A 288,358-nucleotide genomic window follows, 5' to 3' on the forward strand; every position below is an offset into this window, starting at 1 on the left:
GCTAGTACTATTCCAATTTCGTAGCCAGAAACTAAGATTTATTTAGCATTTACATGGTACCTGGTACAGTGCTAAGCACTTTGCATATGTTAACATATTTAATTCTCACACCATCCCAAAATGTAACTACCATTATTAGCCCCATTATTCAAATGAACAAACTAAGCCAAAGACAAGTTAAAGTAACACACTTAGGGCCACGCAGCTGATAGTGGTAGCTTGGGGATGGAAATATGAATGTGTTTGCTCCTGTGCCCTGCTGCATGCCACAATGGGACAAGAAAAGGAAGGGCTGGGGAGTGGGAGCCAGACTGAGTATGTATATCTGATAGGATGAGTAAGTATGGCTACTGTATATCTTTGTATTGAAATACAAAATTAAGTCTTTTTCTTAGTTGGCTTTACTTGTAAGGTGATGATTGGGAAATGGAGTTAAGGGGGCTGGCGTTTGAAATTCCTTCTCCAACTCTTTCACACTCCTCACCTCCTACTCAAACACACATTAAAACTTCTAAAGTCGGGGGCTTCCCTGGTGGCGCAGTGGTTGAGAGTCCGCCTGCTGATGTAGGGGACGTGGGTTCATGCCCCAGTCCGCGAAGATTCCACATGCCGCAGAGCGGCTGGGCCCGCAAGCCGTGGCCGCTGAGCCTGTGCGTCCGGAGCCTGTGCTCCGCAACGGGAGAGGCCACAGCAGTGAGAGGCCCACATACCACAAAAACAAAAACAAAAACAAAAAAACCTCTAAAGTCAATAATCAAAGACATCGAAGTGGAGAGGAAGAGACTATCATTTGACCCACTGTCCTAATGCAATCATTTTCATTTTCTATAGTCCTTTCTAGGTTGTGTCCATATAAAGACAGTTTGATCTGGTTGTAACTATTTTGTATTTTGCTTTATTCATTTAATATTATAAAGTGAACCTTTTATCTTTCCTATTTCATTTATTGACAGGTCCTAATATACATCAAGTTGCTCAACATTAACATTATTTCCAGTTTCTCATTAGTAAAAATTATACTGCATTGACAATCTTTGTGCCTATAGGCTTGTGTTTTCCTTCTGCTGAAGTCTGTCCTTAGGATAGAGTCCCCAGGGGGGTTGCAGTGTCAAAGGCCAAGAACATAATTATGGCTCTTAATACAAATTACCAAATTGCTTTCCCAAAGGATCAGACCTATTTGCATTGCAGTTGTGAGAATGCAAGCTTGTCATTGGTGGATGGGGTTTTTTAGTTGCTATTTTTCTTTCCATGTTTTTAGTTGAGTCTTAAACTTTACTGTTTCAGTGATTACATATATACTCAAAATAGTGGGAAGGTGACAGGAAAATAAAAATTACCAATGAGGAATGAAACAACTGGCCACAATTTAATATCCCTTTCAGATGTATTTGTGTCCATGAGGATCTGCTAGCAGGCTGGTGTTTCAGTCATTTTCAGATCCATTTTTTCCATAATGAGATGACAGGTAGAAATATGGCCAACCTGGCAGGAGCCCCAGTTGGGAAGGTTAGATGGAGAGTGGGAGGGACATCAGCCAGTGTTGAGGGACCTGGTGAGTGGCACATGTAACCAGGACACAAGAAGGTAGAATCACAGTTTAAGGATGAACTAAAAATCATCATAGGCATCAAAGTTCCCTCCATTGTGTAATTAACCTGGTAGTGCCTCCCTCATATGGAAACTCATTTGTAGTCATACTAATTAGAATCAAGAAGCAGTGCTGGCAGCAAAGAAGGAAAGTCCAGACCAGCTGCCCCTAGGAACAATGCAGAGACAGAATGATAACAACTCTTATTCAGAGCTCCTTCCTTGTGTTCATTATTGTATGAAATGCTTCCCCCAACTTATCTCTAATCGTCATAACAACCCTATGGGGTGGGTACAATTAAGCTGATTTTACTGATGAGGAATCTGAGGCTCAGAGAGGTTGAGTTGGCAGGCAGCATGAAGAGGTAGTTAATAGCATGAGTTCTAGAGTGAGATTGTCTAGGTCGGAATCCTGGCTTCCCCATTTACTAGTTATGTGATCTTAGACACATTACTTAACTTCTCCACCCTTCAGTTTCTTCTACTTGTAGAAGAAGATAATAATAGAAGAACCTACCTTGTTTGCAAGGATTGAAGGAAACAATATATGCAAAGTGCTTTGAACAGTGATTGGCACATAGTAAGCACCCAAAAAGTCTGAACTGTGATCATTATTATTACCCAAGATGCCACAGTCAGTAAAGAGGAGAGCTTGGATTCTGGCCCAGATTTGCTGGCCTCCAAATGGCATCCTCTCTTCATTAAATCAAAGAGCCCACTTAGAACTAGTGTATGTTGTTAGCAAACCCTGTTTAGCCACCCAAATTATTTGCTTGTACTCTGATTCTCCTAGGAGCCACATGAGGTGGCAATGCAGGGATTTGAGTCATCTCCTAGCTCTTGTGGAACAGCACCTCTTCCCCAAGGGAAAAGACCACTTCTTCCTTCTCTGTATCTATGAGGCTTGGACTAGTGGCTCATTAGGAAATGGTAATTTCCCACTAAGAGAGCCAAGGTCCTAGGTTTTATGTCCAAATACAACTCTGCCAGGGCTAAAACAAGCTTCTATTCTGTTCTATTGTCTTTTTTTTTTGAAAAGCCAGAAGCTGTATTCAGGCTCAATTTTAAATCCCTAACCCAAGGGCCTTGCCTCAGGCCAAGTATAATGGTTAAAGTGAAATTTAAGTTGAGAGGAGTTTCTGTGAATAGCTAATCATAAGAGTTAACACTTATTAAGGACTTTAAAATGTTCTAGATACTATTCTCAGTTCTTTACCATTTCTGTATTTAATCCTCACAACAACCCTGTATGGTAGGTACTATTCTCACTTGACAGAAGAAGAAACTAGACACAGTGGTTAAGTAAACTGGCAGAAGGTCACTTAACTAATAAATGCAAGTGCTAAGATTTTAATCTAGGGCCCTAGAGCCCACACCTACAATCACTATACACTACTGACTCTCATTAATGGTAAAGGGCTAATTAATAGGCAGAGGCTAATCTTAGTCTCTAGCATAGTGCCTGACACAGAGAAGGCATTTATTACATAATTTTGAATGAACCATTCATTATTTATATCTCTTCACCATGCAACCTAGTAATAATTGTGCATTTAATTAAATAGAGTCATGTTATTAATTTGTCTAATTAGCAAATTAAACTATGTGCCTGGATTAGCCTTCAGTATGGCTCCATGTAATTTAATCATCCATTCAAAATTCTCAGCAAAGTCATTCATCCTTCACTGGTTGAACATACCTACTAGAAGGCAAGCCCCCATACTGTCTCCTGGGATACAGAGATAAATAGACATAGGAACTCACAGTCTAGTGCAGGAGACAGACATATATACAAATACAAATGATACCGTCTGATCAGAAGCATTGAAATGGAGAGGAACATGGGAGGACAGAAGAGGAAAACTAAGTGTGAACATATAGTGCTTTTGCTGTCCAACATGTCTTCTTCTGGTAACATATATCATCTCACTTAGATGGGTATATCACCCAACTCTGGTGTGATAATTAATTTTAAATGTCAGTTTGACTGGGCTGAGGGATGCCCAGATAGCTGTTAAAACATTATTTCAGGATATGTCTGTGAGTGTGTCTCTGGAAGACATTATCATTTGAATCAGTAGACTGAATAAAGATCACCTTCACCAATGCCAGTGGACATCCTCCAATCTGTTGAGGGCCTGAATGGAACAAAAAGGCAGAGGAAGAGCAAATTTGCTGTTTGCTTGATCTGGAATATCCTGTCCTTGGATATTGGCACTCCTGGTTCTTAGACCATCAGAGTCAGACTGAATCATACCACCAGCTTTCCTGGTTCTCCAGTTTGCAGGTGGCAGATCAGGGAACTTCTCAGCCTCCTTAATTGCATGATTCCTATAGTAAACAAACAAACGAATAAACAAACAATTGGTTCTGTTTCTCTGGAGAGCCCTGACTAATACATCTTGTCATTGTTATTAGTTTGGGGATAGACTCAATTCAGAAACTTTTGCTGGGACTATTGAGAAAGTGGGTCTGTGTTTCTATTGGGGTTGCTGAGTGGCAAGATGCAAATCTCTAGCTCTTGGTGGCTATCTTGGCCACCATGCAGAGAGAGCCTGCTTGAGAACTGAATCAACGTAGAAGAGGTCACAGCCAAGAGAGAGAAACAAATTGCAGATGACATCATTTGAGCACCTGGATCTAGCTGTGCCTAAAATTACCTCTGCGCTTTTCTATTAGTATCAATAACCCCTTTCTTTTGGCTAAAGCTTATTTGTGCTGTATTTCTGTCACTTTCAAGCAAAAGAGTCATGATTTATACAAACATCTATCTAGACTCTGTGTGTGTGTGCACATGCCAGCGTATGCACACATATACACTGGTGTGTTGGTTAGTTAGGGAAGGCTTCCTGGAAGAAGTATGGCCTGAGCTAAATCTTATGTTGGTAGGAGTTACCTAAAGCAAAGGGAAATGTATTCAAGGCAGAGAGACAGCATGGTTGGGAGGTGGGAGTAAACAGTTTGGTGTGGTGGGAGGGTAAAGTGAGAGCCAGAGGACGAAGAGACAAAGCTAGAGAGCAAGGCAGGGGCCAATTTGTGGAGCATTTGGAATGTTGTGTTAAGGAGATGACAATTTGTATTTCTTATATGCCTTTTCTACAGCCCAGCCAAATTTTTACAAAAATTTTACAAATTTTTGCTTCTCTTTGTAATTTTTCTCCAGTAACATGTACCAACAAATAGTATCAAAGTAGAAAGCTCTCTAGGCTTGGAGTTTGGTCAATCTCAGGATCCACTATGAATTCTGAATCACTAGAGGAGCCTCTTTGTGATGTCCTATTTGTTGGCTGCTCTAGGGGAGGCAATCTTTATCTTCCATTCCGTGATTAAGAGATATATCAAGACACCAACCAGAATGTTCCTTCCATATGACAAAAAAAATGCCTTTGGTCTTCCAGTCTCAGCATCACATGTTCAGTGATGACTGAGCATCAACCATGTCCATGCCCTGTGCTAGACATTGGGGAGCATATTGAAGAATCAGACATGGTTCCTGCCCTCAAAGAATATCCAGCCCAAGGGAGGAAACAATTACAATAAAATATGATCAGGGCCACAGTAGAATAATATAAAGGGGGCAGTGGGTATATCAGGAAAGAATACTTTACAGGTATCAAGGAAGATTTCTTCTACCAGTGTGATCTTTGAACTGACTTGAAGAAGGAGTAGGGGTTTGCCAGATGGACAAGGATAAAGTGGAGGGTATTCTAGGCAGGAAGAAAAGTTTGTGAAAAGGCCTAGAGGTACAAGAGAACAGATTGTGCTTAGGGTGACTGCCCATAATTCGGTACATCTGGAGATCCAAGTGTGTGTTGTAGGGGGAGGTTGGAAGAGGGCTGTGGGTGGCAGGGGGAATAGTACTATGTAAGCAGGAGCCACAAAATAAGGATCTTAGTCAAGGGACTTAGATTTTATTCAGTAAACAATGGGGAACCACTGAAAAAAAATTGAACAGAGGAGTGACATACAGTTTGTGTTTTAGAAAGAGCATCCTGGCTACAAAGCGCTGCAAAGTGGAGAATGGATGTGCGCCATCAGGAAGCCCAGTTAGGAATCTGTTCCAATGGTCTAGGTGTGAGATGATAATGAAGTGGTGGTGGGCATGGAGAGAAATAGATGGATTTGAGAACTATTTTAGGACTGTAAATGACAGACCTTGGTGGCTGAGTGGATGTCAGTGGTTGGGAAGAAAAAGGGAGAAGTTAAGTATGATATCCAGATTTCTGAAGTTTAATCTGAAATTAAAACACTGAAAGAAAGAAAAAAGAAATAAAATAAATAATAATAATGAAAACACTGAAGGAAAAAACACTGAAAGTGCCCTAGATATTAAAACATCAAGTAATTGTCAGGTGCCTGACAGTTATTCCAGAATTTAGGGACCTATTTCTTTAGCAATCTGAGCTGCCAGACTCTCAGAGAAAGGAGCCAGGCATTCCCAAATTTGAACATGAGGCCTTATGTGTGGCTTTGTTCACGTATCTATATGGGTGAAGAGGTGGATGTATACACATCTAGGCACACGTACACATGCCTGGGACCACCTCCCCAAAGAAAATATTTGGAGAAAGTCATATTTTTCTGAAGTCCCTCTGACACTCCTGGACAAAGGCAACAGGTTATTCTTTCCTCTTTGGGCTAGGTCATTCTAGATCCAAGCCAAAGCAAAACAGTTTCCTCTTTAGCCAGTATTTCATAGATAGGGTTCATTTCTACTTACTGTAGAGTAAAAGTAAACTATCAAAGAAAAAAAGGATATCTATATCTATATTTTGACTGTCAACTGTGTACTTCTCCAGAGCTTCATCAAAACCATAATGGGGACTTTGTTTTGCTCAAATGCTCAGTGCATTGGTGTATCTTCTCTGTCACTTCTCTGCAGGGCAAAATGATGGAAACTTTTTGAAAGTAAAAGGGCTTGATTTTGTGTGTATATGAACATGTGATTTTTTTCTTCCCATGGCTGAAGTAATTGAGGTAAGAGCTTAATATGCACCAAAATTTTATTTTATTAATGACTAAGGAGTAATGAATGACTCACAGAAAACAGAATTTGAGAAGCAGAATGGACTGGCTAACACACAGCTCAAAGCAAGGGGTGGCCCCTGTCCAAGCTGGGTACCATAAGAGGCCAGCGTCAAGCCCACATTTTTGTTTACAACTTTATTGGAGTATAATTGCTTCACAATGGTGTGTTAGTTTCTGCTTTATAACAAAGTGAATCAGTTATACATATACATCTGTTCCCATATCCCTTCCCTCTTGCGTCTCCCTCCCTCCCGCCCTCCCTATCCCACCCCTCCAGGTGGTCACAAAGCACCGAGCTGATCTCCCTGTGCTATGTGGTTGCTTCCCACTAGCTATCTACCTTACGTTTGGTAGTGTATATATGTCCATGCCTCTCTCTCGCTTTGTCACAGCTTACCCTTCCCCCTTCCCATATCCTCAAGTCCATTCTCAAGTAGGTCTGTGTCTTTATTCCTGTTTTACCCCTAGGTTCTTCATGACTTTTTTTTCTTAAATTCCATATATATGTGTTAGCATACGGTATTTGTCTTTCTCTTTCTGACTTACTTCACTCTGTGTGACAGACTCTAGGTCTATCCACCTCATTACAAATAACTCAATTTCGTTTCTTTTTATGGCTGAGTAATATTCCATTGTATATATGTGCTACATCTTCTTTATCCATTCATCCAATGATGGACACTTAGGTTGCTTCCATGTCCTGGCTATTGTAAATAGAGCTGCAATGAACATTTTGGTACATGACTCTTTTTGAATTATGGTTTTCTCAGGGTATATGCCCAGTAGAAGCCCACATTTTGGATCTCAGCAATTCATCTGATATTCACATCCTTGATATGGAGTCAATCCCTGGCTGAAACTCCTGTAGAGCAATGGTAAACATTCATTACAGCCCAGCTGAACCTGTACCAGATGACTTATTTCCCCAAGGGCAAATTGAAGGTTTCCAGTTGGGCTGACATTAGTGTGAGCTTAGAACACAAACAAACCAACTCCTGCTCCAACAAGCCTTCCTGGAGAACACTAACCACAACAGATGGCAACCTCTTGCACACACACACACACACACACATACAAAAGCTGTCTAGATTTGTTTACTAAGGAAGGAAGGAGTTCTAAATCTATAGTCTCAAACATAATACCAAGCCAAGATCCTGAGATTCCATGAGACAATTGGTGTTTTTCTGAGTGGATAAAAGCATAGGTTGACCCAAATGGCAATAGAAGGAAGGATTCTTTATAAAGTTACCTAAGGAGAAACTGAAACTCCATATTTCTCCAGCAGCATGTACTTATGATTTATTTAACAAAAGTACTGTCCCAGATACAGTATTTTGTATGCTAATGTTATACTAGCTTTAATTCAAAAGAAACAGGCCTCTATCGTATTGTCTTTCCCTAGCCCCAGGCAAAATTCCCCAGGAATCAGACTCTTTAGTAGGTTAGTCTACTTAGATTTGTCCTTTGTTGCAACCCTCACCTCCCACCTCCCCCCAACAACACACACGCCTTTAGGTGTATACTAGGTGGGAGGGAGGAGCTTGCTATTATTTTCTTGTAATCTGTATATGAAAAATACCTGCCACACTAGACTTTTTGCCCTCTCCACTGATAATTATCATTGTCCCAGATCTCTCCTCTGTGAGGAACATCCAGAAGAGCCAAGGTAATTGTTGGGCAGGGTGGGGATAAATGGAGAAACAAGAGCCTTAGAAATCCAAGTAGAATAGTCCAATAGATCCAATTGATGAGATTAAAAATGAACACTTTTTGATATCATTTATGACATAATCTGTTTCATTAAAAAATGTTTTGGGTCCCGCTTTGCCTATGAGTCAACTGGCTCAGGAATATTCTGGGCCCACCAATACTTGATTTTCCAAGAAAGCATGGAGGGATGATTAGTAAAGCAATGAATCTATTCTGTCTTTGGTTTCACCTGTAAAATGGTGACTCTAATTCTGACTCTTACCTTATTTTTCCCAAGGGAGTGATGAAATTAAGAAGATGACTTGAGTATCTTAGAAGTATGTGCCATAGTACACAAGATAACAATCACAAAACACAGGTTAGATTTCTCTAATAGGATCATTTGCCTATGACGAATGAGAACTTCCCTAGTCTCTAAATAATCTTCAAACAGTCTGTGAGGCAGCACAGAAAGGGTTTCTGAAATAGTGACTGCTAGCACACAGACAGGAAGTAGGAAGTCTGTGACCCCAGAATGGAAGGAAAGGGAAAGAAATGCAACTAAGCAGTCTTTTGAGGTAGAGCCTGCTTCTAAGGGAGAAGAATACTTCAAGAATCAGTATGATCACTGTGGGAAGGTGGCCCTCAAAGCTAAGTTCAAGGAGCACATCTTCATTCTCTCTCCCTCTCTCCCCGGCACATACTCAGATCAACCTCCCTTGAGGACTGCATGGAGCTTGGGCCTAACACCCACATACACTTCCTGTTATACAGATGTACAGACACAGAGGCACCTAGGCAATCAGTGCTGCATTCAGAAACAGGCCCATATAGACATTCAGAAGACAAGATGGAATAGAAAGCAGACAGAGGACACACAAATTGCATAAAATGGGTTGGGTAGATATATTTGGGCGGTAGTGGTGAATATTAATACTCTCATCCACACACAAGTTCAGAACCAATTGAGAGACATGAAAAGCAGAGAGGCAGAGTTTTAAAATATCTGTTTATTACTGTTAAAATCTGGATTGGAGAAAAAGGAATATGTAGATGTCCATAATAGGCTTCTTAATACCCTCCCCACTTAGCCAGACAGAATTGCCAACTCACCCAAAGGTGGGGAAAGAGGCCAAGAGAGTTATTCTAACAGAAGTACTCCCAAATGGAAACATGAAGAGAGCAGAATGGAGCATTCCAAACCCTTCCCTCCCCTGCAAAAGAGGAGACTATGACAGAGACATGATAAATAAAGTCATCACAGGATGCTTCTGCAGCCTCCCTGCCTTGAAATCCTGGTTTTACCATTTCCTGACTTAGTTTCCTCACTTGGAAAACAGTTACTAATACCTACTTTGCAGGGTCATTGTAATCATTGTCAACAATACATGAAAAATGTGTTGCATGGTGCCTAGCATTTAGCAATTGTCCTCTGAATGTAGGGCAAATTAAGCCCACTGAATGAATACTAAATTTTCTGTTGAAACATTGTTTCAGTAAATAGGTAAGCCCTTTAAAAGAACTGATGGCATTTTTCAAAGAAATAGAAAAAAATCCTAAAATTTATATGGAACCACAAAAGAACCCAAATAGCTACAGCGATCTTGGGAAAGAAGAACAAAGCTAGAAGCATTACAGTCCCTGATTTTGAAATATATTAGAAAGCTATAGTAATCAAAACAACAGGATATTGGCATAAAAAACAGACATATAAACCAGCAGAACAGAATAGACAGCCCAGAAATAACCCCCCACACAGACATTCAGCTAATATTTGACAAGGGAGCCAAGAACATCCACTGGGCAAAGGGTAGTTTCTTCAACAAATGATCTTAAGAAGACTGGATATTCACATGCAAAAGAATGAAACTGGACCCCTATCTTACCATTCACAAAAATTAACTCAAAATGGATTAAAGACTTAAATATAAGGCCTGAAATTGTAAAACTCAGAGAAGAAAACATAGGGGGAAATCTTTGTGACGTTGGTCTCGGCAACAATTTCTTGGATATGACACCAAAAGCATAGGAAACAAGCATAAGTATATGGGACTACATCAAAATAAAAAGCTTCTGCACAGAAAACACAAAACCTAACAAAACAAACAGTAGATAAGGCAACCTATAGAATGGGAGAAAATATTTGCAAACCATATATCTGATAAGGAGTTAATATTTAAAATCTATAAGGAACTCATACAACTCAACAGCATAAAAGAGAAAGAAAAAAGAAAATAACTTGATTAAAAAGTGGGCAAAGGATTTGAATACACTTTTTTCCAAAGAATACATACAAATGTCCAACAGGTATATGAAAAGATGCACAGCTCACTAATCATAAGGGAAATGCAATGTCTATAACATCATACCTGTTCGGGATGGCCATTATTTAAAAAAAAACAGAAATTCATATTAACCATTGTTGGCAAGGGGGTTGAAAAATTGGAATCCTTGTGCATTGTTGATGACAATGTAAAATGGTGCAGCCAGCATGCAAAACAGTACAGAGGTTCTTCAAACAATTAAAAATAGAACAACCGGGCCTCCCTGGTGGCGCAGTGGTTAAGAGTCCGCCTGCCGATGCAGGGGATACGGGTTCGTGCCCCGGTCTGGGAGGATCCCATATGCCGCGGAGCGGCTGGGCCCGTGAGCCATGGCCGCTGGGCCTGCGCATCCGGAGCCTGTGCTCCGCAACGGGAGAGGCCACAACAGTGAGAGGCCCGCATACCGCAAAAAGAAAAAAAAAAATAGAACAACCATATGATCTAGAAATCTCACAACTGGGTATTTATCCAGAAGAATTTAAATCAGGATCTTGAAGAGATATTTGCACTCCCAAGTTTATTGCATCATTATTCACAAGAGCTAAGAGGTGGAAACACCTAAACGCCCATTGACTGATGAATGGATAAAGAAGATGTGAGACATATGCATATATATATATATAATGGAATATTATTCAGCACTAAAAAAGGAAATATTGTCATGCTACAACATAGATGGGCATTGAGAACATTGCTTAGTGAAATAGGTGAGTCACAAAAAGACAAATGCTGCATGATTCCACTTATATGAGAAATGTAAAATAGTCAGATTCATAGAATCAGAGTGAAATGATGGTTGCCAGGAGCTGAGGAGAGGTAGGAATGGTTGTTGCTATTCAATGGGTACAAAGTTTCAGTCAAGCAAGATGAAAATGTTCTAGAAATCTGCTGTACAACATTGTGCATGTAGTTAATGATACTGTACTCTACACTTAAAAATTTGTTCTGAGGGTAGATTTCATGTCACATATTTTTGCCACAGTAAAAAAATCTGATCTTTTACTAGAGTAAGGATTCTGAAGCTAGGGTCTTTAAGCCTTAGCCCAAACTATATGCAACATGGGGTGATAATGTATAGCTTTCTAGGAGTTTCTATGGGAGAGAGTGCATAGCTTTCACTAGACTCTCAAAAGAGTCCTTAATTCAGAAAGGAGCTAGAGGCACTACTATGAGGAAAATTGTATTCAAATTTGTGTTAAAAAATTAAAAAGTTCAAAGAAGGACTGCTATTTCAATCTCCTTCCTACCAATAAAGGTACACTGGTCAATAGATTTCTAATGAGAAAAGACTCCTGTGAGGATTTTTTTTATGAGGTGGAAGTAAACAACCTGTTTTTAATTTCTCTCTCCCTGTTTCTGCTGATGGACCTTTTGCCCATCTCCGCTGTCGGCTCATTTTTAGATCCTTTGTGATCCTTCTTGACTTTTAAATACTAGCATAATATTTTAAATATTAGCATAATCCAAGGTTTCATCTAAATCTCCATTTTCTTATCATTCTGATATCCCTGCATGAGATTTCCACTTCAAATGGCTTCAACTATAATCCAAATGTGTATTACCAATCACCATTCCTCTCTTGACATGCGGTTTCCTATTCCTACCTGCTTACTGGACTTTCCACCTTTTTACCCACAGGCAATTTAATATACTTTAGAGTGAATTTATCATCTGTCCATTGGCTGCACACACACACACACACACACACAGAGAGAGAGAGAGAGAGAGAGAGAGAGAGAGAGAGAGAAAGGAGGAGAGAAATACACCCCTGGACTCTTCTCCATTGCTTTATTTTCACATGGTTCATCTCCATCATTAAGGCTTTGTTTGCACATATAACTATGTTTAGCCGCTTGCCAGGAAGTAGTCCCAGAATTTTCAAACTGTAGAGGAACTTAAGAAATCAAGTAGCTCAATCTTTTCCATTAACAGAGAGGGGCAGTGATCTGCTTAATATCACACAGCAATTTAATGGCAGAACCAGCTTAAAATCCAGGCATCTCACAGCCTACCCTGTACCCTTTCCATTACATAATCATGCTCCCACTAACTGTACTTCCAAGGAAGAATGAGATCCCTGCCACTAGCAGTAATTTTTATCAGTAAAGAAGCAAGATTATCCAGCCATCCAATGTTCAAAATGGCTCCTTATGTGCTGTTTGCACCAGGGGCTACATAATTTATGTTCTTTTGCTGTAATAATGGAAATGATAAACTGAAGAGTACAACAAGAAATCAATGTGGAGTAAGTCTTGGAATGAAAATAGATTGGTTAAAGGCTAGCTCAGTGCTTGCTTTCATAATAAGGTTGTGAGGATTTTGACTCTTTCCTTACCAAAGTGTTTTCATATGTATTATTTCATTTTAGTCTTCAACAGGCCTGGGAGGGAGGGAGGTCAGGGCTTATTAGCTGAAGTTTACAGATGAAAAAAAAATGAGACTGATTTGCCCAAGGTCACCCATCTAGTTAGTGACAAGGCCAGGGCTCACATGTGTGTCTCCTGCTTCCCAATCTCTTTTCTCTAGTCTAGACACATAATTCTAGTAGACCTTGAGTGATGACCACAGATCCTGTGAACTGCACTTTATAGATTTCAATATGCTGAAACTGAAACATGCTAAGTTTTACCAAGTGACAATCATGGAGATAGAAGTCTTATCTCAAAAAGAAGATGAAGGAAAAAAAAAAGCTCAGTTTCAAGGTGGGACAGAACAAATGAGTGTTATGTCATAGGTTGACATGCAATCGAGAAACTCAGCTGCCATCTTCCTAAATTTTCTGCTTTCTAGTAGGAGAAATGCAAACCAAAAAATGAACATGATTGGAAGGATTTTTGCAGGTCTAAAAATCTAAAAGATTGAAGGTGGTTCCCCATGTGAATCATCTCTAAAGACTTTTTTCCTTTTCTTTGTTTTTTAAAAAATATTTTTATTGGAGTATAGTTGATTTACAATGTTGTGTTAGTTTCTACTGTACAGCAAAGTGAATCAGTTATACATATCTAAGGACTTTTAAAAAGCAGGTTATAAACACCAAAGCTGCAGCTTTATTAAAGAAAAGTCAGGTCACCATCATATAATGCAGACGGTCCAGGAGGCGGAGAAGAAAGGATTGGGGGAGGGAGGAGAGCCTGTGAGAGAAGTTTCAGTGGCCTGAAGGGGCACACACAGGCTGAAGTGTGTTGAAGAGGCTGTGACAGTTGAGGAAATGGAAAGAAAGAGTGACAACCTTGTCTGCAGAAAGCTGACTGTGGAAGTAAGGGTGTCATGGTGTGTGTTCTTGGCGATGAAGAAGAAACTGCACAAGAAGAAGGCAAGAGATGGAACAGGCAATAGGGCATTGAGGGGTTCTGTGGAGTCGCCGCTGAGTTGTCAAAACTTTCCCCGCTACTACGAAGCTCTTTAAAAACTCACTGCCTGAATGTGGCTCCAGAGACAACACCGCAGAGAGAGGTGGTAACCGTGCCCAGGTCAAGACTGAGAAATCAGCCCAAGATTTAGTAACAAATTCACTTTTGGGGACTATTAGTGTGGGTATTTGTTTGGTCTGTTCTAAAAGCTCAGCTCAGACACTACAGCCTCAAGCATGAACAGATGAGCAGAGACGTTTCAGATGAGCAAAGCCGATTCTTCCAAAAGTCACCACATTGTTAATTGGCCAGCTTATCAATGGATGCTCCTTCCTGTAGGTTTGTTTAGGAGTGAAAACAATACTGCTAGTCATAAACTTTGCTGATTCCTGGCTTGGTCATCTCAGTGGGGCAAGTGCAAGGCCGTGCCAGGAACTCCAGATGACTGGAACATACATGAGCACAGTGCTACCCATAGACGCCAGCACTGAGCCAGGGTGCGGCTGAGCCTGGGCAGGGGGCATCCTCAAAGTGCTTCTTTATTTAAACTATGCTCCGGGGCGATGTTTCATAATGACCCCACACACCTAGCTCATACACACAGAGCAGCCTACACACACAGCCCCACTGTGTTCGCTGGCCTGCTTGCTTGACTTTCCATCCCTCTAGGCAAGGTCCACAAATTAGCAGCTTTGTGACCCTCCCAGGACCCGGTTCTCGGGACCTTCAGAAGAAAAAGGCAGTCAGAGAAACATGAACGCGCTCATCGGGAAACCAGCATTTCGGCCCACTCAGCCACGCGGGCCATCCACACTAACTACTTTCACCTCCCCTCGCCTCGGCTGGCTGGAGGGGCGGGGAACTCTGCAGTAAGGAGGAGAACCAAAGAGGGGGGCCTGCTTGAATGAAACAATGTAACAATTGATGTGAAGCCTCGCCTTGCTCCCACTCCCCAGCGATCCTATAGGCGAGGTCCCAGTGACTGCCCCTCCCCATTGCTCCGTTTTCTTGTCCATTACGCGCTATCCCTCCGCCTCTCCTTCTTTCTTTTCTTTTCCTTTTTTTTTCCTCCTCCTTTCCCCCCCCCTCTCTCCCCCTCTCTCCAGCTCCGTGTCATTTCCTCCTTGCGCTCGCTCGCTGCCCGAGCGTCTCCAGCCAGGAGAGTAGGCGGAGCAGGGCGGTGCGGGGTGGCGTAGCGCTGGAGGGCTATGGTGGTGGAGCCGCTGGGGGCGGAGGCAACGTAGCCCCCGCGGAAAAGGAGCCCCGCGGCCCTGAGCCGAGCGGAGGATGGAGAACCGGCCTGGGTCCTTCCAGTACGTCCCTGTGCAGCTGCAAGGGGGGGCGCCCTGGGGCTTCACCCTTAAGGGGGGTCTGGAACACTGCGAACCGCTCACAGTGTCTAAGGTAAGAACTGGCGGCTCTGTCCCAGCGGTGCCCAACTTTGAATGGGCAAGCGGGTGCGCAGGCTGCCGCGGGACGCGGCCCTCAGACCAACTTTGAAACTTGTTCGGTGCTGGGGATCAAAGCCCCGACGTGAAGCATTAGCTGCACTGGTGGCGGGGGTGTCTGGCCACCAGCCCCGGCGCGGACACCCCTTCGGGGTGGCGGGAGCGCTGGATGAGAATGCGGCCGACCCCGGGTTAGAGCCCCGCGCGCAGACACCCTCGGGAGGGCTCGGGGGCCGATTCTGCTCCCCAGTGTCTGGGCGGCTGCTCCCCTCCGTTGGAGCTGGAGGAAGTGGTGGCTGTTGGGGGTTCCTCCTTGGAAGTTCCCGTGCCCCTGCGGGACAGCGAGGGGCTGAAGGGACAGGCAAGGCGCCTTGGCACATTTCTTCACGGCGTCGGTCCCTGGATCGACCGGCGGGCCATCTCGCCCGGGCAGGTTGCGGGGCGAGGGTCCGGTGTGGGAACGGAGATGAGGCATCGGTGGCTTTCGTCAGCCTCACTTCCCACGGCCGGACGCGCGCACATGCATTCAGCCGGTGGGGCGTTGCTGCTGCCGCTTGGGCTCGGCCTTTCCCTCCCGCCGGAGTCCTGCCCCAGCGCCGGCGAGATTTCCTGCACGTTGAGGAGAGTGGAGGAAACTTTTGCGCCATGGAGCGCAGCTGCGCCGCCCGCCGCCGCCGCCGCCGCCGCCGCCGCCGCCGCCGCCGCCGCCGCCGCCGCCGCCGCCGCCGCCGCCGCCGCCGCCGCCGCCGCCGCCGCCGCCGCCGCCGCCAGGGTTTGTTTGTTTTAGGAGTCTGTGGTCTGCTGGAAGCCAAGTTGCAGCTGAGGGCAGGGGAGAGGAGCTCTCCCGAGCGCTCCAGAATCCCTGAGCAAGCCATCCCCCGGTAGGGGTGAGTGTAGGGGGTGGGGGCCCCGGGGGCTGTAACTGGGAAGAGAGATTTGCAGGACGACTCACCTTGAGGCGCCAGATGGCCAAGGGAGCGAACTTCACAAACTTTATCCTGTTTTTTTTTGTTTTTGTTTCTCTGAAATGCCCAAATCTGAAAAGCCCTTCCCCTTCCAACCCGCTCAAATTGCAGTTGAGGTGGAAGACGTGGGTTTGGGCTGCAGATAAAAAGATGTGGTTTCTCTGTGGGGAACAAATGTCACTTTATTGTTTTGGCTTCTTAACGTGGGTCACGTCTCAGCAGGGGGTGGCGAATGCCCCCGCCACACCCCCGCGTAACCTGTGCCCCTTTCGCCAGGCACCGGAGCTGCTGGCTAACTTGTAGGGGGTCCTTCAGGCCTTGGGGGCCACACTGTTAGCAATCCTGGGATGTTGCCATGGAGTGTACCAATCATCTTGAGCGCCTGAGGCAAAACTTTGAGGGGCTGTCAGGGAAACCTGGGATCTTTAGCTTCCCCAAACACCAATAACCAGCCCAGATCTTCACCAGCACCCCCTTTCCCCATACTAGTCATGTATTTCTAACCAGCCTAAGATTGCTTGGTCACCCACTGTCACGCCATTCCTGCTCCCCCCCCCCCCACACACACACAAGGCACTACCCCTTTCCCTCCAGTATTATCCGGAGGGAGTAATAAGTTTTTTTTTTTAAACACTCTCAAACAACCCCTTTGAGGAAGGGAATCCTGGCGTTCAGGAATTTCTTCTAATCAAACTCCTCCTCTCCCTGCTCTTTCCATCAAGGTCAGAACTGTCTATGCAGCCCTCCATGGTCTGACGGTTCCCCCCTTTCTTTTTCTCCTGACACCACCCACAGACTTTCCAGTCTGCCCAGACAACCTGCCTTGGAGGGGTCATTTTTCACCCCTGCCCAGGGCTGACCCATCCTGAGAAGCACCCCAGAGAGTGGTTGCTGCTGTGGTCCTGGATTGTTTTGTGAGCCAGCAGGAGCATGGCAGTGGGGTGTTACTAAGTATGGGGCAGCCAACAATTTGTGGTCTGGCTGGGGAATTATTTGAGGGTAGATGAGGGTTTCCTTGGCCAAGCTGTTGAGGAAATGACTCGTGTGTTGAGAGGCAGGGTACCTTTTAACGACTCCCTTTCTGCTGAATGTACAGTTGACCCCTATTATATATGAAGGCTCATTATGACACACATTTGGATATGCAGGGGGTAATATCATTTCTCCCATCTATCCCAGATAGCTTGATTCCTTCCAGTAAAAGCCAGCTATATATAAGCTGGTTAGCCCTATTAGTATATAAAGGGGCCATGGCATTTTTGTAAGGTGCAATGGTTGCCTGTATTTTTTTTTTCTTGCCAAGACAGTATGTGGCATAGTTCATTAACCCCCTTTTAATTTTTCTACCTTAGTTTTGTTTCCCCTTATGCTTCAGAACAATACAGATTTCTTCTTGAAAATAACTTCAGTCTGTACACATTGGTGAGGATGGGATGGAAGGGTGTAGACAGAGAATTGTATTGACAGATTGAAAACTTGGGTTCTAATCCTTGCTCTGCCACTCACTAGCCCCAGGATCCTGGGTGCATCACTTGCCCTCCCTGGGCTTAGGTGTCTCCATGTCTACTACGAGGTTCAAGTCTTTAAATAAGACTATGACAGTCTGGTAGCCAATCCTTTATGCCAGTGGTAGGCTCCAAATCTATCATATTTTCTACCACTTGGAGAGTTTCTTTTTTTAATTATTATTTTTATTGAAGTATAGTTGATTTACAATTTTGTGTTAGTTTCAGGTGTACAGCATAGTGATTCTTTTTTATTCAGGTTATATTCCATTATAGATTATTATAAGATATTGGGTATAATTCTCTGTGCTACACAGTAAATCCTTGTTGCTTATCTGTTTTATGTATAGTAGTTTGTATCTGTTAATCTCATACTCCTAATTTGTCCCTCCCCCTCTCCCTATCCCCTTTGGTAACCATACGTTTGTTTTCTGTGTCTGTCAGTCTGTTTCTGTTTTGTATATAGATTCATTTGTATTATTTTTTAGATTCCACATAAAAGTGATATCATACAGTATTTGTCTTTCTCTGTCTACTTATTTCACTAAGCATTATACTGTCTAGGTCCATCCATGTAGCTGCAAATGGCAATATTTCATTCTTTTTTATGGCTGAGTAGTATTTCATTATATATATGTGTGTGTGTGTGTGTGTGTGTGTATACATATATATATTACATCTTTATCCATTCACCTGTTGATGGAAACTTGGGTTGTGTCTACGACTTGGCTATTGTAAATAGTGTTGCTAAGAACATTGGGTGGTATGTATCTTTTCGAATTAGAGTTTTTGTTTTTTCCAGCTCTATACCCAGTAGTGGAATTGCTGGATCATATGGTAGTTCTATTTTTAGTTTTTAAAGGACTCTCCATACTGTTCTCCATATTGGCTGCACCAATTTACATTCCTACCAACAGTGCACAAGGGTTCCCTTTTCTCCACATCCTCTACTTGGAGAGTTTCTCAATTCTTCCGGTAATACTGCAGTTTGTGAAGGGGCATGGGGCAATACCATTGAGGGATGTATCCAGTCTTGGCGGCCTTCCACCCCAGTGACCTTTTGCACGCCAGCTTGTGTTTCCAGAGTAGGTGAGCACTGGGTTGCAGACACTCCCTGGTGGAGTCTGGGCTCAGGGAGTAGGAGAGGAATGTTTTGGTGACTCCAAATCACTTGTGATGATCTCAGGTCAGGCAGAGACAGAGGTAAGGTGCCAGAACCATGGTAAATATTGGAGAACCTCCTTCGGTGTCATGGGGAAAAACACCCAAAACGATTTGGGTCTGATGTGGTGGTGTCCATGCTTGGAGATAGCTTGTGGAACAGGTGGAGGCATCTTGGGAGTGGAGGAATTTGAGGAAAGATGATTAGTGGGAAGAGTGCATAGAGTGTGAAAGTGTATTTCATATTTGTTATGGGGGATCCTTTGGATCAGGAAATAATCAGGTTGGGGAAATCATCAGTTCCTATAGGCTCCTATGATTTCCCTGAAAGTAGGGAATTCAGCTGCCGAAGTTGTGGAGACTGGTATAGCCTTCTCTTAACAATTAAGTGACAAAAAAAGAAGAAATGTTAAAAAACAACTATTATTATTGATTATCCCATGTGTTAAGGGATGGCTTATGATTGCCCCATACAGTGTGATGTTCCCAAAGAAATGTGACCAACTAGAGAATTGGGCCCATGCCCTTGGCGTTATTGATTCCTTTGGTTAGCATCTACCTCGTTGACCCAGGGGGCCTGTCTGGATGAAGTGGAGATTCTCTTCTAATCAGACTTGGCTATTTACTACCTAGGGGTCCCCCTGTACCCCCTGTACAGTGTAGACAGTCATCCATGAAGTTGGCTCCGTGCACTGGAAACGATCCACTTTGGAGGGTGGGTGACCTTTTCAAGGTTCTGGCGCCAATGATTATGCATCAGATAGGGCCTCTCAGAGGCCTCAGAGATTCAAATTGTATCCTCCTGTGGTGTGTGTGCGTGCGTGCGTGTGTGAGAGAGAGAGTTGCTAAGCTGTAGTGTAAGATTCCTATACTCATTTTGAGTTCTTGGAAATGTGCCCTGAGGTTGGCTGAGGGTGGAGAAAAGAAGGGGTGGAGACCAATGTGGGGATGCAGGAAAAGGAGTAGGAGGAAAATTGGGGAGAAGGACAAGACATTGCAGAAACTGGCTCACCCTACATATTTGCCCTTTTCCTGGCCCATTTTTGGTGGCAGTCTCTATCTGGCACAGTGAAGGAAGTGGACGCTAGTTACTGCCCTGGAACCAAGTAGGGTGGGGTGGGGCAGTAGCCTGGAGGAGGAAGAAGCTTCACCTCCTCCACTTAGTGTGCACTGATGTTCCTATATTATTTAATCCTCTTTGGACCCAAGATTCTATTTGCCAAATGGGGGTCGTTGGCCCATCTTTATTAGCACAGATGATGTGAAAATGAGTTGGGCAAACCCTAATTCTATGTGCCATCCTTAGCCTAGGAAAATGGCAGGACATGCTCTTTAAGTTGTTTTTATACCCTCCCCCATCCCCACTATGACTTTATTTCTAGAAGAAGCACACAAAGAGGCATTTGAGATTTCAAGAGGACGTGGGTAAAGTCAGATTCAGGCTGTCTTGTGGCTGGCAGTAGATTTGGCTCTGACTTTGAGTTCTGTTGGGTGCAGAGGTAGTGTTATGCGAGAAATGGTAGTTCTGTGAAACCTTCTTAGTTATGTTACAGGCCGGGCCCACCCCCAGGCCAGGGCTTGGCATTCACAAAGGGACCCTTCATGGGGTGTGCTTCTTGAGAGCTTAGTCCAGCCTGGTTACTTAGATGAATCTCCTCCTCATCTCTGCCTCTAGAATCAGCAAAGATGTCTACTATCTCAGTTCCCCAAATGCTCCTCTCTCTCATGGGGACATGGGGTAGGAATCCATCCAGAGAAATACAAAGAAGGTTGGAGGGAGGTAGTAAGGCAAAGAGGGTGGGTGGTATGTCTGGTAACCCTTGGCTGAGCTTTGGGTACACACTACTTTGGGGCCTGCTGGGCTGTCACAATACACCTGGTAACCTACTGCAATCCACACATGTGCTCCCTGAAGTGAAAAAAGGCCAAGCCTATTAGAGGCTTTTCCTTCTCTAACACCTCAAAGAAAATAATTCAACTCCAGCTGGAAGACACCTGAATGTTGTCCCTTAAACAGAATTCAGATGATTTTGCCCCTTGCTCTCCTCCATCTCCTCCCAGGAATTTTTTTTTAAGAGAAAAGAGAGACTCAGATTTGAGGTTGGTGTTTATGGAGTGATTATCTGGAGGGAACATCAGAATTTTTATAGTTAGGCTCCTTCAGAACCAGGGGACAAAAAGATGCTGACCTGTCTGAGAAAAGTTAATGAAGAACAGCAGAGATTAAGTCAAGGGCTGCTCTCACTAAGCACCCTCCTTCCCCGCCCCTCACCAAAGGGCAGACTCAACTCAGGCCTGCTAACGGAATGCTGTTCTTTGAGGTGGCTGGAATCACAGATTATCAGAGTGAGGAAGGCCTTGTGGAAGTCACCTGGTCTTAATCTTAACCGATCCATGTGCAGTAGCCCTGAGCTTGTTCTCCTGTGGTCCCGGGGGAGCTCACTCCCTTCTTAGCCAGTCCATTTCAGTGTTGAAAAGTTTTGACCATAGTAGACAGCTTTTTCTCAGGTTGAGCTGAAATCATTCTCCATCTGCTTATTCTCTATGGGTCCTATAGCTCTGCCTTCTGGGACCACACAGAACAAGATGCTTTCTCTTACTTAGGACAACCTTTGGGAGGTCTGAAGACAAAGACTGTGTCTCTTTGTCTCATTTTTCTAGGCTAAAGAGCCTTAGCTCTTTCAGCTGTTCCTTACAGGATCTGAGATCCAACCTCCTCCCACTCTGGATGCACTCCAGCCTGGCCATGTTCCTCTTGAGTTAGGGAGCCCACAGCTGAATGCAGTAACTGAGGAGAGCCTGACCAAAATTAGGTAGGACCATTCTTTTAAAAAATACAGCTGAAGACCACTTTGGCTCTTTCTGGCATCCATGCCATACGAAGACTCTGTGTCAAGCAAAGCCTTTTAGTGGAAGTATCTGTGCTGCTGCTAAGCCACACCTGCCCAAGGCCTGTACCTAGGCACCTGGGACAACTACATAAGAGATTTAGGAGGGACACATCTATCTCATCACTCACTATGTATTTAGAATTGCCCCTAGCCCTGCCCCTAGCCCAGGTCAGCCTTGGAAAAAGTGTTCTAAGGGAGATGATAGAGAAGACATAAATCATGAATTCCAGGAGCATATATATTTCTACAAAGAGTTACAAGGAATTTGTATAATAGAAGAAGGAAGTGGCATTTGGCGAATAGTGTCAAAATCAGACCTCTAGAACATCAGATTGATTTGATTTGATTTTTAACCAACTGCTGGCTTGGAAATTGTAGGAATAACCTCTCTGAACTTAATTTTCCCCTTCTGGAACAAATAGGTGTCTCCAAGGTTGAAGATGCTGACCCTATGTGACATACAAGCAGTCTCCAACTTACAGAACCCCTCGGTAGGAATTTAGACACAGCAGTCCCCAGCCCTGTCAGATGTTTATTTCTGTGCACATTGCCGCTGGCACTGGCTGCAAATCTCCTATTGTTGCTGCCATTCCTGTGTTCTGAGGTCTTCTGTCTTTACCTGGAATACCCACAAGAGTCGTTCCTTCTGGAGGTCTTGCACTGACAGTCTCGCCCCTCCCCCACACCCTCACATCTACCAGTTTGTCACCTGAGTTGGGCAAATACCTTTTCTTGCTCCTGAAGCCCTGATCGGGGAGTGTATTGAAGTGGAGCTTAATCCTCATTATCACTGAAGGATGAGAGGCCTGGAGAAGAGAGTTAAAGTCTAGGAAATATGTCCCCCTGACACTTATTGATAGTGGCCACGTTCAGAACAGTTCTGGAGAGACCTCTTTCATCCATAGAGTATCACTGATGAAATTACAGAACCTAACCACCATTTACAATATTCTGTCTATAGTGAACTGCATTCAAAGCTCCAAGCTGCTTATTTACGAAAGGTAATCTTGGAAAACAGTCCATAAGTCAGGGACAACAAGTGCTCTAGATATCTGTTACATAGATGTAGATGAGTTTGGGGTTTCTACTACTATCACTGCCCAGGTGCTCATATCCTTGATCCTGGGGCCAGATTTGTGTGTACATGCAGTGTATGCATCATTAAATTTCTCTCTGAAACTGAACTCCGGGTTTACCTGATTTATCTTGTAATCAGCAAGTGACCCTTTCATATGACTTATGTTGGTAGCTAGATCACTTTCACTCAGTTTCTGTGAAGGCAATATTTTGTTTCCTGGTGCTCCCCTGAAATACCCGCTTCAGACAGACTTCAATTAAGTCATTAATGAACAAGTTGAGATATTATTTTTCCCTGCTAAAGACTGTGTTCCAAGGACTGGGATGGGATAGAGGTTTGTCTCCTTACACCCCTTCGCCCCATCCAGTGTAAACAAGCCAAGTGGAAAGATTATCTTAGGCATTAGTTTTGCAAGGGATGATTCGTTCTTCCTCACATCACACTGGCATGTTTACTTGGGCACATAGCCATCCTGGCTGGGCACTGACATTGCAAAGATCAAGATGACTTCGTTTCTCAAAGAGACTAACTCCTCCCCATTGACTTCACCTCCACTCCCTCCTCTTTCAGTGCCGGTCTGTGACTACGCCATGCCATGGGATGAGCACTGCCTGGTAGCAACAGAGACAGATTTTCCATGCATCTAGGCTACCCTTCTTTCATGTCCAGTCTTTAGTTCCCAGCCCCCACCCACCAGCACCAAGTTGCTTGAGGCCTACGTTTGGGACTGTCTCATTCAAGTGTCACTGCTTCTTGGTTCATTCATTGTCTTCCCTGCCCGCTGTCCAAAACCCAGCTTTTTTTGTTGTTGTTTTTCTGTTTTGGTACAGTGGGCCCTTCTAGGCTGCTGTACCAGCTCTGTCCCTCCTGGCTCAGCCATACTTCTGGTGTGGGGAGGTGGGGGAGAGAAGTTCACAGAGTTAAGGTTGATAAAGTGTGAAAACTCTCAGCAAATTGGTAGCTGGATCAGGGGGAACTTTTCTCATACTGTGTCTCTCTCTCTCTGTCCTGTTTCAGTGGAGGACTGGACCTTTGTCTCATTCCTGATCTTCTCTTATCAACTCGCTGAGTAATCTTGGCATGTTATTTCACCTCTCTGTACCCTCCTGTTTCTTCTCAGCCTCTCCGAGGGGCAAGCTTCTGCTTTACTGACGGGATGCTAAGAGCTCCAGGATCTTCGCTCATGATCTAGGCTGTGGAAGTGTAAAGGCTGACTGACAGCAGGCAGTTCTTCCAGGGCTTAGCTTTTCTCCACGCTCCTACTTCCTATGCTTCCAGAAGTGGCTGTTTCCTGGTATGTTCTCAGGGATGGCATGCCGCATGGTCTGTTAACTTTCACTCAAGTCTTTTAATGTTACATCTGTGAGGAATGTGGGAGGTGGGACTAATTTGACAGGATCAAGGGTTAAGCCCAGTGATGGACAGACCCTTTGTGGTGTCTTCTGGCCCCCACCCTAACGCCACTCAGCAGATTCCCAGCTGTATGGTCTTCTTTCTTCCTGAGCCTCTGGCAGGGAAGTTTTGAATGGTTCTCCTATACTGCCTTTCACGGTCCATCAGAAATTGATTTTTCTTTTGGGGGAGGGGGTTGGGGGTGAGATGAGGTAGACCTGGGAGGAAAGCTCGTTCAACTAGTTATTCTGGAAAGGGGTTAGAGTCTCATGGCTGCTGCCCCATCTTTGCTTATGAGAACATGACAAGCTAAAGCCTTGTCTTTGTTGGGCTGCCTTGCTGCTTTCCATTTCTTTTTGTTTGTGTTTGATGTAAGTAAAACCTCCTCTGAAAACTTCTGCAGGTAGGCAGTTTTTGATGGCATATTATCTCTGACTTAGAGGGTGAGGGATGATATCTTGGAGACTCAGGGGAGAGTAAGTATCAGTTCTTGACTCTCATGTTCTTTGAAGGACTTGACTGAGAGTTTGGAGCTCTGTGTTAATTTAAATTTGTAATCAGGGAGTAGCAAGGCAACAGGAGGAAAAGTGGACCAGGCAGGGACCTGGATACTCCACTTGTGTGGTTGTGCCTCACTGGATGGAGGTAATGCCATTTGGTTGGATCTCAGTAACCTCTTGAACTAAATGGGTGATCCAAGCATAGATATGGGGGGATAGGAGAGGTAGTGGACCTGCTATGTGGTAAATACTGCTACTTCTAGGTGTTTTACATATATTCTTATTTAATTTTTACAGTAACTCTTTGAGGTAGATATTGATCTCCCCATTGTGTAGATGAGGGGACTGAAGCTCAGGAGAAGTTAAGTAACAGACTCCACATGGATGAGCTGGCATTCAAATTGACCTCTGTCTGACTCCATATCCCAGGCTGTTTCAACACTATCATGTTTACATAGGTGAAAGAAAGAAAGAGAGAGAGAGAAAAAGAACTGGATAAGAATATGACAGGGGGTGGGGAATGAGAGAAGTTAGAGAAATGTCACTTACTGCAAAAATTGGTACTGTTACCAGTACATGCCCATCAGGGGTCAGGGTCAAAGGAAAGGTTTTGTTTTGTTTTATTTTGTTTTAAATCTCAAGTCAGGGTAAGAAGTATAAGCTTGGATTCAGAAGACCTGAAGTTCAGTCTTCGCTTTGCTGCTCAATATTTGTGTATGACTGGGCATGTCATTTTCCTCTCTGTGTCTCCATTTCCTCATTTGCAAAATGGAAATAATAAAACTTGCATTTTTCCCCAGCAGGGAGGGAGATTCATTTTATCTTTTATCTCATATAAATACTAGATGTGTATGTGATTTGAGAAAGGAAAAGCATTCTACAGGTGTCCCTTATTAAGCAGAAATGCTCTTAAGGGAATTCTGAACTTAAAAAATTAAGTGTATGAAGTTACCAAATCTTTGGAAGTTGTATGGAATGGCAGGACATCTTTAATGTGACGTTTGCTCCTGGCAGAAGTTGGAGGACCAGACATGATTTCTGGCTAATGTTTGAAGAGACAGCAATTTGAAAGGCTATGCTAAGCCTTGTTTGGCTCCTACCTAAGAGCTCTCAATTAAGCCTCCAATCAATCAATCAGTCCACCAGTCAACACGTATTTGTTGAACACTTTGTAAAGTGCCTTACCCTAAACTAGAGAATACAAGAGATAGCCACCATGGAAGACCTCTTCCCTGGAAATGACAGTTTTGTTGAAGAGAGGCACTACTGCAAGCCTGGGGAACAGAAACCTTAATTTAAGTGCTGAAACCATGGGCTAGGATCTAAGAGCAACATTTAAAAAAATTTATTGAGCTATAGTTGATTTACAATGTGTTAATTTCTGCTGTACAGCAAAGTGATTCAGTTATACATATACATACATTCTTTACATATTCTTTTCCATTATGGTTTATCACAGGATATTGTATGTAGATCCCTGTGCTATACAGTAGGACCTTGTTGTTTATCCATTCTGTATATAATAGTTTGCATCTGCTGATCCCAAACTCCCAATCCATCCCTCCCCGACCCCCACTTGGAAACCACAAGTCTGTTCTCTATGTCTGTGAGGAAGAGCAACATTTATTCAGTGAGAAGAGATTTCATTGCAGGCTGATGTGGTTAGGGAGCTTTGTGGAGAAAGGAAAAATTGAAGCTAGGCCTTGAGGGCTATACAGGATTTAGGTAGGTTGGGGAGGAAGAAAGGCATTCATTCCAGTTAGTACAAGTGCTCCATGTCCTAAGGACTCAGGCGACAGGCCAGTTGGTTCACCCCCACAGTGAACTGAGTAAGAGTATGAGCTCCCCAAGGGCCAGGTATGTGTGGTTTCTTCATTTATTCACTTATTAATTCATGCATTAAATTTATTGAGTGCCTGTTCTAGGAGCTGAGCTATACTTCCTATGGCCTGTGAAACCAGCGCAAAGCCCCATAAACGTCACTTTTATTTGCTTTCTAAAAATACTTTCATAGGGCGTACCTTGGACCAGGCACTGGTTTTCTATTTTAACACATATTAGCTCCTTTATCAACCCCATTTTACAGATGAGGAAATTGAGGAATAGAGAGGTTAGGTAACTTGCCCATTGTGATACTACTTGTGTGGCTGGATAAGTGGATCAGTGAAGATCTGCTTGTGTAATGAGACATAAGGGTGAATGGATTTGAGCCAGTTATTCTGAAGAACCCAGAACATTGGGCTATAGGATGGATTCAGGTTGGAAGTATGTAGCCATTTTGTTGTTTTTTGGAGGATTAGAGTTAAAGTTTTCAAAATAAAGCATCTAACACAGTACCAGCCATATAACTGCTTTCACGAGGAAAGACCTGTACTGAACAATTGGAGATGGCATTATAAAGGAATCAGTCATCTTGGCAACGTGCTGACTGTTGTTAACACATTAGCAAGTTGCCAGAGGTTGTGGTAATATACACCATTTGGATGTGAAGAAATGAGGGAGAGGCAGGAGTTAGAGATGAATCCAGTATTTCTAATCTAGAAGGCTCTAGGTGGTGACGGAGATTGGGAGGGCTAACCAGGTTTAGTTCAGTTTTGGATCTTCTGAGACCATAGGACCATCAGGGAAAGGAGTTCCATAGGCAGTTCAGAAAAAGAAAAAGAATTTTATTTAAGGCCACTGGTCAGTTAAAACAACAAATCATTATTTTAGGAACATAATGGTTAACACAGATGATTTACTAATCTGCTGATTGTTGTGGAAATGACTTAATTGCCAGACAATCTCATGCCCCAACAGACATTGGAACAGGCCTGCATTGTTATTTAATGGGCTTTTCTGGTCATAGTTTGGTCTTGCTATCTCCTCCAATCTCCTCCAATCTGCCTAGTCACCTGAGGTATTAACTGGTTGAAGTTCTTTCTGCCTAACTTAGTACTTTCAAGTGATGGGGAAGTCCAAAAATCAAACAAACAAAAAATAGAAGAAGCTGTCAAAACGCCAAAGTTCAGACATGAAGCTGGAAATGTTAAAAGATTCGAGGCTGTTAAAAAACATCAGTTGTCTTGCCAAGATATTTAAGGATTGTTTTCGCTATATGAAAAGTAAAACGTGGAGGCTTCGTAAGGCAAACTCCACTGGAGTTTCAAGTCTGGATTGCATTTTTGTTGTTAGTAGTTTTATGCTCTCTGCATGGGGGAGTATTATTAATCTGTGAAGATCATTGTTCATATTTCTGCAGTAGCATTGGTTCTTAAAATGTGACCTTTGAAAACGCATTGTTAAACTTGCAAATATGATTTAATTGTTTTCAGTGATGTCCTCACCGTACTTTCATCCTGAGTTTTATATTAAAATAAAAAAGAAACTAGCACAACATTGTAAAGCAACTATACTCCAATAAAAATTAATTAAGAAAAGGAAATAGGGATTTACTTCACAAATTCATTGGCTGCAAATATGGCTGGAAAACATCACTTTATTATTAAGAGACTTCTGCACATTTGGAGTGGTTATCTGACCCAAACCCTAGACTGGATGTCCTGTATACTCACAGAAAATTCTCAGGAAAGGTTAACTTTCCTACCTCCATCCTTCTTAGATTTGCTTTCTAGATCCGTTACTTTTTTTTGTACAGCATCACATGCTTTTCTGCATGGGGAAAAACTGAAATTCAGAATGTTGTAAAGATGCTTGTGCCATGGAACTTGGTCTCTTCACTCCCTCCCTCCTCTTAGACAAAACTCATTTCATGCGAAAAATCTAATGGGCACATGGGTTCCCTTTACCTAACTCTGACCAGGTGAAATAGCTTGTAATTTATATTTGAAACTGATTTGAGTATCTAGCTGCTGGGGGTACTTTTGTGAAAAAGGCTACCCAAGTGCTCGGGGTTTTTTTTTTTTAACATCTTTATTGGAGTATAATTGCTTTACAATGGTGAGTTAGTTTCTGCTGTATAACAAAGTCAATCAGCTATACATATACGTATATCCCCATATCTCCTCCCTCTTGCGTCTCTCTCCCACCCTCCCTGTCCCAACCCTCTAGGTGGTCACAAAGCACCAAGTGCTGGGGCTTTTGCAAGAGCCAGCTTGCCAGTTTGTCTCTGCTGTGTGAGCGCTGGTGGGAGGATGATACTCTCCCTTTCTGGATGTAAAGGGTTAAATATGTAATTTTCATGTTTTCCCATGCCTTTGGCTGGAGAAATGTGCAGTGTTCTGAAACCTGCCCAGGCCCTGCACATATTGTATCTGCTTAAGGAAGGTTTTGGCTCTTAGCCCTTCTCAGCTGCATTAGGGTTCAGGTTTCATCCTTCTCCCCTTCCAGCCACTAATAAAAGCCAAAAGAATTAAGGATCAGGGAGAGTTAATTCCCACTGCTAAGACCCAGGTGGGGCCCTTCCACCTCCCATTCCGGCTTCTAGGTTAGAGCCCTAATTTAGGGCTGAGCTCTAGTCTAAGCCTGTAAGTGACAGTGATCTGGAACAGGCCCCAGAAAAGCACTTGACAATCAGGTTTTGACTTATGTTGGCACCTCTCTCTCTCTCCCCGCCTCCCTCCCTCCCTCTCCTGCCTCCCCCCCCCCCCCGCCCTCTCTCTCCCTTCTCCCTGTTTCCCCTCCAGCTCCTTTGTTGGGATCATAGAAGAGACCAGGGGCCAAGCCAACCAATGCTATTACAGAAATGGAAATGATGTATCATAGTTCCTTTCTTCTAAACTGGGAGTCTGGTATGAAGCTTCTACTTTTTTCTTAAGTCCCTGACCCAACTTCAGTACAACATTAGGAGTCTCATTCAGAATAAGAAATGTCATTGATATCTCACCCAACTTAAAAGAGATGCATAGTAATGAGCTCTGAAATTGTGAGCTCAGACAGAGAAGGCAGCTTTGAAGGAGGATCTTGCAAAAGCTGGGACAGGCAGGAAGAATCATCCCTCTGGAACAACTACACTATTGTAGTGGCCTCTTCAGTGGTTTCCCTCCCTTTGATCATCCCCCCTCCCACTTAAAATTATTTAATATTTCCCTGTTACCTCCAAAATAGAGCCCAAACTGCTTTAGCCTGGTGTAGGGACCATTGTCCATTGGGCTCGAGTCTTGCTTTCTAGCATTCCTTCCAGGACCCAGATTCTCAGGCAGAGTGTTTTCCTCTCCACTCCCCCTACCAACACACCTGGGAAGTTCTGGCCTCCAAATTTCCCATCGCGATGTTCCTTGAGTGGTTCGGCTTCATATTGCCGACTCAGAAGGCCTGCTCCCCTCTCCCCTCCCCTCCCACTTGGGCCTAACCTTCAAGCTCTACTCAGTCTGCTCCTGGTGGATGTAATCTCTCCCTTTTTGGAATGCTGGACTTCTGATTTTCCAGTAGAAATTTCTGGGGACTTTGACTGCCCTGTGTCTGGTTTGCTGGACCAAAATCTTCTAGAGGACAATGGCTGTGTCTTCTGTATCTTTACTATCCTCAGCACAGAGCAGAGCAGATTCTCTGTAATGGTTTGCTGGAAGAGTCAAGCAAAACTTTTGTACTCAGTAACTGGTCACATCCCCCTTTCTTCTCCCCATTACAAGTGAGAAAGCAAATATGACTTGAAGAGCTGGATATACTAGCCGAATTTTCCAGTCTTTCTGAGAAACCTAGTAAGTGGAGTGAGCCTTGAATGACAGACACATACGAGCTTGGGACAGAGGGAACAATTAGAAGGAAGTAGTGGTACAGGTGGACATGGAGAGGGATCCCAGGTGCAACCCTGGATGAGAGGGGAGAGGGCGGCAGTGGAGGCTAGGGTCATCTACCTGCTTGTCCAACAGCTGCCTCGAGTTGGGTTTGCAGTGGTTGGGTTTCTTGCCGCTGCAACTCCTGTGCGTGAGCTGTGTTCCTGAGGCTTGCATGTGGGAGAGGCCTGCTGGCTGATGATTACAGCATTCCCTTGCTGTTGGGAAGCGTTGCTGCGAGACTCTTAAAACAGCAGCCACCCCTCTTGTTGCTATGTGTTCAGGGAGGGTAGAGTGTGAGGCTTCTGCCTGACTCAAGTGTTTCATCACTTCAGCTGAAGCAATGTGAACCTACTCTGTGTGTGTGTGTGTGTGTGTGTGTGTGTGTGTATGTATGTGTGTGTGTGTTTTCACTTTTGCTTAAGCAAGCCCTAACGTGTTCTGTCTGACTAGCCTTGGATATGAGTCACCGTCTGGTATTTATACCCAGTGCCTTAAGTGTCCTTATTATTTGACCATGACGTTCCTTTTCTCACTGTTTTACTTAAAGCTGAGAATGCTGAAAAAGGCCAAAAGGAACCTTCTCTGTCCCCCTTCCTAATGGGGGTCTCATCTAATTGACAGCTGTCTCTGTGGAAGTCAGTTAGGTTATGTCAGGGCACTAAAGGAAACACATCAAAACTCACACTGGCAGTACTGTGACAGTTTAAGATACACTGTGGGGTCTTCTCTGAATTTGTTCCTGCCCAGACTAGTGCTAGAGAGTCTGATTGCTGGAGCAAACTTTAGGAACAGGCCTCGAAAGAGACCACAGGGAAATGTTTATCCTCATCAGGATCGCATAGTAAGTTTGCAAGGAGTACAGCAATCTGAGAAAGTCTTAGAGGAGATAATTCATAATTAATGTTCCCATTAAGGTCCTTCTGAAGTTGACAATTTTGTCTTGGGAGGGTGCTCTTAGAGTGTTGGAATGTTAACCCCATCAGGGGCACTGTTGTTATCAAAAGGACAGAGCCTCAGAGAGGAAGGACACGACTGCTAGCATGGTCATTTGGAGGCTAAGCAGGCGGTAAATCATTTGAGAATGAATTAAAAGTTCAAAGGGCAGGAAGGAATGCTTTGGGTGACCTCATAGGTGTGTGAAAAATCAAAGGGATGGCTGATGTGCTTTTATTTTTTGAGGGCTGGTTCGAAGGAGCAAGAGAATGGAAGTACACGGTAGGAAATTGTCATCACTATTTTCATGTGTTTGGGAGTCAACTCTGGGATGGGGATGATCAAAGCTACCATTGATTAACTGCCAATTACATTCTGGGAATTTTATGGGCATAATCTCTCATCTTATCACTACTGTAAATTAAGTGATAGGATTCCTATTTTACAGATGGAAAAAAAAGAGGCTCAGAGAGGCCAAACAACATTCTCAAGGTAACAGAGCCAATAAGTGGTACAGCTGTGCTTTGAACCCAGCTTGGCTCGACCCCAAATCCTATGCTTGTCCCACTATACTTTGGAATTTTGTGTCAAATCCTCTTTTTGTGCCTCACGTTCTCTTTCTAATACCCATATTAACTATTCCTCTGCCCGCGTTCTGCATGCCGTAGCATTGGAGAAGAGGCAGGTCACACAGACCAGTCATTCCCAAGCTTTCCTGGAAGGTTTTTAAATATGTGAATTAGACTCTCAGGATTCAACAATATGGTGTTTGATATGTACTTAGTAGTGTCCCTATTCTAAGAGGCAGAAATTGAGGCTGAGAGAGTTTCCAAATTCCATTGGACTTGTAAGTGGCTGGTATTAAAATTCAGATTTTAGAGTGCCTTTTCTTCCCAATGCCCATGATGCCTCTCACACTGGGACAGGGGAAGTGATAAACAAAAAACTCTTCAACTGTCTGATGGACAGTGTCTACTTGAATAACTTTTCTCTTTTTTTATCTCAAACCCCAATATATCAAAAACGGAACTTGTTATCTTCCCCTTGCCAAACAGGCTCTGTCCTTGGCCTCCTGCCTTCCACTCAGCCAGCATTGAAATCTTGGAGTCACTGCTTATTCATCCTCTATATCCAATCAATCACCACATGCTGTCAGTCCTTCTTCCTTCAAAATAGCCCTCATATCTAACTCCCTTCCTTTCAAATCCTGCTACTCCCACCCTCTTTCAAGCCCTTATTTATTTCTGGATTTCTGGATTCCTGGCTGGCTTCCCCGCCTCTAGGCTCACCCCTTTAAAGTTTACCCACTTCCTCTATCTGAGAATTTTAATTTCCCTGTCTGTACAGTGAAGAAGCTGAACTGGCTGGTTGATCTTTGCGGTTCTTTCCAGCTCTGATATTCTAGACCAGCAAACCCACCATTGACTCTCTCATACTGCCCTCTCTCACTTGAACAGTTGCTCTGTCTCCATGCTTAGTCTTGCATAAAACTCTCCTCCATATTGATCCTAGCATCTTTATCCGAAATCAACTTACAGTTGAAAGGAATCTTAGAGGCCTTTCAAGTTGGCCAACACTGACCCACTGCCTGACTACCATTTATGACACCCTTGACTTTGGTTGACCAGGCTGTGCTTGAACCCTTCCGTTGATGGTAAAAACTCTCTCACGAGCCAGCCCTTTGCACTGTCAGGCAGCTAGAGTTGTAAAAATCTCCTACCACAAATGGACAACAATTACTCTGCCTTTATGGCACTCTATTATTCAAAACTTTCTTCATTTTGATTTAAGTACCAACCCCTCAAGTTTGGCAACCCAAGTTCTCCATAATATGGCTTCTACCTTCTCTCCTAGCCTTAAATCCTGGATACTTCCTTTGCACTTCCTCCAAAAAACAAACAAACAAAAAGGGCTGACATTCGTTGCACATTTACTGGATGCCAGACACTGGTCTAAGTCATTTTACATGTATTATCTTATTTAATACATACAGCAACCATATACATTCCTATTGTTCTTCCCCATTTTGCAGAGGAGGAAAATGAAGCATAAGGAATTCTAAGTGATTTACACAAAGTCTCACAGCTAGTAACTGGTAGAGCTAGAATGTTAATCCAGAAAGGCTGTTTTGAGAACCCGCGTCCATAACCCCTGCCATACACAGTAAGCCCCAAATGTGACAATTCACAATTTCCTAAACATACCCAGTGCTTTGTTCATCATCTTCTTTCAACACCTTCTTAGTCCTAGCTACCTGACTAAACCTTGCCTATTCTTTGAGGCTCAACACAAATTATACTTCCTTCTGGTACCATTCTACTCTATCTTCCATCCCTCCATTCTTCTTCCATTTTCCTCCCATAAAATCCTTATAGTTTTCTTCATGTCTCTGCTAGAGCTCATCATGTTCTTTCTAATGAGCAGTGTGAACCTGTTTTATATTCCTCATGGAGATTTTTTTTTCATATTTTAAGTTTATATGAATCTTTGCTTTCTGAATCTGGTTTCTTTCTTCGCCTCAAAATTGCATTTCTGTCATTGCCCTGTAGTTTGTACATTTGTTCCCAAGTACCATCAGTGACAGGGACAAAAACCCAACAGTTCAAGCATTGCCATCTGTAGTAATATTTTATAGTATATATTGCATAGTAATGTAATTTATATATTTATTACATTTATATTACATTTATAAAATGTAATATGAATTTTATATATTTATTAATTATATATTATATTAAATATTTATTTATTTAAACTGAGAGCTGAATGAGGAGCAACCTAAAAATAAGCAGGGATTTTCTTAGAGCCTCTATTCCCAATATGACTGCCTTAACATTTATTACTTCTCATTTTCCCTCTTCCTAGCCCATTTTTTGCTATGCTATCTACAAAGTGATATAAATTTTGCTTTTTTACATCAATGGATAGATGGATGGAAGGGTAGATACTTTGCCACTTGATCTAAAGATTGTGAGTGTGTGTGTGTGAAGTGTGGGGGGAGTAGGTGATGGTGGTGGTTGTTGGATGGTTGGAGGTAGATGCTAAGAAAAAACCCTTAATTTCCCCCCCAGCTTTATTGAGATATGATTGACAAGTAAAATTGTACATATTTAAAGTGTACAATGTGATGATTTGATACATGTACACTTTTTTTGGTAAAGAACCCTTAAGATCTACTCTCTCAGCAAATTTTAAGTATGCAATACAGTATTATTAACTATAGTCACAATGCTGTACATTAGATCCTCAGAACTCATTCATCTTATAACTGAAGCTTTGAACCCCTTGACCAACATTCCATTTCCCCCACCCCCTATCCTCTGTCAATGACCATTCTACTCTCTGTTTCTATGAGTTTGACTTTTATTTTTAGATTCCACATATAAATGATACCAGGCAGTATTTGTCTTTCTTTGTCTGGCTTGTTTCAATTAGCATAATGCCCTGCAGGTTCATCCATGTTGTCATGACACTTTCTTTATCCATTTATCTGTCAATGGACACTTAGGTTATTTCCATATCTTAGCGATTGTGGATAATGCTGCAATGAACATGGGAGTGCAGATATCTCTATGAAATACTGATTTCGTTTCCTTCAGATATATTCCCAGAAGTGGGATTGTTGGATCATGTGGTAGTTCTGTTTTTACTGTTTTTGAGGAATCTCCATAATGTTTTCTATAATGGCTATACCAACTTATATTCCCACCAACAGTGTACAAGGGTTCCCTTTTCTCCACATCATTGCCAACACTTGTTATCTCTTGTCGCACCTTTTCATGTACCCACTGGTCCTTTGTATATTCAGGTCCTTTGCCCATTTTAAATTGGGTTATTTGTTGTTTTTTTGTTTTTTGCTATTGAGTTGTTTGAGTTCCTTATATATTTTAGATATTAACCCATTATTAGATACATGGTTTGCAAATATTTTTCTCCTACTCTGTAGTTTGCTTTTTTACCCTGTTGATTATTCCCTTTGCTGTGCAGAAGCTTTTTAGTTTGATGTAGTCCCACTTGTTTAGTTTTGCTTTTGTTGCCTGTGCTTTTAGTGTCATTTCCATGAAATCACTGCCAAAACCAATGTCATGAAGCTTTATCCCTGTTTTCTTCTAAGCGTTTTATGGTTTCAAGACTGTAAGTCTTTAATGCATTTTGAGTTTATTTTTGTGAGTGGTATAAGATAAGTGTTCAGTTTCACTCTTTGCATGTGGATATTCAATTTTCCCAACAGCATTTATCGAAGAGGCTATCCTTTCCCCCATGTGTGTTCTTGGCACCATTGTAAAAGATTAGTTGACTGCATGTCCTTGGATTTTTGTGGGCTCTCTATTTTTATTCTATTGGTCTGTGTTTTTATGCCAGCATCACACTGTTTGGACTACTATAGCTCTGTAATATAGCTTGAAATCAGGAAGTGAAATACCTCCAGTTTTGTTTTTCTTTCTCAAGATTGCTTTGTTATTGAGTGTCTTTTGTAGTTCCATATGAATTTTAGGATTTTTTTTTTCTATTTCTGTGAAAGATGCACTGGAATATTGATAGGAGTTGCATTCAATTTGTAGATTGCTTTGGGTAGCATAAATGTTTTATCAATATTAATTCTTAAAATCCAAGAACATGGTATATCTTTCTATTTGTGTCTTTAATTTTGTTTTTTTCTTTGTTCTTGGATATTCAGCTTAGTTATTCCTTTTTTTCTTAAAAAAATGAAGCATAGTTGATTTACACTATTGTGTTAGTTTCACATGTATAGCAAAGTGATTGTTTATATATATATTTTTTTTTTTCAGATTATTTTCCATTATACATTATTACAAGATATTGAATATAGTTCCCTGTGCTATACAGTAAATCCTTGTTGTTTACCTATTTTATATATAGTAGTGTATATCTGTTAATCGCATACTCCTAATTTATCCCTCCTCCCCTTTTCCCTTTTGTAACCATATGTTTGTTTTCTATGTCTGTGGGTCTGTTTCTGTTTTGTAAATAAGTTCATTTGTATTATTTTTTAGATTCCACATATAAGTGATATCATATGATATTTGTCTTTCTCTGACTTATTTCACTTAGTATGATAGTCTCTAGGTTCATCCATGTTGCTGCAAATAGCAATATTTCATTCTTTTTTATGGCCGAGTAATATTCCATTTTATATACATATATATGTGTGTGTATATATATCTCACATCTTCTTTATCCATTCATCTGTTGATGGGAACTTGGGTTGCTTCCATGTCTTGACTATTATAAATGGTGCTGCTATGAACATTGGGGTGCATGTATCTTTTTGAATTAGAGCTTTTGTCTTTTCTGGATATATACCCAGGAGTGGGATCGCTGGATCATATGGTAACTCTATTTTTAGTTTTTAAAGGACCCTCCATACTGTTTTCCACAGTGGCTTTACAATTTATATTTCCACCAACAGTATAGGAGGGTTCTCTTTTCTCCATTTGTGTCTTCAATTTGTTTTATAGTTTTCAGTGCATAGGTTTTTCACTTCCTTGGTTAAATTTATTCTTTTTGATGCTATTGTAAATGGGATTGCTTTCTTAATTTCTTTTTTTTTAACATCTTTATTGGAGCATAATTGCTTTACAATGGTGTGTTAGTTTCTGCTTTATAACAAAATGAATCAGTTATATGTCCCCATATATCCTCCCTCTTGCATCTCCCTCCCTGCCACCCTCCCTATCCCACCCCTCTAGGTGGTAACAAAGCACGAAGCTGATCTCCCTGTGCTATGTGGCTGCTTCCCACTAGCTATCTGTTTTACATTTGGTAGTGTATATATGTCCATGCCACTCTCTCACTTTGTCCCAGCTTATACTTCCCCCTCCCCGTATCCTCAAGTCCATTCTCTTGTAGGTCTGCATCTTTATTCCTGTCTTACCCCTAGGTTCTTCAGAACTTTTTTTTTTATATTCCGTATATGTGTGCTAGCATATGGTATTTGTTGTTCTCTTTCTGACTTACTTCACTCTGTATGACAGACTCTAGGTCCATCCACCTCACTACAAATAACTCAGTTTCATTTTTTATGGCTGAGTAATATTCCATTGTATATATGTGCCACATCTTCTTTATCCATTCATCTGTCGATGGACACTTAGGTTGCTTCCATGTCCTGGCTATTGTAAATAGAACTGCAGTGAACATTTTGGTACATGACTCTTTTTGAATTATGGTTTTCTCAGGGTATATGCCCAGTAGTGGGATTGCTGGGTCATATGGTAGTTCTATTTTTAGTTTTTTAAGGAACCTCCATACTGTTCTCCATAGTGGCTGTATCTATTTACATTCCCACCAACAGTGCAAGAGGGTTCTCTTTTCTCCACACCCTCTCCAGCATTTATTGTTTGTAGATTTTTTGATGATGGCCATTCTGACCAGTGTGAGATGATATCTCATTGTAGTTTTTTTTTTTTTTTTTTTTTTTTTGTGGTACATGGGCCTCTCACTGTTGTGGCTTCTCCCATTGTGGAGCACAGGCTCCGGACACGCAGGCTCAGTAGCCATGGCTCACGGGCCCAGCTGCTCCGCAGCACGTGGGATCCTCCCAGACCGGGGCACGAACCCATGTCCCCCACATCGGCAGGAGGACTCTCAACCACTGTGCCACCAGGGAAGCCCCTCATTGTAGTTTTGATTTGCATTTCTCTAATGATTAATGATGTTGAGCTTTCTTTCATGTGTTTGTTGGCCTTAATTTCTTTTTTAGATAGTTCATTGTTAACGTATAGAAACACAACTGACTTTTGTATGTTGATTTTGTTTCTTGCAGCTTTACTGAATTTGTTTTTCAGTTCTAACAGTTTTTTGGTACAGTCTTTAGGATTTTCTATATATAACGAAAGGTCATCTGCAAACAGAGACAGTTTACTTTTTCCCGTCCAACTTAGATGCCTTGTATTTATTTTTCTTTCCCAGTTGCTCTGGCTAGGACTTCCAGTTCTATGTTGGATAGAAGTCTTGAGAATGAGGAACCTTGTCATGTTCCTGATCTTAGAGGATAAGCTTTTAGCTTAATATTTACTACTTCTCATCTTCCCTGTCTCTTACCCTTAACATTTATTGCTATGCTATCTAGAAACTGATATGAATTTTGATTTTTCACATAGATGTATGGATAGATACTTCACCACTTGAACTTGTAAAATTTAGTGTGTGCGTGAGAGAGAGTGTGTGTGAAAAATAGAGATAGAGAGAAAGAGACAGAGAGTGGTAGTGGTGGTGGTGGTAGAGTGGTTGAGGGGGTGATTCTTTTTGAAGTAGAAAGTTTCCATGTTTTCTGTGCAGATAAAGCCCCTTTAAAATGCTACTTCCTACAGAACTTCCTCCTTCCCCTCCCCTCCTCTCTTCTTTCTTCCCTCTTCTCTCTTTCCTCCCTTCTTTTGGTAGTTATTGTGGTTTCCCATTTGTATTTATAAATGATTTCCATCTGAAGTTTCTGAGTTCTCTACTTGAGTGAGATATGCTTATCTAGCATGTTAGACAAGAACATGATTTACTACCCAGATGGACAGACTAATTAAATGGGTAACACATTGGTCTCTAAAGGATCAGGATACTTTTGCTAATTCCCTGTGTGTACCAATTTAATTACATTTCAGAAGTCAGAAAAATTTAAGTAGTTCCAGTTGCAGTGTTCCAGTTCACTAAGCATTAGCTATAAATCACTAGTGGGCACTTCAAAAAAATCTGTTGATGGATTGGCTGGTATTTTACATGAGTATAAGCCACCTAACCTAAGGGTCTCTAAGTTGCTTTTGCAAAGTTAAAAACGTGCTCTTGATATCTCTCTCTGGCCCCATAATATCTTTGTCAATCCCCACCCTAACCCTGTACACCTTTCATAGGGCCCCCTTTTCTTCTCCCTTCATATTTTTCAACAGACTGTTTAAGGGACTGGTTGTGATTATTACTGAACCATATAGGAACCACACATCTTCTTTTCTACTTCTTCTACTTTCTTGAATTATGGTTATGTCTTCCCAAATGAATTTTTTTTTTTTTTTTTGCGATACGCGGGCCTCTCACTGCCGTGGCCTCTCCCGTTGCGGAGCACAGGCTCCGGACGCGCAGGCTCAGCGGCCATGGCTCACAGGCCCAGCTGCTCTGCGGCATGTGGGATCTTCCCAGACCGGGGCACGAACCCGTGTGCCCTGCATCAGCAGGCGGACTCTCAACCACTGCGCCACCAGGGAAGCCCCCTAAATGAATTTTTTTAAAAAACAACCATACTAGTTTTTAACTATTGAAGAACTTATTAGCAAGTAGCCCAGTCTTAAGTTTATCATCCAGTAAAGCGCAAGTTCATAACCCCTCTTTTTTTCTTTTCTTTCAGCTAACACCTGAAATCTGTTCTATAGGAGGGAGATACTAGTTATTGCAGTATATATTAGTGTGCAGCCTTCATGACCCCTTATTTTTTTTGACTAACAATTCTTCTGGATTAGAAGGGTCTGGGAGTCATTATTTAGTCTCCTTTTTCAGAATGAACTATATATACTGTGTAAAGTTTGGCTACAAAATAAACATACTTATTTTTATTTGTTTGGGAAATCAATCCCTATTTTACAAGTATGTTAACTATTGCGTTGAGGCAAATTTGACTTGATTTTATATTTTATATCGAACTATAATTGATGTATAAGAAATTATACATGTATAAATGCCTATAAAATTTGATGAATTTTGACAATGCCTATGAAACTATCACCATAATAAAGGTAATAAACATATGATTCACCTCCAAATGTTTCTTTGTACCCCTTCATAATCCACCTCCATGACTCCCACACAACTACTTTCTATCACTATAGATTAGTTTGCATTTTCTAGAATTTTATATCAATAGAATCATTTAGTATATATTTTTTGTCTTCCTTCTTTCACTCAGTATAAATATTTCTACATTTTTCCATGTTCTTGCATGTATCAACAGTTTATTCCTTTTTATTGCTGAGTAATATTCATTGCATGAATATACCACAGTTTGCTTATCCATTCGCTTGTTGTTGAACATTTGGCTTGTTTCTGGCTATTATGAATAAAACTGCTGTGATCATTCATGTATAAGTCTGTGTGTAAACATATACTTTCATTTGTCTTGGTTAAATCTACAAGTAGAATGACTGTGTCATATGGTAGGTGTATCTTTATCATTTTTAAAAGCTGCCAAATTATTTTCCAACATGGTTGTAAATATCTTACACCAGTAGGGTAAGAGAGTTCCATTCCATACCAATACTTATTATGGTCATTTTAAAAAATTTAGCCATTCTAGAAGGTATGCATTGGTATTTCTTTGTAGTTTTAGTTTATGTTTTTATAATGATTAGCGATGTTAAGCATCTTTTTATGTGCTTATTTGCCATATGTATATCTTCCTTGGTGAAGTGTCTATTTAAATCTTTTGCCTATTTTTATTAGTTTTTCTCTTCTGATATTGAGTTGTAAGAGTTCTTTATATTCTAGATACAAGTCCTTTTTTGGGTATATGTGATTTGCAAATATTTTCTCCCAGTCTGTGGCTTGCCTATCCATTTCTTAACGGTGTCATTTGAAAAGTAAAAGGTTTTTTTTTTTTAAATGTCTGTGTCTCTATCTCCATCTCTGTCTAGATCTCTCTCTCTCCGTCCTAGTGGGTGTGAAGTTATATCTCATTCTGGTTCTGATTTGCATTTCCCTTAATGACTAATGATATTGAGCAGCATATTTTCATGTGCTTATTGGCCATTTGTATATCTTTGTTGAAGAAATGTCTATTAAATCATCTAAATATTAAAAAAGAAAAGTGAAATGTTTTAATTTTGATAAAGTCCATTTAAATATTTTTAAACATTTTATAATTTCAGCTTTTTGTGTCCTAAGAAGTCTTTGCCTTACCCAAGATAACTATGATTTCTCTCCTATATTTTCTTTTAGAAGTTATATAGTTTTAGCCCTTGCACTTGGGCCTAGGATCCATTTGGGATTAATTTTTGTAAGTTGTGTGGGATAATAGCTGAGGGTTTTTTGGTTTGCTTTTTGTTTTTGTTTGTTTTGTATGTGAACATCCAATTGTTCCAGCAACGTTTGTTGAAAAGATTATCCTTCTTCTATTTAATTGCTTTGGTACCTTTGTCAAAAATCAATTGACTCTATACACATGGACACTGTAGTATGTACCTTTGACCTATATGTTTATCTTTATGCCAAAACCATATTGTTTTGATTAATGTATCTTTATAGTGTCTTGTATTCAAATAGTGTAAACCCTCCAACTTTGTTCTTTTTCAGAAGTGTTTTGGCTACTCCCAGTTGTTTGAATTTCCATATAAAGTTTAGAATCAACTTGTCAATTTCTATTTAAAAAGCCTGCCGGGATTTTGATTGGGATTACACTGTATCTGTAGATAAATTTGCGGAGAATTAACACCTTAACAATACTGACTTTTCCAATGTAGGAACAGGGTATATCTCTCTATTTAAATGTTCTTAATTTATTTCAGCCATGTTTTGTAGTTTCAATCTACAGCTCTTGGACATCTTTTGTCAAAATTATCCCTAAGTATTTCATATTTTTGATGCTATTATAAATGGTTAGTATTCTAAAATTTTACTTTCTGATTCTTGATTGCTGGTAATAGAAATGTGATTGATTTATGTATATTGATTTTGTGTCAAAACCGTACTAATCTTTTGTTAGTTTTAATAGCCCTTTTGTAGAATCCTTAGAATTTTCTACCTAGCTGATCATATCATCTCTACATAAAGATGATTTCACTTCCTTTCCTATTCATATCGAAACCTGGTTTTAACCAGCAGTGTGCGAGTTAGATGTGTTATGTAACTTCTCTTAAACCTCCATTTCCTCATCACTAATATGGAGATCTAATAGTACCTACTCATAGGGTTATTGTGAGGATTAAATGAGATAACATAGGTAATGTTACTAGTGCGGGACCTGGTAGAATATATAACCCCTAAATCTTCATCTTTGGGCCTAGTCAACATCTATAGTAAGTGATATTCTCCAAACAGTAATTTCCTTTTTTAATATCTGTCAATGAATTTATCCAAATGTAAAAAAAAAAAACATTGTATTGTCAGACTTGTCTAATCTTTGGAGGGGATATGTTTTCTAAGTATACTAATTGATGAAGTTGGACTTTGTTTTATTGGCTATAAATTTACCGTTTTAAGCCTTTTCCTGGACCTTTTTCAGCTTGATGGTATTGTCCCTGAGATGCAATGACCAGACCTGCACACAGTATCCCAGATGAGGGCAAACCATGAAGGAAGGAATTGAGGGCAGGGTGAGGTGAGGGAGTGAGGGAAAGGAACATCCTATTTTTTTTCTATTCCTGACATGCGTAGACCAATACTTATTTTGGCTGAAAGAACAAATTAGGCTGCTGTCTTCATTAAACAGTCTACAGTGCTTTCCAGATCTCTTTTCTTATTTAGAGCTGATAGCTTGGAACCCATATTCCCAAAGGCAGAACCTATACTACAAAAAACCCCCACAAAAACATAAAAAGCATTAATTACCTTATACTTGTCCCTTTTGAGACTGTTATCTGGAGTAGCTGGGAGGTCTCTTGGTCTCTCGGCATACAAGTATAAGTAGCCAGGGTGTCAGAAAAAAGCCTCTTTGGAAGTGTCCAACCATCCCCCTCATTGCACTCCCATCTCTGTCCCTCTAACCAAGAGCACTCACTGGAAATATATGAATATTTATAGAGCTGCCTACCAATTCTACCTGCTCCCCTTTAACCTGCAGTGGGCTTCAGCTCTATTTACATGACCTGTGTGGAGCAAAATAAGAATTTTGGATTAGAAAAATGGAGATAAGGTGCCTATACCATATTGTCCTTTCATGTTAACCTCCTATTACCATCCTAGTCTAAATTAGAACCTAAAGATGTAGAATGAGGGAAAATTTGCAGCTTAACTTGATATAGTTTGATGAGCCTTGCACTAAAGAGAATATACCCCAGTGATTTCAAATTGACTCTAATAGTTGGAGGGATGGGGGTGTGGGGGTATGTGGGGATAAGGGAAGGAGGATTGTGCCCAGGCATAAGTTCAATTTGAGACTTTACTGTGGGGAGGATGAGAGAAATCCTAGTAGCCTGGCTGTTTAAGTTGCCCCCAGTGATTCTGCATATACGTAGGTAGGCCCCATCTGTCTTCTAACTTATTTTCCCCAAAACTGCCTATGCATTCAGTAAGCCAAAGTTTGGCATCTCTTATGTGTAAGGTCCCATTTCTGAAACTTAGGTAATTTCCTTCTCTGCCTGTTTGTTTTGTTCTGTGTTGTTTTTTTTTATTGGGGGGTTGTCTGTTTGTGGTTTAGCAAAGTGACTATTTGAGATGATTATTCAATTCATCTCAAGTATAGAATTAGAAATGGAGAACATGTATGGTCCCTGACTTCAGGGAACTTTACCCTATCATACTCCACCCTCACCAGATTTTTAGTTCATGTCAAGCAAAATGCCGTACAGTCCACAGTTGAAATTCTTACGTGATCTGTTACCTTGAGCAAGTGACTACCATTCTTTAGGCCTCATTTCCCCTATCTGTAGTGAAGATTTAAACTAAGGACCCTGTCAGCCTCAAGAATTCTTATCCTAACCTTTGTTTTCCCTTTGTGAGTGTGATATAGGGCTTAATAAATTATTTATAATGGTGATGATGATGGTTTATTTTCAGATTAATTTTTTTTAAACTACCCATTTGAATCTTAACTCTGTTGGGAGTTTTAGCTTTGCAGGCAATCAAATAAAACTCTTATAATATCCAGCTATATGTTCTTGAAAAGAGATCAAGTGAGTTAGAGATGAAATAGCTGGATCTATTTGGGGTCAACACTTTAATATTTGTCTCTATAGTCATGGTTTTTATTAATATGAAACCCTCTGAGGACACAGACTCCTGAGTTGCCACTAGCCCGTATGGTGCTTTTATGCCAATTACAAAAAGATCCTCCTTTCTTCTGGGGTGCATTCAGCCCTGTGTAGAGCAACAGGCTTACCAAGTGGAGCCCAGGTTCCGATTTATTCCTCAGCTTGGGGACCTTATACAGTGCTTGGATGCTTTGTGATTTCATTAATAGCACTTTTCATAATGTCTTTTTCAGATAGGACTCATTTTTTCTTGTTTTTCTAACTCTTTATAATTGAGTTTTCCAATCAGGTCTTATCACTGCTGTCACGGACTCATATTCAGCTGCAGCATCCTTTGAGGTTGCAATGCAATCTTTGTTTCTTCTTCCTCACTTTCTTTCCCTTTGCTTGGAATACCATATTGTTGATTCTAGGCCCCATGACCTCTGCCTACTTTTTGGTTGACTTTTTAAAACTATCTTATTAATTTAGGTGGCTAAAATTCTCTCACCTGTATGCACAGAGAATTCTGTGTCTGTTTTCCTGCCCTTGGTATACACAGGGCTGACTCAGTACTCTTTTGCATACTTCCTTGCCCAAGGAATTTATTACTGAACAGCCATACAAAGAGGTCCTCGCCCACGTGCCAAACACCATACTGGGAGCTCACTATGCCTCTGGCCCCTGGGCCTTTTCCCTTCACAAGATGCTCCCACTGCTTGCTATGAGTTTGGAGGACTCCCAAAGGCCCTCACTTGCCCCACCCTCCTTCCAGTTTTTTCAGCAGAAAGGGAACATTGTACTGCTTTCCTAGTTTTGGCTCTAATCCCAGGCATTATCTCCCTCTGACTTCTCTTAAGAACACTGTGGCGGTTTGCCTTAAGTAGTGGTGGTGGTGATGCTGCTGACCAGGTGAATCTCTAGGACAGGAAAGAAGAACCAGAGGTAGCAATGTCCAGGACAGGAGTGTTGCAGGCCATTGTGGGCCTCTCCTTCCTGTGTGTTTCATGTTCTCTCATTCCCACATAGAAATATCTACACCTAATTCCTGTCCAGGGACAGTCTAGGTAGCTGGGGATACAGACAAGTTTCTATTATCCATTTCTTGGCCTGGAATACTGAGGGAGAAATCCCAGAGCCACAGATGGTTGCCTTTGGCTTACCTTCCGCAAACTGTTTGCTTCATGTTTAGCTCACTGAGTGCAATATCCATAATACTATTTTAATTATTCGTATCAGTGAGCTTGTGAGCTCTTACAAAGTTAGATCTTGCTTTTCCAAAATCTGGGTACCCCCAATAGTCAAGCCATCAACTTTTACCTCATTCTTTATTATTTCTTAAAACCATAAACTATTTCTTTTCTCTATTGCCTTTAAAGCCCCCTGTTTACACACTTTAGAGAACATGGACTCTGAAGTTCTTCAGGCCTGAATTCAAGTTTAGCTGTGTAAACTCTGTCTTCTGTCAAATAAGACGACTGTCAATCTCATTGAAGAGTTGTGAGAATTCAGAATGACTATCCGTGCTAAATTCCCAGCACACACTCCATCTTGGAAATAATTCTGTAATTATATGATTGTTAATGGCCTAAATTTTGAAATCATTATCATAATGCTCTTCTAAGGCAACATTTGTAATACCTAAAACTTATATAGTGGTAACTGTGGCAGATGGTGTTTAAGAGCTTCCCATTGCTTCACTCATTTAATTCTCACAACAATCTTTTGAATATGTATTAATATCTCCATTTCACAGATGAGTAAATTGAGGCACATAGAGGTTAAGTGCCCAAGGTCACTCAGCTGGAAAGTAGTGGAGCCAGGTTTTTGATCTCAGGCTGGCAATTCCAGATTCCATGTTCTTAACTACTGTGCCATATTAAATAAATTTGATCATGATTACTTTTAAATATGGCCTTTAAAGCTGTTTTGAGTTGATGATCAGTTACTGAGAGCCTCCTGGATGATAGGAGTTGGGACAAAGGAAGAGAAAAATGTAAGTTACTTTTATTTTTTGCTGAGAAGATTTTTTTCTAGAAAAATTAAATATAGTTTGTCCTCTGTCAAAATTAATTTAATTGAAGAATAGAAAACATTACCATTCAATTCCACTTTGCTTTTTAAAAAATTTTATTGGAGTATAGTTGATTTACAATGTTGTATTAGTTTCAGGTGTATAGCAAAGTGATTCAGTTATACATATACATATATTCATTCTTTTGCAGATTCTTTTCCCATATAGGTTATGTAAGTTTCAACTTTTTAAATAGTCTTACCATCCAAAAAAGGAGATGGACAAACACACGAGAGAAGCAGTAAGGACAGCTTGGAAAGAGTTAATAAATCTGTCAATTAATTACAGCTGTCAATACTTCGCTTTACCTTGACAGCTTTAGGGCCTCCTAGGCCAGTGCATTTCAAACATTACTGTGCATGCAAATCACTTGGATACTCTTAAATGCAGACTTTGATTCGATAGCTCTGGCTGCAGCCGGAGATTCTGCCTGTCTAAAAATTCCCAGGTGAGGCTGATGATACTGGTCCAAAGACCACACTTAGAGTAGAAGGGTATGACACATCGAGGGTCTACTATGTAATATGGTGCTTTCTAGTTAATCAAAGACATGTTGAAGACTTTTAAGCTGATTATATGGGGACTAGGGTGATAGTTGGAGAATGTTGTAGAAGAATTGATTTAAAAATTGGTGTGGTATGTGAAGAGTACTTGGGAGTCTGAGCAAAGGATTAATATGGTCATAAAGGTGATTCTTGGTGCTTTGTGAAGGGTGGATAGTGGGGGCCAGAGTCTGGAGGAGATCCAGCTAGGAGACTAGTGTGGAAATTCAGGCAATTAGAAGGTAAATGCCTGGAGTGTGATTATGGCAGTGGAAATGGGCAGGAAGAGACAGAGATTGGCCCCAGGAGAGACTGGCTCCAAGAGAGATTGATTTCTGCAAACCACCAAAAATTTAGCACACTTAGGATCTCCTCAGTAATAGCTTAGAAGTGAATAGTACTCTGTTTGAAAAATCACTTTCACATTCATTATCTCATTTCATCAATACAGCAACTATGGGAGATTAGTAGCTACTTTCACCCCTATTTTACAAATGACACTGAGATAATGTAGCAGCAACTTAAACCATGTCTGAGAAAAGGCAAAGCTAATTGCAAGAGAAAAGACACAGGGGAAAAGGTCACAATTATTCATCTTGTTTTTATAAACTGATGTTTTTCTCATTAAGAGTAATATATTTTTATTATAAAAGTAATATGTATTTGAGATTATACTACATGGCTATATTGTCTGTATCCTTCCCTCAAATTCTTCCACTTAACTTATTATGGCTCTTTTTCCTTGTCATTAGGAATTTTTTAAAACTTACTTTTAGATCACTGCATAATAATAGCCCCATATGGGTGCATTATAATTTAATTTACTACTTCCATGTAATTGGCCATTTAGGTTTGCAGTTTTTTTGCTATTATAAATAACATTGTGGAGAATATCTTTGTACATACATCTCGGTCCAAGCATCTGATAATTTACTTATAGATGAATCACTCTTTAAGAAGTTTTGCTATTGATTTACAACTGGCTGACTTAATGCTTGATAAAAGATTGGGTCAGCCTAGGGCTTGAGGAGGTTACCCAAGCATCTCTCATTGTCTCAGATGACACAGTGAGCTCTTGCTGGGCTGCCAGGTTCATGAAATCATGTCTTGGAAAATTCTGCTGCATTCTGGTATCATCATTGAGCTTGACTCTCCTCATGGTGGTCCATCGGCAACAGGTATGACTACCCTTTGGGCTCTGTGCTGCGGCTGGAGTGAGACAGTGGGGAGAAACAAAATAGAAGGCCTAACTCCTGCCTGCAAAGGGCTTATCAGCTCTTTGGGGACAGACACATGTGGGATAATTAAGGAACAGATCAAATCAAAACACCGGGGTATGTAGCTTGAAAGTCTGTAGAGAAAAGCAGATATGTCTATGCTGTTATGGGTGATTTTGTTTTCCTTTTTTTGCTCATCTCTATTTTCTGAAGTATCTATATGGAAGAGTTAGGAAGGCAGTGTCGTATGGATCTGGAGGCTGAGTTGAACTGAAATTCTGTCATTTATTCCTTGTGTAACCTCAGACAAGTTATTGAACCTCTCCAAGCCTAATTTTTCATCTGTGGATTGTGGATAATAAGATTTATATGTAGATTTTCTCCTGTGAGGAAATGATCTAAGCCATGAAGTGCTTAGTCCTGTATCTGGCACAAAGTAATGCTTATTACTAGGTAATAAGTACTACCTAGTATTATTATTATTAATATATAATATAACATAATATAAATATAATATATATTGATATTATTTAAATAAAAGGTTAAAATATGTCATTATATATATATGTGTGTGTGTGTGTATGCATATATATATTCCTACCTATTCTGTTCTAAATATAACTATGCACACACACACACATCTATATTTATAGTTATATTTAGAAAGAATAGAATAGGTAGGAATTTAAAGAAGCCTAGAAATCTAATTTTGATTGGTCCTACTTCAGGAAAGAAGCTTTTCTTAGACTGCCAAGGTGAAGTTGCTGCTCCCCCCACACCCCCTGCCACCACCGATGTTGGGGCCTTGGTTCCTTAGCTGTGCAGGACTGGCACTGTTCAGGGGGATGTGTTGAAAGACTACAAGTTGTGGAGCCACAGACATCTTGGTTCAAAGCCTGGAAGTTCTCTTTCCTAGCCAGGTAATTACCCTGAGTAATTTCTGTGAAGCAACAACCTGTGTCTCATTTTCCTCATCTGTCAGAGGGCAATCATTCTTAGGTCACAGGATTGTTGTCAGGACAATTAAATTGAGTAATAATGATTGTGTTTAGTCAGTGGTTGAGTGCAAATTCTATTCTTTTCATTTCTTATTGGAATTTCGGCTTGGCTTTTTTTTTTTTTACAACTTTATTGGAGTATAATTGCTTCACAATGGTGTATTAGTTTCTGCTTTATAACAAAGTGAATCAGTTATACATATACATATGTCCCCATATCCCTTCCCTCTTGCGTCTCCCTCCCTCCCACCCTTGAGACACCACACCCTCCACCTCTTCTCTTAGCCTGGACTAGGACCACTTCCCTCACATCTCACACCTCGATGAGACTTTGGCTCCTAACAGTATCTCCTTTTACTTGTCAGCTGTTGGTCTCATAACGTAAGTAAAAATGTCCTTTTAACTAGCTATTCAGAATTTTGCTTCCCAGACTCTGTTTTTTCAACCTCCCTTTTACCTTCCTTTGTCAGCATGCCATTTATTTCTCTTTACTTGCTTCAGACTTGCCCCACCTCCAGGTCAGTTGGGGTGGGGGTTGGGAGGTTTCCCATGATTAAAGCCAAACATTTTTTTCCAGCTTTGGAGTCCTTGCTCTGGCACTGTTCCTAAAAACTGAACTGTCTGCTGGTTAACACCCCCTCCCCCGGCCCCACTCTCTGTATTCACACCTAGAATTCTTTTCTCCTGAGTATGATCTTTAATCCAAACTGGGCCTGCCTCTGGTCTGGCTTGCTTGATGCTGATTACTTTTTCTTTTTTTGTGCTTCTGGTCCAACAGGCACATAAGCTGCAGTAGAAAGAGGCCCTTAGGTACCACTGACTCTCCTACTCAAAGCCTAGTGTCAGCTGTTTCTAAGGAACTAGGCTGCTAGTTAAGGCAGTCGACACCACATAGCCCTAATCATATTCTAGGCCAAAACTGGTATTTTCTCTGCTCTCTGGGCATAGCATTTTTTGAAATCCCAACCAAGTATCCAAGAACTTGGTGCAGATCCAAAGCTGCAGTTTCAGGGGTGCGTTGGCACTGCTTGTTCACAGGTACCTCAGTAAGAGTACTGGGAATCAAGTGAGGAAACAGAAAAAGATTGTTCACATAGGGAGGGTGATTTAAGATGTGAGGGTCAATTTAAGAAATGATTATATGACAAAAGTACATTTTGCCAAAATGATGTTGAACAGATCAGCCTTTGTGAGTTTTTTCAATTGTCCCTTGTATAATTCATATGTAGAATCCAGGGCCGACCAATAGTTTGCCTCCTGACAAGTTAGCTTGTTTCCTTTTATCAGACCAAAGTTTTAGAACCTATAGTGTTTGCCTTTATGCCTTGGCTGCTAGGAACCTTAGAGCAAATTTGAATTTTCAACTGAAGCACATATCAACAAAAGGTTTTCTTCTTTTAAATAAAATCATCTCCTCCTCTGTTTTTTTTAAACCTCTTTTAATTTTATGGTCCTGTGCTATAAGAATTTTTATTGTACGGTACTTCAAATCTTTTTGGATATAAGTAGGGTACCTGGTGGGTACGGCTTGTCATCCTTGATTTTTATTACTATCCTAGGAAATAGGCAAAAGAATAAGAGAAATTCTTCAGTCTTCCTTGGATGAGGCAACAGACCTTACAGGGAGAAGCACCCCTGCAAGCTTAGTTTAGGTAGAGAGAGGGAGCTGTGCATGGTCTTTGGTATTTTGCTTGGCAGGAGCTCTATTCTCCAGTCCCAAGTTGGTCTTTTGTGAAATTAGATGCAGATGGTTCAGGTGAAAAATAGCACATTTTAGACATTTTAATGGGTGTTGTTGCTACCTGACACCATTCTGAGACAGTAGGGAGGCTGAGGTGTCTACTTCAGCGTGAACTTTATAATATGCAATGATAGGGAACTGGGGTCCTAGCTTTCTATATCACCTCCAAGAATGTGGTTGTGAGTCCTCAATTTGGGAATTCAAGGAGACAGGTGACCTCAGATAGTATCTTGGAGTCCTCCACCAGAAAAGGGAGCTTGTTCTGTAGACTAGGGTTTCTTGTCTGTATTCTACCTCAAATGAGAGGCAACATCGCCTCAGGGGACAGGTGTCACCACCATCAGGTTAATTTTCCTAAAGCCCAACTTTGATAGTGTCACTTTTTTTCTCACCACTCTTCCTTGCATCTACCTCATGCTCCCCCTTCTGGTCCATCTTGTTCATTGTGCCCTTGTCATTCCTTTTAGCTAAAACCTAATTTATTTATCAAAAAGGAAGTACCTCTCATGAAGCTGTGCAAGGAGCTTTGGTGTCAGTCAGAACTGGGTCTAAACTTTGGCTTTGTCACACTGAAATAGTGTGGGATGACCCTTTCTGAACCACATTTACTCACCTGTAAAATGAGACCAAGGGTACTTCTATGATAGGGTTATTGTGAAGCTTAGTATATTAAGGCAAGATCTATCATTTATTGGGCATATAATCTTCATATCATCATTATTATCTCATGCACGCTTTAAGTCAGGTACTAGAAATAGCACACAAGACAAAAAATCATGAATTACTGGAAATTCTCCCTGAAAATCCCTTGTATTGCAATAAAGCGATACATCTATGTATAGAACCCTAGACAGTAATGCTTTAAGTATGTGAGCCTCTGATCTGGACTAAAGAAGGGAACAGGATCCTTATTCCCCTACTGGCTTTGAAGAAGCAAGCTGACATGAATGTGAGTTACCTGTGAAGGAGGCCATGTGGCAAGCAAATGAAGGCAGTCTTTAGCTGACAAGCAGCAAGACTCCAAAAGCCTACGAGGAACTGAATCCTGTCGACAGTCACATGAGCTTGGACGTGGATTCTTCCCCAGATGAGCCTCAGATGAGACCCTAGCCCTGACCAACACCTTGATTAAAGCCATACAAACGACCCAGCTAAGCCATTCTTGGACTCTTACCCACAGAAACTGAGAGATAATAAATATGTGTTGTATCGAGCCAAAAGAAAAAAAAAGGAACAAATGGAAAGTGTTTATAGAGTTGTCTGTATATTCAAACATTTTACCTCTATGATGACCATTATATTTCTAGTTGTGAATAGGGGAATCTGTGGAGAACTCTACAGGTTTTGTTTGTTGGGTTTGTTCCTTTTTGTTTTCATATTAAACCTCTACCTTAATCCAAGTTAATAGAATTGTGGTTGTGAACATATATGCTGTACGTAAAGCACTTAGCCCAGTTTCCACCACTACCAGTAAGGACTTAATAAAATGTTAGCTGCTATTTTCCTTAATAGTAGCAATAATAGTAATACTAGTAAGATATGTGACAGCATACAACACAGGGCCTGGTACATAGTCATTGCTCAATAATGTTGGATGGTTTTGGGTAATTGAATCCATATATTTACTATTCTTTTAAAGTATAGTAAAGAAGGATTTGGCCACCTGTTTCCTGTCTTTCCAAGTTTCCTTCTATGGCCCTTTGGCCATTGGTCACATTTCATCATGAAGTTTGTTCTCAAGTAATTCTGAAGGCCAGGAGTCTGCCTTGTTCACCTTTGCACTCCCACAGTTCCTGGCACATGATAGGTACTCAGGGAAGGAATAGATGGATGGAGGAAGCAAAGGTTTGAATCAAGCAAGGACTCTCCTTGCCTTTGTGAGATTTTAGGGACCAGACTTCAGTTTGGGCTATTGCTGCTTTTTCTGGGCTTTTGGTACCAGGCCTTGATGGTTCTGTATATTCTTGAAATCTTGCTTTGAGCTGACAACAGTTATACTCATAATGGGGTCTCTCTGACATAAGTACTCAAAAATATAAAAATTGGCTTTGGTACATTGAGCACTTCAATGGAGAAATGGCCCTTGAGAAGGGAGATGATAGAACAGCAAATAAGAGCATGAGATTTAGAGTGAAGAGGAAACCTTGGTTCAAATCCTAGTTTTGTCACTTCTAGGTATGTGACCTTGGGAAGTCCTTTAAACCTTCTGAGCCTCAGACTCCTCATATGTAAGATGGGGGACAATATTACATACCTCCTGCTATTGTTATGAGGGTTAAAATATGATGTGTGTTTGAAGCTGTGGTACATAATAGTTGCTCAATAAATGGATGGTAGGTACTACTGTTGTTGCATACCATATTTCTTCTCCTGTTCAAAATGAATATAGCTTTATTTTCCATGTAATCAAAAACAATACTGTTTATTGTTTTAATATTAACTTAGAAGATACATAAACGTTTAAAGAAGAAAATGAAAATTACCTGCATTCTATCACCTAGAGATAACCAGATTGATAATTAGGTGTATATATATCTTATGCTAATTTTTTTCTGTTTATACACACATATTAAAAATGAGGTCATAGAATGTATATTGTTTTGTAGCCCACTTTTTTATACCTGACAATATGTTGCAGAAATCTTTTCCAGTCTACATAATCATTTTAATGACTTTACAGTGTCACACTTTATGACTGTATGAATACTATAAATATTTTAATCAGAACCACATTAATTTAATTCACTTCTAATGTTTTGCTATTATAAACAGTGCTACAGTGGCCATTTGTGTACATACATCTTCACACACTTGTCTAATTATTTTATTTATTAAGAGATATTCATAGAAGAAGCAGAATTGCTAGGTCAGATGGAATACACTTTAAATATCATCCCCTTCATTAACTACAGTACATACTGGGTTAATTTGTATTAAATGGGATAATGAATGGGAGGAAGCTTTGTAAACTGGCAAGTGCTATATAAGTACGAGTTATTGCTTTGCAGTTGTTATTGTTGGAGGCATGGCAGAATGATGACCTTAAGGACTAGAAGAGGGGGGAAGGCTCAATTTCTCCCTGATTCCCATGAATCACACCTATAGGAACATGCATGCATAAGTGGGTGGTTACCGTTTATCCTAAAGGATCTATATCTTCACTTCCTCCCCCAGACTTCGAAGATGAAGAAAGCCTCTTGTAAACTTGAATTGAAAAATTGCTTTTAAACATGGCTCTTTTAACCAAATGTTCACACCTATTTCTTTGCCAACCTTTAATTCTAGGACAGCACTGGAATAAAGAAGGTCTCCCAAGATAGTTCTGCCCTGAGTTGTTCTGCTATGCTCTTGCGCCCCAAGCCTGAAGTCCTGGCGACTTTATTTGTGTCTGGGGGTGGGGTGGGGGCTGTAGGGGGTATCGGGGAGAAATACTTTTTTAAAGGCAAGGCTGACATAAAAAAGTACAAAATAATGCCATTTGCAGCAAAATCGACTGACCTAGACATTATCATACTAAGTGAAGGAAGACAGAGAAAGACAAATATCATGATATCACTTATACGTAGAATCTAAAAAAATTATATAAATGAACTTATTTGCAAAACAGAAATAGATTCACAGACATAGAAAACTTATGGTTACCAAAGGGGAGAGTGGGGGGAAGGGAGAGATAAATTAGGAGTTCGGGATTAACATGTACACACTACTGTATATAAAATAGATAAACAACAAAGACCTACTGTATAGCACAGGGAACTATATTCAACATCGTGTAATAACCTATAATGCAAAAGCATCTGAAAAAGAATATATATATATATATATATATATATATATATATGACTGAATCACTTTGCTGTACAAATGAAACTAACACAACATTGTAAATTAACTATACTTCAATTTTAAAAAATGGTTAGAAAAAAAAGGCAAGGCTGGTTTGTCAGCACCCAGCTTAAGGATCCCTTGGTCACACCTTCAGTGGAGGGACTCAACTTTGCAGGGAGCCTGACATTCCACAGAGCTCAGGCCAGCCTAGATACACTAACTTACCCACCCATTCCTGGCTTCCTGTTTTTCTAGCAGCCAGAGTACCTCTTGAGTGTAACTTTATTGTAAGCATTGTTGAGTAGGGGGAAGTGTGTGTTGAGAAGTCTTGAATCTGGATCTCCTCATCTAACAGCCTGAATTCTCTCTGACTTCAAAGGCTGGGCACTCATCCAGAAATGATGCTCTTGGCCCCTGCTAGAAGGTGGGTCCAGGTGTGGGAATGCAAACAGACTGTGGGGGCCTTACGAGGGTAGAAGGTAGCAGGAGAATATGTGACCATGGTGGGGAGCAGATGCCTGTGTGCTTGGCCAGGCTCCACCTTATGAAGGGTGCTTCTTGCAGGAATGTTTTTAATGATGCCTGTCAGAGATCTTGGGCTCTTTGAAGCTCGGAGTCTGAATTGGGTGATGTTTGCCATAAGCAGTAATGAGCATGGAAATGATTTATTCTGGGACCTTGACTATATTACTATGAAATCACTGGCATACTGATGGGGCCTATTGATCCTCAAACTGTTTCCTGAGTTCTAGCTACAAATCCATTCTCTCCAGTCCCACCAAATCACTTGTCACTACTGGCTCTGTGTATGCTGCTGTCTTGAAAAGCAGTACTCTGTGGGTATTTTGGGCTCATTCTTTCTCCTTCCTACCCAGGTCTCCAGCTCACTGAGCTGTGAACTTTCACCACCCCTCCCCAATCTGTTTACTTTCTCTTCTGACTGTAAGCAAACCTGTGTACATACCTTTTCGTATGTTCATATGCATTTCTGGGTATGCATGCTTGGCTCCCTGAGGCTATTTATAAGTCTGTGTGGATGTGGGTAAGCCTTCTTGTGATTGAAGGGATATCATCTGTGTATACCTCATCAGGAACCTTGACTGTGTGTTCAGTAGAGGCAGGATGGCAGGCAAGAGAGCTATTGCACTGGAGTGGAGTGGTTGGCCCTTCTTTTGGACAAGCAGCCTTGAGTCCTTAATTGAATTATGAACAGGGAACTTATCTCCCATTGTTGGGGAAAAGATGGAAGATTACACTGACTCTGGAAGAGAATGTCTTCATTTTTTCTAGAGCTTGCGGGGGTAGACTCAGATGACTAATGCGGGGTCTAGAGTCAAAAGGTCTCTTCTGTTCAGGAAAAATGTGGGTTTTGAGATGTGCAGGTGGGCTTAAGACAAGTGAAGGTTTTGAATGGTTCTTATGTTCCCCATCCCCTCTAGACTCAGCCCTTTGAAGGTACAGTCTTCCTTATTTTTGCATTTCCTCTCTGGGTCTAATACAACACAGATACTTAATAGTGAATTGATTATTAAGGCAGAAGGAGAGACTACTAGGCTTACTGAGACTGTCGATGGCTCTACAGAGTCCCACATAACTCCCCAGGAAGGAAGGCTTGAACCAGGGAGGTCTTTTTTTCCAGAGCTGGCCTTAGACAAGGGTCCCGCCCTCCCCATTTATGAAGTAATCGGCAGAATGGCTAGAACAAGTGAATGATTGTGCCATAATTAGTTTATGACCTGAGGGCATGCCAGTTTGTAGCGCTGCCAGTCTGCTAGCTGCCACCAGCACAGATATGCCTCATAAAAGTGCAAGCGAAAAAGCTATGGTACTATTCCCTGAGCCCGCTAAACCGAATGACTCAGTCCTATGAACTGAGAGTAACTGAGCTAGTACGTTAACATTTCCTGAACACTGACCTTTTATATTTCCATTTTATGCAAAAGTAACCTTTATTTCTTACAGTTGTTAATCCTTGCTTTAGCTTAATTGTAATATTCCTCCCTCTCTCCCTCCTTCTCCCTCTCCCTCCCTCCCCCCTTCCTTCCCTTTCTACTTTCCTTCCTCCCTCTTTGTTTTGGAAGGGGGAGCACAGTGAGGCTAGGGCAGGACAGAGCATCTGGCCTATCCTGTGACAAGAATTGAAATAATTTCCTTCTGATATGCTTAGGAAATGGCTCAGTCAGTATCTCCTGCAGGTCTCACCTTCCTGGCCTGCTGCTGGTATGATTGTTGTCTAAATATTCTCTTCCAGTGTCCTAAGAGTTCAAGAAACCCAACTTTGGTCATGAGAAATCTATCAACCTGCCAATCTAATTCATATAAATGTGTATCAGAGTGTCGGTGCCAGACATCAGCAGATGTAGGTTCTGAAAGTGGGTTTTGCTTCTGCGATTCCATGAGCTCTTCTTTCCTTTCCTGCCCATCAACCTGCATTGTCTTTTTATTTCAGATGCTCAACATATGGGAAGCTTTGGATCCATTAAAGTTGAATTAAGAGGGTACACTGTATTTGTTGCTGGCCAAAGCACTAAGCAGCTCATGTTCATAGGCAGAGAAAAAGATTTATAGATAAAGCAATTTGCAGAAAGAGCAAAATTAAGGAATGGCTCCCATTCGTGGATTCCTTGCAGAATTATTAGGATGGTTGTTTCTATCACACAAGCAGAATTAACACCCCTGGCCCCATCTAGGGAACAGATTCAAGGTGGGAAATTCTTCACTTTTTTTTATCTTCTTGTCATCACGGCCAAGTTTTCACAGCTTAAATTTCTTCTGAGTATTTTGTTTTGTTGGTTGTACTGGTCAAAATGAAGATATCATTCTCTTTTAACATTGCCAGCAATCACTTTTTTCCACCTAAAATGTTCTTATTTCTATTTATTTTGAATTGCCTTTAATGTGTCTATTCACTTCTTTGGTAGGACTGGTGTATAGATCTTTCACAAAAAGGCTCTAGTATGTTTATGTTAGGGTTTGTATTTGGTCCCTGCATTGATTTCAGATTTGAAGGCTAATCATATATGGCCTTAAATAAAACCTATGACTCACAGAGAACTGACATTTTGTTTTTTACAAATTAGTTTGAGATTGGGTCCTTGATGAGAAATGTTTGCAATTGGTTCTTTGTGATAAATATAAGACTGTAATTTTCATATGTTTGTGAAATTCAAGCACATTATCTATTATTTCAAAGCAGTAGTAAGCTGTAATAAACCAAATAAACCTAAGTTTAAATAAATGTATTTTAGTTGATAATAGGCATATGAGCATGACTCTTAATAAATGAATTTGCTGTTACTTGTTCCCAAGTTACTCTTTAATCATAACATGGCCACATGTATTCTCAAGACTTATAATTTATAGTTTAAGGCTATCTTTCCTGATCCGAGTTGTTTCCATATGAAAATATTTCTAGTATGAACTGAAAGAGTTTTGTTCAAAAACATAGTGTTCATGAAATGCAAACAGTTTTACTAAAGGCCTGTAATTAAGGCAAAACCATTTGCAGTAATGCCTCACTTATCCAGGAGCTCAGAACATAGCCTGGACCCCAGTAATAAGTTAGAAAAAAAAAAAGAAGGCTTTGAAATCTTGATACAGCTGTCACAAAGCCCATGGTACAGGGGAAGAGGCCCTGATGCCTTGACTTCAGAAAGACCCACTGATCCTTAATTTAATGGGAACCTGTCATTCCCTCAGTTATAGTGGAACACAAGCAGTAAATTAGAATTGGGGGTAGCAGGCTGCATAGGTTTCAGCAGGTAGTTTACCCTAGAAATTGGCACAATGACAGTTGAGTGAGTACCAAACGACTGGGATGGAGAGAACACAAAAAGGAAAAATCTGGTAATATGGAATAGGGAGATAGCCTTCCACACAAAAATATAAGATTGTGGTATACTGTTGTGTTGATATGCCAGATTTTGCTTAGCCATTCTATTATTTCTGGGGATTTGTTATTTAAAAATTTTCACTCTTATAAAAAGTGATATAGTAAACGGTTTCTGTACAAATTGCATTTCTTCTATTCAGAGTTATTGCTTTCTGATATGTTACTAAACATATAATAACCAGGTCAAAAGGTATGAGTTGTTTTATAGCTGTTGCATGTTGCCAGATTGTACTCCCAAAAGATTAAACTGTGTAAGTATTCCTATTTTCTCACAGCCCTGCAGCACTGAATGTTATCATTTTAATTTTTTAAATAAATTTATTTATTTTATTTATTTATTTTTGACTGCATTGGGTCTTCATTGCTGCACGCGGGCTTTCTCTAGTTGTGGTGATCAGGGTTTACTCTTCGTTGCGGTACATGGGCTTCTCATTGCAGTGGCTTCTCTTGTTGCAGAGCACGGGCTCTAGGCGCGTGGGCCTCAGCAGTTGTAGCGCGCGGGCCTCAGCACTTGTAGCGCGCGGGCCTCAGCAGTTGTAGCTCGCAGGCTCTAGGGCGCAGGCTCAGTAGTTGTGGCACACGGGCTTAGCTGCTCTGCGGCATGTGGGATCTTCCTGGAACAGGGCTCGAACCCGTGTCCCCTGTATTGGCAGGCAGATTCTTAACCACTGCATCACCAGGGAAGCCGCTATCATTTTTAATATTTTTGCTAGCTTAATAGGTATGTATGTATACTCTCCATTTGTTTTGATTTTTATTTATTTAATGAAGCTTTACATTTCTTAATGTCATAATTTGCCATCTGTTTCCTTATTCATTTTCTTTGAACACTTATCAAGTAAAATCTATTGACCTTCTATATTTTTATCCATTCCTTATATTTTGGATAGTTCAACTTTATCATTTATATTTGTCACATATTTTTCCAATTTTGTTGCTTTCATTTTTGTGTGTGCTTTATAATATTTCACTATGCAAAAGTGTTCTTTTTCACATTTATGTATTCAGATCCATTCATCCTGTCTCTGATGTTCCTTTCATTTTTCAATATTCAGAAATTTACCACTCCTCCACAGCTGGGACAAATATGTGATTCTGTCCTCCCACTCCCCCAGGGTGTTTTTTCTTTTTTGTGTTTAATTCTTGGACCCATCTGGAATTTATTGAAGTGTATGGTATGAGGTATGGATCTAAAGTAAAATCTCCATACTGATATCCAAATGTTTTAGCAATTCAATTTGGCAAATATTTCTTGAACTCCTATGTGCTAAACATTGTGCTAAGTACCACAAGGAAGTTTTTAAAAAATGAGGCAAAGCCCATGCTTTCCAAGTATGTTATCCTTTGTCTGTGTCTGTCTGCCTCTTTCTCTCCCTGTTTCTGTGAAGAATGGAAGGCTGGCAGTGACAGTAATTACCTAGATATTTAAATAATTATAACAAAGCACAAGGAAGACTATGATATAGGTATTATTAGAGAGGTTAAAAGCAAGAAGCCATGGGAATTTAAAGGAGTGAGACATTCCACACGAGACAAGGAAAGGCTTCAAAGTAGAGATGACATTTAAGAAGGGCTCAGATGACAGGATTTCATTCATTAATAAAACAGGTACTGAATGTGTATTCTGCTGTGCCTCATGCTGGTGCTAGGGCTAGAGATGAACAAGACGTAATCCCTGACCTCAAGGAGTTCTCAGACTAGCAAAACAGGGTGTGGATAAAGGAAATATACTAGGAGGAGGTAGTAGAAAGGGAAATGGACGTGGTAGGAGAAAGTTACAAGTTGGGGAATAATGGAGATTGAGACTGGAAAGGAAGGTTGGGGCCTCAAATGTCAAGAAGAGGCATTGATTCTTCCTTTGTTTTGGCATGGAAAAGGTTTAGAGATATGAAAGTGCCATGACCAGAGTGGATTTCTAGGCCAGTCCATTTCATTAGGAAGGCTGTTATCTCTTTGGACTGTTCTCTGAAATATGAGTACAGTAAACGTGTGCACCTTTTTGATATTTGGGTTCCTTGGCAGTATCACGTCTACCCTTTACAGTGTCTATCAGTATGTCTGATACCGCTATACAATTGACAGGGTTTGTGATATCTTTCTGATATATTGCAGCTGGTTCCTTTTTAGTAATCCTTCATTCTCTGTTTCAAGTAGTTAGGATCACCTACCTTTTGCTTAAGTTATTTAGGAGACATTTTAGAGTGAGTACATCAAGATGGCTAAAATGAAGTGTCTGTGCTTAAAGGAATGAAGTTCAGGTATCAAGAAGATTTGGTTATGGGAAAATATTTCCTTGCCACCTTCTGATGGAAAAATGAGGGGCCAATATTCATGAAACACAAAATTAACTTGAATGTGGCTGCTTACATGAACATACACCTAATTAATTTGAGAAATGTTTTATTTCTTGTTGTGGGCATGAAGACTACAGTGTAGAAATTAAACCATTGGTAAGTGGAGCCAAGCCATCTGCAAATTTGAAAATGGGTTGTTTTCCAGAGGCTAAGAAAAGCTTAGTCAGAGGCTTGAAAATTAGTGGTTTGGGAGCAGAACTTCCAGAGAGGCTGTGTGAGGAGTTTGACAGACCCTCTTCCCAGAGAAACAACCACTTAACTGATGAAATTATCAAAAACAATATTTAAAGTCTCTGAAGTTGACCTATATATATTGACCTCAATATATTGAGAAACATTTAGTCAAGGAAATCTACTAAGTCTCAGTGAAAACAATGGGTGCCTAGTTGTCACATCTCCCCCACCCAGCTCCATGCTATGGATGCTTTACTCTGGACAGTTGTAGCCAAAATATGGGGCTCCCTTTAGCCCCAGCTCCCAGTCACAGGGCAGTGGTTTCACCTCACTGGGGACAGGCTGCCAACATCTCTCTTCCCACACTCTCAGCTTCATGTTGTGGAAGCTCTATTTAGGGCTGGCATGGGCAAAGAGACTGGGGTCCTCCCACTCTAGTTCCCGTGTGTAGGGCAGAGGTTCCATGCTAGAAGAGGCAACCATAGAAGACCATGGGCTACCAACCTCCCACAGGTCCTGCTTGTACGGTGGAGATTCCATACCAAGAAGGGCATACCAAGATGGGGGCTCCCATCTCCACCTTCCAGCTCTTGCTTATAGGGTGGAGATATCACTCAGGGAGGATCAGGCCCTCACCACACCCTCACTCCAGTGAAACAGTATAGAAATTCTGTGCAGGGGCTTAGGCAAGACTGGAGGGTCAGCAGCTCCAGCTCTGTTAAGGGACCTGGTTTTATTTGGAACAGAGCATGGATGCACTCCTTCCTGTATTGTCAAAAACAATACAGATCTTCTGTGGAGAAATGTCTATTTAGGTCTTCTGCCCATTTTTGGATTGGGTTGTTTGTTTTTTTGCTATTGAGCTGCATGAGCTGCTTATAAATTTTGGAGATTAATCCTTTGTCAGTTGCTTCATTTGCAAATATTTTCTCCCATTCTGAGGGTTGTCTTTTCGTCTTGTTTATGGTTTCCTTTGCTGTGCAAAAGCTTTGAAGTTTCATTAGGTCCCATGTGTTTATTTTTGTCTTTATTTCCATTTCTCTAGGAGGTGGGTCAAAAAGGATCTTGCTGTGATTTATGTCATAGAGTGTTCTGCCTATGTTTTCCTCTAGGAGTTTGATAGTGTCTGGCCTTACATTTAGGTCTTTAATCCATTTTGAGCTATGGATAAAGAAGATGTGGCACATATATACAATGGAATATTACTCAGCCATAAAAAGAAACGAAACTGAGCTATTTGTAATGAGGTGGATGGACCTAGAGTCTGTCATACAGAGTGAAGTAAGTCAGAAAGAGAAAGACAAATACTGTATGCTGACACATATATATGGAATTTAAGAAAAAAATGTCATCAAGAACATAGGGGTAAGACAGGAATAAAGACACAGACCTACTAGAGCATGGACTTGAGGATATGGGGAGGGGGAAGGGTAAGCTGTGACAAAGTGAAAGAGCGGCATGGACATATATACACTACCAAACGTAAGGTAGATAGCTAGTGGGAAGCAGCCGCATAGCACAGGGAGATCAGCTCGGTGCTTTGTGACCGCCTGGAGGGGTGGGATAGGGAGGGTGGGAGGGAGACGCAAAAGGGAGGGAATATGGGCACATATGTATATGTATAACTGATTAAATTTGTAAAATAAAAAAAATAATAATAATAAAAAAATAATGAACAAGAAAAAAAAAAAAAAAAACAATACAGATCTTTGTGTTGAACAACTGGTAGAAAGCTAATAGTTCCATGAAACAAGGAGCAACAAATTAAATGGCAGACCAGCCAGAAGTTTAACAGAACCAGAGAGAGAGAGACAGCTAAAAAAGAGCCCTGTTAAAATCATACTTATCCCTGGGGGTGGGGAAGGCTGTGCACATATGCTACGTTGCATTCCTTCAAAAACAACCTGAGTGGGCACTTGAGAGCTACTAGCCACTTCTTGAACATGGAGCTGACTTAAAAGCATTTCCCAAGCCACACAGAGATCCATCATCAAGTTTGAAGCCTTACTGGCTCAAGGGGCATAAGCAACCTCTGACCAGTCACTAGCTGAACATTAAGTTATGCTGACCCAGGAGCAACTCTGAGGTAGTTAAAAACAAGGAAACAAACAAGGAGAAAAAACTGAGCAGTAACATTAGAGGTTGTACAATGCAAAGGAATTAGACTTCACAAACTTAATTCAGGCAAGCCACCAGACAACAAGGCCCACAGTGGTGGTGGTGGTGGCGGGACTAATCAGAATCTAGAATCGCTACAATATATTATCTAAAATGTGCAGTTTTCAACAAAAAATTACAACAAATACAAAGAAACAGTGTGACCATTGTACAGGGAAAAAGTAGGCAACAGAGACTACCTTTGGGGGGGCGGGGGGGCACATGGTGTACATAGCAGACAAACACTTCGAAATAGCTATTATAAATATTTTTAAAGAACTAAAGGAGTCATTTTAAAAAATGATGAAAGGAAGATATGATAACAATGAATCATCAAAGAGAGAATATTAGTAAAGGGATAAAAGTTATATTTTAAAAAACAGTGACATTAAACTTTTTTGTGTGTGTGTGGTATGCGGGCCTCTCACTGTTGTGGCCTCTCCCGTTGCGGAGCACAGGCTCCAGACGTACAGGCTCAGAGGCCATGGCTCACAGGCCCAGCCGCTCTGCAGCATGTGGGATCTTCCCAGACCGGGGCACGAACCCGTGTCCCCTGCATCGGCAGGCAGACTCTCAACCACTGTGCTACCAGGGAAGCCCTGTGACATGAAACTTCTGGAGCTGAAAAGTACAATAACTGAGATGAAAAATTTACCAGAAGGGCTCAGCACTAGAATTAATCTAGAAGAAGACAGAATCAGTGAACTTGAAGATAAATAATTAGAGATTGTACAGTTTGAAGAACAGAAAAAATAACTGAAAAAAAATTTACAGAGCCCCAGAAACCTATGGGACATTATTAAGTGCACCAACATACACATGATGGGAGTACAAGGAGAGGAGAGGGTGAATGGAGTAGGAAAAAAATTGAAGATATAGTGGGTGAAAACTTCCAAAACATTGTAAAAAAACATTAGTCTACACCTGCAAAATCTACCAAGGTCTACACCTAGGCATATCATAGTTAAAATGTTGAAAGCCAAAGGAAAAATCATGGGAGCAGAAAGAGAAAAAATGACTCATCATGTATAAGTGAACCTCAATAAGATCAGTAGCTGACTTTTCATCAGAAAAACATAGAGACCAGTGGCAGAGGGGTGACATATTCAAAGTGCTTAAAGGGGGAAAAAAAGAACGAAAACAAGAATACTATATCCAGCAAAACTTTCAAAAATGTAGGTAAAATAAAGACATTCTCTGATAAACAAAGGTGGAGAGAATTCATTGATAACAGACTTGCCTTACAAGAAATATTAAAGGAAGTTCTTCAGGCAGAAAGGAAATCACATCACACAGTAATTCAAATCCACATGAAAAAACAGAGTGCTAGTAAAGGTAATTGTGTAGTAACTATAAAATACAGTATAATTGCATGTTTCTTCTCATCTTTCTTTAATTGATTTAAAAAACAATAGCATTTAAGATATCTGTATAATTGAATTTTGGGGCCTGTAGCGTATGGAAATATACTTAACAATGACAGCACAAAGTAGCAGGGAGGGAAGGAAGTGATAGTAGAGCAAGAAGGTGACACCAGAGAGTACCTAAAATCCACAGGAAGAAACAAAGAGTACCATAAGTGGTAAATAAGAAGCTCAACTAAAAAAAAACTTTATATAGTTTTCCCTTTCTTTTCCTAGTTCATTCAAAGAGCATATGATTATTTAAAGAAACAATTATAACACTGATGTTGGGTTTGTAAAGTATATAGCCATATATGGCATTAGTAATACAACAGAGGAGGTAGGGGATAGAGCTATAGTGAAGTGAACTTTTTATATTTTATTGGAATTAAGTTAGTATAAAACTAGAGTATGATAAGTTATGGTGTATATTGTAATCCCCAGAGCAACAAATAAGAAAATAACTTTAAGAAACAGAGTGAAAAATTAAAGTAGTTTAAATGATACATTAGAAAATATCCATTTTCTATTGGTAGCATAAATGACAGAAATTTATCTCACAGTTCTGAAGGCTAGAGGTCGAAGATCAAGGTGTCAACAGGTTTGTTTTCTCTTGAGACTTCTTTGGCTTTCAGATGGCCCCCTTTTTACTGTTCTCACATGGTCTTTCCTCTGTACACATGCATGCTTTTGTTGTCTCTTTTGTCCAAATTTCATACTCTTATAAGGATGCCAGTCACACTGGATCAGGGCCCAACCCAATGGCATCATTTTAACCTAATTACCTCTTTTAAAGGCCTTATCTCCAAATTCAGTCATATTCTGAGATACTGGGAGTTAGGGCTTCAACATATGGATTTTGTGTTGACACAATTCATCCCATAACAATTGACAAACCTTTAAATATATTGATTGAGAAAAAGAAGAATGAAATTACTGATATCAAGAATGATGAGAGGGCCTCCCTGGTGGCGCAAGTGGTTGAGAGTCCGCCTGCCGATGCAGGGGATACGGGTTCGTGCCCCGGTCTGGGAGGATCCCATATGCCGCGGAGCGGCTGGGCCCGTGAGCCATGGCCGCTGAGCCTGCGCATCCGGAGCCTGCGCGTCCGGAGCCTGTGCTCCGCAACGGGGGAGGCCACAACAGTGAGAGGCCCGCATACCGCAAAAAAAAAAAAAAAAAAAAAAAAGAATGATGAGAGAACATCACTACTGAACTTACAGAAAAGTGAATAAAAATGGTAAGAGAAAACAATGAACAGCTGTATGCCAACAAATTTGATAACAGATGAAATGGAAAAATTATTGGAAAAATTAAAATTGTCACAACTGCTCAAGAAGAAATAGAAAATCTGAATAATCTTATAACAAATAAAGAGACTGGATTAGTATTTTTAAATCTTCCCACAAAGAGAAGCCCAGGCCCAGATAGCTTCACTGGTGAAGTCTACCAAACATGTAAAGAAGAGTTAATACCAATCCTTCACAATCTCTTCCAGAAAATAGAAGAGGGAACAATCCAATGCATTTTACAAGTATTGCCTTGATTCCAAAGCCAAAGATATCACAAGAAAATAAAACTAGAGACCAATATCCCTTATGTAAAAATCCAGGACAAAATACTTGCAAACTGAACCCAACAGCATATAAAAAGGATTATACATCATGACCAAGTGGGATTTATCCTAGGAATACAAGGGTGTTTAGCATCCGAAAATCAGTCGATGTAAACATTGCATTAGTAGAATAAAGTACAAAAAGAACATGATCAATTCAATAGATGCAGAAAAAGCATTTGACAAAAATCAACACCCATTCGTGATAAAAACCCTCAACAAATCGGGAAGAGAAAGGAACTCCTCAAGCCGATAAAGGGCATCTATCAAAATCCTACAGGTAACATCATATTTAATAGAGAAAGACTAAATGTTTTCTGCTTAAGATGAGAAGAAGATGAGGATGTCTGCTCTCACCAGTTATACTCAACATTTTACTGGAGCTTCTAGCCAGGGCAACCAGACAAGAAAAAGTAAATCTGTCTTCATTTGTAGATGACATGACCTTATACATAGAAAACCCTAAGGAATCCACTAAAAAAACTACTATAATGAATAAAGAAATTCATCATGTTTGTGGAATACAATATCAACATTAAAAGGCACTTGTATTTCTGTACAGTAGCAATGAACAATCTGAAAATGAAATTTAAAAAAAATTTCCACCTGTAATAGCACCAAAAGTAAAATAATTAGGAATATATTTGACAAAAAGTGCAAGACTTGTACACTGAAGACTATAAAACATTAGTGAAAGCAATGAAATAAGACCTAAATAAATAGACATCCCATGTTCGTGAATTAGAAGATGATATTGTTAAGATGTCAGTACTCACCAAATGGGTCTACTGATTCAACACAATCCCTATCAAAATCCCAGGTGACTTTTTTTTTTCTTTCAGAAAATAGCAAGCAGATAGATCTTAAAATGCACATAAAAATACAAGGGACCCAGAATAGCCAAAAGCAATTTTGAAAAAGATAAAGCTTGGAGGACCTACAATTGCTCATTTCAAAACTTACTACAAAGCCACAGTAGTCAAGTCAGTGTGGTTCTGGCACAAGGACAGACATATAGATTAATGGAGATTGGTTGAGATCCCAGAAATAAGCCCTTACATTTTTGATCAATTGATTCATGACAAAATTGCCAAGAAATTTCAAAGGGAAGAAATGATGTTTAGCTAATAGGATTTAGCCAATAGGACTGTCTAAAATTGGTATTTAGCCAATAGGCTATCCGCATGCAAAATAATGAATTTGGTCCTTGACCTCACACCATACACAAAGAATTAACTCAAAATGTATAATAGGCCTAAGTATAACACCTTAAACTATAAAACTCTTTGAAGAAAACATAGGAGTAAATCTTCATGATCTTGGGTTCCACAGATTTTTAGACATGACAAAAAAGCACAAGTGATAAAAGAAAAAATGATAAACTGGACTTAGTCAAAATTAAAATTTTTCACTTTTTAAAAGATACCATCATGAAACTGAAATGTCACCCCAAAGTCTGGGAGAATATACCTCTAAATGATATATCTTCTAAAGTATTTGAATTCAGAATATATAAAGACCTCTTACAACTTTAGTACTGACTAAAAAGACAAATAACCCATTAAAAATCAGGATAAGAATTTGAATAAATATTTTTTCCAAAGAATATATACAAATGGCCACTAGCACATGAATAGATACGCAGCATCCTTAGACATGAGGGCAATAAAAATCAAAACCACAATGAGATAATATTTCTCACTCTTAGAATGGCCATAATAATTATTTAAAAAGACAATAACAACTGTTGGTGAGGATGTGGAGAAATTGGAACTCTCTCATACATTGCTGTTGGGAATGTAAAATGATGCAGTTCTTTGGAAAATGGTTTAGCAGTTCCACAAAATGTTACACGTGGAATTTCCATATGAATCAACAGTTTTACTCCTAGATACCTATTTACCTAAGAGAAATGAAAACATGTTCACATCAAAACTTGTATGTGAATGTTCATAATATCATTATTCACACTTGTCCCAAAGCAGAAGCACCCCAAATGTCCATCAAATGATGAATGGATAAAGTGTGGTATATCCATACAATGGAATATTGTTCAGCAATGAAAAGAAATGAAGCACTGTTACGTGCCACTATATGAATGAACCTCCAACACATTATGCTTAGTGAAAGAAGTCAGACACATAAGGTCAAATTGTATGATTCCATTTATATGGAGTGTTTCTTTTTTTTTTTTTAAAGCAAATCTATAGAGACAAAGTAATTGGTGATTGCCTGGGGCTGGGTATGAGAATGGGGACTGACTGTAAATGGCACAAGGGTTTTTAAGATGATGGACATATTCTAAAATTAGATTGGATGATAGTTGCAAAACTCTATAAATATGCTGAAATTCATTAAATTGTACATTTTAAATGGGTGAATTTTGTCATATGTAAATTATATATCAACAAAGCTGTTAAATGCAGTAGTTTGAGAAAGTAATAATTGTGATGATTTTTATAAAGAATAAGATCACTAAAACAAATTATAAAATCTATTCCCAGATAAAGTATAACTCCCAAATTTCTATTCCTGTTACCTTTTCAGGATCTTGTTCCATTTGTCAATTTCCTCCACGTACCCCTTCTGTACCCTACCATGGACCTCTTCCTTTCAATTCTGTGTCCCACCTTTTCACTTGCCTTGAGCCTATTTACCCTTCCAGAACTTCCTTCTCTCCCAGCATTATGGTTTGTGCTCTCATCTCTCTCCTAAAGTCCTTTTCTCCTGAGGTTTTATTTCATTTCCAAATCATGAGTGTTTTTCTCAAACTGCTGGTTCTATTTCTTTGACCAAAGGGGGAACATAATTTCTCCTGGGTTTATGCATTTGACATAAGCATCTGCTGTGTACTTGACCCTGTGACGATACTTGTGGTGGCCTATGTTGCTGATCTTTATATTTGGGGAACAATAAGAATTTTTAATGTGGCATATAAAATATTCTGTGTAGAAGTTCTAAAGAGCTATATTTCATGGCAATTTTTGTTCAACCTATATAAAGTTCTCTATTTCAAAATGGCAAGTGTGTAATTGCCTTCTCTTAGTCCCTGAGCTGTCCCTCTGTTTGGGGGTTAAGCCAGTGGTGTGCTGGTAAACAGGAACTCCAGGGAAATTAAATGAATAAAACCTGATTTGTTGAATTTGTGATTTCCATAGTGGGTATACTCCCACCATAGTCAGTTTCAAGTTATTAACATGATATTACTGAATGCAGAGGTGGGAAGCTATCCAGTCTGAGCCTTCTGGGAGGTAATTGCTTAGTCCTAATCCCACCAAAAATAGCTTTCACACTGTCTCTGAAATTCTACCCAACTTAGTTGGAAGGACTTTGGGGAGAAGAGAATGAATGGTTCTGGAATACCAATTCTGTGCTAGGCACTGTGCCCTTTAAGTACTCCTCATAAACCTGTGAGGGAGATACCCATTTCACAGGTGAGTAGATGGAGGCTCAAAGAGTTAAAATGGTCTGCCCAAAGCCCCACAGTATACTGCAGAGCTAGGATTTGAATCCTGATCATTTTGATGCCAAATCCCATGCTACTTTCATTGTACCATGGTACCTCCTACAGCAAAGCTAGCAGCAGAGAGAATGAGACAATGTACTTTTCCAATGGTAGTGCCCTAGATATTGTTCACCTTCTGGGGATTGGACATAAGCCCATCACTTGAAGTGCATTTCACTTGCTAGAGGATGTTAGGGTAATCTCTCTGTGGGCAGCAGGAAGGGAAGGTGGTGAAGACCTTGGTGTGGGGCAGGGGACTTCTAAACCCTTTGATTAATTTGAGCTAAGGAGGGACTGAATTGAATAGCCAGGAGTTCCTGACTATTCCAGAGGAGTGGTAGCGGCACTGAAGCAGCACACAATCCTTTTGGGCCTCAGGCGAGGCCTAGAATTGTCCATTTGAGGTCATTACTGTCCCTGGAGGTAGTGGTTTTCAAATCAAGTTAGGGAACATAAATGATTGAAGCAATTTTCTGAAAACAAATCTATGCCTTTTTTTTTTTTTTTGGCTGCATCGAGTCTTAGTTGCGGCATGTGGGCTCAGTAGTTGAGGCACGTGGGCTTAGTAGTTGCGGTGTGAGGATTAGTTGTGGCATCGGGGATTTTAGTTCCCTGACCAGGGATTGAACCCGCATCCCCTGCATTGGAAGGCGGATTCTTAACCACTGGACCGCCAGGGAAGTCCCCTATTTTTTTTAAATTAGAAATAAAACTCCATAACAACAGGAATCTTTGTCTGTTTTGTATATTGCTAGATCCCTGTTGTCTAGAACAGTGCTTGACACTCAATATGTGGGATGGATGAATGGATGAATGGATGATTTGCCTCCAGGCCTGTAGCTCTTTTCCAGACCTGGCTACTACTTGAAAGCAAGTTTTTTTTCAGAGATCTCTAAGAGACCAACACTGAGGCTCCTCACTTTTTGCCAGCTAAGGATCTCATTAGTAATTATGTAAAAACAAATGATGTTACTTGGTGATGAGATGAGATTGCTTTAGGAAGTCCTCTTCATTGTCTTTGGGTAGAATAGCTACTAATTATTGAGTGTTTGCAGTATGTTAGGTAGAGAGATAAGTGTTTTTCATGCATTAACATGTTAAATCCTCATAATGGCCTTATGAAAGAGATAATTAGGTCCATGTTATGGATGAGGAAATGGAGGCCTGGGGAGTTTAAATAGATTGCACCACAAGGCTGTACTCCTAGTATGGAGAAGAGCCAGTAACCAACCCCAGTTTCCCCCAACTATTAATCCTATACTTGCTCTAATATAGTACATTGCCTCTTTTTCTGTGTTACTAATCATTCATTGATTCAGGGAACATTTATTAAGTTCTAAGCTCTGTTGTATGCCAGACACTTAGACTTTCTGAAGGGAAAGGGAATCTTGCTCTGCTGAAATGTGATGAAAAACACTTACGGGCTTCCCTGGTGGTGCAGTGGTTGAGAGTCTGCCTGCCGATGCAGGGGACACGGGTTCGTGCCCCGGTCTGGGAAGATCCCACATGCCGCGGAGCGGCTGGGCCCGTGAGCCATGGCCACTGAGCCTGCGCATCCGCAGCCTGTGCTCCGCAACGGGAGAGGCCACAACAGTGAGAGGCCCGCGTACCACAAAAAAAAAACAAAAAACAAAAAACAAAAACAAAAACAAACCAAAAAAAACCACTTACATTTTCTAACACCATTTCTTCCTATTTCCCATAACTATGATGCCTAGTAATTTGGAGCTACCAAGAGACATCAAATAACTTTACCTCTCCTCTTCCCAAATGCTTCAGCAAGTTCCCTGGGGTAAGAGTATCTTATTTAGTCCCAGAAGATGAATGAAATCTCAAGCAATGGTTTTACAAACTCCATCATATCTAACTCGCAAAGGTTTTCTTTTGGCTTTCAGTACTTGAGATGCTCCCCCCAAAATGCTTACCTTATATCAGATGAGTCAGAGCCATATGAATACAGCCTCTCCTTTCAAGAATGTTCTTTCAAAAATCCTAAATCTATTTAATGCTAGTTAAAGGGGCTTTAAAGGGTCACATAAGGAGTCCCAGCAATACAGTTTGCCCCTCTTGGGCTTGGAGACTCAGAAGGAGGCGGAAACGGATTGGATTAAACCCAGGGCTGAACCAACCATTCCTTGATACTTCCGTTAAAGTTCTTGTCCCTTTTGTTGTTGTTGTTCTTTTGTTCCTTCAACAAACATTTATAGGATGTCAACTATGTGGCAGGCCTGGTTCTAGGCTGGTGCTGTCCAATATAAATATAATGAGATCTGTGTATATGCCATTGTAAGTGATCAAGTAGTCACATTAAAAAAGTAAAAAGAAATAGGCGAGGGAATTCCCTGGTGGTCCAGTGGTTTGTACTCGGTGCTTTCACTGCCAGGGCCCGGGTTCTATCCCTGGTTGGGGAACTGGGATCCCACAAGCTGCACAGTGTGGCCAAAAAAAAAAAAAAAAGAAAAAGAGGCAACATAAATTTTAATAATGGATAGACCTAGAGATTTCACACTAAGTGAAGTAAGACAGAGAAAGACAAATATCATATGATATCACTTATATGTAGAATCTAAAAAAACTGATGCAAAGGAACTTATTTAACAAAACAGAAACAGACTCACAGACATAGAAAACAAATTTAGGGTTACCAAAGGGTAAAGGGGGGGGAGGGATAAATTAGGAGTTTGGGATTAACAGATACACACTACTATATATAAAATAGATAAATGACAAGGACCTACTGTATAGCACAGGGAACTATAGTCAATATCTTGTAATAGCCTATAATGGAAAATCTGAAAAAGAATATATATATTCTTTTTCACTGAATCACTTTGCTGTACACCTGAAACATTGTAAATCAACTATACTTCTATTAAAAATTGGAAGAAATTTTAATCTATATTTAACCTATATATCCAAAATGTTTACATTTCAACATGTAATCAATATAAAATGTTATTAATGAGACATTTTATATTCTTGTTTTCATATTAAGTCTTTGAAGTCTGGTGTGTATAATAAACTTACAAACACATCTCAGTTTAGACGAGTCACATTTAAGTGCTCAGTACTCACATGTGGCTAGCGGGTAGGTAGTAGACAGGACAGTTCAGTGCTAGGCCTTGTTCTCAGGAACACTGGAATGTATTAGATACCTTTCTGTGAGGTGATGAAGAAAGGCACATTAGTGGGAATGAGCCTGATAATAATTTGTTCAGCAGAAAGCTGTTCTTTCAATTATTACCCACATGGGCTGCACATCATGAGGTTAGAACCCCATGTAACATTAACAGTCCTTTAAGCTCCTTCAAAATCTCCTCCACTGCTTTTGGGAGAGCAACTCTCTTAAAGCACGACATCATTTTGATTCTGCAAATATTCTCCAAGGCAGGGAGGTCATAGGCCTCTGGAGAGTGGCCATGAACTGAGGCAGGAAGTGATTTAAGGTGGGAACATCAGAGTCATCAAAGAAGAGGCCCCTGGTATTCAAGTCCTTCAAGTGATCCAGGGGAAGTACCAACAAAGAACTACCTACTAGCCTGGGAATTCTCTCTCTTTTCTATCCTCTACCCTTTCCCATACTCAATCTCTTTTCCCAGGACAGTCCATCTCTCAGGGGCTCCCTGTCTCACCTCTGCACTCTGGAGGATATGTAACTGTATGTGTGAGCGTGTGCACTCATGTGTGTGGCTGTGTGAAAGCGTGTGGCTGTCTGTGGGACTGTGTCTGTGCTGTCATAACTCAGCTGTGTAAGGGATGGATAGGTGACTTTACAGCCCCAAAAGTATATCTAGGAATAATCAAGTAAAAGAAATCTTCCTAGTTCGTGTCCTCTCAGAAAGTGACACAAATGAGTGTAGCCTGAATTTAGGCCCTGAGCTCACCTGACAATTTCTAGCGACAGACTCTCCCTGTCATTGCAGGGGCTGTCTGCCACAAAGGAGGAGTCAAACCTGGAATCGGTTTTTCTCCTTTGGAAGACAATATTTTAAATCTATTTTCTCACATAAAGGGCTTTAGAGTTATCTTAAGTTTTAGGCAATCTTCCTTGATTGGTGACTTAGCAATGTGTTTTAAAAGAGAGCCCTTAGAGAAGGCAGGTTTCTTTTCTTAACCTTTCGGGGTAGAAAGGAAAGAAGGGATGAGAGAGTAGTACTTTTCAGGGAGCCCTTCCCAGCAGGCCTTAAGCCACATCAGGGGTTCCCTCATACTGCTTGTAAAGGCAATCTGGATAATGGGGTTAATCATCTGAAAAGTAAGACAGGTGGCCATCTTCCTGCTCTGAAACAGACACAATCACAGATTGTCTGTTGTCTGCTTTCCCCAGGGAGAAGATGTGGCTCTAAGCCAGTGCATCAAAAGAGAAGAAAAAAGGCACATTCCTTAGGATTAAGGTGTGGGTGAGACTTACCCTGTCTGCTCTATCAGAATAGGAGGTGCTTACAGACCACATTTCCCGGAGGGCTTAGTCTGCTATTGAAGAACCATGTGCAGCCAGGAGTGACTAAACCTGGGTTAAAGCTAGAGGGAGATCAGGAAAAGGAATCCTTGTAAATATTGGGAACAAAAAGTATGCAATAAAATTGTTTATCCTCTGTTTAGTCAAGATTTATTAAACACCTGATTAGAACATCCTGTGTTATCTTCCCAGATGTAGGAATTGTAGAGACAAAAGGGGGAGGTAACTTTCACTTACAGAAATGTGCCAAGCACTTTACATATGCTTAAGGCCATCCTATGGGGTAGATGGCATCTTCCTTACTTTATCGATGAGGGGACTAATGATATCTATAGGACTTTTGTGACTTATAGTTAGTGAGGGGGAATTCAAACTTGGATATGCCTTATTCCAAAGCCCATTCTTCCCACTGCCCTATGCTGCTGTCTTGTCTTACTGTTTAGCTAAGGAGACATGACATCTATTCTCAAGAAACAATCAGAGAAAAGAAAGTTCTATGTTAACAATAATTAAACACTAATAATGTAAAGTAGAGACAGCATGTATTTGACATGATCAGGAACAGTTCTAAGGTCAGAGCAGACTTTGTATTTCCCTGATGGTGTTGGTTAGTTTCATGTTGGGTAGTAGGAAAATTGGACAAAGAGCTGTCAACAATACAGTCCAGTGTTACTAAAGAAAATGACTATGGTCACCCTCCCCCAAACCATCTCAAAAACAAACCTGGACCAAAATTTAACAATGAACCCCAGCTCTGCTTGGTATGCAGAATATCATTAGCTCCTTCTCTAACATTATTTTGCCATAGTGATGGAGAAACACCCTTTTGGCAAGGCTAGGTCTGAGTTATACCAGTGGGTGAAGAAATACTAGATCTTTATTATTTCCCTAGGAGACATAGCTGAGGATTCAATGCCTGATATTTCTTGACGACAAAAGTTCCAATATTGTTTTGTCCCACTGTCACATCACCCTAGAAGCAAAAATTTCACAGTTAATCAAAGCAGGGGTACCACATGGGTCCATCTATATTCTGAACTATGTTTAGCATAGACTCCATGATTTCAATTAGAATGATAGAATTCTCTCATTGCCTCATAAGTCTTAACAAAACCAATTGTCTTATTATAAATGAATAAAGATGGGTTCAATTAACAGTGCTTCTAAAAATACATTCTTCTATATGTATGTCTTTATGAAACCTTGGGTGAAGATAACAAAGACAAGTCTTAAAATTTCATCCCCTTTTTATTGAGCAAGAAAGACATATGGAGTGATATATTAAATGATGTCTTAATGGCTTGACAAGTCTTAATGACCAACCTCTTCTAGTAACCCATTTCAGAACAATCTTAACCAAGCTGTGGTTGGAGAGCTTTTATTAAATGCCCAGCACTGTACTACTACTGTCTACCATTTTCCAACCTGATCATTTGCTTGAGGGTGATGAAGGATGATGATGAACATTATAAGGTTTCTTTCCTTATACTCCTTAAAGTCAACTGAGGTAAATGCAGTTAGAAATAATTCAGAGACTTGACTGCTTCCGAAGAGATATAGCTATAGAAATAGGACCTCTTGGAACCATTTTAAAAAGAAAGCTACCAACAAATTCAGAAGTTCATCCCTTTAGGAAGGGCCTGTAATAGCAGCAATAAGAGTTCCTGACTGAAGCCCTTTGGACACTTTCCTCTGGAAAAGCATGGGCCTTTAGTAGCTGATGTTGGCCAGGTGGGCTGGCACATATGGCACTCCTTTCTGGTCTCTCAGTATTAGAGTCTCATTGCCTAGATTCTAGCAAAGACCTCCATAATAATCCTTCCCTTCCTGGAAGTGTTGCCTGGAGGAGGCCAAAATAATGAGGTGGCTTCCCACTTTTGTTGGTGGCTTATGACCAGCTCCAAGTCCCCAAGAAGTGTCTCTGTTGTCCAAGACCAGTTCACTGTGGCTTTGACAATCCTCAAGAGATAGATGATGGAGGTCTTCTAACAACGAGATTTCTAGTGGCAAGGTCACAGCCCAGTCTGGGGTCAGCAGTGGAAGCCAGTTCAGGGTATCAGCAATTGGTAAGCTTGCTGAAACTCTAGTTTTATTTTTTTAATTTAATTTTTATTTTATACTGGAGTATAGTTGATTTACAATGTTGTTTTAGTTTCAGGTGTACAGCAAAGTGGTTCACTTATCCATATACTCATTCTTTTTCAGATTCTTTTCCCATATAGTTTATTACAGGATATTGAGTAGAGTTCCCTGTGCTATACAGTAGATCCTTGTTGATTATCTATTTTATATATAGTAGTGTGTATATGTTAATCCCCAAAGTCTAGCTTTAGAGAGAATCTCCCCGTAGCAAGAATATCAAGAAGTTGATTCACCACTTCCTCACACATCCTATGCCCTAACCAATCCATACCTGATAAACTATATTCTTCAAGTACACCAAGATCTTTCCCACCGCTTTGTCTTTGCACATGTTGTACCCTTTCTAGAGTATACCCATCTCCTTTTTACAGAACTATTCTAGCATTGTTCATACTGGGAAGTAAATCATCTATGAGGAGATCTCTCTGTTACATTGTGATCTTTTCAAAGGTGGGAATTGTATCTTATTATCTCTGTTATCTCTATTAGCCAGAACAGAGACTGGCATACAGCATGCTGAACCAGGTAAATGCTGATTAAGTAACTGAATTATTTATCCAGATGTGGTTGGGGTTGCATATTTCTGAATTCCATTATCAGTAGGCTTTATTTGGTGTCATACCCTGTGTATGTGTATTTCAGGGACCTCTTGTTTAATGGAATGATTAAACTTTTTGAGCTTTTTTGTTTGTTTCTTTGAGCGAAAGGTACGTTTGTAGCCTTCAAGTGAATTGGTCCAATTCCCAGATTCCAATGGAACACCACTGGCTCCCTCTTGTGAGGCAGTCTCAGAATTTCTCCTATAATTAATTTCTTAGGAGGTCTGTGGACAAGTACATCTTAGTAAAGTTGTTCTGGGTCTGAATGCTTTGGCTTCTAAGTGTTGTGAACCAACTGGTTACTTCTTGGAAAACATTAAGACTTTCACTTGACAAGGGTAAAGAAGCCATTCTAGGAATCTTGACCAGCTCAAAAATCTGAGCACCCTGGAGTTAAAAGCCTTCCTGAAGGTCATCTTTATAACCTAATCTCACAAAGCAACTCGCACCAGTTTTGAGTTGCTCCCCCTTCTAGAGGTTTCTCTGTCTTTTAGAAGATTATTCCTTTTAAGGAACTAAAATCGCCTCCAACTGGTCCATAAAAAATGATCTGTACCTTCTTAATAACTAACTGCCTTTTGGGTAGTTAATGACAGTGTTGGATTCCTCATGACATATTTTCTAAATTCAGTTTTTTCAATATTTTTGAGCACTTTCCTAGTGCCAGGCACCCTGGTCTAATCTTCTCCAGGTCCCTCAGCTGTTTCCCATGTATCAGGTTCCTCTGAACCACTTCTATAGATAATTTCCACCTTGTCACTGGCTCCAAAGTTTGGAACTTGTTACATGGTATTCTTGTTAAATACTTCCCATTATTCCAGCCAGTCCAGATCTTTAAGATCCCATCATATGTGAGACCTGCCATGTTCTAGGTGAGTCTGCTCTTTTAGTTAATCAGTATAAGTACCCAGTTAAGGGACTTTGAAATAGTACCTCTCCTGAAACAGTATGGTCTAGTTGAATTGGAGGGCACAAGATCTGTTTTCAATTTATGTAACTTCTTTGGGACTCTTTGAGTGCTAATTATCCTTCCTTCATAGAGTCATTGTCAGGATTCAAGAGATACTATCTATAAAACATTAAGCACTGTGCCTGAGCACTTAGTGGGTACACAATAGAAGTTAATGTCCCTCTCTTCCTGCCAGTTGGTCCTGCCTACCACTGCCCTCTACTGAGGAGAGTCAGTAACTGCTTTGAACTTGCATTTCTCATTTCTGGTTTGAGCCAAGTAGCTCTGTTCCATTCACTTTCTTTTTAGCCCTTTAAAGAATGGCAGTCTTATATGAGATATAACATAAACTGGTGGACTAGACTCAGTTTTGAGAAAGTAGTTCTTGTAAAAATATTGCAGTAGATATCTTTGCCAATTTCTGACACAGCACAACTGAATTAGAGTTCTATACTGCATGGATAGCTATTGGTGAGACTTTTTTTTTAAGTTTTATAAGATCCCAAGGTGCTAATCATTGATGTTTGGAATATAATCCAATTTCTGTTGTTCATTGTCAGGTAAACAGTAAAAATCACAGCCTGAATATGAATTTCATTCACAGGTCTTCTGGATAATATGATTCCTGTGTTCTTTCTGAGAAGGAACATGTATATGAATTGGTATTTTAATTCCTCTGACAGGATGATGTAGGTTTGCATAAGAGCAATAAAAATACAGGGACCCAAATGGTTCTTAGTGCCACACTAGTGAAAGGTCACATTGTTAGAATTATCTTCTATGAGAGGATTTTGGGGTGTGGAGGGAAATCCCTAAGCCTGGCAATCAGACATTATAGTAGAGTGAAGAGAGGGTAGTCTTGGTGTCAGATCTGAGCTTGAATTCCATCTCAGCCATTCACTAGCTGTATGATCTAGGGCAGGTCCTTTGACCTCACCTTACCTCAGCTTTATCTTGTATAAAATGGGGAAGAATTATACCAAGTATTTATTGTGAGTATTATAAATGAGGTTAACAATTCTGTACCACTTAGCACAGTGCTTGGCATATGGTAGGCAAGCAATAAATCATTGCTCTTAGGATCAATTCCAGTTAATAGCAGTTAAGCCCCTTGGAGTTGCAGTATCATTTCCCTATTGGAGAGTGAAAGGAGTAATATCATGTACATGATTTGGGGATTCAATTCCTGGGTTCACGTAGAAACTAAGCCACCCTGAGTCCTTCAGAGTTTGCTAGAAGTTTATAATCATTCACCTGAAGGGCAATGGGAATACACTGGGTTGTTTAATAGCCCTTGGCGGCATGTGGGCAAAAACACTGAGAAGAACCCTGGGGAGTAATGTATTGCTTGTTCTCTTGCCCACAATTCTTTAAATACAAGTACTTGGATTTATCAACCCAAGCAGGAGTCAAATGCTGCTGCCATTTTGGCGTTCTATAAACGTATATTCATGAATCTGGTGAGCCAGTCACCAAAGCTCCCTTTAGGGAGGAGGGAGGTTACTGGAATCTTTGTTTCCTGTTGAGGAATCTTGCCCTAGAGACAAAAAGAAAATCCCTAAAATATTCTGCTCACAAGAAAAGAGCAATCTGGCTGAGGTGGATTACTTAGTAAAGGATAAACTTTGCCACCAACCAGCTTTATAAATTAAAAATAAGCACAAAAATTAATCTATAGTGACAGAAAGATGATCAAGCCTGTGGAGGGGGCCACGGAAGGGTGGGTGGCAGTTCAAAGGGCAGAAAGAAACTTTTGGTGTTAATGAGCTTTGACATATGTTCACCATCTTGATTATGGTGATGGTACATACATATGTCAAAGCTCATCAAATAATATACTTTAAACATGTGCAATTTAATGTATTTCAATTGTACCTTAATAAAGCTCTTACTTAAACCCAGTGACTATAACACCTGGCATGTAGTAAGTGCTCTCTAAGTATGTTCTTGAATTAAGATAAATAATTGTGACAGACCAACTTCTGGAACGGCTGTGTGAGAAGCTCAGCAGACACCCTCACTAGTGAAATAACCATTAAACTGGTAAAATTTTTATCAGAAACAACTGTTTAAAGTGTCAGGAAATTGGTTTAAGGGCATGCAACACATTGAGAAGCATTTATTTAAGAACATTTATGGAATCTTGGTAAGAACAATTGTCATATGTGGCATTTGATCCAGGACTTGCTCCTACTTCTCCTCCTAGCTTTATATTGTGGAAAATTTATTCTAGGTGGGCACAGCCAAAAGGCAAACAAACAAACAGAAAGCACAAGGGCTCTCTTCTTCACTAACTCCTGGTTATAGGGTATAGTTTCACTCCAGGATGGGCAGGTTGCTAGTGACTCTAATTCTGCCCTCTAGTTTTATGTTGTGGAAGATTTATTCTGGGCGAAAATGGCCAAGAAGATGGAGGGCTCTCATCCCCGGCCCAGCTCCCACTCTTAAGATGAAGTCTGTTTCCTCGGCAGGTACAGCAAACTATGAGAGGCAGTTGGAGAAGACTGGCAACTCCTGTTTTCTCCCTCCCAGGTCCAGGGCCAGGACCCAGATGTTGTACTTGTCAGACAAGGACTTCAGGGGCTCACAGGGCAGAGGTGTCACTCCAGAAAAAACAGGCTGCCATATCACACTTTCCTCACCTAGCTCCAGCATAGTTGCACAGCCTATGGAGGCTGACTTTCTTTAGAACAGAGCATGAAGGAACTCATGCCTAAAGGTGTTGTTGAAAACCATAGAGATCATAGTAGTGAAAATTAGAAGAGCAATTATATATTAGTAGCAGACAGAAAAGAGCAGACCAGCCAGACATTTTGCAGAGAGACCTAGGGAAAGAAACCATCAAAATGGGCCCTGCTAAGATCAAACTTATCCCTAGTTTGGGCTGTACACATGCTGTAGGTAGGAGCAACCCATGCAGGGGCAACCAGAAATGTTATTTGTGAACTGCTGAATTCTGTTTGAATGCAGGGTAGAATCAAAACCTCCCTGAACTATGAAGGCATTCCACAAGCCATACAAAATACATTGGCAAAGGGTAGAAGCTTTACTGGATCTGGGTGCCTAAGAAAAACCTTTGACCACTTGATCACAGGCTAAAACTAATTATGCTGAACCAGAGGTGACTCCCAGAAAGCCAGGTTTAAAAATAAAACAAAGGGAAAAATGAGCATGATGTCAGAGGTTGCACACTGCAGAGAAAATAGACTTCAGCGAGAATTAGTCCAGGCAAGTGATTAAACAAATAGATAAAAACAAGACAAAATAGAAACAGAAATAAGACCCAAGAAGGGGAGGTAAGCAGAATCCAAGGTTACTGCAATGTATTATTTATTTATTTTTTAACTTTTTATTTTATATCGGAGTATAGCCAATTAACAATGTTGTGATAGTTTCAGGTACACAACAAAGGGACTCAGCCATACATATACATGTATCCATTCTCCCCCAAACTCCCCTCCCATCCAGGCTGCCACATAACATTGAGCACAGTTCCCTGTGCTATACAGTAGGTCCTTGTTGGTTATCCATTTTAAATATAGTGGTGTGTACCTGTCAATCCAAAACTCCCTGATTATCCCTTCCCCCCATCCTGCCCCCCTGGTAACCATAAGTTTGTTCTCTAAGTCTGTGAGTCTGTTTCTGTTTTGTAAGTTCATCTGTATCATTTCTTTTTAGATTCCGCATATAAGGGATATCATACAATATTTCTTTTTCTCTGTCTGACTTACTTCACTCAGTATGATAATCTCTAGGTCCATCCATGTTGCTTCAAATGGCGTTATTTCATTCTTTTTAATGGCTGAGTAATATTCCAATATATATATATATATATATATACCACATCATCTTTATCCATTCCTCTGTTGATGGACATTTAGGTTGCTTCCATGTCTTGAGTATTGTAGACAGTGCTGCAACGAACATTGGGGTACATGTATCCTTTCAGACCATGTTGTTCTCCAGATATATGCCTAGCAGTGGGATTGCAGGGTCATATGGTAGCTCTAATTTTAGCTCTATTATTTAAAATATCTAGTTTGCAATAAAAATTATGAGCCTTCCCACCCCCCAAAAAATAACCCAGGAAAGCGTAACCATGGAAAGGAAATAAGTCAGGTAATAGAAATTACTTTTGATGGAGCCCAGATGTTATATTTGTCAGATAAGTACTTCAAAGTTGCTATTATAAATATATTCAAAGAAGTAAGGGAAAGCATGTTTTATGATCTAAAGGATATATAATGGCAATGACTAATCAAATAAAGAATATCAATGAAAAGATAGAACACATTTAAGAAAAGAACCACATGGAAATTCTGGATTGTAAAAGTACAATAAACTAAATGAAAAATTCATAAAAGAGGATCAACAATATATTTTACATGGCAGAAGAGAGAATTAGTGAACTGGAAAACAAATCAATAGAAAGTATACATTCTGAAGAAAATAAAAAGAATAAAAAAATTGAACAGACATATGTAGAATACAAGCACACCAACATATGTGTAATGGGAGTACCAGAAGGAGAGGAGAGAAGGGGCAGAAAAATTATTCATAGAAAGGATGGCTTAAAAGTTTCCAAATATGATGAAAGACATTTATCTAAACATCCAAGAAGTTCACGAACTCCAAGTAGGATAAACTAAACAGATCCACACCTAGAGATATCATAGTCAAGATGTTGAAATTCAAAGCCAAAGAGGAAAATCTTGAAAGTAGCAAGTGAAAAAAGACCCATCACAGAAAGGAACCCCAGTAAGTTTGACAGTTGACTTCTCATCAGAAACAATAGCTATCATGGGATGGGGGGATGACATATTCAGCATGAAAAAAATCAACCAATAATGTTATATCTGGAAAAACTAACTTTAAATTTGTAGATTAAATAAAGATGTTCCCAGAAAACTAAACATGAGGAGAATTTGTTGCTAGCAGACCTGCCTTACAAGAAAAAGTAAAAGAAATCCTTCAGGCTGAAAAAAAAGCAATAATGGACAGTAATTTGAATCCATACAGAAAAAAAAAGAGTGCTTATAAAGTAATTATGTAGTAACTCTAAAAGACAGTATAATTACATATTTCTTCTCCATATTTCCTTAGTTTATTTAAAAAACAATAGCATACTGAAACAGCAATGAGCATACTTAGCACCAAGATTTTAGATTTTAGTACCATTCTCCAATAAAAGGAACCAGGGATCTTTGGAGGAATGGCTGATTCTAGGACTGGGCTAAAAAATATACAGGATGAGCCTGGAGAATCTTGTAGTGCCAGAAAGTATGGAAGTGCTCAAAACAAAACAAAAACCACACACACACACACACACACTGAAGGGGGTATGTGAAAGGGACACTGAAGTCAACTGAAAGAGGTCCTAATGGCCAAAGCTGAAACAGCTTGAGCAGAAAAAATCCCAATAAATTAGTAATGGACTATATCCCAAGATATAAAATAAATATCCATGAGTCTATATGGGTATAAATAAATGATTGAATAAATATATAAATGGGGAGAATAGACAACTCTTTCATGCAGAAGAATCCCAAATAATTTATGTTGATACTCTTCTCTCAGGTACATGGAATATAACTCTCCACTCTTTAAGTCAGGCCTGTGTATAGTGACTTCCTTGAAAGAGTACAGTATGGAAAAGGAAAAAAGAGTAATATATAGTGAAGAAAGCTGACAAACACTACCTCAGCCAGGTGATAAAGGTTAACATCAACAGTATTAAGTCATGTTGATAGTATGCCCCTTGATATGATGTGATGAAAAGGGCATTGCACTTTTGTGATCTTCCCCTCAAAAACCCATAGCCCCAGTCTAATCGTGAGAAAAACATCAGACAAATACCAATGGAGGAACATTCTACAAAATACCTAACCAGTACTCCTCAAAAATGTCAAGGTTGTCAGAAACAAGGAGAGTATGAAAAACTGTCAAAGGAAAGAAGAGCCTAAAGAGATGTACCAACTAAATGTAATGTTGTATCCTGGATGGCATCCTGGAACAGAAAAAGGACATTAGGTAAAAACTAATGAAATTTTGAATAGTATGGACTTTAGTTACTAATAATGTACCAATATTGGTTAACTAGTTATTACAAATGTACCATATTAATGTCATACATTAATAATAGGGGACATTGTGTATGGGATGTATGGGAAATCTCTGTACTATCTTTGCAATTTGTATATCTAAAACTATTCTAACATAAAAGTTTATTTTAAAAGCAATAGCACTAACATCATACTTAATGATGATAAGCTTTCTCATTAAGATCAGAAACAAGGAAAAGATGTTCCCTTTCACCACTCCTTTTCAACATTGTACCGGAAGTACTATATAATGCAGTAAAATAATGAAAGGTATACAGTTTGGGATGGAATAAAGAAAACTGCTTGTAGGTAACATGACGATATATATCAAAAATCTGAAAGAATGGACACAAAAAACTTGGAACGAATAAGCAGTTACAGCAAGGTTGCAGGATACAAGGTTAATATAGAAAAGTAAATCACTTTCCTATATATCAGCAATGAACAAGTGAAACTTGAAATTAAAAACATAGTACCATTTACACTAGCACCCCCCAAAATGAAATACTTAGGTATAAATCAAACAAAATATGTACAACTATATGAGGAAAACTACAAAAAGTCTGATGGTATTAAAAAAGAACTAAATAAATGGATAGATATTCCATGTTAATGGATAGAAAGACTCAGTATTGTCGAGTCATTTCTTCTCAAATTGATATATAAATTCAATGCAATCCCAATCAAAATCCCACCAAATTATTTAGTGGATATCAACGAACTAATTCTAAAGTTGGTTTGGAGAGGCAGTAGACCCAGAATAACCAACGCAGTATTGAAGGAGAACAAAGTTGGAGGAGTGACACTACTTGACATTAAGATTTTTTTAAAAATAAATTTATTTATTTATTTGTTTTTTAAAAAATTTTGGCTGTGTTGGGTCTTTGTTCTGTGTGTGGGCTTTCTCTAGTTGCAGTGAGTGGTGCGCGGGCTTCTCATCGTCGTGGCTTTTCTTGTTGCAGAGCAGGGGCTCTAGAGTACAGTCTCAGTAGTCGTGGCACACGGGCTTAGTTGCTCCGCAGCATGTGGGAATCTTCCCGGGCCAGGGATCGAACCCGTGTCACCTGCATCGGCAGGCAGATTCCCACCCACTGTGCCACCAGGGAAGCCTGTTAAGATTTACTATAAAGCCACAGTAATCAAGAAAGTGTGGTATTTGCAAAAGAATAGAAAAAAATAGATCAATGGAGCAGAATGGAGAGCCCAGAAATAGGCCCACATAAATATAGCTCACTGATTCTTTTTTTTTTTTTTTAAATCTTTATTGGAGTACAGTTGCTTTACAATGGTGTGTTAGTTTCTGCTTTATAACAAAGTGAATCAGTTATACATACACATATACCCCCATATATCCTCCCTCTTGTGTCTCCCTCCAACCCTCCCTATCCCACCTCTCTAGGTGGTCACAAAGCACCGAGCTGATCTCCCTGTGCTATGCGGCTGCTTTCCACTAGCTATCTATTTTACATTTGGTAGTGTATATATGTCCATGCCACTCTCTCACTTTGTCCCAGTTTACCCTTCCCCCTCCCCATATCCTCAAGTCCATTCTCTAGTACGTCTGTGTCTTTATTCCCATCTTGCCCCTAGGTTCTTTTTTTTTTTTTTTTTTAGGTTCCATATATATGTGTTAGCGTATGGTATTTGTTTTTCTTTCTGACTTACTTCACTCTGTATGACAGACTCTAGGTCCCTCCACCTCACTACAAATGTGCCACATCTTCTTTATCCATTCATCTGTTGATGGACACTTAGGTTGCTTCCATGTCCTGCCTATTGTAAATAGAGCTGCAATGAACATTTTGGTACGTGACTCTTTTTGAATTATTGTTTTCTCAGGGTATATGCCCAGTAGTGGGATTTCTGGGTCATATGGTAGTTCTATTTTTAGTTTTTTAAGGAAGCTCCATACTGTTCTCCATAGTGGCTGTATCAATTTACATTCCCACCAACAGTGCAAGAGGGTTCCCTTTTCCCCAAACCCTCTCCAGTATTTATTGTTTGTAGATTTTTTGATCATGGCCATTCTGACCGGTGTGAGATGATATCTCATTGTAGTTTTGATTTATATTTCTCTAATGATTAATGATGTTGAGTATTCTTTCATGTGTTTGTTGGCAATCTATATCTTCTTTGGAGAAATGTCTATTTAGGTATTCTGCCCATTTTTGGATTGCTTTTTTTGTTTTTTTGATATTGTAGCTCACTGTTTCTTGACAAAGGAGCAAAGGCAATACAATGGAGCAAAGATAGTCCTTTCAACAAATGGTGTTGGAACAACTGTACATCCACATGCAAAAAAAATTCAAGACAGACTTTATACCCTTCACAAAAATTAACTCAAAATGGATCATAGACTTAATGTGGAATGTAAAACTATAAAACTCCTAGAAGACAATATAGAAGAAAACCTAAATGACTTTGGGTGAGGTGAAGAATTTTTAGATAAAACACCAAAGGCATGATCCATCAAAGAAATAATTTATAAGCTGGGCTTCATTCAAAATTAGAAACTTCTGCTATGCAAAAGACATTGTCAAGAGAATGAGAAGACAAGCCACCAGACTGGGGGAAAATATTTGCAAAAGCATCTTCTTTATCCATTAATCTATCAATGGACACTTACAATATCTTGGCTATTGTAAATGATGCTGCAGTGAACATGGGGTGGGGTGCACATATCTTTTCGAATTAGTGTCTCTAATTTCTTTGAATAAATACCCACAAGTGGAATGGCTGGATCATATGATAGTTTTATTTTTAATATTTTGAGGAACCTCCATACTGTTTTTCATAGTGGCCAAACAAATTTACATTCATACCAACAGTGCACAAGTGTTCCCTTTTCTCCACATCTCCTCCAGCACTTCTTTTTTCTTTCCTTTTTGATAATAGCCATTTTGACAGGTGTGAGGTAATATCTCATTGTGGTTTTGATTTGCATTTTGATTTGATTGGTTATGTTAAGCATCTTTCATGTGCCTGTTGGCCATATGTCATCCTTGGAAAAATGTCTATTCAGATCCCCTGCTCATGTTTTAATCAGCTTTTTTTAAATTGGGTTGTGTGAGTTCTTTATATATTTTGAATATTAACCCCTTTTGGGATATTTCATTTATAAATATCTCCTCCCATTCAGTACACTGCCTATTTGTGTTGTTGGTGGTTTCCTTCACTGTACAAAAGCTTTTTAGTTTGATATAGGTCCATTTGTTTATGTTTGCTTTGTTGCCTTTGCCTGAAGAGACAGATCCAAAAAAAAATATTTCTGAGACTGATAACAAAGAGCATAAGTGTATGATTTCTTCTACAACTTTTGTGGTTTCAGGTCTTAAATTTAAGTCTTTAATCCACTTTCAGTTTATTTTTGTATTTTGTAAAAAAGTGCCCCATTTTCATTCTTTTGCATATAGCTGTCCAGTTTTCACAACATCATTTATCAAAGAGACTTTTTCCTACTGTATGTTCTTGTCTCCTTTGTCATAACTTAATTGCCCATTTAAGTGTGGGTTCATTTCTGGGCTCTATTCAGTTCCAGTGATCTATCTCTTTGTTTTTGTGCCAGTACCATACTGTTTTGATTACTGTAGCTCTGTAATATAGTTTGAAATCAGGGAGTGTGATACCTCCTGTTTGCTTCTTCTTTCTTAAGATTGTTTTGGCTATTAGGGGTCTTTTGTGTTTACGTACAAAGTTTAGAATTACTTGTTCTAGGTCTGTGAGAAATGCCATTGGTATTTTGATAGGGAATGCATTGAGTCTGTAGATTGCCTTGGGTAGTATGGTCATTTGAACAATACTAATTCTTCCAATCCATGAGCATGGTATATCTTTCCATGTATTTGTGTCATCTTAAATCTCTTTCCTCAGTGCCTTGTCATTTTCTGAATATAGGTCTTTTACCTCCTTAGTTGGATTTACTCCTAGGTATTTTATTCTTCTGGATGCAATTATGAATGGGGTTGTTTTCTTAATTTCTATTTCTGCTAGTTTATGTTAGTGTATAGAAAAGCAGCAGAGTCCTGGGTATTAATTTTTTATCCTGCAACTTTACCCAATTCATTAATGAGTTCTAGTCGTTTTTTGGTGGTATCTTTACAATTTTCTATGTATAGTATCATGTCATCTGCAAACAGTGACAATTTTACTTCTTCCTTTCCAATTTGGATCCTTTTTATTACTTTTTCTTGTCTGATTGCTATGGCTATAACTTCCAATACTATATTGAATAAAAGCAGCAAGCGTGGGCATCCTTATCTTGTTCCTGATCTTAGAGGAAGTGCTTTCACCTTTTCACCATCGAGTATGATGTTAGCTGTGGGCTTGTCATATATGACCTTTAGTATGTTGAGGTATGTTTCTTCTATACCTACTTTCTTGAGAGTTTTTATCATCAATGGATGTTGGATTTTGTCAAAAGAATGTTCTGCATTTACTGAGATGATCATATGATTTTTACTCTTCAATTTGTTAATGAGGTGTTTCATATTGATTGATTTGCAGATATTGCAGAAATTGACAAGCTGAATATTCATTCATGCATTCATATCCATTTAATGTTAATTCCAAAATACATATTGAATTGCACGTACCCTGTCTAGCCAAAATAATCTTGAAAAAGAAGAACAAAGTTGGAGGACTCACACCTCTTAAATTCAAACTTAGTACAAAGCTACAGTAATGAAGACAATGTGGTACTGGCATAAGGAAAGACATATATAGATAAATGGAATAGAATTGAGTGTCCAGCAATAAAATCATACATCTATGGTCAATTACCATATGATCCAGCAATTCTACTCTTAGATATCTACCCAAAAGAAATGGAAACATCTGTCTACACAAAAACCTGTACATGAATATTCTTAGCAGCATCATTCCTCATAGTCAAAATGCAGAAATGCCCCAAATGTCCATTAATGGTGACTGGATAAACAAACTATTATACATCCATATAATGGCATACTATTTGGCAATAAAAAGAATTGATAGCACTGATACATGCCACAATATGGATGGAACTTCAAAAACATGCTAAGTGAAAGAAACCAGGCACAAAAGACCATACATTTTATCATTCCATTTATAAGAAAGGCAAGTCTATAGAGACACAAAGTGATTAGTGGTTGCCTAGGACCGTGGGTAGGAACATGGACTGACTGAATATGAGCTCAGTTTCTTTCTTGGGGGTATGAACATGTTCTAAAATTAGATGTGGTGGTGATGGTTGCATAACTCTATAAATGTACTAAAAACCTTTGAAATATACTTAAAATGGATGGATTTTATGGTATGATAATTTTATGGTATATAAATTGTATCTCAACAAAGCTATTCATTAAAAATTATAAATAATTGTTCCCCTAAATGCTACACATTGTCTGAAGACTTCAGCTGTACTTTCTCATTATATCTTAAGGGAAATGATAGAAAGGGAGTGAGATGGAAAATAAAATAAAATCTGTTCCACTAGTCTTTTTTTATATTGAAGTATAGTTGATTTACAATGTTGTGTTAGTTTCAGGTGTACAGCAAAGTGATTCATATATATATATATATGTATATATATATACATATATGTATATATATGTGTATATATATATTCTATGTATATGTATATATATTCTTTTTCAGATTCTTTTCCCTTATAGGTTATTACAAAATACTGAGTATAGTCCTCAGTGCTATACAGTAGGTCCTTGTTAGTTATCTATTTTCCACTAGTCTTTTTTATACAATTGGAATTTCAAGAATATAGTTGTCCATGAGTAGGAATCTACTGTTCTGAGACTGGGAGAGACATACACATGACCTGGCTTCTCATCTAGGCTCCATTTCAGAATTGTACAGTTATATATAGAGGGAAGCCTGGGAGGTTTTTGTAAGATCCTCCAGTTCTTGGGGAGCATGGGCTTCTGAGGAGTGCATTGTTGGCTGCCTTTACCTGTAAAGTGCTTTTGGTTCATTTTAGTGCTCTAATTTCCATGGTTAACAGGGAGAGCCCACACCTTGCGGGCTGTGCTGGTGCTATACAGCTGCTGATGACCAGAGCAAAATCAATCTGAGTGCTGATTGCAGAGGAGCCAAGAGCTTCAACTAGCCTGCATGTCAGGGGCCATGTCCCTTAGGTAGGCTTTTGCCTGACTTCTATACACTTGCCCTAGCTGAAACCCCACTGCCACCCCTCCACAGCCACATTCTCTGGCCTTCTCTGAACATTGCTGTGAGCCCCCACACTGGATTTCCTTCCCTCCTCTGGACTTTTCCAGAAACATCTTTTCTGCATTGCTGCAAAATTTCATTTTCTCTCACCCTCTGCTATTACTTAACTCAAGGACAGAGGAAATAGTTGCAGTCCAGAAACACACATAATAAAAAAAGAAGAAAAAGAAGGAAAGAGAAGAAGCCCCAAACCCATCCCAAATCTTTAAGAAAACAATCCCATAGGGTTTGGTTTTGAATTGCCATGCAATGTGGGGAACGTGAAACATGTGTTCATCAGGGCCCTTTCTGCTTGGAGCCTACCTGACTTCTCTCCTCCCTCCCCAGACTGCTGGGCTAGGCTAGGCTCAGGGGAGCTACAAAGCCGCCAGCTTAGAAGATGGAGACAAATGGCAAGGCCCCAAAGGACAAAACAAGACTTGTTACTAGTTTTGAGGCCAAAGCAACACACGCAGTGTTTAAGAGCTGTGGGGGTAGATGCTGCGAAGCCTGGAATCCAAGCTTTGAAGTTAGACTGAGGCTGACTTGCAATGACTCTTCTGGAGGCAGCATTTTATAAGCTGGGCCTCCATTTGTTTCACCACCCTGACTCTCGCCTTGACTGTTACCACACATTCCCGACTTGGTCTCCCTGCAGCCAGTCAGTGCCTCTTCCAAACTGTCTGCCCACATGGCTGCCTTGGTGCTCTTTCTAAAACAGAGGTATGATCTCTACTCCCTCTCTTCTAGTATTTTTCATCTCCTGCGAGAGAAAACCACATTCCTTAACATGATAGATGAGACCCCTTATAAACTGGCCTCAACTGCTCTAGCCTCATGTTTCATCACCTGTACTCACTCTCAAGTAACCCCACAAAACTATTTACCATTTTCCCGAATGTGCTTTTTTCTTTCCTTCATCAGCCCCTTTGCATCTGCTATTCCTTCAGCCAGGAATGAATACCGTTTTCCTCTTTTTCTCCATTAGACGATGTCTCACTCATCATTTAAGACCAAGTGCTCACTGGGAGTGGTTTTCAGCTTTTTTCTTGTTGCCAGAGCTCACTGAATATACCTGAGGAAGGCAGAGTGGTGCAATGGAAAGAACCCAGAATATGCAGTCAGCCAGACTGTGTGATGACAGGTAAATGACTTAATTTCTCTCTGAGCTTCAGTTTCCATACCTGTAAAATCGGAATGTGAATCCCAACAGTACAAAGTAGTTGATGTTTATAAGTTCCAAGCACAGTACCTGATACATGGTAGGTACTTGGGCAATGTTACACATTATAAAAGAGATAGAAAAATTATTCCTTCATCCTCAGTTGGGACTCTATGGAGGCATTTCCCTCCAGGCAAACTAGTGGGTGATGTTCTCTGGGACCTGCTTTACCTAGTTGTCTTCTTGAGGTTCACCTGCCTTTGGCCACCCTCATATCTAAAGGGTGTTTTGCAAGTATCCTGCCCTCTTGGGAGCAGCCATCAGCTGCCTTCCCATTCATGTCCCTTAGAAATCTAAATGGGCAGGTATGAGAGGGGAGGGTAACATTTTAGTGCCTCTTTCTTCTCTTCCTCATGCCCTGCTCTTGTCCTCAAGCCTCAAAGGGATTATCAAGCAGTCACTCCACGTTGGCCTCGTTCTTTCCTGCAACCTGCTCCCTAGGCTTTTTTCCGCAATTGGGATTTCAGAAATGAAATTGTCCATGAATAGGAATCTACTGTTCTCCGGTTGAGATGGACATACACGAGCTCATTTCTCATCTGGACTCTATTTCAGAAATGTACACAAGATGTCAAAAATATACCACTTGGAACCAGAGCAATATTTATTTTTTAAAAAATTAGAGGGAAAAAAGTTGCCTTGCTTCAATTCCTACTGGAATGTACAATAACTATGTGCTGATGCTGCACTTTGAAGGCATTGATTTAGTTATCCTCAGGGTCACTGGATGAGTGGTGCATGGATACACACACACACACACACACACACACACATATTCAGAGTGCTTTGTTGTGAACTGGGAATTTCAGGCATTACAATGCCAGTGTAAGGCTCTATTGGATCCAGCTATTCATTAACAATGCTTTATTAAGTGTTCCCTTGTGTGCCAAGCCTTGTGCTAGACAGGGAGAAAAAAAAGAAGCCAGGGAACCAGAAGTCACAGATGGAGAAATCAGAACACAATAGGAGAGAATAAAGAAAGCACTAAGGCAATAATACAAACTAAATATTAAAGGAGAAGGGGTTGAGGTTACTGAACTGGTGTCCCAGAGCAGATTTCCTGGAGGGGATGGTAAGACTTGAGCAGGGCCGTGGAGGATAGGGTTGGAGACTCTGAGTCATTCACAGTACTCTCTTAGCAATGTGCATTAGAATTAGTATTTGTTTGCAGGACGTGAGAACAAGAATGATCAGGAATTATTCTGAAGGAAGCCTCCACATGGAAGGTTGAGAGAAACAGGAGACAGAGGCAGAAGAACAAAACAGAAACAAGTGGTACCACTGACCCATCACGCATGACCTTCTTTCCAAACCTCAGTTTCCCTATCTATACATTGGAACTAAATAATAGCAGTCCTACCCACCTCCCAGGACCATTGTTAAGAAAACAAATGAGATAATTGTGTTACTAGGCTTGGAAAATTAGAGAGGACGATCCATAACATAGGTTGGTATCATGAAGGTAGATGTTTATACTGCAGCCACTCTCCTGCAGCTGGGAATAGGATGACCTCAGTATTTAAATGAAGTTTTCTTGGCAGGCCTCTTACTTGCCATAATTATAGCCTGCCAGCCACTGGTTGAGTGTGTATACTTAAACAGGACCTGTCACACAAGTGTACACGTGTATGTATTTGTGTATATATGTGTTTGTATGTATAAGCTTGCACTGGGCTAGGATATTGGAGGCATGACAGCAAAGAGACTGGAGAACTCTTAGGAACAAAGGTGGTATATAGAGATGGGGATTTGTGCAAACGTCTTTGAGCATGCTTACAGAAATACATGACCTGTTGCCACTGCAGTAAGCCCTGCTATCTATCTTCCTTGGTGTATTGCAAAGCGTTTCTACTTGTCTCCCTGGCTGCGTGCTGCCCCAATTCAGTCCAGCCTCCATACTGCTGCTAAAGTGCCCTTTCCAACCCACATGGAATTCCTGGGCTCCTGGTTGCCCACAAGGTAACATACATGTTCCTTCACATGACATTGAAGCAGGGCACAGATATAGTCACACCTCTTGTTGAAATTGTGGAATATTTTAATACCAGCTGCTCCTCTTTGTCCTCTCAAGACCCCTCCTTCTGCCCTGTTCCCCACTCCTGGACCCACTTTTAACCTCTGCAAGACCCAGAAACTAAAGGGATAGTGCCCAGCACAGCAGGGAGCCTGGAGGACACTGTTTTGTGTGTTGATCTGCATCTGTTCTGCTTGGTCAGTGCTCCTGATGTTCTGGTTTTTAAATATTTTGAGGATTATCTCTGCATTCATGGTTCATCTCATCCCAGATCACCTTTCTGGCCTCATCTCTCACAAGTTCTCCCCACAGATGGCAATAACACTGAAGTCCTCATATTCCATGTCTGGATTGATACACCTGTCTCTCTAACTATATTGGAAATTTCTTGCAGGCAGAGACAGTGACTCTGTCATGTAGTCCCATAGCCCAGCTCAGAACCCAGAACATAGTAGACACTCAATACATGCTTGTTTCTTAACATAGAGAATGCTGGTAGATGGAACTCTTCTGTTTGTAATCCTCTAAACTACTCCAGGGTCCAGACCTGAAGCTGATGCAAGGCACTTTCCTGGTCTTACTACATACATCCTGAATGTTATTCACATTTCCAATATCCTTGAGTTGGAGGGAAAGAGCAAATACTATTTCCATTCTCTTACTGCGAAATGGAAATATTTCAAGAGTGTGTCTCAACCACACAATGAATGCTTAATAGAATTGAGACATACAGTCATGTCTCTGGAACTTTCCCTTACCCACAGTGCTGTAAAGCCCTTTGGGATTTGGGGGTGAAAACTGCTGTCCTAATGTGAGTAATTGTAGACCACTGACTTCTGGTGAGATGCTGGCTTGCAGTCTCTCTAAGGGGGGCCTGAGGCCTATCTGTCGGAAGTGATGTAAATGTCTTGCCCCTTCTCCTCCAGCACTGCCAGGAAAGACACCAGTTTGTGGGGTTGGGGTGGAGAATATATTACATCTCTCTTGATTTCGTTGCCAGCTTCTGCTTCATTAACATGGCTTCATAACTGGTGGTCCCTTGAGCAAGAAGCTAACTTTTGTTTCAGGAAGCTCTCTTACAACCTATCTTCCCCACCGCCACAAGAATAGTCCACTGTAGCCAGCCAAGCTGTAAGGACTGTAGAGAAGACCAGGCTGGGAGAATGGCTGGGCCCCATCTTCAAAGAACTTAGTCAACAAGCCTCATCCATCAGGTATGACTTAGGCTGCAAGTAACTGAAACTGACTGTAACTAGAAATTATCTCACATAACAGGAAGTCCAGGGAAAGAGTAGGCTTCAAGATGGGTTGATTCAGCTGATCATAATGACTGTCAACATGTACCAGGGTTACCTTGTTCTTATCCAGCAGGAGAGAGAAGAATCTAATAACTAGGAAGTCCAGGAAGCCAAGTTGGTGTCCAACATTCTCAGTTCCATCTTTATAGATAGTAGAGAAACATGGGCAGTGTAGAGCGGTAGGGTAGATTCAGAGTACCCACTGAGTTCACATTAGCTGTGTGGCCTTGCACAAGTCCATTAACTGCTGTGAGGCAGTTCCCTTACATGTCAAATGACAATTGTTATATCTGATTTGGTTCCTAACAAGCTCATGGTGGGGATCATGTGACATAATGCGAAAGCATTTGGTAAGCCAAATAAAGTACCATATATCTTTTTTTAACATCTTTATTGGAGTATAATTGCTTTACAATTGTGTGTTAGTTTCTGCTGTATAACAAAGTGAATCAGTTATACATACACATATACCCCCATATCTCCTCCCTCTTGTGTCTCCCTCCCACCCTCCCTATCCCACCCCTCTAGGTGGTCACAAAGCACCGAGCTGATCTCCCTGTGCTATGCGGCTGCTTCCCACTAGCTATCTATTCTATGTTTGGTAGTGTATATATGTCCATGCCACTCTCTCACTTCGTCCCAGCTTGCCCTTCCCCTTCCCCATGTCCTCAAGTCCATTCTCTACATCTGCATCTTTATACCTGTCCTGCCCCTAGGTTCTTCAGAACCATTTTTTTTAGATGCCACATATATGTGTTAGCATACGGTATTTGTTTTTCTCTTTCTGATTTACTTCACTCTGTATGACAGTACCATGTATCTTTAAGCCCTTTAAAAATTACTTTTATCAGAGAAGATATACATAGAACACCTACTGTGTATAAGGTACTGTTAGATTACAAGGTTAAAATAAAACTCAGTTAATACCCTCAAGTTCCCCCAAACTGTCCAACAAACATCTACTAAGCACCCATAGGTGCTGGGGAAACAGATATGAGAAAGACCTAGTCTCTGTCTTCAGGGAGTTCCCAGTAGAGCAGAGAAGACAGACCCATGAACAGACAACTTCAGTACAATGTGGTAAGTGCATGGAACAGTAGAGGTGAGTGTAGAGAGCTCTGGGAGTACATAGGAGTTACTAACCTATCCAGGCTACACAGGGAAGGGATAGGAGTAGTGTTGGGAGCTTATAAAGCAATAAGAAGATAAGGAGAGAACCATCTGGCATAGACAACTATATAACAATGTCCCCAAACAGCCTTCTTACTTTATACTTGAGGAGCAAACTAAAGAGTAGAGCCTGTAGAAAACAATGGAGTGACGAATTCTTTCCTCCCTCGTCTCCATATGTTGTGGTTAACCCACCACATATGCTCCCTAGAGGTTCCAGTCCACATCTACAGTCTGAAACCTAAGCATCTCCATGCATAATGGGGCCTCAAAAAATGTCATGGAACACTGACTCTTATTGACAGAACAGTATCCTCCTAAGTCACTTCATGATCTGCTATAGCATATCCTCTGGGGGTTGCTGAAGATTGGACCTCTAATAACTGGTTGGGGCATGTGTATCAGCTTTTTCAGAAAAGATTATTTGGCTGAAGAGCCTCACATATCCTATCATTAAAAGTTACAATTCTCTATCCTATGTTGCTGTCTTAACATACCTTAATCTAAAACTGTATTCATAGAGGGTTTATATACATTTTTAAAACAACAAAATATTCTTTAAATATAAGGCAATCTTTTAGTATTTTTCACGTGCTGTTTTCATCAACCTTATCAGTTCCCTGAACCTGCTGGTTGTGCTGTGGAGAGAGGGTATATAAGGCCTGTGGAATCTAATCCTTGTCTTTCTGTGTCTGACTTATTACACTTAGTATGGTCATCTATAGGTCCATCCATGTTGCCGCAAATGACATTATTTCATTCTTTTTTATGAGAAAGACAAATGTCATATACTGCTTATATGTGGAATGTAAAAAAATGATACAAAGGAACTTACTTCCAAAACAGAAACAGACTCACAGACAGAAAACAAACTTATGGTTACCAAAGGGGAAAGGTGGGGAGGGATAAATTAGGAGTATGGGATTAAGAGGTACACACTACTATATATAAAATAGATAAACAACAAAGACCTACTGTATAGTACAGGGAACTATATTCAATATCGTGTAATAACCTATAATGGAAAAGTATCTGAAAAAGAAGTGTATATATATATATATATATATATATATATGAATCGCTTTGCTGTACACCCGAAACTAACACAACATTGTACATCAACTATACTTCAATAAAAATAAAAGTTAAAAAAAGAATCTAATCCTTGAACCAGACTTCAGGGTTAGATGTTGAGTCTCAGTGACAAAGCCTTACATGTCACCACTTTCTTGTGTAGAGATATTTGCTGCCCAAGGCTTTTGCCTCCTAAAACGCCTTAGTTAGAGCCTGATTGGATTTGACCACTAGAAAGTCTGCTGCACTTTTGGTGCATGGTTTCCTGTGCTCCAGAGAGCTCTGCTGTTCACAGGCTCATAAAGCACCCTCCTGGACAGCTTCTCAGGCCCAGGTTTCTGCTCCTTGGCCAGCTCTGTGCTTTATTACCTCCTGAGGTACTTACCCACTTGCCTGTTCTCAAGTTACTTCCCCAGGCCCACAGTTTGACAGTGCTTTCCTAGGGGACACAGCCAGCCTCCCTGTTGCTCCAAACCAGCTGGAGGACTCACAAAAGCCAGAAGCAACCACTTGCATGGGCCTGGCCTTGAAAATAGAACACCTCACCTTTCTCACACCAATTAGTGAAGTTATTATTCTCCCTACTGAACAGATAAGAAGGCAAGTTTCAGAGAGGTGAAGTGACTTGCCCGAGCTCAAACCTTTACTAAATGGCAGAGCCAGGATTTGAACTCATGCCTAACACACAGTAGAGTCTCAGCTCATGCATACTGTTTATGGAATGAATAAATGAATGAACAGTCTTTTAGACAGCTATATCCAGGAGCAATTTTTGGGCCTGTTGGTATGTGTTTCTGACATTTTATAACTGAATTTTTCAAACATACAGAACAATTGAAAGAATTTTACATTGAACATTCAAATACCCATCATTTAGATTCTATTATTAATGTTATACTGTTATATTTATTTGATCACATATCTGTTCGTTTATTGATTCCCTCTTTGCATCCATCAATCCCTGTTATTTTCTGATGCACTTCAAAGTAAATTGAAGACATCAGTACAGGTCTCTATAAACATTTCAGCATGCATATCATATATCCTTGTTCATAGTTCTTTCTTTTTTTTGAATTTTATTTATTTTTTATACAGCAGGTTCTTATTAGTTATCCATTTTATACATATTAGTGTATATATGTCAATCCCAATCTCCCAATTCATCACGCCACCACCCCCCTCCACCGCCACTTACCCCCCTTGGTGTCCATACGTTTGTTCTCTACATCTATGTCTCTATTTCTACCCTGCAAACTGGTTCAACTGTACCATTTTTCTAGGTTCCACATATATGCGTTAATATACGATATTTGTTTTTCTCTTTCTGACTTACTTCACTCTGTATGACAGACTCTAGATCCATCCACGTCTATACAAATGACCCAATTTCGTTCCTTTTTATGGCTGACTAATATTCCATTGTATATATGTACCACATCTTCTTTATTCATTCGTCTGTCGATGGGCATTTAGGTTGTTTCCGTGACCTGGCTATTGTACATAGTGCTGCAATGAACATTGGGGTGCATGTGTCTTTTTGAATTATGGTTTTCTCTGGATATATGCCCAGTAGTGGGATTGCTGGGTCATATGGTAATTCTATTTTTAGTTCTTTAAGGAACCTCCATACTGTTCTCCATAGTGCCAGTATCAATTTACATTCCCAGCAACAGTGCAAGAGGGTTCCCTTTTCTCCACAACCTCTCCAGCATTTGCCCTTTGTAGATTTTCTGGTGATGCCCATTCTAACTGGTGTGAGGTGATACCTCATTGTAGTTTTGATTTGCATTTTTCTAATAATTAGTGATGTTGAGCAGGTTTTCATGTGCCTCTTGGCCATCTGTATGTCTTCTTTGGAGAAAAGTCTGTTTAGGTCTTCTGCCCATTTTTGGATTGGGTTGTTTGTTTTTTTAATATTGAGCTGCATGAGCTGTTTATATATTTTGGACATTAATCCTTTGTCCATTGATTCGTTTGCTAATATTTCTCCCATTTTGAGGGTTGTCTTTTCATCTTGTTTGTAGTTTCCTTTGCTTTGTAAAACTTTTAAGTTTCATTAGGTCCCATTTGTTTATTTTCGTTTTTATTTCCATTACTCTAGGAGGTGGGTCAAAAAGGATCTTGCTGTGATGTATGTCATAGACTGTTCTGCCTATATTTTCCTCTAAGAGTCATACAGTGTCTGGCCTTATATTTAGGTCCTTAATCTATTTTGAGTTTATTTTTGTGTATGGTGTTAGGGAGTGTTCTCATTTCATTATTTTACATGTAGCTGTCCAGTTTTCCCAGCACCACTTATTGAAGAGACTGTGTTTTCTCCATTGTATATCCTTGCCTCCTTTGTCATAGATTAGTCGACCATAGATGCGTGCGTTTATCTCTGGGCTTTCTATCCTGTTCCATTGATCTTTGTTTCTGTTTTTGTGCCAGTACCGTATTGTCTTGATTACTGTAGCTTTGTAGTATAGTCTGAAGTCAGGGAGTCTGATTCTTCCAGCTCTGTTTCTTTCCCTTAAGACTGCTTTGGCTATTCAGGGGCTTTTGTGTCTCCATACAAATTTTAAGATTTTTTGTTCTAGTTCTGTAAAAAATGCCATTGGTAATTTGATAGGAACTGCATTGAATCTGTAGATTGCTTTGGGTAGTAGAGTCATTTTCACAATGTTGATTCTTCCAATCCAAGAACATAGTATATTTCTCCATCTGTTTGTATCATCTTTAATTTCTTTCATCAGTGTCTTATAATTTTCTGCATACAGGTCTTTTGTCTCCCTAAGTGGGTTTATTCCTAGGTGTTTTATTCTTTTTGTTGCAGTGGTAAACGGGAGTGTTTCCTTAATTTCTCTTTCAGATTTTTCATCATTAGTGTATAGGAATGCAAGAGATTTCTGTGCATTAATTTTGCATCCTGCAACTTTACCTAATTCATTGCTTAGCTCTAGTAGTTTTCTGGTGGCACTTTTAGGATTCTCTATGTATAGTATCATGTCATCTGCAAACAGTGACAGTTTTACTTCATGTTTTCCAATTTAGATTCCTTTTATTTCTTTTTCTTTGCTGATTGCCGTGGCTAGAACTTCCAAAACTATGTTGAATAATAGTGGCGACAGTGGACATCCTTGTGTTGTTCCTGATCTTAGAGGAAATTTTTTCAGTTTTTCACCATTGAGAATGACGGTTGCTGTGGGTTTGTTGTATATGGCCTTTATTTTGTTGAGGTACGTTCCCTCTATGCCCACTTTCTGGAGAGTTTTTATCATAAGTGGTGTTGAATTTTGTCAAAAGATTTTTCTACATCTCCTGAGATGATCATATGGTTTATCTTCTTCAGTTTGTTAATATGGTGTATCACATTGATTGATTTGCACATATTGAAGAATCCTTACATCCCTAGGATAAATCCCACTTGATCATGATGTATGATCCTTTTACTGCATTGTTGGATTCTGGTTGCTAGTATTTTGTTGAGGATTTTTGCATGTATGTTCATCAGTGATATTGGTCTCTAATTTTCTTTTTTTGTAGTATCCTTGGTTTGGTATCAGGGTGATGGTGGCCTCATAGAATGAGTTTGGGAATGTTCCTTCCTCTGCAATTTTTTTGGAAGAGTTTGAGAAGGATGGGTGTTAGTTCTTCTCTAAATGTTTGATAGAATTCACCTGTGAAGCCGTCTGGTCCTGGACTTTTGTTTGTTGGTAGATTTTTAATCACAGTTTCAAATTCATTACTTGTGATTGGTCTGTTTGTATTTTCTATTTCTTCCTGGTTCCGTCTTGGAAGGTTATACCTTTCTTAAGAATTTGTCCATTTCTTCTAGGTTGTCCATTTTATTGGCATAGGGTTGCTTGTAGTAGTCTCTTAGGATGCTTTGTATTTCTGAGGTGTCTGTTGTAACTTCTCCTTTTTTATTTCTAAATTTATTGATTTGAGTCATCTCCATCTTTTTCTTGATGAGTCTGGCTAATGGTTTATCCATTTTGTTTATCTTCTCAAAGAACCAGCTTTTAGTTTTATTGATCTTTGCTATTGTTTTCCTTGTTTCTATTACATTTATTTCTGCTCTGATCTTTATGATTTCTTTCCTTCTACTAACTTTGGGTTTTGTTTGTTCTTCTTTCTGTAGGTCCTTTAGGTGTAAGGTTAGATTCTTTATTTGAGATTTTTCTTGTTTCTTGAGGTAGGCTCGTATTGCTATACACTTCCGTCTTAGCACTGCTTTTGCTGCATCCCAGAGGTTTTGGATCGTCGTGTTTTCATTGTCATTTGTCTCTAGGTACTTTATGATTTCATCTTTGATTTCTTCAGTGATCTCTTGGTTATTTACTAACATATTGTTTAGCCTCCATGTATTTGTGTTTTTTATGTTTTTTCCCCTGTAATTGATTTCTAATCTCATAGCATTGTGGTCAGAAAAGATGCTTGATATGATTTCAATTTTCTTAAAATTACTGAGGCTTGATTTGTGACCCAGGATGTGATCTATCCTGGAGAATGCTCTGTGTGCAGTTGAGAAGAAAGTGTAATCTGTTTTTGGATGGAATGTCCTGTAAATATCAATGAAATCTCTCTGGTCTGTTGTGTCATTTAAAGCTTGTGTTTCCTTATTAATTTTCTGTTTGGATGATCTGTCCATTGGTGTACGTGAGGTGTTTAAGTCCACCACTATCACTGTGTTACTGTCGATTTCCTCTTTTATAGCTGTTAGCATTTGCCTTCTGTATTGAGGTGCTTCTATGTTGGGTGCATATATATTTATAATTGTTATATCTTCTTCTTGGATTGATCCCTTGATGATTATGTAGTGTCCTTACTTGTGTCTTGTAACATTCTTTATTTTAAAGTCTATTTTATCTGATATGAGTATTGCTACTCCAGCTTTCTTTTGATATCCATTTGGATGGAATATCTTTTTCCATCCCATCAATTTCAGTCTAGGTCTGAAGTGGGTCTCTTGTAGACAGCATATATATGGATCTTGTTTTTGTATCCATTCAGCAAGCCTGTGTCTTTTTTTTTTTTCAAAGATGTTGGAGGTAGGAGTTTATTAATTAATTTATTTATTTTTGCTGTGTTGGGTCTTCATTTCTGTGCGAGGGCTTTCCCTAGTTGTGGCAAGCGGGGGCCACTCTTCATTGCGGTGCGCGGGCCTCTCACTGTCGCGGCCTCTCTTGTTGCGGAGCACAGGCTCCAGACGCGCAGGCTCAGTAGTTGTGGCTCACGGACCTAGTTGCTCTGTGGCATGTGGGATCCTCCCAGACCAGGGCTCGAACCCGTGTCCCCTGCATTAGCAGGCAGATTCTCAACCACTGCGCCACGAGGGAAGCCCCGCCTGTGTCTTTTGGTTGGAGCATTTAATCCATTCATGTTTAAGGTAATTATTGATATGTATGGTCCTATTACCATTTTCTTAATTGTTATAGGTTTGTTTTTGTAGGTCCTTTTCTTCTCTTGTGTTTCCACCTAGAGAAGTTCCTTTACCATTTGTTGTAGAGCTGGTTTGGTGGTGCTGAATTCTCTTAACTTTTGCTTGTCTGTAAAGGTTTTAATTTCTCCATCAAATCTGAATGAGATACTTGCTGGGTAGTGTAATTGTAGGTTGTAGGTTCTTCCCTTTCGTCACTTTAAATATATCATGCCACTCCCTTCTGGCTTGTAGAGTTTCTGCTGAGAAATCAGCTCTTAACCTTATGGAAGTTCTCTTGTATGTTATTTGTCATTTTTCCCTTGTTTCTTTCAACAATTTTTCTTTGTCTCTAATTTTTGTCAATTTGATTACTATATGTCTTGGCATGTTTCTCCTTGGGTTTATCCTGCCTGGGGCTCTCTTCACTCCCTGGACTTGGGTGGATATTTCCTTTCCCATGATAGGGAAGTTTTCGACTATAATCTCTTCAAATATTTTCTTGTGTCCTTTCTCTCGCTCTGCTCCTTCTGGGACTCCTATCATGCAAATGTTGTTGTGTTCAATTTTGTCCCAGAGGTCTCTTAGGCTGTCTTCATTTCTTTTCATTCTTTTTTCTTTATTCTTGTCTGCAGCAGTCAGTTCCACCATTCTGTCTTCCAGGTCACTTATCCGTTCTTCTGCCTCAGTTATTCTGCTATTGATTCCTTCTAGTTTGTTTTTCATTTCAGTTATTGTATTGTTCATCTCTGTTTGTGTGTTCTTTAATTCTTCTAGGTGTTTGTTCTTTAATTCTTCTAGGTCTTTGTTAAACATTTCTTGCATCTTCTCGATCTTTGCCTCTGTTCTTTTTCCAAGGCCCTGCATCATCTTCACTATCATTATTCTGAATTCTTTTTCTGGAAGGTTGCCTATCTCCACTTCATTTAGTTGTTTTTCTGGGGTTATATCTTGTTCTTGCATCTGGTACATAGCCCTCTGCCTTTTCATGTTTTCTGTCTTTCTGTGAATTAGGTTTTTGTTCCACAGGCTGCAGGACTATAGTTCTTCTTGCTTCTGCTGTCTGCCCTCTGGTGGATGAGGCTATCTGATAGGCTTGTGCATGTTTCCTGATGGGTGGGACTGGTGGTGGGTAGAGTTGCGTGTTGCTCTGGTGAGCAGAGCTCAGTAAAACTTTAATCTGCTTGTCTGCTGATGGGTGTTCCTGTGTTCCCTCCCTGTTGGTTTTTTGGCCTGAGGTGACCCAACACTGGAGCCTACCTGGCTCTTTGGTGGGGTTAATGGCGGACTCTGGGAGGACTCATGCCAAGGAGCGTTTCCCAGAATTTCTGCTGCCAGTGTCCTTGTCCTCACGGTGAGCCACAGCCACCCCTGCCTCTGCAGGAGACTCTCCAACACTAGCAGGAAAGTCTGTTTCAGTCTCCTATGGGGTCACTGCTCCTTCCCCTGGGTCCTGATGCACACACTGCTTTGTGTGTGGCCTCCAAGAGTGGAGTCTCTGTTTCCCTCAGTCCTGTCCAAGTCCTGCAATCAAATCCCACTAGCCTTCAAAGCCTGATTCTCTAGGAATTCCTCCTCCTGTTGCTGGACCCCCAGGTTGGGAAGCCTGATGTGGGGCTCAGAACCTTCACTCCAGTGGTGGACTTCTGTGGTATAAGCGTTCTCCAGTTTGTGAGTCACCCACCCACCAGTTATGGGATTTGATTTTACTGTGATTGCGCCCCTCCTACCATCTCATTTTGGCTTCTCCTTTGTTTTTGGATGTGGGGTATCTTTTTTGGTGAGTTCCAGTGTCTTCCTGTCAATGATTGTTCAGCAGTTAGTTGTGAATCCGGTGCTCTCCCAAGAGGGAGTTAGCACACGTCCTTCTACTCTGCTATCTTGAACCAATCTTCTCTTTTTTTTCTTTTGAGGTAACATTTACATACAGTGAGATATACAAATCTCCAGTGTACCATTGGGTGAGTTTTGACACACTTTGCACCTGTGTATCCCAAACCCCTATCAATATATAGAATGTTATCAACACAGAAATTTTCTTCACATATGTTGCTTTTAACTGTGCTGTACAGCTTCCTTAACTGAACCAGCAACTCCACTGAAAGGCAGACGTCAATGATTCTAACTGGGAGGATGTGTTGAGATTGCTTTTCCTTCATTGACTGATGCTTTGGGAGTGAACCAGGTGGCACTTAACAGGATTTGGTCCTCAGGTCCCTTCACTTTGATAAATTTCACCTAGAAGCACTTCTTCTCCTTTCAGGCAAACATTTGTGAAAGGTTGCCCGTTGATTATGGCAATTAACTTTATCAGTTTAAACTGAAGTGAAACAATGACTAATTTGTTTTATTTTATTGTAATTTAATGTCAGTAATGTATAAGGGCCTGCTCTTTTCAGCAGGGAATCTTTCGTCTGTGTTTTTTTTAAAGTAAAAGTAATGCTGCTAACGATAAAACGTTCCCGGCTTGGACGTCAAAGTGAACTCTAGTCAGTTCGTTGAAACTCAGATCAGGGCTAAGAGTTGAAATATACATAGAACACCCAAAGGAGTGTGTGTGCCTGAGTAGGATCTAAATGAGAAACCCAAAGGTCCTTTGCCCTATTTGCAAGAGGGCTATTGGAACAGATAAGCAGGGTTACCTCCTTGAAACCCAGGCTTCGAGTAATTTGGTATGTAGTAAGAGTCAGGCTATTCCATGATCTGGGGATTTTGAAAGGCATTTAGGCTGAACTGGCAGAGATATTGATGGGCCTGCCAAACATGCCTGTGGCTTTGGTCCTTTTGGTTAATGGTACTGTTGCTGGTGGGCAATGGGATCATCACCACTAGGACTTCTGATCCAGGAATTTTCACAATTTAGAGTTTATCAGAATCACCCTGAGGGATTGAATCACAAATGGCTGGGGCCCACCCTCAGAGTTCATGATTCAGTACACCTACGGTGGGTTCGGAAAATTGGCATTTTTAACAAGCTCCCAGGAGACCCTGGTGCTGCTGGTTCAGGGATCACACTTTGAGGACCACTGCTTGAATGAATGAATGAGTGAATAGGATCTCTTGTACAAGACTGCATTTTTCCCCTCTATAACCTTATGGTATTGTTTATAGTTGGACACAATAAATAGGAACAGGCACACCCTACACTACACTACCGTAGAGGGTGTGCCTGTTCCTACTAAGTTTTAGAGTTGGCAGGGGATACTGGAGAAGACATACACACTACTTCTTTCTGCAACCTCCACAGCAGGGGTTTCAGTTTGTACTGGGCTTATTATGACCCTGGCTTCTTCATGCTCCTAACTGATCTTGCTGCAGACAAGGAAAGAACCCAGGCCTTAAACCACATGGCACAGTTTTCACTCCCTCCTGTGTTGGGACCCTTAGAAAGAGATAATATGTGGCTATGGAGACCATACGTACCAGATTTCCTAGGACAGCTCTGATTTCACATATTCTATCCTCTTGTCCCCATAAATATAATTGGCAGACCATGTCCCGCTTTGGGTTCAAAAAATATTGTTCCCATATGCATGGCTTAGGTGTCCTGGGGAGCCAAAAGCAAGTCTTCCCCTTCTTTCCTGAGATTGTGGCGGCCAGGGCATAAAGCTTGGCTCATAGAAAGGGCTAAAGAATTGGGGTAAATCTAAACATCTGAGATCGGCAACAAGCTGCTTGTTGCTCCTTTTTTGACAAGCGTCTCTCAGTGATCCCTGTTACAGATCCTTGAATGTTATGAATATGAGATTCTGAGTGCTGAGAGGGACTGAATTGGACCTCTGGCTGCCTCTCTCTCCTCCTTCCCCCGCCCTCTGGAAGGACCACACAGAAATAGCCCAGACAGAAGAGCCACTCCAAAGAAGGAAATTCCACATCCCTCATTGACCAACCACTCAGTCTAATATTTACCTACTTTCTCTGGCAGGAAGTTCTTCCTTCTTGCTAACATCAGTCCCTCTCATTGTGATTTCAGTTTCTCTTCCCTTGTTCTGCTTTCAATCAAAATTGAGAACAGCTGGTCCTCACCCTCTACATTCTTTATGGCTTAAAAGTCATTAAACCATCCTTCCTGGGCCCAGGTTTAACCATCCTTGGAGCTCCTTTATCCTTCCTGCGTGTATCTGACTTGCCAACCGTTTAATCATCTTTGCCATGGGGAAGCAGCTTAGGCAGTTTGGACCAACAGTGCAGCAAAGCCTAAAGCTTTATGACTTGTGCTAATGGCCGTGCTAAATGTTTAGTAGAGACTATTTTCGAGCACACAATTGTGAACAATTTAAAGTGGACTGTACATGGAACCCATTTCCTCTCCCAGCTCCCCCAACGGGGCCTCCCCTTAGCAGCTGAAATGAGTTAGTGGCAATCAGCACAGAGTAGGAATCCTGTGGTTTCTGCCATTCCCTCCTGCTGGTTCTATGGCAGCTAGTCTCTTAAAATAAGCTTTCTCCTTAGTATGGCCAGTAAATGTGACTTTGGAATCAGTTGGGCAAAGGGTCTAGGAATCACATTAGCCAAAGAGCAGGAGGTGCTAGTGCCGAAGCTCCACGTGAGGTTTAGGAGAGGCTCGGGGGGCAGAGGTGAATAGGGATCTGTGAGAGAGATTGGATCTGGAATGTTTGCTATCTACCAGATGATTGCACCTCAGAGTTGGACTTGCCTTTTTTTGCAAGTTTGTGGAGGACTTGTCTGGCCTCTGTTTGTGTACTTGGCCTTTGCCCACTGCACCAACTCTGTGAAAGTGATGCCAGATCTGTGGCAGAATCCCAGCCTCAGGGCCAGTTTGGTTCTTAAAGAGAGGAGGATAACTTGCCACATGAAACGACTCTCTTTGTCAGGGGGGTTACATGCCTTCGGTGGGATGCATTACTGAGCTGTTCATGTGCTGTTTTAGGTCACACTGTAGGGTGGGTTCAGGGCCTCTGCTGATCAGAATGAAATAGATCTAGCTGATGGCGCTGCACAGGAAAAGCATAGGGCCAACTGATACGTGTCCTGTTCTCATCTTCTCACTCTTGGCCCCTCCTTTTTAATAAAACCTTAAAAGCTCTCCTTTTCATAAATGCTAGCCAGGCAGTTTGTCTCAGCAAAGCTATAGGAGCAGTTAATATACCCAGCCATAAAGAAGGAAGAGAAAGTGACAGAGAAAAAAAAAAAGAAGTTGGCATTTGTATGAGGGTGTCATTGAAGGCTTCATCACAGATACACTAAAGAATTAGGAACAGAAATTGTCTTGGGGTGGGGGTGGAGAGAACAGCTTGATTGAAGCATTAGCTGCCTTGGCGCCAAGCCAAGGCAAATTGCCAGAGAACCATTAAACTCTTTGTAATTCCATATAATTCACAGCAGCCACAGGTAATCTGAATCAGACCTGACAAAACTTCCCTATCACTTATTATCCATTAGTGCTGAATGCATACTACAGATATTTAAACATTTTAAAAGTCATATCATGATGGCCATATTTTCTAAAACCCAAATCAGGAATCCTGGCTTCACAAAGGATTTTTTTCAGACTTGTGAATATGTTTATATGAAAAACCTCACAAAAGTATAAACACTAAATCACACTTAGTTAAACACTGAACAAATGGCCTTTAAGGAGGGAACTATAGTCACATGAAATTGGGTCAGGGCTAACTTACATTCAAACATTGGTGAGGGTCCCATACACACACCTTTTTAGGGGTCTGAGGGAATTGGTTAACTAAGCACTAAATCAAATTAGAATTTGGTTTATGCCCATCGTCTGGATTTGCTCTTAAAATTTCCAGGGATGGTAGACTGAAAGAGCCTGTTGTAATTTCTGTACACAGGAAGGTAGAGTAGATGTTACTTTGAATTCCCAGATGCTGGGAGCAGTTAAATCTCTCAGTGTTCACGTCTGTTTGTGAGGGCTTGTGTGTGTTTTAAATTAACTTCCTAAGGCCGGGAATGTTACAAACTAAGCAGAATCATATATGGATACAAGGTATTGTTGCCATGCACCTAAATTTACTTAAAAGTTTCATTCCTCCCACCAAATTAAGAGTCTAGCATTCACCTCTGGGCGCTCACCAAGAAGAGGAGATGGTACTGATGAAGCTATTGCAGGACAGGAATAAAGATGTAGACATAGAGAATGGACTTGAGGGCACGGGGTGGGGGGGGGAAGCTGGGGAGAAGTGAGAGTAGCATCGACATATATCCACTACCGAATGTAAAATAGTTAGCTAGTGGGAAGCAGTGGCATAGAACAGGGAGATCAGCTCGGTGCTTTGCAATGACCCAGAGGGGTGGGATAGGGAGGATGGGAGGGAGGCTCAAGAGGGAGGGGATATAGGGACATACGTGTACATATAGCTGATTCACTTTGTTATACAGCAGAAACTAACACAACATTGTAAAGCAAGTAAACTCCAATAAAGATCTATTTAAAAAAGAAAAAGAGGAGATGTTTAGCTCAAAGGATAATAATTCTGAGCCAATAATAGCAATGCTTTTTAAAAGGCTTGGAAACCTAAAGTGCCTCTTTAACCAGAACTCTTTGCATTTCTAGTTAAGGATCATGACTAGCAATATACCCATGGAGAACAAAACTGCTTTGTCACAACCTTGCAGAAGAAAATATCTGAAGCCTAACAGATTCTCTATCTTGGGCAAGTCACGTAACATCCCTGAATCTCAGTTACATGATCGGAAAAGTGAAAATAATGTTACTTGTCCAGAATTAGGCAAATGAGTGGGGTGATATCCTGAGGTCCCTTCTAATTCTAATTTCAACAGAGTTATTGAGCAAATACTATGTACTCAATACAGACGTTTGTTTTCCTAGGTCCAGTGATAGAACTGTAAAAAGACATTGTCTATCTCTCTCACTATAATGCAAGTATTCTGACAGAAAGTCAACACATATAGGAATAAATAAAATAATGCAAAATGATCAATTCTGTGAAAATAAAACAAGGTAACGTGATGGAGAATGATGGGGATTGGGGTGGGGGAAACAAAGAAGGAATCTACTTGATATTGGTGGTCAGGAAAGGCCTCTCTGAGGAGGTGGCATTTGAGCTGATAACTGAATGATGAAAGGAGCTACATAAAGATCTAAAAAAGAATGTTCTCAACCGAGAGAACAGCAAGTGCAAAGGTCCTGAGGTGAGGATTGGCCTGACCTCTCTGAAGAACAGAAAGTTTGGTATGACTGCAGTACATGTAGGAAATGAGACCAGAAAGGCAGACATAGCCAGATTGTGTAGGGCTTCTAATCTGCTGCTATTTACACTGTAAGAATCATTCCTTGGTCTCTCTGATTCAATTAGTAAACATAAGTGCCAGATGTTAATGATAGGGCTGCTTGATATTTACCCACAAAGAAACCCAGGAAGAGGCACTGGTGGAGGGGGGTGGATGTGGGGGTTAAAACAGAGAATGAAAGCTCAAATTCTTGGGGGAGAGAGAGGTGGGGATGAAAGAGTGAGTGTGTACACAAGGGAAATGGTTAGAGAGGGCTGGAGAAAGTTTGGAGGGAGGAGGAAAAGCACCAGAGCGACCTTGGCTATGAGAAACACCCTCAGTGCCTAGGTTTGTGGAGTCCACTGTCAGAAGGGTCAACCATTATAGGGGAAGGGGCAGGGCTCTGCCTTTGTGTTTAAAATCTTAAGTGGGGGAGTGAGTATGGCAGGAGGCAAAAGTTTGGTTCTTTCTTTTCATCGAGCCTTAACCTGAAAAGCAAGCCTGCTAATCAGGAGAAAGGCTTCTGTACTGCTTTACCCTTATTGATTCCTCAGACCTTGAGCTCAAATGCCCATCATTTCCTCCTTATTTTCTGCCCCAGCAAATCCCGGCATTGCAAAGGGAAATGCGCTCTGATGTAAGAGTCCCTATCCAACACTAACACGCGAACAATTGAGTACATTTTCTCTCCCTTTAGGTTTTTTCATTTGTGGAAACTCAGTTTTGTTTTCTGTTATTGACGCATCTCACTGAGCGGAAAAGAGATGGTATGTCACTTCTCAGCCACCACGTGAACAGGACAGTAGCTTGGAACACAACAGTATGATGGCTTACTTGTTCCCAGATTTGCAGCACTATGTGAAAGCAGCGGCAAGTGTGCCGGTTTAATTTAACATTGGATCTGTCCTAGGGTCAGTAAGGAATGGTATTGTTATTCCCTTTGCAACATGTATATATACCTTGGTAGGTTATTTCTGTGGGAGTTGTTTGCTTTGGTAGCAGTTATGCAGAAGGGTGAGAGGAAATTAAATGCCTCTTTTCCCCCCATCTTTATCTAATACTGTTCCAAGGGCTAAGTGAAGACCAAAGATTCAAATCACTGCTGGGTGAAGGGGACCTGGGCAGAGGCAAACAATGTTCTGGGAGCAGAATGCAGGGGCCCAGCTGTGGGCAATAGGAAGCAAGCCCCCCACCGGCACCCCCGCTGCAACCCCTTGGTCCACGTTGGCAGAGGGCACACGGGTGCCTAGGAAGCTGGACAAGTGGGTTCCAGGCGGTAGAGCTGGCCTAGTGGTTTCCAGAGGCAGCCTTTTGTCCCTTCCCGGAAGGGTGTTAGTCCTTTGGTCTTTTTCTAGTCAGAAATGACTAATGTGGGGTACGTGCACTCTTTAGAAATTGTCTTTAGCTTTTTGCATAATGGGTTATAAATAAATGGCTTCAGGGAACCAGAAATGAGTTATTGAGTGAACTTGGCTATGGGATGGTTCAGATTCCAGATAGTTAATCACATTCTCTTGGGCTGGAAGGCTGTATCTAACCCATTCACATTCAGCTAGAAAGTTAAAAAGATACTTTTGATCAACTTGAAGAATAGTTTTTACATCAAAAATAGGTTGGTACTAGAGAAAGAAAGATTATATTAATCCAAGAAGAATAATTTCCATCTCTGTGTAGTAATCTGGTGATAAAAGTAACACCCACTTGTATTTTTAATTTGGGCATTTCTTACAAGCATTCATGCACAGTTCATAAATGCCAATAAGTTAATGTGTCCTATTTACAGTGTTTTTCTATTAGGTGGTATATAAAAGACTGTTTTGTCTTTTCAGCCCCCTGGGCTCAGCCACTAGATCTGCATACTATACTCTCTTAATGCTGGGTGGCATCATGGACTTTCTGGTTTGTTTTAGACTTATGTTTTAACCCTATACAGGGGAGCTTATATCATGGTTGTATACAGTGAACTCTTGCTGGTAACTGCTTCTAGAAGTCAGGAGCAAAGTCCTTAACATGCTACCATATCCTTTTGTCAAGTTTCTTCCACCCCGGTCCTCCCTGAACTCCCTCTACCACATCAGCTTTGCAAGGTTCTTTGCTCACTTGTACCACTGAAATTCATAGCTTATTAGACAGCTAAGGAGCATAGGTAATCCAGTAGTACGCAGTAATGATACCTGAAGAAGAGATTGTTGCCTCTGTGACAATGGCCTGACCTAAAGTTCTGCTTCTCAGAGTGGGTAGCAGGAACCCTAGGGACCATGACAAAGAGAGGTATCTGGGAGAGACAGGAGGAACAGAAGTGGATGGCTCCAAGATTAGATGAGGGATTGATTCCGGTTTTATGATATGTCAAGATAGAAACTGGCTGGTGATTTAAAAAAAACACTTTTCATCTTTACCAGTTGGCAGGTAAGGAAAACAAAATGTGTGTCTTCATTTTCATTTCCTACGGAAATCATCCACCTTATTGGAAGGGTGGGTGTGGGAAGAAGAGCAGATGAATACTGTCTCAAAGCCCAGAGGAACAATGGGCAAATTCATAAATTATAGGCCTATTGTAAAGACTTACCCTTTAAGTGAGATGTTTTTGCCTTGATTAAAGCTATGAGTATGTGAAGATAGTGCCCAATCCTTGGGCCCTACCTCAGAAATATAATCTGTATATCTGTATAGTGTAGAGTTCTTAATTTTTAAAATTCTTTCTTAAATTAAGGAATAAGTTTTATGTATATATATTTTATACATATATATATATATAAAACACATATCTCAGTGAATTTTTTTGTTGTTGTTGTTGTTTTTTGCGGTACGCGGGACTCTCACTGTTGTGGCCTCTCCCGCTGCGGAGCACAGGCTCCGGACGCGCAGGCCCAGTGGCCATGGCTCACGGGCCCAGCCGCTCCGCGGCATGTGGGATCTTCCTGGACCGGGGCACGAACCCGTGTTCCCTGCATCGGCGGGTGGACTCTCAACCACTGCGCCACCAGGGAAGCCCTCAGTGAATTTTTAGATGTGTATATTTCCATGTAATCAGTTCCCAGATTAACATGTAAAACATTTCCAGCACCCCTGAAAGTTATGCTCATGTGCCTTCACAGTCAGTACACCCTTTCAAGGTAACTACTAGTCTGAGTTTTATCACCATAGATGAGTTTTGTCTGTTCTTGTCCTTTAAATAAAATGGAATCATACAGTATGTATTGTTTTAGTCTGGTCTCTTTCACTCAGTGTAATATTTTGATAGGCATCCATTTCGTTGCATGTATCAGTAGTTTGTTCTTTCTTTATTGTTATGAAGTGTGCTACTTTGTGTGTAGGTATGTTTTGATGGATTATTCCTAGTTTTTGTCTATTGTGAATAAAGCTGCTATGAATAATCAAGTCCTTTTTTTGTGGACACATATGCTACTTTCTCTTGGGGATACTTAGGTGTGGAATTTCTAGGTGCTAAATTAGGTACACAGATTTCCAAAGTCGTTGTACAATTTTACACTCCCACCAGAAATGTGGAGTTCATATTGTTGTACATACCTTTTTAGTGAAGTTCCTGTTCAAGTCTTTTGCCAATTGGTTGTGTTTTTCTAATTGATTTGTATGTCTTTTTATATTCTGAATGTAAGTCATTTGTCAGATATACGTATTATGAATATGTTTCCAATCTGTGGCTTGGCTTTTCACTTTTTCAGTGACATTTTAAATGAACTTTTTTTAAATTTAATGAACTCCAATATAACACTATATCTTTTATGATTATTGCTTTTTGTATCCTGCCCATAAAACTTTGCCCACCTCAAGGTCATAAAGATATTCTCCTATGTTTTCTTCTGAAAGCTTTATGGTTTTAGCCCTCTCATTGAAGTCTATGATCTCGCCAAAATTTTTTTAGTAAAAATTTATGTCAGTAAAAATGTTTTGAGCATGTGTCCCCAATATACATAATTTTATTTATGGATGATACAATCTACCACCACCAATATTAAATACTAATAAAGCTTGGTTTTTAAAAAAATTAGATAAATATAAACAGAACTTCCATTATCACCCTTTCCAGTAGATCATTTGTGCATAGCCTGGGATATATAAATCCACCCTGGAGACTACTGTTCTAAACCACCAAAGACTAAATAACATTTTTGACAAACACTGATAACATTAATGTCAGCAAAAGCCTTCAGTGTTAACAAATGGCTAGAGTTGACAAAGTGTGAACAGGACCCCAATGAGCATATTTGCTGATAATGTAAGAAACTCTGAGTTTGCTCTTGCACAGTGATGCTTGTTCTCCCTTGCCTGACTTACGGAGACAGCAAGACTAATCTGACTTGGTAGGAGCAAAGACAGACTTGCTTTTGGTCGCTGATGTAGGATACAGTGCTCTTGACTCCCTATCCCTTTTCTCATTACCAAGTTCCTAGAGCTGAGCTTGGCTCTGGACTGGCTTTTTGGCAAAGATACTTAGAATTTGACTTGGGGTAATCCCCGGGGAAATTTAATGATTTGGAGCTTAGAGAGCTTTCCTTGTGAGGATTAGTAAAATAGATGGTAATTAAGCAGCTGGGGAGGAAGGAGCTGTCTGTAAGGATAGGTCATACTGTGGGGCACAGCATAGCTCCCTTGGTCCAAGATCAAGAGAGCCGATGGGCGTGATCCACAGAACTGAACATTCTGGGGCAGCCCCTTGTAGGATTCTTAGCTGGTAAGGTAAAGAATATCTTTTCCTTTGGTGTTCACCTCCTCAGTCTAGTTCCATATAGGACTTACTACTTAGAACCATGCCTACTTACATCTTTTTAATTGGGTGATGTTTTTGAATTCTCATTTATTTGAGAGAGGTTTTTGTTTTCTGTTTTGCCTTTTGGGAAGCTGGGGTAAGGTAGGGAAGATGAAATTAGGAACAGCAATTTCTTATTTTTCAAATCTAGACTACTTTGGAATTTGGGAGGGATTTTGAAGGGAGAAAGTTGCTAAAAGAAACAAGTTAGGGCAGGCAGTTTGTCTGCAACCCGGGATCAGTCCGTTGAAAGTCATGGCAAAGGGATCACAGAGGTTTCAAAGCCTGTATCTCCCTTGTCCAGGACACTCTGATTGATCTCTCCTAGCATGATCAGATTCTAAGGGATACCAATGGGGTAAGAGAGGGCAGATCAGAAACAGCCCCCTACTTGTGGTCTGCTCAAGTCAAACTAAGTTTCAGAATAAGCACAGACTTTATTATTTGATGATCCTACTTCCTAATAGTTAAACTTCTCAAAGACAGATTATCTCCATCTCTACATTTTCTCTCTATTGATTCCCCAGAAAAGGCCAAATTGCTGATTTGGTGTCTGGAGTGTTACTAAAAACTTGAAAATCTTTCAAAAAGTGATAAAAAGACATTCAGAGGATATACTTATTTTTAAAAAAAGCAATATAACTATTGTATTCTAGGTGGACCTTTTCCATTTATGTAGTCAAAAAAATCAATTCATTACAATTAACTATGTTATTTGCCTTCTTAGACAATGGACACGCTGGTGGAGGTAGGAGAATGGGCGGGTACAGTGGTCCCTAGGTATCCGTGAGAGATTGGTTCTAGGACCCCCACGTGGATACCAAAATCCATGGAAGCTCAAGTACCTTACAGGTGCCCCCCCATGCATGGGATTTTGCATCTGTGGATTCACCAACCAGATGAACCCGTGGAATGCCGGAACATTCTGCGGAACATGTGCCGTGGCATGTTCTAGAAGTTCTAGAAGCTCCTAGAACTGGCCAACAAAGTTTCAGTTAATGCCTAGTTTTTCCAATAAATTTCTTGTAGCAAGCAGAGGTATTCACAATCATGCCATTGACCTTTAATACTGCTCTTACACTATTGTAATAAGCATTCAGTACCTGCTGGTTATTGTCGCAGATGGTATGTCTCCTGCTGATGCATTTTTCCCCCAAGATAAATCTGGCTTAACTTTTCTTTCCTTCACTTTCTCATATTTCCTAGTTTAGTCAAGAGACCTAAGCAAGTATCTGCTAGTATCTTTTATTTAGTATAAAAGCTACTAGAAAGCCAGTAAGTACTGTTAAGTCCATTTTCCTTTGCCTTTACTCTCAAGTGGCCAACTTGTCACTTTGTTGACAGTTATTAGAGCACTTCATGCTTCATAGAAGATCCATCAAAAATTTCCAATTCATCAGCTCATTAGCACAAAATGGGGCTTCAGGAATCTCTTTCTCTCAGTGTCCCAACTGTGCTTTTATAAGTGTTCAAACCTTGATAGACCACTCTGAAACAATGGATAAAGACCACAGGGAAATGAGAGATGGATGTTGATTAGTTTCGAAGGAGTGAAACATAGGTGAAGGCAAAGCACAGTGGGATTATCTGTGTCAGCAGAATGGTAATGCACGAGTTTGCTAACTGTACACAGGTCACTGAATGTCAGAGCTCCACAGGTCGTCAGAGACCATCTAGTCAGACCCCCACGTTTTACCAGTAAGGGTGAAAGAGGCCAAAAGAGGGGAAAGGGACTTGTCCAAGGTCAATCAGTTCTTCCCAACTTTCCAGGCAACAGCTGGCTTTTGGCTATATGACCTTTATGCAATCAATTTTCAATTACTTGGACCACTCACTGCTAGCCCAGCGATCACTTGGATAATCCAAAATGACACATAAGTTAACCATCGTTTACATTGGGCTTTGTGGTGTGTGTTTATACTGACATTCCAATGCGTCTGGGTCCAATCTGAGAATTCACAACACTTCAAATGAAACAAGAAAGCCACCCTGAAGGGCTGATTCAGGAAGAGCTGGAAAGTTGACCAGCCTTACTGAACGGACAGCATCAAATGATGCTATACAGCCCTCTCAAGAAGGACATGTTATTCTCAACATGTTTGTTGATTCACACCTCTTCTGTGCCCCAGCCAGAGTTACGAGTGGCACAGTGGGAAGGGAAAAACAAAATCTTTTATAGGAGAATATACATATTGTTTCCCCTCCCTTCCTTCTTCCCTTTCCCCCCCTCCCTTCTTCCTTTCCCCTCCCCTCCCCTCCCCTCCCTTCCCTTTCCTTTCCTTTCCTTTTCATTCCTTTTCCTTGCTAGAAAAATGAACAGCTGCTTTATCTTCTATATAAACAAATATGTGGTTGAGCCATCAACCTGGAGAACTGTCTGTCAGGATGCCAAACAATAAATGGAAGGCGTGCTGGATCCCAGGAGTCTAGAGGTGGAGGGGGGAGGAGGAAGACCCATGAGCAATACTTTTTAAAAGAGTCCAAAAGTTAGGAGGAATAAGAAGGAATCTGTTGTATAGCTCAGTAAATGCCCTGGGTTTGGGAAAGGGCTAGTTTGGGGTATAGTCCAAGGGCTCTTCAACCAAATGGAGTTTCATTTCCTGATCTGGACCTGTCTGTACTTTGGGATTTGGTGCCATAATTTGCTGGTTTGTTGTCTGCGAACCCTCAAACTTGTGCTAAAATGGAGTTACTATTATTCATGTTCTGAAGGTGATGCTGCTGGTGACTGAGAAAGGGCATGGAACAGAAAAAGGGGCGTGGACAATTGGCTTGAGGCTATAGTCCAAGAAAGAGTCCCTGCAAGGATTCAGATAGTGGCCAACAAAGTGGCAGTAGGGAATGCAAAATGCCTGATCTTTTGCTGCAGCCATAATTAAGCATTTTAGTTTAAAAGGTACCCCTCTTTCATTTTCTGGTCTAGAATAAACAAATCTTATTGATGTAACAAAGTGCTTAATTAACCTGAGGTGGTACTTAATATCAATACATATTGAAGGAAAGACTTGCTATGGTTAACAGTAATATGGATAATTGAGTTATATGAATTTAAAAATGGGTAGAGTGAATTAAGACTAATGTACATCAACAGGAAAAATCTATTAGCATTCATTAGTTAGACTCTTGTTTGTGGTTCTTTGTTAGCCTGAGGAAGCTCTTTCAAATGGCTGATGATGCCTGTTGAAAGTCCTGCCTGATGCTGAGGGCCTTCCATGGATGCCAAAGGAATGAATCATTCAAACAGAACTTCTGAAATTCAAGTACAGCACTTGGCTTCTTCTTCTTTTTCTTTTTTCTTTTTTTTGGCAGCAGTGACTGTGAAGTAATAATGATAATGACAATGGAAATAAGAGTGTGATCCTACTTAATTTGCTGAGAGTTGTTCCCCATTTACCAATATTGGCTTGTTTTGTCTTGAGTGGTGGCCCAGGTATTGGAACAAAGGTGTATATATATATTCAATGTCACTTGGCTAACCTATGATTTGTCAGACAAAGGTTAATTAAAAAAATTGTTGGATTAGCAGCAATAAATTTAATAACAGTCCGTGATTTAACTCAGAATTTCAATTTATTTGATGGGATTTTTAAAATCCTGAATTAACATTTTTCCTGAACTCAGGAGGTCTCATCTGCCAAATTGCACATGAGCTGGCCAACCTAAAGCTCAGCAATATTCTAACTTACGTGGTGTGGGGATAGATTGGAGGGATGCTATAAAGGACTGAAAGGAAGATTGGAACAAGAGTAGAAGTAAATGTAAAAACACCTGCAGCAAAGACCAGCCCTTAGCTGCACCATTTAGAACCTGCCTTTCCCTAAGAATTGTATGGTTTAATCATCCTCAACTCTTTTGCTTCTGAGAGAAACAAACAAACACCTCTTCCTGATTCCATTAGTGAGTTGGACCTTTTTTCACCTGCCCATCTCCATGGACATATGAACTTTAGATGGTAACCCACCCCTGAATCTGGGAGCTATGTGTACTTTGTTCATTTCTGTATCTCTAGCACTAAGCATGTTGTCCCCTGCATACTAGAAATTAACAAAAAAGCTTGAGGATGGATTAATGGATGGATGAGATGACTCTTACCACCATGGATGGAATTGATGTTCCAATCGGTGGAACTCACCTTTGTAGTAGAAGAAATGTCACATACAAAAGTAGCCGTAAGTAAGGATCCTTGGGGGAACATTCTGCTTTGCTTTGCTTTTGCCTACCCTAGTGGCTATTATTTCTTCCTTTTCTTTCAATGCCCATGCCCCAGCCTGACTACATTCCTGCCAAGATTGCCCTTGACCAATGGAAATACTGTAGGCTATGGTGGAACAGTGAACACCCATGCTCCCAGCATTTGGTCAGTGCCCACTGTCAACAACATACTTGTTGAAGAGATATAGATAAATGATCAGTTACTTTGTATCTTTTGGATTTGCAATTCCACTCACAGAAGGTTGAGCTGGAAGCCACCTTCAAGGTCTTCAGAGTCAACCCCTTGCTCCCAGATACTTCACATACTAACAACCCTGTGAGGTAGGGATGCTTATTATCTGTATTTCACATATGGGGCCATTGAGACATGGAGATGTTAGGTAACTTGCTTGGGGTCAGAGAGCTAGGAAGTACTAGAGCCAAGATTCACACTCAAGTTTGTCAGACTTCAGAACCTGCCCAAAGAGAGAAGGACTTGCCAAAGGTCATTTTGCTGAATCCTAGTTCTTCTGGCTCTAATTTGTGTGCACAATTTGCTATTCCATGCCCACACTGTGGAGTTCCTTCGAACATCGTTTTCTTATTTAGAAGCACTTGTCTCCCCAAATGGACTGTTGATTCCTCCAGGGCAAAGATTGCATTATGTCTGTGTTGTTTTCTTCCTCAAGGGCTTGCCAGAGCTTTTCCTTCAGTAAATAATGGCCTATAATCAACTTCTTAGCTGCTCCCTGGAGCGTCTTGGTGCCATCCCCCAGGACTATTTGTGGCTCAGAAGTTGGGAGGAGCCAGGAAGTAGAATTTGGGGGAAGGAATCGCCTCACCACCTGCTTTCTTTTTTGTCCTCTGCAACACAGATTGAAGATGGAGGCAAGGCAGCCTTGTCCCAGAAGATGAGGACTGGTGATGAGCTGGTGAATATCAATGGCACTCCATTGTATGGCTCCCGCCAAGAGGCCCTCATCCTCATCAAAGGCTCCTTCCGGATCCTCAAGCTGATTGTCAGGAGGTAAGGCACAGGGAGATTTGCTATAAGGTGCAGGGGCCACTGAAACCACTTGGTTGGTAGTAAAGCCTCAATAGAGGCATGTCTCTATCAATATCAAGGAAAGAGGTGTTTCATGTGAACAGAATTTTGCAGACAACTGAAGCAGAATGGCATAAGAGAAAGGGCCTTTGGTTCAAATCCTCGCACTATCCCATACTACCCATGTCATCTTGCATAAATTTATTTTACCTCTGCAAGACTCACTCTCCTCATTTGCTTTTGAGAGAACTAAATGACTCAATACACACCAAGGGCCTACCTAACCAGTGTTTTTCTGAATCCTCCTTCATAAAAGGCTGCCACTGCTGAACCACATAGATTTAAAGAGATCCTACTCCCAGCCATGCTAGACACTCTGGAGGCTGTGGCAAACTCTAAGACAGGAAGCCTGCCCTTGAAGAGTGTACAGTCTAACAGGGGAGAAAAGACATGCATAAGACAAATTAATTAGCAATACATTTTTTAAAGAAAGCCATAAAGGAGATTCCACAGGGTGAAGGGTGATTGTCAAATGAACAGACAGAAATTGCTATTAGAGTTCAAGAGAAAGAGAAAGCACTTCAGAAGAGATGGTTAGAGTAAGACTTCATAGAGGAGGTGGAATCTAAGCTAAAAGACAGGTAGAATTTGACAAAGAAACCATCAGGAGGGGAAAGGCTTTCTAGGTAAGTGGAGTGGCACAAGCAGGAGGAAGATAAGGACATATTTGGAAGATAGGGACAGTCATTCTACTGCTGCCAAAGCATCCACCTATAGGTGAGCTTACCATAGGTCTCCCTTTCATTCTGCTGCTGTATCTTTGTTCTCTACTCCTGGAGCTCATACTTCTCCCTTTCTGTTAGTTTCCTTTATCCTATACACATGCCTAAGTTTTTCCATCTTAATTATTTTTATTAGAAAAAATTTTGTGTCTTCCTGTAATCATACTTCCCCCTCTGGCTTCTGCCCCGTCTTCTTTTTGTTCATATCCAGTCTCTCAAAAGGCGAGTCTATACTCACTGTTTCTACTTCACCTACTGTTTAGGTTTCCACCCACTGCAGTCTGAATTTGACCCCCAGAAGTCCACTGAAACTACTCTGTCAAAATATATGTATTACCTCCTAGTTGTCAGAGTCAATGGGTTATTTCTAGTCTTCATCATATATGACTTACGTGTGGCGTTTGACATTGTTGCTCTGGATTACACCCTTCTTTGTGAAACTCTCCTTTCTTGCTTTCAAGATACCCCATTTCCTTGTTCTTTTTCTATCTCTCTGTTCATTTTTTAAAATGAGGTTCCTCTACCACCTGCTCTTCCTTTGCCCATCCCTTAAATGTTGGTGTTTCCCCTAATTCTACCCTTTCTAATTTCATCAATATACCATGGAAAATCTCACCTGGTCCCCGAGTTTCAATTATCATCTGTATGTGGATGACTAGATCTCTTACGCCCCAGACCCCTATAACCAACTTCTACTAGACATTTATACTTAGATGTCTCAGAAGCATTTCACACACAACATGCTCAAAACCTAATGCATCATCTTCTTCTTCTCCCAAGCTCCTTATCTCAGCGACGGGGACCACCATGCCCTTAGTCAACCAAGCCAGAAACACAGAAGCCATCTTTAATTTTTCCATTGTTCTCCTGCTCTATATGCAAATGATTTATCCTGAGGAGAGAATACTTAGGGGGAAAGATTTTGAGTTAGTAAGGGTGAAGTTATATAGGATCCCATTGATTTATTATATTACCTGCTGCTACATAAGACTAAGCCATGCCTGCCCATGTACCTAGGTAAGAGATGACATGTTAAATAATGTCTTATACAATAGACACATTGTCACTGACTCAGTATTGGATAGGTCATAATTTAGGTTTTAAATAAGGCTTCTTAAAGGGGCAGCTTGGTGAATTTAGAAGTTTTTGTTTTAGAATCAGATAGACACATGTATGCTACTTCCTGGTTCTGTCACATGGGAAATAATAGTTCCTATATAGTAGGATGATGATTAAGTGAGGCAATTTATGTAAAATGCCTTTAACATAATAGGTTCTCAGTGAATTTCAGTCCCATTCCTTTCCCTAGGGTATAAAAGAAGCATAATTGGAGTAACCAACCACCATTATGAAATAAGGAGATAATCAAACTGTATTGTGCTTTGCAACCTAACCTTCAGAGACAAGATTTTCTGGGAAACCATTAGGGGTGAAAAAGATCTGACAGGAAATAAAGCCCCTTGAGAAATACTGGTTATACAGAGGTACCAGCACTTAGAAGGAATGTAGACATGATCCGTATTGGCTTCTGATCCAGTCATAAGAATGAGAGTGTTCAGGTGTGTCACTCACTCATCCTCCCTTGGTGAGCTCCATGTCTTCTTTCTCCCTGCTGTGGTGACATCTGCCACTACCAGTCACTTAAGAGTGGCTATAATTATGGCCTTGGAGATAATCGGGCCCTTTGGTCTTCATGGTGTGGCAGGTCCTATGGCTCCCAGAACCTACGTCGTCTACCCTTTCACCTTCCCCGTCTCAACCCCTATTGGAGGAGGCGTTCAATGACATAATTTATTAGGTGATGCTGCCCTCTTGTGGAAGACTTAACCTTCACCTATGGACTACCCTGGGGATGGTGTAGGACATTTATTCCTTCTTTCCTGGTCCAAGTTATTCTTCTAATTTATGAAAGAGCTCTCAGCACGTAAAAGAAATGTGATCTCCAGGAAATTTAATATTTAGCCTAGTGTTTTATACTAAGGCAGAAAGTCTTTGGTTTGAGTAAAGCAATCAACTGACAAAGATTCAACACTGAGCTTTAGGTCTGAGCTTGAGTGTTTGTGGGCGAATATAAAGAAGGAACTTCAGAAAATGGCTTATTCTGAAAAGCCAGCCCAGCTCTTCCTCCTATATTGCTCTTTAGATAATGGTTAACTAAGTCATAAATCTAGGTGTTGCCCTCAACTCTTCTCACTTGCCTCAAGCCACTTCAATCCAAGTTATTCCAAGTCTTGATTATTCTACTTGCTAAAAACCTCTCTGTAGCCCTTGTCTTAATCCAATTGTTCATTATTTCTTACCTGGACCATTGTAATAGTCTTCTCACTGGCTTCTTATCTTGTAGTCTCACCTCCTTCCAATCAATCCATTCTCCAAATAAGCATCAATTCATGTCACTTATCTATTTGAAAAAAAGAAAACAAAACAGGACCAATAACCATACAATCACATTGGTCCCAAGAGATAGAAGATACAGACTATATTAAGGATTGGTATTCATGAAACCATTCTTTGAGGAAAAAAAAAGGATATAACTATAAATATGTAAAGAAAAAACCTTTAATAAAAGAAAAAAAATTATATAAATGTCTATACGGGAAACTTTAACGTAATTTAACTATATCAGATAAAGTAGACCTGAAATATATACTTCAAAGTTTTGAAAACCATAATTCATAGGGTTAATTAATAAATGTCAAAATTGTATTCTATAGACAGTGAATGTACTATCTTTTCAAATATTCTGGTAACATTTAAAAAAATGATCATTGATATGCCACAAAGAAAACCTTTGCAAACTCTTGCAAGTAGGCACACTTTCTCTGTTCTCTGATGATAATGTAAAACTTTTATAAACTTGAAAACAAATGTAAACAGAAGTCTTCAACTGCATGAATATTTCAGAACACAATTTATATGCAAGTATTAGCTCAAAGAAACACTGGCAGACTAATAAAAAATAACAAAAACGAGATCACGACTTATCAAATCTTTGAGAGTAATATTCAGGAGTAAATTTATAGCCTTAAATATTTCATTATTAAATATGAAGAATGAAATTATGTGACTAAGAATCCAATATAATATGAAGCCGACGGGTAGGGTTTTTTTTAATGGGGGATGAATTAAGTAGATAAGCCTCTAGCAAATTTAATCAAGAAAACAATGATGAATTATAAATAAAATTTAAATGATAAATGGAATATAAGAGCAAATACAAAGGCTTCTTAAATTATAGGATACTACTAAATTGTACCTTAATAAATTTGAAAATCTCAGAGAAATTTAAAATATCTAATAAATATTAAATGGCAAGCATTATTGAGAAGTTGCAAACTAAATGGACCTGTAATTGTAAAAACATTGAAAACAATCATCAAAGAGAAACTTCTACAAATACTTTAAGGTCAGATGTATTTACCAGTGAGTTCCTTCAAACTTTCTAGGAATAGACAAATTCAATTCTATAGCAATGTTATACAATTGAACATCTTGAAGAGTTATTCACATTGGTTTTGAAGGTAGCATCACTCTGATACCAACATCTGACAAACTGCTCCAAAAAGAACATTCTATCCAATTTTTTTTTTTTTTTTTTTTTTTGCGGTATGCGGGCCTCTCACTGCCGTGGCCACTCCTGCTGTGGAGCACAGGCTCCCGAAGCGCAGGCCCAGTGGCAATGGCTCATGGGCCCAGCCGCTCCGCGGCATGCGGGATCCTCCCGGACCAGGGCACGAACCCGCGTCCCCTGCATCGGCAGGCGGACTCCCAACCGCTGCACCACCAGGGAAGCCCTCTATCCAATTTTTGAACTTAGATGGAAAACCTATAAATGAAATTCTATCAAATCTAATTCAGTAATGTTGGACAATAACAATTCATTGCAAATGTTAAAAGATAATTTTTAAAAAGATAAAATCTTAACTCATAGCGATAGAAAAATGAACGTGTTAAAGATTTTTATTTAACATTAATAAGAAAATTGTAAGGTGTTACAACCAGTTCAAAGGATAAGTCAAAGAAGCACAAATTTAATTTAAAACTAGACCACATTAACCAATGAGGAGCTATAAGGAGAAACATATCCCATTCACAATAGCAACCAAACACATACAATTCTTAGAAATGACCTTAGTAGGAAATATGTATGAAAGAAAGAAGTTGTTTATGCTGGAAATTACAAAACTGTCCAGAAAGAGAAAATGGGTAGACGCTATTTTTTATCACGTGGGTAAAGTCTCAGGACACTGTTGTAATGATAAAATTAAGACACAATTTGATGGATTGTATATACACATGCCCTGGTTTAGGCATGCTTTCCACAGACAACTTCTAAACCATTATTCCTCTACCCTCACACAAAAATCCCTTTTGAAATTCAAACAAGCAGGTTTTATCATTTTCATTTCCTTACCAATGTCATCTATCAGCCTGCAGGTCATTCTCCCACTTCCGTTTTATACTTTGGCACCTGCTTCACCATCATCTTCTCTCCCCCAGTTCCTGCCGTCATACTGAAAGATTTCATTGTTCTTGTAAAGAATCACAAACTTTAGTCTTATGGGTCCTTGATCTCAACTTCAGAGATAAACCTTTCTATATCAGCAGCTCACTCCCCCGACTGTACCATGGACTGTGCCAACCTTTCAGTCAACAAGTATTTATTGAATGTCTAACCTAGGCTGGGGTCTGGTGACTCAATCATGGAACCCTGACACCTTCCAGTCTTTCTCCATTGGAGTTCCTTATCTGAATCACAGAAGAAAGAAAATAAGTTGAGTGACCATTATCTCAATTTTCCCAAGGATGGCACATAACTAGGAGTGTGCTAGATGCAGAAGAGAGAAGTTAATTCATTACATACAATGGATTCTTCAGGGCTGTGTTTCTTACTGGCGAGCATCACTTAGAAACTTGTTAGAAATGCAAATTATTGGGCATTACCATAGACCTACTGAATCAAAACTCTGAGGGTTGTACTCAGCAATATGTTTTAACAAGCTTTCCAGGTGTAAAGCTTACAGTTTGAGAACCACTGTCTTGAGGGCTTCGGGCTTCATTCTCAGGAATCAGCTGAGAAAGACTAAATTCAACTCTCTGATAACAACCTTACCTCTTTCTGGCTTTCACATACCCCATTCTCTTTACAGCTGCTCTTCAATATCATCAAGCCCTCAAATATCATTTTCCACTATTCTGTGCTCACGACTATATCTCTAGTTCTGATCTCTCCCCAAAGCTCATATGCACAGCAGCCTGGTAAACATCTCTACAGGAAAACCCAGCAGAAACTGAAAGGCAATGTGTGTAAATCTGAACTCATTATCTGGCTTATAAAACTCTCTCCCTTTCCAATAGCAGTTGGTGGTACTTTCATCCATCTAGCCATCCAAGTGAGAAACCTGAGTCATTTTTCACTCCTTGTTCTCCCTCACTAAGCCATGTTGATTTAACCTCTTAGACATTTCCAGAATTCACACTCCTCCCTCTATTTTCACCACTATTGCCCTTATCATCTCTCCCCTGGACTATTTCAGTAGCCTCTTGGCTGTCTCAGATCTGTCTGCCAAGGTGTTGCCACAGAAGTAAATCTAAAATACAGATTCAATTATATTAATCCCCTACTGGAAACTTGTAAGTGGCCTTCATTGCCCAGAGGCATGGTAAATAAGACATTGTATATCTTCATCCCTACCCATACCTGCAACTTCATCTGACACTTGTCTTTTGTGCTAGAGCAATACCATTCCCTAAGAATTTCATGCTGTTTGTCACCTCTGACTCCGATCATTCTCTGCTTTCTATTGGAGCATACTTTCCTCTTTCTTTCCTTAGTTAATGCCTTCATATTAACCTTTAAGATTCAGCTCTGGGGATGTTTCTAGGGTACTTTCTTTGATGCCTTGGCTTGAGTTAGGTGAACTTTCTCTGGCTCCCATAGAACTCTAGTAGGTTTATCACATTGTGTTGAAATAATCTGTTTCTACGTTTATCTTCCCCATTACACCAGGCCAGGAGTTTAGCCCATGGGCTAAATCCAACCCATCACCTTTTTGGGGATGGCCTGCTACTAAGAGTGTTTTTTAAAATATATTTTTAAATGGTTGGGGAAAAGAAAGAATAGGATTTTATGACATGTGAAAATTATATGAAACTCAATTTCCAGTGTCCATAAATAAAGTTTTATTGGAACAGAGCCATGCCTATTCATTTACATATTGTCTATAGCTGCTTTCACACTATGATGGCACAACTCAGTAGTTGTGACAGAACTGTCACAACTGAAATGCCAAAAAAATATTATTTTGCCCTTTACAGAAAAAAATGTGCTGACCCCTGGACTAGAAGAACCATGAGGGGAGCAGCTGTTTCATATTCATTGTTGTGTCCTCAGCACCTAGTACAGCTTATGGCACATAAGAAGGACTCAGAATTTTTTTTAACATCTTTATTGGAGTATAATTGCTTTACAATAGTGTGTTAGTTTCTGCTTTATAACAAAGTGAATCTGTTATACATATACACATGTCCCCATATCTCTTCCCTCTTGCGTCTCCCTCCCTCCCACCCTCCCTATCCCACCCCTCTAGGTGATCACAAAGCATCGAGCTGATCTCCCTGTGCTATGCGGCTGCTTCCCACTAGCCATCTATTTTACGTTTGGTAGTGTATATATGTCCATGCCACTCTCTCACTTTGTCCCAGCTTACCCTTCCCCCTCCCCATATCCTCAAGTCCATTGTCTAGTAGGTCTGTGTCTTTATTTCCGCCTTGCCCCTAGGTTCTTCATAACCTTTGTTTTTTTTTTAAGATTCCATATATATGTGTTAGCATATGGTATTTGTTTTTCTCTTTCTGACTTACTTCACTCTGGATGACAGATTCTAGGTCCATCCACCTCACCACAAATAGCTCAATTTCGTTTCTTTTTATGGCTGAGTAATATCCCACTGTATATATGTGCCACATCTTCTTTATCCATTCATGTGCTGATGGACACTTAGGTTGCTTCCATGTCCTGGCTATTATAAATAGAGCTGCAATGAACATTTTGGTACATGACTCTTTTTGAATTATGGTTTTCTCAGGGTATATGCCCAGTAGTGGGATTGCTGGGTCATAGGGTAGTTCTCTTTTTAGTTTTTTAAGGAACCTCCATACTGTTCTCCATAGTGGCTGTATCAATTTACATTCCCACCAACAGTGCAAGAGGGTTCTCTTTTCTCCACACCCTCTCCAGCATTTATTGTTTGTAGATTTTTTGATCATGGCCATTCTGACTGGTGTGAGATGATATCTCATTATACTTTTGATTTGCAATTCTCTAATGATTAATGATGTTGAGCATTCTTTCATGTGTTTGTTGGCAATCTATATATCTTCTTTGGAGAAATGTCTATTTAGGTCTTCTGCCCATTTTTGGATTGGGTTGTTTGTTTTTTTGATATGGAGCTGCATGAGCTGCTTATAAATTTTGGAGATTATTCCTTTGTCAGTTGCTTCATTTGCAAATATTTTCTCCCATTCTGAGAGTTATTTTTGCGTCCTGTTTATGGTTTCCATTGCTGTGCAAAAACTTTTAAGTTTCATTAGGTCCCATTTGTTTATTTTTGTTTTTATTTCCATTTCCCTAGGTGGTGGGTCAAACAGGATCTTGCTGTGATTTATTTCATAGAGGGTTCTGCCTATGTTTTCCTCTAAGAGTTTGATAGTGTCTGGCCTTACATTTAGGTCGTTAATCCATTTTGAGTTTATTTTTGTGTATAGTGTTAGGGAGTGTTCTAATTTCATTCTTTTACATGTAGCTGTCCAGTTTTCCCAGCACCACTTATTTGAGAGGCTGTCTTTTCTCCACTGTATATTCTTGCCTACTTTATCAAACATAAGGTGACCATATGTGCGTGGGTTTATCTCTGGGCTTCCTATCCTGTTCCATTTGGGGTCCTTTGTGTTCCATACAAGTTGTGAAATTTTCCAGTGGTAGTTTGATAGTAATTGCACTGAATCTGTAGATTGCTTTGGGTAGTAGAGTCATTTTCACAATGTTGTTTCTTCCGATCCAAGAACATGGTATATCTCTCCATGTATTTGTATAATCTTTAATTTCTTTCATCAGTGTCTTATAATATTCTGCATACAGGCCTTTTGTCTCCTTAGGTAGGTTTATTCCTAGATATTTTATTCTTTATGTTGCAGTGGTAAATGGGAGTGTTTTCTTAATTTCACTTTCAGATTTTTCATCCTTAGTGTATGGGAATGCAAGAGATTTCTGTGCATTAATTTTGTATCCTGCTACTTTACCAAATTCATTGATTAGCTCTAATAGTTTTCTGGTAGCATCTTTAGGATTCTCTATGTATAGTATCATGTCATCTGCAAACAGTGACAGCTTTACTTCTTCTTTTCCGATTTGGATTCATTTCATTTATTTTTTTCTCTGATTGCTGTGGCTAAAACTTCCAAAACTATGTTGAATAAGAGTGGTGAGAGTGGGCAACCTTGTCTTGTTCCTGATCTTAGTGGAAATGATTTCAGTTTTTCACCATTGAGGACCATGTTGGCTGTGGGTTTGCCATATATGGCCTTTATTATGTTGAGGAAAGTTCCCTCTATGCCTACTTTCTGGAGGGTTTTTATCATAAATGGGTGTTGAATTTTGTGGAAAGCTTTCTCTGCATCTATTGAGATGATCATATGGTTTTTCTCCAATTTGTTAATATGGTGTATCACACTGATTGATTTGTGTATATTGAAGAATCCTTGCATTCCTGGGATAAACCCCACTTGATCATGGTGTATGATTCTTTTCATGTGCTGTTGGGTTCTGTTTGCTAGTATTTTGTTGAGGATTTTTGCATCTATGTTTGTGAGTGATATTGGCCTGTAGTTTTCTCTTTGTGACATCTTTGTCTGGTTTTGGTATCAGGGTGATGGTGGCCTTGTAGAATGAGTTTGGGAGTGTTCCTCCCTCTGCTATATTTTGGAAGAGTTTGAGAAGGATAGGTGTTAGCTCTTCTCTAAATGTTTGATAGAATTCGCCTGTGAAGCCATCTGGTCCTGGGCTTTTGTTTGTTGGAAGTTTTTTTTTTTTTTTTTTTTTTTTTTTTTTGCTGTACGCGGGCCTCTCACTGCTGTGGCCTCTCCCGTTGCGGAGCACAGGCTCCGGACACACAGGCTCCGCGGCCATGGCTCGCGGGCCCAGCCGCTCCGCGGCATGTGGGATCTTCCGGGATCGGGGCACGAACCCGTGTCCCCTGCATCGGCAGGCGGACTCTCAACCACTGCGCCACCAGGGAAGCCCTGTTGGAAGATTTTTAATCACAGTTTCAATTTCAGTGCTTGTGATTGATCTGTTCATATTTTCTATTTCTTCCTGGTTCAGTCTCGGAAGGTTGTGCATTTCTAAGAATTTGTCCATTTCTTCCAGGTTGTCCATTTTATTGGCATAGTTGCTTGTAGTAATCTCTCATGATCCTTTGTATTTCTGCAGTGTCAGTTGTTACTTCTCCTTTTTCATTTCTATTTCTATTGATTTGAGTCTTCTCCCTTTTTTTCTTGATTAATACTCAAGATTTTTTTTTACACTTCCTGATGTAGGGTAGTAGGAAAGTAGAGAATATGAGTAATTGGTCCACTTGATAGTTTTCATGGTCACCTAAATTGGCCTATGAGATTGCATGCAGTCTCTTATGGGTATGGTTATTTGTGAGCCTATTTTTAAGTGATCAACTCTAGGTTCACTGATGAACAAAAGCCGAAAAATCAAGTTTTTTTCTCTGCAAACCTGGTGTCCAGATCTTCTACCAACATGATTGGAGAAGGAACCATATTTGGGGGCTTTGTCCAGGCTCCCTGCCAACCTCTCTCGTGGTTGATCTTAGTGGAAATGATTTCAGTTTTTCACCATTGAGGACCATGTTGGCTGTGGGTTTGCTATATATGGCCTTTATTATTTTGAGGAAAGTTCCTCAAGATCAGAAAGCTGATATTTCTCTCTTGTGATTATGCCTCTGCCATCCACAGTTATTAAATGGAAGGGGTTTAACTGTTAAAACTCATTAAAACTCTATTTGTCCTGTCATGTATTAATATACCAAGGATAGGAGGAGCTTCACAGTTGACACAGTGTTAGAGAAGTTCTGGAAAGGCAAGAGATGGAAGAATCGAAGTACTATTATAAAACAGGGATAAGTAAACTATGGTCTGTTGTAAAATCTGGCCCACTACCTGTTTTTGTAAATAATGTTTTATTGGAATACAGGCATGTTCATTCATCTACATGTTGCTTTTATACCACAATGGCAGAGTTGAGTATTTCCATCAGAGAACATATGGCCCTCAAAGCTTAAAATATTTACTACCTGGCTCTTTATAGAAAACGTTTAATGCATCCTCCAAAAAGAAGCATCCTCCAAAAAGAAGGTATAAACATCCTCCAAAAAGAAGACCTTGAGACTATCTAAAGGTTAAAAGGACTGAAAGAGAACCACCACTGTCTAGAAGTGAGACTGCATAAAAAAAATCACAGAATGTTTAAACCAACAAACATGTGAGGCCAACTGATGAATTCTTGAGATTCAATTATTCTTTTGAGTTTGGGTGATGATTTGTGTTCATACAAGTATGTGTTTGCTTGCTTGCTTCCTCCTATTCAAAAGATATACACACTACTATATATATATTAAAAAAACCCCAAGGACCTACTATATAGCACAGGACCTATATTCAATATTTTGTAATAACCTGTAATGGAAAAGAATCTGAAAAAGAATATATATGTATGTATATATGTATGTTTATATATATGTATACACACACACACACACACACACACACACACATATCTGATTCACTTTGCTGTACACCAGAAACTAACACAACATTGTAAGTCAACTATACTTCAATAAAAAAGATATATATTTTAAATTTTTTATTAGAGTATAGTTACTTTACAATGTTGTGTTAGTTTCAGGTGTATAGCAAAGTGAATCAGTTATACATATACATTAAGAAAGGTATGCATTGAGTGCTTCTCTAATCTAGATAATGAGCTAACTGCTGGGGATACCATAAAGAATAAAACAGACACATTCCCTGCCCATATGTAGCTTATAGTCTATTGTGTTTGACCCTGGCATGACTTTGAACAAGTTTACATAACTTCTTTTAGCCATTCTTTTCCCTCCTGTATAATGAGAATGCTAATGCCTCTTTTGCAAGTTTGTTGTAAGGATTAAATGAGATTTTATATATATATTTTTCCCAAGTCATTCAAAGAATATTTATCGAGTGCCAACTATATTCTAGGCACTATTCCAGGTATTGGTGATACAGCAGTTAATACAGTAGATTTAAAGAGAAAATCTTGCCCTCATGGAAGTTGCATTTTAGTCAAATATATGAAAGTACCTGAAGCAAAGTAGGATTTAATGATTGTTCTTCTCCTTTTCCCGATAAATAAAAAGATGGCAGTCCTTATCTGTCAGTACTGACTTTAGCAGGGAGTACAATACTGGTTAAAACTATGTCACACAGATTTCCTTTTAATGGCTAGCAGTTTTAACAACATAGATAAGGTGTTATTATCAATCATAATAATAATTGTCAACCAGAATAATCATTAGGTTGGATAGCACAAGTTGTGAAAAACAGCTAGATCCAAATTGGTTTACTTCTCGTTCCTTGAATGTGCCTCTTTGCCTTTTCTATGGTGTTCCTTGACCTAGAAAGTTTTTCACCTTTCTCTGCTGAACCAAAGACTGGCCATACACTAAAGTCAAGCTGCAATCAAAGGAAAATGTACTGTCAGAGCTAAAAGGGGTCTCTCTAAATCACTGTATTTAGCAACCCCATTTTATATGTGAAAAAAATGCCCAGGACAGGAAAAGACTCTAAGTTCACATAGCTTAGAAGTGACAGAGGTAGGACTAAACAAGCAGCTTCTGCTTACCAGTTAAGCAGTCTTTTCACCACTTCTGGGATGTCTCACATTTGCTACCTCCTCTAAGAAGCCTTCCTGCACTTGAGGGAGACATCATCTTCTTACACCCAAAGTACCTTCACTGTCCTAACCTTTACCTTATCTTTTCCCTCTGCCAACTCTTTCATGAATTGATCCACATCCAAGTGTTTCACCTCTCTCCTAGATGCAGGAGACTGCCAGATACCTTTGCCCAACTTTACCTTCTTTCTGACCTGCAGACTTCCATTCCAAAGTGTGTATTACCCCTCACCCATCTTCCCCACCTACTATCTCTATTTCTGACCATGGCATGTTTCCCACCCCTGTAAGTCAAGCTCACAACTGTAGAATCCTCTTCCATTCCCTTTTTTATCCCCAACAGTCCCCAAGCCCTTTCTGAGCTTCTTCTGCAGTGTTTCTAATATCGAACTCATCTATCTCCTTTGTCTTCTTCCTGCTACTGCCAGGGACTCATTACCTCTTGTCTGGATGCCCTCTAACCCATTCTCTGCAATTCTGCCAAATGAATCTCCCTAAAGCACATCTCCGTATTCATTTCAATCTGCAGTAATTGTGCTCTGGGTAAACCTCATGAATTATGAGATCTCAATTGTGCTTAGCCTGGGTCATGTCATTCCCTTTCTCAAAAAAAAAAAAAAAAGCTGCAATTGCCTCCAGAATTAAGTCCAGCCACTTCATTCCAGCATTGAAGACCCTGTATAGATGGGTCTAAAGGACTTTTTTTCTATCCTCGTCTCCCTGAAACTCAAGGGATATGCATTTGAAGTGTTTATCTCCTCGCTTGGACATACCCAATTCTTTCACTTGTGGCCTGGTCCTCATTCCCCTCTACTTCCTGGAGAAATTTTGCACTTTTGATTCCCACTCTCCTTTTTTCACATATTATCAGCCTGTTATCCTTCTCCTTGCCCTGAGTCCACCCTCTATGTCTTCAAACCAGCTCGGATCTTTCCCATCTTGAAAACAACCTTTGTCAGACCTATGTTTATCTTTAGATATTACCCTTTTTTTCTTTCATAGCCAAATTACCTTGTCTACACTCACTGTTCCTACTCTTCCACTTTCCATTCACAACATAACTCATAAGAATCTAATTCTGTCCCTCACCATGTTCCTCAGGTGACTCTGGCCAATATTACCAGTGCCCTGTTAATTATTTAAAGCAATGAACTTTTTCCTATTCTTATCTTACTTCACCTCTGCATTAGTATGCTAGAAATGCCATAACGAAGTACCACAAACTGGGTACCTTAAAACAACAGAAATTCTTTCACAGTTCTGGGGGCTAGAAATCTGAAATCAATGTGTTAACAGGGCCATGCTCTTTCTGAAGACTCTAGGAAAGAATCCTCCTTGCCTCTTCCTAGCTTCTGGTGGTCGCCAGCAACTCTTGGTGTTCCTTGGCTTATAGGCACATCACTCTAATCTCTGCCTCCTTCTGTGCATAGCATTTCTCTCTTTGTGTCTGCGTCTGCATGACCTTCTTATAAGGATACCATTTATTGGATTTATGGCTTACCTTAATCTTGTATGACCTGATCTTAACTAGTTACATCTGCAAAAGTGCTATTTCCAAATATGCTTGCATTTTGAAGTTCTGAGTGGACATTAATTTGGGGGGGGGGACACGATTCAACCCAGTACAGCCTTTCCTCAGTACTTAACACTGTTGAACACTGCTTCCTTCTCAAAATTTCCTCTTCCTTTGGCTCCAGTAACACTATATTTCCCCTAGTTTTTCTTTGTTTTTTTCTTTTCTATTCCTCCACTCCCCTTAAGTATATATTCTCCAGAATTCTACACAAGGTTCTCTACTCTTCTCACACTGTACAATCTCGGTGATTTTAATTCATTCTCATGATTTTACTTAGCAAGTAAGACTTCTAAATATCTCATTCTATCCCATACTACTCTCTCATATATCCCACTGCTTTATGGATATTTGTATGCCCCCACAGATATCTCAAAAACTCCACATGTATGTATTAAATTTATTAACCTCCACCTCCAACACCTGATGAAATCTGCTTCTCCTCCTGTGTACCTCTGTATAAGTAAATAGTTCCCAGTGAACTCAGTTTTCTCAACTACTCAGTCCTGTATCTAATCGACCAAGTCTTGGCAATTTTTACCTACTGAAAATTTCTCACATTTCTCCTCGCTTATGTGTTCACTGCAATAGGCCCTCAACTAGTTTATCTACCTCTAGTCTTTCCATGCTCTCCACCTCCTGAATTGAATCTGTTCTCCACACTACAACCAGAGTCTTCTTTTTAAACTTGGATCTGGTCATGAAACCCTTACTCACCACAACCCTTCAAGGTTCCCTATTATGTTTAAGATAAAATCCAAACTCCTTAATTTGGTTGAACAAAGCCCTTTAGAATATAACCATATTTATCTCTACACAAGCTTCCAATCTATGCTATGCCCATGTTCAACTGCAGGTACTCCCCAACTATGACATCATCTCCCATATCTCTGTGTCTTTTCACATTCTGCTCCTTCTTCCTGGCATGATGACTGCTCCCTCCTCTTGTTTACTTAGCTAACTCAAGACTTGACCAAGGCTTTGCCACTTGTAAGACTCTTTCCTTAGCTCTTTCATCCCTGGACTGTATTAGGTTTTCCTCCCATAAACAACACCCGCTGATTTCCTCTGTCTAGAAATGCTTATTCTATATTGTAACAGCCTGTTTACTCATCCATTTCCCCCTATAAATTTTGGGTGGTGTCCATGTGTTATTTATCCTTGTATCTTTGACATAGCCATCATAGTGCCTAGCAGGGATACAAGTTCAATACTCATCGAATAGCTAATTGAATTGAATGAATGTGTGCCAGGCAAGGGCAATCAGAGTTACCAGAGTGAGGATAAAAAGCTGAGAATCCCAGGGGTGTTGGGTTGTCAGACTTCCAAATACTTGAAAATTGAGGTGGTGGGTTCAAGAAAATAAATATGAGTCAAAGATGAGTCCAGAGTTTCTTGCTTAATAGGCTAGATGGAGTTACAAGAACTAGGATTTATTGAGTCCCTACTAAACACGGCTCATTTGACTCAGTATTTTATATACATTATATCAGAAGGAAGTAAAATAATGAGCTCAGTTTTAGACAGACAGAGATTGAAGTATCTATTAAGACCTCTTAGTAGAAATGTCCAGCAGTCAATTGTAATTATAAGTCTTGGGTATAGAAAAGAAACAAAGACGCAAAAATTAGATTGAGAGTTAGTTGGGTAGATTGTAATTGAAACCTTGGGGATGTGGGAGGGATCTTCCAAAAAGGGCAGTATAGAGGGGAAGGGAAGAGGGATGGACACAATCCTGGGGGATGTATACTTAAGAGCTAAGCACAGGGAGAGAAACTCTTCCTTCCTTCCTCCCTCCTTCCCCTCCTTCCTTCCTTCCTTCCTTCCTTCCTTCCCTCCCTCCCTCCCTTTCTTCCTTCATCAGACAAATATCTACTAGGGCCATACTCTGTGCCAGGTACTCTTATAGGAACTGGGGATATACCACGGGACAAAATAGTTCTTTTTCTTATGAAGCTGATACTCTAGTGGGAATAGAGGAAGTACACAATAATCACAAACAAGTAAACATATTATATAATATCAGTTTGTGAGAAGTGCTGTAAAGGAAAACAAATAAGTGTAAGAGCATATAAAATGACTGAGTGTGGATACAATGGGGACAGAGGAGACTTTAGCTAGTTCAGGGAAGGCTTCTCTGAAGATATTTGAACTAAGAATTAAATGATGAGAGACAGGCAGCCATATAAAGATCTGGGGAGAAGAGCATTCCAGGCAGAAGGATATCAAGTATAAAAGTCCTTAAATGGAAAAATACATGATGTATTCAGGGATCAGAAAGAAAGCTACTGAAACTAGATTGTAGTAAGCAAAAAGGAGCATGAAAGGAGATGAAATTGAAAAGGTAGTCAGGAACACAGTCACATAGGGCCTTGTAAGCTCTGGTAAGGAGTTCAGATTTATTCTAATTGCAGAGCAAACCTGTTTTAAGCAGGACAGCACTATGATTTGTTTTGCACTTGGAGATGAACACCCTGTCTGCTGTATGGAGAACAGACTGTAGGGGGCAGAGAGGAAGCAGGGAAATTTGTTAGGAGGCTAATTAATTCAGGCAAGAGGTGGTTATGGCTTGGCTTGGATTTTAATAGTGGAAATAGTGAAAAGTAGTTGGATGTGGAATTTGTTTTGGAGGGCTTGTTCATGGATTAGGTTTGAGTTGGGCAGCGTTGTGGTATGGAGTGGGTAGGTAAGGAATAAAAGGTTCCTTGGTTTTGGCCTGAAAACCAAGGTGGGAAAACTGAAGTGGGAGAGACTGGAAGAGGAACAAGTTTGGTGAGTGGTAAGAAGGAATAGGAAATACATAGCTTGGTTTTTTTTTTTTTTTTTTTTTTTTTTTGCTGTATGCGGGCCTCTCACTGCTGCGGCCTCCCCCGTTGCGGAGCACAGGCCCCGGACACACAGGCCCCGCGGCCATGGCTCGCGGGCCCAGCCGCTCCGCGGCATGTGGGATCTTCCGGGATTGGGGCACGAACCCGCGTCCCCTGCATTGGCAGGTGGACTCTCAACCACTGCGCCACCAGGGAAGCCCCATAGCTTGGTTTTATACGTGTTAAGTTTAAGATATCCATTTGACAGCTACATGCTAATATTTACAAAGAAATGACATAGATGTCAGGAAATAAGTCAGTGTTAACTATTTAAATTTTAGAATCACCCTCTGATAAAGCTTTGAGACTAGATGAAATCTCTAATGGGTTAAGTGTAGACAGCAAAGAGGGGAGGTCCTTGGACTGAGCCTTGGGGTACTCCAATATTTAGAGGTAGGTCAGATGAGCAACCAAAAAAAAAAAAAAGCTGAGAAATGTCCAGTGTGGTAGGAAAATACCAAAAGAGAATGGTGTCTACAACCCAAGTGAAGAAACTGATTAGAGAAAGAGGGAGGGCTCCCCTGGTGGCGCAGTGGTTGAGAGTCCGCCTGCCGATGCAGGGGACACGGATTCCTGCCCCCATCCGGGAATATCCCACATGCTGCGGAGCAGCTAGGCCCATGAGCTATGGCTGCTGAGCCTGCGCATCCAGAGCAAAAAAAAAAAGAAGAAGAAGAAAGAGGGAGTAGTCAACTGTGTCAAATGTTGATGAGACATTGATTCTGAGAACTGACTATTGATTTTGGCAACATGGAAGTGATTGGTAACCTTGACAATGGAATGTTGGAGATAAAAGCCTGAATGGATTATTTCATTAAAGAATCGAAGTGAAGATAATAAGTCCCTAGGAGTTTAGCTGTGAAGGGGTATGGAAAAGTGGAGTATTAGCTGGAAGTGATTTGGGATCAAGAAAGGGAGATTTAATATTAAATATCTGACTATTTAATATTAAATATCTGACTGCTAATGGGATAAACCAGTAGTGAGGGAGAAATAGATGGTGTAGAGAATAAGGGATAATTTCAGCAGCAAAGTCCTTGGGAGGTCTGAGCAGAAATAGGGGCTTGAACTTTGATTTTAGAAACTAAGCATAATGATCTATATTAAGAAGAGGTAAAGCAAGGTAGGTTGGTAATGAAGTGATGGAAATATGAGGATGTTCTCTTTTCAATATGTCGCTTTTTAAATCAAACATAAGGGGAAGCCATCAGCTAAGAGTGAGAGGAGAAAAGGGGTGTAAAAGAGAAAGAAAGGACAATCAGAGATGTAGGAGGAGACATATGGGAGAGTGGAAACCAAGGGCAGGGGGAGGATTTCAAGAAGGAGCAGGCCATCGATCAATAATGTTAAATGCTCTTGAATTGAAGTTGTATGAATATTGAAAAGAGGCTATTGGCTTTGCTAATTAGGTAACTGGTTGACATTGGCAGAAAAGACTTCATTAAAATATTAGAGACAGAGGCCCAATTTCAGTGAAGGGTAAACGGGATAAAAGGAACTGTATTTGTAAATAATATTCTTTAGTAAAGGAGGTAGGCTCCTAGAGTAATGAAAATAAAAACAAAAATAAACAAACGGGACCTAATTAAACTTAAAAGCTTTTGCACAACAAAGGAAACCATAAACAAGACAAAAAGCCAACCCTCAGAATGGGAGAAAATATTTGCAAACAAAGCAACAAAGGATTAATCTCCAAAATATACAAACAGCTCATGCAGCTCAATATCAAAAAAAAACCCAAAAAACAATCCAATCAAACAGTGGGCAGAAGACCTAAATAGACATTTCTCCAAAGAAGACATACAGATGGCCAACAAACACATGAAGAGATGCTCAACATCACTAATTATTAGAGAAATGCAAATCAAAACTACAATGAGGTATCATCTCACACCAGTTAGAATGGGCATCATCAGAAAATCTACAAACAACAAATGCTGGAGAGGGTGTGGAGAAAATGGAACCCTCTTGCTCTGTTGGTGGGAATGTAAATTGATACAGCCACTATGGAGAACAGTATGGAGGTTCCTTAAAAAACTAAAAATAGAATTACCATATGACCCAGAAATCCCACTCCTGGGCATGTATCCAGAGCAACCATAATTCAAAAAGACACATGCACCCCTACGTTCATTGCAGCACTATTTACAAGAGCCAGGTCATGGAAGCAACCTAAATGCCCATCAAAAGACGAATGGATAAAGAAGATGAGGTACATATATACAATGGAATATTACTCAGCCATAAAAAGGAATGAAATTGGGTCATTTGCAGAGGCATGGATGGACCTAGAGACTGTCATACAGAGTGAAGTAAGTCAGAAAAGGAAAAATATCATATATTAATACATATATGTGGAATCTAGAAAAACTGTATAGATGATTTCATTTGCAAAGTAGAAATAGAGACACAGACGTAGAGAACAAACGTATGTATAACGAAGGGGAAAGGGTGGTGGTGGGATGAATTGGGAGATTGGGATTGACATATATACACTATGGATTCTAAGTATAAAATAGATAACTAATGAGAACCTACCGTATAGCCCAGGAAACTCTACTCAGTGCTCTGTGGTGACCTAAATGGGAAGGAAATCCAAAAGAGAGGGGAGATACATATATGTATAGCTGATTCACTTTGCTGTACAGTAGAAACTAACACAACATTGTAAATCAACTATACTCCAATAAAAATTTTAAAAAAAGAAAAGGAGGTAGGGGATAATAAGTTGGAGAGAACGTTCTATTTATCTTCTTTATTAGACTGTGAATTCCTTGAGGAAGAGGAATATGTCAGATTCACATGGTATACCTAGTAACTTGTACAGGATATGACACTGCTGGTTTTCAATAAAAATTGAGTATGTGAGTGAATGAATGAATTCTGTACCCAGATAGAGTCAATGAAATCTTCTAAGATGTTCTTTTGAGAAACTGTATCTGTTTTACTACCCTCAAAACAAGTGGTTGGAAAAAATAGCTAAAGAGGTGCTTCTGTACCCTAGAGGAATAGAAGAACGGAGATGACAAAGGAGGAAGTTCAAATGCAATCTGTGGTGTCTGGACACCCACACCACTGCCCAGTGTATAGGTGGAGACCTGGAAGGTCTGACCCCAGAACTGCAAGAACTTAGATGGTGTTTTCTGCATAGGGTAGGAAATACTGAGGTGGCTAGAAGTTGTGACGGGGCTGCAGAGTTTCCTTTGCCGATGTTAGCTTAAGAGTCAGCCAGTTGACTCTTGGGGATGGGAGGGAATAGGGTGTGATAGCCATATAGTTATATTTGAAGGGTATAAATACAACAACAAATGAGGAATTGCAGACATTGGGATCAGGGTTGATCAGAGCATAATTAGATGAAATCAAGACAAGGGATATTTTGGCTATCAGAGAAACCATCTTGACACTGAAAATTACTGGATTGTGGGCTAACCTTTGAGAGGAAATAGTGGAAACCCTGCCACTGAGTCATTTATAATTATTTACAATTAGGCAGGACAATGTAGTTGAGAAATAATGTAGCATAATACAAGGAGTGGTTTTGCTCTGTTCCCAGAGGGATGGACTGGATATGACCTAATAGCTTTTTCCTACACTAATTTGGTTGATTGTGTCAGAGAAAAAACTGGTTGATCATTTTGTTTTCCTGCTGTTGAGTGACTCATACCTGAGTTGACCACAGGGTTATAACAAAGAGAATGTCCATTGATTAGGCAGGGACAGAATATGGCTGATGACAGAATATGGAATGGGGGGCCAAGAGGTTGGAGGAGAAGACAAACTTCTTCAAAACTTGAAGAGATGGTTAGGAACAGGTAAAACTCCCTAAAATTAAGGCCTTGTGTTGTTTACCATTGATTTCAGGACATGAGTCCAGAGCCTGGAATATAGTATTTGAGGAATAAATAGCTAATGAATTAATGAATGGCACCTTGGGAAGAACACTTAGGAATACCAGTATAATACAAGCAGTGGACTGATAGATTGAACATGTTCCTTAACATATTTGAATCAGCCTTCTCATTTCCTTTTCAATGGGTGCTTCTGAGGATGAAATAAGAGCATGTAGATAAGATGCTTGGCAGTTATCACCTTAAAAAGTATTAGCTCTAGTTCCTGTTTATTTTTCCAGACTCAGTCTCTCCCAACAAGTCAAACTTTCTGTTTATGTTTTACCATGTTGGAAATAAAGAAAATTATACCTTTTCTCTTAAAAAATCATAGATATTGATGTTAAAACAGCTTAGCTTACCATTAACCGACACAGCAGGCAATTTTAGAGCAATTTTTAAAAACAATAAACAGCTAAGGCACTATCGGGTATGATACTCCTTCACTTTGCTTTTATCAACTCAACCCTAAATCTTAATGCAAACAAAATAAAAAAGCTCTCTGGCAACATGTCCTCATCCTTGGGACTCGGTCAGTATCCAAAACACCCGGGGCTGCCGCTCTCAGTGATTAACTGTAATTCACACTATGTTGGCCACAGATAAGCTGCTCCGCTGGCCTTAGCTGTTGGAGCTAACCAGTGGAAGAAATTCTAAGCTTACCTTTTCCACCTCCTTTCTTCTGGATTTCGTTCTATCGTTTTTTGGTCGTTCCACACCAGACAGAATTTATAAATAAAAGAATAGCTTCATTAAAAATGTATAAAAATCTCTTTTCTCTCTTGTCCTTAAGCAGAAGGTTATTTTCTCTTTTTCTCTTTTGTATTTCTTCTCTTCTCTCCACTTTGCTGCTTTTTGAGTTGGAGTTAGGAGACACTGGTTTAATTTGGATACAATAACTGGGCTTAATTAATATCCCAGGGCAGGTCATTTCCTTTAGCAACACTGCCTGACACTTTTTTTTCTCTGAAATGTTTATTCCAAGAGCTTATATCCCTTGCACGGAACAGAATGTTTTGGACAATATTTAAACATAGTTTTTTGTCAGAGAGCTAAAGTGATCCTATCATAACAGCTAAAGATGGGTGCAGAGAATTTGGTGAGCAATCTAGGAAGTGCGGTAAAATGATTCATGGATTGAAAAGTCATTCAAGTGAAGGCTTTGTAAAAGAATCAAGATTATTCAACCCAAAGAAGATAAAATTTTCAGACCTTGAGAGATAGCCACTTACCATGGATGGTTTAAAAAACAAAGCAAAACAAAAAAAATGCCAAGTTAACTCATTCCACAACCAATTTAATGTTCATGGAGGAATTTTGCCTTGTAAAGTAAATAAGCCTTGTGTTGGATTCTTTATATATTTGTTTTGCAAGACAGGGAGACATGATTTAATAATTGCTTTTAAGTATTGAAAAGTATTCTCTAGGAAAAAAAATCCACGTTTCTAGAATGCTAGGAATTGAGTCCCATGGTCTCCTCTATCCACCCCCATTTCCCTGTCGACCCTAAGACTTCCCGTCAGCCAATTTATTTTTCTTAAAAAAATCTACTTTCCCATGCTGTCCATACCAGAAAATACATTCTGTGACACACACAACAGGATGTCTAACTGTTTTCTTTTTCCATTAAGGACAGCACAAGAGGAAATGGCATCATTTGTAGCAGAAGGGATTTTAGCTAGGTCTTCTAGAGGACTTCCAAATCACTTTCTGTAGTCAGTGATAATTTACCAAAGAAAGCTATGGAATTTTCTTTACTGACCTCAGCAGATCCTTACCTCCCCAGAGATGCCGTGCTGAGACAAACAGGAGAAGGGAGTTGGCAGCAATGGCTGAGAAATGGATGAACTACAGCCTTTTCATCTCTTTATTTTATTCAAGCCAGAGTTCTCAAAATGCATTGAGGGGAATCTAAACTACTTTTGTGAAGACTGAATGGCAAGCAGTCAGAAAAGGACATTTGGACTTTGCTCCATCAGTGTCTTATTGTCCCTCACATGTACACACACACACAGCTTCCCAGTCTGTCCTTTCAACATGTAATGCAATTTATTACCATGGCTTCAACTACCTGAATTCTGATTACTCTCCCATTTACATCTCTAGCCCAGAACTATTTTCTGAATACTAGCTTCATATTTCCAGCTGTCAAAGGACATTTCTGTCTAAAAACAGTTACCTCAACCTCAACATTTGATATTCCCCCTCCAAAAACAAGAACCCCTCTTCCTTTCCTGTTCCTTATTTCATTTAATAGTCCTAGTCACCTAACATAGGACGTAGAGGAACATGTTGATCCCTCCTTTCTCTTAGCTACCCATTTCACTTTTATCTAATCAGTTACCAAATCCTGTTGATTCTACCTCAAATATGTCTTCTTTCACATCTCATGCTTTCAGCCTCTTTGAACATCTTAATCATTCCCTGAATATACAGCATCTTCTTTTTTTTAAATTTGATTTAATTTTTATTTTTTATTGGCGTATAGGTGATTTGCAATGTTGTGTTAGTTTCAGGTATACAGCAAAGTGATTCAGATATATATATATATATATTCTTTTTCAGATTCTTTTCCCATATAGGTTGTTACAGAATATTGAATAGAGCTCCCTGTGCTATGCAGTAGGTCCTTGTTGATTATCTATTTTATATATAGTAGTGCATATATGTTAATCCAAAGCTCCTAATTTATCCCTCCCCTTGCCCCATGTTTCCCCTTTGGTAACCATAAGCTTGTTTTTGAAGTCTGTGAGTTTGGTTCTGTTTTGTAAATAAGTTTACTTGTATCATTTTTTTAAGATTCCACATATAAGTGATATCATATGATATTTGTCTTTCTCTAACTTAACTTTAGTATCTTCTAATGACTCTTTGCCATTTACAGATACATTTCTCTCTGCTTGGAATAGTCTCCCATCCCTTCTTTACCTGGTAAGCCCCTACTCATTGTAAAGGGCCCCACTATATATTACAAGCCATTCCTCATTCCCACAGGAGAGCTCATGGTTCTCTCCTCTGTGCACTTACCGTATCTCATCATACCTATCAGTTTAGGTATCTCTTTTCCTACTAAACTATGAGCACCTTGAAGGCAGGGACTGCATCTTACTCGTCTTTAAAATCCCAGCATTTAATGATCTGTGATAACAATAAAGAATGAATGATGTAACCTAGATCCAATTTATCAATTTTTCTTTTAATGGATCAGTCCTTTTGGTGTCAAGTTTAAGAATTATTTGCATAACCCTAGATTCCAAAGATTTTCTCCTTTTTTTTCTGGTTTTTATGGTTTTATTTTTACATTAAATCCATGATCCATTTTGAGTTTTTTGTGTGTAAGTGTAAGACTTATGTCAAGGTTCATAAGTCTAATTGCTTCAACACCATTTGTTGAAAAGGCTATCTTTCCTCTATTAAATTGTTTTTGCAACTTTCTCAGAAATAAGTTGGGCATATCTGTTTGGGTTTATTTCTGGATTTTCTATTTTGTTCTTAGGTCCCTGTCTTTCTAGAATAATTGTGTCTATACCTACAAAAACAATCTTGCTGAGATTCTGACAGGAATTGCATTAAATCTGTATATGAATTTTGGGAGAGCTGACATTTTTACTATGTTGAGTCTTCTAATCCATGAACACAGTGTGTCTGTTTACTTAGATCTTTGATTTCTTTTATCAGCATTGTTGTCATTCTCAACACACACACATCCTATACATGTCCTATTAGATTTGCACCTAAGTATTTCATTTCCTTTGCAGCAATTGTAAATGATACTTAAAAAATTTGTTTCCTCATGTCTGTTGTTAACGTATAGAAATGCAATTGCTTTTTGTGTTTATCTTGTATGTCTCAAACTTGTTGAACTTGGAAGTTCCAGGAATTTCCTTTATTTGTTTTTGTTTTTAGATTCCTTGAATGTTCTATGTATGTCATCTATAAATAGGGACAGTTTTATTTCTTCCTTTCCAATTTGAATGCCTTTTTATTGCTTTTACTTGCCTTATTGTGCTGGCTATAAATTCCAGTGCTATTTTGAATAAGAGTGGGGAGAGTGGATATCCTTCCCTTGTTTCTTATCTTGGGGGGAAATCATCGTCTTTCATTATTAAGTATGATGTTAGCAGTAGGATTTTTGTAGATGCTCTTTATCAAGTTGATGGAGTTCTCCTTTATTCCATGTTTGCTGAGAATTATCATGAATGGATGTTGGATTTTGTCAAATGCTTTTTCTGTGTGAATATATGATTGTATGAGTTTTCTTCTTTAGCCTGTTGATGTGATATATCACATTGACTGATTTTTGAAAATAGAACCAGCTTTTACATCAGAGGAATAAACCCTACTTGGCCACATTATATTATTCTTTTTATATATTGCCAAATTCTTTTTTCTGATATTTCGTTAAAGATTTTTTATTACCTGTGTCATTATTCATGCAGTCTGTAGTTTTATAAATCTGTCTTTGTCAGGTTTTTATATCAGGGTAATACTAGCTGCATAAAATAAATTGGGATTTATTTTATCTGGAGGATACTGTGTAGAATTGGTGCTAATTCTTCTTTAAGCATTTGGTAGAATTCTCTAGGGAAACCATCTGGGTTTGGGGATTTCTTTAAGAAGAATATTTATCTACAAGTTAAATTTCCTTAATAATTATGGGACTATTCAAATGATCTATTTCACATTGGGTAAGTTGTAGTATTCAAGGAATTTGTGCATTTCATCTAAGTTGTCATACTGATGTGTATAAAGTTGTTCATTGTTGTCTTTTTTATATCTGCAAAGTCTATAGTGAGAGCCTTTGTTTCAGTCCTGATATTGGTAATTTGTATCTTGTCTCTTTTTTCCTCTGTCAGTCTTGCTAGAGGTTTGTCAATTATATTATCCTTTTCAAAAAATCAGCTTTTTTTACACATTGATTTTCTCTATTTTTTTACTTTAAATTTCACTGATTTTTGCTCTTATCTTTACTACTTCCTGTCTTCTGCTTGCTCTGGGTTTTTCACTTTTCTTTTTCTAGCTTTTTGACATGGGAGCCTAGATTATTGATTTGAGCCTTTTTTCCTTTACAAGTATAAGCATTTAGTGCTATAAATTTTCCTCAGCACTACTTCATCTGTGTCACACAAATTTTGATATGTTGTATTTTCATTTTCATTTAGTTAATGTAATTTGTATTTCTCTGGAGAGTTCCTTTTTGATCCATAGATTCCTTAGGAGTATATTGTTTAGCTTCCATTTGTTTTCTACAATAGTATTCATTCCTAGTTTAATTTCACTGTTGTCAGAGAATATGCTGTGTATGACTTCAGTTCTTTTAAATCTGTTCAGGTTTGTTTTATATCCCAGGATATAGTCTATCTTGGTATATGTTCCATGAGCACTTGAAAATAATGTACATCCTACTGTTGTTGGATGAGGTAGTCTGTAAATGTAGATTGGATCTTGTTGGTTTATGGTAATGTTGAATTCTTCAGTATCCTTGATTATCTTCTGTCTAGTTGTTCTATTAATTGCTGAGAGAGGAGCGTTGAAGTCTCCAAGTATAATTGTGGATTTGTCTATTTTTCCTTCTAGTTCTATCAGTTTTTGCTCATGCGTTTTACAGTTCTGTTGTTTGATGCATACACATTTAGGGTTGTTATTTCGTCTTGGTGGGTTGACCCTTTTTTCATTTTGCAGTGTCCTTCCCTTTCTCCAGTAATTTTCTTTTCTCTGAAACCTGCTTTACCTGTTATTAATATAGCCATTCCTTCTTTGTTTTGATTAGTATTCACATAATATATTTTCCTATCTTTTTGCTTTCAACCTGCCTATATTGTTTTATTTGAAGTGAGTTTCTTTTGATGGTATGTCGTTGGGTCATGTGTTTTTATGCACTCTGCCAATCTCTTATCTTTTAATTGGTGTATTTAGACCATTTGCATTTAATATAATTATTGATAAATTAGGGCTTAAGTAAAATATTTTATTTTTCTTTCTCTTTGTACTCTTTGTTTTTCTTACCTTACTCTGGGTTACTTAAACATTCATTAGAATTCCATTTTTATTTATCTCTAGTTTTGGGGCATATCTCTTCATATAGCCTTTTTAGTTGCTACTATAGGTATTATATTATATGTACATAAATTATCCCAGTCTACTGGTGTTGTCACTACCATTTTGAGTGAAGTACAGAAAACTTATCTCCCTTTACAACCCTTTATCTCCCAACATTTATAATAAAATTGTCTTCAATATTTATGCTACATACGTTTACGACCATATCAGACATTGCTATAATTTTTGTTTCCACCATCAAACATAATTTAGAAAACTCTAGAGGAAAAGGAAGTCTATTGTTTTTACCCAGTTTTTTGCCCTGTTTTCTTCCTTCCTGAAATTCCAGAATTTCTTCTTTTGTCATTTCCTTTCTTTTAGAGAACTTCCTTTAGCCATTATTTTAGAGTAGGTCTGCCAGTGATGAATTCTCTTAGTTTTCCTTCATCTGGGAATGTCCTGATTTCCCCTTCATTCCTGAAGGATATTTTCTCTGGATATAGGATTCTGGGTTGATAGTTCTTTTCTTCCAGCAGTTGAAAAATATTGTGTCAACTTCTTTCTGGCTGCATTGATTTATGTGAGAAATCATATGGCTTTCAAATTATTTTTCTTATACAGGTAAGGTATTATTTCTCTCTCTCTGCTTTTAAGACTTTCTTTTGTCTTTAGCTCAGACTTTTGGCTAAGGTGTGTCTTGGTATGAATTTATTTGGGTTTATCCTGTTGGAGTTTGCTTAACTTCTTGAGTTTCCAGGTTTAGGTCTTTTGTCAAATTTGGGGAGTTTTCAGGCATTATTTGTTCAAGTATTTTTTTTAGTCCTGTCATCTTTTTTCTCTTTTTCTAGGACTCCAATGCCATTAATGTTAGATATTTCATTATAGTCCCACAGGTCCCTAAGGTTCTCTTTATTTTTCTCAGTCTGTTTTCTTCCTGTTGTTAATAATGGGTAAATTTTATTATTCTGTCTTCAAGTTCACCGATTCTTTTGTTCCCTTCATTATGTTATTGAGACTATACATCTAGTTTTTTATTTTGAATATTGTATTTTAAGTTCTAAAATTTCCATTTGGTTCTTTTTTATAGCTTCTATTTCTTTGCTAAGAATTTCTGTTTTTTCATTTGTTTCATGTATGTATATATTTGATCACTGAAGCATTTTTATTATGGTCACTTTGTCATATGATTCTAACATTTTTGTCATCTTGATATTGGTGTCTATTGATTATCTTTTTAAATTCAGTTTGAGATCTTCCTGTGTTCTTTGTATGACAGGTGATTTGCAGTTGAAATCTAGACATTTTGAGTATTATGTTATGAAACTTTGAGTCATATTTAAACTTTCTGTTTTAGCTGGCTTCTTCTGGCAGGGGAAAGGGGTTGCTGCCTCCTTGCTACCACATGGAGGTAGAAGTCCAGGTTCCCGATTGGAATTTACTAATACCCAAGGAGAGAGGCTCCTTTCTCTTGCTAAATCTGTCCTTGGTGCTCCCCATGTGGCCTCCTCTGACACCACCTCAATAGGGAGAGGGGGTGCCTCCTTGTTACCCCAGGTGGGATTACATGACCATGTTCCTTACATGGTCTCCATGACAGTGGAGAGAGGAGTGGATAGAGAAGGGCTTGTTACCAGCCAGCATGGATGAGAGTCCTATCCCAGAATTCAGCCTTTTCTGCCACCACCTTGGCTGTGATGATATCAGCAAAGACCTTATTATAGCATGGCCAGGGTGGAAATCTAGGCTCTCCATTCAGCCTTTGTTGGCATGAGGAGAGATGGGGCCACAGTTTTTCTGTGGTATTTGGCTGGAATAGAGAAGTTATATCTAAAAGTTTTCTGTCTTGCTAGTCTACCCCTCTCCTGGTTCTCTGGACAGGAAGAGCAGACTTCTGTTGGGACTTATTTTGTCTGTGCCCATTTAGCATTTCCAGTTTGTTGCCTCTCAGAACCAAGCCTTGGCTATATAAGGCAAAAAGGAAGCCCAGGGAACTTACAACCATATTGTTCCTTGGAAAGGAAGGTCCTTTGTCAGTCAGCTTTTTTAATGTAATAGATGTCTTCTTCATTACCTTAAGACTCTTCTAATTGGATTGTTTGTTTTTTACTATTGGGTTTTAAAATTTCTCCATATAGTCTAGATACTAGTCCTTTGTTGAATGTATGTTTTGCAAATATTTCCTCCTAGTAAGTGGTATCAGAGGAAAACATATGAGAGTCTTATGTTTGTTTTAGTGTCCAAGATTTTTAGTTGTACTTCATGGAAGGAATAAGGAAAAGTTCATCTACTACATTTTCACAGAAGTGGAAGTCTCAATAATGTTTTAATCCTTCATCCTGAGATTTTTAAGCCTTACCTCCCCATATCTTCAATTAATTCACAATTAAATAAGTGTCTAAATTGAATAAATGTCTTTATTAAAAACCAATATCTAGCAAAAAATGAATCTAGAAACAGACCTTACACCCTTCACAAAAATTAACTGAAAATGGACCATAGACCTAAATGCAAAATGTAAAACTATAAAACTCCTAGGAAATAACATAGGAGAAAACCTAGATGACTTCGGGTATGGTGATGACTTTTCAGATACAACACCAAAGTCAGGATCCATGAAAGAAATAAATGATAAGCTAGGCTTCATTAAGATTATAAACTTCTGCTCTGGGAAAGACATTGTCAAGACAATGAGGAGACAAGCCACAAACTGAGAGAAAATAGTTTTAAAAAATACATCTGTTATCCAAAATATGCAAAGGGCTCTTCAAACACAACAATAAAAAAACAAACAAACTAATTTAAAAATGGGCCAAAGCATTTTTCACAGAACTAGACCAAAAAAATTCACAATTTGTATGGAAACACAAAAGACCCCGAATAGCCAAAGCAATCTTGAGAACAAAAAATGGAGCTGGAGGAATGAGGCTCCCTGACTTCAGACTATACTACAAAGCTACAGTAATCAAGAGAGTATGGTACTGCCACAAAAACAGAAAGATGGATCAATGGAACAGGTTAGAAAGCCCAGAGATAAACCCACACACATATGGTCACCTTATCTTTGATAAAGGAGGCAGGAATGTACAGTGGAGAAAGGACAGCCTCTTCAATAGGTGGTGCTGGGAAAACTGGACAGGGACATGTAAAAGTATGAGATTAGATCACTCCCTAACACCATACACAAAAATAAGCTCAAAACGGATTAAAGACCTAAATGTAAGGCCAGACACTATCAAACTCTTAGAGGAAAACATAGGCAGAACACTCTATGACATAAATCACAGCAAGATCCTTTTGGACCCACCTCCTAGAGAAATGGAAATAAAAACAAAAATAAATGAACGGGACCTAATGAAACTTCAAAGCTTTTGCACAGCAAAGGAAACCATAAACAAGACCAAAAGACAACCCTCAGAATGGGAGAAAATATTTGCAAATGAGGCAACTGACAAAGGATTAATCTCCAAAATTTACAAGCAGCTCATGCAGCTCAATAACAAAAAAACAAACAACCCAATCCAAAAATAGGCAGAAGACCCAAATAGACATTTCTCCAAAGAAGATATACAGACTGCCAACAAACACATGAAAGAATGCCCAACATCATTAATCATTAGAGAAATGCAAATCCAAACTACAATGAGATATCATCTCACACCAGTCAGAATGGCCATCATCAAAAAATCTAGAAACAGTAAATGCTGGAGAGGGTGTGGAGAGAAGGGAACACTCTGGCACTGCTGGTGGGAATGTGCATTGGTACAGCCACTATGGAGAACAGTATGGAGGTTCCTTAAAAAACTAAAAATAGAACTACCATATGACCCAGCAATCCCACTACTGGGCATATACCCTGAGAAAACCATAATTCAAAAAGAGACATGTACCAAAATGTTCATTGCAGCTCTATTTACAATAGCCCAGAGATGGAAACAACCTAAGTGTCCATCATCGAATGAATGGATAAAGAAGATGTGGCACATATATACAATGGAATATTACTCAGCCATAAAAAGAAACGAAATTGAGCTATTTGTAATGAGGTGGATAGACCTAGAGTCTGTCATACAGAGTGAAGTAAGTCAGAAAGAGAAAGACAAATACCGTATGCTAACACATATATAGGGAATTTAAGAAAAAAATGTCATGAAGAACCTAAGGCTAAGACAGGGATAAAGACCCAGACCTACTTGAGAATGGACTTGAGGATATGGGGAGGGGGAATGGTAAGCTGTGACAAAGCGAGAGAGAGGCATGGACATATATACACTACCAAACGTAAGGTAGATAGCTAGTGGGAAGCAGCCGCATAGCACAGGGAGGTCAGCTCCATGCTTTGTGACCGCCTGGAGGGGTGGGATGGGAAGGGTGGGAGGGAGGGAGATGCAAGAGGGAAGAGATATGGGAATATATGTATATGTATAACTGATTCACTTTGTTATAAAGCAGAAAGTAACACACCATTGTAAAGCAATTATGTTCCAATAAAGATGTAAAAAAAAAATGGGCCTAAGACCTGAACAGACAACTCATAAAAGAAGATATACAGATGGCTAATCAGCATATGAAAAGATGCTCCATGTCATATGTCATCAGGGAAATGCAAATTATAACAAAGAGATGCCACTACATACCTGTTAGAATGGTCAAAATCTGGAATACTGACAATACCAAATACTGACAAGGATATGGAGCAACAGGAACTCTCATTTATTGCTAGTAGGACTGCAAAATGGTACAGTCACTTTGGAAGATTGTTTGGCAGTTTCTCACAAAACTAAATATACTCTTAGCATAAGATCCAGCCGTTGCACTCCTTGGTATTTACCCAAATGAGATGAAAACTTATGTTCATTCAAAAACATGCACATGGGTTTTTATATAAGCTTTATTCATACTTGCCAAAACTTGGAAGCACCAAGATATCCTTCAGTAGATGAATGGATAAATAAACCATGGTATGTCCACACAGTGTAATATTATTCAGTGTTATATATATATGAGTTATCACGCCATGAAAAGACATGGAAAAATCTTAAATGCATATTATTAAGTGAAAGAAGCTGATCTGAAAAGGCTATATAATGTATGATTCCAGCTATATGACATTCTTGAAAAGGCAAAACTATAGAAACAGAGAAAATATCAGTGGTTGCCCAGGGTTAGAGGGAAGGAAGGGAGGGATGAAAAGGCAGAACACAGGATTTTCAGGGCAGTGAAACTATTCTGATGATACTCTAATGGTGGATACATGTCATTATGCATTTATCCAAACCCATAGAATGTACAACATTGAGAGTAAACTATGTAAACTATGGACTTTGGGTGATAATGTTGTATCAAGGTAGGTTTATCAGTTGTAACAAATGTACCACTTTGGTGGAGGATATAGATAATGAGGAAGGTTATGCATGTGTAGGGGCAAGGGGTATAAGGGAAATCTCTGTAACTTCTTACTTTTGCTATGAATCTAAATCTACACTAAAAAATAGTCTTTATACATTTTCTTTTCTAAAACATTTTTATTGGAGTATAGTTGATTTACAGTGTTGTGTTAGTTTCAGGTGTACAGCAAAGTGAATCAGTTATACATATAAAAATCCAATGTCTTTTTTACAACAGCTAAACTAAGCAAACCTTAAGCACCAAAAGTGTTTCTTTTAGCTGATGAAAGAAACATGTGAATCCTGAAGGCAGTCAGTATTTTATTTTTCACCAGTCCTTATTACTTAGCTTCTTCAAGCCCCAGTCTTAAACTTGGATCCTAATGAATATGCCAAACCTGGATCTTATTGCAAGTGTCAAGATCCCTTCTGGGGATTTGTCTCTGAACTGCCAGCTCTGGACTTCAGGCCAGTTTCTATTTTGAGTGAAAGCTTCAATCTAGCAAGAGTGCATTGATTGCTTTCCAGCTAATCAAAGGGAAAGCATTGGTTGGCCATTCTGGCATCCTTGTTCAGCTAAAAATGATTATGTCTCTGGCTCCTAATGCAAAGATATATTCTTCCTTTTTTTCCTGTGATGAGGGTGCAGAATATCCTTCAATTTTGTTAAGTATAAAGTTAATGTATGCCTTTGAATAGTCTTTGAGAAGTTATGAAGGATAGTTTTTCTCTCTAGGGGAAGGAGCAGAACATCACCTGCCCTCTCTTTCTCTCAGTCATAAAACTTGTGTGATTTAAATTTACATACAGTTGGTCTTCCCTGGTGGCGCAGTGGTTAAGAATCTGCCTGCCAGTGCAGGGGACATGGGTTTGAGCCCTGGTCCGGGAAGATCCCACATGCCGCGGAGCAACTAAGCCCGTGTGCCGCAACTACTGAGCCTGTGCTCTAGAGCCCCTGAGCCACAATTACTGAAGCCCGTGAGCCACAACTACTGAAGCCCACGAGCCACAGTTACTGAAGCCCGGGTGCCTAGAGCCCGTGCTCCACAACAAGAGAAGCCACCGCAATGAGAAGCCTGCGCACCGAAATGAAGAGTAGCCCCCACTCGCCGCAACTAGAGAAAAGCCAGCGCACAGCAAAGAAGACCCAACACAGCCAAAATAAATAAACAAATAAATGTATATAAATAAATAAATTTACATACAGTGAAAGTTACTTACCTGGGGTTATCCCTCTTTGCACTTCAGGAATAGATTTCTTAAAGTACTCATGGCCCTTCCAACAGAATGGAACATTTGAAACAAAAATTCAAAACTAGTCTTGGTACATGAATTTTGTATGAAATTAGGAAAATTTTCTCTTGTGATATCCTTCCTTCTCTCTCTCTTTGTGTGTGTATATATGTGTGTGTGTGTGTGTGTGTGAGAGAGAGAGAGAGAGAGAGAGAGAGAGAGAGAGAGGGAGAGAGAGAGAGAGGGAGAGATTCTTTGCTACTCTGTACTTCTTGGGAGAAGCTTGAGGTTTAATAAAGAAAAGTTTAAGGATGAGTGGAGGGTATTCCCTGGTGGTCCAGTGGTTAGAACTCCATGCTTCCATTGTAGGGAGCCTAGGTTCAGTCCCTGGTTGGGGAACTTAGATCGTGCAAGCTGCACAGCCAAAGAAAAAAGGATGAGTGGAGAAGGGCACTCATGAAGTGATGGAGAGTATGGCTGATCTCTTATATGTGATTCAGGATCACGATTATGATGAATCCTTCCGAACACGAAGAATGAAGAATTGCTAGAAGCGCTTTGTCATGCCACAGTAAAAAGAATTTCTTCTTTCCTCCCTAATGCTTATCAGGGTAAACACTTGCAATAGCCATTGGTTTGCCACAACTGGACAGGGAAAGTAGCTCTGCGTTGCCTGTGTATTATATCCGAGGATCTAAGTGGCTTGCTTGGCCTGAGACCTCATGTGATCAAGAGAACTTAATTAGTGATAGCACCCTTACATCTATTGAATCCTTACCAAAGTTCTACAAAGTATGTATTATGTGAGGAAACCAAGGCTCAGAATGGACATGTCAGTTGTCTTAAGCCTCATAGCTAATAAGTGTCAGAGCTGGGACTCGAATCCAGTCTCTGTGTGTGACTCCAGAATCCATCTCTTTTTCCTGTATTAACATTGCTGTGAATTCCAGTCATAGGGACTGTCATAGTTCTACAACTCACTGAGATAGTGCTGTATCAGTTCTCTACCAAGTAGTTAGTTTGAATATGTTAAGACCAGTAAGGATGAACTGAGTTCTCCACAGGGCTTTGGATTCAGGACGAAGGGTTTCTCCAAGGTGCCTTCCCACCCAAGTCTGAAGCGGTACAGCCAGAACCATGATTACTTTCAGATTTAATAGACATTCTGTAAATGTTAGTTCTGTCCCCCTATCCCAACACTTACTGTGGGTCAGATGCAGTGCTTGGAGCTCTCAAGTGCATCATGTCATTTAATCATCACAGCTCTCTTATGAGGTATAGGGATGAATATATCCCTATATTACAGATGAGGAGATGGAGGTACAAAGAAATGAAATAACTGACATGTCCACTATCTCATAGCCAGGTCCATCTGACTCCATAGTATATAGTTTGCTGTCTGTAATACCTCATTTGTTCCTACCTACCTGCTTACCTACTATTTTGCTTCTGTCCGAGGCTTTAAATTGAATATATTGGTTGAGATCTTCAAGAAATCCTTGTGTGACTTTAAAAATCCTTAGGCTGTGCATGCTTTCTCCCTTGCCTCACCCTGTTAGTATTATCCTCATCAGTAACCTTGCACTCCAGTAGAGCCCAGAGCAAAAGAAAGTGTAAGAAGTAGTCTGAGAGGACAAATGAATCTTTCTCAGACATCCAGGCTTAAGCTTTGCCTTGACCTGGGATACTTGCTAATCTTGACAGAAGAATAATCTGAGTTAATTGGCTCTTAGATAGGGTGAGAGTTAAGGTTCTAGGAATGGGTCTGTTTGCAGCTGAACTGATAGGTTTTGGCACCTTAATAAAGACATCCAATAGCCATCTGCTGGGTGAAGGCATCTTCCTTTGTCACCTGAAGCTGGGTCAGTCTCAGTCAGTGGGAAAGTGTTGTCATTTGTATTCTGCATTCCTCCTGTTTCTTTGGGTTGTGCTATGTTTAATAAAGCATGCATTAGGAGATATTGAAAAAAGAGTTTTTAATCTAGTCTTTTTCTCCCAGAAAGTTTAAATTGCCCCCAAAGTGCATGTGTGTGTGTGTGTGTGTGTGTGTGTGTGTGTGTGTAGACCAAATATCACTGAAGAAGTTGACACCTTATTACATGTAGGTTATTGCATTTGTAGAACAAAATCTCCCTTAAGTGATATATCTACTATGTGTCATAAAAATTAATTCACTTGATGTGAGTGTGTTTTCATTTTGGGTGTCCTTAATAGGGAAATATATTCTGGTAGATTACAGTGTTTCTAAATAATAAATCATAAGCACCAATAAAAGAAAATAGCTAAAATGTGCATATTTGAGAGTCGATTATATGTTGATTAACCTTTTGTGCTTTTGCCATAATTCTTACTATTGCCATTTTCCTTTGCTGGCAAACAATTCATTTTTGGAACATAAGATGCATAATTATGAATGTTAATATAGCACTCTGCTGCATCTCATCTTTATTTGCATTATGGCACAAGTTTACTTCGGGGACACACAGGTACTTTCTCTCATTATTCATAGTAACTGTAATTAGACACTAAACTTGAGATATAAATATATTTATTATTTACCTATTTTGTTAGTCATATTTTTTTCTTACATCAAGACTATAGAAAAACCATGTTTATAGTTCAACTAAGAACCATAGGAGCCTGGTTAAAAATTAAAATGAAAGAAAGGAATCTGTATTATGGAGGATAGAGCAGTGGACTTGGGGGTTTTCATTGTAGGCTCTGAGTACTCAGTAGAAATACTGGACAAGTCTTTAACCATCTCATAGTCTTGTACTTATGAGTAATTCAGGGCAGTAATTCCCACCTGACAGGTATCTGGTAAGGATTAAATAGGTACTTCATGAGATTGTGCCTACAATAGTACTAGACACTGGGTAATAACTAGTGAATGTGTACTGGTTTTAATATGACATTTGAAAGTGAAAAATAAAGTAGGCATTTTCTAAACATTAATTCACCAAATATCTCTTTAAATACCAAGTTCTCATGATACAATTTCATGGATTTAATAAGTGTTTTTGAGCTTGAGTGCTTAGCATGTATATAGCAATATGTTAAACAATGTAGTGGGGCTCACAGCAGGAGTATGTTCCACCCCTGAACTCTAGTGATGGAGATAAGACATATATAGGTAAAATGGTTGAGAAAGGAAGTAGGTGATTGACAAAATGAGTGATACCAGCAGCAAGTGGTTATGAAAATTGGAAGAAGAACATCACAAGGAACTTGAACAAAAGAAGGGGAGGTTGGCTCAATTCCTAAATGGTATGTGGGAAGGCATGAAGAGAGGATGGAGAGAAATGTAGATGCAGGTTTGAGGAATATTTAGGAAGCCCATCCAAATTTACCCATCAGTGAGAGGCAAATTTGAACTAATAGAAGGCCCAGTAAAGCAAAGTTTATCTAGTAGGCAGTGAGGAGTCATTGCAGGATTGTGAATAGATGAATAAGAATGAAATTGGTGTTTGTGGGAAATTGGTGTGGGTTGGACTGGATGTAGGGAGGCCATGTGACATGCCTGCTTATGTAAAGTAGTGGCAGTAGGAATGGACAGGACGAGTTAATGGGGGGGATATTTCAAAGCCAGGACTTGGTGAGTGATTCAATATAAAGGCCGAAGAAGAGAAGGAAACAATGGCTACAAGGTTTGAGCCAGTCAGACCTTTAAGGATTTAAGACAAAATAAAAAGATAAATTAGGAAGAGCTAGGCTTGATGTCAGTGTTTGTTTGGTTTTTGTTTTGTTTTGTCTTTAGTTTGAGGGGATTGATGGGATATGTAGAGATTCAACTGGCAGTTGTAGAGCATAGGTAGAAGTGGTGTGTTGTTTAGGTACAGATCAGGACCAGAGATTGTCCTAGGCCTATTGAATGTCACTCCTAATCTAAACTGATCTCAATTACACATAAATATCTTCTGGTGGTCACTTCATCCTAAAAATCTCAGCTCTCCTTAACTTTCATCCTCCATTTTCTTCTTCTCATTTTCTCACTGAAGTGTGCCTTCTTCCACTACATGACAGTCTTCTCTATAGTTCCAGATGAATTAGTATCCTCCAGGTTGAGAAAAAAACATCAAGGAGCATCTTTTTTTCTCCTTTTCCAGTGGGCAATTTTTCAATAGCAGTTTTTCAGCAATACAGTGGAAGGAGTACAACGGAAGGCACATAGCCATTGGTATATAACAGCACTGGTGTCAAATCACATATCATCTGGCTGACCTTTAGCAAGTTAGTTAACCAAAATTTTCTCATCTGCAAGATGGGAATAATGGTATCTACATTATAGAGTTATATGAGTAAATGAGGTAATATGTATAAAGCCCTTTGAAAATAGTTGTTGCTTAATTAATATTGGCCCTATTGAACTTTTTTTCTGGAAATTTCTTCTCTTTGATTATTAAATGTATCTTTCTCCTGGTTTTCTTACTACTACTTATTTTCAGGTCTCTTTCCTTAATTTGTCTGTTAACTACAGTATACCTTAGAAGAGTGGCCCTCAAACTTGAGTGTGCATTAGAATCCTCTGGAGGGTTTGTTAAGGAACATATTGCTCCCCCGCCCCAAGTTTCTGATCCAGTCAGCATCCAAGAAGTTCTCAGGTAATGCTGGTGCTGCTGGTCTGAGGACTGAACTTTGAGAACCACACTAACCTAGAGTTCAGCCTCAGACCCTCTTTTTCATTCTATGGACTTTTCTTGAGAGGCTTTAGGTATCACTGATGACTCTCAGATTTCTATATCCAGAGAAGACCACACTACTAGACACCAGATTATCATTTTCAACTGCATGTTACACTTTGCCACCAAGTTGTCTCCCAAACATATCATAATTCAACATGCCCAAGCTGATTCTAAAGTACATATGGAAATATAAATCTGTAAGATTAGTCACGAAAGGTCTGAAAAAGAAGAGTGATAAGGGAGAAAGGAACCAGTCCTGTTGAAACATATTATAAAACTAGAGTTATTAAAATAGTTTGGTACTACCACATGAATACAGATCAATGGACCATAATTGAGCCTAGGAATTGATCCAAAGCCATAATTTAGACTTTTTAATATATGATTTTATTATTAAGTATTAAAGGTCTCTCTAAGCAAGACACAAAGGAAGCCATAAAGGAGAAAATTGTTAAATTTGACTACATGAAAGTTAAAATTTACAACACCACAAAAATACAGAAACAGAATCCAAAGACAAAAATCTGGGAAGAAGGATTTGCATCTGATATGGGAAAGGGCTGGTTCCCTGTATATATAACGAGCTCTTGAGATTGAGAATCACTTAGAAAAATACCCATAAACCATTATTAAAAAAAGAGGAAAAAAGGACCTAAACAGCCAGTCCAAGGAAAAAGAAAATTGGCTTATAAAAATAAACAGAAAGATGCTCAACAACACTCATAATTAAAGAAATATAGGTTAATTTAAGCAACAACTCTCACCTTAAGATACAACTTTCACCAGTCAGAATGGCAAAAATCACAGCATGTAATATACAATTTTGGGCAAGCATGTGGAGAAATGCACACTCTTACACCCTGCTATATACCTTGCTACTCAAAGCATGACCCTTGAACAAGCAGGATCTGCATGAACTAAGAGCTTGTTACAAATGCAGCCCCATCCCAGAACTACTAAATCAGAATCTGCATTTTAACGAGATCCCTAGGTGATTTGTTTGCACATGAAAGTTTGAAAAGCACTGTTCTAATACATTGTTGGTGGAAATGCAAATTAGCATAACCTCTTTGGATTTCAGGAGACTTTATCACAATTAAACATTCATATGCTCTGAACCAGAATTCCAGTTACAGGAATTTATCTAACAGATATAATCATATATGTGTGTAAAGAGATGTTCAAAGATATTCATTGCAGCATTATTTGTATTAACAAAAAATTAGAAACAACCTTAATTTTCATTAATTGGGTAAAGGTTAAATAAACTATGAAAAAGTCACACAAGTGCAACACTAGGCGGTTATTAAAAATTTGTGAAAAATTACATGCAGATACAAAATTAACTCCAAGATATATTGTTAAACACTAACAGCAAGGTTCTGAACAGTATTCTAGTATGGTTTTTTTTTTGTATTCTGTTATTATAATTCCGATTTTACAGATAATGTAAGTGAGGCAGAGATATTAAATAACTAGCCCAAGGCCACACAGCCAGAAGTGGCAGGTTCAAATCTAGACAGTCTGGTTCCAGAGCTTATGTTTATGCCATACTGCTGCTCTGGGATAAACAAGAACCTGTTAATGATGGTTTCCCCCAGAGTGTGGGGAACTCATTTTTCATTGTATATGCTTTTGTACTGTTTGAATGGTTTACCTTTTGCAAGTATTGCTTTAAAAAATAAAAACTTAAAAATCGACTTGTCCAAAATTTGACTAATTTCCCTCCCCACTCTTCTTGGTGACAGGCTCAATTATTTGTTGAAATGAGAAATATGGCAGACACTCTGGGCTCCTGCCTCTACCCCTCACATTTTGTCCAACTGGGAACCAAGATTTATTGGTTCTACCTCCTCGACCATTCTCAGACAAGCCTCAAATCTGCCTTGCCACTCTAGCCCTGAATCATAGATCACTTTGGACTATAACATTCATTTCCTAACTGGTACACCTGCTTCTTTTCTCCCTAAAAATGTTAGCAGATACATCTTTCCAAAATGCAAATCTGATTCTGCTATTGTCATGCTTACAGTTTTTCACTGGCTCCCCAGTGCCTGTGGGAAAAGTCCAAACTCATTAGCATGGCAACCTGGGTCTTCTGTGTTCTGGCCCAGCCTGCCTCTCTAGCCTTACCTCCCACCACCCCTCCTCATACACCCTACCTTCAGGACACTATTTTTTCCTCACATTTCCATGATTTTTACATACTACTCCTTCTATAGAAGTATGTTTTATCTTGGTCAATTCCTACCCTTCCTTCAAGACCAGACCTCAAGCATGACCTCCTTTATGTGGGTTTTTCTGGCTGCCGGCTATTAGACATTATGTATTCTGTACTAGGCAGGTTAGGATACCCTAAAGTCCCATGGCCTCTCAGTTTCCCACAGGAAATGTCTCCACTATCAAAGCACTCCTGTCTGAATGCTGTGCATTCACATTCCTCATGGACTCCCAACATGGATGCAGTATCCTGCAGCCTGTTTCTCTAGCTCTCTCCCCAGCTAGTTCAGTCTTCTCCCCAGGTCTCCCATAGGCCCCAGAACTCTTCTTGGTCACCCAGGACATCTGGGAGACTTTTTCTTTTATTCTCAATTGTAGATTCATCATGCCACCCTTCCCATCCTTCTATCTCTACCTGTAGGTGAGGCAGGTTAGAATAGTGGTTAAGAACATGGGCTGTGGAGCCAGGCTGCCTGTGTTTGAATACGATCTCTGTGACTTTGTAGTTCTGTGATCTTGGGCAAGTTACTCAACCTCTCCAAACCTCTGATTTTCCTCTCTGCACAATGGAGGTGAGTAGCACCTGCTTCATTGGGTTGTTATGAGTATTAAATGTTTTAATATTTGTAATACATAGTGAACACTATAAGTGCTTTTGATATAAAGATGCCTAAAGTATGGCGTGGAAGAATCTTTTCAAATTGGCATAGGAGGCAGGCCTTTTTCTCCTTTGGAGCTCTTTTCTACTAAAGATGGCTCGTTAGTATTAGGAACAAGTATATATGAGTCAGCAAGAATCCCCACCCCTTTTCAAGTCTCCTGTAATTCTGGCTTGTTTCCCTAAATGGATGACAGATTGAAGCTTCTTGAGAGCAAGGATCATAGTGTAGACTTTTTAAGACTCTTTGGCACCTGTTAAACACATGATAGACACATTTATTCCCATCAGTCTTACAATTAAATCCAAGTCCTTACAATGACCCACTCACCTGGCCCTTGGCTCCTTCCCCAACCTCATTTCCTAACCTTCTTTGTCTTGTTCATTCTGCTCCAGCCACACTGGCTTTCATGGTTCTTGGACCATGGCAAGCTGATCCTATCTTGGGACCACTGCCCTGGCTGATGCCTCTGCCTAGAACATTCTTCCCTCAGATATTCGCCTGGCTCCTTCCCTGACTTTAAGTCGCTGCTCAGATATCACCTCCTAATAGAGGCCTTCCCTGACCACACTCTAAAATAGAATTGGCCCTCACATAGCCCTGTCTGACAGTTTACCCCTTACCCTGCTTTCTCTGTCTTCATAGCACTTAGCACTACCTGTCATATTATATATTTATTGAGTTGAGCCCCCTGAGGTCTGTCTAGTCTGTTTTATTCATTGGTTTGTCCCCAGCACCTTGAACAGTGCTTTCTTGGCTCTCAGTAACTAATGAATGAAAGAATCAATGAATGAATAAATAAAGGAATGAATTCAATGCAAGTACCTGTGTAGAAGGGGAAATACAACAAATTCTGTTCACTCCTAGAATTTTGAAAACTTTATAATTTTCAGTCCATGATTCTGTCTTTCAGCTTTAGCATTTTCAAATTAAATCCATATCCATGTATGGGTTTTGTTTCAATTTTATAAACATCACCTTGACAAAAGTTAAAATCCAATATAAATCAAGTCCAATTTTACAAAAAAATGCTGATTTGTTTGTTTTCCATCCCATGGGGAAGGAATGTGTATGATTGTGTGTGTGTGTGTGTGTGTGTGTGTGTGTGTGTGTGTGTGTGTGTGTGAGAGAGAGAGAGAGAGAGAGAGAGAGAGAGAGAGAGAGAAAGAACAGTTACCTGCAGTGAGGAAATAGGGTAGGGAGTAGGTTGGGGAGGCGGGAGTAGGGAGTCCAGGTTCCCCAGAAGGAAAATAATTTTGTTCAAATTGCTGTCTATTTTTTTTCTAAATTGTTGCTTCCAAATCCATTAGAAAACCAAACTGAAATCCAAAGAAATGAAAAGCTTGATGAACTAGAGTTTCGTAAACGTAAATATATCAGAACAGGGAATTTCTCAGCGGCTCATGTGGAGCATTGTGAAACCATGTGAAAGCTTTATGAAGAGAAACTTCAGCAAGGGGGACAGATATATGGCAGCTGCTTGCCAGCTCATATCTCCACTCAACATGGGAAGTTGTGATGTGGGAACTGCCCTCTTGGTTCTGGGATGCGCCTCACCATGAAGTAGAATGTTCCTGCCCCTGGAGTCCAAATTCTATTCAAGCAGCTGCCCTCTATTGTGTACATAGCCACTGGAAGTTGAAGGAAGGTTCCCAGGCTCCCTTGGAAGACAAGACCCCACATAAGTCAAACCAGCAGCAGCCAGTATTTTAAAGAAGCCATTTGAAAATCTGTTTTCAAATGTATGATAGCATTCTTTAGAGTGATGTGTCTCAAACTTGAGCATGCATCAGAATCACTTGGCAGTCTTGTTAAAATTCAGATGGCTGGGCTCTACTCTCAGAGTTTCTGATTCAAAAGGTCTGGAGTGGGGCCCCAGAATTTCATTTCTTACAAATTTCCCACGTGATGCTGATGCTGATCTATTTGACAGACTTTGAGAACTACTGTTTAGGGAAAAAAACACAGGAATTTGGAAGCAAAGAACTTGGATTCAAGCCTTGTATGATTTACTTCACCTCTGAACTTGAGTTTCTTCTTTTCTAACATGGAGTTTATAAGGTTGTTGGAAGGATTAAATAGCATGGTGTCTATGAAAGTTCTTTGTGAGCTGTAAATATTAGCAGTTAAACGGCTTCACAAATAGTACTTGCTGCCACCCCCCCAGCAGATTTTCCTGTGCTTTGTCCCCTCTCCACACAACTTTGTCCCACCAAGTCCATCAGGCGCCTAGGAAAAACTAAAGCCAAGAAGGCCCTGAGTAGTAAAAAAAAATTTTAACCCACTGGGCATGGCCATAATGCTGACCTTGACTTGACCTCCCTTTTCCTCTGACTGGCCTCTTCTCAACTTGCCCCTCGTTCTTCCAGCCCTGGCCACCTCTCACAGCAAAGAACAGCAACTAGTGCTGACATTGGGGTAAAAAACTGTCAGATGGAATTTTTTTTAATTAGTAGCATAAACAGAGGAATCCACTGCCAAGCAGGAAAGCATTTGTTGGGGAAACCATTTTGCTAGGTTGGTGGGCTCTGAGCTGATTTCCCTGAGGGCAAAATCCAGATGTTTGAAAGAGTTAAGTGGAATCATAAGTATAATTGCAGATTTCTAACTTAGGAATGTGTCAGACAGTTGTATTAGACAGTTGCCAGGGTAAATGATATGTCTGTGTAGAAGGGTGTCCTTTTTCTTTGGAAACCTTTTCTCATTCAAAACTAATACATGTGTAGTGTAGAAAACTTTGAAATTTTCTAACGGTATAAAGAATTAACATGACCCTTAATTCTGCCACACAGAGCTAAATACTTAGTGGTAAGATATTGGTACATTTTCATTCAGCCTTTTAATATGCGTATGCTTATACATGAATATATGTGTATGGATATATATTTTTTTGAATTGGGCTGGTACTACATACAGGTTTGTACACTGTTTTTTCACTTTTGTAATGGCAGACTATTATTCCTTCCTGTAGATATACAGTACTTCACCTAACTTCCTAAATGTTGAACAGTTAGGATATTCCTAATTTTACATTATAAATAACCCTGCATTCGATGACACTTCATGTACATAAATCAATGTGTGCACCTCTAATTGCTCTCTTAGGATAGAATCCTTGGAATGGAAAGATTAGATTAAAGGTAGGAACATTTTTAAAAACAGATATAATTCGCCTACCATAAAATTCACTACTTTTAAGTATGAGATTCAGTGGTTTTTAGTATATTTACAAGGTTGTATGACCACCACCACTGTCTAATTTCAGAAAAAACAAGCAGTGCTTCACAAATTTGCATGTCATCCTTGTGCAGGAGCCATGCTGATATTCTCTGTATTGTTCCAATTTTAGTATATGTCAGCTAAAGCAAGCACAGTAGGAACATTTTTATGTCTCTTGATGACATATGGCAAGTTTCCCTCTAGCAAATGTATACCCAATCCATTCCCATTCAGCAATGTATAAGAATGCCTTTTCCCCTGCAACTTTGCTGACACTTAGTTTAAAAAATGTATTGCCAATATCATTGAAAATGGCATTTTATTGTTTTGTATTTTTGATTAGCTCTTCTTCCTCTGTAGCTGTTCTGTAGAGATATGTCACCCACCCTCTTTCCTTTGCACGCATTTACTGTGGGCAGTCACATCCACTGCGACAGCCTCGGCTACCTTCTCTCTGTGGATAATGACCACATGTCCATACCCTGCCCTAACCTCTTTCTGGCACTGCAGCCCAGATGTCAAGCTGCTTGCTGGGCATGACTATCTACATTTTTTAAACATCTTTATTGGAGTATAATTGCTTTACAATGGTGTGTTAGTTTCTGCTTTATAACAAAGTGAATCAGCTATACACATACACACGTTCCCATATCTCTTCCCTCTTGCGTCTCCCTCCCTCCCACCCTCCCTATACCTCCCCTCTAGGTGGTCACAAAGCACCGAGCTGATCTCCCTGTGCTATGCGGCTGCTTCCCACTAGCTATCTATTTTACGTTTGGTAGTGTATATATGTCCATGCCACCCTCTCACTTTGTCCCAGCTTACCCTTCCCCCTCCCCATATCCTCAAGTCCATTCTCTAGTAGGCCTGTGTCTTTATTCCCATCTTACCCCTAGGTTCTTCATGATCTTTTTTTATCCCCTTAGATTCCATATATATGTGTTAGCATATTTGACAGCATATCAAACACTCTCATGTCTAAAATCAAACTCATGACTCCTGAAGCCAGCTCTGGCTCTCAACTTCCCTATCTGGATTAGTGATACCACCATTCTCCTAGGCGTTTCATGGTCACCTTAACTCCTCTTTCTACTCCATATTTAATTAGTAGTCCAAGCTTCTTGATTCTGTCTCTTATGTCCTTTCTCACATCCTTCCCTTCTGCTCCACCCTCACTGTCATTGCTCTACTTCTACCTTTTATTATGTCTATTACACTAGCCTACTCACTTCACTATGCTTTCAGTATTTATCCATATAATTCATTCTACATGTGGCTCTGAGAATAACCTTCCTAACATATGCTTTTACCATGTTGCTTTCCTATCCTGGAACCTCCAAAGCCTCTCTCTCGGCTATTGGTAAAGTAAATGCTTTATCCTGACACTTAAGGCCCACCGTGTTGTTGCATCATTCTAATTTTACTTCCTGTGTGCCTTACAGAAACTGTGTTCTTCCTTCAGCATATTCCTGCTTTATCCACTCTTGTTTTTGCAAAACCTGGCATGACCTCTTCCCCAGTCTCCTCCAGCTGAAATTGTCCTGAGTCTTCAAAATCAGAGGCTCTGTGAAGTCTTCCTTGATTCAATCAGCTGTACTTACCCCTTTTTTTCCTCATTGTCTGGTTTTAGACAGCAATTTTATAGTGTTTTCAACAAAAAATTAAGGAAGCTTGCTTAATAATGTTTTTATTACATGAGTGGCTTTAAATTTTTATTGAAATATAGTTGACTTACAAGGTGGTATTAGTTTCAGGTGTACAGCAAAGTGATTTGGATATGTATGTATGTATGTGTAGGTTCTTTTTTTGGATTCTTTTCCATTATAGGTTATACAAGATATTGAATATAGTTCCCTGTACAGTAAATCCTTGTTGTTCTCCTTTTATAAACTCTCATTTTGTTAGCATTTCCTTTATGACACGATATTCTGCCCTGTTTAGTTACTTAGCTATTTTTATTCACCCCCTACCACACTATAAATTTCTTGAGCGCAGGAATTATATCTTCTTCATTTTGGCATGTTCCATAGTACCTCTCCAAGCACGTTAAATGTAGATAGGAGCTCCATAAATGCTTGAATAAAAGAATGGTAAAGACTGCCAACTTTTTTTTTAAGAACTACTAATGACTCAGTTTCGGGAATGAATTCTGTGCTAAGAAGGTACAGATACCAGACAACCCAAATGTCATGGCTTATTCTTCTTTTTCCCTCACTGTCCACAGCCAATCCATCAACAAATACTGTAAGCTCTACCTCAAGATACCTCTAATCAAACCTCTTTTCTCTACCCCTACTGCTTCCTCCCTAGAACAAATCACCATTATCTCTTACCTATGAGAGCCTTTTTAAACTGGTTCCCTGGCTTCTACTCTTGTCCTGCCTAAATCTATCAGCCAAGTGAGATGTTTATAAAACTTAGATCATGGTAGTCCTCTGCTTAACAACCTCCAGTAACTTACTTCCCACTACACTGAGAATAAGACACAAACTTCCTATCTTGGCCTTTGGAAACTCCATGATCTGGCCTTGGCACTTCCCCAACCTCATGGCCCTGTACTGTCTACCTTGCTCACTGTGCTCCAGCTCTGCTGAGCATTGGCCATTCCTCATTGTCATGTTTGCTCAAAGCAGAGTGAGTAGGTTCTCCTGGTTCTATTTAGGTCCTCACTGTTATTGGACGTTGTCTTTGGGCTTCATGCCTTTAGTAGTGGAGATGACTCAGGGAGTGGCCAGAAGCAATTCTAAAGGTTTTGAGACTTGACTTTAGGCAAAACTTTTGTGGAGTCCATCACTTTGCTGAAAATTGGTACTCCAGTACTGAATTTGAGCTGAAGGAGGTATTTGGCTGAAAGGGAAAAGAAAGGAAATCTTATATTATTCCTGTAACCTTCTTCCCAAGGGATGCTACAAATATTACTGATAGAAATTGGAGCTGGAGGACAAACATCCTCCACCTTCTTTATCACTCTGGGTGTTGATTTAGGAAATTGGGCATCACAGCAGAAGCTGACTCAACAGATGGGGTTCTGTGAACCTATTATCATTTTCCCTATGTGCTCCTCTGAAGTCTCCCTCAGGCCTCTGGTGTTGCACCCTTAGCTTTTGTATATAAGGGAAGAGAGAAAAGCCCTCTTTGTTATTCAGATTCTTGACTTGCTCCCCTTGCTTCTAGAAGCTGTGAAATATGCACCATCCACCTCCTTGCCTTTGGGATCATTGACAAGAAATAGTCTATGATGGGTATTTGTTATCAGACTATACGTAGATAGAGTATGCTTTACAGCCCACTCTGAAAGAGAATTCCAAGTACTGTGTTTCTAAACTACTAAGCATTTTTCTAGCCCCTAATATTTGCAAAGCTCTCCCACATCATTCATATGATTGCTTCGTGCCAACCTTCTTTAGAAAAAGAGGTGTCCCTGTGTTTTAAACATTCCAATGTTTAAAAGTGGAGAAATGAAAGCAAAAGGTCAAGTGTAAAGGCCCTAGCCAGATGAGGGTATTGCTCTTTACTTGGAAAGCCACAAGACACCCCTTGACACGCAGCACAGCATTTCAGGGAGTCTTTACTCCCACCCCAACATCCCTTTCCTTTCTTATTCACTACCCTGGGTTTCCTTTAAGCCATGAATGGATCCTGAGGTGGAGGCTGGAGAGGGGGATCCATCAGGTTTACATGAAAGAACTTGACCTGGCTATTCCGAGAGGTGAGGGGAGGTAGTCCCTTCTATGTAAAGTACCTGTATCTCAGATGACCCAAATTATAGCTCCCCAACTGACAAGAAAGGCCTTGTCCTAAAAGTTCTCTTTTAAATTATACATACATATATACAGCCACATACACATAGATATACACACAGATACACACATACATACCCATACATGTACACAGACATATACATTCACACATTTACATACACATACATGTTCTCCCTTGGTTGGGTCTGTATAAGGAAGGTCTCCAGATCACCAGGTTGCAGGGTCCCCCAGGTAACAGTGTGAGGGTGTGAGGAGGCCTTCACAGCTCTATATCCCTGTACAGTGATCAAGCGACTTTTGCCTCCTTCTGTCAGATAAACAAGCCGTACATTGTTCTGTCCACCAGCTGTGTGCGGGCTTCCCTTCCTGCTGAGCGGGCCAGAATGAGCATGGATTCCTTCATGTGGGGCAGGTGGAATGCGCTGTTTTGGGGTGGGGGAGGCTGGAAGAGCCACAGAAAGTAAACGGAGTTAATCAAGGACACTCTTTTGTGCTTCTCCTTATCTAAACACTTTCAAAAAAGGAAAGAGCCTGCAGTAGGTTATGGGCCAGACCTCAGGCTAAGCATAACCCCAAGCAACAGGGGCCATATTTTTCTTCTTGCCCTGGGTTGGATCAGAGCCACGGTTCTCTTTCTGCTTGCCCTCTACCTTCCTCCCTCCAAGTAGCTCTTGAGGGGTCTGCTGGGAGCCAGGCTCAGAGACTGGTAGTGCTGTCGGAAGGTATTGGGGTGACACCCCACTACAGCAGCCAGAGGTTGACTCCTTCTAGAATTGGTCCACCTCCCTCCCCTCACCTCTCACAACAGCCTTTATGAGGCCTCTTCTGGGAGCCAGCTTCTGACAGATCTTCCACTTCTGCCTGCACGTACTCACCCTCTTTGCAGCCACGCCAAGTTCTTATCCTCTTAGTACTTGGAAAAGAAGCAGTCATCTTTTCCTTCCCCTGAACATAGGAGGTGATAGTTGCTCATGCTGTCTGGAACTTAGCCCTGCTAAGTGAGCGGGTACCTCTTTTACCTCCACCCCATCTCCCAGCCTCCTTTCTAAATCCCAAACTGGCCAAACTGCTTACATTCCTCTCTAATCATCCTCTGCCCAAGGATTTCTTCAGTATATGCTATCTGTGCCCATCTGCCCATCATATCACCTCCTCTGGTGACTACCCAACTGTCATGCTTACACCCTGCCTCCCTACCTGAGCCAGTCCCAAGAACGTGCTTGCACCTTTAATCAAAACTTCCTCAGCCCACCTGGCCACTGACAGGGCCAGACTGCTATGAAATTTGTTATTCTTTATTTTGTTAGGAAATGGGGGGTCAGGGAAGCATTTTTATGGACTGGGTTACTGAGTGGAGGGAGGAAGGCACTTGGCGACCAGATTAGGGAAGGCTGGGTACCCAGGCCTGAATAATGACATTAGAAGGGACTGTTTATTCTGATGCTGTTTCAGACCAGGGGCCATTCCCTAGTGTACTGTGAACACTAAAGGTATTATATTCCCTAGTGTATCGTCAGAATGTGGTTATCACACTGGCAGCATCACCATCACTCTAGAGCTTGTTAGAAAGTCAGAATCTGGAGTTCAGTCTAGAGCTACTGAATCAGAATCTGATTCAAGATGGACAGGTGGTTAGTCTGGCCACTGAAGTTTAAGGAGTGCTACTCTAGAGAACTAGGCTTGGCTTTTGAACATTCTCTCAATTAGTCCTTTTGCTCTCCTCTTCATCTGGCTTGAAGACATTCTTTTTCTAGCCACTAACAATACCCTTCCCATTATTATTTGGGTAGAGGATCATATTAATAATGGATATCATTTATTGAATGCCTATCACATGCCAGGCCTGCACTGCAGATGAGGAAATTGAGGCTCTGTGACACGCCCAAGGCCAAACAACTAGTGGGTGGGAAAGCTGAGACTCCAAGCCAGATCCACATGCACATAAAATCCCCAAACTTCCCCCTTACAGTACTTCTAACTACCAAAGGAGGGCTTTGGCACCTGCCTTTTGTGGAACAGACAAAAGTCCACCCAAACCTCCCTAGGAGGTACAGAGGGAAGAGAGGGGAAGGTGCCTCCCGGCATGATTTCCCTAGAAAGCGAAGGTCCTGACATCCTTCTTGTCCTGAGGAAGCTCACATAAACCCTCTCAGGGGCCAGAAATGGCTGGAATCGGGACCAGAGGCCAAGGGAAACTGGAGTGGGGATCCAGGAATATTATGAAGGGAAAACCCTAACTCTAAATCCCCAAGAGAAATCAAATTCTGATGCCTGAGCTTGGGCTTAGTGTGTGCAACAAACTCCTGTGGGGCTGCTCTGGGTTCTGGCTGTTGCGTAGGTCATTGAGGACATCATGTGGACCCCCAGGCTCGGGCCTGGGACTATTACGTCAGAGCATGCCATAGTTGGACGGGTTGTTTGTGACAATAGACTTTAATGTTTTATTTTGCAGAAAGGAAACAGAAGCCCATAGAGGGGGAGTAAATTGCCAGAGGTCAGAGCAAAATCATGGCAGAGGCAGGGATGCTTACTCCAAGCAGCACTATTCTGGAGTTGGAGTCTCTGGTGTGAAATGCAATTTCCTTTGGGTCTGCTTAGGTGCCTGTGGGACGTGCAGACCCTGAAAATACAGCCCAGAATGGTTTGTGAATCTTTCTATCTCAGCAGGACATTCATCTTGGGAGATCTCTAGGTTACTTGCCCCCATCTATGTAAAATCAGCTGTAGTGCTACTTGCTTTTCTGGACCTGGAGGCTGCTGGGCCTGGCTGATCTGGGCTTTCCTTTTCTGGGGCCCAGAGGACCTGCGGAGATGGCTGGGTGGGGTCAACCCAGTCCAGGAAGCACAGGAATTCTTTTAAGTGTATGTGTCTGGGGTATTTTTCTCTCTCACTTACGTGTATTTTTAAAAATTCTTTTTAGACACCCGCTTTATCTTTCCCAAACATCATTTCCTTGCTCCTTTCCTGAGTTCTAGCAGTGGCTGGGGGCCCAGCTTCCTTATTGGCCTCTGAGCTGTGGAAGGGGGCGGGCCAGGGCTCAGAGGAGGCTGGAGTAGGGAACAGGGGGGCTGTTTATGCTGCTGGAGCTGCCTTTCATCCTTCCCTTTGCCACCAGGGTGCTGGCTGGTTTCTGGAGCAGCGTCTTCACTCCTATCCAGCTCTTGACACTGGCTTTCATTCCCTAAGGCTGTGGCCTCCTCTAGGCCCAACCAGGCTGATGGCCATACCTTGCCTTCAGTGCTACTCCTTTCTGTTCTTGGAACTGGGACCTGGCTGTGCTTGAGCCCCTTGAATCACACTCAGGGGCTTGGGCTGATGGCCCCTCTTGTCAAGAGGACTTAAAGGAAGGCAGATGGGTTTCTGCTAAAGGAGGATCCAGCCTGCAGAAAGAAGCCCAGGGGGCTGGCTGGAGGGGTTGTTGAGGAGCATCTGAGCTGGCTGGATAACCAGCTCTCTCCTAAGCCATCTCCCCATCCTGGGCAACTTCCATGGTAGGTACTACTGGTAGCCATGGCAATCATGGCTGCTGCTCCCTCTTCCCCCTTTGGCTTTCTTTCTTCAATATCCTGTTTTGCTTCCTAAGAAAGGAATTTGGGGGTAATGAATGATAGGGTGTGTGTTTAATGATAGTGCCTTAGGAGAAAGGGGTTGTTGCCTCCACAGCTAGGCCTGGAGCTACATGGTTGGTGGTTGGCATTTTCTTACCTCTGTGCTTATTTCTCCCCATCCTCTTTCCCCACTGCCTAAGGAGGGGATGGTTTAAACTTTAGGGCTACTGAGACTTCCCTTTTCTGACTGCTTCTTGAAGGAATGGCTAGGAGAAGCCTTAGGTGTATAAGCTTTTTGAGATAGATCCCTCTTTGGGGAGGCGAGGTTGTGTGGTATCCTAAAAAGGGTTGGAGGCCCTGAGCCTCATTCTCAACTGCTGGTTACTAGCTGTGTGTTCTTGGCAAAGCAGTTCAGCTCTCTGTGTCTCTGTTTCTTCATCTGTAAAGGGGCCATAATAATAGCGCTTACTGAAAAGGCTGGAGTGAGGAATGAATCAGCTAATGCATGCAAAGTGCGCAGTGCCAGGTACATCTTAAGTACCCAGTAAGTGGTCCCTGTGTTATTTTTTTTAAGTTAATAGTGTTATGGTTTTTTAAGTTAATAGTACGTCAGACACTATGCTGAGTGATTTCACACACGGGACTGCATTTAATCCAGACTTTAACTCATGAGTAAGGGATGGTGATCGTCTCCATTTTACAGATAAAGAATCTACAACTGAGAGAAGTGACTTGCCCCAGGTCACACTGCTAGGATTGGAATGTGAGTGTGGCCTGACTCCAAGTCTAGGGCTCTTCAGGAATAATAATAGGCCAAGTATTAGACCCTATAGATAGTTTCCTCTCCTTTCCTAATCTAGGGCTAGAAGGCTCCAGCTCTGGCTACAGTTCCTCCACTGGGATTTTCCTCCCTGCAGCTTGTGCTTTTCTCCCAGTGGTCCCAAAGCCCCCACTGCCTTGCTTCTGTCTCCTTTAGGGTTGTTTCCCACTCCTGGAGAAACCCTAGAGAGAGTAGGAGCCTTTGTAAGCTATCTTTCAAAGTGTGGCAAGGGAGTGATGCTAGTGGAACCTTGACAGTGGATGGACAAATCTGGGTGGAAGTACTCTTAAACGATCGAGAAGGAAAAGTCTGAGCTGACAATGCTTACTATAGCGCCTACTACATATTGACCACTTGTTATGCATCAGGATGTGTCCCAGATGCTTTGAGAATATTCTCTCTCATCCCCACAATAACCTAGCCAGGTAAGGATTATTGTTTTGTTTTGGTTTGGGTTTTTTTGAATAAGAAAACTAACTAAAGCTCAGATAGGTTAAGCGACTTACACAGAATCACACATCCAAAATGGTAGCTAGGCTATGAACCTAGTAGATCTGTCTCACTTGTTTTTGTCTCGTTGCCTGCCGGCTTGGTATAGTTGGTAGGATGAGACTAATGTACATGAAATGATGATGAGCAATATCAAACATTATATTATGATGGGCTAAATTGTGGGGACTAGATTACTAAGGACAAGCTCCCTGGAATAGACATTACTCGAGCAGTAACTTGAATAACAGGTTGGATTTAGAGTAACAAAACGAGAGGGGGCATTCCAGGCAGAGGGAACATTCACAGTAACAACTGAAACCCTATTCTAGGCAGTTGACATTCATGGTCTCATTTGATTTTTTTTACAACTCCATTAATTCGGTACCGTTATCCCCATTTTACTATCATGGAAGCTAGAGCTCTGAGAAGTGAAAGCACCTGTCTAAAGCAACAGAGCTTTTTTTTTTTTTTTTTGAGGTACGCGGGCCTCTCACTGCTGTGGCGTCTCCCGTTGCGGAGCACAGGCTCCGCGGCCATGGCTCACGGGCCCAGCCGCTCCGTGGCACGTGGGATCCCTCCAGACCGGGGCACGAACCCGTGTCCCCCGCATCGGCAGGCGGACTCCCAACCACCGCGCCACCAGGGAAGCCCCAAGCAACAGAGCTTTTAAGTGGTGGATTCCAAGAGCCAATTCCAGAGCCTGTGCTAGATTCTACTAGAAAACCGAAAGCAGAGGCACAAAGCTGGTTGCAGGGTGTGATTGGAACCGAGACATGAGAGGTTGGGCTGGGTGGGTAAAGACAGCTTATAAAGGGCTTTGAAAGTCTGATCCAGTTTACATTTGCTGCAGGACAGGTTAAGAAATAGGGAGCCAGTGAAGATTCTTGAATAGGAAAGTGCCACAATCCAATTGGTGTCTGACATGATATGATCTAAAAGCAGTGACTGGAGGTGGAACAAGGTGAGACTGGCTGGCAGAATAACACAGCATTTTGGACACAAAGTGTTAAAGGCTAGAACAGGAGCTGTGGGTGGCGGGCTCTGTGGAGGAGAAAAATGATTATGTGGAATAGCCTCAATGAAAATAGTGGTGGGGGGCTGGGGGAGAGATAGAAAGAGGAAAAGCCAAAGAGATACTGTAAAAGAAGGCTCAGTAGAATTCAGTAAGAGACTGGATGGTTGGTGCACTCAACTTCAGGAATGCTGGATGTGGAAGAAGGGCCCAAACTAAGAGAGGTGCCGTGCTCTCCACTGTATCCACAGTGCCTAGAAATGTGGTACATGGTAGATACACATGGTACCTAGCCCATACTAGTACATAGCACTTCTGTGAGATGCTTTATAAATCGTTGTTAATGGATGACTTCTGGGTAACAGCCGCTGGAGAGATTTCTAGCATCATGGTTTTGTGTGTGAAACTCTGGAGCAGGTGCCTCCCCACAAGGTCTTCTAGTGCCTTGAGCCTCCCTGCTGGGCACTCTGAATCCATAATAGAACAGTGTGGTTAAATGTGGGGGCCTCACCTCCTTTCCTTCCCATAAGTTTTAGCCACTGCTACTGACCTGTGGCTCTGGTTCCTGACCTTTGGTAGGCAGCTTACCGTGCCCTTCCTCTTACACCTCCTTCTCTGTGTCTGGCCTGTTACCGCCCAACACATGTTTTCCCCAGCAAGGTCATTCTCCTCAGGACTACCTTTTTAGGCCTTAGCCCTCTAGAGCTCTGCACAGCTGGGATATTCTGTGTTTCCGCTGGGGTGAGGGGCATTCCCAGCTAGGATGGAATCAGCTTGAGTCTGTCTACTGCTGCTCCTGGGAGGTAGAGAGCTGATTTATCCCCCTCTATAACAAGAGTGTTGAAAACACGGGCCCTTATCTGCTCCCTCAGTGTGTCTAGTATGGAATCTGCCACAGTAAATGAATGAATACATTAGTAAATAAGCTATCATCTATTTATCTCTCCATCATCTCCTTTATTTATCATGTTTCTCTTACTCTGTCATTATTTTGTTCTCTATCATCCATTTCTGTCTGTGTAGTTCCTTATAGTCTTTCTCAGACTTTTCTTCCTTTCTTTTATTTTTCTCTGTACCATCTCTCCCTCTTATCTCTGTCATCTGTCTGGCCCTTCTGACATCTATCTTTCTCTCCTTGTTTCCTCTCCCCTCCCCTTCTCTCCCCTCCCCTCTTCTCCTCTCCCCTCCCCTCCTTTTCCCTCCCTCTCTCTCTCTCTCCTTCCCCCTTCCCTCCTCCCTTTCCCCTCTCTCTTATTCTCCCCCCTCCCCTCATTCTCTCTCGTATCAATCATCTCTTTATCTTCTGGCACTACGCATGCCCCATACATGCTCTTCCCCATCCCATTCTTCCCCACTTGCAAGGGTGGCATCTATTCATGTGAAGTATACCTGAGCACAGGGATGGGTCCTGTAGAAGCCAGTCAGTGCAAGAGTTGTGGCTGAAGCCTCCAGCACCAGACAGATGCTGTGGTTGTATCCAGAGCCTTGGCCTGAGACCCATTTCCCTTTATTCACCCTTGTCCTGCTGAACAGCCGGTCTCCCCTGTCAGCCTAGTACACCATCCACCATCTCATTCTATTCTCCCTGGCAGGAGTTGGGGCTCCTTGCCACCCTTTTGCCTACAAACTTGGGGATCTCACCTCTGTGCCCATCTTATCCTTCACTCTCTGAATGCCTGTACCATGCTTTATTTGAATTAGGTCTTTCTCTCTCACTAATCTGTAAGTTCTCAAGGGCAAAGCCATATTTGATTGATCTCTGTATCCCCAGAGCTATGTACAGATGGTACACAAGACACATACAGCAAATGCTTATCAAATGAATAAGCCAAAAATTGGCAGCCAGTTGGTGTTGACTTGCTCAAACTTCTCAGTCATTTACCTATCCCTTTCTTAGAGAAAAATGGGAAGATGGCCAGAATGATTTTTTTCTCAGAGAAAACTTAGGGTGGGCACACTGTTCATTGGGCAGCAGCACTCACTTATTCCACAAATATTTATTGAGCATCTACTATGCATCCGGCACTGCTGTACACGCTTGGGATACACCCATGAGCAAAAGAGCCCTGTGACGCTAACATTCTGTATCTCCAGGGATTGTCCTCGGGGTGAAGGAGATTTGAGTACTGAGAGCTGAGGGGGTGGCCACTAAGATTCCTACATCAGCTCCTTGCAAGATGTTCTACTTCATTTAAGGGAAAGAGGGGGTGGGGGAGGAAGCTGCCTGGGAAGTGATTTCAGCTCTGGTTCCCTAAGTTGACTTCCTGTCCCTTTCTTACTGTAGGAGGAACACCCCTGTCAGTAGGCCACATTCATGGCATGTGGCCAAGCTGCTGGAGGGATGCCCTGAAGCGGCCACCAACATGCATTTCCCTTCTGAAGCCTTCAGCTTGTCCTGGCATTCCGGCTGCAACACGAGGTAAGTCTAGAACCTTCCCCTCAAGATGGGGTAGAGGCTAGATCACCCAGCCACTCCCTCTCCTCTGTTCTCATCCCCATTGGCGGCTGTAGAGCCCAGAGTGCTATCCCAGAAAATGGGGTGGGGTTCCAGAGTGCCTGGCTTCTGGTCCTCGTCTACTGAGAACTGTCTGTGACTTTGGGAGAGTCCCTTTCCTTTTAAAAAATGTTTCCTTGAAATACTGACCTCGCTTGACTTGCAAAACACCACTCTCTCCTTTTCACCTTATTTCCTTTGCAGTCTCTTTCCCTGGCTCCTCTGCATTGTCCCGGTCTCTGGTATCGGTGGCCCTGGGGCTGTGTTCTGGTCCTCTTCTCTAGCTACAGTGACTCATGGTGACTTCATCCATTGTTCCTCTCATCCCAGCTCTGTCACAGAACCAAAGCTTTCAGAATGGGAACCTCCCTGAATAACAGGGTCCACCTGCAATGAGGATCTCTCAATTTAGGGTGCTTGGGATGGTCTGTGGTTGAAACAGCTGCCCAGCAGACTCAGAGAACTTTCCCAGCAAGCCCAGAGCCAGCAAAGCTGCTGGCCTCAGCTGCCTTTTCCCTTCCACAACAAGATCTTCCCTCTGAGAAGGGATTTCTGTTGAGGAGGCTCAGGGAAGCTAAGGGTTGAGTTTGCCCCGACTCGGTGTCTTTATTTGGCATCGGAAACCAGGGGCTCAGGGAAGAGGCAGGGGCAGCTGTGTTCTGGGAGAATACACAGAAATACATTCTGAGCTTGGCTCCTGTTTGAGTGGGGGCGTGGCTGTTTTCAACAGGAAGGGTGGTGGGTTGGGTAGCAGATCTCCTTGCCAAGGAGTAATTGATGGATTCCTAGACCAGAGGTCAAGTAAGTGGAGTGGCTAAGGGGCAAGGCAAGGAGCAAGAATTAGGAAAGGCTGACCTGGGGGATCTTGTGGGCTTCCGCTACCGCTCAGCTCTGGTGTTTGGAACTGTGGCCTTTCTGAGGGCAGCCTGCAACCTCCTGGGTTTCTAGCCACAGGGTGTTACTGGCATGACTTGGCTCAGTTTGGCTTTGTGTGTGGGAAATGGTACTTAAAATTCAACGTTGTGTCTGATCCTAGTCCCTTCTTTGTTCTCCCCGGTTTGGCTTTGCCATGGGGGATGAGGGCGGCCTGGGTGGGCAGGGACCACTATAGTATCAAAAGTCGTAGTAGAGAGGATGCTGGTAACAATAGCCATGAAAACAACAATCAAGGGAGCAGCGGCTCCAGGTATTGAACCTTCGCTAGGTGCCCAGGCTGCGACAAGAGCTTCACTTTTATTATCTGATTTCACCCACAAAGCAACCCTCTGATACAGATATTACTATTATTTACATTTAACAGACAGTGTAGCAGAAGACCTAGGACATTAGACTCATAGAGGCCTGGGTTCAAATTCCAGGTCTGCGTCTTTAGCTGCTGTGCGAGCTTGTCAGTTTACTTTCCGTCTCTCAGCTTCAGTTTTCTCATTTGTCGAGTGGAGATAATAATCTCTCCCCTTCAGTTTGAAATGAGACATTGTAAAGTGCCTGGCACATTGTAGGTCCTCGGTAACTGGTGAGGATTACTATCACCAAGAAAAGAACAGGGGGACGCCTAAATTCTGGCCCTGTCTGGGCCATGAACTAGAGCTGGGCGATCTTGAGAAAATCACATCCTCAAAATCACTTCCCTTTGCAGGGCTTGCTCGACACCAGTGATTCTCAAAAGCATGGTCCCTGAACCAACAGCACCAGCATCACCCAGGAACTTGTCAGAAGTAAAATTCTCAGGATCCACCCAGACCTAAAACTCTGGGCATGAGACCTAGTCACCTGTGTTTTGATGAGCCCTCTGGGTGATTCTGATACATGCTCAAATTTGAGAACCACTGATTTACAAACTGGGCTGGCTGAAATTAAATCAGCCCTTTAGGGCCCCTCTCAAATGCTAATAGTCTGTGCTTGTTTCTTCTAGCAGAGAGCTATAGCTGACTCCCTGGGGACAGCAATAGTCCAGAAGCAATTCTAGACTCACTGAAGGCAGAGAAACCGAGCACAACCCTCAGTGGAGTTCTCACACTGTTAGTCTTTGGGATCTTGCCCTATCCTTCTCCCACATATCATCTTGTCTCCCATTTTACCACATTTCTGTGGTACCCCCAGTGTCCATCTGTTCCCCTGTTTCCGTTCCTTCCTCTTTTGCCTTATCTCTCTCTCACTTGTGACATGGATGCCTCTGGGTTGTCCTGCTTCTCCCATGGCAGGGCTGGCCAAGGTGGGAAAGGGATCCGGTGACGTAACTAACTGGCGTGTCCTGTGTCTTGCAGTGACGTGTGTGTGCAGTGGTGTCCACTCTCCCGGCACTGCAGCACTGAGAAAAGCAGCTCCATTGGCAGCATGGAGAGCCTGGAGCAACCAGGCCAAGCCACCTATGAGGGCCACCTCTTGCCCATTGACCAGAGCACATACCCCAATCAGCGTGACTCAGCCTATAGCTCCTTCTCGGCCAGCTCAAATGCCTCTGACTGTGCCCTTTCCCTCAGGCCAGAGGAGCCAGGCTCTGTGGACTGCATCATGCAAGGCCCAGCGCCAACTAAGGCCCCTAATGGCCAGCTTAATGTGGCTGAAAGCTTAGGAGGTGGCCGGCATACCAGTGGGGGCCAATTGACTCCTAACTCCCAGATATCATCCCGTCCACAGGAGGTCCACCACTCAGGGCCTGCCAAGGCTGCCAGGGGTCCACCACAACCTCCAGTGAGGCGAGACAGTCTTCAGGCCTCCAGAGCCCAACTCCTCAATGGAGAGCAGAGCAGGGCTTCTGAGCTTGTGGACTCCTTGCAACAGAAGGAGAAACCTAGCTTAGACACCATGCTATCCCCAAGGAACCCTAACAGGTTCTGCTGCCTCAGCGGGCAAGACCAAGTGACAAATGAGGGCCATCAGAACTGTGAGCTCAGCCAACTTCCTGAATCCAGCCAGAAGGGCTCTGAGCATCTACTGATGGAGGCCTCGGCCAAAGCTGTTGGATTCCCAAAAGCATATGACAAAGCTTCCATCACAGATTCCAGCCCACTTAACCAGGCTTCAGCAGAACTAGCTAAGGCCTCTTCTTTTGGCAGTCCTCCACACCTCATAGGACATCGCCATAGTGCCCCTGAACAGCTACTGGCGTCCCACTTGCAGCATGTGCACCTTGATACTAGGGACAGCAAGGGGACGGAGCTTCCAGCTGGGCAGGATGGGCAGGAGTGGACTCTATCCCCTTTGCACAGTAGCCACACAGGCAAGAAAAGCCCATGTCCCCCTGCAGGAGGAATCCAGGACCAGCCCAGAAAAGAGAGAAAGACCAGGCCAGTGGACGATAGACTAATGGGTTCGGGGCATCAGAGCCCAAGCAGTTCCCCACATGGAGAGGCTGATGGACACCCTCCAGAAAGAAGTTTCCAGGACCCAAACAGAGCAAGCAGAGCTGACGGTGAATTGGCCAGCCAGCAGTCCTCTGCCCCTGGCTCCCTTGTTCAACAAACCACTAAAGTAGCTGGCTGCACAGAGACAACTGAAGAAGGGGACAGTGAGCCCAAGGAGTGTGGCCGGGTGGGTGGTAGGCGAAATGGAGGGACCCGGGGCCGCTCAATACAAAACCGGCGGAAGAGTGAGCGTTTCGCTACCAATCTACGTAATGAAATTCAGAGGAGGAAGGCCCAGCTCCAGAAAGGCAAGAGTCCCTTGTCACAGCTGTGTGACACCAAGGAGCCAGTGGAAGAGACCGAGGAGCGCCTAGAAAGTTCTCCACTTCCTGCCTCTAACTCATCCCTTCTATCTTCGTATAAAAAACCACCTAGCCCCAGAGACAAGCTCTTCAACAAGAGCATGATACTCAGGGCTAGGTCTTCAGAGTGCCTCAGCCAAGCCCCTGAGGGCCATGAATCTAGGACGGGCTTGGAGGGACGAATGAGCCCTAGCCAGAGACCTGGCCAGTCTTCTTTGAGCCTGAACACCTGGTGGAAAGCAGCTGACCCATCTTCCTCAGACTCTGAAAAAACAAATGTTCACCGTGGAGTCCGTGGAGGTCACTGGAGATGGTCGCCAGAGCACAACCTGCAGCCACATGTGACACTAGCCGTGGAAAACTCTTCCAACCCGGGTGACAAGGAATTGAAGGCTTCTACTGCCCAAGCTGGGGAGGAAGCCATCCTCTTGCCCTTTGCAGACAGAAGAAAGTTCTTTGAAGAGAGTAGCAAATCCTCATCTACATCTCATTTGCCAGGTTTAACCACTCATAGCAAGACTTTTACCCAGAGACCAAAACCTGTTGACCAAAACTTCCAGCCAGTGAGCTCCAGCTATAGGGAATTGAGGCGCCATCCCATGGACCAATCATACCACTCCACAGACCAACCCTATCATGCCACAGACCAGTCATATCATTCCATGTCACCCCTTCAATCAGAAACTACCACTTACAAAGAATGTTTTGCAAGCAAAGGTCTAGAACAATCCATGTGTTGTAAGCCACTACACTGTGGTGATTTTGATTACCGCAGGACATGCTCTTACTCCTGCAACGTCCAGGGAGCTGTAGTCCATGACCCTTGCATTTATTGTTCTGGGGAAGTCTGCCCTGCTTTGCGAAAGAGAAATATGATGCCAAACTGCTACAACTGCCGGTGCCACCACCACCAGTGCATCCGGTGTTCAGCTTGTTATCATAATCCCCAGCACGGTACCCTTGAGGACAGCAGCTTGGCACCTGGCAACACTTGGAAACCCAGGAATCCAACAGTGCAGGTGAGGACTTGGCTTTTGGATGGGTGAGCTTCATTATTCTTTTTGTGAGGTGAAAGCTAGGTAAATCATTCGAAAGCGTAACAATTATAATATCTTAAAATTATATAGTGCTGGGTCCACCAGGTGGTAGCTTACTAACCTTGGGCAAGACATTCAGTGATCAAAATTGCACTTACCTCATCTTTAGAGATAGAATAAAATAACTTTTGCTTCACAAAATGAACAGAACTGGGCTTTATATCCTGACTGTATAATTGGTATCTGAGTGACCTTAAGCAAGTCATCCAGCCACCAAAAGTTGTAGTTGTGTGATTCTTTTTAAAGGGAAAAAGAAAAGAATTTTTACCTCATAAAATGGCCAGTACTAAATAAAGTCTTATTACCTCATCTCTAAAGTGGAGGAAAGTAATGGCTGCCTCATGAATTAGTTGGGTGGATCAAATGAGATTGTGTAACACAGAGTGCCAGGCTCAGTGCCTGATCCAAAACGGTATGTATTCCCTTCCATTTCCTGCTTTAAAATATATTTGGAGCTGAAAAACTTGCAGATGTCTCCCAGGCTTTGTTTGCAGAGACCCAGGTCTAAACTGGCTGTTGCTATACCCTGGTTATGACCTACAACTCTAATACAAGCCACCATCATCCCTCAGGGTATCTGTGGGAGGACTCCCTATGCTGTTGCCAGTTTACCACCAGATTCCTTCCCCATGGCTTTCCTAGTGCCACCTTTTGGCTGGTGCATTCAAACCAGAAGTTAGTTCCTGTGTTGAACTGTTTTTGCATAGGCCTACACTTCTGAAAGACTAACTGTATGAAATTGCTCAATACATATTCTTTGAAGAAACGAAACTTAGGGGTAAAAGAAGCCTTACACAGAAGAGTACATACTCTACTATTCCTTTATTTAAAGTTCTAAAACAGCTATTCTATGGAAAAAAAATTCAAAACAGTGGTTGCCTGTGGCAGGCAGCACAGAGATTGACTAGGAAAGGGCATGAGGGAAATTTGTTGGGTGATGATCTATATCTTGATAAGAGTTTGAGTTACACAGGTGTATACATTTGCCAAACCTTAACAGATGTACACTTAATGTTTTTGCATTTCGCTGGAAGTAAATTTTGCCTAAAATACTGTAAACAAATATCAAACTTTAATGATATGTATGCTTGAGCTTTTGAAGTATATTGATTTACACAACTTATTTTCTAGTTTTCAGCATACAGATGTTGCACATATCTTGTTATATTTATCCTTAAGATTTCATGTTTTTGCTGCCATTGTAGATACTAATGTTTTCTTAAGGTCAAGTTAAAATTCTTTACTATTATGTAGAAATGCAATTTAATTCTGTATATTTTCCTTGTATCCTGCAACCTTGCCAAACTCACTTTTCTTGGTAGATTTTAAAAGATTTTCTACATAGACAATCATGTCATCTGTAAATATAAGTAATTTTGTCTTCATTTCCACTGTGTATGGCTTTATTAGGAGAGGGAGGCCCCTACTGCACTGTCTAGGACCTCCAATACAGTGTTTAGTAGAAGTGGTGAGAGCAGATATTGTTACTTTGTTCCCAATTTTTCACTACTAAGTTTGATGTTAGCTGTAGATTTTTTTGTAGATGCCTTATAACAGGTTGAAGAAATTCCCTTTTATTCCTAGTTTGTTGGGAGAGCTTTTATCAAGAGTGGATATTGAATTTTTTTTCAAGTGCTTTTTCTGTATCTATTGAGATGGTCATACAGGTTTTCTCTTTTAGTCCATTGATATGAATTACATTGATTGATTTTTGAAATAAGAACCAGCCTAGCATTGCCAGAATAAATCCCACTTGGTCATGACATCGTATCCTTTTTATATAGTACCAGATTTGATTTGCTAGTATTTTGTTAAGGATTTTTGTCTGTGTATATCAGGGATTTTAGTTTGTAGTTTTCTCATGATGTCCGAGTCTGGTTTTCATATCAAGATACTGGCCTCACCAAATGAGTTGGGAATTGTTCTCTTCTCTCCTATTTTCCGGAAGAGTTTGCATAGAACTGGTATTATTTTTTCCTTGAATGTTTGGTAGAATTCATCATTGAAGCCATCGGGGCCTAGAGTTTTCTTTGTGGAAAGATTTTTGACAACAAATTCAATTTCTTTAATAGATATAGGGTTATCTGGGTTATCTATTTCTTCTTGAGTGAGCTTTGGTAGTTTGCCTTTCAAGGAATTTGTCCATGCCATTTAAGTTTTCAAATGTATGGGGATAAAGTTGTACTTTGAAATGCATCAAGAATTTAAGATGGATTTGTGGATGGATAGAGGAGTGAATAGATATGATAAGGCAAATATAGTAAAATACTAACTGTAGAAACTATACAATGGTGGATATATAGGGGTTCATTGTAAACTTGTTCAACTTTTCTAAGTGTTTCAAAATATTCATAATAAAATGTAGGGGGGAAAAAAGGAGAGGAAATATAAAATATGGTTTAAGGGCATGATGCTGAAACCAGACTACCTGGGTTTGAATTCCTAAGCATTCCCATCTAAAAAAAAAATGGAAATGATAACAGTACCTACTTCATAAGTTGGTTGAGAGGATTAAATGATGTAACATGTGCAAGGCATTTAGAACAGTAACTACCAGATACTAATCATTTTTTAAAGGTGAGTTATTATCTTTTAGAATAAAGGGAGATTTGGGCTTACCTTGAGAAACTTTTGCTGAAACAAGGACCTGCAAGTAGACAATGGAGAAAAGGGGCTAAAGTTGGGGGTGGCGGTGGGGTAAGCAGATGACAGCTGCAGAACGGTCATCCTAGGGCCAGTAACTCCATAAGGGAAGGAGGTGAAACTTGCAGGTTGCAGCAGCTGACAGCAGCAATGCAGGTGTGCCTGTGCCCATACCATGCCTCTCCTTTTGTACTCTGAGGGAAGGACACATTAGGTTCCTAATGTCTGTTAGATTAGATAAGTAGGTCTGCTTAGATGCTAGGCTTTCAGACATGTGGACAGCCATCCAGAAGCCACTTCATGCCCATTTCTACCCCTGCCACCTGAGCTCACCCTCCCCCCAGACATGGGGAAAACTTGTAGATGGGTTAGGATACCCCAGCTCAGGTGGCTAAGGTAGTTGTGATGGTGGCTATCTGAAGTAGGGTTGAGATCCTGCTCTTTATGGTCCCTGGAAGAGGATGGGGAGCCAATTGGCTCCTCTTTGGTGCTGTTAAGAGAAATAAAATCAGCACACACCTAAATCCCTCATGCTTCATGCCAGTTAGTTCTGCATATATTATCAAAGTATATCATTTAACAACTATATGAGATACATTATAATAGGATCCCCATTTTACAGCTGAGAAAGCTGAGGCTCAGTGAGATCACACATCTTGCAAGTGGTGAAGCTAGGATTTGAACAACATAATGATAATTAATATTTGAGTGTCTACAGCATACCAGGTGCTGTTCTAGGTGCTTTACGTGTGTCAACTCATGTCATCCTCAAAGCAATCAAGAAATGGTCACTATTAAATAGCTGGGGGAAATGAGCTAAGAGGAACTCGGTAGTTTGCCTGAGGTCACACTCAGTGTGGGATTTGAATCCATGTAGTGTGGCCTCAGAGGCCAAGCTCCTAGTTGTGCTACACTGCCTCTGCAAAAGCTGATTGCAAAGCCCAGGCCCTCCCCACTCTGACAGGTTGCCTTCTAGCAGTATAACTTCCACTAGGGCAACAAGTTTCTACCACAATCAATCCCCATCTGCAGCAGGCCGTGGAGATATCTGCCTCTTTGATTCAAAGAGTGCAGACAATTTACAGCAACCTAAGTGGCTCAGTGATAAAAAAAAAAAAAGTAAGGTGATACTGGGGAGTTGAGGAGATTGAGAGTTGGGACAGGACTTTGGTTTGGCCACTTCTATTTACTGAGCACTTCCCACAGGGCTAGACAGGGCATGGACAGGAAATCCTGGCTCCCACTGTGGTAAAACGAGTAATAGTGTCTTTGAAAGCAGTAAGATTACAAGGGCATCAAGGCAGAATCTAAGTTGAACAAGTGGTTTTTGCTGCTCTCACATGACAGGTACAGGCAGGGACTGCTCTGGTCCTGTGAAAGCTGTGAAACCTCATCGTTTCCATGGCTACTAACGTCCAGAGCCTCCTATGTGCCGAGTGCTGTGCTAAACATTCTCTATACCCATCCCATTTTATCCTCACTCCCGGGAATCCAGCAAGGCTAGATAGCCTAGTCCTTATTTGCCAGACAGGAAGCTGAGGTTCAGGGAAGTGACATAACTACCCTCAAATAATGAGTATCTTAGCCAGAATGACTGACAACCAGGTGTCTTACCCGCAAAAGGTAGTAATTTTTTTTTTTTTTTTACTGAGGCAAAGTTAATAAAACTTTGAATGGGACCAATAATAGCATTGGAGAAAGCAGGACTTTGGAAGATCAGTGAGGTTTAGGAAAATCTGTGCATTCCCATTGGGCTAAGTTCTGAGTCACGAGGTAGAGGGTACTGAATGCTGAAATCAGGGAGAATGTCAAAGGCAAATTTGCATTAGGCTTGGAGCTAGAATAGGAAGGCAAGGACATTTTTTGGCTTGGGCTGCAGGGAAAAGAATGCTTGGGCAAAGCCCTTAAGGACAGTATGCCCAGGGTGAAGAGTCTCCTTCTGTAATATGGGGGATGAATGCTCCCCAGAAATAAGCCCACCTCAGCCACTGTCAGCGGATCTGGAATGAGGAGGAAGGGCCCCTGCAGTACAGGGTGGGCTAGGACAGGGTTGTAGCAGCAGGAGCTTTAGGCCTCAAAGCCCCCTCAAGGGCTGCAGCTTCCAAGAAGATGCTTTCTATGGTGGAAGAGGCAAGAGGAACAAGCAGGTTCACTGGGAAGAACAAACAAAGAGATTTTCTTTACAAGAGCCAGAACAAACAGCAAACATGCTAAACTGGTTTTTAACGTGGTTTGGGAGGGGAGTGGAGAAAGAGAGGGAAACTCAGAGTTTCTAGACCACATTGTCCAGGTCCTTGAGTGCTGTCTTAGACTCTGCATGCCCCCAGCAGCCCAGCAGACCTCCTGACAGAAAGGCAGCCCTCTAGGTACATAGTTCTATAGGCTGCATGGGAAAATAGAAGGAACGAGCTGCAGGGGCGGGGAAGAAGGGTTGGGCCTGGCCCAGGACAGGCTCCTGACCTCTTTACGTTTTTGAAGCCATCTATATCCCTGGCTGCCCAGAGCTCCCTAACTTATCAGAATTTTGCTTTGCAGGACTTTCCTGGGGACAAATGGAAACCAATAACAGGAAACAGGAAGACCAGCCAGTCAGGGAGGTAAGTGACCAGTCTGGGAGTTGGGGTGAGTTAGTACCTCTGAGGCTTCTGTGGAAACTGGTAAGGTTTTCTGTTTTCTATTTGCTCTGTTTCCTTTGAGAAACCTTGTCTGGTGTCAGTGCAAAGGCCTTGATGCTGTAAGATGTAATCCAGCCTGCCCACCGGGCAGCTGGGCTATAGACCAAACTGATGGGTAGAACATTTTGGAATACGTAGTCAGGAGTATTGTGGGACATTGTGCCCATCAGCTCAGAGGCCTGAGGCAGGTGCCCAGGCACAAGGACATGGGGACCAGAGGGGACCAGACCATGCTAAAACACAGATGGGAAGGCATAAACAATGCTTGCCTTCCCAGCAGCCACTGGGTGGTTGGAGGGGCCAGAGAGGAGGTAAGACTGTCCAGCTACTGCTGTGCCTTTGCCTCAGAGTGTTTCTTGGGTTCTGCCACCTTTCTTTCTATAGGGCTTGTTGAGAGCTTAAGGTCTGTTCATTAAAAATCCAAGGCAGATCATGCTAACAATAGGTTAGAATTCCTAAAAGAAGGCAGGGACATTTTTCAAAATGGTATGTATGGCTTGGGCTAGAGGGGAAAGAGTTGCTTCTGCAGAGCCCTTAAGGAAAAAAGAATGCCCAGAGTGGAGAATCTGTTCCTGTAATGTGGGGAACATGGCACCTGGCACTTATGCTCCAAAGACATGGGCCTACCTGCCATAGGTGACCATGCGGAGGAGACAGTTACCTCCTCCAGGTTGCTCTCCATCAGTCTGGTTGGAATCCCTCTTTTGTGAAATTGTTTGATATACTCTTTCAGCTAGTTCTTCTCCAGGACAAGAGGCCCGTAAATTGTATGGATTCTTTAACTCAAACTCCAAGAATAAAGGAGGGACAGGGAAGATGGCTCTTAGCTGTGCCTCTGTGGGGACACCTAGGGAGAGGGCTAGAATCTGGATCCCCTGACCTCTGAAAAGCCCAGGGTTCTTTCCAAGGGTCTATATTATCCCCTGTGATTTGATGGTATAGTCAGGAATAATTTGGGCTTTCTTTTGACTCCAAAGTCTGGGAAACCTATCGGTTTTCTGGTTGGCAATGGAAAGAGAGGAAGCCAACATTTACTGATCACCAACTAAGTGTCAGTCACTGGGCTGGATCTTTTTATACCCATAATCTCATTTATTCTCCACAACAGTTAATTTTACTACCTATTTTATAGATAAAGTCCAGAGAGGCTATATAACTTAGTTGAGGTCGCACAGCTAGTAAGTGATGGAGCCAGGACTCAGACTCAGGTTTGTCTGGCCCCAAAGTTCATGCTTTTTCCATTATAACTGCTTCAATTAGGATCCCTAAGGAAACCCTTCAAATGGACCCCTCAGTATCATGTCTCAGGGACCTAAGGCCTGGGTGGGGATACTGTGGGATTCTATGGCTGGCCTTGATTCCCCACTGTTCTTGGAGAAGTCATTTCAGTCTAGTGGGTCTGCTGAGTTTCCCCTACTAGACTGAGACTGTCAAGAAAGGAGACCACACCTTGGTCACAGATGTATTCTCCATGCCTAGCACTGTGCCTGACACAGAAGTTGCTCAAGATGTATTTGTCATTTGCTTGCCAAATGAAGAAACAGAGCCTCCTACACCATTGAATAGGTAAAATGACACAAAAATAATAATGCCAACTAACATTTCTTGAGCACAGTACTCTATTCGAGGCACCATTCAAAGCGCTTTACAAATATCTATTTACCACCATAACCTTAAGGGGTAGGTACTGTTAGTTTCTTCATTTGACCGAGAGAAGAAACTGAAACACAGATAGATAAATTCAGTTGCCTAAAGTCCCACAGCTAGTAAGTTGACTAGACCCAGGTAGTCTAGCTTCAGAGACACTATAATATGCTATGGTGCTTCTCCAAAATGGCTCTCTTACTAATCAGCCAGTCAAGGAAGAGGACTTTATTTAAAACCTAGTATATGTACTGCCTGTTTCTAGGCAAGCAGGGAAATATTAGAGGAAGAGCATCAGGAAGCATAATGCCTGCCCATCCCCAGCTTGAGCAAGGAAGACTCATCCACACAAAGTTAAGTAGCAGTAATAATAAATTACCAGTTGCAAAACAACCTATGTGCCACTAGCTAAGTTACACATATCCTGTTTTATCTTCCTCAAAACTGTCAGGTAGGCATTATTATAACTAGGGCAGTGATTCTTGAACTTGAATGTGCATTAGAAATACCTGGAGGCTTGTTAAATAAAAAATCCAGATACATGGTAGCTCCCACCCTGCCCCCAGGGAGTGTGATCCAGTAAGTGTGGAATGGGGCTCAAAATGTGTATGTCTAACAAGCTCCCCAGGTGATGCTGATGCAGCTGGTCCTGGGCTCACACTTTGAGAACCAATGACTCAGATAAAGAATCTGAGGTTCAGAGGAGCTAAGTAACTTACTCAAGATCTCACAGATACTAAAGGGACAAGCCAGGTTTTCAACTCAGGCTAGTTGCTATAAGATGAAAAAGTGTCAAATACATGGTTTAAACAAGAAAAGCCTGGCACATGATAAGGGTCCAATACATGATAAGTATCATTGTGCCCTATTTAAGTTCATTGGAGTGTAAGAAAACTAAAGGCTGGGGCCTACAGGAGGAAAGGCCCAGAGGGGAAACTAAGCAGGCTGTATTGGAGGAATAAACCCTGCTGGTTGTTAAGAGTTCTGGCCTGATCATTAAAAAGTCTACAAATAGGGCTTCCCTGGTGGCGCAGTGGTTGAGAGTCTGCCTGCCGATGCAGGGGACACGGGTTCATGCCCCAGTCCGGGAGGATCCCACATGCTGCGGAGCAGCTTGGCCCGTGAGCCATGGCCGCTGAGCCTGCGCATCCGGAGCCTGTGCTCCGCAACGGGAGAGGCCGCAGCAGTGACAGGCCTGCATACCGCAAAAAAAAAAAAAAAAAAAAAAAAAAAGTCTACAAATAACAAATGCTGGAGAGGGTGTGGAGAAAAGGGAACCCTCCTACACTGTCAGTGGGAGGAATGTAAGTTGGTACAGCCACTATGGAGAACAGTATGGAGGTTTCTCAGAAAACTAAAAATAGAATTACCATATGATCCAGCAATCCCACTCCTGGGAATATATCTGGACAAAACTATAATTCAAAAGGATACATGTGCCCCTATGTTTATAGAAGCACTGTTCACAATAGCCAAAACATGGAAACAGCCTAAGTGTCCATCAACAGATGAATGGATAAAGAAAATGTGGTATATATATACAATGGAATACTACTCAGCCATAAAAAAGAACAAAATAATGCCATTTGCAGCAACATGGATGCAACTAGAGATTATCATACTAAGTGAAGTAAGTCAGAAAGAGAAAGACAAATACCATATTATATCACTCATATGTGGAATCTAAAATACGGCACAAATGAACCTCTCTACAAAACAAAAGCAGACTCAAAGACATAGAGAACAGACTTGTGCCTGCCAAGGGGGAGGTGAGGAGGGAGAGGGATGGAGTGGGAGTTTGGGGTTGGTAGATGCAAACTATTACATTTAGAATGGATAAACAAGGTCCTACTGTATAGAAAAGGGAACTATATCCAGTCTTATGGGATAAACCATAATGGAAAAGAATATTAAAAAAAGAATGTATATATGTACATAATTGAGTCACTTTGCTGTACAGCAGAGGTTGGCACAACATTGTAAATCAACAGTACTTCAATTAAAAAAAATTCTGGCCTTGAAGTCAGTCTGCCTGGGTTCAAATCCAGGTTCTTCTGTTCTCTAGCTATGTGAATTTGGCAAGTGGCTTTCTCTTCCCCCTGACCCCCACCTCACCCAGCTCCTCTCTTTCACCCCACCCCATCGGTTTCCTTATTTGTGAAATGGGGTAAGAGTGCTTACCTCCTGTGACTGTTGTGTGGAATAATTGAGTTAATATATGTAAAGCATTTAGGACAAAATCTGGCACCATAAACCCTCAGTAAATGTTAGTTGTAATGAGGAGGAGGAGGAGGAAGAGGAGCAGCAGCAGCAACAGTAACAGCAGAGAAAAAGGGTAAAGAGTGAAGTATTGGGCCTCCCTGGTGGCGCAGTGGTTAAGAGTCCGCCTGCCGATGCAGGGGATACGGGTTCGTGCCCCGGTCTGGGAGGATCCCATATGCCACGGAGCGGCTGGGCCCGTGAGCCATGGCCGCTGGGCCTGCGCATCCGGAGCCTGTGCTCCGCAACGGGAGAGGCCACAACAGTGAGAGGCCCGCATACCGCAAAAAAAAAAAAAAAAAAAAAAAAAAAAAAAAGAGTGAAGTATTGCACCAGGATAGTTAGGGCTTGAAAACTAGGTAGGATGGTAAATATGGAAGCAATTGAAGGTTATTGATCAGGTAAGTGACATGGTAAATATGGCACTTTAGATAATTTAGCAGCATTTGCAGCCTAGATGGATTGAAAAAAGACCAATTAGGGGCAGTGATCCAGGCATGAATGAGTGTGGCCTTGGATTGGGTAGGTGGGGGTGCAATAGGAATGTAACAGAAGAGATAGATAAATATGTGGATATTTGGGGGGAAATGTTTATTGTGAAAGCAATATTACAGGAAATTAAAAACAGAAGAAAAAGTATCTTTTTTTAACATCTTTATTGGAGTGTAATTGCTTTACAATGGTGTGTTAGTTTCTGGTTTATAACAAAGTGAATCAGCTATACACATATATCCCCATATCTCCTCCCTCTCGCGTCTCCCTCCCACTCTCCCTATCCCACCGCTCTAGGTAGTCACAAAGCACCGAGCTGATCTCCCTGTGCTATGCGGCTGCTTCCCACTAGCTATCTATTTTATATTTGGTAGTGTATATATGTCCATGCTACTCTCTCACTTCGTCCCAGCTTACCCTTCCCCCTCCCTGTGTCCTCAAGTCCATTCCCTACATCTGTGTCTTTATTCCTGTCCTGCCCCTAGGTTCTTCAGAACCATAGACAAATTATCCTTATTCTTACCACCCGAACACCCTGATTGTTTTCATTTCCCTGCCAGCCTTTATCTATAGGTGCAGAGATTTGTGGGTGGGGGTGTCATGATTATAATAACTATGTAGGTGTGATTTTATGTGTCCTGCTTCTTTTTTCCCCACTAAGCATTACTTGGTGAACAACTTTTCCTGTTGCTATAAAGGCTTCCTTAATAGTTATAAATTTTAATGGCTGCATAATATTTCACCAGCTTAATGTGCCCTAATTTGCTTAATCATTCCCAAATTGGTGGATAATTAGGCTGTTTCCAATTTCTTGCTATTATAAAGTAATGTTGCTGAAAATTTTTGAGCAGCTATAACCTTTTTCTCATTTTGAATTATCTCATTAAAAACAGTTATACAGAGTTGGGATTAGTTGTTGAAAGAAAATTAGCATTCTTATTGTTCTTGATATATTTCACCAAACTGCTTTCCCTGGAGGTGTTTTACTCTGCCATTAACAATATAGGAGAATACCAGTTTCCCCTAAAATTTGCCATCATGGAAATTTTTCTTTTTCTAATACAATAAGTATAAATGGTACATATTATAATTTCAATTTGCTTACTTTGATTATTCTGGTTTGAACATTTTTCATGTATTTGTTTAATAGTTGCATTGATTCCCATGTGAATTGTTGGTTCAGATAATTTGCTCACAAATATGTGATGACTTTTGAGCGAAAAGTAGAAAGAACTTGGGAATGAAAGGAGTTAAGCCAAAAATAATTTTCTGCCCCAGGACTTTAGAAAGAGAAAATTATTGACATAGTGGGGGCAGGTGACAAGGGGACCTGGTTTGGTGGAGATAATAAGTTTGAGTTGGGATATGTTGAATTTAAAGTTAGTGAGGAAGACAAGGGGATGCTTTTGAGGAGCACTGTTGATCACCCAGCCAGCGGGGTAGGATGAAGAAGAATAGCCAGCAAAGGGGATTGAAGGGGCAAGCATCTGGAGTGGTAAGAAGGAGAAGTATGCCAGTGTACCATCACAGGCGATAAGGAGAGGACTGCTATTGGCTTTGACGTTTTGGACGCACAAGTGACTTTCAAGAAAGCAAACTTAGTAAAATGGTGGGCATAGAAAGCAGATGGCATGATGGTCTGTAAAGGGGATGCATACAGAAGAAATGCACACAGTTTTACACATCCTAAATTCACCTTTTAAGTGTACAATTCAGTGAGTTTTGGTAAATTTGCATGCTATACAATCATCACCACAATCCAATTTTAGAACATGTCTGTCTCCCTAAAAAGATCCCTTTTGCTCATTTCCAGTCACTCTCTATTCCACACTCAGCCTCAAGCAACCACTAATCTACTTTCTGTCGCTATGGATTTGCCTATTCTGTATGTACCTTTCATATAAATGGAATCATACAATATGTGGGCTTTTGAGTCTGGCTTCTTTTACTTAGCAAGCTTTAGCAGTTCATCTTTCTTGTAGCATATATCAGTATTTCATTCCATTTTTTGCCAAGTAATATTCCACTGTATGGACATACCACATTTTATTTATCCATTCATCCATTAATGGACATTTGGGTTGTTTCCACTTTTTTTGTGAATAATGCTGCTATGACCATTCACATAAAAATTTCTATGTGGACATATGTTTTCAATTCTCTTGGGTGTATATTTAGGAGTAGAATTTCTGGGCCATATGATAACTTTGTTAACTTTTTAAGGAACTGCCTAACTGTTTTCCAAAGTAGCTGTACCATTTTACACTTCCACCAGCAAAGTAAGAGGGTTTCAGTTTCTTTTCATTAATTTTAATACAATGATTATGTGCTACTGTGTGATTTGGAAAAGGGTTTAAAAGAAGAGTGCTTGAAAAGACATTTATACATTTTAAAATATTTAAAAAGAAGTTGGCTAGGAAAAGGAAGGAGAGAAATGGGGTGGTAGTTAGAGGGGGAGATAAGGTTTAAGTTAGTGGTTCTCAAAATGTGGTCCTAGGACCAGCAACCTCAGTATCACCTAAGAACTGAAGTAACAATGCAAATTATTGGACCCCACCCAGACCTACTGAATCAGAAACTGGGACATGGCCCAGAGATGTGTGTTTTAAGAAGCCCTTCAGGCAATTCTGATGCAAGCTAAATATGAGAACCTCTGGTTTAAGTGATGGTTTGATCAGGACTTGGGAAACTGATTTAAGTTTTAAAGCAGAAAGGAGAGGTCAATGGAAAGGGAAAGAATATTTATGCTGAATATGGAGGCAGCAGATCATAGTTTATGATCTCAAGGAAGATGAGAAGGCCTAGGAAAGGTCAAGGGCAGAGATGACATTTAAAGAGGAGAAATCCTGATGCAGCTTCCGCTTACCTTCCCCCCACTACACACACATTTTTAACATTTCTTACATCATTTCTGTCACAACTGGAATGATGGGTGTAGGTGGGAAAATCAAATGTATATTCTTGAGCCATTCTCTGCCTGGAAGCCTGCAACGAATTTTAATTCCAGGTAGTTACACTCTTGGTTGTCTCCCTCCACAGTTATTTAGTTTGCATGCAGAGAATGCAAACGCATTTTGATATTAGCAGGAGGGAAAAAAACATTGGTGAGTAGATCTGCTGGGAGAAAAAACTACATAAATGTGAAGCATTTAAAAGCCCAAAGACATTATTTCCTAGATTATCTCATTTGGTTTTCCATACTTATAATTGCCTCCTGCGATCGTTTCCATTTTTCTACTTTGCATAGACCTTTAGAATGTGTAGAGTGTTTATATATATAATATATATAACCACAGTTAATCCTCACAGAAACTCTGTGAAGCCTTATTTTTCCCATTTGACTGATAAGGAAGCTGAGACTCAGGAAAGGTATTATATACTATTATTAACAACAACAACAACAAAAGGTATAATAGCTAACATTTATTAAGTGTTTATTGGGTGTCAGGCACTGCTCTAAGCATTTCCCATGAATTATTTTATTTATTTATTTATTTATTTATTTATTTTTTTTTTTTTTTGAGTGATCAGAATTTATTTATGTATTCATTAAATTTCAAGTATAAGTCAAAGCAATTGTTAGCAAGCAGATAACAATTAACTTGCTATGCTGACTTTAGAAATATTTTCTCATTATTAAGTTAAATCACCTCATACATTGAACATTTTAAAAAATAAGCAAAGTAAGACAATATGGAAAATTTAAGTAAAATTAACACACAGAAATAATCACTGTTAACAATTTAATAGTTAAATCGGATTTTAATCAAAATTAGATCAAACTATAAATTATGCTTTGTAACATACTATATTTGTAATAACTATAGTAAATAATTATCCGTGTTATTAAACATTAATCTATAATAAATTGATTGACTATATTCTACCCCATTTTATGGAAGAGTAAACCTTTAAATAATACTCTAATGTTAGATATGTAGACTGTTTCTATTTTTCAGTCTTTAGGTTTTGCTGCAATGAATAACCTTATATCTACATCTTGTCCACTTTCATGATTTTTTCTTATGATTAATCTTAAAAGGTTGCCATGGGTTGTCAAATACTTAAGACTTTGAAACATATTATCAAATTGCCCTTTGGAAAGTTTGTACCAATTGACAGTCCTTTCAGCATTATATGAAAGTGCCTATTTTTATGGTATTGCATTTAATAAATTAAAAACAATCGAGCAAACTAGAAAATAAACTAAAATTCAGTCAAAATGTATCAAGTTCTCTTCTGTCAAATTGACATATATTTGTAGCTTCAAAGAAGTGCAGCTCATATTTTCTCTTGTGTTTATGAAATTAGACTGTGACCTTTGAATAACGAACATATATGCAAGTAAAATTCTACTTATTTCTTTGAATTTGGTTGCCTATAGAATATAGTTTTGTGGTGGATTCCATGCTTTCAGTTTTCTATTGCAGCAGGAGGTATCAGCTATTATCCTTAGTTTGGGGAAATCAATTTCTATTCTCTAGGGAATAATACTATATACTACTGTACATTTGTGTTCATTCATGTTTTGTTAGATTATTCTGATTCTGTTTCTTAAAGATCCACAGTAGGAAAGCTTGCCAAGTTTAACAATGTACTGGCTTTCAGCCTGAAGTATAATGTAACATTAATATAAACTCAACTACTTCTGATTTAACAATTTTAAGATAATGTCTGTCTTTATGTCCATTTGCTGAGCAAGTTTAGAATTTAGCAATTAGAGAACCAAAGATTTTCTTATTCCATAGATGTTGTGCCTAGAATAACTTACATTCAACAAAACATGGAGTTGGAAATAATTCTCTGGGTCATCTATTCCAGTTTCTGGACCAATAAAGGCATTTTGTTTTTAAAGTGAAACAATCCATTTTACTCTTAAGTAGCACAGTTAGACACTTCTTCCTCACATTGTACCTAAATTTTCTTCCTTTTTACAATCCACCCATTAGATCATTTTATTTTCTTTTTTTTTTTTTTTTTTTTTTTTTGAGTAAGATAAGAGGACTTTTATTCATTAACAAGGTTTCCACACTGATGCAGGAGATCCATGGTGCTGAAACCCAGGCTCCTTCTGTATTGTGGCTCTGCCTGCCCCTGAGCTTTTTTTTTTTTTTTTTTTTTTTTATTTTACAAATTTAATCAGTTATACATATACATATGTTCCCATATGCCCTCCCTTTTGCGTCTCCCTCCCACCCTCCCTATCCCACCCCTCCAGGCGGTCACAAAGAACCGAGCTGATCTCCCTGTGCTATGCGGCTGCTTCCCACTAGCTATCTACCTTACGTTTGGTAGTGTATATATGTCCATGCCGCTCTTTCACTTTGTCACAGCTTACCCTTCCCCCTCCCCATATCCTCAAGTCCATGCTCTAGTAGGTCTGTGTCTTTATTCCTGTCTTACTCCTAGGTTCTTGATGACATTTTTTTTCTTAAATTCCATATGTATGTGTCAGCATACTGTATTTGTCTTTCTCTTTCTGACTTACTTCACTCTGTATGACAGACTCTAGGTCCATCCACCTCATTACAAATAGCTCAATTTCATTTCTTTTTATGGCTGAGTAATATTCCATTGTATATATGTGCCACATCTTCTTTATCCATTCATCCGATGATGGACACTTAGGTTGTTTCCATCTCCGGGCTATTGTAAATAGGGCTGCTATGAACATTTTGGTACATGTCTCTTTTTGAATTATGGTTTTCTCAGGGTATATGCCCAATAGTGGGATTGCTGGGTCATATGGTAGTTCTATTTGTAGTTTTTTAAGGAACCTCCATACTGTTCTCCATAGTGGCTGTACCAATTCACATTCCCACCAGCAGTGCAAGAGTGTTCCCTTTTTTCCACACCCTCTCCAGCATTTATTGTTTCTAGATTTTTTGATGATGGCCATTCTGACTGGTGTGAGATGATATCTCATTGTAGTTTTGATTTGCATTTCTCTAATGAGTAAAGATGTTGAGCATCCTTTCATGTGTTTGTTGGCTGTCTGTATATCTTCTGTGGAGAAATGTCTATTTAGGTCTTCTGCCCATTTTTGGATTGGGTTGTTTGTTTTTTTGCTATTGAGCTGCATGAGCTGCTTATAAATTTTGGAGATTAATCCTTTGTCAGTTGCTTCATTTGCAAATATTTTCTCCCATTCTGAGGGTTGTCTTTTCGTCTTGTTTATGGTTTCCTTTGCTGTGCCAAAGCTTTGAAGTTTCATTAGGTCCCATGTGTTTATTTTTGTCTTTATTTCCATTTCTCTAGGAGGTGGGTCAAAAAGGATCTTGCTGTGATTTATGTCATAGAGTGTTCTGCCTATGTTTTCCTCTAGGAGTTTGATAGTGTCTGGCCTTACATTTAGGTCTTTAATCCATTTTGAGCTAATTTTTGTGTATGGTGTTAGGGAGTGATCTAATCTCATACTTTTACATGTCCCTGTCCAGTTTTCCCAGCACCACTTATTGAAGAGACTGTCCTTTCTCCACTGTACATTCCTGCCTCCTTTATCAAAGATAAGGTGACCATATGTCCGTGGGTTTATCTCTGGGCTTTCTATCCTGTTCCATTGATCTATCTTTCTGTTTTTGTGCCAGTACCATACTGTCTTGATTACTGTAGCTTTGTAGTATAGTCTGAAGTCAGGGAGCCTGATTCCTCCAGCTCCATTTTTCGTTCTCAAGATTGCTTTGGCTATTCGGGGTCTTTTGTGTTTCCATACAAATTGTGAAATTTTTTGTTCTAGTTCTGTGAAAAATGCCATTGGCAGTTTGATAGGTATTGCATTGAATCTGTAGATTGCTTTGGGTAGTAGAGTCATTTTCACAATGTTGATTCTTCCAATCCAAGAACATGGTACATCTCTCCATCTATTTGTATCATCTTTAATTTCTTTCATCAGTGTCTTATAATTTTCTGCATAAAGGTCTTTTGTCTCCTTAGGTAGGTTTATTCCTAGATATTTTATTCTTTTTGTTGCAATGGTAAATGGGAGTGTTTCCTTGATTTCACTTTCAGATTTTTCATCATTAGTATATAGGAATGCCAGAGATTTCTGTGCATTAATTTTGTATCCTGCAACTTTACCAAATTCATTGATTAGCTCTAGTAGTTTTCTGGTAGCATCTTTAGGATTCTCTATGTATAGTATCATGTCATCTGCAAACAGTGACAGCTTTACTTCTTCTTTTCCCATTTGGATTCCTTTTATTTCCTTTTCTTCTCTGATTGCTGTGGCTAACACTTCCAAAACTATGTTGAATAAGAGTGGTGAGAGTGGGCAACCTTGTCTTGTTCCTGATCTTAGTGGAAATGGTTTCAGTTTTTCACCATTGAGGACGATGCTGGCTGTGGGTTTGTCATATATGGCCTTTATTATGTTGAGGAAAGTTCCCTCTATGCCTACTTTCTGCAGGGTTTTTATCATAAATGGGTGTTGAATTTTGTCAAAAGCTTTCTCTGCATCTATTGAGATGATCATATGGTTTTTCTCCTTCAACTTGTTAATATGGTGTATCACATTGATTGATTTGCGTATATTGAAGAATCCTTGCATTCCTGGAATAAACCCTACTTGATCATGGTGTATGATCCTTTTAATGTGCTGTTGGATTCTGTTTGCTAGTATTTTGTTGAGGATTTTTGCATCTATGTTCATCAGTGATATTGGCCTGTAGTTTTCTTTCTTTGTGACATCCTTGTCTGGTTTTGGTATCAAGGTGATGGTGGCCTCGTAGAATGAGTTTGGGAGTGTTCCTCCCTCTGCTATATTTTGGAAGAGTTTGAGAAGGATAGGTGTTAGCTCTTCTCTAAATGCTTGATAGAATTCGCCTGTGAAGCCATCTGGTCCTGGGCTTTTGTTTGTTGGAAGATTTTTAATCACAGTTTCAATTTCAGTGCTTGTGATTGGTCTGTTCATATTTTCTATTTCTTCCTGATTCAGTCTTGGCAGGTTGTGCATTTCTAAGAATTTGTCCATTTCTTCCAGGTTGTCCATTTTATTGGCATAGAGTTGCTTATAGTAATCTCTCATGATCTTTTGTATTTCTGCAGTGTCAGTTGTTACTTCTCCTTTTTCATTTCTAATTCTATTGATTTGAGTCTTCTCCCTTTTTTTCTTGATGAGTCTGGCTAATGGTTTATCAATTTTGTTTATCTTCTCAAAGAACCAGCTTTTAGTTTTATTGATCTTTGCTATCGTTTCCTTCATTTCTTTTTCATTTATTTCTGATCTGATTTTTATGATTTCTTTCCTTCTGCTAACTTTGGGATGTTTTTGTTCTTCTTTCTCTAATTGCTTTAGGTGCAAGGTTAGGTTGTTTATTCGAGATATTTCCTGTTTCTTAAGGTGGGATTGTATTGCCATAAACTTCCCTCTTAGAACTGCTTTTGCTGCATCCCATAGGTTTTGGGTCGTCGTGTCTCCATTGTCATTTGTTTCTAGGTATTTTTTAATTTCCTCTTTGATTTCTTCAGTGATCACTTCGTTATTAAGTAGTGTATTGTTTAGCCTCCATGTGTTTGTATGTTTTACAGCTCTTTTCCTGTAATTGATATCTAGTCTCATAGCATTGTGGTCCGAAAAGATACTTGATACAATTTCAATTTTCTTAAATTTACCAAGGCTTGATTTGTGACCCAAGATATGATCTATCCTGGAGAATGTTCCATGAGCACTTGAGAAAAATGTGTATTCTGTTGTTTTTGGATGGAATGTCCTATAAATATCAATTAAGTCCATCTTGTTTAATGTATCATTTAAAGCTTGTGTTTCCTTATTTATTTTCATTTTGGATGACCTGTCCATTGGTGAAAGTGGGGTGTTAAAGTCCCCTACTATGATTGTGTTACTGTCAATTTCTCCTTTTATGGCTGTTAATATTTCCCTTATGTATTGAGGTGCTCCTATGTTTGGTGCATAAATATTTACAATTGTTATATCTTCTTCTTGGATTGATCCCTTGATCATTATGTAGTGTCCTTCTTTGTCTCTTCTAGTAGTCTTTATTTTAAAGTCTATTTTGTCTGATATGAGAATTGCTACTCCAGCTTTCTTTTGGTTTCCATTTGCATGGAATATCTTTTTCCATCCCCTTACTTTCAGTCTGTATGTGTCTCTAGGTCTGAAGTGGGTCTCTTGTAGACAGCATATATATGGGTCTTGTTTTTGTATCCATTCAGCCAGTCTGTGTCTTTTGGTGGGAGCATTTAGTCCATTTACATTTAAGGTAATTATTGATATGTATGTTCCTATTCCCATTTTCTTAATTGTTTTGGGTTCGTTATTGTAGTTCTTTTCCTTCTGTTGTGTTTCTTGCCTAGAGAAGTTCCTTTAGCATTTGTTGTAAAGCTGGTTTGGTGGTGCTGAACTCTCTCAGCTTTTGCTTGTCTGTAAACGTTTTAATTTCTCCATCAAATCTGAATGAGATCCTTGCTGGGTAGAGTAATCTTGGTTGCAGGTTTTTCTCCTTCATCACTTTAAGTATGTCCTGCCACTCCCTTCTGGCTTGTAGAGTTTCTGCTGAGAGATCAGCTGTTATCCTGATGGGGATTCCCTTGTGTGTTATTTGTTGTTTTTGCCTTGCTGCTTTTAATATGATTTCTTTGTGTTTAATTTTTGACAGTTTGATTAATATGTGTCTTGGTGTATTTCTCCTTGGATTTATTCTGTATGGGACTCTCTGTGCCTCCTGGACTTGATTAACTATTTCCTTTCCCATATTAGGGAAGTTTTCAACTATAATCTCTTCAAATATTTTCTCAGTCCCTTTCTTTTTCTCTTCTTCTTCTGGAACCCCTATAATTCGAATGTTGCTGCGTTTAATGTTGTCCCAGAGGTCTCTGAGACTGTCCTCTGTTCTTTTCATTCTTTTTTCTTTATTTTGCTGTGCAGCAGTTATTTCCACTATTTTATCTTCCACCTCACTTATCCGTTCTTCTGCCTCAGTTATTCTGCTATTGATCCCATCTAGAGTATTTTTTATTTCATTTATTGTGTTTTTAATCGATGCTTGATTCGTCTTTAGTTCTTCTAGGTCCTTGTTAACTGTTTCTTGCATTTTGTCTATTCTATTTCCAAGATTTTGGATCATCTTTACCATCATTATTCTGAATTCTTTTTCAGATAGACTGCCTATTACCTCTTCATTTGTTAGGTCTGGTGGGTTTTTATCTTGCTCCTTCTCCTGCTGTGTGTTTTTCTGTCTTCTCATTTTGCTTATGTTACTGTGTTTGGGGTCTCCTCTTTGCAGGCTGCAGGTTTGTAGTTCCCGTTGTTTTTGGTGTCTGTCCCCAGTGGCTAAGGTTGGTTTAGTGGGTTGTGTAGGCTTCTTGGTGGAGGGGACTACTGCCTGTGTTCTGGTGGATGAGGCTGGATCTTGTCTTTCTGGTGGGCAGGTCCACGTCTGGTGGTGTGTTTTGGGGTGTTTGCGGACTTTTTATGATTTGAGGCAGCCTCTCTGCTAATGGGTGGTGTTGTGTTCCTGTCTTGCTAGTTGTTTGGCATAGGGTGTCCAGCACTGTAGCTTGCTGGTCGTTGAGTGAAGCTGGGTGCTGGTGTTGAGATGGAGATCTCTGGAAGATTTTCGCCGTTTGATATTATGTGGAGCTGGGAGGTCTCTTGTGGACCAGTGTCCTGAAGTTCGCTCTCCCACCTCCGAGGCACAGCACTGACTCCTGGCTCCTCAATTTGGGATGATTTGTTGTCTATTCATGTATTCCACAGATGCAGGGTACATGAAGTTGATTGTGGAGCTTTAATCCGCTGCTTCTGAGGCTGCTGGGAGAGGTTTCCCTTTCTCTTCTTTGTTCTCACAGCTCCTGGGTCTCAGCTTTGGATTTGGCCCCGCCTCTGCGTGTAGGTTGCCGGAGGGCGTCTGTTCTTTGCTCAGACAGGACAGGGTTAAAGGAGCAGCCTCTTCGGGGACTCTGGCTCACTCAGGCCAGGCGGGAGGGAGGGGCACGGAGTGCGGGGCGAGCCTGCAGTGGCAGAGGCCAGCGTGACGTTGCACCAGCCCAAGGCACGCCGTGCGTTCTCCCAGGGAAGCCGCCCCTGGATCCCGGGACCCCGGCAGTGGCGGGCTGCACAGGCTCCCGGAAGGGCGATGTGGGCAGTGACCTGCGCTCGCACACAGGCTTCTTGGCGGCGGCAGCAGCAGCCCCAGCGTCCCACGCCCGTCTCTGGGTTCCGCGCTTTCAGCCGCGACTCGCGCCCGTCTCTGGAGCTCCTTTACGTGGCGCTCTTAATCCCCTCTCCTCGCGCACCAGGAAACCAAGAGGGAAGAAAAAGTCTCCTGCCTCTTCGGCAGCTCCAGAGTTTTCCCGGACTCCCTCCCGGCTAGCTGTGGCACATTAGCCCCCTTCAGGCTGAGTTCTCGCCGCCAGTCCCAGTCCTCTCCCTGCGCTCTGACCGAAGCCCGAGCCTCAGCTCCAGCGCCGCCCGCCCTGGTGGGGGAGCAGACAAGCCTCTCGGGCTGGTGAGTGCCGCTCGGCACCGCTCCTCTGTGCGGGAATCTCTCTGCTTTGCCCTACCCAGGTATGTGGGGAGTTTCTTGCCTTTTGGGAGGTCTGGGGTCTTCTGCCAGCGTTCAGTAGGTGTTCTGTAGGAGTTGTTGCACGTGTAGCTGTATTTCTGGTGTATCTGTGGGGAGGAAGGTGATCTCCGCGTCTTACTCTTCCGCCATCTTCGATCATTTTATTTTCTATTTTATTTATTACTAATCATGACCCTATGAGATAGTTACCATTTATTGACCCAGTTTTACAGATGAGGAAACTTACTCACAGATAGATTAAAGTCACTTGCCCAAGGTCAAACAGGCATCTGACTCCAGAGCCCATTACTTCTGGGATTATACAGCAACTACGTGACAAAGCTAGACTACTACCCAGGTTTTTCAGTTGGCAGCCTACGGCTCTCTTCCTTCTTTTTATCATACAACATCATGAGCACAGTGTGGAATATCCAGTACACATTTCCTATTTGCCTATTGAGTAAAAGAAAACGGATAGTTCAGAATTGAATCTCATTTCATTAGGAATAGTACACTTTTCAGGAAGGCTTTACCAGCTAAGAAGAATGCAACCTTCAGAGGCATGAAAGGATTTGTCAAAGAGTGTGACAAAGTGAATTTAAATACTTGGGTATTAATTTAATCCTGGGCACACAAAACCTATTCAAGGAAAATTATAAAACCCTAATGGGAGAAATAAAGACATGAATAAATGCATAGCTATACTCTGCTTCAATTTGGGAAGACTAATATAGTAATGATTACAATACTCCCTAAGTTAATAATATATAGATGTAATGCACTACCAATTAGAGTCACTGTGGTATACTTTGTAGAACTTATCAAATTAACCATGAAATTTATGTGAAAGAATAAGTGGGCAGGAAGACCAAAGAATACATTTATTTAAAAAGGTAATTGTGGTTCAGCCAACATCATCCTCAATGGTGAAAAGCTGAAACAATTTCCATTAAGATCAGGAACAAGACAAGGTTGCCCACTCTCACCATTATTATTCACCATAGCTTTGGAAGTTTTAGCCACAAAATCAGAGAAGAAAAAGAAAAAAGGAATCCAAATCGGAAAAGAAGAAGTAAAACTGTCACTGTTTGCAGATGACATGATACGATACATACAGAATCCCAAAGGTGCTACCAGAAAACTACGAAAGCTAATCAATGAATTTGGTAAAGTAGCAGGACACCAAATTAATGCACAGAAATCTCTTGCATTCCTATACATGAATGATGAAAAATCTGAAAGAGAAATTAAGGAAACACTCCTATTTAAGATTGCAACAAAAAGAATAAAATACCTAGGAATAAACCTACCTAAGGAGACAAAAACCTGCATGCAGAAAACTATAAGACACTGATGAAAGAAATCAAAGATGATACAAACAGATGGAGAGATATGCCATGTTCTTGGGTTGGAAGAATCAACATTGTGAAAATGACTATACTACTCAAAGCAATCTAAAGATTCAATGCAACCCCTATCAAACTATCAATGGCATTTTTTTACAGAACTAGAACAAAAAATCTTATAATCTGTATGGAGACACAAAAGACCCCGAATAGCCAAAGCAGTCTTGAGGGAAACAAATGGAGCTGGAGGAACCAGATGCCCTGACTTCAGCCTATACTACAAAGCCACAGTAATCAAGACAATATGGTAATGGCACAAAAATAGAAATATAGATCAATGGGACAGGATACAAAGCCCAGAGATAAACCCATGCACCTATGGTCAACTAATCTATGACAAAGGAGGCAAGGATATACAGTGGAGAAAAGACAGTCTCTTCAATAAGTGGTGCTGGGAAAACTGGACAGCTACATGTAAAAGAATGAAATTAGAACACTCCTTAACACCATATACAAAAATAAATTGAAAATGGATTAAAGACCTAAATGTAAGTCCAGATACTATAAAACTCTTAGAGGAAAACATAGGCAGAACAGTCTATGACATAAATCACAGCAAGATCCTTTCTGACCCACCTACTAGAGAAATGGAAATAAAAACAAAAATAAACAAATGGGACCTAATGAAACTTAAAAGCTTTTGCACAGCAAAGGAAACCATAAACAAGACCAAAAGACAACCCTCAGAATGGGAGAAAATATTTGCAAATGAATCAATGGACAAAGGATTAATCTCCAAAATATACAGGCAGCTCATGCAGCTCAATATCAAAAAAACAAACAACCCAATCGAAAAATGGGCAGAAGACCTAAATAGATCTTTCTCCAAAGAAGATATGCAGATTGTCAACAAACACATGAAAAGATGCTCAACATCACTATCATTAGAGAAATGAAAATCAAAACTACAATGAGGTATCACCTCACACCAGTCAGAATGGCCATCATCAAAACATCTACAAACAATAAATGCTGGAGAGGGTGTGGAGAAAAGGGAAGCCTCTTGCACTGTTGGTGGTAATGTAAATTTATACAGCCATTATGGAGAACAGTATGGAGGCTCCTTAAAAATCTAAAAATAGAACTACCATATGACCCAGCAATCTCACTACTGGGCATATACGCTGAGAAAACCATAATTCAAAAAGAGTCATGTACCAAAATGTTCATTGCAGCTCTATTTACAATAGCCAGGACATTGAAGCAATCTAAGTGTCCATCGACAGATGAATGGATAAAGAAGATGTGACACATATATACAGTGGAGTATTACTCAGCCATAAAAAGAAACGAAATTGAGTTATTTGTAGTGAGGTGGATGGACCTAGAGACTGTCATACAGAGTGAAGTAAGTCAGAAAGAGAAAAACAAATACCGTATGCTAACACATATATATGCAATCTAAAAAAAATGTTTCTGAAGAACCTAGGGGCAGGACAGGTATAAAGTCGCAGACGTAGAGAATGGACTTGAGGACATGGGGAGGGGGAAGGGCAAGCTGGGACTAAGTGAGAGAGTGGCATGGACATATATACACTACCAAATGTAAAATAGATAGCTAGTGGGAAGCAGCCGCATAGCACAGGGATATCAGCTCGGTGCTTTGTGTCCACCTAGAGGGGTGGGATAAGGAGGGTGGGAGGGAGACACAAGAGGGAGGAGATATGGGGATATATGTTTATATATAGCTGATTCACTTTGTTATACAGCAGAAACTAACACACCATTGTAAAGCAATTATACTCTAATAAAGATGTTAAAAAAAAAGGTAATGGTGGTAGACTTACCCTACCAGATTTTAAAGTCTGTCATAAAGTGACAATCATTAAAACCATATGATAGTGGGTTGAAAAGAAGTCAAACAGTGAAATTAAATAAAAAAGAGAGATTCTAGGAACAGATACTAAGACTATAGAGCACACTGGATGCAACCGTGAACTTTGGAAAGCAATCATCTGTCTTCAATAAATGTTGGGAACTGTAGGTATCACTATGGAGAATAATTAACTTAGAGCCACGGTGCATACAATACTCTGTAGTAAATTTCAGAAGGCAGACCAGTGGAACAGCATATTCATTCCAGCTATGGATGGAAGATAAATTTGTGCCTGTTAAACGGAGGATATCATCAGAGACAAGATGGATGGTTTCAAATATTTAAAAGTTGGGGGAAGAAACCTTTGTACAACAAAATGTAATAAAAAGCTAAATAGCAGAATGAGGAAAATGTCTGGGGTCAGCATCACAGATAAGAGTTGACTGTCCGAAAAATATAAAGAATGGATACAGATATAGAAGGTCGGCTTTCAACTTCAGCTTCATAAAAGGGCAAGGAAAATGAACAGCCCATTTACACATGAGGAAATAAAGGCAGTAAAATCACTGCCTGGAAAAGTACAACCTCTCTACCAATTAAAGAAGTGCAAATAAAAACAACATCAAGGTATCACAACCTGCTTATTAAATTATCAACAATTAATGGAAATTATAACTAGAAATTACAAAACCCTATCTTGACAAGACTTAAGGAAACAGTATGTGTTTTGGGGAGCAGTATAAATTGGTTCAGTTTTCCTAAAAGACAGTCTAGAAATATGTGACAAGAGTTACAAAACTGTTTGTACATACTCCTTGATCCAGCATACCCTCAAGGAAATAACCTAAAAAGGAAAACATAATTTTTAAAGATATTTAAAGTAGTGCTATTTATAATCATGGAAAATATTTACTAACCTAATATATCATCATGATGGAATAGAATATAGCCATTGACAGTGACAGGTATACAAATATTGGGTCTTACACAGACATGGGTATTTGTAATAATATTAACAACAAAAAATGCTAAATTCTAAACTCACATGTTGAATCTGATAGTAGCCTTGCACAAAGAAGATTCAGAAAGGCATCTGGTAAAATGTAAATAGCTGGAGTTGAATGCACATGGTGTTCTTTGGGTACATGTCAAGTTGCTGGAATTCATAATAAAAAAGAAAATCTGAAGAAGAGGCAGCTCACATTGGTTTGATTTAGGCCTGCAAAGTTAAAGATCAAGGGCTTTAGAAAAATCCCCATACCAATGACAGACAGTGTTACTTACCAGACATGCTTGATCTCTCTGTTAGCTAGAATTTGTTTTGCTAGAATTCTCCATCAACCAGCACTTCTGCTTATCTAAATCTGTGAGAACTTGACATTTCTGAGGGGGTACATCACCAGACATTTGTGAATCTTCAAATTTGTCACCATTACAACATAGAACCTCTCCACCCCCACTAATGAACATTTTATTATCTGACTCAGAACCATTACTTTCTCAAGACCGTTACATTTCTCTTCACTTCCATCATCAGCACTAGTTTGCAAATAGTTTGCATTTCAGTGCCATTATTCACAGAGAAGCACATATTCTCTCTACCATGGTTACTGCACACCTATGTACCTTGTTAACAAATAGAGACCTATCAAGCCACATTGAGATGGGAATGCCAAGTGGTTGACTAGGTTCCCTCCTTTGCTTGGTGACTTGCCCTACAAACCAGTATTGTGAGGCCTTGCAAGTCAAATTCATACCCTTTGCAAAATGACCAGTTATTACACTTCATGGATCTTTAGGGCTACTCTCAAAGGGTTAAAACCTCAAATGTTAAATATGTTTATGCCAAAGAACTACTCTATGATAATAATTGTCATTGATAATTGAGCACCCAGAATGCCTTTTAAACAGATAAAATCGTGTTCTTTATAACTTTGGTATTAAGTCTATTCCACTGTATTTTAGGTCTTCGAAATTTAGCACATTAACATCTGGTATATATGAGGACTCAAATATACAAAAATTGCTCTCTTCCCCTGGCACATCCATTGTTTAATGATTGTGGGGCACCGAATTTCCTTAAATAGCATCAGGATTCCCAGAGCTTTATGGACCTCCCATTATTTTATTTTGTAAATCTTCATCGCACTTGTTACATGGGTGTATGTATATAGTTAATTAAAATGCATTTCGTTTTGAAAGTTTTTTTTCTTTTTTGGCTGCATTGGGTCTTTGTTGCTGTGCATGGGCTTTCTCTAGTTGCAGTGAGCAGGGGCTACTCTTCCTTGTGGCGCGCGGGCTTCTCATTCTTCTCATTGCAGTGGCTTCTCTTGTTGCAGAGCATGGGCTCTAGGCACGCAGGCTTCAGTAGTTGCAGCACACGGGCTCAGTAGTTGTGGCTCATGGGCTCTAGAGCGCAGGCGCAGTAGTTGTGGCACGTGGGCTTAGTTGCTCTGCGGCATGTGGGATCTTCCCGGACCAGGGCTCGAACCCGTGTCCCCTGCATTGGCAGGCGGATTCTTAACCACTGTGCCACCAGGGAACTCCTTGAGAGTTTTTTTTAATGGCTTTATACCTCTTAAGATACCCTGGTGAGTTGGGAACCTGGTAGATAATGACTGTTTAGAGCAGTGGATCTCAAAGTGTGATCTGGGACCAGCAATACCATCATCATCCTGGGAATTGTTAGAAATAAAAATTCTCCACTCTGCCCCAGACCTACCAAATTAGAAATTCTGGGGGTAGGACTAAGCCAACTATGTTTTAATAAGCCTTCCAGGTGAGTCTGATGCATGTTCAAGTTTCAGAACCACTGCCTATTAGAGAATAGAGCCTCAATAACCTCGGCCAGCCTGATCCTCCATTAAATTGTTCTCATGGATATCAAACCCTCCAGGCCCCTCCACAATGTGTCACATGCCCCTAAAATGTCTTTTATTAAATCTCTTGAGAAGGTTATGAGAATGCTGAAGAGGCAGCATGTTGTGCTGGCAAAAGCGTGGGCATTGGAGTCAGATGGACCTTAGTTGTAACTTCTCCTGGCTGCTTATTCTCTTTATGTTCCCTCAGTTGTTTAACCTCCATGAGTCTCATTTCTAACATGGGCAAGAGAATACTCAGGCTAGAAGATTGTCTTCAGGGTGAAACGAGATGGAGTCTGTTAACTGTCCAGTGCTGTGCCTGACACATGGTGGACTCTGAGTAAACAAGAGTGGTCATTACCGTCCCTTAGCACCATGTCTGTGACACTATGTAGGGTTCAGAGGAGTAATGGGAAGACCTTCTTGGAAACTCCAAGTTGGAGTCATTGGAAAGAGGAATCTAAGCTTCACCCAGGACAGCCCCAATATAGCAAGGACTTCTCTGATCTCTTCAAAGGACACTTTGCAGCAGGCTCCTGGGGGCTGTAGAAGGCTCAGAGTGAGTCCTGCCACTTGTATTTGCTGTTGCCAGACTAATTGTTCCTTGCTTGAAGTTCTGTGGCCCCAGAGGTGGAGAAGGGTGGCAACAACAAGCTCTCTGGGCCCTTCTCCCCTCCCTGTGTAGCCTCCTTGTATCTCACTTCCTGGATCTTGTAAATATTTCCTTCAGCAATAAGCTGGGAGTGGCTGTTTCTCTTGGAGCAGTCTTATCTTTTGGCTGCCCAGGAAAGGGGAAGGGGAGAGGGGCTGGGACTGTGCACTCTTGCTGCTGAGATCCTGGAATGCCAAGCTATTGTGGTGAGGTTAAAAATAAAAATTCCAAACAAGAAAACTTCAAAAGGCCCAAGGAGGAGGCGGGAGGAGATTTTTCAGTCTCTGAAAATACTGGTTTGCATTTTCAATTACTATGAGCCCCTCCCCCCCAAAAAAAAAGATAGTAACAAAAGGGGAAAATCTATTCATCAGAAGAACAGGCAACCTGTGCCAAGAGGAAAAGAGAAGAACAGCCCAGGACTTGGCACACGATTTGCTTTTGTTTTTGAGATGTAGGCCCCTTGCTGGTGTCAACAAAGCCCTTTCTCAGACTTAGCTTTCATGCTTCCTCCCCTCTCTTCAGCAAGGAGCTAAAGTCTTTGAGAACACCTTGGGGATGAATGTAGTGCAAGTACCTTTTGCCTTAACTCAGAAGTCCTTGCTTCAGTGGGATTTCCCTTGGAGCCAGATAAGGCAAGTTTCAGTCTGGACATTACTACTTCTTAATAGCTGGGAAAATTAATGACCCTCTCGAAGCCTCAGGATCCTCACCTGCAAACTGGCACTAATGGTAATTACTTCAATGAGCTGGTGTGAAGATTAATAGAAATACCTACATGAAAGTGCCTACAACATTGTGTGACACATATAGTAAGTAAGAAGTAAGAAACCATAGTTCTTTTCCCTTAATTTAGCTCCTTATCCTCCACTCTAGGGAAGAATCCTTACTTCATCCCAAAGAAGAGTTGTAGATTTAGATTTCTCTGCATATAGGTGGCTTGAGCCCTTTGAAACTAGGGCCTCTAGAGACCAATATCCTTGGCTTGAGCCTGACACACTTCAATGGAAGGCTCCCACTCACCAGTCTGCTTCAGCTATTAGTGCCTGGAAAGCAAGGGCTACGGGTTTTGCTCCCCTGAGATCTGGTCACCTTGCACAGTGTAATACTGAATGACAGCTTGGATGACTTGTACACACATTGGCCCAGCTGGTCCCATTGAGGGCAGTCCTTCCCCTTTTCTGGAGTCTTGCCTAGTTCTGCTCCCCTGATGTAAATGACTCTGCAAGGTTCAGGCTGCCCTTACACAAGCTGTGTCGGTGGGAGAGCAGTGCTTTTGAAATTAGGATTGATGCAGAGAATAGCAATTTCCAGGTTGCCTTGCTAGAGCCTAGTGCTTCAGGGTGGTGTCACAGTGCCATAAATTGGTGCACCAGATGTCCCTAGAAGGGTGTGCTCTTTTCTTCCAACTGGTTCTGGAGTTGGCTACTTAGAGGTAAATTCTGTAACGCTGACATAAGTGATTCATACCTAAACAAGACAACATAGAATATCTAGTCTTGTTGATCGTCACACTGCTTTTAAGCTGAAACTTGCCTTTTATTCTCTCTCCCTTTTAGTAAATGAGAAGAGTGAGTGAATGAGCCTAGGATTAAAATCCTTGGTTATCTAGGGCCTCCTGGCCCGGCAGCCATGTAGCTGAGCTGGGACCCCAGGCCTCTTGGTTTCTTGGCTATTAAGCAGGGCTGAACATTAACCAGGGAACAGTGCAGTTCAACTCCCTTGATGGGAACAAGGAGCAGGGCTGAAGCATACAGCAGTGAAGGCTGTACACTGCACAGTTTGCACAACCATATGCAGTGGCCCTGAGTAAGGACTTCACTCTAATAATAAGCATAGTTCTGTCATTTATTAATCAATTTTCCATGTACCCAGCATCATTGCTAGGTCCCTTTTATTTTATATGGTTAATCCTCACAGCAGCTTTGTTAAGATAGATATTTTACTGAAACTGAGGTCAATTAAATACTTTCCTCAAGGTCATGCAGCTTTTGGGTTCTGGAGGCAGATTTTTAAATTTTACTGAAATTCAAACCCAAGTCTTTCTAACACTGTGTTCTTTGTGTTCTGCTCTGTTGCCTTTCCTGTGCCCTGGCAAGGAAAGAGTGCTGAATTTGATGACTATCATGGAGCAGGGTTTTTCTCACCACAGCTGCAGGACATTGGCCCAACTTGAGCCTTTGGAGACGTTCCTTTCACCACCTGCATCTCATAAGATCTAGATTAGAGATGAAGGTGGGGAAGAACAGGAGAGGCAAGGACAGAAGGTAGGAATGTGTGTGCTGAGGGGTGGGACACATACTGTACAGATTGGAAACCAACCTAACTGGAACAAATAACTCTATCCCCAAACCTCTACCTCCAAAACACAACACTCCCATCTTTTTCACCCTGGACCTTTGTTTCCATAGTATGATCCCTGAACCACTGGTATTAGAATCCCTTTGGGAAATTGTTTAAAATGTAGATTCCTGGGCTCCACCACAGAGGTACTAAATCTCAATTTCTATTGATAGAAGTGGAGCCGAGGAATTTGGATTTTAAAGAGCATCTTCAGGTAATTCCAATTAAGAGCCACTTCGATTAGGAACAACTGCCTCAGACCAATGGTTTCCAACTTTTTGGATCATGCACCCTTCTCAGAAAGAATTGTTTTGAGCATTCACCTTTAATATGTGTTGGTAGTTTATTAATACATTACTTATATCTACTAATGTTCTAATATTTATGTTTTTAAATGCAAAAAAACAATGAGTTTTGCATTAGTATTCCTCAATGAGAATGGTCTCTGGTCTTCCTTTATGTATGTTCTAGTTGCTGGGTTTTGGTATTGATGTTATGCAGGATTGTTTTCTTCTCCCACTAGTCTCTAGATTCCAGAATCTAGAAAGCGTAAATAGCATTGAGGTTGTCTGTTCCTTGAAGGTTAACACAAGATCATGGGAGTGTGCTGTTTTTTTGGTCAAATTTATCAAATTTTTTTCCTATGATAACTGGTGGTTTAGATATTTTCGTTCTTCTGCAATTCGTTTTGGTAATTATATTTTCCTAGAAAACTAAGTTTTCAAATCTGTTTTCATAGAGTAGAGCAAAGTGTTTTCTTACTCTTTTCATTTACTTTGTAACTGTGGTTATTATTTCTCCATTTCTAATTTTGCGCATTTAGGGTTTTTAATTAAATTAGCAAAAGGTTTATCTGTTTTATGGTTTTATATTTTCTTTTGAAGAAAGGTTTGGCTTTAATTATTAGTTCTATCATTTGTTTTCTAGTGTATTAATTTCTGCCATTAGTTTTATTTCTGCTTTGCTTAGGTCTATTTTTGTGGCTCTTAACTTCTTTTGTTGAAAGCATAATTCATTTATGTTAATTTGTTTTTATGTATTAATATAAGTATTTAAGACTATCAATTTTCCTTTAATCAACCACATCCTCTTGCTTCTGATATTTTCATTGTTGGTATTTTCTAGGTAGTCTACAATTTTAGATTAGATCGCCTCTTTGACTAGAGTGGGGGATATTTTCTCCCTTTTATTTTCTGTGTGCTAGAAGTATTTGTTTTTCATTTTGCTATTAATTTCTAGTGTTATTGTGACTAGATACAGTATTGTCATCAGCTGAAAAAGTCTTATATTTTGTTTCTGCTTTTTCTACCTTTGCATTTTCTACATATTTGCTTTATGAATTTTGATGCTACGTTATTTGGTACATAAAGATTCAGGGTAATTAGATCTTAATTGTGATTTCTAATCATTAATATTATAGTGCCCTTCTTTGTCTTGTTTATTGCTTTTTGCCTTTAATTCAACTTTTTTTATGATATGAATATCATGGTCCTTGGGGGTTTTTTGGGAATTAGCTCAGTTATTAAGTATTCATTGAATGCCGACTATGTGCCAGGCAGTAGGTACCAGATGAATGAGACACACAAGATCTCTGCCCTTGTGGGGGTGTATGCTCTGAGAAAGGCAAAATAGAAAAAATGATAATTAAGGATAAGTTGTCTCTACTTTAGATAAGGTGGTCAGGAAAGGCCTCTCTTCCTGATAGCATTTATCATCCTATTACTTCCCACTCACCACCTTGTTTGTTTGTTTCCTGAGGGAGGAAATGCCAGGTGGAACAGTTTGTACACAAGGGATTATTATAATCTTAAGGAGCTATAGGTGGGCTAAGGTCCAAATGAGAAGAGAATGGGGATGTGTGGCTATGAATTTCTGATCTACATGAGGGATGAGCTAGCCAGGATGGGGACTGCAGATGAGGGGAATGAAGGAGATTTTGCTTTCCATTCTATCTGACCTGGGCCACCATTATGTGTATTATTATTTTTTGAGGAAATATTCTCAGTCTTCAATGTGACTACCGAATGGATATTCTGTCTGATGATTTAATTGAACTGCTGGAATTTCCTGTCACTAGGCAGTACTTAGCATGATGCTGATTGCTCACAGACTACAGCAGGAAACCAGATCTTCTGGCTTAGAGGGCTTAACTCTTTAAACTCAGAGATTAAAGAGATGTCCTTTGCTTTGGTCCCTCTTTATTATACAGAAGTTTAACTTTTTATACATATTTAAATAAACCTGGACTTGTTTTCCTTGCATATACTTTTCTATTACTTATGAGATGAGAGTCTTATTTCACCTCACAAGTCATAGTTTTAAAGTTTTCTGATAGTTTTTTCTTATAACTATATAATATATATACATATATACACATATAACACATATTAAAATTTTATACACACACACACACACACCCTTAACTCTTGAATCTGAAATTTATTTTGGTATATAATATATGGTGCAGCTCCAAATAACACTGCTCTGCAATTGTCTCAAAAATATCTATTAAATAATCTTTATCTTCTTGTTATGGAAGGTGAATTATATATGACATTTTTATAAATAGTTTGATAGGTTTCTGGACTTTCAATTATGTTCTATTAGTCAGTAAAACAGTTTTAATTATAATTGCTTTATATTATGCTTTATGCCTTACTTACCCCCCATTTCTTTTGTAGCAAAATATGTTTTTTATTATACAGTAGTCTCCATGTATCTGTGGGAGATATATTCCAAGACCCTCTGTGGATGCCTGAAACCACAGATAGTACTGAACCCTATATATACTATGTTTCTTTTAAATACATACATACTGATGATAAAGTTTAATTTGTGAATTAGGTAGAGTAAGAGATTAACAGTAATAACTAATAATAGAACATTATAACAATATACTGTAATAAAAGTTATATGAATTCTGTCTCTCTCCTTGATCAACTTCCTCAACTCTGCCAGAAACATGGCAGTGGCTTCTTCATTGACAGATGCAGCCTTTCCAGTAACTTTCCTGTTGTTCAGTCCAAACCTATTCCTAAATCTTTGTAACCATCTCTTACTTGCAGTAAATGGCTGAAGTCACTTGTTTCAGGGGATCCCTTGCTGAAGTCTTCGTATAAGCTCCATGTTTTCTGGCGCAACACGTTGCTGTCAGTAGGAACATGCTTTCTGTTCATGTCTTCCATCCACAAATTTAATGCCTTTCCATCTTACCTAAGCCCATATCATGCACTCTGGCTGTAACTTTTGCAGTTTGAGGTATGACAGCAGGCACGAATTTCTTTTTCCTTCTTCGTGATTTGATGGATACAAGATTCGTTCTTACCATAGATCTTAGCAACCTCAGCATATGATTTTTTCCCTTTCCTTATTAAGTCAAGAACGTTCACCTTTTCACTTAAAGGAAGCACTTTACAGCTTCTCTTTGGCAGATCTAAATTGCCAGCATCTCTACTCTTAGGCCTTGGGGCCATTATTAAGTAAAATAAAGGTTACTTGAACACAAACACTGTGACACGGTGACAGTCCATCTGATAACCTAGACAGCTACTAAGTGACTAATGGGTGGGATCCTCTGGACAAAGGGATGATTTAAGTTCCTGGGCAGGATGGAGCAGGACGGTGGGAGATTTCATCACACTACTCAGAATAGTGTGCACTTTAAAACTTATGAATTGTTTATTTTGGGAATTTTCCATTTACTATTTTTTGGACTGTGGTTGACTACATGTAGCTGAAACCTTGGAAAATGAAACAGCGGACAAATGGGGACTACCATATCCTGCTTTATTTTGCAAGTTAACACAAAAATTCTATAGTTAAAAGCCCTGGTGAGAATTCTGATTGGAATTGCATTAGAAAGATATATTTTAAATCCAAAATAGCAGATATTTGTGAATGGCCTGCTCGATGTTTTTTGGTACCAGTATAAGAACATGGACAGAAAGTATACATGCCAAATTCATGATATAGCTTGCATGTAGAGAGGCAGCAGGGGAATAGAAGTGGGGAGTGAAACAAAGGATATTATTATTTTAAAAATTCATGAAGCATAGATGGTAAAGTATTAAAATGTGCTAATTGTGGGCAGTAGGTGGGAACATGAATATTTATTATAACGATCTCTGTATGTTTTTAAACATTTGAAATGTTTCATAATTAAAAACAAAACAAAAACAACAGATGTAGCAGGATAACCACACTTGCAAGCCCCAGAACACAGCACATTTGAGTGGGGTGCTGTGTATATCCAGACTTTGGAGCTAGACTCTCCATGTTCAAATCCTAGCTCTGCCACTTACCAGCTTTATGACCCTGAGCAATGACTTAACCTGCCCATGCCTCAGTTCCCCCAGCTTTAAAATCAGGACAATAATAATAGCTACTTCCTAGGGTTATTGTGAGCATTAAATAAGTTAAGACATGGAAAGCACTTAAAACAGTGTCTGGCACTTAGTATGCACTCAGTAAGTGTTAGCTATCAGTATTATATATCATATATTATTATTACTACACTTACTACCTATATTATATTGTTTTGTGGCCGTTTTAAATTTTATATAAATGATGTTATCCAAAATTATGGGACCATCTGCAACGTGCTTGCTTTGTACAACCTTTATCTGCTGTTTTGCAGGGAAATGGCTCATTCCAAGGCTAGCTTTTCATGGGCAACCCCCTTCCATCCTTGCTTTGAGAACCCAGCACTGGACTTGTCAAGCTACCGAGCAATCTCTTCTCTTGACCTCCTTGGAGACTTCAAGCACTCCTCAAAAAAACCAGAGGAAACCTCCGTTTATGAAGAGGAGAGCTCCCTAGCCTCCGTGCCCCGCCCACTGCGCAGCCGGGCCTTCTCAGAGAGCCACATCAGCTTGGATCCTCAGAGCTCCCGGGCCTGGGGGCAGCATAGGAAGGAGCCCTTTACCAAAGTTGATGAGATCCAGCCAGATCCTCTGGGTGCCAGGAAGAAGGCCTTTCCTCCTCCTCGCCCTCCTCCTCCCAACTGGGAGAAGTACAGGCTATTTCGTGCAGCCCAGCAGCAGCAGCAACAGCAGCAGAAGCAGCAAAAGCAGCAGCAAGAGGAGGAGGAAGAGGAGGAGGAAGAGGAAGAAGAGGAAGAGGGGGTGGAGGAGGAGGAGGGGGAGGAGGAAGAGCTGCCACCCCAGTATTTCAGTTCAGAAACCACTGGTTCCAGTGCCCTCAATCCTGAGGAGGTCCTGGAGCAGCCCCAACCGCTGGGCTTTGGCCACCTGGAGGCTTCAAGGCAGGGCTCACAAAGCCTTCCAGCAGAGCAAGAGTCCTTTGCTCTCCATTCCAGCAATTTCCTGCCTCCAGTAAGGGGCCATTTGGGATCTCAAGCTGAGAAGGCTCTGCCCCCTTGCTATTATGGCATTGGTGGGCTTTGGAGAACATCAGAGCAGGAGACCACTGATTCCCCCAAGTAAGTGCTTATGAAAGACGTTAGGTCCCTGAAGAGGTGGCAGCATGAGTTTGAATTCCACCTTCACCATTTGCCAGCTGTGTGACCTTGGGCTGGTCAATTAAACTATTTCCAGCCTCAGTTTTCTCACCTAGAAAATGGGCATGATGATACATGGTTGTTGTGAATATGAGGATAATCCACGTAAAAGACATAGCCCCATACTTAGCACATAGTAGGTACTCAGTAAATGTCATTGATGTTCTTATCCCTAAATATCACTATCAAGGTACTATATTTATTTTTTTCTAGTTTGTCTTTAAGGTATGCATCAGTTTCTGGCCCCTGAGCAATAAGGCATTAAACCCTTATTGCCTTGTGGCCTTTTCCAGAAGCCTGGCTCAGGTCCTTTACTGCCTTTTCTGCTGCTTGCTCTCTAGAACAAGAGGCCAGCTCACAACCTGACCTGCCTCTGCTCTAGGACCTGTCTGAGCTTCTAAACTCTTCCCCCACCCCCAGCATCAAAGGCGTTCCTGGGGTTGGATGCTTTATGCCCTGACCATTCCTTACAACAGCCAAAGGCATTCTTTTCATCTTCCACTTTCTCCATCACCCCCACGCTTGTTTCCTCTGCCTCTTTGCATTTGCTTCAGTGGGCAAATGGTAGTACCAAAAGTGGTAGTTGAGAGGGTCAGCTGTCTGGGCAGAGAGGCCAAAGAAGGAGTGTACTCTGGCCACAGAACTGTTCCTTTCACTCTGCCAATGCTCATTGGCGTGCCCCACAATGTGTGGTTGTCCTCTTTGCTCCAAAACAAAAGAGCTTTGGCTTTCGGCTCTGCCAATCCTCCTGCAGAGAGCTCCACCAACTCTCTGCTGGGGATGGTGATGAGGGGCAGGTGTCTATCCTTTTACTGCTTTCTTTAAATACCTTTACAGAAGGAACTTGCCTGAGACTTGTTGCTATTAGAAGTACCTTGTTATTGTGTCTTTTACTGATGGACAAATCCATTACTTGGCTATCTGGAGCTAGTTGACAAGTTTTCCAGCCTAAGGTGCCACAGGCACAGCACTTACAGGGCCTGGCTCCCAGACACTATGAGAATTTGTCAGATCCCTAGTGGCTGCTTCTCAAGCTGCCCATCTACCTGGGAAGTATTCTTATTGTAATTAGAAAACATTTGTGGAAAGTGACTGTGGATTGTTACCTATCACAGCAGAGAGAAGAGAAGGCAACCTAGCACATAGTAGGCACTTAATATTTCTGAAGAATGAATAAATGAATGAATGATCATGTATTAAGCATTTGATATGTTTCAGACACTGCTAGTCATTTTATATCTATTATTTCATTGAATTCTCCCAATGGCCCTATGGGCCATTATTATTCCCATTTGACAGATGTGGAAACTAAAGCTGAGTAAAATAAGGGACTACCTAACTCAGAATTACACAGAAAAGACCCAAAGCCAGATCTTGCTCCAAAATCCATGCTTCTTTTGCCATCCTAGGCAGCCTCTCTCAGGGAGATCTGGTTCCTGCAGTAGCCAGGCCTTTACTTAGACCTCCTGTCCCCTGGAAGGCAATGTGTACCAGAGGTAGTAGTTACAGGCCCCAGGCTTACCCCTTTCAGCCTCCTAGTCCTTCCTCCTTTATGTACCTCCATTCATCTTGGCACCTTGTCCAGAGAGAAGGAAATTGCTATTACTAGAGATCTTGTAACTTGTTCCACAGATTTTTTTTCTCTTAATGACTATGGGATGCAAGGGGAAACATTTGTTTGCACACAAGCCTGGCTTGTGGCTGCAAAAAATCAATTATAGATGCTTCTTTGAGTGATGGAGATTTAAGGAAAAACATCATTCCCGACATAGCTAATATTTTTTGCCTCTTTACTATGTGCCAAGTATTGTTCTAAGCACATTTGTGTATTGACTGATTTAATCTTCACAACAAGCCTATGAAATAGATACCATTAGTTTCCTACAGTTTTTAGATGAGAAAAGTGAGGCACAGGGATATAAATTAAGTTGCAGAAGATCACAGGTAGCCAACTACATCACCCCAGGATCTCTGGGCTCCTCAAGAAGATCCTATTCCAGACCCTCAGAGAGCACAGGGTTCTACCCAGCAGGAAGTGTCTTTAAGGTTTTGTAAGGGAAAGCAGTGTTAAGGGCAAGTAGATGTGTAATATTTTGAAACTCAAATGCAAAAAAAAAAAGACATCCTTATTTCAGCCACGTTAAACTAGGGTCTCTCTGTAACCCACATACTCTTTAGTTACAAAATGTCAGGATACATGTAGAAGCAGGTGAGTGGAATTATTGAGCATTCGTTAAATCTGATAACTCTGATTTAATTACAGGTATTGTTTGCTTTATGGACTCTATGCATTTTCTCTCAGTGCCCTGGAGAAGGAATCTTATTTTTGCAACAAAGTTCATTATCAAGGTCAAATTATGTTCTCATAGATCTCCTATAACCTCTGCCCTATTAATGGAGAGTATGAGGAGAGGAGCCCTAGAACACAGTGCCTGATATGATACACTATAATATAGTACAGGGCCATGTCTGCTAGGGAACTGAGTCTCTAATTAGCACATCCTTTTTCAAAATTTTTCTCCAGTTTTATTGAGATATAATTGACAGATAGCCACATCCTTTTTTTAAAAAAAAAATTCTGTGCTTTCTTTCAGTACTTTTGAACTTTCAACTCGCACAGATGCCCCTAAATATTTTTCTTATAGGTAGGAATTCCCTAAATTCATACATTTATATTTCCTCCAGAATGTTCTCTCTTCTCTGCTAACATAGATACAGTCCAACCAGAAAATTCCTTACATGCAGGGTTTTATGTGATGTCAAGTTGACCCTTTGGCAGTATAGTATAGTGGCTAAAAGCACAGATTCTGGAGTTAGGTCACCTAGGTCTAAATCACGGGTCTGCCATTTACTGTCGTGATCCCGGGAAAGCCACTTTACCTCTCAGTGCCTCATGTTCCTTATCCATAAAGTGGTTGTCATGAGCATTACATTTTATGTCTATATTTACACACACACACACACACACACACACACACACACACACACACACACACACATATATATCTTAGGACAGCTCCTGGGTATAGTAAGCACTATGTGAACGTTAGCTAGTAGTGCTCTTTTATCAGTGCTATCAGCTTAAAAACCTACATGTAAAATGAATACCTAGGATGAGCAATATTGGCATGCCCAAATTTCTTTTGTGTGATGAATTAGGAGACAGCATAGCATGAATCAGTAAATAGCTGTGGAGCCTTTTACCCATTATTTTTGACCTTTATCTAAGAGCTGCAAATAGCTGCAAAAATGACTAATGAGTTTCTCCTATTTTTCCTTTCAAACAGCTAGAGGTTAGTGAAGGGGCAGTGACACAGACAGGTGGAGGGTAGGGATGGCTGGTAGGCAACAAGAACATAGTGGGGGGTGGGTTTCCCCCTCTTATAAAACATAGGCGGAATTATTTGCCCCTCCATCACTGAACCCTAACATTGAAGCATTTCATTTCTTTCCTCACATCAGACCAGAAGCTTTGATGGCAGAAGAGTCCAAACCTAAGCCAGCATGGAGCCAGAGCTACTTCTTTCCTGAGGAGCAGTTCTCTTTCATGGGCTGGGGCTCCGAGAAGCAGCACCTCAACCCCGCAGGCTTCAGTGAACCCAAGACAACAGGGTCTGCTGTTACACTTGTCAAGCCCCTGGGCACCACTGGTTCCATTTCCCCCCATTTCATTCTGCAACCATGGAGGAGGCTGGGACCACTGGGGATATGCCAGAAGTTGAGAGGTGTTATCCCTTCTCAGGCCAAAGGCCTGCCCCACCTCAGGCAATCTCAGAAGAGCTCATGAGAGATGTGGTGGGCCGTGAAAAGTCTCTGGCAGGGGTGCTAAACTCATCCTCCAACACAGTGACCACTGCTGAGGTCATGGGTGACCTCTTTGCTGTGGGAGAGATGCAGTGGAGGGGTTATTTCAAGCAGGAGTGGCACCACCAGGAAAGGTGAAAATGATGAGCGTGTCCAGGAAAGCCAGGGGTGCCTTTATAAGCAAGCGGACTAGATAGAGCCAGGTTGGGCTGGCATCCAGGATGGGTAGGCTGGAGCCCAACAGCCTTAGAGGACAAATAGCTAAGGTCTCAGACATGTCCCTACCACCTAGCCCCTCCCACGGGATCCATGTACTGGGACCCTGAACCAAGGGGAATCACTGATGATCAGAAGCCTGGAACTTTAGGGGCCTACTAGTTTTTTCTGGATTTTATTGGGGTGTTAATGACCAAACCCATTGACCTCTAAAGAAGTCCCCCCAGCTGTGGAAGTCAGGGATGTAGAAATAGCCTTCTAAGTTCTTCAAGTTGGCCTTGACTTGGTTTCTAGAGAGCCTTCACATGGCCTGTTTATGTTTGAACAGTGCCTCCCCGTCCATTATTTCCTTATTTTATAACTCCTTGGTGAAGCGGGGTCCCACTTTATAAATGAGGAAATTAAGGAGCAGAAAGGTCAGCAGGCTGTCAACAGAGGTGCTCAAATGGTCATTTTTTTGTTTCCACAGACAAGAGTTTCAGCACTTCTCACCTCCTCAAGGTGCCCCAGGGATCCCTACCTCTTATTCAGCTTATTACAATATTTCCGTGGCCAAAGCAGAGCTGCTGAACAAGTTGAAAGACCAACCTGAGATGGCAGAGATTGGCCTGGGAGAGGAGGAAATTGACCACGAACTGGCTCAAAAAAAGGTGAAGTTTTTGGCATGCCTTAGAGATTTACTGCATTTAGCTTGAGTGTGTCTGGAGGTTGACCTGCCCTCTACACAATCCAGAATATCTTGGTACATTCCTGTATTTTCAATATGGAAATCAAATAGCCTGTCTGGGTTTCTCACAAGTGTAACTGCAGTCTCTTTTTGATCCAGTCAATTATAGTAATAATAGTATAGTAATCATCATCATCATCATCATCATCACAGTGTCTCTCAAATCCTAAAACCAACTCTATAAGATAGACATTACTGTCTTCCTTTTACCAGTTGAGAGGACCAGATTACCCAGGGTTACAGACTAAGTGTTGATCCAGGACTCAAAGTCAAGACTGTCTGACTTTCTACTCTGAAATAAGCCAGCCTTGTAAGTAACTCGCTACCCAAGGCACATCAGAGTCTTTGCCAGTAAGCTCTAACCAATGGCAGCCATTGATTTTATTCTGTGTAACTTCCAAAGAGAGAGCAGACTGGCCAAGAAAGAAAAGGAAAAATTATAGGCCAGTCAACTTTAATATTTATTTGCAAGGATAGTCAATCATCTCTTAAAAGTACTAAAATAGATAAATGGAGATGATGTTGTTCTGAAGCCTCCCCTTTCTTCCTCTAAGTACCACTAGCCTGGGTTTCTAATCAAATTCCTGGAATCACTTTGCCCTCCCTGCACTTACCCCTTTTATTTCATAAGCAAATAGGGTTTCCATGGCAACCTCAAAGGCCCAATTTACCACTTTGTAGACATCTGAACTCAATGCAAATTGCTCTTCTGCCCATATTTCTTATTCAGGACATGACCTGTACAAAAGCTCAAGGCCATTTGCAAGAGACCCCCACCACTTTCCAATCTGGAGCAAAATGTCAGGGAAAGAATAGGAAGCATGGTGGCATCAAAGTTTTATTGATCCAGGTGCCTGCTTCCTTGGATTCCATTTTTCCTAAGTATGACAGGGCTGCTCCTGGCTCACCCAGGATTTTTTTTTATTAGGAGCAAACCTAATAAACGTCTGATGAGGAGAAGAGAGACATGATCAGAAATGGCAAAGCACAGAACAGCAGATAGTGACTTGAAGTGATTGTGGGTGGGCTAAGACAGTTTTTGTCTCTGAGGAAAACAGGTGAGGAAGGTCACCGATTTGTAATATCCCAGAAAAGCCACTCAGCTCTAGCTGGGTCTGTGATGACTCCACAGCTCTATCCACTACTCTTTCCCCAGAGTTGAAGTTCAGGTTATAAAGCCCAAGTGCTGAGAAACAAAGGGCTCTGTCCACTTTCTTACTTCCAGATCTATGGGACCTAAGAGCTGGGGGAAGGTAGGTGATTTTCCAAGTTGATCATTTGGCCCCCAGCCCTCCCTTGTCCCTGGCACTGAGTTTTGTTTGGGAAAGCAGAGGGTGCGGATATAACTGGGAGCTTCTTGGCATCTAATTGTGTTGCCTCATTCATATCATTGATCCTTAATTTCCAGTGGGTTTTGGAAATTTCCCTAAATGTAAACCTATTACACTTTACACTAAGATCATGGTGAGCTCCTGACTTCTGACCAGTTCTGAATTATGACACCTGGCCCAGACCCAGAGCAGGCTCTCTTGTCCTTTGTCACCTCGGACATCTCTAAATAAAGGACAAGAAAAGAACATACTCTACATAACTACAAGCTTATGCTCCCAGAGTGCCTGAGCAGGAATAGTAATAAAACACTGAAGCATACTTCCTATATAGAAGACACTATTCTAAGCATGTAGTATGTATTAGCTCATTTCATTCTCATAACAACACTATGAGGTAAGTAATATTTTTACCCCATCTTTTAGATGGTGAAATTGAGGCACAGAGAGGTTGAGTAACTTGCTCAAGTTTACACCATTACTTTGTGGCAGAGATGGGGTTCAAACCCAGGTAGTCTGGCACTAGAGTCCATGCCACTGACCATAATGCAATACTGACTGCAAAGGGTGGGAGCAATCTGGGACAGGACTATTCTTGTCAGGACCTTGCAGGTAGACAGGTATTCATTAGCTCAGAGTGCCAGGTGGTGGTGGTGGTGGTGGTGGTAGTAGTAGTAGTAGTAGTAATAGTAGTAGTAGTAATAGTAGTAGTAGTAGTAGTAGTAACAGCATCAATAAACATATATTGAGCACTTAATGTGCCAGGCACAATACTAAGTACTTTACTCCTGTGATCACATCTAACCCTCACAACAATGGAGGGTTGGTGGAGGGCACTTCTCCAATTTACAGATGAGGAAACAGACGTCTCAGTGGGAATGGGTATCTTGCCCAAGGTCACACAGTTTGGAGGAGGTGGAATTGGAATCCAGGCATCTCTGACTCTAAAACTCCACTCTACCACACTACCTTCCTGTGAGTGCAGTCCCACAACTGGTTACACCTATAGGGGAGACAAATCAGAAGACACAAGCAGTCCTTCCCTTGAGAAACTTACAATCAGTAGTAGGAGAGGGATCAGATGCACACACAGGAAACAGAAACTGAACAACCTCAAATTACACTCAAGGGTTCTCATTCTAAAAGACTGGAGAGTTTAGAAAAGAAAAAGATCATTGAGAGAGGAGTTATGGAGGCAGGGGCTTCCAGCAGGGAGGGTAGGGGCAAAGCTGGGCTCTGAAGAAAGAATGGGAATAGCCAAAGTGAAGGAAGAGATAAAGAGCTGGCATAAGCAAATCAGGAATATAAGAATGAGTGTTGTGAACACAGCATGAGGGGGCTAATCCTCAGAGGTTCTGAGGAATGAGATTAGAATGGTAGGGTGAGGCCAGACTGAATCATAATCATAGCAGCTGCTTTTATTGAGCACTTAGTCTGTGCTAAACCCTTGGCATGCATTATCTCACTGAACCCTTATTACAATTCAGTGAAGTAGGTACTGCAGTTACCCCATTCTGCAGATAAAGAAAGCAAAACTCCATACAGAAATTCACCTAAGGTCACACAGCTAGGAAGTGGCAGAGCTAGCAGTCAAACCTAGTCATTATGACTCCAGGACTCACACTTTTATCCAAAAGGCCTCAAGAGCCAAGCTGAGTGGGGGAAGATCTAGCACAGTGTCATCAACATCAGAGGTACTGAAAGGGATTGAAGGAGAATGAATGAAGTAATAGGCAAACACTTGATGGCAGTGCTTTTCTTACCTATGCTCTCACAAGCATTCCTGTTTATTAAATAGCCTCAGCAAGTATTTAGTAAGTTACATTTGGCAAACGAGAACTAGCCAATGGGTACCACTCATCTAATGCCAAGAAGTTTGGTGGTGACAGAGATTGCTAGCAGATCTGAAGAGATGGGAAAGAAGGTGCCTGTCCAGAAAACTGGAATTGCTCATGACTTGCTCAGGTTTCCTTTGTTTGCAGTGACTAGGGTAGAGCCCGCCTTCGGTTATTTAGATCTCAAAACAGCGGTTCCAGGGACAGATCCGTTTCTGTCAGTCCCCATGCTCATCCTTTGCTTCTCCTGTTTATTTCTCCTAGATTCAGCTCATCGAAAGCATTGGCAGAAAACTTTCTGTCCTGCAGGAGGCCCAGCGAGGATTGCTGGAGGACATCACTGCCAATTCTGCCCTTGGGGAGGAGGTGGAGACCAACCTAAAAGCTGTCTGCAAATCCAATGAGTTTGAAAAATACCGTTTGTTTATTGGGGACCTGGACAAAGTAGTCAACCTGTTGCTGTCACTCTCTGGTCGACTGGCCCGTGTGGAAAATGCTCTCAACAGCATCGATTCAGAGGCCAACCAGGAGAAGGTAGGGTTGAGGTCTCCAGGGTGTGGATGGAGGGAAGTGCCATCTGCTTCTTCCCAGGGATCCCTCTTTCAAGTTTGGCTAGTCTGGAGGCAGCAGAGCATAGTGTGAAGAGTGTGGGCACTGGCTTTTAAGTGGAAATTCTGGCTTTACCACTAAGTAACTGTGTGATTGTGGGCAATTCACTTAACCTCACTCTGTCTCCATCCCTTCAAAAATAGGGTAAACACACTACCTACCTCATGAAACTTAAATTGGATAATCCATGTTAATGACTTAAAACAGAGCCTGGAACAAGATGAACACTAAATCATTGCTAGCTGCCAGTAGTAGTAGTAGTAATAGTAGCAAGTAGTTGAGATTGGGAGTCTGTCAATTTCATAGGTTGGGACACTGCATAATTCCTAAACCCAAATGACATTACCTTTTTCTATCCAAGTGGTTCTTGGATACAAATTTGAACCCACAGTGAAAGGCACATATGCTTGTGCATACACACATGGATACATATACACACACACACTCATACAGAGACACACACTGTTTTGAAAGCATCGTCACAGCGATGGTTTTTTTTTTTACCAGATGGAAGGTGTACGAGCTGGCTTTGTCAGAGCCTTCCCCCACCCCAATCCCAGTGGTGGTCCACAGATTAACAACAGCTTAGAGATAGAAAGAGGTGATTGCTCATCCCCCATCCAGAATCGCTGTCATGTTTATCCTCCCCTTGCTACAGGAAAGAAAGGCTTTTGCATGAAGGTGGACTTCAGGGCAAGAAATCTAGGACTGATCTCTGAGCAGAGGGGCTGGTGGCTTTGTGGGAGCGTCACTGGTGGAGCACTGGGTCGGGCAGATGACTGGTCATTGGGATAGCCCTTATTGGTCTTCTGCTTCCCCAGTTGGTGCTGATAGAGAAGAAGCAGCAGCTGACAGGGCAGTTGGCAGATGCCAAGGAGCTGAAGGAGCACATGGAGCGCCGGGAGAAGCTGGTGTTTGGTATGGTCTCCCGCTATCTGCCTCAGGACCAGCTCCAAGATTACCAGCACTTTGTGAAGATGAAATCTGCTCTCATCATTGAACAGCGAGAGCTGGAAGAGAAGATCAAGCTCGGGGAAGAGCAACTCAAATGTCTCAGGGAGAGCCTACTCCTGGGGCCCAGTAATTTCTAATTCCACCAGCAGACTGCCTGCACCATCCCTGCCCCGCCATAATGGGAAGCGCTTTCAATCCTTGTTAGCACTTTTGTTAGCAAGTAGATAACAGTTAGTTAGCAGTTTGTTCCATATTCTCTACCCTGGACGTCTCTCACTGCCCCTTAACCTAGCAGTGTTCCCAACCAGCTAAGAGGACCTGGGGAGGCCCCAAGCTTCTACCCAAGGGAGTAAGAGCAAGAAGCAGGAGCCGCAGCAAAGTGTGATCATACAACCACACTCTCCTTCCCACAGTTGGCACGGCCAAGCATTCACCACACACAGGACCAACAAAGTGCCTTCATTATCCTTTGTACTAGGACACCAGGAACATCATGTACTCAGCCCCCCGCCCCCACACCATCATCAGCCTTCGAAGTCTCAGAGAGAAGTTGCCTGTGCAGCTCCACTCTTCCCCAGGGCTCATGGCCCAGCCATTTCCCACAGAGATCTGGCTGTCTTGAGGGCATTCACCTACCACCAGCTTCAGGGCCTCACCCCAGCTTTTCAGTAGGAAGCACAGAAGGAGAAATGACATTTAACAGAATGTGAGCAGAGGTTGGGAATCACCCGATGCCCTGCTAGAAGGAGCTATGCTTAAACAAACTGGCTCTACCCCTGCCTTCCCCATTATCTAGCTGAGGGGGAGGAGGCCTATCTTCATCCCCAGCTAGTGTGGCCCTCCTCCTGTCCTAAGACTTTGGCCTACCACTTCCTGTTTCCTCGTGCCTTTTCACTGCTGGGAGTTACAGGTGCCTACCCTAAGGGCTTCACACTATGGGCCATGAATAGCTCTACTAAAGCTGACTTCTGGATACATGTTTTATTATTGGGGGGAGGGGGTTGTTGTTATATTTTAAATGGCCTTTTGATTTTATTTATTTTTATGTCTTGATGTTTTTTTTTTCTTTTTTAACTAATAAGGTAAGAAGAGGGAGTTGAAGAGGGAAAAGTTAGCCCAGAAGGAAAGCATTTTCTGCAGATCAGCCTGAATTCACCGTGGCTAGGTAAGCAAGTGCCAAGGCCTTGAATTCTTCCCACCATAGCTAACAAGTGTCTAAGGAAGGAGTTCTCACTTCGAACTCAGAGTTTCCCCACTGTGGCCTGGCCATATACTTCCCTTGAAGTCTGGATGACCATGAGCTTGGAGTTCCCCAACAGGCTTCAACTGCTTCTTATTTTTTCTTGAAACCAAAGAAATCTGAAAGGGACAAAGGTTCACCCATTTCTCCACCATTTCCAAGCTAAGGAAGGCGTACAGGTGAGCTCAGGAAGAGCTCCTCTATCTAATTGTTTTCTTATCCTGTGGCCTGGCTCGAGGAACCGAAATTCATGGTAGCTGGAAGCTCCAGCCAGGGCCAGCCTGCCAGAGCAAGTTATAATCCAGCCGGGATCTTAGGCACACAAATAATGAATGCTGCTCCTGTGGCCACCGGTAGCCAGTTTCTATCTTGGAAAAGCCCTCAGGTGGGTGATGGCAGGAAGGGAGTTGTGGCCAAATGCTGCCCTGTTACCCAGCTCAGTCTTCTGTTCCTTGCTAACTGGGGCCCATGCTTGGTATTGCACAGCCCTGTGCAGCCAACCCGGCATTGGCATCGCTTCTAGTTACTGCTCAGTTCCTCAGGGTCCTTGGAGGTTAACTGTAGCAGCAGGGGTGCCTCATTCAACCAAAGAATTTGCCAAGGAACTTTGCTGCTGCTACAAATACTGGTTGCTAGCTTCCGTTTCCTCTTCATTGTATTTGGAAACAATGGAAGAATCTTGGCCAGCGGGGTGTCCTGTGGGGAGGGGTGCCCTGAGTATGCTCTTAGTACACTGCTGCTGTCAGAACCACTGTTAAAATGTCAACCTGCCATTCTCCCATCAAGTGGAGGATTCTACTCTATTCAGGAAGGCTGACGGCTTATAAAGGGCTAGGTTTACCTAAGCCAAGGTTGCATGAGATGGGGGAATGCTTTGAATAGAGGCTGTGGTTGCCATCTTTTTTTTTTTTTTTTTTTTTTTTTTGTAAACAGGCTCTTAAACAGTGAGCAGGCGGAGATGTCCTCTACTGGGGAGGATGAGGCCAATGTAGCCCAACATTCTAATATTTTTTGTTGTTGTTGTCAGAACAGCTTTTTGGGAATATAGCCCAGGGAAAAAAGTGGCCACTTACCTGGACACCATGACCATGGCCTGGGCTTTTCTAGTCAGCATTAGAATGATTGTATCTTAAGTTTATCAGACTAAAAGTACTATTGACTTTGTTATTTGTGTCCCTTATCCCACGTCCAATTATTCTGAAGTTGGGATCAGCATACAAGAATGCTCATTTTCACACGGAGGGACAGTTTCCAAAGCACTTAATACTATATTGAGCAGTGAAGCTCGGCAGACAAAGGTGAACTACCAGACAGGCACAGATGCCCCACAGTGCTGACATGGCAGGCCCATCATGAGTGATAGCACTGCAAAGCCGCTGGTATTACTTGAGATGCAATATCTCTTGCCCGTTCTCATTTCCTGTGCTCAGCCCTCCACCAAGGCCTGCCAGGGAGTAGCAGTTTGGAAGGCAGGGCAAGGGATTTCCCCGTACAGGCCACAGTGGTTAATGTGTAAGCACAGTGGTTGAAATTTAGAGAGGAATCAGTGTAAGGGGCTCTGGGTAATTGAGTCTCCTTGAGTCCCACCAGCTGCAGACTCAGCCACGGTAGAGCAGTAAATGCTCAAGGGGAAGCCAAGAGAAAGGACAGAGACACTGAAAAAAAAAGCCCTAGAAAGTGAGAGACTGGAAGCTGAGGAACGGAGAGGGTGAAAAGATGAAAAGCCTCTTTCAAGGCCAGGTTCAGGTTCTGTTTTCCATTTCACCTCATGTGCCAAAATGCTGCCAAGGGGCACCGGAGCCACAGCCTTAACCTCAGCCTCCCTAAAGGTGCTGCTCTGCCAGTAGCAGGCCCCAAATGGAGGAAGCTGGGCACATTTCTGGCCACTTTCTCCTGTCTGGAGCTTGATGTCTCCCTCTGTCTTTGCCAAAGGAGTTGTCTATGCCAATAATATTTCTGTAACAGCATATTGTATTCTTTGAAGATTAGTAGGTCTTTAGAGGGGGGTGGGGCAGGGGGCAATTTCTATAGAGAAAGAACCAGTGTTTGTTGTACAAATGTTGGGGGGGGGTCATCTATCCCATGTGAAGCTATTATTTTTCTGAATTTATTGTTTCTGCATTTGTGTCCTCCACCACTCCCTTCTTGGCTGACATTGATATGCCTGCCAGATTGTCATCAAGGGTCATACTTCAATAAAAGGTGCTAAGGACAAAAAAAATTATCTCACGTGTTTTGACTAAGGTCATGGAAATTCCCTAATATTCTGCTGAAAAGTATTGGAAAGGAATTTGGTCACCTATCCATAGTCCTTCATAGGTAACCGTATGATCACAGCCTTACCCACATCCCTAAACCCTTACGCTGGCCCCTCAGGGATAGCATTGATGCTACACCATTCATTATTCCCAGTACAATAACTGAGAATTCAGGAAGAGTCAACAATAGGCATGATCTCAAGTGTAGACCTCAGCAGTATACAGAGTCCAGTTCTGGAGTCTATCCTGATCAGAGGTGAGCCACTTTCTAGACCTCCTCCAATCTTGAGTTCTCTCTTCTAGTATCATCTGACTTCTACCTGATAGTTCAGTCTCACACCTTTACTCTTAGTCACTGATCAGCTTTCCAAGATAACCTCAAGATTTAGACCCAAATACACTCCAGGCAGCTCCTCTGACCCTGAAAATCTTACTTGCCCCCCCATCCATACATTATTGATATCCCAACTGATCTCCTATTCCAGATATCCAGTGCAGTACAGTAGAAAGAGCCCAGTTTGGGTATTGGAGTGAACTGTGTTCAAATCCTGATTCTGCAACTTACTTCTTATTCTATGAATCTGGCTTATTTGCTCAACTTCTGAGTTCATTTTCTTATCTGTAAAATGGAAACAATAATATGTATCTTTCTTACAAGACTGTTGTGGCTTGAAAATAATAAATGATAGCCACCAGCTATATACTAAGAGGTTGTTTGTTAGAAAGGCAGAATCCCAGGCTCCACTCGAAACCCAATGATAATAGTCTGCATATTAACTAGACTCCCAGGAGATTCATGTGCATATTAAAAGTTGAGAAGCACCAGCTTATCACAAACAGTCTCAGTACATAGTAACCATCATTCGAGTCCTGATTTACTTAATTCATTCTTTTCCAACCCAGACACATTCTTGCTCTTCTCATATTGCTCACAGCTACCTGCCTAAATGAGTTTAGCAAGGTCTCAGGATACAAGGCTGATATATAAAATCACTTCTGTTTTTATACACTAGCAATGAACAATCTGAAAACAATTTCATTTATAGTAGCATCAAAAAGAATAAAATACTTAGGAATACATTTAACAAAAGAAGTATAAGAATTTTATACTGAAAACTAAAAACATTGTTGAAAGAAATTTTTTAAAATCTAAATAAAGGCACTCTATGTTCATCGATTGGACGAGTTAATATTGTTTAGATCACAATACTCCCCAATTGACCCACAGATCCAGTGCAATCCTTATGAGAATCCCAGCTGGTTTCTTCGCATAAATGGAAAAGTCAAACCTAAAATTCATATGGAATTGCAAGGGACCCAGAAGAGTCAAAACAATCTTTAAAAATAACGTAATTGGAGGACTCACACTTAATTTCAAAATCAAATCTCACTACAGAGCTACAGTAATCAAGACAGTATATGTACAAGGATAGACATATAAATAAATGGAATAACATTGAGAGTACAGCAATAAACCCTCATATTTATGGTCACTTAATTTTCAATAATGGTGCCAAGACAATAAAATGGAGAAAGAATAGTCTGTCAACAGATGATGCAGGGACAACTGGGTATCCAAATGGAAAAGAATGAAGTTGGATCTATTCCTTATACCACACAACAAAATTAACTTGAAATGGATTATAAAGCTAAATGTAAGCAATAAAATTACAAAATTCTTAGAAGAAAACATAGGAATAAATCTTCCTGACATTGGGATAGGCAATAATTACTTCAGTAGAACTCCAAAAGCACAAGTGACAAAAATATCAATAAATTGGAATACATCAAAACTTTAAACTTTTGTGCTTCAAACAATACCATCAATAAAGTGAAAAGACAATCCACATAGTTGGAAAAGTATCTAATATCGGGCTTTTATTCAGAACACGTAAAAGAACTCTTACAATGAAAAAATAACCAATTAAAAATGGGCAAAGACTTTTTCTTTTTATCAGAATACACGTTTCTCTGAAGAATATATGCAAAGGACCAATAAGCATGGGGAAAAATACTCAACACTAAGGAAATACAAATCAGAACCACAATGAGATACCAGTTCATACTGACTATGATGGCTATAATAGAAAAGGCAAACAATAACAAGTGTTGGTAAGGATATGGAGAAATTGAAACACGTACATTGCTGGTGGGTAAAATGTAAAATGATGTGGCAATATTGGAAAACAATTTGGCAGTTTCTTTAAATGCTAAACATAGAGTTTCCATATGACTTAGCAATACCACTCCTAGGCATATAGCCAAGAGAATTGAAAACAGGCATTCAAACAAAAACATGTACACAAATGTTCAAAGCTGCGTTATTCATAACAGCCATAAAGTAGAAACAACCTAAATGTCCATCAGCTGAGGAAGGGATAAACAAACTTTGTTGGGATATTATTCAGCCATAAAAAGGAATGAGGTACTGATACCTGCCACAATGTAGATGAACCTTGAAAATGTTATGCTAAGTGAAAGAAGCCAGTCACAAAAGATCCCATATTGTATGATTCCATTTATATGAAATGTCTAAAATAGGCAAATCTACAGAGGCAGAAAGCAGATTAGTGGTTGCCAAAGGCTGGTGGTCTGGGAGAAATGATTGCTAATGGGCATGGGGTTTCTTTTTGGGGTGATGAAAATATTCTAAAATTAGATTGTCATCAAGGTTGCCCAACTCTGTGAATATACCATAAACCATTGAATTGTACACTTTAAATGAGTGAGCTGTATGGTATATGAATTATTTCTCAATAAAAGTGCTTTTTTAAAAAAGAAAAACACTTTGGCCTATTTCTGTCAGTCTCATTCCTATTGACCAAAATCTGAATTGATGGTGAGCATGTAGTTCATGCCTGAGCCTGAAAGATACAATATTCACACCATTTGTGTTTTGGGAGGGAGCTTGTCATTACATGCTTCCCCTTGCAGACTTGGCAGACCCAGCAACACAAGGAGTAAGAGTAGTCTCAGCTCTATCTCATGACTTCAGCGGGAATAGTAGGGATGGGACCTACTGGGGAAGAGGGCAATCTTTCTAGGCAAGGAGTATGGTAGAGTAGATAAGGACTTCAACTCTTTAGGCAAATAAATCAGGTTTTAGATCCTGAGTCCACCAACTTAGTATGTCACCTATACAAGTTACTTGACCCCTCTCAAGCTTCATCTCTAAAAGGGGGCTAATAAAAAGCACTACCTCAAAGTGTTATGAAGATTAAATAATCCACATGAAGCACCTAAAATAATGCCTGCCATACAGTAAGCATTCAATAAAGGTTAGCTGCTAGATTTATTATTTTTATTGAGGTAAAATTGAAGCAAAACCATATAAGGAAAAGTAAAGCACCCTCAGCTTTGGAATCAGACAGCTCTGTTAGGGTGACCTGGGGAAGTCACTTCATTTATGGAGCTTTAAGCACCCTGTAATAATGAGGATAATAATCCTTCTCTAGGGAGGCAGTTTAAAGCCTAGACACTGGAACCCACACTACCTGGTTTTGAATACTGTCTCCACCACTTACAAGTTGTGTGACTGTGAGCATATTAAACTTCTCTGTGTGGGTATCCTCTTCTGTCCATTGGAGGTAACAAAAATACTTACACCTCCTTGGGTTAGTATGAATATTTATTGAGTTAATCCGTGTAAAGTGCTTAGAATAGTGCCTAGCATGCAGTAAGTACTCAATGAATATTAATGGTTGTTATAAAGCTAAAGTAGGAAACAAATGAGATCCTTGGTAAGGCTAGGCATGTAGTAGGTCCTCAGTAAAAGGTGGTTCCCTTCCTCACCCATCCTGCTCTGTGAACCAGGTCAAGATTTCCTCTGACTTGCAGAGAAAATGTTTCAGACTAAGGAGGTCTTCATGGTAAGTAGAATTTTCTGGCAGGCTCAATGCTACCATCTGATGGGAACAATGCCATCTATAAGCTGCCTGCAAGATGACCACCTATATTTCTAAGAACATACCCCATTCAGAGCAGTAGGGAAAGAATTATTTTGCCTATGGACTACATGGGCTCCAATTTGAGGATGGCTTAGGGAAATCTTCTACTTCTCCTCAAACTTTCTCTTTAGATTTGGTGTCAACTTAAATGTCATTGAGTTCCCTACCCTAGGTTAGGCACTTTTACATATGTGCCACTATTTTTTTCTAGCTAGATATACAATTTTAAACAAAAACTCTCATTTAATCCTTGCAATATCTCTGTGACTTTTAAACACTTTACTAAATAGAGATTCAGAAGTGAACAAAACAGGCAAATTGTCCACCTTCATGAGGCTTTCATCCTAATGAGACAATTACATAATGCTTTATATATAGAAATATACACACATAATCATTTTTTACCCTAGTAGAGCAAGACAAAACAGACTTTTCCTTGATTCCACAGCTATTAGCAATAGATTAAATTCATGACTCTCTTCACTACTGTAATAACTAAAATATTTTATGTTAATTTTTAGCAGTGATATTCTTATTTTCTGACTGAATGGAATTTGTAATGGGATTTTTAAAAAATGCCTAGCAAAAGGATGGCAAACCCCTGTCCCTGAAGAAGTTGGATTTAAAGATGGTTTAGACAGAAATGTTGAATTCCACTATTAATAAAGACAACTAACTTATATCACATGGAACTAATGCCCATTTTGTGCATGGTTCAAACATAGCCACAGGCTAAAGCGTTCTGGCAAAAGCCTCTCTGCTACTGGGCAATGTAAATCTTAAAAGACCATGCTCTGTTTGTAAACTAAGTTTCTTAAATATGTCCCTTCATCCTGGATTTGCTCACTGCTGCTAACTGAGTGAAACAACATGGTTGGAATTGCCATTTTCCTCTCAGCTACTGATTTTCCATCTAAAAAGGATAATTAATGGAACTCACTTCTTTGGGTGCTGAGTTGGCCATATTTTTTACAGAGGAAATAATTTGGGAAAAGGCCATGAGTGACAAATCTTTCCAACTTGAAAATGCATTAGGTTAAATGTGAATAAGTCAAAGTGCTGGAAAAAATCATCTGTACCCTGATTTTTCCACATTTTTTAGTTTGAGAAAGGTAAAATAGCAGACCAAACCCATTAGTAGATACAATAAATGATAACTTCTAATTGAGAGAAATCTCTTATTTTGGCTAAGCTTAAATAGCTACTGTTTAGAAGTCTCATACATGACTATATATTTAAACACCTTTTACAAATAAGAAAGCTTTATTTTTCTTTCAGAAAAGTAGGCAATGGTAAGAGTGAGGAGAGAAGAGTAATGAGACTGTGGGTAAATTAGATAATGCAATGCATTTAGAACATAATTTTGGTCACTTTCACACAGCCTGGTAGCTATTAACTAAGCCTGTTTTAAGAATCAGACAAATCCGGTTTTGACAAACATAGCCTAAGGCATGTCTGTTACTGAACAATCTGAAAATGAGGAAAATCACATGTCTTCTGGACCTTGCTGTAATGGCACTCAGACCCTTAGACCTAGAGTTATCTCTGCCCTCCCTCTGAGACCTAGAGCTCCATTGTCAGGTCTGTGAAGCAGATACTTTTGGGGTTATTAAAGAAGTAATACCCCCCCCGGCTCCAAGCTCTGAATATAGGGTGCATGTAACACCACTCTCCACACCTGGCCCCCAAATGGCATACAAGGCCAGGTCCCTCTAATTTGCCTCACTGCCCACAGGATAAAGTCCTGACTCCTTGCATACAATGTCATTTGTGATCTGTCTCCTGCGGACCTCTCTCTTCTCCAGCTAGGACTCCTGACACCTCCTCACATTCATCCTCAGCTCTAGCCAGTTCTCCAAACATGTCATGCAGTCTAATCCCTCTGTGCTTGCAGAAGGACAGGTTCCTCTGCCTGAAAATCCCTCCCCTGACTTCACCCATTTAACTAATTCCAGCTTGTCCTTTGATGTCAACTTGGAATTCACCTCTTTCAGAAACATCCCTTTATTATACTAATAAGAGTATATAATATTTGGATATGATAATTATGCTTTCTGTCTCTTGCTTTAGGCTGTGGGCTCTTTGAGGGCAGAAAGTAATTTAGACCACCACTTTTCACAGTGGACCTAGCTCATTGTACACACTTCAGAAATAGAGGGTAGTAATATTTTATGAGAGGGATGCATTCATGAAGTCTTTACTATGAGCTTCATATTCTGGAGATATTTTATTCTGGTTTCTCTGCCTCAACACAATTATTAAATATTTGAGTGTCTTTTTTTTAACATCTTTATTGGAGTATAATTGCTTTACAATGGTGTGTTATTTTCTGCTTTATAACAAAGTGAATCAGTTATACATATACATATGTTCCCATATCTCTTCCCTCTTGCATTTCCCTCCCTCCCTCCCTCCCTATTCCACCCCTCTAGGTGGTGACAAAGCACCGAGCTGATCTCCCTGTGCTATGCAGCTGCTTCCCACTAACTATCTATTTTACATTTGGTAGTGTATATATGTCCATGCCAATCTCTCACTTTGTCCCAGCTTACACTTCCCCCTCCCCGTATCCTCAAGTCCATTCTCTAGTAGGTCTGTGTCTTTATTCCCCTCTTGCCGGTAGGCTCTTCATGACCATTTTCTTTTCTTATGTTCCATATATATGTGTTAGCATACGATATCTGTTTTTCTCTTTCTGACTTACTTCACTCTGTGTGACAGTTTCTAGGTCCATCCACCTCACTACAAATAACTCAACTTCGTTTCTTTTTATGGCTGAGTAATATTCCATTGTATATATGTGCCACATCTTCTTTATCCAGTTTATACAGTTTTTGACTTAAAATCTGTTTTCTCTAAAGAATGAAATTTTGCCATTTGCACCAACATGATGGACTTGGGGGAATATTATGATACATGAGATAAGTAAGACAGAGAAGAAAAATACTGTATGATATCAGTTATATGTGGAATCTAAAAAATACAACAAATTAGTGAATAAAACAAAAAAGAAGCAGACTCACAGATATAGAGAACAAACAGTGATTACCAGTGCGGGGAGAGAAGGAGGGAGGGGCAATATAGGGGTAGAGGAAAAAAAAAGTGTTATTATGGGATTATAATGGAATCATGTGTGTGAAACATAAAAATTGTAAAGCACTTTAGAATTTAAAAATCTTTCAATCAATAAAAAAAATTAAAGTCTGTTTTGTCTGATATAAGTATAGTACCCCTGCTCTCTTTTGGTTTTCATTTCTGTGGAATATCTTTTTCACCCCTTCACTTTGAGCCTATGTGTGTCCTTGAAGCTGAAGTGAGTCTCTTATAGGCAACATATAGCTGGGTCTTGTTTTTACTTAATCATTAAGTAACTTTATGCCTTTTGATTGGAGAATTTAATCTATTTACATTCAAAGTAATTTTTGATAGGTAAGGACTTACTATTAAAAGCCTATTAATTGTTCTCTGGCTGTTTTGAAGTTCCTTTGCTCCTTTTTACTTCTCTTACTGTCTTCCTTTCCAATTGATTTTTTTTTCCACAGTAGTGTACTTTGATTCTCTTTTCTCTATTTTGTGTTCATGTATTATAGGATTTTTTGTGTGTGGTTACCCTGAGGCTTATTGGAAACCTTTTATTGATATAACAGTCTACTTAAGCTAATAACAACTTAATATTGATTGTATACAAAAACTCTACCCTTTTGCTCCCTCCATTTTATGTTTTTGATGTCACAATTTACATGTGTTTATATTGTGTAGCCATTAACAAATTATTGTAGCTATATTTTAAACATCTTTATTGGAGTATAATTGCTTTACAATGGTGTGTTAGTTTCTGCTTTATAACAAAATGAATCAGCTATACATATACATATATCCCCATATCTCCTCCCTATTTTTAATACTTTTGTCCTTTAACTTTTATACTAGAGTTATGTGGTCAACATACCACCCTATTACAGTATTAGAGATTTCTAAATCAGACTATATACTTAACATTACCAGTTTGTTGTATATTTTCTTATGTTTTCATATTACTCATTAGCATCCTTTCATTTCAGCATGAAGAACTCCTTTTAGCATTTCCTGTAAGGCAAATTTGGTGGTGATGAACTCCCTCATCTTTTGTTTTTTTGTGAAAGTCTTTATCTCATCTTCATTTCTGAAGGACAACGTTGCTAGGTAAAGTCATCTTGGTTGGCAGCTTTTTCTTTCAGCACTTTAAATATATCATCTCATTCTCTCCTGGTTTGCAAGGTTTCTGCTGGGTTCCCTTGTATAAGAGATTTTTTTCTCTTTCTGCTTTTAAAATCTCTTCTGTATTAGATTTTAGACAGTTTTATTATAATGTTTCTTAGAAAAGATTGTTTTGGATTGATATTATCGGGTGGCCTCCTAGGTTCATGAATTTGGATATCCAAATCTCTCCCCAGGTTTGGGAAGTTCTCAGCCATTATTTATTTAAACTTTCTCCTTCTCTTCTCTTTCTGGGATTCCAATGACACCATAGATTGTTTCTTTTAATGATGTCCCATAAGTCCTATAGACTTTTTCATTCTTTTTTTCTTTTTGTTCCTCTGACTCAGTAATTTCAAATGATCTGTCTTTGAGCTCATTGATCTGTTTGGTCCAATCTGATGATGAAGCTCTCTATTGAGTTCTTCATTTCAGTCACTGTATCCTCAGCTCCACAATTTTTGTTTGATTCTTCTTTATGTTTTCTATCTCTTTGTTGGACTTTATTTTGTTTTTGTATTTTTTTCGGATTTTGTTAAATTGTTTATCTATGTTCTCTTATAGCTCTCTCAGCATCTTTAGAAAAATTACTTTGAAATCTTTGTCAGGCAATTCACATAACTCCATTTCTTTAAGGTCAGTTACTAGAAGTTTACTATGTTCCTTTGGTGGTTTCATATTTCCCTGATTCTTTGTGATCCCTGTAGTCTTGCATAGGTTCCTTCACATTTGAAGATTTAGTCACCATTTCCAGACTTTATGGACTGACTTTGGTAAGGAAAGGCCTTCACTTGCAATTAGAGCATGATGGAGCATGATGTGACCCTGGATCTGGTGGTGAAGGGCACAAGTTCAGGGGCATGTGGTGGCTCCAGGTCTGAGTGGGGTCATGATGTCTTGTCAGCTCAGGCTTCTGGGATCCACAGCATCAATAAATGTGTGGTGAGCACTGTGTGAGGTTGCAGTGGCTACAGGGGTTGTTGGAGTCCTCAGCTGTACCTCCAGGTCTAGCAGCTAGAGACCAGGGCAGGCAGTGGTGGTAGCTGGAGCTGGTGGCATGCGCATGCTTGGCTATGGGGGCCAGCTGCAGGTGCCTGTATAGTGGGAGGGGCTGCTTGCAGACATACACACAGTGGTGGGGGCCAGGGCCAACAGTAAGGGACTGGGCCAACTGTTGGTTCACACTGGCAGCTGTGGAGGACCTGGGTATTGGCATGCACTCCTGTTGCTGTAGGGTCTTCCCATGAGTGCACATACAGCCGTTGAGACCAGGGAAGGAAATCAGCTAGAGTTATGCAGGTGCAAAGCTGGAGGGGCTTGTAGCAGGTGAGACCAGTGGTTCAGGTTAAAGACAGGAGACAGGACCAGAGCCAGGTCCACAGCAGTTTCAGGGGCCTTGTTTGTTGGCATGCAGTGTCTCCACATGGGTTTGTGCCCAACAGTGGATGTGGGTGATGCGGGTCAGGCAAGGGGCATGCAGGTGCATAGCTAGGGGATGGGGGAGGCTAGCTGCAGGTGAGCCCATTGGTGGCTCACCTGGATATAAGGCCAGTGACTGGATATAAGGCCAAATCTAGACCCATAAGCAGCTGTGAGGACCTTGACTACAGGAACTTGCCATGGGCACAGACATAGCAGTGATGAGAGGCAGGGTGCTGGCGTGCTAGTGCACAGCTCGAGGGACTATCCCCAAGCACTCATATAGCAGCTAGGGTCAGCCACAGGCATTTAGACTAGTGTCTTACATTCACATGGCTACAGAGGCCTGGGCTGGCTGCTGGTACAGATCTCAGGCTCCAGCAGGAGGGGGTAGAGGGAGCTGGTAGGGTCTTGGGTAGCTGGCATCTGTGAATGCGAATACCTGTGGAGCAAAAAATGGTGAAATCTGCAGGAGATCCACACAGGCTGTGCTGGCCATCGGTTTCTTTAGTGGCAAAGGCTGCTGGGTCCTCTATAGTGCAGGCCACTGGGAACCATGGACTCTCCTGCTGCATAGCTAATACTGGTAGCCCTGCTCTCTTTCTTGTTCCTTGCCACCTCTATATGTCTCAGCTTTGCCAGTCACTGGGTGAGAAAAAACTGAAATGGGTCCTCCATGTGGTGCCTTGAAAGGCTGGGGAAGCTTGTCCCTCACCCCATTCTCCCTTTCCTAGCAATGGAACTCTTTCTAACTGGAGAGTTACTTCCTGGCACTGAGTAATGTCAGCTTAGGGGATGGGATGATGTAGGCAAAATGAAGCTGTTGTTCCTTCTCTTTTTGTGTGATTATTCTTAGGTTTTTTGTTCCACTGTGTTGCTGAAGTTTCTTCAGTGGACTCTTGTGGTCTCCCAGAGCTGTTTCTGTTTGTGGATAGCTATGTAACTGTTGATGTTTGTGGGAAGACAGAGGCTTGGTATTCTACTTCACCATCTTGATGACATCACTCCTTAGCTTTGGCTTTGATATTTGCAGACTGAATAGCCAATATATTCTTCAACTTTTAATTAATTAGTTTATGTTGTGGCAACAAACAATTCCTAAATTTCGATGGTTTACAACAAACATTCCCTATGATTCTTACATGAGGGCTAATGGTTAGTTACAGCTTTGCTGCTTGGCTGGGCCTCATGAATCTTTTCATTCAGTGACCCAAGCTAAAGGTACTGCCACTCCCTTTGGCCCACTCTTCTCTTGTTGGAAAGCTAAAGCTTGAGGGACACAGAGCCAAACCATGAAAGGGTATTTAAACCTTCTTTTCTGATGTGAGGTATACCATGTCCACTATATTAGTTAGCTATTGCTAAATGATAAATTATAAAAATGTTAGTGGCTTACAACAACACATTTATTGTCTCACATTTCCCGTGGGTCAGGAGTCTGGACATTGCTTAACTGGATCCACTGCTTAAAGGTTCACCAGCTACTTGCTGGCTGTAAGCTGAAGGCTACCCTCATCTCCTAAAGGTTGCCCTCAGCTCCTAGAGGCTGCCCACAGTTTTAGATGCTGTTTGCAGTTCCTAGAGGCCTCTCCACAGTTCCTTGCAATGTGACAACAGGGCTGATGACTTCATGAAGCTAGCAAGAAGAGTCTCTAAAGTAAATCTGCTAGCAAGACTAGACCTTATATCATGTAATATAATCATGGAAGTGACATTTCATCACCTTTGCCATATTCCATTAGTTAGAGGCATATTACAAGTCCCACCCAAACTCAAGGGGTAGGGATTGCAAAAGGGCACGAACACCAGGTTAGGATCACACAATTCTAGAGTCTGTACACCACATTTACCTACATTCTATTGACTGAAGTAAGTCACATGGCTGGCCAATTCCCTAAACGATGGAGCAGTAAGGTATACTCGGCCTACAGAGTGGGGAAGGAATAAATAATGTTAAGTATATAATACAATCTACCAAAAACTTAATCTCTGGCAATCTTAAGCTTGTGTGTAATCAATAATCATGTGATAACCTGTCATATTCATTATCATAATAATGATAGCAATATAGACAAGGGAAGTCAGTAAGACTCATTGCTAATATCTTAATATTCATTTTTTAAACATATTTATTGGAGTATAATTGCTTTACATTGTTGTGTTACTTGCTGCTGCAAAACCAAGTGAATCAGCTGTGTGTATACATATATCCCCATATCCCCTCCCTCTTCTGTTGCACTCCCACTCTCTCCATCCCACCCCTCTAGGTGGTCACAAAGCATGAGCTGATCTCCCTGTGTTATGTGGCTGCTTCCCACCAGCTATCTATTTCACATTTGGTAATGTATATATGTCGATGCCACTCTCTCACTTCAGCTCAGCTTAACCGTCCCCCTCCCCATGTCCTCAATTCCATTCTCTACGTCTGCGTCTTTATTCCTGTCCTGCCCCTAGGTTCTTAAGGACCATTTTTTTTTTAGATTCCATACATATGTGTTAGCATAGGGTATTTGTTTTTCACTTTCTGACTTACTTCACTCTGTATGACAGACAGACTCTAGGTCTATCCAAATCACTACAAATAACTCAATTTCATTTCTTTTTATGGATGAGTAATATTCCATTGTATATATGTGCCACATCTTCTTTATCCATTCATCTGTCAATGGACACTTAGGTTGCTTCCATGTCCTGGCTATTGTAAATAGTGCTGCAATGAACATTGTGGTACATGACTCTTTTTGAATTATGGTTTTCTCAGGGTATATGCCCAGTAGTGGGATTGCTGGGTCATATAGTAGTTCTATTTTTAGTTTTTTAAGGAACCTCCATACTGTTCTCCATAGTGGCTGTACCAATTTACATTCCCACCAATGGTGCAAGAGGGTTCCCTTTTCTCCACACTCTCTCCAGCATTTATTGTTTCTAGATTTTTTGATGATGGTCATTCTGACTGGTGTGAGGTGATACCTCATTGGAGTTTTGATTTACATTTCTCTAATGATTAGTGATGTTGAGCATTCTTTCATGTGTTTGTTGGCCATCTGTATATCTTCTTTGGAGAAATGTCTGTTTAGGCCTTCTGCCCATTTTTGGATTGGGTTGTTTGTTTTTTGCTATTGAGCTTCATGAGATGCTTGTAAATTCTGGAGATTAATCCTTTGTCAGTTTCTTCATCTACAAATATTTTCTCCTATTCTGAGGTTTGTCTTTTCATCTTGTTTATGGTTGCCTTTGCTGTGCAAAAGCTTTTAAGTTTCATTAGGTCCCATTTTTTAATTTTTGTTTTTATTTCCATTTCTCTAGGAGGTGGGTCAAAAAGGATCTTGCTGTGATTTATTTCATAGAGTGTTCTGCCTATGTTTTCCTCCAAAAGTTTTATAGTGTCTGGCCTTACATTTAGGCCTTTAATCCATTTTGAGTTTATTTTTGTGTATGGTGTTAGGAAGTGATCTAATTTCATTCTTTTACATGTAGCTGTCCAGTTTTCCCAGCACCACTTCTTGAAGAAGCTGTCCTTTCTCCATTGTATATTTTTGCCTTCTTTATAAAAAATGGGTGACCATATGTGCATGGGTTTACCTCTGGGCTTTCTATCCTATTCCATTGATCTATATTTCTCTTTGTGTGCCAGTACCATACCGTCTTGATTACTGTAGTTTGTAGTATAGTCTGAAGTAAGGGAGCCTGATTCCTCCAGTTCCGTTTTTGTAAAGCAATTATACTCCAATAAAGATGTTTAAAAAATAAAATAAATTTTTTGTTCTAGTTCTGTGAAAAATGCCATTGGTAGTTTGATAGGGATTGCATTGAATCTGTAGATTGCTTTGGGTAGTATGGTCATTTTCACGATTAACATTCACTTTCTTTTCTTTTTTTTTCTTTAATGTGGTACATGGGCCTCTCATTGTTGTGCCCCCTCCCGCTGCGGAGCACAGGCTCCGGACACGCAGGCTCAGTGGCCATGGCTCATGGTCCCAGCTGCTCCACGGCACGTGGGATCTTCCCTGACTGGGGCACGAACCCGTGTCCCCTGCATCAGCAGGTGGACTCTCAACCACTGCACCACAAGGGAAGCCCTAACATTCACTTTTAAACATAGATAAGCATTTTAGATGGAATTTGAAGAGAAAGTATTGTCATATATTCTATATGTTTTACTTCTATCAATCAGTTGAAGAATAAATATATACTACTATGGCAAAAGTAAAATATAACAAAAACTAATGCTGGTTGTAACAACTGTTAGTTTTACCTCTATAAAACTTAAGAACTTTCAAATAGTTAAATAGAGAAGTATATTGGTGGTTAATACAAATTTTAAAATAGTGTACTCACTAGATAACCTTAGGAAGAATAATATATCAATTTCAAACTATAAATTCTTTAAAAACTTTAAGTAACAGAGATCCAAATATATTATAATTCTAAACTGTAGACTTGTTTGAGGTATTAGCATTCATAATACTAAACAAAATAACCTTTAAGTATATTCTTAATTTTTAGTGATTAATTTCGTTATTCTTTCAAGAAAAAATATCTTATTTGGAAATCGTTCACATCTTATGAGGATGGCTTAAAACCAGTATGTCAACTTTTCTATCTCAAATTTTTCAAGGAAGGAAAATCTCAAAAATGCAGGTTAAAGAATTCTTTCCAAAGGAAATGACAGTTAAAGTAAAACTGGAAGGAGTTAGCCAGGCAAAAGTATAGTGAAGAAACTGGAGGGAAATTCCAAGTAGAGGGGGTGGCATATAAAAGAATGAGAAGGCTGAGTACATGTTAAGGGGCTGAAGTGCTGTGAGGAAGGTATATTAGTTTACTATGCTACCACAACTTAATGACCTAAAACAACATACGTTTCTTATCTCACAGTTTCTATGTGTCAAGAATCCAGGCAAAGTTAATCTGGGTTCTCTGTAAGGCTGAAATTAAAATCTTAGCCAAGGTTGGACTCTAATCTAGAGGCTCAACTAGAGAAAGGGCCACTTCCAAGCTTAGTCCAGTTGTTGGCAGAATTCCTTTCCTTGTGGCTTTAGGAATCATGGCAGGTTGCTTCCTCCAAGCCGGCAATGGCGGGGGGGGGAGAGAGAGAGAGACTCTATAAAAGTCAGCTAGTGGTATGGCCAAGATGGCAGGGTAGGAAGATCCTGAACTCACCTCCTTCTAAGGACACACCAAAATTACAACTATTTACAGAGCAACTATCTGTAATAACTGAAGACTAGCAGAAAATATTTTCCACAACTAAACATATAAAGAAGGAATCACAATGAGAATGGTAGGAGGGAAAGAGACACAGTATAATCAAGACCCACACCTCCAGGTAGGCAACCCACAAATGGGAGGATAATGGCAATTGCAAAGGTTCTCCCCAAGGCGTGAGGAGTCTGAGCCCCATATTAGTCTCCCCGGCCTCGGCGGTCTTGCACTGGGAAGACAAGCCCCCAAAAGTTCTGGCTTTGAAGGCCAGTGGGGCTTGCATATAGGAGAGCTGGAGAGCTATAGGAAACAGACTCTATTAAAAGGCACATGAAAATCCTCATGTGCTCCAAGTTCCAACACAGAGGAAGTAATTTGAAAGTAACCAAGGTCAGAAGCATTTGTTGATCTTGGAGAACCTCCTGGAGAGGGAGGTGGCAACTGGGACACCCTCTGAAATCAGAGATGCTGGAGGTACCAACTTTTGGGAATTCATTCTACCACGAGGACACTGGTGCTGGCAAGCATCATTTTGGAGTCCTCTCTCTAACCTAAGAGCACCAGGGACTTATTTACCCACCAGCAGGTTGGCACAAACCCTGGGAAACCCAGGCCCCACAGCCAGTTACACTGTGCCCCCAGCCCTGCTGACCAGCAATCCAGTACCAGCACCAGAACCCTCTGGGCCACAGAGCAAACCATGCTGGGACCCAACCATGCCCACTAGTGGGTTGGCAGCCCCATTTAAGGCAGGGCCTGGCAGCCAACCAGGCCAGGGTTTAGTCCTGCCTACCAGTGCACATACAGTAGTCAGGCCCACCACAACAGAGCTTCCCACCCAACCCACATAGGGGGAAACTCCTAGAGAACATAGTTCTGGTGACCAGAGGGGAATGCACAGCTAGGCCCCATAGGATGTCTCCTACATAAGGCCATTTCTCCAAGATCAGGAAATGTAACTAACCTACCAAATACATAGAAATAAACAGAGAATTAGGCAAAATGAGGAGACAGAGGAATATGTTCCAAACTAAGGAGTAAAACCAAACCTCAAAAAAAACACTAAACAAAATGAAATAAGCAATCTACCCAATAAAGACTACAAGGTTATGATCATAAAGAGGCTTAGTGAACTTTCAAAAAGAATGGGTGAACACAATAAGTTTAACAAAAAGTTGGAAAATATGAAGAAAAAACAAACAGAGCTGAAGAATACAACTGAAATTAAAAATACACTAGAAGTAATCAGCAGTAGACAGGTGGTACAGATGAACGTATCAGTGAGCTGGAAGAAAGAGTAGTGGAAATCACCCAAGCTGAATAGAAAAACCAATTTTAAAAAATAAGGACAGTTTAAGAGACCTCTGGGACAACACCAAGCATGCTAACATTCGCATTATAGGGGTCCCAGAATGAGAAAAGAGAGAGAAAGAGACAGAGAACTTATTTGAAAAAATAAGAGCTAAAAATTTCCCTATCCTGGAAAAGGAAACAGGCATCCAGGTCCAGGATGCACAGAGAGTCCCAAACAAGATGAAGCCAAAGAGGACCACACCAAGACACTTTATTTTAAAAGTGGCAATAAAAAATCCCACTACTGGGCATATACCCTGAGACAACCATAATTCAAAAAGAGTCATATACCACAATGTTCATTGCAGCTCTATTTACAATAGCCAGGACATGGAAGCAACCTAAGTGTCCATCAACAGATGAATGGATAAAGATGTGGCACATATATACAATGGAATATTACTCATCCATAAAAAGAAATGAAACTGAGTTATTTGTAGTGAGGTGGATGGACCTAAAGTCTGTCACACAGAGTGAAGTAAGTCAGAAAGAGAAAAACAAATACCATATGCTAACACATATATATGGAATCTAAAAAAAGAAAATGGTTCTTAAGAACCTAGGGGCAGGACAGGAATAAAGATGCAGATGTAAAGAATGGACTTGAGGACAAGGGGAGGGGGAATGGTAAGTTGGGACAAAGTGAGAGAGTGGCAATGACATATATACACTACCAAATGTAAAATCGATAGCTAGTGGGAAGAAGCCACATAGCACAGGGAGATCAGCTCGGTGCTTTGTGACCACCTAGAGGGGTGGGATAGGGAGGGTAGGAGGGAGTGAGATGCAAGAGGGAGGGGATATGGAGATATATGTATACATATAGCTGATTCACTTTTTTATACAGCAGAAACTAGCACAACATTGTAAAGCAATTATACTCCAATAAAGATGTCTAAAAAAGTGGCAAAAATTAAAAGTAAAGAGAGAATCTTAATAGCAGCAAGAGAAAGGCAATGAGTTATACTCAAGAGGACTCCTGTAAGACTCTCAGCTGACTTTCAGCCGAAAATTTGCAGCCCAGAAGGGAGTGGCATGATATATTTAAAGTGATGAAAGGAAAAAACCTACAAGAGAGAATACTCTACCTGGCAAGGCTATCACTCAGATTTGAAGGAAAGATCAACAGTTTTACAGACAAGCTAAGGCTAAAAGAGTTGAGAACCATTGAATCAGATTTACAAGAAATGTTAAAGGGACTTCTCTAAGCAGAAAAGAAAAGACCTCTGCAACTAGAAATATGAAAATTATGAAAGGAAAAATCTCACTGGTAAAGGCAAGCATACAGTAAAGGTAGTAAATTATCTACTTATAAAGCTAGTAAGAGAGTTAAGAGACAAAAATAGTAAAATCATTCATATCTACCATAAGTAGTTAAAGTGATAAAAGAAAATAACATGATGTCAAAACATTAAATGTGTTATGGGGGATTAAAATGCAGGGTTATAGGATGCATTTGAACTTAAAATATCATCAACCTAAAATAATCATATATATATATATATATATGATTGTATATATGTTGTTATACATGAACCTCATGGTAACCACAAACCAAAACTCTGTAAGAGATACAAAAAATAGATAAAGGAATTCAAACATAAAACTGTTAGTCATCAAATCACAAGGGAAGAGAAGAAAAGAACAAAAAAGTACTATAAAAACAACAAGAAACAATTAAGAAAATGACAATAAATACATTCCTATCAGGATTTACTTTACGTGTGAATGGACTCAATGGTCCAATCAAAAGTGGCCAGATGGATACAAAACAAGACCCATATATATGCTACCTACAAGACACTCACTTCACATCTAAAGACACACACACTGAAAGTGAAGGGATGGAAAAAAGGTATTTCGTAAAAATGGAAACAAAAGGGAAGTTGGGGTATCAATCTTTATATCAGATAAAATAGACTTTACAACAAAGACTGTCACAAGAGACAGAGAAGGACATTACAGAGAGACCAATCCAACAAGAAGATATAACATTTGTAAGTACATATGCACCCAAAATAGGAACACCTAAATAGATCAAATATTAACAGATATAATGGGAGAAATTGACAGTAACACAATAATAGTAGGGGACTTTAACACCTCACTTACATCAATAGACAGATCATCCAGACAGGAAATCCATATGGAAACATGGGCCTTAAATAACACATAGAACAGATGGACTTAATAGATATATGTAGGACATTCCACCCAAAAGCAGCAGAATACACATTCTTTTCAAGTGCACATGAAACATTCTCCAGGACAGATCATATGCTAGGCCACAAAACAAACCTCAGTACATTTAAAAAGATAGAAATCATATCAAGCATCTTTTCTGATCACTATGGTATGAGACTAGAAATAAACTACAAGGAAAAAACTGCAAAAACACAAACACATGGAGGCTAAACAGTATGCTGCTAAACAACCAATGTATCACTAAAGAAATCAAATAGGAAATCAAAAAGTATCTGGAGAGGGCTTCCCTGGTGGCGCAGTGTTTGAGAGTCCACCTGCTGATGCGGGGGACACGGGTTCATGCCCTGGTCTGGGAAGATCCCACATGCCGCAGAGCGGCTGGGCCCGTGAGCCATGGCCGCTGGGCCTGCGTGTCCGGAGCCTGTGCTCTGCAACGGGAGAGACCACAACAGTGAGAGGCCCGCATACCACAAAAAAACCCCAAAACAAACAAACAAACAAACAAAAAGTATCTGGAGAAAAATGAAAATGGAAACACAATGATCCAAAAATCTATGGGATGCAACAAAAGCAGTTCTAAGAGGGAAGCTTATAGCACTACAAGCCTACGTCAGGAAACAAGAGAAATCCCAAATAAACAATCTAACCTTACACCCAAAGGAACTAGAAAAAGAAGTACAAAACCCCCAAAGTTAGAAGAAGGAAAGAAATGACAAAGATCAGAGCAAAACTAAATAAAAAAAGAAGCTAAAAAAATAGAAAAGATCAATGAAACTAAGAGCTGGTTCTTTTGAAAGAAAGAAATTGATAAATCTTTAGTCAGACTCATCAAGAAAAAAAGAGAAAGGGCCTAAATAAAAAAAATCAGAAAGGAAAGAGATGTTACAACTGACACCACAGAAATACAAAGGATCACAAGAGATTCCTACTAAAAATTATACAATAATAAAATGGACAACCTAGAAGAAATAGAAAAATTCCTCAAAATGTACAATTTCCTAAGACTGAATTGGTAATATATGGAGAATATGAACAGATAGATTATCAGTAATTAACTGAATCAGTAATTTAAAAAACCTCCCAACAAACAAAAGGCCAAGACCAGATGGCTTCACAGGTGAATTCTACCAAACATTTAAAAAAGAGTTAACACCTATCCTTTTCAAATTATTCCAAAAAATTAAAGAGGAAGGAACTCTTTCAAACTCATTCTATGAGGACAGCATTACCCTGATACCAAAACCAGATAAAGACACTACACAAAAGAAAATTACCAGCCAATATCATTGATGAACATAGATGTAAAAATTTTCAACAAAATATTAGCAATCTGAATTCAACAATACATTAAAAAGATCATACACCATGATTAAGTGAGATTTACCCAGGGATGTAAGGATGGCCCAATATCCACAAATCAATCAATGTGATATACCACATCAACAAAATTAAGCATAAAAATAATATGATAATCTCAATAGATGCAGAAAAAGCTACTGACATAATTTAACATCCATTTATGATAAAATCTCTCCACAAAGCGGGTATAGGGGGAACATATCTCAACACAATAAACCTACAGCCAACATCTGACAATGCTGAAAAGCTGAAAGCATTTCCTGTAAGATCGGGACATTTCAAGGATTCCCACTCTCACCACTTTTTTCAACATAGTATAGGAAATCCTAGCAAAAGAAAGAAAGGAAGGAAGGAAGGAAGGAAGGAAAAAAGGAAGGAAGGAAGAAAAAAAGAAAAAGAAATAAAAGGAATACCAAATTGGAAAGGAAAAAGTAATACTGTCACTGTTTGCATATGACAACGTTGTTATATGTAGGAAACCCCAAACACTCTCCAAAAATCTATTAGACTAATAAATGAATTTAGTAAAGTTGCAGGACACAAAATTAACATGAAGAAATCTGTTGTGTTTCTCTAGAATAACAACAAACTATCAGAAAGAAAAATGAAGAAAACAATACCATTTATAATTGCATCAAAAAGAATAAAATACCCAGGAATAAATCTAACCAATGAGGCAAAAGACCTGTACTCAGAAAAATATAAGACAGTGATGAAAGAAATTAAAGATGACATAAATGAAAAGATATACTGTGCTCATAGGTTGGAAGAATCAATATTGCTAAAATGACCATACTCTCCAAGGCAATCTACAGATTCAGTGCAATCCCTAGCAAAATAACAACAGCATTTTTCACAAAACTAGAATAAATAAATCTAAAATCTGTATGGAAACACAGAAGACCCCAAACAGCCAAAACAATCTTGAGAAAGAAGAATGGAGCTCGAGGAATAATGCTCCTTGACTTCAGACTTTACTATAAAGCTATAGTAATCAAAATAGTACAGCACTGGCATAAAAACAGACATATAGATCAATGGAACAGAGAGCCCAGAAATTAACCCACATGTATATGGTCAATTAATCCATGACAAATGATGCAGGAATATACAATGGGGAAAAGACAGCCTCTTCAATAAATGGTGTTTGGAAAACTGGACAGCTACATGCAAAAGAATCAAAGTGAACTTTTTCTCACACCATATATAAAAGTAAACTAAATGAATTCAAGACTTAAATGTAGGACTTGAAACCATAAAACTCCTAGAAGAAAACTAGGCAGTATGCACTTTGACATCAGTCTTAGCAATATATTTCTGAATTTCTCTCCTCAGGCAAGGGACAAAAACAAAAATGAAGAAATGGTACTACAACAAACTAAAAAGGTTTGCAGAACAAAGAAAACTATCAACAAAATGAAAAGGCAGCCTACTGAATGGGAGAACATATTTGCAAATGATATATTTGATAAGGGGTTAATATCCAAAACATAAAAAGAACACATATAACTCAACATCAAAAAAAGAAACAACCCAATTAAAATGTTGGCAGAGGACTTGAATAGATCTTTTTCCAAAGAAGACATACAGATGACTAAAAGACACATGAAAATATGCAATATCACCAGTCATCATGGAAATGCAAATCAAAACTATAATGTGATATCACCTCACACCTGTCAAAATGGCTATGATCAAAGAGACAATAAATAACAAGTATTGATGAAGATGTGGAGAAAAGGGTACTCTCATGTACTCTTGCTAGGAATGTAAATTGGTACAGCCACTAGGGAAAAGAGTATGGAGGTTCATCAATAATTAAAAAATAGAGAAGAGCTGGTGCCCATTCCCAGGCCACTCAGATCTCCCAGCTAGACACTGGAAATAGCTTTTGATGGTTTAGAACCTCTTTCACTTGAACCCAGATGGCAGAAGAGTAAGACGTGGAGATCACCTTCCTCCCCATAAATATGTCAAAAATGCAACTACATGTGGAACAACTCCTACAAAACACCTACTGAATGCTGGCAGAAGATATCAGACTTCCCAAAAGCCATGTGGCTGACAGGATCTTGGTGCTCTGGCTGGGTGTTAGGCCTGAGACTCTGATGTGGGGAGAGCTGAGTTCAGGACATTGGTGCACCAGAGGTCTCCTGGCCACATGAAATATCAAATGGTGAAAACTCTCCCAGAGATCTCCATCTCAAAGCTAAGACCAACTCTACTCAACAACAAGCAAGCTAGGGTGCTGGACACCCCATGCCAAACAACTAGCAAGACAGGAACACAAACACACCCATTAGGAGAAAGGCTGCCTAAATTCATAATAAGTTCACAGATACCCCCAAACACACTACTGCACAAGGTCCTGCCCACAAGAAAGACAAGAACCAGCCTCATTCACCAAAACACAGGCACCAGTCCCCTCCACAAGGAAGCCTACACAACCCACTGAAAAAGACTTACCCACGGCAGAAACCAAAAACAATGGGAAATACGAACCTGCAGCCTGTGAAACGGAGACCCCAAACACAGTAAGTTAAGCAAAATGAGAAGACAGAAAAACACACAGCAGAGGAAGAAGCAAGATAAAAACCCAACAGACATAACAAATGAAGAGGAAATAGGCAGTCTACCTGAAAAAGGATTCAGGGTAATGATAGTAAAGATGATCCACAATCTTGGAAACAGAATGCAGAAAGTACAAGAAACCTTTAACAATGACCTAGAAGAAATAAAGAGCAAACAAACAATGATGAACAACACAATAAATGAAATCTTAAAAATCCCTAGAAGGAAGCAATAGCAGAATAACTGAGGCAGAAAAATGGAAAAGTGACCTGGAAGATAAAATAGAAGAAATAACTACCACAGAGCAGAATAAAGAAAAAAGATTGAAAATAATTGAGGACAGTCTCAGAGAACTCTGGGACAACATTAAATGCACCAACATTCGAATTATAGGGGTCCCAGAAGAAGAAGAGGAAAAGAAAGGGACTGAGAAAATATTTGAAGAGATTATAGTTGAAAACTTCCATAATATAGGGAAGGAAATAGTCAATCAAGTCCAGGAAATGCAGAGTTCCACACAGGATAAATCCAAGGAAAAATATGCCAAGACACATATTAATCAAACTATCAAACATTAAATATAAAGAAAAAATATTAAAAGCAGCAAGGGAAAAACAACAAACAGCATACAAGGGAATCCCCATAAGGTTAACAACTGATCTTTCAGCAGAAACTCTGCAAGCCAGAAGAGAGTGGTAACACATATTTACAGTGATGAAAGGGAAAAACCTACAACCAATATTACTCTACCCAGCAAGGATCTCATTCACATTTGACAAAGAAATTAAAATCTTTACAGACAAGAAAAAACTAAGACAATTTAGCATCACCAAACCAGCTTTACAACAAACACTAAAGGAGCTCCTCTAGGCAGGAAACACAAGAGAAGGAAAAGACCTACAATAACAAACCCAAAACAATTAAGAAAATGGTAATAGGAACATACATATTGATAATTACCTTAAATGTAAATGGATTAAATGCTCCAACCAAAAGACATAGGCTGGCTGAATGGATACAGAAACAAGACCCATATATATGCTGTCTACAAGAGACCCACTTCAGCCCTAGGGACACATACAAACTGAAAGTGAGGGGATGGAAAAAGATATTCCATCCAAATGGAAATCAAAAGAAAGCTGGAGTAGCAATACTCATATCAGATAAAATAGACTTTAAAATAAAGAATGTTACAAGAGACAAGTAAGCACACTACATAATCATCAAGGGATCAATCCAAGAAGAAGATATAACAATTATAAATATATATGCACCCAACATAGGAGCACCTCAATACATAAGGCAAATGCTAACAGCTATAAAAGGCAAAATCAACAGTAACAAAATAATAGTAGGGGACTTTAACACCCCACTTTCACCAATGGACAGATCATACAAACTTAAACTAAATAAGGCAACATAAGCTTTAAATGACACATTAGGAGAGGAGGAAGATGGCAGAAGTGTAAAACCCAGAGATCACCTTCCTCCCCACAGATACATCAGAAATACATCTACATGTGGAACAACTCCTACAGAACACCTACTGAACACTGGCAGAAGACCTGAGACCTCCCAAAAGGCAAGAAACTCCCCACGTACCTGGGTAGGGCAAAAGAAAAAAGAATAAACAGAGACAAAAGAATAGGGATGGGACGTGCACCAGTGGGAGGGAGCTGTAAAGGAGGAAATGTTTCCACACACTAGAAGCTCCTTCATGGGCGGAGACTGTGGGTGGTGGAGGGTGGATGCTACAGAGCCACAGAGGAGAGCACAGCAACAGGGGTGCGGAGGGCAATGCAGAGAGATTTCCGCACAGAGGATCGGTGCCAACCAGCACTAACCAGCCAGAGAGGCTTGTCTGCTCACCTGCCGGGCCAGGTGGGGCTGGGAGCTGAGGATTGGGCTTCGGTTGGAGCACAGGGAGAGGACTGGTGGCGTGAACACAGCCTGAAGGGGATTAGTTCACCATGGCTAGCCGGGAGGGAGTCCGGGGAAAAGTCTGGACCTGCTGAAGAGGCAAGAGACATTTTCTTCCCACTTTGTTTCCTGGTGCACAAGGAGAGGGGATTAAGCGCGTTGCTTAAAGGAGCTCCAGAGACTGGCATGAGCCGCAGCTAACAGTGCAGACCTCAGAGATGGGCATGAGACACTAAGGCTGCTGCTGCTGCCAACAAGAAGCCTGTGTGCGAGCACAGGTCACTATCTACAACCCCCTTCTGGGGAGCCTGTGCAGCCCACCACTGCCAGGGTCCCTGGATCCAGGGACGGCTTCCCCGGGAGCACACACATGTGCCTCAGGCTGGTGCCGCCGCAGGCTCACCCCGCATTCTGTACCCCTCCCTCCACCCGGGCTGAGTGAGCCAGAGTCCCAGAAGCAGCTGCTCCCTTAACCACATCCTGTCTGAGTGAAGAACAGACACCCTCTGGTGACCTACATGCAGAGGCAGGGCCAAATGCAAAGCTGAGACCCGGGAGCTGTGAGAACAAAGAAGAAAAAAGGGAAATCTCTCCCAGCAGCCTCAGAAGCAGCGGATTAAAGCTCCACAATCAACTTGATGTACCCTGCATCTGTGGAATACCTCAATAGACAACGAATCATCCAAATTGAGGAGGCGGACTTTGAGAGCAAGATTTATTATTTTTTCACCTTTTCCACTTTTTGTGAGTGTGTATGTGTATGCTTCTGTGTGAGATTTTGTCTGTATGTCTTTGCTTTCACCATTTCTCCTAGGCTTCTGTCCATGCGTTTTTTTTTTTTTACATAAAAATTTTTTTCTTAATAATTATTTTTTATTTTAATAACTTTATTTTATTTTATATTACTTTATTTTACTTTATTTTATCCTCTGTCTTTCCTTCTTTCTTTCTACATTTTCTCCCTTTTATTTTGAGTTGTGTGGATGAAAGGCTCTAGGTGCTACAGCCAGGAGTCAGTACTGTGCCTCTGAGGTGGGAGAACCAACTTCACAACACTAGTCCACAAGAGACCTCCCAGCTCCACGTAATATCAAATGGTTATAATCTCCCAGAGAACTCCATCTCAAAACCAACACCCAGCTTCACTCAAAGACCAACAAGCTACAGTGCTGGACACCTTATGCCAAACAACTAGCAAGACAGGAACACAATCCCACCCATTAGCATAGAGGCTGCCTAAAATCATAATAAGTCCACAGACACCCCAAAATACACAAACTGACATAGACCTGCCCACCAGAAAGACAAGATCCAGCCTACTCCACCAGAACGCAGGCACTACTCCCCTTCACCAGGAAGCCTACACAACCCACTGAACCAACATTAGCAACTGGGGACAGACACCAAAAACAATGGGAACTATGAACCTGCAACCTGCAAAGAGGAGACACCAAACACAGTACGATAAGCAAAATGAGAAGACAGAAAAACACACAGCAGGTGAAGGAGCAAGATAAAAACCCACCAGACCTAACAAATGAAGAGGAAATAGGCAGTCTACCTGAAAAAGAATTCAGAATAATGATAGTAAACATGATCGAAAATCTTGGAAATAGAATAGAGAAAATGCAAGAAACATTTAACAAGGAACTAGAAGAATGAAAGAGGAAACAAGCAATGATGAAGAACACAATAAATGAAATTAAAAATACTCTAGAAGGGATCAATAGCAGAATAACTGAGGCAGAAGAACAGATAAGTGACCTGGAAGATAAAATAATGGAAATAACTACTGCAGAGCAGAATAAAGAAAAAAAAGAGAGAAAAGAACTGAGGACAGTCTCAGAGACTTCTGGGACAACATTAAATGCACCAACAATCGAATTATAGGGGTCCCAGAAAAAGAAGAGACAAAGAAAGGGACTGAGAAAATATTTGAAGAGATTATAGTTGAAAACTTCCCTAATATGTGAACGGAAATAGTTAACCAAGTACAGGAAGCACAGAGAGTCCCATACAGGATAAATCCAAGGAGAAACACACCAAGACACATATTAATCAAACTTTCAAAAATTAAATACAAAGAAAATATATTTAAAGCAGCAAGGGAAAAACAACAAATAACACACAAGGAAATCCCCATAAGGTTAACAGCTGATCTTTCATCAGAAACTCTGCAAGCCAGAAGGGAGTGGCAGGGCATACTTAAAGTGATGAAGGAGAAAAATCTACAACTAAGATTACTCTACCCAGCTAGGATCCCATTCAGATTTGATGGAGAAATTAAAACCTTTACAGACAAGCAAAAGCTGAGAGAGTTCAGCACCACCAAACGAGCTTTAGAACAAATGCTAAAGGAACTTCTCAAGGCAAGAAACACAAGAGAAGGAAAAGACCTACAATAACAAACCCCAAATAATTAAGAAAATGGGAATAGGCATATACATATCGATAATTACCTTAAATGTAAATGGATTAAATGCTCCCAGCAAAAGACACAGACTGGAAGAATTGATACAAAAACAAGACTCATATATATGCTGTCTACAAGAGACCCACTTCAGACCTAGGGACACATACAGACTGAAAGTGAGGGGAAGGAAAAATATATTCCATGCAAATGGAAACGAAAAGAAAGCTGGAGTAGCAATTCTCATATCAGACAAAATAGACATTAAAATAAAGACTATTAGAAGAGACAAAGAAGGACACTACATAATGATCAAGGGATCGATCCAAGTAAAAGATACAAAATTGTAAATTTTTATGAACCCAACATAGGAGCACCGCAATACATAAGGCAAATACTAACAGCCATAAAAGGGGAAATCGACAGTAACACATTCATAGTAGGGGAGTTTGACAACGCACTTTCACCAATGGACAGATCATCCACAATGAAAATAAATAAGGAAACACAAGCTTTAAATGATACATTAAACAAGATGGACTTAACTGATATTTATAGGACAATCCACCCAGAAACAACAGAATGCATATATTTCTCAACTGCTCATGGAACATTCTCCAGGATAGATCACATCTTGGGATACAAAACAAGCCTTGGTAAATTTAAGAAAATTGAAATTGTATCAAGTATCTTTTCCGACAACAATGCTATGAGACTAGATATCAATTAGAGGAAAGGATCTTTAACAAATACAAACACATGGAGGCTAAACAATACACTACTGAATAACGAAGTGATCACTGAAGAAATCAAAGAGGAAATCAAATAATACCTACAAACAAATGACAATGGAGACAAGATGAACCAAAACCTATGGGATGCAGCAAAAGCAGTTCTAAGAGGGAAGTTTATAGCAATACAATCCTACCTTAAGAAACAGGAAACATCCTGAATACACAACCTAACCTTGCACCTAAAGCAATTAGAGAAAGAAGAACAAAAAAAGCCAAAGTTAGCAGAAGGAAAGAAATCATAAATATCAGAACAGAAATAAATGAAAAAGAAATGAAGGAAATGATAGCATTAATCTATAAAACTAAAATCTGGTTGTTTGAGAAGATAAAAAAATTGATACACAATTAGCCAGACTCATCAAGAAAAACAGGGAGAAGACTCAAATCAATAGAATTAGAAACGAAAAAGGAGAAGTAACAACTGACACTGCAGAAATACAAAAGATCATGAGAGATTACTACAAACAACTCTATGCCAATAAAATGGACAACCTGGAAGAAATGGACAAATTCTTGGAAATGCACAACCTGCCAAGACTGAATAAGGAAGAAATAGAAAATATGAACCAACAAATCAAAAGTACTGAAATTGAAACTGTGATTAAAAATCTTCCAACAAACAAAAGCCCAGGACCAGATGGCTTCACAGGCGAATTCTATAAAACATTTAGAGACGAGTTAACACCTATCCTTCTCAAACTCTTCCAAAATAAGGCAGAAGGAGGAAAAATCCCAAACTCATTGTATGAAGCCACCATCACCCTGATCCCAAAACCAGAAAAGGATGTCACAAAAAAGAAAACTACAGGCCAATATCACTCATGAACATAGACGCAAAATCCTCAACAAAATACTAGCAAACAGAATGGAACAGCACATTAAAAGGATCATACACCATGATCCAGTGGGGTTTATTCCAGGAATGCAAGGATTCTTCAATGTATGCAAATCAGTCAATGTGATACACCATATTAACAAATTGAAGGAGAAAAACCATATGATCATCTCAATAGATGCAGAGAATGTTTTTGACAAAATTCAACACCCATTTATGATAAAAACCCTGCAGAAAGTAAGCATAGAGGGAACTTTCCTCAACATAACAAATATATGACAAACACACTGCCCACATCATCCTCGATGGTGAAAAACTGAAACCATTCCCACTAAGATCAGGAACAAGACAAGGTTGCCCACTCTTGCCACTCCTATTCAACATAGTTTTGGATGTCTTAGCCACAGCAATCAGAGAAGAAAAAGAAATAAAAGGAATCCAAATCAGAAAAGAAGAAATAGAGCTGTGACTGTTTGCAGATGACATGATACTATATATAGAGAATCCTAAAGATGCTACCAGAAAACTACTAGAGCCAATCAATGAAGTTGGTAAAGGAGCAGGATACAACATTAATGCACAGAAATCTCTGACATTCCTATACACTAATGATGAAAAATCTGAAAGTGAAATCAAGAAAACACTCCCATTTACCATTGCAACAAAAATAATAAAATATCTAGGAATAAACCTACCTAAGGAGACAAAAGACTTGTATGCAGAAAATAATAAGACACTGATGAAAGAAATTAAAGATGATACAAATAGATGGAGAGATATATCATGTTCTTGGATTGGAAGATCAACACGGTGAAAATTACTCTACTACCCAAAGCAATCTACAGATGCAATGCAATCTCTATCAAACTACCACTGGCATTTTTCACAGAAGTAGAACAAAAAATTTCACAATTTGTATGGAAACACAAAAGACTCCGAATAGCCAAAGCAATCTTGAGAACGAAAAATGGAGTTGGGGGAATCAGGCTCCCTGACTTCAGAGTATACTGCAAATCTACAGTAATCCAGACAGTATGGTACTGGCACAAAAACAGAAATATAGATGAATGGAACAGGATAGAAAGCCCAGAGATAAACCCACACACATATGGTCACCTTACCTTTGATAAAGGAGGCAGGAATGTGCAGTACAAAAAGGACAGCCTCTTCAATAAGTGGTGGTGGAAAACTGGATAGGTACATGTAAAACTATGAGATTAGAACACTCCCTAACACCATACACAAAAATAAGCTCAAAACGGATTAAAGACCTAAATGTAAGGCCAGAAACTATGAAACTCTTAGATGAAACCATAGCCAGAACACTCTATGACATAAATCACAGCAAGATCCTTTTTGACCCACGTCCTAGAGAAATGGAAATAAAAAGAAAAATAAACAAATGGGACCTAATGAAACCTCAAAGCTTTTGTACAGCAAAGGAAACCATAAACAAGACCAAAAGACAACACTCAGAATGGGAGAAAACTTTTGCAAATGAAACAAGGGACAAAGGATTAATCTCCAAAGTTTACAAGAACCTCATGAAGCTCAATAACAAAAGAACAAACAACCCAATCCAAAAATGGGCAGAAGACCTAAATAGACATTTCTCCAAAGAAGATATACTGTTTGCCAACAAACACATGAAAGATTGCTCAACATCATTAATCATTAGAGAAATGCAAATCAAAATTACAATTAGATATCATCTCATACCTGTCAGAATGGCTATCATCAAAAATCTAGAAACAATAAATGCTGGAGAGGGTGTGGAAAAAAGGGAACACTCTTGCACTGCTGGTGGGAATGTGAATTGGTACAGCCACTATGGAGAACAGAATGGAGGTTCCTTAAAAAACTATAAAGAGAACTACCATATGACCCAGCAATCCCACTACTGGGCATATACCCTGAGAAACCATAATTCAAAAAGACTCATGTACGAAAATATTCATTTCAGGTCTATTTACAATAGCCCGGAGATGGAAACAACCTAAGTGTCCATCATCAGATGAATGGATAAAGAAAATATGGCACATATATTCAATGGAATATTACTCAGCCATAAAAATAAATGAAGTTGAGTTATTTGTAGTTAGGTGGATGGACGTAGAGTCTGTCATACAGAGAGAAGTAAGTCAGAAAGAGAAAGACAAATACCATATGCTAACACATATATATGGAATGTAAGAATAAAAAATGTCATGAAGAACCTAGGTGTAAAACGGGAATAAAGACACAGACCTACGAGAAAATGGACTTGAGGATATGGGGAGGAGGAAAGGTAAGCTCTGACAAAGTGAGAGAGTGGCATGGACATATATACACTACCAAATGTAAAATAGATAGTTAGGGGGAAGCAGCCGCATAGCACAGGGAGATCAGCTCGGTGCTTTGTGACCAACTAGAGGGGTGGAATAGGGAGGGTGTGAGGGAGGGAGATGCAATAGGGAAGAGATTTAGGAACATATGTATATGTATAACTGATTCACTTTGTTATAAAGCAGAAATTAACACACCATTGTAAAGCAATTATACTCCAATAAAATGTAAATAAATAAATAAATGACACATTAAGGAAGATGCACTTAGTTGATATTTACAGGACATTCCATCCAAAAACAGCAGAATACATTTTCTTCTCAAGTGTTTATGGAACATTTTCCAGGATACATCATATCTTGGGTCACAAATCAAGCCTTGGTAAATTTAAGAAAATTGAAATCATACGAAGTGTCTTTTCGGACAACAAGGCTATGAGACTAGATATCAATTACAGGAAAAAGTCTGTAAAAAATACAAACACATGGAGGCTAAACAATACACTACTAAATAACCAAGAGATCACTGAAGAAATCAAAGAGGAAATAAAAAAATACTTAGAAACTAATGAGAATGAAAACACGATGACCCAAAACCTATGGGATGCAGCAAAAGCAGTCCTAAGAGGGAAGTTTATAGCAATACAATCCTACCTTAAGAAACAAGAAACATCTCACATAAAGAACCTAACCTTACACCTAAAGCAATTAGAGACAGAAGAACAAAAAGGACCCAAAGTTAGCAGAAGGAAAGAAATCACAAAGATCAGATCAGAAATAAATGAAAAAGAAATAAAGGAAATGATAGCAAAGATCAATAAAACTAAAAGCTGGTTCTTTGAGAAGAAAAACGAAATTTGTAAACCATTAGCCAGACTCATCAAGAAAAAAAGGGAGAAGACTCAAATCAATAGAAATGAAAACGGAGAAGTAACAACTGACACTGCAGAAATACAAAAGATCATGAGAGATTACTACAAGCAACTCTATGCCAATAAAATGGACAACCTGGAAGAAATGGACAAATTCTTAGAAATGCACAATCTTCCAAGCCTGAAACAGGAAGAAATAGAAAATATGAACTGACCAATCACAAGCACTGAAATTGAAACTGTGATTAAAAATTTTCCAACAAACAAAAGCCAGGAACAGATGCCTTCACAGGTGAATTCTTTCAAATGTTTGAAATTCTTTCAAACATTTAGAGAACAGCTAACACCTATTCTCCTCAAACTCTTCCATAATATAGCAGAGGGAAGAACACTCCCAAACTCATTGTACGAGGCCTTCACTACCCTGATACCAAAACCAGACAAGGATGTCACAAAAAAAGAAAACTACAGGCCAATATCACTCATGAACATAGATGCAGATATCCTCAACAAAATACTAGCAAAAAAGAATCCAACAACACATTAAAAGGGTCATACACCATGATCCAGTCGGGTTTATCCCAGGAATGTAAGGATTCTTCAATATATGCAAATCAATCAATATGATACAGCATATTAACAAACTGAAGGAGAAAAACCAGATGATCATCTCAATAGATGCAGAAAAAGCTTTTGACGATATTCAACACCCATTTATGATAAAAACTCTCCAGGAAGTAGGCATAGAGGAAACCTCCCTCAACATAATAAAGGCTATATATGACAAAGCCACAGCCAACATTGTTCTCAATAGTGAAAATCTGAAACCATTTACTCTAAGAACAGGAACAAGACAAGGTTGTCCACACTCACCACTTTTATTCAAGATAGTTGAAATGTGAAATAGATAGCTAGTGGGAAACAGCCACATAGCTCAGGGAGATCAGCTCGGTGCTTTGTGACCACCTAGAGGGGTGGCATAGGGACGGTGGGGAGGAGACGCAAGAGGGAAGAGCTATGGGAATATATGTATAGGTATAGATGATTCACTTTGTTATACAGCAGAAAGTAACACACCATTGTAAAGCAATTATACTCCAATAAAGATGTTAAATTATAAATTAAAATTTTTAAAATCAAAATAAAAAATATATCTATCATAAAATCCAGCAATGCCACCTCTGGGTATTTACCCAAACAAAACAAAACCCAGTTATTCAAAAAGTTATGTGTACTCTGATGTTCAGTGCAGCCGTAGTTACCATAGCCAATGTACGGAAAGAAACTAAGTGCCCTTCAATAGATTAAATGGAATGTTACCTAGCCACAAAAAAGAATGAAATCTTGCCATTTGCCACAACACTGATGGACCTAGAGGGTATTTTACTAAGTGAAATGAGTCAGACGGAGGAAGACAAATACCATACGATTTCACTTATATGAGAAATGTAAAAATAAAACAAATGAACAAACATAACGAAACAGAAATAGAGATACAGAAAACAAACTGGTGGCTGCCAGAGGTGAGAGAATTGGGGGGGATGAGTGAACTAGGTGAGAGATATTAAGAAGTACAAACTTCCAGTTATAAAATAAATGTCAAGGTGATGTAATGTTCAGTGTAGGGAATATAGTCAATAATACTGTAATAACTTGCATACTGACAGATGATAACTAGACCTATCATGGTGATAATGTTGTAAATATATACAACAAAATATTATGTTGTATACCTGAAACTAATACAATAAGTCAATTATACTTCAGTTCAAAAAATAAAAATAAATAAAATAAGTTCGCTAGCAAGACAGAGTCTTATGTAATGTAATGTAATGTAGTCACAGGATTGACCTCCTATCACCTTTGCCATAGTCTGTTGGTTAAAAGCAAGCCACCTGTTCTGTCCACATTCAAGCGAAGGGGATTACACAGAAGTGTGAATACCAGGTGATGGGGATCTTAAGGGTCTACCTCAAAACCTGTTCACCACGCAGACGCATAGTGGTGCTAGTTAGGTGGTAGACGTTCACCTAATTCAGAGTTTGGACAAATGCTGCTTGGCCAGGTATCAAAAATAATATTCAGCCAAAGCTAAGGCCAAACACCCAAATCCTCATTATATATTGAAATTCTTGTATACAAGAGTAAATTTGAAATTATATCAAAATATTAATCATAAATGTATTATTTGTTAGTAGTCAATATTTTAAAGTTTATTATTATAATATGGGAATAACATTTCCAAGCACTATCACACTGCCTACCATACTGTTGACCTCTCCTTCATAACATTTTTTTCTGCCACAATTTTACATTTATTTGTATGACTAATTGATTAATGTTTGCATATTATGCTGAACTCTAATCCCCAGAGGAACAGGAGCCAGTGCCCAGTTTTGCCTATAGCAGTACTTTTGGTGGAATATGGTTCTCCCCCATATCCCCCTTACTCCTACCTATCTTCACCCCTCATGGGAAGGGAGACTGTTAGCATCATAAAAGTACATTAAAATGATTCCATCAGAGATGATCAGTAAATAGCAAGAGAGGGGTTTATGAACAAGGAAGTTCAGTTAAGATTTTTAATAATTGTGAAAATTTGGAAGCAACCTAAATGTCCAATAGTAGGGAAATTGTTAATTATAACATGGTACATCTAATCCATGCAGAAAGAATGGATACTATTTCCTTTTTTAGGTAGTTACCCTTTCCAGATATACAGAATATAAACGAGACTGCTGCCCAAGCAGTACCATCTGCACTTCCTAATAATAGTGTAGCAAAAACTTCATGTACTTTGAACACTCCTAGGTTCTAACTCCAATTCTACCAATCTTGGATGGCTAAATGGAGGTCTCCCTATCCTGAATGAGGTTTGCCTAAAGCAGCGGTTTTCAAACTGTGGTCCTTGAAGCAGCAACAGTAGCCTCACCTAGGAACATGTTAGAAATGCAAGTTTTCTAGTCTCAACCCAGACCTACTGAATCAGAATCTATGGGGATGGGGCCCAGCACTCTGTTTTAACAAGGCTTCCAGGTGATTCTGATGCACACTCAAGTGTGAGACCCCAAATTCAAGTCACATTTGTTTTACCAATCCCATCTTGGTTATATTGGTCTCCAACCACAAGGTGGCAACCTCTGTCTAAAGTCCTATGGGTTGACCAATGGTTACAGTAAGTGTATCTGGTCTAGTCCCTAACTGTCCAAAATGAATGTGATATAGGGATGTGAGAGAGAAGTGGGAGATGAGAGAAGGAACAGAGAGATGGAATGAAGAATGGGGCTGGAGGGGGCTTTATCTTCACTTTTAATATAGCAAGTTAAGAATGAGGTAGTAGTGGTGGTGGTGTCAGTGGTGCTAGTATCAGGTTGTTTTCCACCTAATAATTCAGCTCATTCTGGGTACAAAACAATGTGCATGAATGTTGGAGAGTCTGTGGACAACCAATTTCATCTATGCTTTTCATCCTTTAATACACAGACACTACTCAAAGGCAAGCACCTCCCCACACCATCACCTACCCTCCTCCTACATTCGTACTCTAATCATGAATTCCTTATCCACTTTTCTTCCCATTATTGATTTCCCTCTTTTAAAACCTTTCCATAGTTCTACCTGGAACTCCGTTGCACAGTAAAGCAAGCTCAGTTCGTGAAAATGTACTTTGTTGCCCTCCTTAACTGAGACTTGGTACTCCCATGAAGATTATACTTTCCAAATAGCCCTCTCTGGTGAAATTTATTTTCTTATTCCCCATAAATTATATGGTTTGACAAAGAGGGTAGAGAATGGGAAATCCCAACAACAGAAGTCTCAAAGGAAGATAAAATTTCTCATCTCTGGCAATGGAATCCATGCAGACATGACACCCAGCACCTTAGATTCTCAATTGTGTTGAATGCCTCAATCCCATTTCACTTCAGCCACTGTCACCCATGACTACACAGTGGATCTTTATAGGAAATCCACATTGGAAATCTTTTTTGACTCATTATCTTTTTCTTCTTTCCTGCTTTCTATAGGATAGATGGAATTTTCTTCTCATGGTTTAAAAGTTATACATTCTATTTTTGTTCTTATTGTGGTTTCCCTTAACATCTATGCTTATTTACCCCTATTAATTTATCAGTATATTTTCTTCTTAACAATACAAGTATTTGAAAATGTTCTTATGTCCTTTGCATCCCATTACACCTTCCCCATCACTTTGATAATGTTTAAAACTTTAGTTCTGGGCTACTAGGGATATGATTTTTCTTCTTTCTGCTCAGTCTTTTTAATTTTTCACATCAGAAATAAACTATACCATGATATTAAATTACCCTTACTTCCCATATCTCTTGCAGTATCTCTTTTTACCTCTTCTCATTTGAAGACCTCCTCCAAAATTGTCTTCAACAAGGATCTTTGTGTGGCAAGCCTTCTGAGACATTGTATGCACCCAAATATTTTTATTACTCTACTACATTTAAATAAAAAATGACTGAATATAAAATTATAGTTTAAAAGTATTTTAAACATGATAGATCCAGTCCCTTAAAAATATTACTTGATTGTTGTATTTAGTTTTGCTAATAAGTTATATCAATTTAATTATTTCCTTTGTAGAGAATTTTACTTTTCTATCTGGAAGATTTGAGAAGTCTTTGATATTCTTAAACGCCATTAAAATATGTGTGTATGTGTATGTGTACATACATATACATATACAGGTTTTACCTTATCTCTCCTAGTCTGTGTCAGCCAAAATGTGTTTAAGAAGTGGAGAAAAGAGAGCCCCAGGTACCACAGAACCTGTTGATCATTCCCATTTGCTGCTATGATCAAGGCTTCATCTTGATACTCTTTGAAATAAGCAGCACTGTTGAGGAGCAAATGTCCCCAGGTTGTAATCTACCAGCCTTTGGGATTTGAAAAGGATGGAAGAGTGAATGTCCAATTAGGTAATCCCCACCTGTTTTCAACCTTCCACTCAACCAAACAGGGCTTTTTTTTGCTGCCTGATATACTCTGATATATCCACAAATACTGTTAACTGTAGTTTGGGATGTTACTATTGATTTCTATAGTGAGGGTAGATAATGTAGGTACCATGACAGTTAGAAGAAATACAAGAGCAAAACAACAAAAGCTTTCATTAAACTTATCCTCTTACTGCTGCCTCCAACTACCCTCTATTCCAGACTGCTAAAAACAAAAAACAAAAACAACACAGCTATGCAGATTGAAGCCACCACAAACAAATGGCTTCTTTTCTCAGTTGGGCCCTCTTGCACCACTCGGCTAACTCTTTATTTGTTAGCTTCCTCTCCCATTTATTCAGTGCCTATTCAAATTGGCACCACACTCATCAAACCCCTCCAATCCCTCTTCTTTTCAGCAATGGGCTGAGAAACTGCACCTTACGCAACCCCAGAGGTACTCTCTCATATGTGAATGGCAGTCCTAGAACACAGTATAGAACACAGTTAAAATTATACCTCTAGTTGTGCTAGACTTTGGCCCTGCAAGGACTTTGAATCCTACGTCAAAGGTAAATGAAGACAGTGAAATGACAAGAATGGAAAATCAGGCCAAATCTCTAAATCCAGTGAACATATGCTTCAGGAATGAAGCAGAAATCAAAACATTCTCAGGCGAAGGAAAACTAAGAGAATTTTTCATCAGTAGACCTATGCTGTGCCTAAAGGAAGTTCTTGAAACATAGAAGAAATATAAAAAAAAGGAATCTTAGAACATCAGAAAGGAAGAAAGAACAATGGAAGGATAAAATTTCGGGTAAATGTAATAAACTTTCCTTCTCCTCTTGACTTTTCTAAATTATGTTTGATGGTTGAAATAAAAATTATAATATTGTCTGATATGATTCTCAATGTATATAGAGGATATAGTTGATAAAATTATAGTATGAATGGGAGAAGGTGTATTAAATCTAAAGGGAAATACCTCAATGTAACTAATAAAATGTCTACACAACCTGTAGACTTTGATAAGTTATGTAATATGTAATATGCACAGTATTATATAATATCTACAGCAACTACTTAAAAAATCTATATGAAGAGATGCACTAAAAAATACTAGCTAATTCAAAATGGAATTCTAAAAAATCTTGAAGTAACCCATAGGAAAGCAGGAAAAAGAAAACAGAAATGAAGAGCAGAGAGAACAAAGAGAACATGAACCCCACCACCACCACCAAGCACACACATAAACAGTGAAGGACTTAAGCCCTAACATATGGATAGTTAAATTAAATGTAAATTATCTAGGGACTTTGATTGGACAAGATGGCAGACTCATCTCTCCTCGTTTCTCTCTGCTAAGTACAACTGTAACATGACATAAGAGACAACCATGGGAGGACTCTGAATGGTGGAGAAAGGAAAGTAGACTGGCTAAAGACTCCAGTGCTGGAGGAAAGATACAGCAGATGGGTATCTTACAACTCCTCACTCAGTAACAGAAGGCTACCCAAGCCTCGCATCTCCTGATCCTAACATATTGGATGAAGGTGACTCAGGCAGGTTCATGCTTTCTCCAGATTAAATGGGAGTTATGCTGACAATTCCAGTCAGGTCCAGTGGCAGTGGTAAGGGTGATCATGTGGGAGCTCCAAAAATAGAAGGTGGCCAGGGGAAATAATCTTTATTTCTGTGAGCCAGAGAGTTTCTTCTCTCACCTAGAGATGCCCAGTGGCCCCAGTGGCACCAGCAGGGGTAATACCACTACAACAAGTGGCCCAGCCTGGAAAGCATTCTTTGTATTCTGTAGTTGAAGACTCCCTTTGCCCACCTAGAGACACTGATAGACCTGACAGCATTGGGAGTGGGGAATCCCACCACCACAGTGGCAAAATTCAGGAAGGACAAGCACTGCTCTCCTTCTATAAAATATCCTGAAAAATGCACATTATTAGAGAAGAAAGCAGTTTTGCCTGGGATTGTGAATGGGAGCAGGGCTTGACTACAAAGAGATTCAAGAAATTGAGGTTGGGGGTGGTGGTAAATGTTCTAAAACTGGATTTGGTGATGGCTGCATAACTCTATAAATTTACTAAAAATATTGAAATGTATACTTACAATAGTTGAATTTTATGGTATGTAAATTATACCTCAATAAAACCGTTTTAAACTCATAGCTAACTAAAACTAGAAAGAACTTCTTTAACCTAATAACATGCATCTACTGATATAATCATAATTAATATAAAAGATTGAATACTTTTTCCCCTAAGACCATAGAAAAGACAAGCATCCTGATTTTCACCACTCCTATTTAACACCATATTGGAAGTCCTAACTGACGTAATAATGCAAGAAACAAAAAAATAAAAGGCATACAGAATATGGAGGAAGAAATAAAACTATCTCTATTCACAGATAACATGAGAAAATTCCATGGAATTTACAAAAAAATCTACTAGAACTAATAAATGAGTTTAACAAGGTCTCTAATTGCATTTCTATATTATTAGCAATGAACAATTAGAAGTCAAAGTTTATTTTTAAAAAACAGTATAATTTACAATTGCACCAGAAAAATTAAATTCTTAGGTTAAAAAAAAAACTAACAAAATATGTTCAGTATATGTACACTGAAAGCTACAAAACATTTGAGAAAAATATCAAATAAAAACGAAATAAATGTATATATTTATTATATTAATAAATATTAATATATTAATATTTATATTAATGGATTCAAAACCATATTAATGGATTGGAAAATTCAATACTGTTAAGAGGTCAATTCTCCCAAATACTGATCTATAGATTCAATGGAAACCCAATTAAAATCCCAACAGGATTTTTTTCTAGATATTAACAAGCTGATTCTTAAATTCATATTGAAAGGTAAGGAAATGAGAATAGCTGAAACAATTCTGTAAAAGAACAAAGTTGAAGAACTCACAGTATCTCATTTCAAGGCTTAACTATTAAACTATAGTAATGAAACCAGTGTGATATTTGGAGAAATCAGTCTATCCAATGTTAAGGCTAACTATATAGCCATAAAAATCAAGGTAATTATTGTATTGGCAGATACATAGATCAATGGAACAAAACAGAAAACCAGAAATAGTCTAATACAAATAGGGTCAACTGATGTTTTACAAAGATGTGAAGACAAGTTAATGGAAAAAGATAGTTTTTTCAACAAATGGTGCTGGAACATTTGGATATCCACATATTAAAAAATGAACCTTGATCTGTACCTCACACTTTATATAAATATGAACTCAAATGGATCATAAGCCTAAATTTTAAATGTAAAATTATAAGACTTAAAAAAAATAAAAGAAAAATTTTGTGACCTTTGATTAGACCAAGGGTTCTTACATATCTCACCAAAAGCACATGTTATTAAAGAAAAAATTGATAAGTTGGAACTCATCAAAATTAAAACCTTCTGCTCTGTGAAGAACTCTGTTAAGGGAATAAAAAGACAAGCCACAGAAAATATTTGCAAAACTGATATCTGATAAAAGACTTGGATCCAAAATATATTAGGAACACTTAAAACTCAGTTAGAAAACAAATGACCCAATTTAAAAGTGGACAAAAGAGCAAATACCTCACCAGAGATGATATACAGATGGCTAATAAACATATGAAAATACGCTCAAAATGATATGTTATCAGGGAACTGCAAATTAAAACGAGACATCACTACACACCTATTAGAATGGATAAAATCCCTGATAATATCAATTGTTAGTGAGGATGAAGAGCAACAGGTGCTCTCATTAATTGCTGGTGGGAATGTAAAATGATACAGCCACTTTGGATGACAATTTGGCAGTTTCTTGCAATGCTAAATTTAGTCTCATCATGCAGTCCAGCAATCCTGTTCCTAAATATTTATCCAAATGATTTAAGAATTTATGTCCACACAAAATCCTGCATGCAAATGTTTATAGCAGCTTTATTCATAATTTCAAAAAACTGTTAGCAGCCAAGCTGTCCTTCAAGGTAAATGGATAAACTGCAGTACATCTATGCTGTAGAACACTATTCAGCAATTAAGAGGATTGAGCTGCTCCTTGTTTTTCATTTCTAATTCTACTGAGTTGAGTCTTCCCCCTTTTTTTCCTCGATGAGTCTGGCTAATGGTTTACCAATTATGTTTATCTTCTCAAAGAACCAGCTTTTAGTTTTATTGATCTTTGCTATAATTTCCTTCATTTCTTTTTCATTTATTTATGATCTGATCTTTATGATTTCTTTACTTCTTCTAACTTTGGGGTATTTTGGGGGTTTTTTCTTTTTCTTTTTTTTTTTTGCGGTACTTGGGCCTCTCATTGTTGTGGCCTCTCCCATTGCAGAGCACAGGCTCTGGATGCGCAGGCTCAGCAGCCATGGCTCATGGGACAAGCCGCTCCGTGGCATGTGGAATCTTCCCGGACCAGGACACGAACCCATGTCCCCTGCATCGGCAGGCAGACTCTCAACCACTGTACCACCAAGGAAGACTGAAATTTGGGGTTTTTTTTGTTCTTCTTTCTCTAATTGCTTTAGGTGTAAGGTTAGGTTGTTTATTTGAGATGTTTCTTGTTTCTTGAGGTAGGATTGCATTGCTATAAACTTCCCTCTTAGGACTGCTTTTGCTGCATCCCATAGGTTTTGGGTCGTTGTGTTTTCATTGTCATTTGTTTCTAGGTATTTTTTTAATTTCCTCTTTGATGTCTTCAGTGATCTCTTGGTTATTTAGTAGTGTATTGTTTTGCCTCCATGTGTTTGTATTTTTTACAGATTTTTTCCTGTAATTGATATCTAGTCTCATAGCGTTGTGGTCGGAAAAGATACTTCATATGATTTCAATTTTCTTAAATTTACCAAGGCTTGACTTGTGACCCAAGATATGATCTATCCTGGAGAATGTTCCATGAGCACTTGAGAAGAAAGTGTATTCTTTTGTTTTTGGACAGAATGCCCTATAAATATCAATTAAGTCCATCTTGTTTAATGTGTCATTTAAAGCTTGTGTTGCCTTATTTATTTTCATTTTGGATGATCTGTCCATTGGTGAAAGTGGGGTGTTAAAGTCCCCTACTATGATTGTGTTACTGTCAATTTCCCATTTTTTGGCTCTTAGCATTTGCCTTATGTATTGAGGTGCTCCTATGTTGGGTGCATAAATATTTACAACTGTTATGTCTTCTTCTTGGATTGATTCCTTGATCATTATGTAGTGTCCTTCTTTGTCTCTTCTAATAGTCTTTATTTTAATGTCTATTTTGTCTGATATGAGAATTGCTACTCCAGCTTTCTTTTGGTTTCCATTTGCATGGAATATGTTTTTCCTTCCCCTCACTTTCAGTCTGTATGTGTCCCTAGGTCTGAAGTGGGTCTCTTGTAGACAGCATATATATGAGTCTTGTTTTTGTATCAATTCTTCCAGTCTGTGTCTTTTGCTGGGAGCATTTAATCCATTTACATTTAAGGTAATTATCGATATGTATGTGCCTATTCCCATTTTCTTAACTATTTGGGGTTTGTTATTGTAGGTCTTTTCCTTCTCTTGTGTTTCTTGCCTTGAGAAGTTCCTTTAGCATTTGTTCTAAAGCTCGTTTGGTGGTGCTGAACTCTCTCAGCTTTTGCTTGTCTGTAAAGATTTTAATTTCTCCGTCAAATCTGAATGTGATCCTAGCTGGGTAGAGTAATCTTAGTTGTAGATTTTTCTCCTTCATCACTTTAAGTATGCCCTGCCACTCCCTTCTGGCTTGCAGAGTTTCTGATGAAAGATCAGTTGTTAACCTTATGGGGATTCACTTGTATGCTGTTTGTTGTTTTTCCCTTGCTGCTTTTAATATTTTTTCTTTGTATTTAATTTTTGATAGTTTGATTAATGTGTGTCTTGGTGTGTTTCTCCTTGGATTTTTCCTGTATGGGACTCTCTGCGCTTCCTGGACTTGATTGACTATTTCCTTTCCCATATTAGGGAAGTTTTCAACTATAATCTCTTCAAATATCTTCTCAGTCCCTTTCTTTTTCTCTTCCTCTTCTGGGAGCCCTATAATTCAAATGTTGGTGTGTTTAATGTTGTCCCAGAGGTCTCTGAGACTGTCCTCAATTCTTCTCATTCTTTTTTCTTTATTCTGCTCTGCTGTAGTTATTTCCACTATTTTATCTTCTAGGTCACTTATCCGTTCTTCTGCCTCAGTTATTCTGCTGTTGATCCCTTCTAGAGAAATTTTAATTTCATTTATTTTGTTGTTCATCTCTGTTTGTTTGCTCTTTAGTTCTTCTAGGTCCTTGTTAAATGTTTTTTTGTATTTTCTCCATTTCTATTTATAAGATTTTTGATCATCTTTACTATCATTACTCTGAATTCTTTTTCAGGTAGACTGCCTACTTCCTCTTCTTTTGTTTTTTCTTGTGTGTTTTTACCTTGCTCCTTCATCTGCTTCGTATTTCTCTGTCTTCTCATTTTGCTTAACTTACTCTGTTTGGGGTCTCCTTTTTGCAGGCTGCAAGTTCATAGTTCCTGTTGTTTTTGGTGTCTGCCCCCAGTGGCTAAGTTTGGTTCAGTGGGTTGTGTAGGCTTCCTGGTGGAGGGGACTGGTGTCTGTGTTCTGGTGGATGAGGCTGGACCTTGTCTTTCTGGTGGGCAGGACCACATCTGGTGGTGTGTTTTGGGGTGTCTGTGACCTTATTATGATTTTAGGCATCCTCTATGCTAATCGGTGTGGTTGTGTTCTTGTCTTGCTTGTTGTTTGGCATAGGGTGTCCAGCACTGTAGCTTGCTGGTTATTGAGTGGAGCTGGGTCTTAGTATTGAGATGGAGATCTATGGGAGAGCTTTTGCCGTTTGATATTACATGGAGCCAGGAGGTCTCTGGTGGACCAATGTCCTGAACTCAGCTCTCCCACCTCAGAGGCACAGGCCTGACACCCAGCTGGAGCAACAAGATCCTGTCAGTCACACGGCTCAGAAGAAAAGGGAGAAAAAGAAAGAATAAAGAAATAAAACATAAAATAAAATAAATTTATTAAAATAATTTTAATATTATTAACAATAAATAAATATTTTAAAGTAATAAGAAAAAGAAGGAAAGAAAGAAGAGAGCAACCAAACCAAAAAAACAAATCCACCAATGATAACAAGTGCTAAAAACTATACTGAAAAAGAAAAAAAAAAAAGACAGAACCCTAAGACAAATGATGAAAGCCAAGCTATACAGACAAAATCACACAAAGAAGCATACACATACACACTCACAAAAAGAGAAAAAGAATATATATATATATATATATATATATATATATATAAAGGAAGAGAGCAAAAAAATCAATAAGCAAATCTACCAATGATAATAAACTCTAAATACTATACTGAGATAAACATAAAGCCAGAAACAAATTAGATGCAGAAAGCAAACCCCAAGTCTACAGTTGCTCCCAAAGTCCACTGCCTCAATTTTGGGATGATTCGTTTTCTATTCAGGTATTCCACAGGTGCAGGGTACATCAAGTTGATTGTGGAGATTTAATCCACTGCTCCTGAGGCTGCTGGGAGAAATTTCCCTTTCTCTTCTTTGTTCGCACAGCTCCTGGGGTTCAGCTTTGGATTTGGCCCCACCTTTGCATGTAGATCACCTGAGGGCATCTTTTGGGAAGTCTGAGATCTTCTGCTTGCGTTCAGTAGATGTTCTGTAGGAGTTGTTCCACGTGTAGATGTATTTCTGATGTAGTTGTGGGGAGGAAGTTGATCTCCATGTCTTACTCCTCTGCCATCTTTAAGGTCTCTCCCCCCAATAGGATATTTGGTGGTTGTGTGTTTAGATAATGAAGCCTTGATTCTATAATATATGTGGTAATGCAAAGGGCCAAAAATATCCACAGCACACTTAACGTAGAAGAATAAAGCAGGATAACTTGCTTTACCACATACCAAGACTATAGAGCTATTGTCATTAAGGTAGTGTGGTACTGGCACAAGTATAGACAAGTAAACTGAGACACACTAGAACACACCAAAGCACTCTCACATATATGGATACTTGTTATATGACAAAATGGTACTAGAAAGGAGTGGATGAAGGAAGATTTTTTTTGATAAATGGTGTTGAGACAATGGGGTATCCATATGGTAGACAAAGTTAAGTGGAACCCTATTTCATACCAACAGCAGGTAGATTATAGACCTAAAAAGCAAGTGGCAAAACTATAAAACTTTTTGAAAATTATATATGAGAATATCCTCATACCCTTGGAGTAGGGAGAAAATACTTGCAAAACATGTAATCCATAAGGACTTGTATCCAGAATATATATTTTAAAAAATTTCCAACACATCGATGAGACAGACAGCCCAATAGAAAAGTGAGGAAAAGACTTGAAAAGTCACTTCACAAAGAAGGAAATCCAAATGATCAATAATCATGAAGTACACCCATTTGTATATATAAAATTTTAAAGTATGACAAATTATAGAAGGAGATATGAATCAATAGTAACTTTTGTACACTATTGGTGGGAATGTACATTGGTACAAGCACTTCGTAAAACAGTTTGGCATTATCAATGAAAATGGAAGCTATACTTACACTATGACCCAATAGGTATATTCTGGGTAATTAACAGAACAGAAATGTGTGAACATATACAAAAATGGTATGAAGCTTTATTCATAACAGCCAAAAACTAGATACAATCTAAATTCCCTTTAATGTGGAAGGACACATTTTTTTGATTTATATAATAAATGGCCATACCTCTGCAAAAATAAAGATATTATAGTACATGAAACAACATGGATAAATCTCAGACAGTCATAATTTTTAAGACAGACAAAATTTAACCACAGTGTTTAGGGATGCACACCTAGGTGGTAAAGGTATAAAGAAATGCTAAAAAATCACACCATATTTAACTTTTATCAGGGTGGAGGGGTGTGTGATAGGAAGGAACACAGGTAGGAGGCCCTTCGTGGGTGCTGACTTTGTTTTTTTTTCTTATCCCAAGTGTTGGTTATACATGGTATTCACTTTGTCATAATTCATTGAGCTATATACTCACAATTTATGTATGATACTTACATTTCACTATTTTAAAAAAATCCTTAAAAACAAAAAATGGGGGCTACCTGACAAACTTTCTCAGTTTGCCACCCCCCTTGCTGGTAAATGCATCTGTGTGTACACTCATTGTTGCCATTTCCTCTCTAGCCTCAAAGATAAGGCATCTCTTCTGTCTCCTCTGAGTCCTTTTGCCACGAAATTATCCTCTTTCTCCAACATCGTTGACCTCTCATTCCACTGCTTCATCCTATAAATATGCTAAAACAATCTAGTATGTCCCCACATTTTTCTTTCCTTCTTTTTCCCATTTCACCTTCCTTTCTCTCTTCACAAACTTTAAAAGGTTAATTTACACACACTCTCTCTCCATTTCATTCTTCAATCAGTTGAAATCTGGTTTCCACACTTTGTCTCACTGCCCCCTCTCTCTTTATGTTCAACAATGACCTCCTTCCTAATCATCATTGGCTAAGTTTCAGGTGTCATCTTTTTTGGCCCTTTCTATTGTATTTGATATTAGTAACCACATTCCTTGAAATCCTCTCCCTCTTTGGCTTCCAGGACACTGCTCTTTGTTGGATTTCCTTCTGCTCCTGTTACTATTACTAAGAAGAAATATATTTTATAGCTAACAGTCATACACATTTCTATGTCCTCAGCAACTTTCTAGGCATTTACATATATTAACTTGTTTAATCCTCATACAACCTTATAAAATAGATACTATTGCTGTCATATCTTTTTACAAGTAAAGAAATGGAGGTACCTAAGGTCATCAAGATAAAGTAGCAGGGGTGGAATTTGAATCTAGGCAGTCTGAATCCAAAATCTGTTCTCTTAACTTCTACCTCTCTTGTGTACACAGTTGCCATTGAAGGTTTACCTTCCTCTCTCTATTATTTAACTGTTGGTGTTCCCTGGAATTTATCTGCTCTTCTCACTCTAAAAGTTCTCTTTAGCTAATCTTGTCAACTCTCAGGATTTAAAAGACCATCTATAAGGCAATGATCCCCAAATCCATACCAACCACACTGACTTCTCTGCTAAGTTCGGGACTGGCCTCATGCATCCTGTGGAAGGTCATAGGGCCACATGCTTAGAAGGATCCTGCACTTGGTTTAATGCTCTATTGTCACTGCTTTGAAATACTTTCTCTTTTTTAATTTTTGAATTTCATTTTATTTATTTTTTTATAGAGAAGGTTCTTATTAGTCATCAATTTTTTTTTACTCCATGAAGATTATTAGGTTTATTGAACAATGTAAGTAACATGGAGTTGCTGAGATTGCCAACAGCCATATGTCCTCTTTTTCCTTCATTATATTAATAAATACACAATAAGAGTGAGTAAGTGGAAGCAAAATAAGTACATAGCAAAAGAGGCATAAAATTTTTATGATGTGATTATAGTTGTCACCAATAAAATTGGTATCAGATGTGTTACATTCTAAAAAGAACATAAGTGCTACATTAGTTTAATAACAATCAAAACATCATTTTTACACCAAATAATACAAGTCACTATAAAACATAAAGGCCATATAAACATGTGCACAGGAAGCAGAAAAGTTGAATTCACAGTCAACTGTTTTTATTTCATAGCTTAATATTTCAAGGTGAAAAAACTTGTAGTATTATGTGTCCACTATTCTATGGAAATTTACCCACTTTCCCCAAATAACTCACACCAATTCTCACATCATGGTGGGGGTGGTGGTGGAGTGACAGGTAGAAAAATATCATTATAATGATCAGACATAGACATGTAAAAGTAAGTTAAACATTGCAATCATATCAAGGATGGCAGAGGGCATGGGTTGAGGGAGCAAAGACAGTTATATTTTGGAAAGTTTATATTTATGATATTCTTGAAAAGAAATTTTAGTACTTTCTTTTACAGATCATCAATTAATGTTCAATCCTCCAATAGATTATTTACTATGTAGGAAAAAGACAACTCAAGATTATAACCCAACTGAAATTTTCAAGCGTATATCAGGTTCAATTACTTTTAATTTAAAAAAATTTTTTAACATCTTTATTGGAGTATAATTGCTTTACAATGGTGTGTTAGTTTCTGCTTTATAACAAAGTGAATCAGTTATACATATATATATGTTCCCATATCTCTTCCCTCTTGCATTTCCTTCCTTCCGACCCTCCCTACCCCACCCCTCTATGTGGTCACAAAGCACTGAGCTGATCTCACTGTACTATGCAGCTGCTTCCCACTAGCTATCTATTTTACGTTTGGTAGTGTATATATGTCCATGCCACTCTCTCACTTTGTCACAGCTTACCCTTCCCCTCCCCGTATCCTCAAGTCCATTCTCTAGTAGGTCTGTGCCTTTATTCCCGTCTTGCCCCTAGGATCTTCATAACAATATTTTTTTCTTAGATTCCATATATATGTGTTAGCATACGGTATTTATTTTTCTCTTTCTGACTTACTTCACTCTGTATGACAGATGCTAGGTCCAACCACCTCACTACAAATAACTCAATTTCGTTTCTTTTAATGGCTGAGTAATATTCCATTGTATATGTGTGCCACAGCTTTATCCATTCATCTGTTGATGGACACTTAGGTTGCTTCCATGTCCTGGCTATTGTAAATGGAGCAGCAATGAACATTTTGGTACATGACTTTTTTTTTTTTTACATCTTTATTGGAGTATAATTGCTTTAAAATGGTGTATTAGTTTCTGCTTTATAACAAAGTGAATCAGTTATACATATACATCTGTTCCCATATCCCTTCCCTCTTGCGTCTCCCTCCCTCCCACCCTCCCGATCCCACCCCTCCAGGCGGTCACAAAGCACCGAGCTGATCTCCCTGTGCTATGCGGCTGCTTCCCACTAGCTATCTACCTTACGTTTGGTAGTGTATATATGTCCATGCCACTCTCTCACTTTATCACAGCTTATGCTTCCCCCTCCCATATGCTCAAGTCCATTCTTAAGTAGGTCTGTGTCTTTATTCCTGTTTTACCCCTAGGTTCTTCATGACTTTTTTTCTTAAATTCCATATATATGTGTTAGCATACGGTATTTGTCTTTCTCTTTCTGACTTACTTCACTCTGTATGACAGACTCTAGGTCTATCCACCTCAGTACAAATAGCTCAATTTCACTTCTTTTTATGGCTGAGTAATATTCCATTGTATATATGTGCCACATCTTCTTTATCCATTCATCGGATGATGGACACTTAGGTTGTTTCCTTCTCCGGGCTATTGTAAATAGAGCTGCAAATGAAAATTTTGGTACATGAATGGCCATCATAAAAAAATCTAAAAACAATAAATGTTGGAGAGGGAGTGGAGAAAAGGGAACCTTCTTGCACTGTTGGTGGGAATGTAAATTGACACAGCCACTATGGAAAACAGTGAGGTTCCTTAGAAAACTAAAAATAGAACTACCATACGACCCAGCAATCCCATTACTGGGCATATACCCTGAGAAAACCATAATGCAAAAGGAGTCATGTACCCCAATGTCCATTGCAGCTGTATTTACAATAGCCAGGACATGGAAGCAACCTAAGTGTCCATCAACAGATGAATGGATAAAGAAATGTGGTACATATATACAATGGAGTATTACTTAGCCATAAAAAAGAACAAAATAATGCCATTTGCAGCAACATGGATGGACCTAAAGATTATCATATTAAGTGAAGTAAGTTAGACAAAGACAAATATTATTATATCATTTGTATGTGGAATCTTAAAAATTATACAAATTAACATATTTACAAAACAGAAACAGACTCACAGACTTAGGAAACAAACTTATGGTTACCAGTTTTCCCAGCACCACTTATTGAAGAGGCTGTCTTTTCTCCATTGCATATTCTTGCCTCCTTTATCAATGATAAGGTGACCATATGTGCATGGGTTTATCTCTGTGCTTTCTATCCTGTTCCATTGATCTATATTTCTGTTTTTGTGCCAGTACCAATACTGTCTTGATTACTGTAGCTTTGTAGTATAGTCTGAAGTCAGGGAGCCTGATTCCCCCAGCTCCATTTTTGTTTCTCAAGATTGCTTTGGCTATTCATGGTCTGTTTTGTTTCCATACAAATTGTGAAATTTTTTGTTCTAGTTCTGTGAAAAATGCCAGTGGTAGTTTGATAGGGACTGCATTGAATCTGTAGACTGCTTTGGGTTGTAGAGTCATTTTCACAATGTTGATTCTTTCAATCCAAGAACAACATGGTATATCTCTCCACCTGTTTGTATCATCTTTAATTTCTTTCATCAGTGTCGTATAATTTTCTGCATACAGGTCTTTTGTCTCCTTAGGTAGGTTTATTCCTAGATATTTTATTCTTTTTGTTGCAGTAGTAAATGGGAATGTTTCCTTAATTTCACTTTCAGATTTTTCATCATTAGTGTATAGGAATGCCAGAGATTCCTGTGCATTAATTTTGTATCCTGCTACTTTACCAAATTCATTGATTAGCTCTAGTAGCTTTCTGGTAACATCTTTAGGATTTTCTATGTATAGTATCATGTCATCTGCAAACAGTGACATCTTTACTTCTTCTTTTCCGATTTGGATTACGTTTATCTCTTTATTCTTCTCTGATTGCTGTGGCTAAAACTTCCAAAACTATGTTGAATAATAATGGTGAGAGTGGGCAACCTTGTCTTGTTCCTGATCTTAGTGGAAATGGTTTCAGTTTTTCACCATTGAGGATGATGTTGGCTGTGGGTTTGTCATATATGGCCTTTATTATGTTGAGGAAAGTTCCCTCTATGCCTACTTTCTGGAGGGAGTCATCAGTTTTATACACATTAGTGTATACATGTCAATCCCAATCGCCCAATTCATCACACCACCACCACCACCCTCCTTTGAAATTCTTAATAATTTTTGAATAAGTTGCTCTGCATTTTAATTTTGCAATGGGACTTGCAAATTATGTAGCTGGTCCTGCCTAAGCTTCTGACATATAGTCAACTGCCCACTGTACAGCTCTACCTCTCTGTCAAAATCTGCACTCATGTCTTTCCTATCTGAACCTTTCTCATATTCTATCTGGTATCCTATCTTCAGTTGAGGGTAACATCTAGTCACCCAACGCAGAAATCTGAGAACCATCTTTCACTTCTCTTTGTCACTCCCTCTCTACATCCAATCCTGCCAGGACCTGCCACCTTAACTTTCTACCTTTTCTTTGAATCATCCTTTCCTTTTCATTACTGCTGCCATTATCTTTTGTCTAGAATATTGCAATGCTCCTATTTAAAGCGTTGTCCTACTTCTAGTCTTACCCTTTCAAACCGATCTTTCATAATGCTACCAAGCAAGGCTGCCACATTGTGTAACTCCAGGTAACATCATTCACACTACAATATAGTAGCCTTACTAACAAGACTGATTTTTCTTAAATGCAAATATGATTATGTTAGTACCCTTCTGAAAACTCTTCAATGGCACCCCAGTAATTACAGGATAAATTCCAAGCTCCTTAACATTCCATTCAAGCATTCCATGATCCAGGTCTCAACAATGTCTCCTGTCCTTCATCTCATGTTCTATCAGTACAGACCTATGCTCTGAATTCCCTGTTCACACCATGCTTTTTTCTCTGCCTGATATGTTCTCTCCCCAGCTTTCTATTCCTTAACCCTTTTCATCTGGGTAATTTCTATTTCTGCTTCAGAACTCAGTTCAAACAATCTCATTCGGGAAGCTTAGTCTGAAACTTAACCGTCAACCCCAGGCTGGTCTAGGAATCCCTTCCTCTATCATATCACTTGTAACTTGTAACACTCTATGATCATTGTTTGTTTATATTCCCCCACCTCTGAGTATAAGCTTCTTAAGAGCTGATACTCAGTGTCCTCAACACCTAACCAAGTGTTAACCCAGGCTGAATCGACCCAAACAAAGACAAACTCTACACTAACCTCAGGATAGGAAATGTTTTGTTCAGAAATCCTCTTAAGACTGTTCAAAATGGCAAAGAGTATGCAAGTAGCCCCATCAGAGAGGAAGAAAATGATAAATATATCCAGGTTTTATATGAAGCTAGTATGCAGTATTTCAGTCATACTGATTGTAAAAAATATTGAAATATTTTCATACTAACCAGTAAATAGCTATTTAGTACTGAGGCTCTCCAACTCCTTCCACCACTCTTCTGGGCCTTTCCCTAAGATTCTGCCAGACCTCTCCACGATCCAGCCCAACAAGGGCTCCCAGAACCCTGCTCTAGCACTAATGTCTCTTCTGATTGATTATTGCCCATGCTAAGCCAGTTGTTAAAATATTTTGAAGATTGCCTCTAAAATTATACTTCCTCAGTTGTGAAGCACTTCCTCCAACAATATTTTCAGCTAATCTTTACATTTCAGGGTCCTAGGGACCCTGGTTGCTAGGCTTAGACCCTAAGCCGGACAACCAAACATCCACTAGAAAGAGTACACTACATTCAAACGGATATTTAGCATTATCAGGACTGATGTTTTTCAAGCTTTCTCTGGCATTGGATCACCCCCCTTTTTAAAAAATAAATTTATTTATTTATTTGGCTGTTTTGGGTCTTTGTTGCTGTGCAGGGGCTTTCTCTAGTTGTGGTGAGTGGGGTCTACTCTTCGTTGCAGTGCACGGGCTTCTCATTGTGGTGGCTTCTCTTGCTGTGGAGCATAACCTCTAGGCATGCAGGCTTCGGTAGTTGTAGTGTGTGGGCTTCAGTAGTTGTGTTCAAATAATGAGTACCTGAACTAGGTCTGAGTAGTTGTGGTGCATGGGCTTAGTTGCTCCGTGGCATGTGGGATCTTCCTGGACCAGGGCTTGAACTTGTGTCCCCTGCATTGGCAGGTGGATTCTTAACCACTGTGCCACCAGGGAAGTCTCCCCCTTTTATTCAAATAAAATTTTTATGTGCACGGCAGGGAAATATACTACTAAGTTAATGTCCAAATACCTTTCTCTTTCTCTTTTCAGTAGAATGGATTAATAAACAAAACATGGAACCAGGAGGTTTGGAACAAATCCAAGGTTGTAGCATATTTAACAAGCTCCTAGGTGATTCTGATACACACTGAACGTTCATCGAAATTCATCATGGAGATGGGATGAGTTGCCAAGATGGAGAGGGCACACACTAGCCTGAAAGAGGAGCAATGATATCTTTGTTGCCAGAGCCTGATTACCAGGCCCTCTTGGACTGCCTAAGCCCCAAGATTCTGATATAATCGAAGGGAGGTGAAAGGATCCCACACAGCAATTGATATTGGATTTCTGGCCAACACTGTTGAGTGGGAAGTCAAATAGGACATATTAATTTTTCTAATTTAATCCATTTAGATTTTTATTGCACTTTAAAAATGGATATATATGGCAGTTCATCTAATAAGCCTAAAACATGAGTTAAAAACCAATACTCTTTTGACTTCTAAATATAATACTAACTCTGAAGCTACACTTAGTTCTGCAAGAAATCTTTAGGTTTGTGTACCTCAAAGTTGCTCAAACATGAAACTTTCAAAATTGTACTTATAATAACAAAGCTTCTGTATTCAAAGTTTATCCCAACACCAACAGTAACATATAATGAAGCAAGACCACAGTTACAATAAAATTCTATTTTTCTCTATTTCACAAATCAGAGAATCAATTTTATTTTAACTAAGCATTTAAAACATGTTATCTTGTTTTTCATTAGACTCTTAATTTGAGATAATTATAGAGCCACATGGAGTTGTAAGAAATAATCCAGAGAGATCCTGTGGACACTTCATTCAGTTTCCCCCAATGGTAACTATAGTACAGTACCACAACAATGATATTGACATTGATATGATCCACTGATCTCATTCAAATTTCTCCAGTATTACTTGTACTCCTTTAAGTATATATTTAGTTGTATACAATTTATCATTTGTGTAGGTTTGTGTATCGACCATCATAGTCAAGATACAGAATAGCTCCTTCACAAGAATCTCTTGTTTTGCCATTTTATAACCATATCCACTTCCCTCTCTCAACCCTCCCCAGAACCAAAACTCTAAGTCCTGACAACTACTAAACTGTTCCCAATTTCTATGATTTTGTCATTTAAATATTTTTCCATAAGTGGAATCATACTGTACATAACTTTTGGGGATTGCTTTTTATTCAGCATAATTACCCGTAGATATTTTTTCTATTAATATATTTTTCAGTTTGCATTTGGTTCTTTTTTATAACTTCTATTTCCTTGCTGAGATTTTCTATTTTTTCATTTGTTTCTAGCATGCTCATAATCACTCATTGAAGCATCTTTATAATGTCTTCTTTAAAATCTTTGTCAGATAATTCCAACATATGATTCATCTCCATGTTGGCGTCATTCGATTCTCTTTTCCTTTTAAAGTTATTTTCCTGGTTCTTGGTATGACAGGTGATTTTTTAATGTATCCTAGATATTTTGGCTATTGTGTTAGGAAAGTCTAGTCCTATGTAAATCCTCCACTTTAGCAGGCAGTCTCCTTGTTTAGTTTTAGCATGTAGGTCCTAGCCGATTTTTGTGTTCTGTGATTCCAGTAACAGCTTAATCTTCAGAGCCTTTGCTGTGCTTTGATTGGCTTGGATTATCTGGTACCACTTGGCCTCCCATTGATCTGTGCTGGTTCGGCTTGTGGAGGCAGAAGTTGCTTCCCCAGGCTAGACTGTGTGGTGCCTCTAAGTGGGGAAAGGGAGTCTTCATGAAGAAGAACACTTTCTGCACTTGGGCCACTTGTTGTTGCTGGATCCCTCCACCCAGGGCATCCTGGCCAGTCTGTGTTGGGGAGGGGATTCTCAGGACCATGGATGCAAAGAAGCTTCCAGTCTGGGTCACTTGTTCTAGAGGGATCCCGCTTGCAGAAGACTCCCTGTCTATCCAGTATCTCTCAGTGGGGAAGGGAATCTCAAGGACCACAGAACAAAGGGGTTTATTTCCAGGATTTATAGTTATACTTAGTGGGGAGGAGCAGAGAGCAATGATTCTATGCCATCTTATCTGGACCAGAAGACCTCTTTATTCTCTTTTATGCTAGTTAAGATATCTGAGTATTGAACTAATCTGTTTCTTTTTATAAATTGTATAGAGCACGTAAAAATTATTGTTCTTGCTCTACGTTTAAGAAACTTAACTTCATCTCTCATTTCTACAGCCAACTGGGTTATTCACCAATAAATTAACTGAGACATTCACTGGTGTTTTATTCAATATTATCACTTAGAAAAAATTTTTCTTGAAGTGTAACACAAATACAGAAAAGTGAACGAATTTTAAGTTTACACACCAGCAAATTACCACAAAATTAACACATTAATATAGTATTACTTTTGATTTAAAAATAACGTGGCTATCTATTTCACAAAAATGTGAACATACTTAACACTACTGAACTGTACACTTAAAAATGATTAAGGTGGTAAATTTCATGTTATATGTTTTTCACCAAATTTAAAAAAAAAAGGAATCTGGGGAGACAAAACACCTAACTTCTGAAAAATACCAACAATGCCTCCAGACTCACAGCCTAGCAGAGGTGACTGGAGCAAATTCCTAGTATGTCTTCAGCTCCTTTTCCTCCTACATATTCAAGCAAACAGTTATTGATGGTTTTCATCTGTGAAAGAAAATAAAGAAATGTGGCATCTCTTGCACCTTAAGTGTTGTGGGAAAAGCAAAGCATAGCTGCTCTAGCTGAAGTCGGGGTGGTATAGCAGCCCTGCCGTTTTCACTTGACTTTTCATCACACAGTCATCCTGTCATCAGGACTGTTGTGAAAATTAAGTGAAATAAAATAGGTGAAAGGTCTTCTACATGGCAGGTGTTCTTTAAAAATGTTGAATATGGAGACAAATGAGAGAGTAATACAGACTCATTAACACATGCTGTGGACATCTCTAAAGAGGAAAACCAGGGAAGAACAGTCAAGAAGTAGGACTTACTTTGTGTGCCAAGCATCATTTTTGGATAATGATTTATAAATGATATCCCATTTAACCCTCTACAATTAATGCTAAAGAACTATTAATTTTCCCACTTGACAAATGAAAAAACTGAAGCTCAGAAAAAGTAGGGCATATATCTTTTTGAATTATGGTTTGCTCTGGATATATGCCCAGGAGTGGGATTGCTGGACTGTATGGTAGCTCTATTTTTAGTTTTTTAAGGAACCTCCATACTGTCCTCCACAGTGGCTGGACCAGTTTACATTCCCACCAACAGTGTAGGAGGGTTCCCTTTACTCCACACCCTCTCCAGCATTTATTGTTTGTACATTTTTTGATGAGAGCCATTCTGATGGGTGTGAGGTGATACCTCATTATATCAATAGTTTTGATTTGCATTTCTCTAATAATCAGTGATGTTGGGCATTTTTCATGTGCTTTTTAGCCATCTGTATGCCTTCTGGAGAAAACCATAATTCGAAAAGATACATGCACTCCAATGTTCATTGCAGCACTATATACAATAGCCAGGACATGGAAGCAACCTAAATGTCCATCAACAGAAGAATGGATAAAAAAGATATGGTACATACATACAGTGGAATATTACTCAGCCATAAAAAAGAACAAAATACATTTATAGCAACATGAATGGACCTAGAGATTGTCATACTGAATGAAGTAAGTCAAGGAGAGAAAGACAAATATCATATGATATCACTTATATATGGAATCAAAAAAAAGGGTACAAATTAACTTATCTACAAAACAGAAATAGAGTTGCAGATGTAGAAAACAAACTTATCGTTACTGGGGGTAAGGGGGGGAGGGATAAATTGGAAGATTGGGATTGACATATACACAGTACTATATATAAAACAGATAACTAATAAAGACCTACTGTATAGCACAGGGAACTCTACTCAATATTCTGTAATGGCCTATATGGAAAAAGAATCTAAAAAAGAGTGGATATATGTATATGTATAACTAATTCACTTTGCTGTACACCTGAATCTAACACAACACTGTAAAACAACTATACTCCAATAAAAATAAATAAATTAAAAAAAAAGAAAGATTAGGGCAACTAGGCCTATGGACACACAGTTTTTTTTTTGTTTGTTTGTTTGTTTGTGGTATGCAGGCCTCTCACTGTTGTGGCCTCTCCCATTGCAGTGCACAGGCTCCAGACACACAGGCTCAGCGGCCATGTCTCACAGGCCCAGCCACTCCACGGCATGTGGGATCTTCCCGGACCAGGGCACGAACCCGTGTCCCCTGCATCAGCAGGCGGACTCTCAACCACTGCACCACCAGGGAAGCCCTGGACACACAGTTAAAAAAAAAAAAGTAACAGAACCAGGATTTGAATATCTATTCTTCTAGCATAGTTACAAAGCCAAGCTTGTCCAAAGAATAAGGCTCAAACCCATTTTCATGGAGTGCAATAATCCAGCCCCAGCAGATCTTCCCAGCCTTCTCTCTCCACTTCTCCACCTTGTATTTTACACTCAAGTAATCAATCCCTCTCTCATCCTTACCCCCTTAACCAACCATTACACATTTACATGCTGTTGTTTCTCACTTTTGTGCTCTGTTCCTAATGCCCTCAACTTGGCATCCTCTCCCTCTCCTATTTACATGGCTAAGTCACCTCTTCTTGGAAATCTCAAATCCCCATTGTCCCTGTCTCCTTAACCTGCCCGCCCTCATATACTCCCACTATGCTCTTTGCTTATTTATATTGAATTGTTGTTGTATATTTACTTCTATGTGAGCTCCTTGAAGGGAAGAACCATTTCTTATTCATCTATATTGTGTCTAACATGATTCCTGGCACATACTTATTATCCAATAAATGTTTGTTCAATGAATAAATGATTGAGTGAACAGATGACTCTAAACAGTGTTTTTTCCTCTTCAGCCATTCATCTATCTTGTTCTGAATTTTGGAACCGTATTCTTGTGCAAACCACCTCTATAGTTAATATTTTTCTTTAACTCAAGTCACTTTTCAATATTTTAAATCAACTTAGCCTTGTTCTAAGCAGTATCTGTGGAATCATGGGCTGTATGTATATACATATACATATCTCCAATACATATTTCAGTTACATTAAGATGACTACTGAAATTTTAAAAATGCTTATCCTTTTACCTCTTAAATCATCTTGTGACCCTCCAGTGGTATACATACCATGCTAAGGAAATAATCACCTAATGTCACTGCTGCTGTTGCATGCAGCCTGGATCTGATGGGCAGAGGAAGCTGGGAAGGTAAATTGCAGCTGGATACCCTTGTGGTAATATAACTAGGGCAGGTGACTGAGTCAATACTGAGACGATCTTGACTAAGGAAAGAAATCCCTAAACAGCAGCAGTTGCCCATGACACTGCTTGACCAGTCTCTGGAGTATGTCATCCCAGACTTGACCCTGGGATGTCCATATGATGCAAGGGGTTAAGCCCAGCTATTCCTGGTCCCATCACAATGCACCTGTTTTGTTAAAGTTCTGAGTTCAAGACTTCCCCAGGTGGTACACAGTGTGTAGTACTGAATATGAGACAGTATAGCCTAGTGCTGATTCTTAACTGGATGACCTGGAGCAAATTTTCTGAACTTAAATTTTCTCACCTGTAAAATGTGTATGTTATATATATATGCCTCATGCAATGGTTCTCAATCCTGGCTGTACATTATAATTATCTGGGGAGATTTTTAAAAATATTTTTGACAGATATTTTAATTTAATTGGTGCAGTGGAGCTTGGGTCCTGATACTGTTTTTCAAGTTGTCCAATGTGCAGCTAAGGTTGAGAATCACTGAGTTGATTGGAGAATTAAATGAAAGCATT

At 40.1% G+C, this 288,358-nt stretch overlaps 1 protein-coding gene and 1 non-coding gene across 6 annotated transcripts; one reads left to right on the forward strand and one right to left on the reverse strand.

Annotated features, from left to right (window-relative positions):
- Positions 1 to 15,131: 15,131 nt before the first annotated feature.
- Positions 15,132 to 230,032, forward strand: SHROOM4 (shroom family member 4). Of its 5 annotated transcripts, XM_060087195.1 has the most exons (12): positions 15,317 to 15,385; positions 90,198 to 90,330; positions 91,463 to 91,547; positions 119,632 to 119,783; positions 176,269 to 176,403; positions 178,743 to 181,203; positions 186,460 to 186,521; positions 216,231 to 217,034; positions 220,575 to 220,724; positions 221,602 to 221,782; positions 225,287 to 225,556; positions 226,453 to 230,032. In XM_060087195.1, exons 4-12 carry the CDS (start codon positions 119,668 to 119,670, stop codon positions 226,720 to 226,722), a joined length of 4,449 nt encoding a protein of 1,482 aa, XP_059943178.1. In that variant the 5' UTR covers positions 15,317 to 15,385; positions 90,198 to 90,330; positions 91,463 to 91,547; positions 119,632 to 119,667; the 3' UTR covers positions 226,723 to 230,032. The 5 variants fall into 5 exon arrangements, with proteins under 5 accessions (XP_059943177.1, XP_059943181.1, XP_059943180.1 ...); XM_060087196.1 differs by lacking the exon at positions 90,198 to 90,330 and having other exon boundaries at positions 15,316 to 15,385; XM_060087194.1 differs by lacking the exons at positions 90,198 to 90,330; positions 91,463 to 91,547 and having other exon boundaries at positions 15,132 to 15,385.
- LOC132482844 (U6 spliceosomal RNA) lies at positions 164,398 to 164,501 on the reverse strand. The gene has a single exon (XR_009531005.1). It is a non-coding gene; the product is annotated as a U6 spliceosomal RNA (small nuclear RNA).
- Positions 230,033 to 288,358: the final 58,326 nt, after the last annotated feature.

Source organism: Mesoplodon densirostris, chromosome X (genome assembly GCF_025265405.1).
Source record: "Mesoplodon densirostris isolate mMesDen1 chromosome X, mMesDen1 primary haplotype, whole genome shotgun sequence".
Classification (NCBI taxonomy): Eukaryota; Metazoa; Chordata; class Mammalia; order Artiodactyla; family Ziphiidae; genus Mesoplodon; species Mesoplodon densirostris.

What these genes read in the sequence shown, in the direction of transcription:
- SHROOM4 (XM_060087194.1), top strand. Translation starts at nt 15,269, where the DNA reads ATGGAGAACCGGCCTGGGTCCTTCCAGTACGTCCCTGTGCAGCTGCAA. An exon ending in CATTCCGGCTGCAACACGAG is followed by an intron (nt 176,404 to 178,742) that starts GTAAGTCTAGAA and finishes TGTGTCTTGCAG; the next exon opens with TGACGTGTGTGTGCAGTGGT. An exon ending in ACGAACTGGCTCAAAAAAAG is followed by an intron (nt 221,783 to 225,286) that starts GTGAAGTTTTTG and finishes TATTTCTCCTAG; the next exon opens with ATTCAGCTCATCGAAAGCAT.